Consider the following 247,121-nt stretch of genomic DNA (forward strand, 5'->3'; position numbering starts at 1 on the left):
TTGCCTCGCGCTGCAGCGCGGAAATAGGCTGTCTATTGCCATTCTCTAAGACAAACTCTAACCTTAACCAGCTCCTTAACAGTGCCTAAACTTAACCCTTCTAACCTTAACCAACTCCGAAACAATGCCTAACCTTAACCTTAACCATGCCTAACCTTAACCATAACCAACTCCGAAAGAATATTGCCATTCTCTAAGACAGTGGTTCTCAAACTGTGGTACGCGTACCACTAGTGGTACTTGGTGGTACTGCTGGTGGTACTTGAAAACATTTCCAAAAAAGCTAAAAAAAAAAAAAAAAAAAACAACATTTTTTTTTGCAGTCAGGCCACTGAACTTAGAAGCAGGCCAGGCCAGTGTTTCTGGTTGCGGCAGCGCGATAGTTAGATAATCTAAGTGCATGGGGAACAACCAGGAGATCACTGTGACAGAGTAATGCAGTCTAAACAGTCATACATCTTTAATTCAACTTCAGCCCTGATCATAACCATTTATTTTTAGATTTCTTGTAATGTCAGATAAAAAATTAAATACTCCCACTTTTCTGAAAAGAGTTGGTGTTAAATCTGACATTACAAAAAAGCCATCAAAATATGTGTTGCTGCTAATCATTGACACATGCCTAGCCTGTAATAATCCCCCCAGAAAAATGTACTTTGCATTTGATATATTGTAAATATTTTACTTTTTGTGTGTTTTTTTTAACAATAATTTGTGATGCCATCACACAAACTGGCATTTAAAGAGTAAACATTCAAAAATGTATTGAATATGTGTTTTCTTTTCTTTTTTACAATAATTTGTGATGCCCATCACAAACACTGGCATTTAAAGGGTACAATTAAAAAAATTCCTGCACCAGAATGCAGGAAATTAAGTTTTTGTAACCAAATAATTGTGTGTGAGTGTGAGAAAGAATGACGGACAATTGCTTGCTGAGAGAGAGAGAGAGAGAGAGAGAGAGAGAGAATTAAGTACATTTGCTGAAATACAGTTGTTCTTAACACTTTGGTTGCCTAAGGTTAAATTCATGATATACCATAGATTGCCAGCGCTATTTGTCTATGGAGAAAGTCCCCTTCTTTGCAGGGCTATAACTTTTTTAATTCTATTGCTACATTGCCATTATTAGGGCCCATTCAAAGTCCTATATGTATTGTTCATTGTGTAGCAACGTTAAACTTTTTCATTCACATATTCATAGTAAAGTATGGTCTAATGTATAAGTATGTTTTCATCTCTTTCTGCAGCTTTCTCCAGAACGTGATCTATAGCCCCAAATACATTATATTGATGATGCAATACAGTTTTATGGCAATCAGCGCGATATAAAAAATTACAACTAGACGTACTTCTAGAAGTTACTACACGTCATCTGATGTTGACCGGATGGGCTAGGGGCCGTTTATAATTCCGTGGGCAGCGTTATACCAATCATCTAATGTGGGTCAAATGTTGATAATAGCAGTTAGTATCGAAGACGGTAACGTTACATGCTGAAACTCACCCCAGTCTCCGCGCGCCGTTGGGCGATCATCGTAGAGTTGAAATCTTATCATTATGGGATGTAAATTTACCCGGTCCATCTCCAGCTTGTATAATGGTATATACGTCCAAATCATGTTGTTTATCGAGTTATTGGCAATCGATCACTGTGTAGCGTGACGAGCCAGAGTCGCGGGACCTATAGCGAGCACCCGGAAGTACTACGGACGTAGCACAACCTCTATGCCACTTCCTGTTAAAGCGATTGCGCCGATCGGCCACCAGATGGCGCTCCTGAACCGCCAGAGAGCTCAGTGGGTCCTGCTGGTGGATCTCAGGCCAGCGGAGGGGACATATGAATCCGATCGCAGATTTTTGAAATATTGATATAAGGACGCTGTACAGCGTCCCCCGGCAACTTGAGCATGGCCAGCAATGACGTCAAAACACGTTTCATGGCAGTCAAAGTGTTAATTTTCTCACTTGCTATGTGAGAATGTTAGTTATTATGTTCTCAATGCCCCTTGCATTGTATGAGTTGTGTGGAAGCGTTTGCTAGTTCTAGTGCTATCCCTTTGTACATTGTGGCTGTGTCTGACAAAAGTTAACAATAAATAATGGTATTAGGAATACATTTGCCTCCTGCGTGAACTGTGCATAGCTGAATAGACTGTATTTTAACGACGGTCATATGGTGGTACTTGGAGAGCCAGCTACGTTCTCAGGTGGTACTTGGTGTAAAAAGTTTGAGAACCACTGCTCTAAGACAAACTCTAACCTTAACCAGCTCCTTAACAGCGCCTAAACTTAACCCTTCTAACCTTAACCAACTCCGAAACAATGCCTAACCTTAACCAACTCCGAAACAATGCTTAAAGTTAACATGCCTAAACTTAACCGGCGAAAGAATGCATGTTAAAAAAAAAAGAAAAAAAAAAATCAAAGGGAATTCACCAACGGACCGCAGGATCCACAGCACGGCAGCGCTGCCAGTTGAGCTAAGCGTCGAATGAAAAACATCGGAAATTACGGCTACATAATGCCGCAAGCTCTGCCGCTCCGCTCTGTGGCTGCCGCGCTGCTGCGGGGCGTGTCGCAGCCAATCAGGGAAAACGCGGAAGCACTCGGCAGCACTCTTCCGCTGTTAATAAGCTATAGGCAGCCAGGACACTGAAAATGGGTCGTGGATGGGTCTTCCAGCATGACAATGACCCAAAACATACGGCTAAGGCAACAAAGGAGTGGCTCCAGAAGAAGCACATTCAGGTCCTGGAGTGGCCTAGCCAGTCTGTGGAGGGAGCTGAAGCTTCGAGTTGCGAAGCGACAACCTTCAAACCTTAAGGATTTGGAGAGGATCTGAAAAGAGTGGGCCAAAATCCCTCCTGGGATCTGCGCAAACTTGTGGACCAACTACAAGAAACGTCGGACAGCTGTGCTTGCCAACAAGGGTTTCTCCACCAAGTACTGAGTCATGTTTTGCTAGGGGGTGAAATTGTACTCAATAAAACACAAATACATGAGATTTTTTCATTTTTTTTTTAAAATATTCTGTCTCACTGTTAACACTTTTGAGTGCCAGCAGGGGGCGCACGATTTAGCGCTCGAGTGCCAGCGCTGTAGTCAATGGTAGGGCGAGCACATTTGCGAACGCATAAACTATAGCTTTAATTATGGCTGTCTCATACGCCCGTCGCTTATTTGCAGTCAACATTGTCGAAACGGATTATTTTTTTATCTGTACATTTCCGTTTTATACCATTTTGAAAAACGCTTGTTTTTTTTAAACGTCCAGAAAAGAAATTTTGCAGGAATCGCTCTTTAGTGGAATACACAAAACACGTTGTCATTTTTCGGCCTATTTATGAATCGTTTTCAAATAAACGCTAGATTATCGATAGTATATGTGTACTTATGCACGCTAGAGAAGCGGGCTGAAAAATCGATTATCCATTTCCTGATCAGCACACACACACACATATGGGACACGCTGAGATATAGGTGAAAAAACCTGATTACCCCAAGACTGGTACAATTGATTCCTTACCTCAGATCAGATGTTCTCCAAAAAGATTATTCCAATTCCTGATCGTCATTCCAATTATCGATCGCGTTTATTGATCCAACACTGGGTACTGGAAACACATTCCACGCTGTTCTGCGGGTGGGCAATCACTGGGATTGTCTCCGGTTACATGCCTGATAAGTAAAATGTGGATTCCGGAGTCTTTTTTTCCCATCCATTTCATTCAGTCCAATCCAATGGGTGCAATACCATCCGGAGAGACGATAGGGGGCGGTATTTTCCCTGTTCGAGCTCAAAGCCAGTCCCAATGGTAACGTGAGGCTAGATTGATAAATTAATGGAAATCGCTAATAAAAAAATTTAAAACAATTAAACTAGATTTCTCGTCGTTGGCACTCAAAGTGTAAGCGCCAGGGGTCGCTGTCTACCTTCTGGGTACGCCATCGTTTTAAGTCAATGGGGAGACTGCAAGAGTGCTTAAAATATATTTTATATTATAGCTATGGATCTAATAACACCGTCGATTGTCAGTGAGTTGCTTCTGGTCAACATGCAAAAAACTGATTGTTTTTTCATCCGTACATTTACGTTTTATACCGTTTTGAATATGAGTAATTTGGGTGATTCTTAGTAATCCCAGGAAAAGACGTGATAATGGCCCTTTAGTGGAATCCAGTTATCTACCCTGGAGTTAGGACACGCACCGTTAGCCTAGCTTAGCGTCAGTCACTGGAAGTAGGTTCCTCCATTAGCCTAGTTCCCAACGTCTTCCTACTCCTACTGCATGCACAGAGAAGAAAAAGGTATGTATCTTCTTGTCCAACTCTAGGGTTCCCAAAATGTTGGAGCGTTAAGATACATACCTTTTTCTTCTCTGTGCATGCAGTAGGAGTAGGAAGACGCGCACCGTTAGCCTAGCTTAGCGTCAGTCACTGGAAGTAGGTTCCTCCATTAGCCTAGTTCCCAACGTCTTCCTACTCCTACTGCATGCACAGAGAAGAAAAAGGTATGCATCTTCTTGTCTAACTCCAGGGTAGATGGCAAATAAGCTAATTTCCCACAATTTTGGAGTTTTCCTTTAACCTTTTGGTAGTGTTAGTGAAAGGGTTAAAGGCACTTCACCAAAAAAAGTGTGAAAGGGTTAAGAGTCTAAAAGCTGCATGTTGTGGTGCTCTTGACAGGAGATTTGAGAACCACTGATTACTACGTTGCCATAGAGTCCCATGCTAGCGAGCCACACTAATGACTAGACTGAGTGCGACCGGCAGACAAACATTGCCACCCGTCAGTCACAAAAAGCTAATTTCAGCTTCAGTATCATTTGATTTGTTATAACAAGTGCACCCAGTATGCTGAGGGGACATGGCCCATTGTTCATTGAGAGGAGGTGTCATGATAGTATCATAATACATGCAGCTTCCAAATGTAAAATTAATGGGACCAGTGAGATCGGTTGCTATGGGAGATAAAACATTGACAATTGATCAAATTGTCATAGTTGCTGTAGGCGTTTTAGAATCATTAAAATTTACATTGTAGCAAACAATTTATTACTTGTTTGTGGGCTAGCTAGCCAATATCCTATACAACAACTGACTGATGGGCTGAAATTCTATATGAGCCATCTAGCAAACACCAAATTATAGCTTGTGTCCATAAGATTGTTGATATAAATAAATAAAAGGGTTACAGAAGTTAGAGCCGTACTGTTAATTTAACCAGGATAATTCATGGTTGTGATTAACATGGGCATTGTTCTTTTTCCTGGACTTGAGTGTAATGTGCTGCTCAGGAACAACGCTGTTGTTTATTACTGTACATTAATAGATCCTTTTGAAGTACATTTTGTAATAATTATGATGCCCTGTACAATACATTATGATATTTAAAACTGTAAATATGTGTTTGTGAGCTGTATTTAATGATTTTAACAATACAATGGGAACGAATGGCTTCCTGGTTGAAAGGTAAGAGTATTAACACTATGGTCGCCAAAAACGCCTTACCACGTCATTCCCCGCCATGCTCATTCTGCCAAAGACGCCGTACCACGTCTTTGATATCAATATTTCAAAAATCTGTGATCGCAATCATATTTCTCCCCCGGAGACTTGAGATCTACTGTTGATCCCCTCTCAACTCTCCAACAGTTCAAGAGCGCCATCTGGTGGCCGATTGGCGGATCGCTCAAACCGGAAACAGGAAATGGAAGCTGGTGCTCATTCCAATTCGGTCCGATCACTCGCTAATAGTCCCAGGACTCGAGCTAGACACAATGGATAGTAATCCGTTACCAATAACTCGATAAACAACATAATTTGGACGTATATACTATTATACAACCTGGAGATGGATCGCATATTTCTACATATCATAATAGGAATATTTCTGCTCCACGCTCATCGCCCAACGGCCCGAGGAAGCTACGGTTAGTTTCAGTGTTATTTTTTAACGTGTTCGATACAAACTGCTCTAATGATCATATCACCCACACTAGATGAATCATCTAACGTTGGCCACGGAATTATAAACGACCCCCCCCCCCCCCCCCCATCCGGTCAACATCAGATGATAAGTACTGTACTTTTCGGACTATAAGCCGCGCCTTTTTCCCCCATTTTTCGACCCTGCGGCTTATATAACGGTGCGGCTTATATGTGGACAAAACCCGAAAATCGAAATATAGCTTTTTTTACTGCATTGAAATGTTATTTATCTGTTCCCTTATTTACTTAATACAACTTGTAAATGAGTTAATTCTTGTTATTTGTCCGACAGTATTGTGTCCCAATGGGAGTCATTCTCTGTAGAGGTGGGAACTTAAAGCTCAATATAAGAACGGCTATGCACCACCACCCACAGAATCGAGAAAGAGCAATCAATCTGTCAATCCTTTCCGTGTCCGGGCCGGGTGAGGTTTCCAGTGTTGAGTCAAATTAAGCCGCAGGCTCCACTCATTACATATGGTAATCAAACATTAAAACACATGTGGCTTATAGTCCAGTGCGGCTTATATATGTACACATCATTCAATTTAGCTGCTGCGGCTTATAGTCGGGTGCGGCTTATAGTGCGAAAAGTACGGTAGTAACTTCTAGAAGCACGTCCATTTGAATTTTTTTTTATCTCGCGCCGATTGCTATCAAACTGTATACAATCATCAATATAATGCATTTAGGGCTATAAATCACGTTCTGGAGAAAGCTGCAGAAAACGATAAAAACATACTTATACTTTAGACCGTATTTTAGTATGAATATGTGAATGAAAAAGTATAACGTTGCTACACCCTGAACAATAGATACTTGATGTTGAATGGGCCATAGTAATGTCAATTTAGCAATACAATTTAAAAAGTTATAGCCCTGCAAAGAAGGGGAACTTCTCCATAGACAAATAGAGCTGGCGTGGGATGGTTTATTAAGAATATAAGCCTGGCGACCAAAGTGTTAAGAGTAGAAGAAATGCATTGTAAGTTTGTCTTTTCATAGGCAGTTGACAATACAAAAAAAAAAAACCACCTGCCATATCCTCTTCAAATTCGACTTGCACATAGGTTGTGGGGATTTGAGCATCTAGCTCCATGCAAGCTCATCTCTCCTCCACACCAGAGCGAGGTAAATGTGTAAATGCACGACTCAAAGCAAGTGGGCCAATCACAGTGCTTGCGGTGCTGCGTTTCCCTATATGCAATTACATTTAAGAAGTGGAGCAAGAAGGCTCCTTGGCCCACGCAGACCTAAAAAGTTAATTTGCTTGTGAACCTAGTATGCTCAATTATTCTACTACATGGCAATGCTCTCACTGTTCTAACCAAGCTTCTGAGAACATTGAAGGCACACTTTTTGCCCACTAGCAAAGAGAATGATGACCACAGCGTGAAGATGGTGATACAAAGCATCCTTTTGTATGTACATTTATTTTAAAAGCTTGTTCTCCAACGAGGCTTCTGTCAAACGTGTCATTTTAGTTTGTCATAAGATACAAAGTGCATCTCTTACAAAAGAAAATAACAAACAGCTTGAAATGCAGCATTTCTCACGCTTTCCTCTCCGATCAGGTTCCATTTCTTCAGAGCAACGAATCCTGCCATCAATACCTTCATTCACAATCATGTCCCCAAATTAAGTTTTTAGATTTGTGTGTGTGTGTGTGTGTGTGTCCAATCTTCAGAAGAGGAACATAGAGTCTGTGTGTGTGGTTTGTGATGATGTTGCTGAGGTCTAACAACTGGTCTTTGTACAACTCAGATCTGTGGTTGTTAAACGGCTACCTTGACATTTTGTTGTATTTGACCACTTTCTTTCTTTACCATCACAGCATTTTCAAAATAACGTTTCCACATTTGTCCTTTAGTTTCTATAAAACGGCATGTTTCCTCTTTGAAACCAAGGTAATGCAGCTAGCGGTTAGCTTGCGGTTGGAAACTGGAAGACAAATTTAAAGAAGACAAAAAATTCCAAAATGTCAAGGCATCCCTTTAACAGAGGCACCATGCAGGGATGCCAGTGGCGTCCTCTTCACATGTTGGTGCTCATCCGGGTTTGGCTGTTGGCAGTCGACAGCTCCCCTTGGCCTCCTTCTCTTGGTGGAGACTAGAGAATAGAAGAAAAAATAAAGATGATATTATTTCTTTTTTTATTTTGGGGGCGGGGTCTTGCTACTTCTCTTTGGCCAGTTATATTTGTTGTGTTCATGGGGTGCTGCACATAAACTTTATACAAACTTTTTTTCATCAATTTTTTTGTCCTCACTTTTTTTCCCGTATTTTTCTCCCATCCCAATTTAGTCGTTATGCCAATTCCCTTCCTGGTTGTTGCGCGCATTTCCCTCCCACTGTCGGCCTAGGGAGGGTGAAGACTATCACATGTCTCCTCAGATACATGTGGAGTCAGCCAGCCGCTTCTTTTCACCTGACAGCGAGGACTCTCACTGGGGGAATGTAACGCGTGGGAGGATCACACTACCAGGACGCTTCATTACTTAAGGCAACCATCTTGCGCCTAGCACGCCCCCGCGGCAGCGCCAGAGCGGAGCGGCAGAGGCGCGCAGGTTGCCGCACGCAATCCCCCCTGTTTTAACATCGACGGTTAGCTCAACTCGTTCGCCAGCTTGCTGTGGAGCCTGCGGTCCAGTTGGTGACAAGTTCGAATCACTTACAATTTTTTTTTTTTTTTTTTTTTTACGTTTAATTAATTTATTGCCTCTATATAAACGCCTTTCTTTCGCCGGTTAAGTTTAGGCATTCTTTCGGAGTTGGTTAAGGTTAGGGTTAAGTTTAGGCATTCTTTCGGAGTTGGTTAAGGTTAGAGTTTGTCTTAGAGCATGGCAATATTTCTTTCGCCGGTTAAGTTTAGGCATTCTTTCGGAATTGGTTAAGGTTAGAGTTCGTCTTAGAGCATGGCAATAGAATGCCTGTTTCACCGGAGCAGCAGCCTATTTCCGCTCTGCCGCTCTCTCGCGGTCACATGGGCGTCGTGGCCAATCAGAGAAACGCTGAACGCAAGTTGGTTGCCTGAAGTGTTGAATATTAAAGGCAACCAACTTGTGTTCGGCTTTTCTCTGATTGGCCGCGACCCCCCGCCCCCACGCGCAGGCAAGCGGCAGCCCCTCCCACGTCCCAAATGAAATCCAAGGAGCAAGCGGCAGCGCGGGCAACCAACTTGTGTACCACTACCAACCAACTTAAGCTGCTGTACCAACCAACTTGTGTTCAGCTGCGGTAGCAGTGGAGCGCTGCTGACTGATTATTATGTTTCGCGTTTTTAACAACCAACTACCAGATTCACTCGTCACTGTACATCACCTCTGAAGTATAAACAAAGCCCATACAGTTATGAAATGCGCTGAACTAGAAAGCGTAACGTTATTATGTTTCGCGTTTTTTTTTTTTTTTTTTTTTTAACTTTATTTTTTAGCGTTTATCGCTTTCCTGGTCAAGCATGACCGACAGTTGTAGGGTGAAACGGGAGAGAGAGCAGGGGGAGACATTCGGCAAATGACTGCGAGTCCGGGAATCGAACTCGGAGTCAACCAGATCCGTGACGCAGCACGGAGTTCCGCGACGCAGCGCGGTAACATGGTGTGCTACTGGAGCACTTGTTTCGCGTTTCTAACAACCAACTACCAGATTCACTCGTCACTGTACATCACCTCTGAAGTATAAACAAAGCCCATACAGTTATGAAATGCGCTGAACTAGAAAGCGTAACGTTATTATGTTTCGCGTTTTTAACAACCAACTACCAGATTCACTCGTATAGCGCTCTCATATTTTGCGAATGCATAAACTATATCTTAAATTATGGCTATGTGTCTAATATGGCTGTCGCTTATCAATGACTTCGCGACAGCCATATTAGACACATCGCCATAATTTAAGATATAGTTTATGCATTCGCAAATATGAGAGCTCTGTCATTAAAGTGGGTGGTGGCAGCATTACTTACAGTAGCGATGACAGCCATATTAGACACATCGCCATAATTTAAGATATAGTTTATGCATTCGCAAATATGAGAGCTCTGTCATTGAAGTGGGTGGTGGCAGCATTACTTACAGTAGCGATGACAGCCATATTAGACACATCGCCATAATTTAAGATATAGTTTATGCATTCGCAAATATGAGAGCTCCGTCATTGAAGTGGGTGGTGGCAGCATTACTTACAGTAGCGATGACAGCCATATTAGACACATCGCCATAATTTAAGATATAGTTTATGCATTCGCAAATATGAGAGCTCTGTCATTGAAGTGGGTGGTGGCAGCATTACTTACAGTAGCGATGACAGCCATATTAGACACATCGCCATAATTTAAGATATAGTTTATGCATTCGCAAATATGAGAGCTCTGTCATTGAAGTGGGTGGTGGCAGCATTACTTACAGTAGCGATTTTTATTGTTTTGTCATGACCAAACATAATCCCAACATAGATAGGAGGTGTACTGTATGTCAAATGTCGGTCATGTGGTGGAAGAGTTTAGTACAGTCACACAACAGAACACCGCGTTGGTTCGACCAGTGCTTCTGCCGCGTCTCTCAGCGGAAAAGGGCGTGTGCTAGGGCGGTCACGTGGCCAATCAGAGAAACGCTGAACGAAAAGCTGAACACAAGTTGGTTGCCTTTAATATTCACGCAACCAGCGTACATACCCCACCGGCTTCCCACCCGCTAACACTGCCAATTGTGTTAGTAGGGACGACTGACCAAGCCGGAGGTACCGCTGACAGCTGGATTCGATCCCAGAGTCTCTGCGGTGGTAGGCAAGTGCTTAGTCCACTGCACTACCCAGCCGCTCCACCTTTATACAAACTTTATCAAATGTTCACCTTCATGTACGTCGTGAACCTGAACATAGAATCATATAAAAGTCTCCAAGGAGAGGGTAGCAGCAGGGTGGAAGGCAATAGACTGCATGGGAATAAAGCTTAAATGATGTCGGCAGGCTGGGCAGAGCATATTATATAGCCTTGGAGGCTGGCATGAAAAAAATGCAACCAAAGTGCATGCACTGCCATGAACTACCATGCCCCAGCCCCACCATTGATTGATTGGTTTATTTCAAATATCGCTGCTGGCGGGACAAAACCTCCTAACTCCATATTTTATCAACTCAGTAGATCATCCTCCATGTGTGTGTGGTTTTACAAAGTCTACACAATGGGAAAGCATTAAACCAATCATCTGTCTAAACCTCGTAACTCTATTCGCCCTCAAATCTGTGTTCGTTTTTTTCATCTGCTGAAAAGTTGGGTTTTTGGAGTTATGAGGTTTTGTCCCGCCAGCAGCGATATGCAACATAACAAACAAACATCAAGTACAGATATAGCCTTAAGCCGTTTATATATATATATATATTAGGGCTGTCAGTTTATCGCGTTAATTAGATTAATTAATTACACAGCAAATAATCGCGTTATGAAAATTAACTCAAAATTAATTACAATTTTTTTTTTTTTTAATAATAATATTTTTTTTGCATCTCATTCATTCCATAAGCATGTAGAATACACATTTACAGATTTTTTCTTAATATGGTCCATTTGCATGTTCTTGGTATCTGATTCTAGGGACATCTATGAATCTCAGGGAATGTATTCCCAGTGTCAGAAATACTGTGGGCTAGATCCACAAAGAATGGATTGTACGGTGCAAGTTGCACCCTTACTTACAATTCATTATGAATTGAAAATGGGGGACCCTGATGTAAACAAGACGAAAGTCTTTCTCTGGTCTGCATTCCCTTAAAGGGGAACTATTTTACTATTTCTTTCACTATTTGGGCACTTTTACACAATTCCTGTGAGTCTATGGAACACCTCTGTAATATATATATTTTTTTTATTCATTGTTTTGTATTTCTAATCAAGTCCTCAAAAACAGCATTTTTCTACCTCAAGATCTCGAGCCGTTTTGAGCCTGGGCTCCTAAACCACTGCGCCACGGCCCCGCCGCCTGAACATTAACATGCAGCGGTGTCTTTATGACATCACATATCGCGCACATTTTCAAATGACTCAGTTCAGTGAGGGTGAATATTGTGAGAGGAGAATTGGAAGAATGCACCAATATGAGAATTTTGAGACATAGATCATATTAATATAAGTTCACATAGCTAGGAAACAATGCTAAACACTCAAAAAGGCCATTTATAAGATAGTTCCCCTTTAACAATTGTGTGTATTGAGCCGTACTGTATTGTACCCATTCTGCAATCTGTTAATAACATTTTCATTCAATCAATCAATCTGCGCGGTGATTGATTGAATGAACATTTTATTTTGAGTAAATTGTAATGAACCAAATGAGAATATCAATAATTTTTTTTTTATCTTTGACTGTGAATAACACCATGCTCAAATTGACCAGACCTGAAAAATCTAAGCAAATTAATAGATGGAAGATGATTAAACAGAAGGTTTTGTAGATACAGTACTGAATTCTGCCATCCGGACACATGCAATTTGAAATATGATTATAGAATATAGAATATGAGGCATAAAATGGTAATGCGATTAAAATGCGATTAAAATGCGATTAATTAATTACAAATCCTGTAATTAATTAGATACATTTTTTTAATCGCCTGACAGCACTAATATATATATATATATATATAAAAAGAACAAATAACTCAATTATAATTTTTTTGTCATTTACATGACATGCCCATGAACCACCATGCCCCAGCCCCACCATAATGAATGTTAATTCCCTAGGTGGAATACACCTGATAAATTACATGCTGGTGCTCTAATGTGACATCTAGTGGCTGAATGTTATCTATAGCACCTTTTAACACATTGACTGCCAGACCCAAGATTTCTCAGGTTAACTCGCCATGCGTTGAGTGCAGCGGTTCCGTTAGCCGGTAATTACCGGTATTTGACCGGCAAAATCTGTTGAAGTCCGACATATTTAATCTCTCCGGTCTTAATGTCTGGTGAAAATAATTCCCTCTAAGCACAATTTGATTATTTGAATTGTATTAAAATAGGCTAAAATTAAATAGCCTATGCGATGAACGAAACAATCATTACATTTGTTTCATCGTTGCTTCACCAAGCAGGTATAATAATGACACTGCTGTGTCAGCGGGAGATTGCTGCTAGATTTGCGACTGCATGCAGCTGCAGAGCCACAGAATCCACCATAACCCACCCATCTGTACCGGCAGAGTGCAGTACTCCAATTCAGCCATTGGCAATTCAGCTGTTGGGTGGGGGGCGCTGTTGAGCGGTCCCCAGATAGAGCCTTAAAACAGCTGAATCTGCTGCTCTGCAGCGCCATACTCTTTGCAAATAAGTCGTTGCGAGGTGGAGAGAGTCATCACGCAAACCCACGATAATGTTGCCATCTCTCTCTGCCAAATTTCTCAGTTCTTCGCTTGATATAATTAATACAAATGTCCAATATAACGGAATTCGTTAGCTCATAAAAATGTGATTATAACCGACTGCTGTTTATTAATGTCGGGCGACTGCCCACAGACACCTATTTGATTTAAAGTCAGCAGCAGCACGGAGTCTCTGGACTTATTTTATTTGGAATATAATGACTGTATACACAAAAGTAGCCTAGTTTTAAGTTAAAATATTATAAATCTACATGCCTTGAGGATGTCAATTATTTTTAAGCTCAATAAACTCTGACCGGAATTTCTCTCATTTGACCGGTAGATTTAAATCTACCGGACCCTGAGACCGGCAACAATCTTTTCTAACGGAAACCCTGGTTGAGTGCCAGACCCGAGATTTCTCGGGTTTTGGTTGTTTTTTCTTTTATTCGATTTTTTTTAATTCATTACAGGTTCACGGACCTCGGTGTTACCATAGGAAATCATTCTGAAATCCCAAAAGCGCAATACCGGCCGCATCCTGGTAGGTGGCAGTATCGCCCACCCTTTGAAACCTTATTTCACACTCTGTTACATCGTATATGGTCCGGGCACAGAATATAGACCAAGCCAAGTGAATCGCTTCATGCGAGCACTTCGAAACGCGTTCAGCACATTTGAGGCATATCCCGTGCCACTTCGTGTCAGGGACCCGATCGACATCAATACTGGAAACCGCGATCAGACAATTGTAATATTCTTTTTGGGATACCTCCTAGTAAAGGTAAGGACTATGACATCAATTCCCCCCTGATCCTACAATGATTTCATATCGATCCGGCCGATCAACGTATGTAGTATTCAAAACGAATGCCGTTACTGCCGATCAAAGCATCAAAAAACTACCCCCCCCCCCTTTCATGCATTCATGATGAAACATAATACCTATTATATACTTTTGAATTGGAAATAGTAGCAACGCCAACACTTTTAGCAAAATTCACGTATTGCTCCATAGCGCCGTTTTCAGGAATTAGCCAGGATCACTCTGAAACTATACAATATTCACCACGGTATAACACACGAACGTATACATGAAAAAAATTATTATTTTTCACATGTTGAACGATGGATTGTTAATGTCAAATGAGCCATAGTATTCAGGGCTCGAAATTGCGACCGAATTGCGGTGCAACCTCAAAATATAATTGGGAGCATTCGTGCGAGTGCAAATAATTGTTCTGGTGCGACCCCCCCCCCCCCCCTCTCTGTCCATTCGCTAGTTTGTCACTCAGTATGTGCCTTGTAAGTTGACAGTGACCATTATAACCAATCAAACATGAGCTTGACGTTCTTACATTTAATGCTGATTTTAGATTGGTTAAGATTAGCTTTCAAGCCTCGCTGTCTTCTCTCATCCTACAGCAAGTTGTTGACGCGCACACACACATTCACACGCTGCTCCCAGTGCTCACATTGCCCATGGCCCTCCCCCTCACAGACCCATCTAGTCAACATCGCTCATTCGCTCTGAAGAGAGCAAGAGTGCAGCTCCTCTTTCAACATCACTTAACAAAATGACCCAGTAAACCGGGGTCGGCAATAGGCGGCCCGCGGGCCGACATTGGCCCGCCAGTAATCATTTCTGGCGGTGTATTTTGAGAATATGATATTTATTTTACGCACAGGAAATATTCACTCGTGAGTGACGCCAAAGTGTCTTTGTGAAGCTGTATCTATCTACCGGTATTCATCATATCTATGTCTGTCACTCACTATAGCCAATTGAAATGCTAGAAATGGTCACGTGGACTGGGAGAACCAATGGAATAGTCCCACCGGGCCGCGTGTATATTTCCCTAACGCACTTTCACTTCTGCGTTCGAGATGCGAGACGAACAAAACAAACGTCTTTGGATAGCTTCTTTGCAACGGGGAAATACCAACTGATGAGCCAGAAGTGGAGCCTACGCCCTCCAAGACACATAACACTTCTTTTAATAAACAGGAGTCATACTTAAAATACGGGTTTATCGCAACAGGTCAGTGATTCTTGCGTGCCGACATCCTCTCTGCATAATATGTGGTGACAACAACAACAACAACAACAACAACAACAACAACAACAACGAGGCAATGATGACAACTGTGTTCAAGTTGGCAGATAAAGTAGCTGCATTCAACGCCAATCTGGAATTGGAGGGCGGCGAGTGGATATTTGACATGTTTCAAACATTAGCAGGGATTTTGGAGGACTGAAACAAGCCGGGCAGTTATAGTGAGTCGTGTTTTCATGCATTCTGATCTGCTGTTCATCACTCGCCGCGGTGATCTGCAACAGCTGATCTGCTGTTCATGAATGAATGAAAACTTTATTTAACAGATTGCAGAATGGGTACAATACAGTACGGTTCAATACATACAATTGTTAAGGGGATGCAGACCAGAGAAAAACGTTTGTCTTGTTTACACCAGAGGGCTCGCTTATGCCTTTGTTTTTTACTGTTGTGAAGCACTTTGAACGGCAACCTCTGTATGAAAAGTGCTATACAAATAAAGTTATTATTATTATTATTATTATTATTATTATTATTATTATGTGTACACCCGCCGCGGTGCAGCATTTTTCACTATCATTATATTAAATTAGCCATTGTTTTTTATCCTGGCCTGCCAATCAATGGCTTGGGGAAAATCTGGCCCGTGGCCAGACCTAATTGCCGACCCCTGCAGTAAACTATTCACTTTAGTTTAATGCACAAGGCGTTGTCTAACGTTATGTAGCTGGCTAGCTACTGATAGGCGCTCGTCTCAATGGCTGATACCATCATAGGCATTCGTTTTTGCAGCTGTTGCTACCTAGCAACTGTAGCTAGCTAATACTGACTACCTTTTCATTCGCAATGGAGTGGAGCTAACTAACTGTACAAATCGATGTGATTGGCTGAGACTGTATTTTGTACGGTTGGCTGCCTGGCTGTTGTGGATTTGGGTAGCCAGCTAGCTGGCTGGCAGTTCATAGTGCAGTAGTGTGTGTATCTATGTACATTGATGATAAAGAGGGGTTTCTCCCCTCCTAATGTACAGTCTCCTCCCCATCATATGTATATATTTTATGTTAGGATTTCTGGGTAACAGTACTGTATATTTGCATATCGTATATGTCACAAATGTAACAGTACTATATACCTGTATGTCCCTATGTCATAAATGTCACTATGAATTGAAAATGGGGGACCCTGATGTAAACATCTTTCTCTGGTCTGCATTCCCTTAACAATTGTGTGTATTGAGCCGTACTGTATTGTACCCATTCTGCAATCTGTTATATAAAGTTTTCATTCATTCATTCATTAGCTGGCTGTTGTTGGCTGAAAGATCGAGTTCTCTCATAGCCGTGAGTAATCGATCAATCGATTACTCAAGCCCACCCCTATAATCTATACAAAAAGAATGCGACTGATCTAGCGAGCTAGAATCGGAATATTCCACCCATAAATAGCTAATGTCAAATGGAAGTATTGTATAGGGCTGGGCGATAAAACGATAACGATAACTATCGCGATAAATTATTTCCTCGAAATAAACATGAAACGTGGTCGCAAAGTTTCGATATATCGATTTTCCAAGCTTGGATATGAGCACACGCACTAACAACCAATCAGTGAAGGAGATGGCCGACAGCGAAGGAGACCCGCGCTACACCTCTGGGTAGAGAGGTAGGACTCTAGTAGTAAACAAGGCTGGCTAGGATAATTAGTGGACGTCGTTGCAATGTATTGGGGCGAAACAGAGTATTTTAGGGTGATATTTAGTACATTGGAAACAAGGCTGGCTAGGATAATTAGCTTGCACGCCGCTATTTTATAGTTTACGTGCCGAGTGGGTGTGTGGCGTGAATTCTGAGGCCACGGATAGAGTAGTGTGGGGTATGCGGTGGACGTCGTTGCAGTGTATTGGGGCAAAACGGAGTATTTTAGGGTGATAGTTAGTACATTGTCATGGGATACACTGCTTGCTCTGGCTAACTGCTAACGTGCGCGGACTGATGACGACATCAACTCGAGATATTCGCAGCAGCAAAATAAGTCTATTAATAGCCCGTCCATCGGCGCCGGGCATAAGAAGTTAATTAAACTTGACAGAAATTATATCGACGATAATTATCGATATCGAGTTATATGAAAATAATTTTATAATTTTATCGCGATAACGTTTTTGGCCATATCGCCCAGCCCTAGTATTGTATATTCTGTACTTAGTTTGAAAGTGGTCAGACAGTTCCCTCTGTGTGTAATACAGACAGTCGTCACACATTCATAAATAACACTTACAGAAAATCTTATTGTGCACTGTAATAAAAGACGTTTTGTTCAATGGGGGATTCTTTTATGTACCGAATACCGTGAAACCGTGGTATTTTTGCCCAAGGTTATCATACCCTCAAAATGTCATACAAGCACATGCCTAGTCTACACTATAGGCTACACTACTAGGTCTACACTACTATAGTTTTACGGCTACTTTCACAGTTTTACTGCATTATTACTGTTATATTGTCGTTTTTTAATCAATAAAAAATATATATTACATATATATTGTTGGTGCTCCTTACATTTTGATCTTTGCTGGTGCTCCCAAGTAAAAATGTTAATTTCGAGCCCTGGTATTGTCTCCATAGCTATAATATAGAATATAGATATAGCCCTGCAAACACCGCAACGCACAGTGAAAATCCCTATACTTTACAGCACTGGCACACTAAGTACAAAGGTGGGAAAACAGCATGGCAGTCTGAGTCAATGTGTGAAACACCTGTGGTGGTGGTGTTTACATGCTCAACAACAACAACATGTGTACCAAACCCTACAGGGTGGTTATCTACCTTGACATGGATCTGGTTTCGTAGTACAGCTGCTCGGAGTATCAAGGCTTTGGCTCGTCTCTGGAACTCCTTGCCCATGTGGACCGACTTCTCAAAGGTGGTGCTCCTCTGGTCCACGTCTCGCGCATACAGGATCTGACAACGTTACAACAGGGATGTCAGCTCACTCACACAGGGGAGACGGACAGGATGTGACAACGTTACAACAGGGATGTCAGCTCACTCACACAGGGGAGACGGACAGGATCTGACAACGTTACAACAGGGATGTCAGCTCACTCAGGGGAGACGTACAACAGGATCTGACAACGTTACAACAGGGATGTCAGCTCACTCACAGGGGAGACGTACAGCAGGATCTGACAACGTTACAACAGGGATGTCAGTTCACTCACACAGGGGAGAATGCAGTCTAGTGCTACTAGTGCTTGCCTTACATTCATTAAAAGATCCATGGAAACAACATTCATGGCAAAGTGAGCTTCCACGGTTTGACGTATATCCGAATGCATTGGGGCGGAGAGGTTGATTTGGTTAATATCCTAAAATAACAATGGAATTTTATTGGACTTTTATTTATAGCTGCGACCAGCAGCTCTATATGTCGCTACCCTAGGAGGCTGAAATCTTACATGGAGGTCAAATGTGTGTGTGTGCGTGTCCATGCAAATTGGCTCAAATGGGGCATGGCCTATCGCAAAAAGGTGCACAGACTTGTTGATCAAGGACACACATGCACATAGCCACGCCCCATTGTGTTTGTTTGTGTCAACAAGTCTGTGCACCTTTTTGCGATAGGCCATGCCCCATTTTAGCCAATTTGCATGGACACACACAGAGATGCATGCATGTACACGGTCGCAGCTATTCACGCTTGTTTCGGTGTTCTTCCTCAAGTGCAGACTGCCCCGATCATGAATACCACGATCACAACACCAGAGGGAGCTCCACAAATCATGTTAAACCCAGATTCTGCTCAAACAAGGGACTAAACACGTTTCGCAATTATGCCACATCAATGTGGAACGCCCTACCCAAAGCTGTAAAGGAATGTGAATCACTACCCACTTTCAAAAACACTCTCAAAGAACACCTACGGGAGACTGCAATTCGAAACTGGCCCCTACAAATGTCTTAACCCAGTTGTACAGTAAATTACCAAGTATGGCTTTGTCAGTATTCCAATGTACAGTGTACAGTGTCCCCCCCCCCCTACGCCCCCCCCCCCTCCAATGTACAGCCCCCACCCACCCAACCCCACCCCACCCACCCAACCTCCTCCAATGTACAGTTTCTACGTCAAATGTATATACACTTATTCTTACACATACACATACTCTTTTTCTGGACACTTTCTGTATCACAAACAGTACTGTATTTGCAAATCTGATATGTCATAAATGTATAGATGTAGCAGTACTGTCTATCTGTATGTCATATATGTTATGATGAATTGAAAATGGGGGACCCTGATGTAAACAAGACGAAAGTCTCTCTGGTCTGCAGTCTGCATCCCCTTAACAATTGATGTATGTATTGAGCTGTACTGTACTGTACCCATTCTGCAATCTGTTAATAAACTTTTCAATCAATCAATCAAACCTAACTCACGGATTAGCTACCTTTTCCTGGATGAGATAGACTTCTTTAGACAAAAATAAAATAGAGATATTTTGTGATAGGTTTTTTCTTTTTTTAAACACGTGCTATTTTTTTTAATCAATATTATTGATAAGACAAAAGGGTTAAATGGAGGAAAACATGTATATTTTATTTCATGGGATCTATAAAGGTAGAATCTGAAAAGTCATCAAACAGCTGCTCTCTACTTTGTTTAGGTCAGAGTTGAGCAACTTATTATAGTATGAATCTCTCCAAACCTCTCTTGGCAGAGTCTGAGGGTGCGGTTACACAAGGGGAAAACAGGAACGTTGTATTTCACTTTTCACAACATTGCATTATCACAGTCAGGTTAGACGACGCGTTGTCTCCTGAACTCTCTCGTTGTCAGAAGCTAGGCGTGGTCAGACGGCAACGGATCTCATCACTGAATTCAACACTAAGCATGCGCATGCACAAAAGCGCGAGCTCGGGGGTTAAAAACGAAAAATATAGCCTCAAATCTCGACTGGGAGTCGGTGTTTCAACTTGTTCAACTTGACTAACAGGGTGAAACATTATGGCTATCAGTTTCCTTTTTTCCTCCCTCAATAATATGTTATTTATGTACGTTATAATTATGTAAAGAAATGCACATATGGATTGTTTGCTGCAACGTTTCTGAATGAATTGAAGCATTAACACTTTCTCTGCCACGCTTATGTACATCCTTATACCATCCTCTGCCAGCTCTATTTGTCTATGGAGAAGTTCCCCTTCTTTGCAGGGCTATAACTTTTTTAATTGTATTGCTAAATTGACATTACTATGGCCCATTCAACGTCAATTATCCATCGTTCAGGATGTAGGAACGTTATACTTTTTCATTCACATATTCATACTAAAATACGGTCTAAAGTATAAATGTTTTTATCGTTATCTGCAGCATTCTGCAGAACGTGATTTATAGCCCTAAATGCATTATATTGATGATCAAATACAGTTTGATAGCGATCGGCGCCAGATAAAAAATTTCAAATGGACGTGCTTCTAGAAGTTACTACTTATCATCTGATGTTGACCGGATGGGGGGGGGGGGGGGTCGTTTATAATTCCGTGGCCAACGTTAGATGATTCATGTAGTGTGGGTGATATGATCATTAGAGCAGTTTGTATCGAACACGGTAAACATAAACGCTGAAACTTACCCCAGTCTCCTCGGGCCGTTGGGCGATGAGCGTGGAGCAAAAAGATTCCTATTATGGGATGTTGAAATATGTGATCCATCTTCAGGTTGTATAATAGTATATACGTCCAAATCATGTTGTTTATCGAGTTATTGGTAACGGATCGCTATCCATTGTGTCGAGCTGGAGTCCTGGGACCTATAGCGAGTGGTCGGACCGAATTTGGATGAGCACCAGTTTCCGTTTCCGGTTTCCAGTTTGGGCGATACGCCGATCGGCCACCAGATGGCGCTCTTGAACCGTTGGAGAGTTGAGAGGGGATCAACAGTAGATCTCAAGTCTCAGCGGGAGAAATATGATTGCGATCACAGATTTTTGAAATATTGATCTCAATGACGTGTTACGGCGTCATTGGCAGATTAAGCATGGCGGGGATTGACGAGTTACGGCGTCCTTGGCGATTAAAGTGTTAAATAAGCAGAGAATTAAATTACAATTTCCATAACGATGCGTTTAAATAGCCTAGCCATTTTCTTTTACAGCGTTTTTTGACGTCTCAAGCAATAATATTTATTAGAGGCTCCATTTTTCGTGGACGAAAAATACACCAGTCTATTCTCCACTTGCACAACCTGAAAGTAGGCACTTCCGGCTGACTTCCGGTTGCGAATGGTACTTCCTGTCCCATCCAAATACATTGTTTTTAGCTACTTTTCTCCCGTTATTTAAACAACTTTGTCGTTACAGAGAGGCAATGAAACGTTTGTATTATTATAGTATAGAATGTATTTAATAAGCAAACGTTTGTCAGCAGGGTTTTTGGGCTGTATTTCATGTAAACATTTTCACTGTTAGTTTACTTGCTCACGCTAATTAAGGCTAATGCTGGCTAACAGAAGCTAGCGCAAGAAACGACGCTGCAAAGTATTGTTTATAGTGCATTTCTTGCCACCTTATAGCATTTGTACATTTGTATGACAGTCCATAATGCTCCCGTGAGGTTTCTCCGGACGTTTTGGTAATGATTTTCACTATAAAATCATATTTCTAAATGACAGGAAGTTGATAAACTGGCCGGAATAGCTTTGAGCTAACGATCTTTGCCGATGCATTCCATTCTAATGTAATCTCATTTGTATTTTATTTTTTTATTATTTTTTAAACAAACACATAAACAAACATGACAACACACAAGCATTATTTGTCAGTGCACATCCAATGAAATTAAATCACATTTTATTTAATTGTCTTATATAGGATATACCCTTAATACCGGTTATCTAAAAACCTACACACATATGCTCCAGCTCGTACCCCCCCCTTCCGGACCCCCCATTGGATAATCCATCCACTTTCCCTCGCTCCTAACCAGACATTACCATTATATGCTAGCTTTTATTTTCTCCACCACTTCTAACCACAGTGTCATTTTGGATTCATTGAGACCCAAAATTCTTGCTGTAGATATTTCTTGATAGATCACATCGAGATATGTAATAATCCAGACCTTTCGGCTAGGGATGCCCCGATCACGTTTTTTGCCACCGATACCGATCGTCTTGAGCCATATTGGCCGATACCGATCCGATAACGATCGTTTTTGATTAATAAAAAATAAATACTTTTTTTTATATACATTTCTTATTTAATTTATTTTTATAAAATATATATATTATATAATTAGACTTGTACTTGTAGTTGTATTATCTGCGAGACAATGCCACCACGCAACAAGTCAAAATGCGCGCTATCTCCACTGTCTGTGTACACTCTGCTTTGATCAAATCACATTCGGCTCTGCAGATTTACCCTAGGCTCTGCAGATATACCCTACTCCCTCAGCTATCCCCGTTTGTGACTGCGATGCAAGCCGGGGCTCGAATACGCATCGAATGAGTGTTATAAGACATTGATATCAGGAGCTATCTGTAGCTACTGCTAGCCGGAAATATAACGTTAAGACAACGCCTCAGTGAACTATTTAGTTGAATGGGACATTTCGTTTTGAACAGTGAGCTAAGCTAACGTGAGCTAACAGAGGTATCATACACTAGTACTAGTCCTAGACTATTGCTGGAGCATTTGTTGATATCAGGAGCTATCAGTAGCTAGCCGGCTAGATACCGTTCGGTTAGACAATGCCTCATCATGTATTAAACTAAAAGTGAATAGTTGACTGGGTCATTTTGTAACGGTAGCTAACATTAGCTCATGGAGGTCCCGTCCCACTAGACTAGACTAGACCCGTGTTTACATGCGTGTGGGAGGAGCTGGAGGAGGAGCAGACACGCAGCACTGTGTGCAGCTCCTGGTGTCTGAGGCTATGGTTAGACTAGTGTATTCCTGGCGTTTTTTTATACGTTTTTGACGACGTTTCATGTCCTATCTACACAGAAATGCGTTTGGCGTTTTTTTGTGGATACGGCTGAAACGCAAAATTGTGTTTGCGTTTGGAGATACGCAAAAAAAACGAGTCGACAACAGCGTGTAGTCAGCACGGAGCAGTTGTTGCGAAAACGCCCATGCGCAGTAGATACCATCTGCGTGCCCTTCCGGTGACAACAGTGTGTGTGTGTGTGTGTGGGTGTGTTTGGGACAGAGCTCCGTGTCCCAAATAGCTTCAGCTACCATGTGTTGTCAAGTTATTGTTATAAGGACCCCAGTCCAAGCTACAACAGTCTGCATTCCCTTAACAATTGTTTGTATTGAGCCGTATTGTATTGTACCCATATGCAATATGTTAAATAAAGTTTACATCCATTCATTCTGCTAGCATTACCGATTGCATGAGCAGCTGGCTAACGTGAGCTATCAGGATTCAGACCCTGTTAGCTCAGAGTTCCTCTTTCAACTTAACAAGCATTAAACAAAATGGCCCAGTCATCTATTCACCTTTGTTTAATACACACAGCGTTGTCTCTAATGTTATCTAACTACTGATAGCTCGCGATATCATCAGTTTCGTGCTGGCTAAGTAGCGTGAGCTAACGTTAGCTTCTAGCCACAATGCTATATTGTTATAATGGCATACTCCATTGACGTTAGCATGCAGCTAACAATGCTACCGATCGTTTTTTAGACTAAACTATCCGCTCTTGGTGGTCACTTGTGTTGATGTTAGTTTTGTTTCATCAACAAATGACAGGCAGAACACACAGTGAATGTATCCGTTTTGTTTATTGCACTTTTATTAGGCTTTGCTGAAAAAAGAATTGCTGCATTGAGTGAGCAAGCAAGATGGTGGCGCGGCATAGGCGCCTGCCTTATTGACATTTTCTTTGCTGGAGCTTCCACCAGGAAGTGTATTGGCACATTCGTTCTGATTGGTTGAAATTGCCTTCATGTTTGCCACCTACTGCCACCTACTGCTTTGGCAGTGTACTACATCAGTGTGCTCGGCTGACAAAAACGAAAAAAAAAAAACGAAAGTGTGACTCAGGCGCACGACGTCGCGGCGATACGCATAAGAAAACAATACGAAGATGATACGAAAGGTGTAACCTCTGCCTGAGACAGAACTCAGCGAGTGAGATCGGTTTTGACGATCGGCGAAAATAAAGCATTATCACCGATCACCGATCGCATATTTACATGGCCGGACTGGGGAAATAATTCATACCGGGAGATATAGCGCGAAATATAGCCCCAGTCAGGCCACTTTTTAAGCGGGGGGTCTGGGGGTCCCCCACCAGGATTTTTTTTGTTACAAAGACTTAATTTCCTGCATTCTGGTGAATTTTAGTGCATGTGAATCACAAACTAATGAGCCAACAATTGCTTAGTACAATGTACTGTTATGGACCTCAAATAAAACTGTTGTGGCACTAGCAATGCTACTCTCTCCACCTTCAAAAAGAAAAAAGCAAGAGCACAACATATTTTTCTATTTACTATTATAATACAGTTAACCACTCTCTCCTGTAAGGGCCTTTCTTTTTCTTTGTTTTATCCCTCTCTCCTCCACCCTTTCTCTTTCTTCCACTGTCCATCTTGACATCAACGTTAATTGACTTTCGCTCTACTGTATCTCTCCCGAGTCCCTCACTACCTGGCTCATTGCCTGGCTGTTATTCTGCATCCGAGTGCCGTTTGCCATTCCATTCGCCGCCTCCACTGTCAATCAGTTGTATCGCCTGGTCCCGCCTCCACCAATCACAAGCGGCAGCACAGCTCCATTGTGTGTGTGTGATATACGCGTGAGAGAGAGAGTCAGATAGTTTTCCAACTCTGTCGCAGACAGTGAAATCCTGGTTGTTCCCCACCCATCTAGGTTATCTAACTATCGCGCCGCGCCGCCGCCACAACTAGAAACAATGGCCTGGCAATTTAAAAAAAATAATAATAATATATATATATATATTTTTTTTATATAATTTTTTTTTTTTAAATCTGTGCAGGCCAGGCCACCGGGAAAACTCCCGGTGCTCCCGATGGCCAGTCCGGGCCTGCATATTTATACTGATTATCGGCCGATAACGATCGGTGGCCGATCGATCGGGGCATCCCTACTTTCGGCAAATTTTTTCCGGTTGGAACCATCGTGATGCTATCAGCTTTTTAGCCACTGTGATACCCGATAAAACCAATCTCTTTAGCTGTGGATGTACTGCCCACTCAAAAACATCATTCAGCAGTAGTACAGAGGGGTGTACAGGTATATTCCAAGTTAAGAGGTTTGATAGTTGCTGGGTCACCTCTTTCCAGAATATCTTAACTGGTGGGCAGTCCCAGTACATGTGCATAAATGTCCCCTCGTCCCCATTTGTACATAAGGAGCATTTGGAGTCTTGTATAAGACCCATTTTTTTCAGTCTTATAGGAGTCAAGTATGTCCTATGAATATAGTTAAGATTGATTTGTTGATGGTCCGGGTTCCTTGATGTGAATCGAATATTTGCCCAGGCTGCTTGCCAATCAAAGTCGCTTTCCAGGTCTGGTATATCCCTCCTCCAGACAGAGTCTAGTTGGAGGGTTTCATACGAGGACGTTAGTAATTGATGATAAAAATCTGAAACAAAACCACTCGATGTCTCTCTTTCATAGAAGAATTTGTGGTATCTGTGGTGTTCAATTGGTATGTCTAATGGAACACCGTGAGACTTCAAACATAGCCGTAACTGTATGTAAAAAAGCCATGTGGACTTGGTGAGATTACATTTTTTGCATATTTCTCCATAGCTACACAAACCCTGTTTGTTAAAAAACAGAAGGTTTTGTAGATACAGTACTGAATTCTGCCATCTTTTTTTATAATGTAAATTTCTCCACCATTTTTCATCGTATTGCAACACCGTTTTTTGCAAGACGTTCACAGAAAGGTTGAGAAACTAACTGCGTTCTGTTTCATGGCAATAACGTTCAGGTTTGTGGGAGATAATCCCAAAAAATAAGAGAAATAAAAAAGTTAATCCAGAAGTCAGATGATTGACAGGAACTGGTGTGAGCTGGGTAGGATAGTTTTTCGAAATTCGAAAGCCCTGAGTCTCTTCCTTCAAAAGACTACACTCACTTTTGGCTGTGCCACTCCCTCCTGTCAATATGCGCCGGTTTCCGACTCAATGCCCTGAGATTTCTATAATCTTATATTTCACTAATAACAGTTAAAATAATTGGTAAACAAACGTAATGCTGAAAATATACACTTTTACTGTATATCTCGGGCTTAAGAGGTTAGCCCTGTGAGGCCCAAATTAAAAAGACATTAGCAACTTCAGAGGCCAGAGGGTGGGACATAAACACATTTACTATCAAATAGCATTGTGAGGCTGAACAACAGGACCAATTGACTATACATGTGCTTAACATTTTTTAAATAAACATTCTTTTTTTAAATGGCTAAAAGTGATTTTGTAATTTTGCAACCGTGGGTACTTTTTTCTTTTTTAATAAAACTATGCTATGTGACTACGTGACCAAGTATCCGTTCACGAGGAAAGATCTAGTCCCGACTTTAAAATTATGATTGCGCAAAACGGGCAGGATTGTAAATGGAGAACTTTTTATTCCTAAATCTACACCAATAGATCTTTAGCCCAGAGTGAAAATTGTGTAGTCCGCCGAGGTGGGAATGAGAATAATTTTCTAGCCACTTCTCAGCCTTCACCGTACTGCCTAAACTTGTTTTTGGTTTTGTGAATTATTTTGATATTGATTGTGTAATACATTAATCCTGTTTTGATATTTGGCTGCATATGAATGGTCTATATCCGCTTCCATTAATTTATGCCAAGCTAGTCTAGCTTGCAGCCGGATAGCTTTCTTCGCACATAGAGGAAATTTGTATCCATCTTCTTGTCTCGACTCTGGAGAAGATGGTCAGTGTGTTTTCCATAATGTTGCCGTGTTTCTTTAACTGTCCTCATAAGTCCTACCTTGCTGTGGGAGTCTATGCGTCCGTTAATGAGGCCCTCCAGTATGAGATGTGTCAGCTCGTCTTCCAGAGCCGGCACCACGCTGTTGAAGGCCTGCGCCATCTTAGACATGTCTGCTGACACGTATGGGCTGAAATACTGCAAAACACACACACACACTTTTATACTAATTTTAATGAACAAGTTCTGACACAGGAAACAGAAAGCCAATCTCCTTTTCCACAGCAATATACTTGTATTTAAATATTTATGTTGTAAAGAGGGTGAGAAATTAAGCTATATTCCTGATCTGTGTTTTAACATGTCTCACCTGTATACAAACTATATTCCTCTTCAGTGTGTACAGTGTTTTAACATGTAGTCTCACCTGTATAAGAGCTATATTCCTGATCCGTCTGTACAGTGTTTTAACATGTAGTCTCACCTGTATAAGAGCTATATTCCTGATCTGTCTGTACAGTGTTTTAACATGTAGTCTCACCTGTAGATAGATACTTTATTAATCCCCCTGTATAAGAGCTATATTCCTGATCCGTGTGTTTTAACATCTAGTTTCACCTGTATAAGAGCTATATTCCTGATCCGTCTGTACAGTGTTTTAACATGTAGTCTCACCTGTATAAGAGCTATATTCCTGATCTGTCTGTACAGTGTTTTAACATGTAGTCTCACCTGTAGATAGATACTTTATTAATCCCCCTGTATAAGAGCTATATTCCTGATCTGTGTTTTAACATCTAGTTTCACCTGTATAAGAGCTATATTCCTGATCCGTCTGTACAGTGTTTTAACATGTAGTTCTCACCTGCATAAGAGCTCTATTCCTGATCTGTGTGTTTTAACATCTAGTTTCACCTGTATAAGAGCTATATTCCTGATCCGTCTGTACAGTGTTTTAACATGTAGTTCTCACCTGCATAAGAGCTCTATTCCTGATCTGTGTGTTTTAACATCTAGTTTCACCTGTATAAGAGCTATATTCCTGATCCGTCTGTACAGTGTTTTAACATGTAGTCTCACCTGTAGATAGATACTTTATTAATCCCCCTGTATAAGAGCTATATTCCTGATCCGTCTGTACAGTGTTTTAACATGTAGTTCTCACCTGTATAAGAGCTCTATTCCTTATCTGTGTGTTTTAACATGTAGTCTCACCTGTATAAGAGCTCTATTCCTGATCTGTGTGTACAGTGTTTTAACATGTAGTCTCACCTGTAGATAGATACTTTATTAATCCCCCTGTATAAGAGCTATATTCCTGATCCGTGTGTTTTAACATCTAGTTTCACCTGTATAAGAGCTATATTCCTGATCCGTCTGTACAGTGTTTTAACATGTAGTCTCACCTGTATAAGAGCTATATTCCTGATCTGTCTGTACAGTGTTTTAACATGTAGTCTCACCTGTAGATAGATACTTTATTAATCCCCCTGTATAAGAGCTATATTCCTGATCTGTGTTTTAACATATAGTTTCACCTGTATAAGAGCTATATTCCTGATCTGTCTGTACAGTGTTTTAACATGTAGTCTCACCTGTAGATAGATACTTTATTAATCCCCCTGTATAAGAGCTATATTCCTGATCTGTGTTTTAACATCTAGTTTCACCTGTATAAGAGCTATATTCCTGATCCGTCTGTACAGTGTTTTAACATGTAGTTCTCACCTGCATAAGAGCTCTATTCCTGATCTGTGTGTTTTAACATCTAGTTTCACCTGTATAAGAGCTATATTCCTGATCTGTCTGTACAGTGTTTTAACATGTAGTCTCACCTGTAGATAGATACTTTATTAATCCCCCTGTATAAGAGCTATATTCCTGATCTGTGTTTTAACATCTAGTTTCACCTGTATAAGAGCTATATTCCTGATCCGTCTGTACAGTGTTTTAACATGTAGTTCTCACCTGCATAAGAGCTCTATTCCTGATCTGTGTGTTTTAACATCTAGTTTCACCTGTATAAGAGCTATATTCCTGATCCGTCTGTACAGTGTTTTAACATGTAGTCTCACCTGTATAAGAGCTATATTCCTGATCTGTCTGTACAGTGTTTTAACATGTAGTCTCACCTGTAGATAGATACTTTATTAATCCCCCTGTATAAGAGCTATATTCCTGATCTGTGTTTTAACATCTAGTTTCACCTGTATAAGAGCTATATTCCTGATCCGTCTGTACAGTGTTTTAACATGTAGTTCTCACCTGCATAAGAGCTCTATTCCTGATCTGTGTGTTTTAACATCTAGTTTCACCTGTATAAGAGCTATATTCCTGATCCGTCTGTACAGTGTTTTAACATGTAGTTCTCACCTGTATAAGAGCTCTATTCCTTATCTGTGTGTTTTAACATGTAGTCTCACCTGTATAAGAGCTCTATTCCTGATCTGTGTGTACAGTGTTTTAACATGTAGTCTCACCTGTAGATAGATACTTTATTAATCCCCCTGTATAAGAGCTATATTCCTGATCCGTGTGTTTTAACATCTAGTTTCACCTGTATAAGAGCTATATTCCTGATCCGTCTGTACAGTGTTTTAACATGTAGTCTCACCTGTATAAGAGCTATATTCCTGATCTGTCTGTACAGTGTTTTAACATGTAGTCTCACCTGTAGATAGATACTTTATTAATCCCCCTGTATAAGAGCTATATTCCTGATCTGTGTTTTAACATCTAGTTTCACCTGTATAAGAGCTATATTCCTGATCTGTCTGTACAGTGTTTTAACATGTAGTCTCACCTGTAGATAGATACTTTATTAATCCCCCTGTATAAGAGCTATATTCCTGATCTGTGTTTTAACATCTAGTTTCACCTGTATAAGAGCTATATTCCTGATCCGTCTGTACAGTGTTTTAACATGTAGTTCTCACCTGCATAAGAGCTCTATTCCTTATCTGTGTGTTTTAACATGTAGTCTCACCTGTATAAGAGCTCTATTCCTGATCTGTGTGTACAGTGTTCTAACATGGGGCGCCAGGTACATGTCCAACAGCAGGTTGTCCTAGAGGGAAGAAGAGGAAGCCTTCAGATACATTCATCATAATACACACACTTAAAAAGTAATAGTCCACATTTTAAAACGGCAACAATCGTATTCTGACCACTAGAGGGCAGCAAGGAGTATATATACGCATAATTTACAACCTACCATCATCTTTTACTTAGGAAGCTACGATATCTAGCTATTCAGCCCTCTGTTAGACATTGCCCTGTGAAAACGCTGTTTCTCTGTGAGGTGCTTATGTGCGAGTGCCACTCCCACCAAAAGCATTCGTTTACAGAGAGGAGACATGTTATCTCTGTCTTATATCGGCCAAAAAAGCACCTTAAATTAATTGGTACTGTGGGAGCATTTTGGATATCTAAAGAATTACCAGGAGATTGGTGAAGACAGATATCCAACAAGCCGACAATGGTCCTCATGCGCGAGAAAGTTAAAAAAAATTCTTCAGAACTCCACTTACAAACTTCTCGGGTAAATTTTGGCATGATCGAACGGTTTCTTTTCGGAGATTCGTTCGTAGCTATGAACAGGATTTACGAACGTGGAAAGGCAGGCGTAAGTAGGACAGACTGGTGTGCGCCCGTGTTCACACACAGACACACACACAGCACACACACACATCTACTGCTGCTGGAAAATATCGCTGATCTTGCACTGAGGAGCTGGACCAGACGCTCAAACCCTGTGCCACCACACATTCAGGTACTGTCCACGTTGGGCATGTGGACATCAAGGCACCCTCCTCAGATGCGTTTCCATATCTAAACAGAAAGCAATACCACTCCATCAAATCATCTGCGACACCCAGAACCACCTGCTCTATGTGGTCTCACGCTTCCCAGGAGGTGTACATAACTCCTACATCTTACAGAACAGATCTGTGGGTGTGCAAGGAGATGCTGGAGACGTATGGCTAATTGGTACATACTGTATATATGCATAATGAATCGTCGTTCCAGCAACAATAGGCTTCTATTATTTGAATGACTTGTTTTATTAGGAGATTGTGGATATGTGCAGGGCATATGTGCACGGGTATCTCTAAATGGTAAATGGCTGCATTTATATAGCGCTTTTATCCAAAGTGCTTTACAATTTGTTCCTCACATTTGACCCATTCACTCACACACCGATGGCAGAGGCAACCATGGAAGGTGCCAACATGCACATCGGGAGCAATTAGGGGTTAAGTGTCTTGCTCAAGGACACCTCGACAAGCTGCCCGGGAGGAGAGGGAATCGAACCAGGAACCTCCGGATTACCAGACGACTGCTCTACCTCCTGAGCCACTGTCGCCCGATCTCCATCTGGAGTTGTTGGTGTACACCCTAGTGTATGCATCTGTGTATCTAATGTTAGTGAGGGCATGTCTACTTTGTACACTAACTGCTTTTATTACCTTTTTATTTACCTACTGTATGTCCTATTTTATAATGTTTTATGTCAGCCCTTTAACACTCAGGCTCAGTGGCCTCGTGGGTAGAGTGTCCGCCCTGAGTTCGGGAGGCTTCAAGCCCCGGCTGAGTCATACCAAAGACTATTTAAAAAATGGTACCCATAGCCTCCCTGCTTGACACTCAGCATCAAGGGTTGGTTTGGGGGGGGAAGTCCTTGCGACATACTAGCGTCATGTCCAAGGGGTGTACTTGTACATCAAGCTGCCTCACGCTACGGAAACAGGAGATAGGCTCCTGCCCCACGTGCCGTTACGGCTCGAGAACCATTGGTTCTCAAAGGCAACTTATTCTCTTCTTCTTTAACACTTTGTGCCAAAAACGTAAAAAGTCGTTTTTGGATCGTTTGATCTTTTTACTTTGAGTCCCGCTCTACAGACTTGCCCAGGGCGATCTGCATCATTTTCGACCATCCCCACACAACTGCAATGCCGATCGATTATCACCAGGTGGCGGTATCGTCCGTGTCTGAACTGCGATGGCTTGGGTTGAATCACACTCTAACTTTAATTTCTACTTGGCCAGTGGCCACTCCTCCTACTGGGACGTAGATTCACATTGATCGCCTAGAAATTCCGTCGCCTAAGCGTATTTGACCATCGAAATGTGTATAGACATAATACACTGGTAATCGCGATGGCGATCACTTGGAATTATTCTTCTTGGAATACCTTTTGGCTAAGGTAAGGTACATTCTATGTCTATTTTACCGAATCTGAAACGTGTTTTTCTAACGATCACAGTTCTGTGTTTCACCGGACGTTTTATCTCACAATCTATGAAAAAATACTGTATTATCTTGGAAATGCGCGATGTTTAGCATGTAATAAACTACAAACTACAGCATGTGGAAACAAACTATTATTCCCATGCTGGACTACAAGTAATGTTTGTCAAAATGAGCCACACCGTGTCTCTATAGCTATAATACAGAACACACACACAGCTTCGCAAACATAGTGCAACGACCACGGAAACTACTGGAAGGCTGGCATTCTAAGGGTAATGATAACCGAATAGCGTGGCAGTCAAAGTGTTAAGGGACGGGTGTTGCAAATTAGCTTTGGCTACAAACACTATGATACAGGAATTATTTATGTATTTGTATCCGTCCCTTTCAAATAAATCTAAATCATTCCGAGACAACAGGCCCAGTACTTTGTTGACGGTGTGAAAATATGCAGAGAAACATTAAAGGAAAACTCCAACATTTTGGGAAATTAGCTTATTTGCCATCTACCCTGGAGTTAGACAAGAAGATACATACCTTTTTCTTCTCTGTGCATGCAGTAGGAGTAGGAAGACGTTGGGAACTAGGCTAATGGAGGAACCTACTTCCAGTGACTGACGCTATGCTAGGCTAATGGTGCGCGTCTTCCTACTCCTACTGCATGCACAGAGAAGAAAAAGGTATGTACAATGGGGGAAATGAGTATTGAACATAAACATTGAGATTCTTGAGATGAACCTGCTGCCATCCACCAGGATGCTGAGGATGACACGTGGGTGGACCTTCCACCATGACAAAAATCCAAAGCATACAGCAAAGGAAACTTGCAGTTGATTTCAGAGAAAGAAAATCAACTTGTTGGAATGGCCCAGTCAATCACCTGACTTAAACCCAATTGAACATTTGTGGAAGCATCTGAAGATCCAGATTCACAAGAGGCCCCCCCCGCAATCTTCAAGATTGAAAGACAATCTGTGTAGAGGAATGGGCCAAAATCACACCTGAATACTGCGGGTGATTAGTTACATCATACAGAAAGTGTCCTTGGAGCTGTCATTACAAACAAAGGCTTCTCCACTAAGTATTGAATTAATTTCAGTTAGTGTTTTCAATACTTTTTTCCTGCGTCATTCCACTTTATTACACAGGGCTCGAAATTGCGACCGATTTGGGCACATATGCGACCGAAATTGTATCTGTGCAACCTCAAAATATAATTGGGAGCATTCGTGCGAGTGCAAATAATTAATCTGGTGCAATGGAGTGCATCATTATCGCATCGGCCTGGGATATGGGGGAGGTCTACGGGCTTAACTCAGGGGGGGGGGGGGTATGTGTATGTTGTGGGGTCGTTGTGCGTGGGGTGGGGTGCTTAGTGACACGGGAGGTAGCGGGCTTGGCTGGGTGGGGGTGGGGGGGGGGCTACCTTCCCTCTCTCTTCTACCGAGCCTGGCCCAATTAAATTCAAGGGACCCGTGTCGCTGAGTGCTCAGCCCGCGTGGGACGGACCTGGGATGTGGGGAGCCCTAGTTCTAGGGTGGATGGCGGGAGGGGGGGGGGTGCCTCTTATGGGGGTCTGGGAGGCTGAACGCAGCCATATTCAAGGGGCCCATGTTAGTGTATTGTTGTGTTATGGATGTCATTGTAAGTATTGTCTAAGTGTCTAATATGTCTATAAATGTTCATAAAAATGTAAGTAAAAAAAAAAAAAAATATATATATATATATATATATATATAAGAAAAACCTAAACTAGCTGCTAACTAAGCCCGAAAAACAGTTAAACTAACCCAGGAGCAGCTCACAGTGGAGCAGTCCTCTCGACCAGTTAAACTGACCCTGGAGCAGCTCACAGTGGAGCAGTCCTCTGGACCAGTTAAACTGACCCTGGAGCGGCACACAGTGGAGCAGTCCTCTGGACCAGTTAAACTGACCCTGGAGCGGCACACAGTGGAGCAGTCCTCTGGACCAGTTAAACTGACCCTGGAGCGGCACACAGTGGAGCAGTCCTCTGGACCAGTTAAACTGACCCTGGAGCGGCACACAGTGGAGCAGTCCTCTGGACCAGTGCAACTGACCCTGGAGCGGCACACAGTGGAGCAGTCCTCTGGACCAGTTAAACTGACCCTGGAGCGGCACACAGTGGAGCAGTCCTCCCGAACAGTGCAACTGACCCTGGAGCGGCACACAGTGGAGCAGTCCTCTGGACCAGTTAAACTGACCCTGGAGTGGCACACAGTGGAGCAGTCCTCTGGACCAGTTAAACTAACCCTGGAGCAGCTCACAGTGGAGCAGTCCTCTGAACCAGTTAAACTAACCCTGGAGCAGCTCACAGCAGAGCAGTCCTCTGGGCGACTTTACTTTAGTTTTAATTTGAGTTGATTTTGCAAACACAAAATCTCTCTCTCTCTCTCTATTCAATCGTTTGTAAGTAGCCACATAACTATAAAAACAATAGGGCTGTCTTAAATACTTCGAAGCTTCGTTCGATGGGCAGGGGATTTCCCCCCCCATCCCCCCTCCAAAATATTGCGCCTCGAATGCAACGAACGTCATAAGCCTCTCTTTGTTAACTACAACAAGCAATGGTGTCCGACCTGACTCTGCACTGACAGATTTGTGTTCATTGTGCTGCTTTTATAAAGCCTCAAATGACGGCTTACAATATTTCATAAAAGCAGTGTTTTGTTTGTCTAGGATTTAAAAAGGTTTAAACTTTACAGCACTGTAGTATTGTTTAGTGTCCCGACCCATATAAAAACATGGCTTAATAAAAAATGAAGTCGAATTCTGCCTTTGTCTCTATTAACTACATATAAATATGTATATAATCGTTTGCTTTATAGACGAAGGTTGCAACATAATTATGTAATGTAATGTTGTTGGCTGTGTAACAGAGAGCAGCCACACAGGCAGCGCAGCTCCCGACTCATTATTAATTTAATTAATTAATCCAATCCACTTTATTTATAGAGCACATTTAAAAACAACAAAGTTTACCAAAGTGCTGTACAAGTCCCACAACATAAGATAAAAAAAAACCTGCTCCAGAGTTATAATCTTTTTTTTAAGCTTCAAATTAAAATCAAATCTTGGGCCCAGAAGCTTCGACGGCCAAAAAAAGCTTTTTTTTTTTATCAACCTTTTCTCCCATTTTAAATTTTTTCTCCCATCCCCAATTTGGTATTGTCCAATTCTACCCTCCCCTGTCTCGAACGCTGTTAGGCCATGCCTCCCACAGGCCGGCTGCAATGTGGACGAAGCCTTGCATCACGTGTCCCCTCCGGTACACGAGGAGGCAGCCGTCGCATCTTTTCACCTGCACAGCGCGATCTCTCAGCGGCGAGGGTCTGCGTGGGAGGGACACGCCGCCCCCGTTGCTTCCTGATTCTGCTGCGCAAGCGCACCAACTGACCTGTAGGAGTCGCTGTCCACAACGTCCGATCCGCACCCACCAGCTTCCCACCCCTAACACTGCCAATTGCGTTAGTATGAACGACCAGCCAAGCTGGTAGCAATGCCGAGAGCTGGGCTTGAACCCAGCATCTCCTGCATTAGTGGCGAGCGCCTTGCCCACTGCGCCACTTAGCCGCCCCGGCCAAAAAAAGCTTTGAAGGTCACTGTGCTCCTAAAATTCTTTGTGTGCTCCTAAATCCTTTCATTTAGAAGCATTGTTACTCCTTGGGAAAAAGGTTAGCGTTAAGCCCTGATGAACCCATTGTTAGATTTGATTATTGATTAATATGATTATTTTTTACATCCTTAGTACTATACACATTCCTTCAGGTGTAAATGCAGCCGCTCTGCTCTTACCTTCATGTCCTCCAGCAGCTTTAGACAAGAGGCATACTTGGACTCATAAAACTTAAAGATGATGTCACGGACTTGGGGCTCCAACTCTAGGAACAATTTAAAGGAGCTGAGCACAAAGGGAAAAGAGAAACACAACATGGAAAAAGGTTACATGCCATAAATTTTTTTTAAAAACATTACAATTTCTTTTTAAAAAGGAACACACCAACATTATGGGAAACACACTTACCGTCTTCTCCAGAGTCAGACAAGAAGATGGATACCAATTTTGTGTGCGTTCAGTAGAAAGCTATCTGACTGCAAGCTAGCCTAGCTTAGCACAAATTAATGGAAGCGGATACAGGCCACTAGCCCAGTGTTAGCATTTGTCAACCTTTTATTAATGTTTATATATCCTGTATTCCTTCAGGATAGGACTCTGCGTTGTGTTGGTTTGTTGATATAGAAACACTCAAATTGATATTTGATCGAGCTCCCCTCAATGTGACACATGGACTCCAGTAGTCCTTTTATAACACAGGTTTATTGGCGTGAACAGAAAAATGGTTACAAATAGATCAGGTTGCTCTTAGGTCCTCTGGATCCTCTTTGTCTAAGCTACCATACCAAAGAAGCTGCCGTTTTCACCCCTTAGGGCAGGGGTCGGGAACCTATGGCTCGCGAGCCATATATGGCTCTTCTGGTGACAACATATGGCTCCCAGAAATTTTTGAGTAAAATTTTTTTTTTTTTTTTTTTTTTTTTTTTAAATACTTGTGATATTTCTTAATAATACTGTGTCATTTTAAAGTAAACAGAAATTAGTTTTGAAGATACAGCTAATAGTATCTGTAGCTGAAGATATAGCGAGCAGAGCTGGCGAGGGACAAGTGGACAGAAATTAAAAATCTTCAACCTGAAGACCAGCTGATTCTTAAAACTTGGAACGAGCTTCCTGTGACATACCACACAATGCAGCGTGAGTATTGCCGTATTGACCATGTTTGGCTCTACATATGCATGTGGGCAGTCATTCTCGCATATGAGGAACATTAAGACCAACCTACGCTCACGTTTAACTGATGGAAGCCTCAACGCCTGCATGAAGCTCAACCTCACCACGTATGAACCAGATTACAAGGCCATCAGCAAAACCATGCAGCACCAGAAGTCGCATTAAAAGTAAGACATATTTAATTTATTATACGTTAAAAATACTATATGGCTCTCAATGAAATATATTTAGAAATATTTGGCTTTTATGGCTCTCCCAGTCAAAAAGGTTCCTGACCCCTGCCTTAGGGACTATTGCCCATGAGCTATATATCTTTCCCTGGCGCCTGTCTTCAACTCAAGTTTCAAGTTTCTTTAATAGTAGTCATACAGAAGTACAGAATACTTTTATACAAAATGCTTCTTACTGTTACGCTCCAGAGACTGTGCAAGACAAGATAAGTATGAAATAAAATAAGATAGTAAAATTAGAAGTAAAAAAAATGAGGTCACAGTGTTCAGTTTAGACATATGTACAATGTTCGATGCAGAATAGACGTAACTGAGTTACCATATAATATACAATACTGTGCAGTGTACTAATATACAATACTATATAGTGCAAGGCAGAAATGGGATGAGGTGCAATTTAGGTACAATTTACAGTAGGTGTACGAGTTGTAGTGCAAATCCTTTATCAATAAATATAAAGTGTAAAGTGTGTTTGTGTGATCTAAAGTGTGGAGAGTGGGTGCTGCAGTGTGTTGTTTGTTTGAGTGAGTGTGTGCGTGTGGGTGTGTGTGCTGTGTGCATTTGATGGTTGTTGCATAGTGTTTATTGTTCGTTTAGCAGCCTGATGGCCTTGGGATAGAAGCTTCTTCTGAGTCTTTCTGTGCTCGCCTTAAGACTCCGGTATCGCTTGCCTGACCGCAGCAGTTCAAAGAGGCAGTTGTTCGGGTGGCTCGAGTCCTTAATAATTCTCTTAGCCTTCCCCTTGCACCGCGTGTTGTAAATGTTCTGGAGGGTGGGAAGCCCCCCTCCAATTGTGCGTTCGGCTGAACGTGTCACTCTTTGTAGTCTGCTACGGTCTTGTGCAGTGCTATTCCCAAACCAGGAGGTGATGTTGCCGGTCAGGATGCTCTCTATTGTACATGAGTAGAAGTTCCTAAGGATCTTCTGACTGACTTGGAACTTCCTTAGGCGCCTGAGGAAGTAGAGGCGTTGTCGTGCCTTCTTCACAACACTGTCAATGTGTGTGGTCCATGTCAAATCCTCGGATATGTGGGCTCCGAGGTACTTGAAACTGTTCACTCTCTCAACCGGTGCCCCGTCGATGCTGAGGGGGCTGTAGTCCTTGACCCCCGACCTCCTGAAGTCCACAATCATCTCTTTTGTTTTGCTGACGTTCAGGGAGAGGCAGTTCTCCTGACACCACTGTGACAGGTTCTCTACCTCTTCCAGGTAGGCCCTTTCGTCGTTGGCAGAGATCAGGCCCACCACTACTGTGTCATCAGCAAATTTGATGATGGTGTTGTTGTTCCGCTGTGCTACGCAGTCATGTGTGTACAGGGAGTAGAGGGGGCTCAGAACACAGCCCTGGGGGGCCCCTATGTTGAGCGTGATGGATGAGGAGGTGCAGTTGCCTGCTCTTACCACCTGGGGTCTGCCCGTCAGGAAGTCCAAGACCCACTGGCAGAGGTCATAGTTCAAGCCCAGGTCCCTGAGCTTGGCTATGAGTTTGGAGGGGACTATGGTATTGAATGCTGAGCTGTAGTCGATGAACAGCATTCTCACATAGTTCCCCTGCCTCTTGTCCAGGTGTGATGCTGCTGTGTGCAGCACATGGGCTATGGCGTCCTCCGTGGACCTGTTGGGGCGATATGCAAATTGCAGAGGGTCCAGGTTGATGGGGAGGGAGGAACAGATGTAGCCCTTCACTAGCTTCTCAAAGCACTTCATGTCGTTGAGGCAAGCAGGCGTAGATTTTTTGGGTACAGGGATGATGGTGGACTTCTTCAGACAGGTGGGGATGACAGCCTGTTCCAAGGACAGGTTGAAGATGTCAGTGAATACCGGGGCCAGTTGGTCGGCACAGACTTTTAGGACGCGGCCGGGGATGCCGTCCGGTCCTGCTGCCTTCCTGATATTCACTTTTTTAAAGATCCGTCTCACCTCATGCTCTGTTACCCTGAACACTGAGTCTCCATCAGCAGACCCCCCCCCCCCCCCCCCCCCCATTGCCGTGGTTTGTAGGCTGGTGTTGTTATTCACAGCCTCAAACCTCGCATAGAAGGAATTGAGATCATTTGCTAAGGAGATGTCACTGTTCAGTTTGAGGGGGGTGCCTTTGTAATCTGTCATTGTTCTGAGGCCCTGCCACATGCCTCTAGACTAGAGTCAGCCTGTTCAAGCTGAAGTTCAACTTTATCCCAACCTCAACCTTCCCTGACTTCAACTCAACGTTTCAGCCTCCTAGATTAATTCCCTCTGCTGTGGCGACATCTGGAATACCTATTTAGTCTAGCTAAACAGAGACTCCCTTGGCTTGGATTATCCTGATGAATTGAAAATGGGGGACCCTGATGTAAACAAGACGAAAGTCTTTCTCTGGTCTGCATCCCCTTAACAATTGTGTGTATTGAGCTGTACTGTACCCATTCTGCAATCTGTTAATAAAGTTTTCAATCAATCAATCAAAAACTCATTGACTGCCACGCTGTTTTCCCATCTTTACTCCCTGGCACCAGCGGTATTGACCCTTTTCACGATGTTTGCGGACCCATCGTATATTCTATATTATAGCTATGGAGACAATAGTATGGCTTTGAAAGGCACTATTTATAGTACAATAGGGACAAAACAGTTCATTTCTACATCCCTTCGTTTGTGCGCTATACCACAGTAAACATCGCCCCGTTTCAAAATAATCCAGGCTGGTTTTCTAGATTGTGAGATAGTGTGTTTTGTGCAGCGTATGCGCAAATCTCGCGGCTGCTCACCTGAAACGTAAGGTTATGTATATAACCTAGTTATATGAGTACTGGCTAAGCGTCCCGCTCTTAAAGCCTATCGAGATATACCTCATCTCATGTACCTATTGTACTCCATCAACGAAAAAAACACGTACACCTACACCTGCCGGGTCCCGCCCCTATGGAGGCGTAGCCTATAAGACAGTGGGCCTGGTCACCAAACACTCTTCCTCGCCAAAAATCCAGTTTCCAGTAAAAGATCCCTCAAAAGGGAACTCAGGGCCGCTTATGAGCGGGACGCTTAGCCAGTACTCATATAACTAGGTTATATACATAACCTTACGTTATATTATCGTACTTGGCCATCGCGTCCCGCTCTTAAAGCCTATCGAGATATGGGTTAGAGCCAGGGGAGGAAACTAACTTTTTGGCTTACCAGCCAACTGGCGAGTATCTGATTTTTTTTACCAGCCAAACAGATTTTTTACCAGACAAAAAAAATCGCTAATTGTGATAATTACTTCTTTGTATGTCTTCATCTAAATTGATTTTCAATCATAGTAAAATAATCACACCGTGTCTCTACTCTTTAAAATATTTATTAGCATAAAACATTAATCTCTACTCTTCACAATATTAGCATAAAACATATTAACATGAAAGAGGTATCTATTCTGGACTGGGTTGGGCTGAACTGGGCAGTGAAAGATGCTGGGTTGGACTGGGTTGGGCAGTGAAAGAAAAAAACCGAAGTATGTTGTGAAGTGTATAGATAGATGTGAAATGTATAGATGTAGCAGTAGTCTATCTGTATGTCATATGTTATGATGAATTGAAAATGGGGGACCCTGATGTAAACAAGACAAAAGTCTTTCTCTGGGCTGCATCCCCTTAACAATTGTGTGTATTGAGCCGTACTGTATTGTACCCATTCTGCAATCTGTTAATAAAGTTTTCAATCAATCAATCAAGTTAACTTTGAACCTCGGTTGTCAAGCCTCGTCAATGTTGTGTATGCATCTGGGTAGGCACACTGTGCCTTTAAGACAGCACGGTGGTCTTACGACAGTGCTGTGAAGTACCGTCAAGTGTTGTGGTAACGTCAGTTGGGTTGGTGTGCTGTTGTGCACTGGTTGAGCTTTTGAGCATGAAATAAAATTTCTAACCTTACGTCGTAGTCCGGTGCTTTTTTGGAAACATTATAGTCATAACAGATACACCTAGCTGGCTGCTTTGAGCACACGGGGCTAACGTTAGCTAGCAAGCAGCTATCGCTAAAACGCTAACTAGAAGCTAACCAATACAGTTCCAGTAGACTAACATTACACCTCTGTGATTTAAATGTGTCCTTAGTAACTTATACTCAAGGGTTGTGCTAGGGTTGGATGCAGTCTGTCTGTTTTCCATCTTCTGCTGTGTTTAACGTTATCCGTTTGAGAGTGCTCCTGATGGCTAGCCTAGTAACGCAGGACTTTTATCATTATATGTCCGCGGGTTGGCCAGTACTGCGCGAACTTTTATTAAACATTATATGTCCGCGGGTGGTCTTGTGCAGTGCTCTCGTGGCACTGTCAACTAAAGCGAGCACTCAGAAGACGCGCACCGTTTGCCAGTGCAGTGATTGCAGAATGTTTTTTTTTTGTATACTCGCCAGACTGGCGAGTGGTCTTCATGAATCACTCGCCAAACGTAAAAAATACTCGCATTTGGCGAGTAAAGTGGCCTAATTTCCTCCCCTGGTTAGAGCGGACGCGAGGCCCGACAGATGCACCCCCTGAGGACCCGTAAGCCCACATCAAGGGGTTTGGGGAGCCCCGTCACCCCATCCTTCCTAATGAAGGGGGGGCGCAGTCAACTCCACCTGAGTGCGAGCAAGAGGGAACTAGAACCCCTTGAACACACAGCACAGGCGGAACCACGTGTGACCTACACACTGTGGCCCATACCCACACACTCCTGCTACCCTACCAAAGGACGGGAAGCAGGAAAGGCCACAGACCCCAGAACCGCCTGGGAGACAGAACCCCCGGTCATGTCCATGAGGTAAAACCTTACAAAGGGGCCCGGGGAGGACCATGAAGCTGCAGCACAGATGTCCCCCACCGAGGCCCCATCCAGGAGAGCGGCAGAGGCAGCCACCCCACGAGTGGAGTGCGCCCTGACGCCCCCAGGGGGATCCTGCCCAGCCAACGTGTAGCAGAGGGCAATGCCCTCGCACAACCAATGGGACAGGCGCTGTTTCGACAGTGCCTTACCGGCACGAGAACCACCGTGACAGACAAAAAGCTGATCGGTAACCCTGAGGTCCTGAGTACGGCTGAGGTAAATTCCCAAAGCACAGACCGGACATGACACGTGAAGGCCCGCATCTAACTCACTAGTGTGAGGAGGAGGACGAAACGCCTGAACCACAATATCCCGGGAGCGGAAGGAACTCCGGATATTCTTAGGCATGAAAGCAGGATTAGGTCGCAGAGTGGCACCGCAATCGGCCCGAAAAGACAGGCACTCTGGACGTACCGAAAGAGCACAGAGCTCACTCACACGTTTAGCGGAGGTGACAGCCAGCAGGAACGCGGTCTTGAAAGACAGCTGTCCCAACGGCGCCTGCTCGAGCGGCTCAAACGGGGCCAAGGACAACCGACCGAGGACCAATTGAAGATCCCAAGTCGGAGCCAAAGAGCGTTGCACCAGCTTAACGTGTCGAGCGCCAAGCAGGAAATGCTTCACAAGAGGGTGGCTGAACAAGACATTCCCCTCAAACCCCTCATGATAGGAGGATATAGCCGCCGCATATACCCTCACCGTCGAAGCAGACAGTCTACCAAGGAGAGACTGGAGATAACGCAGGACAGCATCCAGGGGGCAGGAGACTTACACCACTCTTGGAACATACGCCATCTGCCCGCGTAAAACGCAACAGTGGAGGGAGCATGTGCATTCCGGATGGTATCAACCACAGAAGGGTCCATCCTCTCCAGACTCACCCTCCCACCAGCCACACCAACAGTCGTTGGCCCAACATCGGGTACTGGAACAGTGACCCGTTGTGCTGTGAGAGGGCCGTCGCCGACCAAGGAATGACCCAAGGAGGAGCAACCAGAAGCTGGATCATGACCGGGAACCACACTGCCGTGCCCCGGTCTGGCGCGACCAGGATCACCGTTCTGCGCTCCCTCCGTATCCGCTCCAACAGCTGACCCAACAGCTGTACAGGAGGAAAGGCGTACAGAAGACCGGGCGGCCATGGAAAGGTGGAGAAGGCATCCACCCCCAAGGGGGGATGATCTGCTCGACTGACCGAGAACCACAAGGGGCACTTGTGAGAGCGTCGGCACGCAAACAGATCTACAGAGGCCTCCCCGAACCGATCCCAGATCTGTCTGACTATGTCGGGGCGGAGGTGAGGACCGTGACGTGTGAGCGCCTGCCGCCCATGGGGACCCCAATGGTGAGGATACCCAGCCTCTTCCAATGGGCGAGATCTCCCCATATCGACAAAGGAACCGTCAACCGTTTCCATTTGTCCCTCACCGGATCTATTCTCATAAGAGAAAAACCACCTCTGTATCCTCCTCATGAAGAGGAGGCCAAGAGGAACCACCGTGTGAGCAGATGCCATCATACCGAGCAGACGCATCACTTGCAGCGCCGTGACCGTCCCTCCCAGACGGAAACCCCAGAGCACGCGAAGGATAGACACCCGGCGCTGCTCCGAGAGGGTTACAATCATGGGCCTCGACCTCAACGTCAAGCCCAAGTACTCCACCTGTTGACTGGGAAGAGGCGTACTCTTCTTCCAATTCACAGAAAAACCCAGCCTGGTGAGGAATTCCACCACCAGCCTGGTATGAGACCTGGCAACCTCCTCCGAACGACTGAGGAGTAGAATGTCGTCGAGATAGAATAGAACTCGTATCCCCCGACGACGCAAAGGCTCCAGCGCAGTCGCCACGCACTTGGTGAATGTGCGGGGAGCCAGAGAATAGCCGAACGGCAACCTCTGGTACTCGTACGCTACGCCCTGAAACAGGAACCGTAGGAACTTCCTGTGAGGAGGGAAAATCGGGATGTGAAAATACGCATCCTTCAGGTCTATGGAGGTGAACCAGTCTCCCCTTCTGACAGCAAGCAGAAGGAGTTTGACGGTCAACATTCTGAACGGTCTCGCTACAATCAACCAATTGAACGCGGACAGATCCAGTATAGGTCTGACCCCCCCTGTTTTCTTGGGTACCAGAAAATAACGGGAGTAGACGCCTGACATTGCGTCCTCTCTCGGAACCACGACGACGGCCTGCTTCGCCAACAGAGATTGGATCTCGTCGGCCAGGGCTGTCACTGCTTCTGACCCTAACAATAGGGTCGGCACCAAACCTGAGAACGGAGGGTGGGGTTGTGCGAACTGCAAAACAAGCCCCTCCCTCAACGTTCTCTCTATCCACCCCTCCAAACGGCATTCTTGTCGCCATATGTGAAAATAATCCCACAGCGCACCCGCCGTCAACTGACGCTGGGCCGCAAGGTACAGTAGATAGTTGGCCCGGTCCCTCCCGCTGTGCGACGCACCCAAGGGGGGACCCCGACAGAAAGGGCCGGTTTGATACGGGAGAAGCTGTCATCAAACTGGTTGACACACACCCCCCCCCCCCTGAACACCCCTCTAGCGCATGCTGAGGAGTTGTTCCGCAGCTAGACACGCAAGGCATGAGGACCCCATGGGCTCCTACACGCCGAAGCCCTGCAGTGATATTGCTACCACCCAAATCACGCTCGCCTCTTCTTTGCAGACCACTGCCGCTCTCACGGGAGTTGGAGGCATCAGCGCGATGCCCCGCCTGGCGAAGGCGAGGCAACCCTTGCTGTACATTCAACAGAAGAGGTCTCGAGTCCCCCTGCTGACCACCGTAGCTAGTGGCAGCTGTAACACCAGGCTCATCCATCACACAACGTGTGGTGCAGGAGCCACGCGACAGCACAACATTCTCACGGACAGACCCAGGCTCAGCCATCAACTGGGTGTCAGCCCCTGTCCCCATGAGAAGTGAAGAATGGGGCCGCATGCGCTTCAAAGAAGGTTTGCGGCCCGCAGCCAAAGGAGAACGATCAGAGCCCCGCTTCCGTGGGTAACAGAGAGGATTGAACGGGGAGCGGGCTGCTCGCGGCAAAGTGACGCGAGCAACCGCCTGCGCCTCCACAGAATGACCAAAAAGACTTTCCGTGGAAAAAGGAGTCATGAGGAGAGAAAACCTATCCTCTTCCCCAAGAGGAGAGTGCTCCAACCAAACATGCCTAACAACAAACGTTGATAGCATCCTAATCCTCCCCGCAGTTATAGATTGCGACTGAGTCAAGATCTCTATAACACCACAAACATGCAACATGTTTACAATGTCGGCTGGACCCATAGCCCTACTACCCGACGCCAATGTGGATAGGAAACTAGCCAGCTGAGCCATAACACTGGCCGCCGCTACAAACCATCCTGCAGCAGTATACCACTCATCCGTCCATACTGCCACCCTCCGAGCCGATTTGCTCTCAAGCATCGGCCGGGTGGGACATCGTTCATCCCCGCCGGGGCACAGGAACAAAGCTACCTGGCTACGTAGCCACGGTACCCCCGGCCTGCACCCTGTTGTTAGCCCGTTTACCCGTAAAAAAGGTAAATAGGACTCAGCGAAACCCCCCACATTAGCAACCGACTGACCTTCATCAATGAAGCGGGCAAGAGGAGGGAAAAGCGGCAATGTCCCGCGGCGGGGATTATTAGAACAACGACCCATTTCAGCGTCAACATTAGCATTAGCAGTAGTAGCATTAGTAGCATTAGCGTTAGCAGCATGCTCCAGGATCGCCAGGAAAACGTCCACTGCAGTGGAACGTTCACCAAGCCACCCCGGCCCTGGTGGCTCCACAGCATTACCAATACCAACATTGATGCCTGATGACACAGAGCCTACCTTTGTACAAGCCGGCTCGATAGCCAAACCTTGTACGCTGCCCCTTGGTCTGCTGCCGTCAGACGAGGAAACATCAACACAGGCCCGACGTGTCGCTGAAACATGCCTCGAAGATGCCAGGGGTAAGCAAACCTCCGGTAAGCTTTCAACATTACGCAATTTCTCTAATCTTTTCATAACAACTAGTTAACATAAGGTGCACTGCATCCGTTATGATGGAAACGAAAATAGAGGAAGAGTGTTTGGTGACCAGGCCCACTGTCTTATAGGCTACGCCTCCATAGGGGCGGGACCCGGCAGGTGTAGGTGTACGTGTTGTAGGTACATGAGATGAGGTATATCTCGATAGGCTTTAAGAGCGGGATGCGATGGCCAAGTACGATAATATAACCTATATTATTGCCAGGTCAAAGTAGGGCTGGGCGATTAATCGATTTTATCGATTAATTCAAATTCATGATTTAGGACGATTTTATTTTTTATGAAAATAGATTTTACAAAACCCTTTCTTTTTTTTGTCGCCTTTTATTTTACAAAAAGTGATGTTTGGTGAAAGTTAGATTTGCAAGATTATTACATTCATTCTTGTTTGATGATCAAGAGGCACCTTTTATTTGTTTTATTTGTTAAGTTTGGTGAAAAAGCTAGTTATTGCACTATTAATCCCAATAGGGACAATCATCTTTGTTTGATCAAGACAGAGTATATATTATATATTTATTTCAAGTGAAGATTGGTGAAAGTTAGGTTTGCATCCCAATAGGGAAATTCATCTTGGTTTGATAATTTTTTTGTGTCAAATAAAAACAAAGCTACAGTAAAAACCTAAACTAGCTGCTAACTAAGCCCGAAAAACAGTTATACTAACCCTGGAGCAGCTCACAGTGGGGCAGTCCTCTGGACCAGTTAAACTGACCCTGGAGCAGTCCTCTGGACCAGTTAAAATAAGCGTAAATAGACATTACCTTTGTTTTAGAGGTACTCCATTTCTCACTTCGAGTCCAAGTGTCTTGAATCAGAACAGGATCAATCATCACTATAATCATCATCCATATAATCCATTTAGTCTTTTTCATAATATCCAATAGTTCGCTCTAGGCGATCGCCATTGTCATCCTGCTCACAGCTGCTCGCAACCTACTAGTAGAGTGAGTCCCTAGTTGTTTGGGGGCTGGGGCCACCCACACTAAGCTGGCCCATATGCATGTTCATCACCTGGTGGGATTCAATCGTCATTGCAATTTCAAGGTCTCAGATGAGTCACAAAGGTCCGCACGAGTGTTTAGAATGGGAAAATCGATTTAAAAAAAAAAAAATGATCTAAAAACGAGATTTCTTGTTTTTGGCACTCAACGGGTGGATTTCAAACACGAGAATTCTCGTGTTTGGCGCTGAATGAGTTAAGACCCCAAGTGAACTTAGGCCTTGTCCAGACGGAGATGGAACCGATCTTTTTCGTTTTCATTTTTTTTAAAGTTTTCCGTAAACACGAAATCGTCTCAATATGTGTGTCCAAACTAAAACACTGAAAATGCTGTAACGCTGCCACAAATGTACAAAATAAACATCTTTCCTGTGTTATTATTGTTGTTATCGCTAGCGAAACAACTTGTCGTCCGGTTCTGTGTTTTTGAGCTAACGCTAATACAAATGTTGAGATTGTTGGTGAACAACTAACTTTAGGTTAGTTTTAACGTTAGCTAACATTAGATAAGTTAATGTTAGCTAGCAGCAGGGATGGACGCCGTTGTGCAAATGCAGCTACAGGCAATCGATGATGAGGAGGAAGAGCTGCTGATTTTAATCGACATTTGTTCACTCTGGGACCCGTTTTCAGAAAATAGCGTATTCAGGCTCCCAGAACGCGATTCCGTCTGGACAAAACGTGCATAGTAAAATACTTTGGCGGATACACCCAAAATCGTCACCGTCTGGACAAGGCCATAGGCCTATATGATCGTATTAGTGGTTTTATCCTCTAAGAAAACTCTACCCAAATCCTTTAATCCCCCTAGATTCGCAACCTACAGATGCAGAATCTTTCACATAGATTCGTTAAATATCCGGGAGAAGTGTTTTTTGGCCAACAGCTAAGCTAGCTGGTCCATATCCACTTAATTAATTTTTTTTTTCTTTTTTAAACAATGTTTTTATTGCATTTTTTTCTTTTATACAAACATACATATATACAGACAGTAACACATGACAAAAATAAAAAAGACACATTTCAACCCCCTCCCTTCCCTAATTATAATTCAACTTTAGATTCACACAGACATATTACAATAATGAAAACAATTAGTTAAATAAATTATAAGAAATCACAGAAATATAAACACAAATAAAAAAAAATATATATATATAAACTTCATTCATTTGTGCTAAACTAAGTTAACTTTCAGCAGGATATCTTTCTCAGTAGATCAGTTCAGTAATGCACAGAGAGGAAATTGGTATCTATGATTTTGTCCAACTCTGGAGAAGACGTAAGTGCATTTCCCATAATGTTGCAGTGTTCCTTTAAGTATCTGTGATAAGAAGGGATTTTGGGCCCCATGAAAATCCCCATCACCCCAGGCCACCCAACCATGCACAAATCGCTGTAACCATACCTCTGGAACCCAAATCAATCCATTCAAAGCTTTAAACTCAACCTTTGCAGGCTCTTGTAGTCCAATATGGAAATATGTAGAATACTGTGCATACATGCGTGTGCAACAATCTTCATAGAGGTGAATTCACCACTTTGAATATAATGTAATACCTATTTCACGGCCATACTGGTAGTACTGGGTGTAGAGAGGGAGCATACCTGCTGGAGATGACATTGCGTTGGAGCTCCTGTCTGTCAAACGTGGCCAGTGCACACATTCCCCCGTAGACCGCTACGTTGTTGGGAGACAAGAGCTGGAGGACAAATACACACAAACACACTCTTTCAACGTATGTGATCATGTTGAAAAGGCATTCAGAGCCCGTATCGCTAACCACGGCTCGACTTAGTTCTTAGTTAGAACCAAACGGGATGTTCTTATGGTAAGGGAAATGCCACCCATTTTAAGAATTCACATAATGTTCTCCCTGTGCCCCAGGACAGTTTAGTTCAGTATTTGTGAACACGCACTGCTCTCTCCTAAAGCTAGAAATGAAAGAGAAAAGAACCCTCCAATCTATGATGTAACTGAGATGTAAAATCTGGGGCTGCTCCATAGACATACAGTAAGAACTAACAATGGTCCGACTGTATGATGCCATAAAATGTTTGCATGGGGCTCTTTACACCCAACAGATGTTTTATTTCTGGTTCAGATGTTCCGGCAATGCTAGACTATAGAATTTGAGTGTTAACCCTTTCACTGCCATACGACAGAAGGTTAACCCTTTACTATCACACAACAACCGGCTGTTGTGTGACAGTGAAAGGGTTAACTTTCTGTGTATTGTCGCAGTGAAAGGGTTAACCGTTTGGTAGTGCGGCAGTGAAAGAGCTCACACAAACATTTATAGTAGTGATGCACAATATATCGGCCGCCGATATAATAATATCGGTATCGGTCCGATATCAAGATAGGGCCGATATAAAAAAAAATTACAAGATTTTTTTTTTATTATTATAATTTTTTTTTACATGTCACATATCAGTCATTTCTGAAAATAAGTTACAAAAGTAAAAAAAAAAAAAAAAAACGCGTTTTGGAAAATAGCTCTTTATTTGATTATCATAAAAAAAAATCTATACAGAGATATCGACATCGGTAAATATCGGTATCGGCCAGAACAGCAATATTAATATCGGATATCGGCCACAATTTTCACATCGGTGCATCACTAATTTATAGCCTCACAAAGTCAGAGCCTTGTTCATAGTCTATGGAGCAGGGCATTCTAAGGGCTTTTCCCTTTAAAAAGTGACACAACATTATGGGAAATGTTGCTGCAAGCTAGCCTAGCTTAGCACAAATTAATGGAAGCAGATATGGACCATTACCTCTCCGGAAGTTTTAAGCTAGGCTAGTGGTCCGTATCGGCTTCCATTAATTTGCGCTAAGCTAGGCTAGCTTGCAGGCGGATAGCTTTCTACTGAGAGGAAAATGTTATCCATCTTCTTGTCTGACTCTGGAGAAGACAGTAAGCGCATTGCCCATAATGTAGGTGTGTTCCTTTAATGTTAGGATGCACCTGATTTGAACATTACCCAAAAGATTCTGGAAGAATGGCGAGTGCCCTCACTCCACTGTTGAGGACAAAATAAGTTTTAGAATATAGGAGGTGGGGCGGCTAGGTGGTGTAGTGGGCAAGGCGCTCGCCATCAACGCTGGAGACGCTGGGTTCGAATCCAGCTCTCGGCGTTGCTATCAGCTTGGCTGGTCGTTCATACTAACACAATTGGCAGTGTTAGGGGTGGGAAAGCTGATGGGTGGGTCCTGGGCGTTGTGGACAGCGACCCCTACAGTTCGGTCGGGGCGCCTGCACAGCGAGGGTAGGATCTGGAGGGAGGTAGTGTGACCTTCCACACGTTACACTCTCCCGGTGAGAATCTGCGCTGCCAGGCTGGCTGCCGGCTGGCTGCACATGTGTCGGAGGAAAGCATGCGACAGTCTCCGGCCTCCCGGACCAACAGTAGGGGGGAGTGCGCAACAACCAGGAAGGGGGTTGGGAATTGGCATAACGACTAACAGTGGGATGGGAGAAAAATCGGAAAAAGGAGGGGGGGAAAAGATAATAAAAAAATAAAATAAAAAAAGAATATAGGAGGTGGGGCGGCTGGGTGGCGCAGCGGACCGCTCATCACCAACGCAAGAGACACCGGGTTCGAATCCGGCTGTCTGCGTTGCCTCCGGCTTGGGCCGGCCGTCATACTAACTCAATTGGCAGAGTTAGCGGGTGGAAGTCGATGGGTGGTAATCTGGACGTTGTGGACAGCGACTCCTACAGGTCAGTTGGGGACACTTGCACAGCGGAGACAGGAAATGGCGGGGGTAGTGTGAGCCTCCCACACGTTACACCTCGCCAATGAGAGTCCGCGCTGGCAGGTGAAAAGATGTGACAGGCTGCCTCCTCGTGTATCGGAGGGGACACGTGATGCAAGGCTTCTATCCTCCCTACAACCGGCCAGTGGGGGACATATGCGAGTAGCGTTCAAGACAGGGGAGGGGAGAATTGGCACGAAATTGGGATGGGAGAAAAAGAGAAAAAGTGAATAAAAAAATTATAATATAGGAGGTGGGAAGTGGGACTGTTTTAACACTGATCATATTTTACCAGATGGAAATGTTTACAGTATGTGCGCTCCTCAGGTGCAAGATGGGGCAGTGACCCTTTTTTTGTTGCCAATTTCAAGGCATTAGAGGAGTGGAATGGGAACACAGTGTGAACACGACTTCATGGGGGGTCATACTCATCCTTAAAGGGGAATACCATTGATTTTCAATACTGAAATAGGTATTTTACGTACTTTCTGGAAGCACAGAGCAGTTTCAACACTGTTCCAGAGCCGAGACATGTAGGCCAGGTCAGATCATGCCCCATCCTAAGCGGGAATCGCTTTTCAAAGTGAGGTTTAATGATCATAACCGATGGTCCTCGCCATATTCCTTTATCGGACATTTCTCAGTCTCCCCAGTTAAGAACTAGATTCATGAACTCAGTAGAGGTGGCAATAATCAGAGAATCTGGATAAAATCATTGCTTTATCCGCCTGACTCAGATCTCTAAACTTGTAATGTGATGTGATTTTGTGCCAAGAAAATTCCTCCTTACAACTGGGCATGCGTCAGCCCCCAGTTACGTCACGGCAGTGAAATAGACAGGTAATATGGGTGGATCTTCATCTGACACAACCTCTTTTGCAAAACAGACAACACTTTGTATTCCTGCGGCTCATTCAGTTGGTAACACTCAAATAAGCTCCGTTTGCCGTCAAATCACGCAGATCACGTCTGGATTCTAAACTCCCATCAACGTTGCATTACAGTGAGAGGGGAGAAGCGGTGCCAAAGTAGCATTCGGGGTACATAAGCATGTGACCTCTGACCCAGCGGGCCTACGGATCTCAGCTCTGGAACAGAGTCTAATTTTCTGCTTTTCATCATAGCGCTTCCTGAAGGTAAGTAAAAGTACATATTTTCAGAAAATATAATGATGACTCACCTCTGGGAAGTCACAGTGGTCAAACGAAGCCAGCAGGAAGCACTTGGCGGCTGCTTTGTATTTTCCAGATGCCAGCTCTGCCAAGCCTGAAGCACCCAGGACACACACACAAAGAACACAGGTGAGGCTACGTCACAACAATCCTTTATTGTCAATTTGTTTTTCATAGGCAATTTAAAGGAGTCTTTTACGCATATCCCTCCTAGGTACACACACGTACACATAGCCCCATACGAATATGCAGTTCTACAGAGAGGTCGGAGCAGAGGTTCTGGAGCAGTTTTAAGAGTTCCTTTCTCAAGAGTATTTTGGCAGAGATGATGGGGCGGCCTAGATGTACTAAACATAGTTGCCTCTTTAACTCTAGTCTAAGCCAACCTGATACAGACTCAGATTACTACGTAATACACATATCAGATGATGTAGAGTACCTGAACAAACGATTAGTAGACAAAGACTTATTTTGATTAATTACTTTTACTGAACAGATCATTAGTAGACCAAGATCATTATTTTGGAGTCATTGGTCAACAAATGATTGACATATAATCTACGCCACAGATTCCGTTAGAAAGGAAATCAAGCCACGTTAAGTCAAGTCAAGTCAAGTCAAGCACATTTTTGACATGTTACAAGGCTCTTTGTAACATGTTGGATGACTTAAATGTTCGCGCTCTGATAACTTGCTGGTACAAAACCTGCCTGGTATCAGACCTCATTGCATAACCTTAGTAAATACCAGTATCATATCCATATCATACATTCTTATTTACATACACAATATAAAAAAATCAACAAGAGACTCAGAATTCAGCACAATGTTTTCAGAAGACTAAGAGAAAGTAATGTTGCCTTACCTGCAGCACATTTTAGTTTGGTGAGGACTGATTGGTTTGGACTGTCTCGCTCTCCTCTTTGCTAGACCAAAATAAACAAAAAATACACATTTTATCTCTCAACAATGCAATCAATGCAACAGGAAATATTGACGTAAGAGCAAGAGCAAGCCTTCTGCAGCCATACATTTATATTTTCTTTTATGATTTCAATTCTAATTTATTTACTGCATGTTGAATGTATGTGTGTGAATGTGGATGTATGTTGTTGTGATGTTAATATTTAAAATCCTGGACTGTAATATTGTTATTACAGTACACGTTTTGAATGGGATGTAAACAAAAAGATTACAATGAAAACATTGTGAATCCCGGCTGTGATAGGAAGCTAACAAAGCATAGCGGTACACATACAGCTGTGATATGAAGCTAGCAAAGCATAGCGGTACATATACAGCTGTGATATGAACAGTGTTGCGTTGCTCATATCAACACTGGTTGCACACACGCTAATGACGCCACGTGCGCGGCTGCGCGCACTCCCGGCCGCATGCGCACGCTCCCGCGCATGCGCATAAATGTTCCCTCGCATAAGGACAGACTGAAGACAGTGCCTAATTGCCTCTACGAATGGAATGCAACACCTGATGACCGGCGCTATTGATATGCAAAGTAGCCAGGTGGGTACTGCGAGTTGGCGCATCAGTCGAGTGCAGCGCATTCCTGTGTGCACGCGCGTGCACATCCGTGCATGTGCGTGCATGCACGCACTTGTGCTCACAAAACTTTGGTTGCACGGCGTGCAACCCCGTCCCATGAGCAACGCATGCCTGGATATGAAGCTAGCAAAGCATGGTGGTACACATACAGCTGTGATATGAAGCTAGCAAAGCATGGTGGTACACATACAGCTGGGATATGAAGCTAGCAAAGCGTAGCTGTACATATACAGCTGTGATATGAAGGTAGCAAAGCGTAGGGGTATATATACAGCCGGGAACCAGCAACAATTAGGGGGTCCTTGACATGAAGATGTTTGAGAAGCACCGAGTTAGAAAACAAGACGGCATGTTTAAAGTGTATTTGCTGTGTGATAGTGTTGCTCACCTCTGCTATTTCAGGAGTGGATTCTGCCTTGCTGACATAGCTCAGTACATGGGACCAGTTCTGGAGGTAAACACTAACCTGGTAAAGAGAGAGAGAGAGAGAAATATTTAATTTCAAAGCTTTATTTATTCTCGAAAGGACAATTGAGGTCACCCTCATTTTCAATGTTGTCGAGACTTTAGACATTTCAATTCATAAATGTTTTACAATATAATAATAATAAATATTAATAACTATCTATATAGCACTTTTCACACATGGACCGCAGTCCAGATGTGCCCCACAGCAATTAGTATAAAATTAACATAGGCATAAAATAAGCACAGTTGACAGAATAAAAACAATGCATAAATTGCAGACATAATAGGTATAAAAGACAATAAAAGTAGTGTAATGTAAACATGCAGACATAAGAATAGGCATAAAATAAGTACAATGTTGCTCAAAGGCATGTGAACCCCCCTGGAACAGCCAGTAAACACCCCACACATCAATCCCCACCGAATCCCCATCCAAGACACACCCCCCGATAAAGCATGTCATGATTGAAGGAAAACACAAACAGCCCGAGTGCCACTCATGGCGACGGGAATGCCACCCCTGCGGGCCGCACCATCTCCCCCGGTCGCGGCGACCCCGCCACCACGAGGAAACCAGCAACTCCCACGCCCCCACCCCCAAACTCCACGGAGAAATGACAGACCACGTGCCCCAGGACCCGCAGCCACGCCAAAGGAGCCACGACTCCAAACACCCAAGGAGACAGACACAACAGCGGTCAAATGAGAAGACATGCAGCACCGGGGTGGGATGGTCCGAAATGACACGGAACCCCTGGGACACCACAGAAGCCGCAGCAAGCCCCGCACGCAAGTAACCCACAAAACGCCAGCGAACTGAGGGAGTCCAACGATCCTTTGGTCCAGCCAAAGCCATAGGCTCCAACCAAACCCCCCCCCCCCCCCCCCCCCCAGAGTCGAAGACCAACCTCCTGCACTCGCCCCAACAGGCCCCGACAGACCCCGGCCAGCCCCCACCACTGAACCCCCCCCAACCCACCGACACCCCAGGTACCCCCCGCATGAAGAACCCACCACAACCCCCACAGCAGCGCAAAGCGTCCCAAAGTAATTCTGTTATTACTACGACATCCGGATCCGTCTGAGAGATCAGTATCTTCAAGTGGTCAAATGTTTTATGTTGCAATATACTTCTCACATCTAAATGTATAAAACCCAGGCCATTTCTTTTTAGTAAATGGATTCAGACCGACTGTGGATTCAGGTGAAATAATTGGCAATTTAGAAGGTGTAGCAACAGATGATTCCATGGGGATTGTGCCCAAGTCAGAGACAGTAGTTGTATGAATTGTAGTTCGAACCGTTACTAGGCTACTCTGACGATTAGTGACCATCCCTAAATTATGGCTTGTAGGTCGATTATTTACAATGACATGTATATTTGAAACATCATTATTATTATCAATGTTATAATGGCACAGGCTACTATCCATACGACGGCCAGTGGACCAAAAAAGTATTTGCATATTTGTGCACATGTTTGATTCTCTATGAACAGGATGACGATGTCGCAGGATTTCTGACGGCCTTGCTGTATAATGCACCGGAATGGAACTAACAGAAGAAATAGAATCTATGGGGGATTTAGAGATGGGGAGTTCAACACTAGGACTAAATGCTGTGGGATAGCTAACAGGGATATGGCGTCAGTCTGTATATAGACATAGAGAGAGAGAGAGGGTGCTTTCTCACTCACCATTCGGGTCCGTTCCGGTCCGTTCCGTCCTCGTTCCGTCCTTGGGTGCGAACTCCCCCCCTCCCTCTCCCCCCTCTAGTTTGCGTACACACTCAGTCTTGGTGCGCTCTGGGTTTTGTTTACGGTTTGCGTTTTGAGCGTGTAAGCTTGCCGTAGGCGATGATGTCACGCTCGAACGTCAACATAAGAGTTTTAACACGGCAGTGGAGACTGGATGCTGATATAAAGAAACAAATAACCAATAAATTGTATATTTGAACCTCTGTTGTCAAGCCTTGTCAATATAACCCACCCCCTTTTCTCACGAATGGAACTGGTGTCGTGGAGTCCGCTTTGAGCGGTTTCCATGGTTAACGCTAAGCTAATGGCTAACGCAAGTTAGCTTAGACTATGTATTACTAGTTAGCAGCTAACATTGCTTGCATCAATTATATTGCATGTCATTGATCTACCGGTCGATCACGGCCGACTGGTTGGGCACCACTGGTCTATAGAAATAAATGCGAATCGAACTGGTGTCGTGGAGTCCGCTTTGAGCGTTTTCCAGGGTTAACGCTAAGCTAACGCTAGTTAGCTTACACTAACGCTAGTTAGCTTAGCCTACTAGATAGCAGCTAACATTAGCCCATCGCTCGCGGCAATTATATTGCATGTCATTGATCTACCGGTCGATCACGGCCGACTGCTTGGGCACCAGTGGTCTAATAGAAATAAATGCATTCGAACAAGAAACCAATGTATAGACATCACAGTGTAACTGAGGGGTACTGACTGTATTGAATAAGTATGGTATCATTAAACCACTACTGAGTTATGTACATTACTACTGGCCATACAGTACACATGTATATGTGATGAACACCCACACAATAACACGGCTTAACAAAGAAAGTCCTGTTTGGAATATTTATTAGAAGAGCATCAATATTATCTTACAGTATTGAGAATTAGAGTCGCGCTTGTAAGGCGAAGAATGTGCATGAATAGGTCAAGAGCGTAAGTCCATGAGCATATTACGTAGGGCAGGGATCGGCAATAGGCGGCCGGCGGGCCGAAATGAGCCCGCCAGCAATAATTTCTGGCCAGTCAGGTTATTTTGAGAATATGATGTTTATTTTACGCGCAGGAAATATTCACTCGTTGTGACGCCAGAGTGTCTTTTGAAGCTGTATCTATCTATTCATCATATCTATGGCTGTCACTATAGCCAATTGAAATGCTAGAAATGGTCACATGGACTGGGAGAACCAATGGAATTTCACTTTCACTTCCGCGTTTGGGATGCCGGTGAGCGAACGTTTGCAAAAACAAAACAAACGTCTTTGAATAACTTCTTTGCAATGCAACGGGGAAATATGATGAGCCAGAAGAGGAGCTTACGACCTATAAAGCTTATTTTAATAAACAGGTGTCATTCTTAAAATACGGGTTTATCGCAACAGGTAACTCTTGCAATAAGCAACCGGTGACTCTCGCTTGTTGACATGGCAACACGAGCAAGCAACTGTGTGTTCAAGTTGGGTGGGCATTCAACGCGAGTGGACATTTAACATGTTATTAACATGGATTTTGGAGGACCGAAGCAGAAACAATATCAAGTCCAGGGCAGGGCTGCCTGCATTATGCCGGTGAGTGTTGTGTTTTAATAATAATAATAATACATTCGATGTATAATACACCCGCTATCTATTCATCATATCTATGGCTGTCACTATAGCCAATTGAAATGCTAGAAATGGTCACATGGACTGGGAGAACCAATGGAATTTCACTTTCACTTCCGCGTTTGGGATGCCGGTGAGCGAACGTTTGCAAAAACAAAACAAACGTCTTTGAATAACTTCTTTGCAATGCAACGGGGAAATATGATGAGCCAGAAGAGGAGCTTACGACCTATAAAGCTTATTTTAATAAACAGGTGTCATTCTTAAAATACGGGTTTATCGCAACAGGTAACTCTTGCAATAAGCAACCGGTGACTCTCGCTTGTTGACATGGCAACACGAGCAAGCAACTGTGTGTTCAAGTTGGGTGGGCATTCAACGCGAGTGGACATTTAACATGTTATTAACATGGATTTTGGAGGACCGAAGCAGAAACAATATCAAGTCCAGGGCAGGGCTGCCTGCATTATGCCGGTGAGTGTTGTGTTTTAATAATAATAATAATACATTCGATGTATAATACACCCGCTGTGATGCTTAAAATCAAATGCACCCTACTGATCTCGATTTATAATGCGAGCACCTGCATTAAAATCAAATTACTGATCTGTTCATGTGTAATGCACTGTCTGAGAGGCACTTTATAATAGAAAAAAGACAGTGCAAACATGTATATGTCGTTTTTTTTTTTACAGTTAAAAAATGTTCACTTATCATTGGCCCGCCACACAATGGCTTGGGGAAAATTTGGCCCGTGGGCAAATCTAATTGGCGACCCCTGACGTAGGGGATCATTAATACCACCTGTAGCATAAGAATTATATAAGGTACACTCGTAGGTCAGCTGGAGATACTAGGGGGGTTCCCTCCGGTTGTAAGCCAGCAGGGGGAGAGGATTTGTCGGTAGCAAAAGTCTGGATCAACGAGGAATAAAGAAACTCCAGGTACAGGAGACGGTGCAATAATCCCTTGGTCCGTAGACAAAGCAACAGCTATTCTCCGGTATGCACTGCAGCATGGATGAAAGCTAGCCAGCCTCTGAGTCCTAGAGGCGGGCTCGACGGGGCTCCTCACAGGGTAAATCCCACACGGTAGTGGGGGTAGACGATTCTCTGCTCCAGCAGCCACAGGACCAAAGCAATATAATCCAGCCGAAAAGGGCTCTGCATTCGTCGGTGTAGGTTATCCAGTGTACATATCCACACGGTTCTCGTCTAGGGCTCCTCGGATGGCGGCACAAGGTTAGGCCGCCCAGCCTGGATAAGCACACTAGCTCGGTACGATGAAACGTTGGTAATGCTGGTCACTGTAGAACGGTAGCCGCACGATACACTATACATAATAGACTATTACTTAATAATAGAATAGGTCGAACTAGACGATACAGCCTTAAACTCTGACACTTCAGCTATCAATTCGCACGCGGTCTCAAGGCTCTATTTCGGGGCAAAACGGGCCCACTTCACAGCACGTTGTATCGTGGTGAAGGCTTCTGCTTTTAGTTACTAAGTTTCAGGACAAGTGCTTCTGTATCCACCTGCGCCGTATTTATACGTAAGGTGAATAATCTAGTGCCAGCCTTATTTCTGTCTCGTATTACTGCGCAAACCTGGGCATGTTGAGACATGTCTTAGCGGTGACTTTGAACTAGACATTGGGGGTATGGCCGTGGCGCCTAGGGGGTCGCTGTCCAATAGGAGAACGAATATTATGGTCTGGCCTGTACTAGGTAAAGGGATATTCCGTGTATATGTACAAAGAATATACAAGGGATATCAGACGATATACAAATACTATACAATATATCTCAAGTAATAAATATATATATTCGGTTTAATCTGACCCTTTGTAACAGCCGCCTCCTAATTAGTCCGCACCTAATTAGATAAGCAGAGACAGATTAACCGCACTGTCCACTACTCAATGTCCGTTGTGAGGAGTAGGGCAATTCACAAAGTTAGGGGGTCATGGTCGTCATTAAGAGAGTCGGGGAGCCTTGGCAACTCCATCAGCTTCGCCACGGGTCGGGTGTATGTCCGCCCCTGGATGAGCACTTCTGCCGCTCGGACCTTTCCGTCGGCACCAGTGATCACTTTGCTTACGCGGCCGGCCGGCCACATAGCTCGGGGTAGTGACTGGTCAATAATCATGACGACTGTGCCCTCCGTCAAATTGTCTCTTTCTTTTACCCATTTCTGGCGGGTCTGTAGAGACGGTAGATAGTGGAGGAGGAAACTGTTCCAAAACTTGTCAGCCAATACTTGACTGTACCTCCACATTCTTCGGCCGTTCGCTTCCTCAGGTCTGTACACTGTCTGTGGGAGCGCGGGGTCCAGCCGCCCCATCAAGAGAGTGTTGGGGGTGACTGGGTCGACATCTGCTACATCACTTGAGACGTAACCGAGGGGCTTTGAGTTCAATACTCCCTCGATCTCCGTGAGGACTGTCGTGAGGACTTCTTCCGCCATGGTCTGGGCCCCAAGCACGGCGTACAGGGCTGTCTTTATTGAACGTACTTCTCGTTCCCAAGTTCCCCCGAAGTGAGGGGCATTCGGGGGGTTAAACTGGAAATCAATCTGAGAGGGAGCGAGGTGGGTCTTAAGTTCTGGGCCCATAGCTTGGAAGCTCTCTCAGCTCTCTTTCTCCGCCTTTGAAGTTTGTCCCGTGATCAGACAATAATATAGACGGTTTTCCTTTTCGCGCTGTGAATCTCCGGAAGGCCATAAGGAATGAGTCCGTACTCATGGTTGGAAGGAGTTCTATGTGTATCGCTCGGGTGGTCATGCATTTGAATACAATACCCCACCTCTTCTCCGTCCCTCTTCCTTTCTTCACATACAGCGGGCCGAAACAGTCCATACCGGTGGAGTGAAAGGGCTTGTCGCCGAGTCGGAGGCGACAGGGGGGTAGGTCAGCCATCCTGGGTATACTGGGCTGTGCTCGCCACTTGCGACAGTCTAGACAGGTCCGCTGGAAGTGTCGTACTGCTTCTCTTCCTTGCAGTATCCAATAGCGACGTCTGATCTCAGCGAAGACTCTCTGCCCCGGCGTGGTGCACGTCCTCGTCGTATTTCTTTATGTTGAGCTCTGTGACCTTGTGTCGGCTGTTGAGGACTATCGGGAACTTGACGTCATCCGTTAAGTCTGGGGCCCTTCTCAGACGACCACCCACTCTAATGAGATTATGGGCGTCGCTCTCAGGGGCCAAGTGGAGCAGTCTGCTGTCTGGTGGGACTGGCTTTGATCCCTGCAGACAGTCTAGCTCGTCGGGGAACGAGTCTCTTTGGGCTCGCTGTAGCAGAAGGAGTTCTGCTTCTTCGTAGTTAGCTGCATTAATGTCAGTAGTGGAGGGAACCTCAGGGTGGTGCCACAGGAATGTCTTTAACTGCGCACTCTCAAGGGTAGGGCAGTCGTCTATGTTGGGATCTGGTGTGTGCGTCAACCCACAGAACATAGATTTCTTCATCTCTGCCTCCTCTTTACTAGCATTTACATTTACATTTACATTTAGTCATTTAGCTGACGCTTTTATCCAAAGCGACTTACAAGTTCTGTACGACAAGCCATCAGGAAGGGCACAACTCTATCAGCTGAGCAACAATGTTCATCAAAGTGTTGAGTGCTACAGTGTAGGTGGGGTGGGTGTAGGCCACTCTTCTTCCGGGAGCTTGAGGAACTCGGGACCGTCACTATAGAGATTGTGACGTGTGAGGTCATCCAGGGACATTCCCTGTGTGATGACGTCTGCTGGGTTCTGTTTTGTGTCCACGTACCTCCAGCATGCTGCTTCTGTTAAATCTTGGATCTCTGTGATTCTGACTCCCACGAAGACCTTGTATCTACACGAATCGGACTGGATCCATGTGAGTACGGTCATGGAGTCTGACCACAGGATTGTTCTTTGCACGGGGATGGTGAGTTCACGTTGGATTAACGTGGCGAGTTGCGCTCCTACTAGGGCTGCGCAGAGCTCTAGACGCGGGATTGATTGTTGCTTGCGGGGGGCTATTCTTGAACGAGCCAGGATGAAGGCGGTATGTATTTCTCCTCCCTCCTCTCGGGCCCGCAAGTAGGCCACCGAACCGTAGGCTACTTCGGAGGCGTCGCTGAAGACGTGCAGGTCCATCGGACACGTCTCCAGCCGCACTGTGGTTGGGAAGTAGCTGCGGCGTATGTTGACACCTGGGAGCGAGCTGAGTTCTGTTTCCCACTCTCTCCATGTGGAAGCAAGGTGGTCGGGTATGGGGTCGTCCCAGCCCTGGTCCTTGTCCCATAGCGCTCGTACAATCATCTTTGCCCTGGTGGTGTAAGGTAGAATACATCCCAACGGGTCATATTGTCTGGCGAGTGTTCTGTATACACTCAGTCTGGTGGTCGGTAGTGAAATCGACCTTCCCTGCTCCTTGGTCAGGGGTGTGTGTCTATAATGGAGCGAGTCTGTTTTGAAGCGCCAGACCAGTCCCAATGTCATTTCTTGGGCTTCACCTGGGATGGTCGCCATCCAGGTCTCGCTGCTTGCTGCCTTGTCCTCTGGGGAGAGGCTGCGCAGTACTTGAGGGTCGCTGCTGGCCCACTGCCGGAGATCAAAGCCGCCTTTGATCAGGGAGGCGCGGAGCTTGAGTAGGAGGGCCTCGGCCTCTTCTGGCGTCGAGACGCTTTGCAGACAGTTGTCCACGTAGAAACTCTTTTCTACACTTTGTCGGACCTCCTCATCAGCTGCTGGGTCCTCTGCGACATGTTTTTGCAGTGCGAACGTAGCACAGCATGGGCTGCATGTGGTTCCGAAAGGGAGGACTTCCCATTGATAGATGGATGGTTGCTCATCCCCGATCCTCTCTCTCCATAAGAACCGCAGCAGGGGCTTGTCCTCTTCCACTAGTCGCACCTGCAGGAACATCCCTTTGATGTCGCCGCTGATGGCCACCTTGTTCTGGCGGAAACGTAGCAACACGCCTAGTAGAGAGGGGCCGAGTGTTGGGCCGGGCAAGAGCTCTTTATTCAGATTTTGTGATCCGATCTGGTAGCTGCAGTTAAACACAATACGATCCTTGCCGTTGTGGTGGACCTTGTGGTGGGGCACGTACCATGATTCGGTCGTCTGATCGGCCTCTTTAATGTCAATTCTCTTTATGTGTCCCGCTGTGATTAGCTTGTCAATCTCAGCGCGGTACACAGTAGCTTGAGCGGGGTCTCTGGCTAGGCGCCGCTCTGTGTTCAGTAGATATCGCTCAGTCACTTCTTTTGGGGCGTGGAAGGTAGGCATACCCTCTCGCCTCAGGAGTGGAGTTGCGTATCTCATCACTCCGTTGACTTTGACTCTCTTTGTCCCCTGCTCGAGGAGGGCTATGGCATAAATGTCTTCCTTGGAACGAATGCGTTTCTTTTCGTTCTTAAAGGGCATTGTCTCTAGTGTCCATAGCCTCTCGACGTGCTGTAAGAGGGCGGTGTCTTCTTCTGTCACTCTGGAGTGGAGGCAGCGAGTGGCTGCTGTTCGGTTGGGAGACCTGGAGAGGGGGCCTTGTAATGTCCATCCTAGGCGGGTCTCGACTGCTGCTGGACAGCCTCTGGGCCCCGTGTGGACCCGGTCCATCGGGACGATGAGGTGTGCGTGGTCGGATCCTATGAGCAGGGTCGGGGTGGCGCCGTCTATGAGCGGTATAGGTAGTTGACGCAGGTGCACGTATTTGTCCATCAGCTTGGCGATGGGGTAGGTGTACCGCGACAGGCCTATGTCTTGGCTGGTGAAAGCGTTAGTGATCCTATACCGTCTCTCTGGCTGCCCGCTTGCTGCGATAGTGAAGGAGACGTTCTCACCCTTGATTGTCTTCAGGTCTCTTCTTATAGTCCGAATCGTCATCGTTTCTTCGCTCCCCCGCAGCCCCAGCTGGGCCGCAGCGGATGCGAGGAGGAGGGTCTTTTCTGACCCGTCGTCAAGGACGGCGTAGGTGTCCATGACCTTGTCCTCGTAGCTTAATGTCACTCGGACCACCTTCAAGAGCACCCGGGCGCCCCCGCTGCTGGCGGGGTCAATGTACATGACGCTTGCTTTGGTGCTGCTTGAGGGTGCGGGTTTTCTTCTGTTACTGTCATGTAAAACGTCCAAGTGGGCTCCGTCACACAGACTACACCTCTTCTTCAAGCGGCACTCGGCTGCCATGTGGCTGCGCGCACAGCGGTAACAGCGGCGGTTGGACTTGATCCTAGAGCTGCCGCGATTACCGCGGTATCGCTGTTACATCACGGCCACTGCAGAGTAGGCTGAATACCGCATCACCGCTGTTTTTTATAATAATAATAATGAAGTACCCTCCTCTCGTTGGGCTTGCGGCTCTGCAGATATACCCTACTTCTCTATCGAGGTTCCAAGCGACCCTATTGGGTACCAGAAAAGTCACGTGAAACATTGCAGACCACTGATTGGTCAGAAGAGAGACGCGTCACATGTTGGGAGCGTCCTGCAGTTTTTTACATCCTGAATGTCAGCCATTGATCAGAGCTCATCACAATACGGCTAATAACGTTAGCTTTAGCTCCCCGCCGGAGTGGACTACCATCGCTCCTCAGGAGTAGTAAACGAGACATAATGATTTTACTGTCTGCAACGAATGTTATAATAAAAGCCCTTCGTTCTATACACTTGTCTGATTGAAAACTTTATTAACAGACCGCAGAATGGGACAACTCAGCACGCTCTGAGCAAAGAAAGGAACTGAGATGGTCCGGTAAATACGCTGATGTTATTGAACGTATAACTATATAATGGTAATGCCACAAAACGAATGCCTTTATTATAAAGTAGTAACTTTATAGTAATAATAATAAGAAAGGGTCGGGGGGGTAACCACCCCTGCCCGCGACACCGAGTGAACGGCGCACGACCAGAGGGAAACTTCGAATCCGTGTTTCACTTTCAATAACTAATGCGTGCTTGCCGAATCCCAAACAATATTCATGTTGCAAAGTCATCCTCTAAAGATCGACATTTAGACTAGAGGCAGGCTATATGCTATAAAAAGTAGACTACTACTAAAAAAAAAAATGCATTCAAACTTTTTATTTTTTTTTTGTGCGTGCGGTAATAACCGCGCGGTAGGAAATATTTTGCAAATCCGTGCGGTAAGGAAAACATCAATACCGCGGCAGCTCTACTTGATCCATTGACTCACCTCGTCGGCGGTCATCTTCTTGAACGTGTCACAGTGTGACAGCCAGTGTTCTTTCTCGCAGTACTGGCATACAATCTTCCACTTCTCTTTCGTCGAGGGGGTGCTGTGGTTCTTGTTACGCGGTACTGATTCGGCTTGGTGCATGACGGTCACCAGCCTGCGGTAATCGTTTGATCTCCGAGGTCCCTCTCTGGGGCTTGGTCCACTCCGCACGAACGTATCCAGTCGTAGGCTGCTGACTTCTCTCGCCAGGAAGTCGGCCAGGTCTAGGCGGGATGGCTCGGGACCGTTGGGATCACGGTGGTCTCTTTGCCGCCTGAAGCGCTCTTGTCGGGCGGGAGGAAGCTTCTCTAATATCCTTTCAACATTAGAGTTCGCGTACAGTTCGTGCCTACCCTTTTCCTTTTGTGCCCCCAGCATCCCTACCAGGGATTGTACCTTGATAGAGAGGTCATCCAATGAGCGATTGTCTGTGGCTGGGGGTAGACGGTCAATATTCCTTATCTCTTGTATTACGTAGTCCCATATGCGTCCATAACGTTGGTCGAGGGCTACTAGAGCCGCGGTGTATGGGGTACTTGAGTTGGAATATGCCAGCGCTATATTATGCGCTCTGGGCACCTTCAGGTGCTTTAGGAGGATAGCGTACTTGTACGTCTCATCGGGGACATCGGACATCATAGTCTCTAAGCACATTCGTAGTTCTGTGTACTGTGCTCTGTCCTCGTGTGTGAAATCCGGGAACGTTGGTGTGCCAAGGTACGATGCCATGGATGGCTGGCACATCGGTGAGCGTTGGGGGAGAGGCCTCCTAGGCGAGTCTCCCCTTACGTGTCGTTGTGGGCTGGTACCTAGTGGGTACCAAGGCCCGGGTACCCAGGTGCTGTTCCTCGGGGCTGGTCGTGCGTCAAACTCACCCTCGAGTTGAGTCGGGGGTCTGTAACGCAGGGCCTCGGGGGTAAAGTCTGGGCTGTACTGGACCTCCTAGTACGATGCTGCTGGTGGGCTTGACTTTCCTCCTCTTCCTCTTCCTCTGCTAGGTCTTCTAGATCTTGCAATCGTCTATTCAGTCTCTCGGCGGCGTAGGCCGGTTCTTCCCTGTTGCTGGGTCTCACATGGACCGGTCGGGGAGGGGGTTCGGAGACGTGTATAGGCTCTTTCTGTTGGCCGGGCTCCGGGTCGCTTGATCGGGTAGGGGAGGGTGCCCTAGACCCTTGTCTTGACGAGGCCCTGGAGCTCCGTGCGGAGGGAGGGGGGGTCACCCTGGCAATCAGTTGCTCCATTATCTGCGCTTGTAATCGGTCGCGCTCGGCTTCGCGCTTGATGTGAGCGAGGTCACGCTCTGCTTCGCGCTGGGCTTGGGCTGCGTCGCGCTGTGCATTGGCGGCTTCGCGCTGTGCATCGGCGGCGGCGCGCTGGGCTTCCGCGCGGTCTCTTTCAATATTCTCTTCCGTCTGGAGGCGTCTGGTCTCCAGGCGTATGCGGTCGTCTTCACTCCTTTGCTGCGCCTGGAAGCGCTCTCGCTGGGTCGCAGAGTGTTCGCGTTCACTAAGGGCTTGCGCTTGGAGTTGCGCGTGAAAGCGTTCTCTTTGGTCTGCAGATTGTTCGCGCTCACTCAGTTGTTGAGCCTGCAGGCGATCTCTTTCCATGGTAGAGTGTTCGCGCTCACTTTGGTGTTGCGCTCGGAGGCGCTCTTGTTCCATGGAAGAATGTTCGCGCTCGCTAAGCGTCTGTGCTTGGAGTCGATCGCGTTCAGTGGAGGCTGCCAGGGTGGCGATAAATGCCTGCGCCAGCATCTTGTCCGCCTCGCTGGGGGAAGACACTGATGGAGGTGATCGGCTTCTGGCAGTGCTCGTTGGAGATCCGTTCTCCTGTCGCGCTCCGAGGAGGTCCATCTCCTGGGTGCGCGTCTCTTCTGGTAGTGGGTCGGGTTCCGTCCCTGGAGCGCTTTCTTTATCCTGGAGCTCTCCGGGGACTGTCCCGTTGACGTTGTCGGGGGGTAAAGTCATGTCATGTCCCTCCTGGTCCCCCCCGTGAGCTTGGTCAGTTACGTTAGAACCCACTAGGGTCTCTACTGGCAGGGTCGCCTGGTCGGTAGGGTTTGACATACTTTTACTATCCGCTTTTTCCGCGTTTAACGTCTGTATAAAGCTAGGTAGTAGACTGGCAGCGTAGTCCTCTAGGTAAGGAGGTGGCTGCCGTCTGCGCTGCGGGCGTTCTAGCTTAGGAGAACCGTTTGTGGAGTGTTCATCGCTGGCCATGTCAATATTAATATTATATTAATATTAGGCTAATTACCTCCGGCTCGAAGGACCAATTGTAACTGAGGGGTACAATTCCCTGACTGTATTGAATAAGTATGGTATCATTAAACCACTACTGAGTTATGTACATTACTACTGGCCATACAGTACACATGTATATGTGATGAACACCCACACAATAACACGGCTTAACAAAGAAAGTCCTGTTTGGAATATTTATTAGAAGAGCATCAATATTATCTTACAGTATTGAGAATTAGAGTCGCGCTTGTAAGGCGAAGAATGTGCATGAATAGGTCAAGAGCGTAAGTCCATGAGCATATTACGTAGGGGATAATTAATTCCACCTGTAGCATAAGAATTATATAAGGTACACTTGTAGGTCAGCTGGAGATACTAGGGGGGTTCCCTCCGGTTGTAAGCCAGCAGGGGGAGAGGATTTGTCGGTAGCAAAAGTCTGGATCAACGAGGAATAAAGAGACTCCAGGTACAGGAGACGGTGCAATAATCCCTTGGTCCGTAGACAAAGCAACAGCTATTCTCCGGTATGCACTGCAGCATGGATGAAAGCTAGCCAGCCTCTGAGTCCTAGAGGCGGGCTCGACGGGGCTCCTCACAGGGTAAATCCCACACGGTAGTGGGGGTAGACGATTCTCTGCTCCAGCAGCCACAGGACCAAAGCAATATAATCCAGCCGAAAAGGGCTCTGCATTCGTCGGTGTAGGTTATCCAGTGTACATATCCACACGGTTCTCGTCTAGGGCTCCTCGGATGGCCACAAGGTTAGGCCGCCCAGCCTGGATAAGCACACTAGCTCGGTACGATGAAACGTTGGTAATGCTGGTCACTGTAGAACGGTAGCCGCACGATACACTATACATAATAGACTATTACTTAATAATAGAATAGGTCGAACTCGACGATACAGCGTTAAACTCTGACACTTCAGCTATCAATTCGCACGCGGTCTCAAGGCTCTATTTCGGGGCAAAACGGGCCCACTTCACAGCACGTTGTATCGTGGTGAAGGCTTCTGCTTTTAGTTACTAAGTTTCAGGACAAGTGCTTCTGTATCCACCTGCGCCGTATTTATACGTATGGTGAATAATCTAGTGCCAGCCTTATTTCTGTCTCGTATTACTGCGCAAACCTGGGCATGTTGAGACATGTCTTAGCGGTGACTTTGAACTAGACATTGGGGGTATGGCCGTGGCGCCTAGGGGGTCGCTGTCCAATAGGAGAACGAATATTATGGTCTGGCCTGTACTAGGTAAAGGGATATTCCGTGTATATGTACAAAGAATATACAAGGGATATCAGACGATATACAAATACTATACAATATATCTCAAGTAATAAATATATATATTCGGTTTAATCTGACCCTTTGTAACACATAGCAATGGCAAAAAAAATTGCCAGGCCTAATGCGAGCCAGGGAAGTCTTGTGCTTGTAACGTGGCTTCATGTTTTCATCCACTGAGCCGTGATGCTCCACATGCTTGTTTGGTTGAGGTCTGAACTCGCAAATTGCCCATAAATATAGTTTTTGTGGGTATTGTCCAGTTGTTGCTGTATGTTTTTATCTGCCGAAAATTTAAGCAAGCATGAAAGCATTACAGTAACGACGTTGTGTGTCAGCAAGTTGATACAGAAGCCTCTCCCGTGTTTTGGTACAAGCTCGCACACCACGCCCCCCGCTCCCACTGGCGCGCACCCGAGACCACCTATTTCAGCGGTCCAGGTTTGGAGCGAATCAGCGTCCCGGGGGACGGGGTGAGAGCGTTCTCACTAGGACGGACACACCCTTTTCTGGTGCGATCCAGCTCTGATTCGACCCCGAAGGGCTACATCTGTTCCTCCCTCCCCATCAACCTGGACCCTCTGCAATTTGCATATTGCCCCAACAGGTCCACGGAGGACGCCATAGCCCATGTGCTGCACACAGCAGCATCACACCTGGACAAGAGGCAGGGGAACTATGTGAGAATGCTGTTCATCGACTACAGCTCAGCATTCAATACCATAGTCCCCTCCAAACTCATAGCCAAGCTCAGGGACCTGGGCTTGAACTATGACCTCTGCCAGTGGGTCTTGGACTTCCTGACGGGCAGACCCCAGGTGGTAAGAGCAGGCAACTGCACCTACTCATCCATCACGCTCAACATAGGGGCCCCCCAGGGCTGTGTTCTGAGCCCCCTCCTCTACTCCCTGTACACACATGACTGCGTAGCACAGCGGAACAACAACACCATCATCAAATTTGCTGATGACACAGTAGTGGTGGGCCTGATCTCTGCCAACGACGAAAGGGCCTACCTGGAAGAGGTAGAGAACCTGTCACAGTGGTGTCAGGAGAACTGCCTCTCCCTGAACGTCAGCAAAACAAAAGAGATGATTGTGGACTTCAGGAGGTCGGGGGTCAAGGACTACAGCCCCCTCAGCATCGACGGGGCACCGGTTGAGAGAGTGAACAGTTTCAAGTACCTCGGAGCCCACATATCCGAGGATTTGACATGGACCACACACATTGACAGTGTTGTGAAGAAGGCACGACAACGCCTCTACTTCCTCAGGCGCCTAAGGAAGTTCCAAGTCAGTCAGAAGATCCTTAGGAACTTCTACTCATGTACAATAGAGAGCATCCTGACTGGCAACATCACCTCCTGGTTTGGGAATAGCACTGCACAAGACCGTAGCAGACTACAAACGCGAACGCACAATTGGAGGGGGGCTTCCCACCCTCCAGAATATTTACAACAAGCGGTGCAAGGGGAAGGCTAAGAGAATTATTAAGGACTCGAGCCACCCGAACAACTGCCTCTTTGAACTGCTGCGGTCAGGCAAGCGATACCGGAGTCTTAAGGCGAGCACGGAAAGACTCAGAAGAAGCTTCTATCCCCAGGCCATCAGGCTGCTAAACGAACAATAAACACTATGCAACAACCATCAAATACACACAGCACACACACCCACACGCACACACTCACTTAAACAAACAACACACTGCAGCACCCACTCTCCACACTTTAGATCACACAAACACACTTTATATTTATTGATAAAGGATTTGCACTACAACTCGTACACCTACTGTAAATTGTACCTAAATTGCACCTCATCCCATTTCTGCCTTGCACTATATAGTATTGTATATTAGTACACTGCACAGTATTGTATATTATATGGTAACTCAGTTACGTCTATTCTGCATCGAACATTGTACATAATGTCTATACTGAACACTGTGACCTCATTTTTTTTTTTACTTCTAACTTACATGCTATACTATGTTATTTTATTTCATACTTATCTTGTCTTGCACAGTCTCTGGAGCGCAACAGTAAGAAGCATTTTGTATAAAAGTATTCTGTACTTCTGTATGACAACTATTAAAGAAACTTGAAACTTGAACTTGAATGGTGAGTGAGAAAGCACCCAGAGAGAGAGAGAGAGAAAGAGAGAGATACAGTAGGTACAGGTACACAACAGTATATAGACAGAGCGAGAGAGGTACACAACAGTATATACAAGTAGAGAAATGGGGTGTAGGTACACAACAGTATATTGACTTAGGGAGAGAGAAAGATATACAGTAGGTACATAACAGAATATAGACAGAGAGACACAGTAGGTACATAACAGTATATAGACTTAGAGAGAGAGAGAGGGGGGGGTATATAGGTACACAACAGTATATATATATATATATATATATATATATATATATATATATATATATATATATATATATATATATATATATCGAGAGAGGGGGGGGGGGGGGGGGGGTACACAACAGTAGGGGTGGGAATCACCAGTTTCATCACGATACGATACGATATCGATTCTTTGTACAACAATACGATATTTGCCGATATCACAAAGTCTGCCACGATACGATACGATTCGATTAGGTTCAGGTGCCTGCAATCGATATGAGACGATATTATGTGCCCATTTAACACAATCAGTCACATTTAGATCAACTAAAAAAAGGCTATGGAAATATCAATTGACGTTTTTATTTTTGAGCTCTTCCAGACATTTAAATGAAAAACAATCTATTGTTTTTAATACAAATAGACCTCCTGTTCACTGTAAAGTGCCACGTTTTTATATATTGAGCTTTAAAGTTTAAGTAAAATGTTTTGGAACTCACAACACGCAAGCTAAAACCCCTTCCTCTCCCAAACTGTTCCTACAATTGTTTTTTGTTGCATGATGATCATCAATACATTTATTATGTATTCATGTTTAAATATCAACATTATTTGTCCATCCTCAATCCGTCGCCGGATTTTCAAAATAAAAGTATCACAATATAAATCGATCTTTTTACGTTGCATCGATCCTATTTGATTATTGATAATAGATCGATATATCGATCTGGATCGATGCATCGTCCCACCCCTACACAACAGTATATATAAGTCGATTTAAGTTGCCATGTTTTAAATCAAACGTCCACCGCCTCAGTTGAGAGCATGTTTGCTCATCAGCTGAACTTCCCACAGTGAAGAGATGGAACATTTTATCTGTATCGTGCTACTTCAGGACAGGCATTACTTTTATGAGCATTTCATACAGTCTAATGTTGTGCTTATAGGTTAATATTTTATTTACATTTCTCAAAACAAAAACACGGAAATTTGCAGATTCATTGAGCTCTTTCATCTCTCCTAAGTTCCTGCAGCTTTAAGAAGTGATTTAAAAATGATACTAAACTGACTTGCGTAAGTTCCTCAGGCTAGACACTCCACAGTATAGGGGCTCTGACTGCAAAAGCACAATCACCTCCAATCTTGAAGAATGATCAGAAGAATGGTCAGAAGGGCTCAACCTGAGGATCAGAGATGCTATCCGTTGGCCCTACCTTAATGACATTGAGACACATGTTGATGACATGCTTGGCACTGGTACAGTAGTCTCTGGCCCGGGAGTAGCACTTCAGGGCGTTGCTGAGGTCCCCGCACTCTAGGTAGTGGTCCCCCAGGTCATCGTGTCCTCTCCTGGGGAAGGAAGGATGGAGAGAGAGAAGCGGTAGATGGAGAGAAGTAGGAAAGACAGTGGGTCAATCAATGACAGGAGCTTCTGAGAGACCCAAGAGTGAACTGAGGCTATAATAAATACTATGTGTCATCGTACCATGCAGGGCTCCAGTTGGTCGCACCAGCACATTATTTGGTCGCACCAGCACATGAATTGGTTGCACCAGCACATGATTTGGTCACACCAGCACATGAATTGGTTGCACCAGCACATGAATTGGTCGCACCAGCACATTATTTGGTCACACCAGCACATTATTTGGTCGCACCAGCACATGATTTGGTCGCACCAGCACATGAATTGGTTGCACCAGCACATGAATGGGTTGCACCAGAACATGAATTGGTCGCACGAGCAGTGCACATGAATTGGTTGCACCAGCACATGATTTGGTCACACCAGCACATGAATTGGTTGCACCAGCACATGGATTGGTTGCACCAGCACATGATTTAGTCGCACCCTTTTTATTTTTTTGGTACAGCATGGTATTAATCAATGACCTTGCATGCTGATGAATAGTTGTCTAAAATTGCATATACCCTAGGCCTAGTTTTGCATTGATGTTTGATGATTCATAAAAAAAAAAAACCTGAACCCCACCGTCATAGGCAACTATCGTCCTGTCTCTATTCTCTCCTTTCTTTCTAAAACACTTGAACGTGCTGTATCCAACCAACTTACTGCTTATCTCTTACAGAATGACCTCCTAGACCCTAATCAGTCTGGCTTCCGGACTGGCCACTCCACAGAAACGGCCATCATTGCAGTCACAGAGGCACTTCACTTAGCAAAAGCGAAAGGCCTCTCCTCTGTCCTGATTCTCCTAGATCTATCTGCAGCCTTCGACACAGTCAACCATCAGATCCTCCTTGCGGCCCTCGCAGGAATGAGAGTGGCTGGCTCTGTGCTGACATGGCTGACATCATACCTCAATGACCGCTCCTACCAAGTGTCATGGAGAGGGACCCTGACGGCCACCCGCCCCCTGCGGACGGGTGTCCCCCAGGGCTCGGTCCTAGGACCCCTTCTTTTATCCCTCTACACTAAATCACTGGGTAACATTATCACGTCTCATGGCTTCTCGTATCATTGTTATGCCGACGATACTCAACCAGCGTTTCCGTTAGCCGGTAATTACCGGTATTTGACCGGCAAAATCTGTTGAAGTCCGACATATTTACCGGTGAAAATAATTCCCTGAGTCTAAGCACAATTTGATTATTTGAATTGTATTAAAATAGGCTAAAATTAAATAGCCTATGCGATGAACGAAACAATCATTACATTTGTTTCATCGTTGCTTCTAATAATGACAACGACGTTGTCAGCGAGAGCTTAGTGCTGGGTGTGCGAGTGCATGTGAAGCTGCAGAGCCGGAGCAGCAGCAGCACAGTGCAGCACAGTGCAGTACTCCAATTCAGCCATTGGCAATTCAGCTGTTGGGTGGGGGGCGCTGCTGTGCAGTCCCCAGATAGAGCCAGAAAAGAGCCAATAACAGCTGAATCTGCTGCTCTGCATCGACATACTCTCGCAAATAAGTCGTTGGGAGGTGGAGAGAGAGAGAGTCGTCACGCAAACCCACGATAATGTTGCCGTCTCTCTCTGCCAAATTTCTCAGTTCTTCGCTTGATATAATTAATACAAATGCCCAATATAACGGAATTCGTTAGCTCATAAAAATGTGATTATAACAGACTGCTGTTTATTATTGTCGGGCGACTGCCCACAGACACCCATTTGATTTAAAGTCGGCAGCAGCACGGAGTCTCGGGACTTATTTTATTTGGAATATAATGACTTTATACGCAAAAGTAGCCTAGTTTTAAGTAAAAATATTATAAATCTACATGCCTTGATGATGTCATTCTTTTGTTTTGTTGTCATTCTTTTGCCTATCAATTGTTTTTAAGCTCAATAAACTCTGACCGGAATTTCTCTCATTTGACCGGTAGATTGAAATCTACCGGACACTGAGGCCGGCAACAATTTTTTCTAACGGAAACCCTGTACTCAACTCTTCCTCTCCTTCCCTCCCTCAGATATCCACGTCTCTGAGCGGATCTCGGCCTGTCTGTCCGACATCTCCGCCTGGATGGCGAACAACCACCTCAAACTGAACCTAAGCAAAACAGAATTGCTCCACCTGCCGGCCAAATCCTCCCCCCTGACCGACCTTTCCATCACAGTCGAGAATGCAGCTGTGACCGCGTCCCCGACCACCAAGAACCTTGGTGTTTTCCTCGACGACCAGTTGAACTTCTCTGCTCACATCGCAGCGACAACCAGAACCTGCAGATTCCTTCTGAGCAACGTCAGAAGGATCCGCCCCTTCCTGACAAAAGAAGCCACCCAACTACTCGTCCAATCAACAGTCATCTCCCGCCTCGACTACTGCAACGCACTGCTCGCTGGCCTCCCGGCCACTGCCACCAAGCCTCTTCAACTCATTCAGAACGCAGCGGCCCGCCTGATCTCAAACCTACCGAAGTCGACCCATGTCACTCCACTTCTTAGGGACCTGCACTGGCTCCCCATTGCTGCACGAATCCGCTTCAAGGCCCTCGACCTAGCATACCGTGCGGCAAAGGGAACCGCTCCCGCCTACCTCCGGTCAATGGTCTCCAACTACACACCCTCAAGACCCCTACACTCTGCATCTTCTGGCCGCCTCAGACCTACTCCTATCCGAGCTCCGGGAGGGTCATCAAGGAGAAGCCGCCGACTAAAGACAAAACCCGTCCAATCTTTCGCCATCGACTAAAGACGCACTTCTTCAACCATTATCTGAAATAAAAAATAAAAATAAATAAAGATATCTAACCCTAACTAACCGTATTGTCATGCACTTGTCCTAATAAACTAACCTACACTGTAGCACTCAACACTTTGATGAACATTGTTACTCAGCTGATAGAGTTGTGCCCTTCCTGATGACTTGCAAAAAAGGGAGGTAGGGACCGCACTCTGAATATCGTTGTTTTTTATTTTCAAAGGACACCTCCCTTTTTTGCATAATTAATATTGGACTACGCACCTGTCTGAGCGCAGTGGTTACCCTTTTCTTCCTGATGACTTGTCATACAGAACTTGTAAGTCGCTTTGGATAAAAACGTCAGCTAAATGACTAAATGTAAATGATTGACAGTGACTCGAGATTTTATATTTGCTAAATATTTTAATCTGAATATTAAGGTTCTCTGCCACAAGCAGTGGCTGACATAATAGGTCTTCTATTATATAATTTAACAATGTCAACATAAAATAACCTAATATGTTGACTCATAAAAATAGCATCTCTTTAATCATATAACGGAAGTTACACACATAACCCATTCTCGGCCGCTCTGTTCCTCTGTCCTGCCGCTGAAAGCCTGCAACCAGTCCTACTCCCCCATCCCTTCATACAATCCATCCAACCATGACTGAGGAGAATTGTATGGCAGTGAAAGGGGGGGTCATCCCTATGTTCCCCGGGTTCTATGTTCCCTGTTTTTTCTTTAAAAAAGGGTTCTAAGAAAGACATCAAGAGGCTTTGTCTCTGACTTTTATCGGCACTTACTTACGGCCTCGTATAAAGACCTACCCTTAGATATGATTTGGAGAAAGGATATCCCTGAGTTGGATATAGATTTTGATTGGGATGCAGTCTGGGAAAATATTAGGCTATCATCACACAACCCAGATCACCAACAGATTCATCTAAATTTTGTTCATAGGACTTATTTGACCCCCAGGCGATTGAACCTAATGGGTCTCAGGCCTGACTCTCGATGTACCTTGTGTCCAGACGGTGCCATTGGAACATATATGCATATGTACTGGAGTGCCCTCCTGTTGAGATCTTCTGGGGAAATGTTACCACCCAGTTATCAGAGATTTTCTCTTTAACCATACCGGCCTTGCCTTCTGTTTTATTGTTAAATGAGGTTTCTCAATTGCCGGCCTCTGTACATGTAAAGCCTTTTTGTACAGCTTTCTTCAAACGGGTGTTTAATAGTGTTTCAAGCCCTGTGCTAGATATCATAAACACTTCCCTTAGAACTGGTATTTTCCCAGATGCCTTTAAAACAGCAGTTGTAAAGCCATTACTACTTGGATAGTAATGAAATGGCAAATTATCGTCCAATATCCAACCTACCATTCATTAGCAAAGTACTTGAAAAGATAGTTTCAGTTCAAATAAATTCCTTTCTTGAAGAAAACATCTTAGAATAATTTCAGTCGGGATTCAGAAAATATCATAGCACTGAAACTGCCCTCACCAAAATAATCAGTGACCTCAGGCTAAACTCTGACGAGAATAAGATCTCCATCCTTATCCTGCTAGATCTCAGTGCAGCATTTGATACAATCGATCACGATATTCTAATCGATCGTCTTGAAAACCTTGTCGGTTCAAGCTGGTTCAAAACATACATCAGAGGGAGGAAATTCTATGTTAGACTAGGTGAGCACATGTCTGATATATACGACAACAACTATGGAGTTGCACAAGGGAGTTGCTTAGGTCCTTTACTCTTCTCCCTTTACATGTTACCGCTGGGTGATATCATCAGAGAACATAATGTAGAATGTAGATGATGATACACAACTGTACATATCTGCTGAACCAAATGATACAGCGATTAGCTCCATTACAGACTGCTTACTGGCAATAAATAAATGGATGAGTAAGAACTTCCTGAAACTAAATGAGAACAAAACTGAAATTCTAATTATCGGCCCCAAAACTAAAAAAAGAAACGTTAATAAAGAACCTAGGAGGACTAACCCCTTGGATCAAATCTGAGGTCACTAGTCTCGGGGTTATCATAGATTCAGAACTGAACTTCAATTCTCATATTAGCAAAGTAACGAAAACATCGTTCTTCCATCTCAGAAATATAGCAAAAGTACGACCATTTATTAATCAGAACGATGCTGAGAAGCTAATTCATGCATTCATATCTAGCCGGTTAGACTACTGTAATGCACTTTTCACAGGTCTCCCTAAGAAAACCACAGAGCGGCTTCAGCTAATCCAAAACTCCGCAGCCCGACTGCTAACTAGAACCAAAAGGAGAGAGCACATTAGTCCAGTCTTAGCTGCTTTACACTGGCTTCCTGTAACATTTAGAATTGACTTTAAGGTCCTTCTCCTTACATACAAAGCTCTAAATGGACAGGGACCTAGCTACATCACCAACACTCTAATAAATTACACGCCAGCAAGAACACTGCGATCATCAGCTGCTGGACTACTAGAGGCTCCCAGAAACAGTCAAAAGAGGATCGGTAATGCAGCCTTTATCAACTATGCCCCAAAACTGTGGAACAAACTACCCCAAAACATCAGGGAAGCCAACTCGCTAGACATCTTCAAAAGACAGCTTAAAACCTATCTCTTTGCTCAGGCATTTCAATGACTTACCTGCACTATTCTTACCCTGCCTACTTTTCTATGCTAATTTTATCTTACACTGCCTATCAAATTCATGTGTCGGTTATCACACTTTTTACTTCTTACTGATGACTATTTTTAAACTGAATCATTTTAAACAATTTTTCACACTTTTTACTGTAACCTTGCTATTTAAATCTTTTACTGTTGTTGTATGTCCGTTCTATTTTAAAAATTTTAGACTATTTTTAAACTTAATCATTTTAAACTACTTTATTATTTGTATTACTGAATAGAGAGCCTATTAGGATGCTAGATCCTAATGTGAAACACTGATTTACCATACCCTGCTATGCTCACCCATGCCTGTATTTTTACTGTTGTGAAGCACTGAACTGCAACCTCTGTATGAAAAGTACTATACAAATAAAGTTATTATTATTATTATTATTATTATTATTATTATTATTATTATTATTATTATTATTATTATTATTATTATTATTATTATTATTATTATTATTATTATTATTATCTTGGCTGGCCTGACGGCAGCCAAAAAGGTGATTGCCTCACGCTGGATACAACCAGATAAGTTATGTCCGAAGGTATGGATTCTCACCTATCTTGATGTTATTTATTTGGAGATTTCCACTGCACGTGTCATAGGTGTTAATGAAGCCAATATCGCGGTCTGGTTGGCTGTGGTGGAAAAACTAAAAGAACGCATATGACTCTGGAAGTTGAGTACTGAATAAGGTATTATATCGATGTCTCACGTTGGGGTCCTGGGGCGAGAGGGGGGGGTGGGGGGGGGGGAGAACGAGCGAATATTCATGTATGTTGGTGGTTATGGTGTCTTTTGTATTTTTGTTTTATTTATTATTTTTCATTCAATGTTGATCCTATGTATATTTTCTGACCCCCTTCTGGTCTGGGTCTGGTGATCGTGGGCTCGGACTGGGGGGGGCCGCGGTTCGGGGTCTCTATGGGTCGAGGCACTAAAGAGGCGTGGTGCTTTGGCTCGTGGGGGGGCCGGGCTGTGGGTCCTCCGGGGTTGTGGCTTGCGGTTGTCGGGCCTGGAGGTGGAGGGGGCTCGGTAAGCCCCCCTTTTTTTTCACCTGGCAGCGAGGATTCTCATTGGGTGAGTGTAACGCATGGGAGGGCACACTACCTCACCCAGATAATAATAATAATAATAATAATAATAATAATAATTGTTGTGAAGGATCAGATTAAACCGAATATATATATTTATTTATGGATATATATTTAATAGTATTTGTATATCGTTTGATATCCCATGTATATTCCTTGTACATATACACTGAATATCCCTTTGGTCTACTAACAGCCCATAATAGTTTCATTATCTCATTGGACAAGAACTTGGCGCCAGCAGCCAAGCCCCTTGGTTCAAGTTCAATCGTGCCGACGAACATGTCGTTACTAGCCCGGTTCCGCGTAGGAATACGTCTGGCGAAATACGAATGGTACTATTTGTTCACAGCGCATATATATATGGCGCAAGTAAAGTAGAACTTTCTTTTAGTCCCTTAGCCCTTAGTTCTTTACCCTCCAACCTAGTGGCAAGACGTTAAGCCTCACCCACGATACACGTGTGGTGCAGTATGGTCAACTTGGCCTCAGAATGGCATTGAGACATCGTGTGGATTAATAGTTGAATTGTCATAGTTTGGCACTATACCGTCGAGTGGGACGTATTTCTATTAAGTTAATAATAGTCTATTATGTATGGTGCATCGTTCGGTTAGAGTTATAAAGTGAGCAGTACCCCCATCGTTTTCCTCGCGTTATCTAGAGTCTTAACCAGGCTGGGCAGACCACGTGTGGTGCTTTCATCCGAGGAGTTCTGGGCTAGGACGAGTGGACCTGCACATTGGATTACCTTACCCGGACGACGGCGAGCCCTACACGGCTTGGATTATCTACTTGCTTTGGGTGCTTTGATTTATGCCATGGATAACAGCCAACACTGGTGAGTGTTGGAACTACCCCCCGAGAGGAGTCCAGGTGAGACGGCGCTCTACCCCGAGTGAGGTCGCCTCACGTCTCTTCGTTGTGGACCGGCAGCTACCGTCTACAAGAGGGCCCAACTGTATTCATCTGTGGACCAAGGTTCTGTGGGCACCGTGTTCAGCACTCTGAATTCTCCCAAGAAATCGTTGGCCAGATGGGATATCGCCGGCGGCTCTCCTAACCCCCCCCCCCCCCTACTGACTTACAACCAGCAGGACCCCCCTTTAGTATATCCAGCTATAATCATTAAGTACCATTGCTATAGTTCCCTAAAGAACCAGGTTGTATACTTGCTTCCTGCGTAACCAGAGATTGGACATTCAATGTTGATTTGCCTACGAATACTCATTTGCCTTACAAGTGCATTCAAATCATAAATGTCATTAAGTGAACGTTGTATATACCCTTTGCTATATATTAAATATTCGACTTATACATTTGTGTGGACTTGGTTTCATGGTGGGAAAGTGTTCATCATATCTATATCATGTACTGTGTGGCCAGTAGTTAAAGTACATAAAGCGGTAGTGGTTTAATGATACCATACTTATCAATACAGTCAGGGAATTGTACCCCTCAGTTACAATAATAATAATAATAATAATACAAGACCTCTTTTAGGAGTCTTTATTCGGCATGCAACGAACTGGACATGCAATTGGAGCGGCACACACACACACACACACATGCAGGGAACAAACTTAACTTTTTGACTTACCAGCCATTTGGCTGGTAGATTTTAAAAACTACCAGCCGGGCAGATTTTTTCCCAGCCAAAAATTATAAATAGCTTTTTAGTATATCGCCATGTGTTATTATTACTATATAATACTCTCATATGCTATTTTCAATTAATATCATAAACAACATAAGGAATATTAGCATAATTTTGAGTGGACTGAAGGAATGAGTCAGCGTTAATAGTTTTAAATGCAAATAATTTATTGAAACATAGAAGTGGGGTCGGGACACACACACACACTGTGTTTCAACTCACCACCCCTGCATCATATTGTAGTCTGTCTTCAAACTTCCACTCCTCTCGAAACTTTTTTATATTTGAATATCAACATTATCTGTCCATCCTCAGTAATCCTCAGTTTACTATAATATACTCCAGTCCTGAGTCCTGACTAGTGACTTCATCGTCTTTCCAAACGCACACACACAGAGGGAAGGGGAGAGTGCCCCCCCCCCCCCCCCCCCCCTTTGTATTTTAGAAATCATTTCACACATGTCCCCTGAATGTCTGCTACCTGAATGAAGTGTTGTCATTAATTCTGTTGGTTTTGTGTGTTTGTACTGTAGGTATGTGACTGAGCTCCTGGGTGGTGACACTGGTGACAAATGTGTCCTGCTCTGTGGTGCTACCTGCACAATGCACATTGCCACCTCTTGCGTACAATGGAGATCTCCAATATTGATCCTACCTATACAGTATAGTGTGCTTTAAGAGTGCATTCTAGGGCTGACCTTCAAAGCTTTTTTTGGCCGTCGAAGCTTCTGGGCCTAAGATTAGCTTTTAATTCGAAGCTTCGACAAAAAAAAATTTGACATTTATTTAAATAAAATTATCTTATTATCATATGTTGTGGGACTTGTACAGCACTTTGGTCAACGTTGTTGTTTTTAAATGTGCTCTATAAATAAAGTGGATTGGATTAATTAATTAAATTAATAACGAGTCTGGAGCTGCGCTGCCTGGGCGGCTGCTCTCCGTTACACAGCCAACGACATTACATTACATAATTATGTTGCAACCTTCGTCTATAAAGCAAACAATTATATAAATATTTATATCAATCAATCAGATTTATTTATATAGCACATTTAACATGACACGTGTCAACCAAAGTGCTGTACAGAGGGTAGATACACAGATACATATTGACAACAATCACACTCCGTTTTATGGGAGGGCACACAGGCAAACACATAGGAAAACAGGGCATGAGTCAGTGAACGGGAAAGGCTAGTAGGTAGAAGTGGGTTTTGAGCCTAGATTTGAAGGCATCTATCGAGGGGGCAAGCCTAATGGAGGTGGGGATGCTGTTCCACAATTCAGAGGCTGCAACAGCAAAGGCACGGCCCCCCCTAAGCTTGAGGTTAGACCTCCGGACTGTCGGGAGCCTCTGATCGGCTGACCTGAGGGACCTGGTGTTGGAATAGGGGGATAGGAGGTCTGAGATGTAGGAGGGGGGGTGACCATTAAGGGCTTTAAAAACAAATAGGAGAACCTTAAAATCTATCCTGTAGCGTACTGGAAGCCAATGAAGGGAAGCAAGGACAGGGGTGATGTGGTCTCTCTTGCGGGTTCTGGTCAACAGTCTGGCAGCGGCGTTTTGTACCAGTTGTAAGCGGGACAGGGAAGAATGGTTAATGCCTATATAGAGGGAGTTGCAGTAGTCTAATCTAGATGAAATGAAGGCGTGGATGACTCTCTGAAGGTCTGCAGGGGAGAGAAGGGCTTTGAGTTTGGCAATGGTGCGTAGTTGGAAAAAAACATGCCGTTACCACTGAGTTCACTTGTCTGTCGAATTTAAATTGTGGGTTAAAAATGACACCTAGGTTCTTGACATAAGGCTTGACCAGGGAGGACAGGTTGCCAAGGCTGTTGGTAAGGGTGGTGACAGCGTCTGGGGGACCGAAGAGGATTATTTCGCATTTGTTTTGATTTAGTTGTAGAATGTTTTGTGCCATCCAACATTTAACGTCATCCAGGCAGGACATGAGACTGTTAAGTAGAGACTGGTTGTTAGGTTTCAGGGAAACGTAAAGCTGTGTGTCGTCAGCATAACAGTGAAAAGAGATGTTGTGCTTCTGAATGATTGGACCAAGGGGTAGCATGTAAAGAGAACAGGATCAGGCCAAGGATGGACCCTTGCGGGACCCCACAGGAGAGGGAGGTTGAGGGGGAGGAGCAGTTGGCGATGTTGACAGCAAAGCTTCTATTTGTGAGATAGGAGAACCATGCTAGTGCAGTGCCACTGACACCAACCCCATGTTGGAGACGATCTAATAGAATGGTGTGATCCAGGGTTCGAAATTAACGGGGGCTTGGGGCAAAATGCCAGTGAAAATGGACAAAATGCCCCCGACAGTTTACTAATTATATATATATATTATATATTTTTTATCTGGGAAATCTGTTGAAGTCAGACATATTTAAATATCTCCGAAAATAATTCCCTCACGACCTGTGGTTTGCTGATGAGAATGGCTTGGTGCTTAGCGAGAAGCATGCAACTGCAGAGCCGCAGAGCTCACAGTTGTGCCCGCACAGTGCAATACTCCAATTCAGCCATTGGCAATTCAGCCACTGGGTGGGTGGCGCTGCTGAGCGGTCCCCAGACCGGACCTGAGAGCGCAACTGGCTCTGCGGCTCTGCAGTTGCATACTATTGGGATTAGTTTATCGCTTCGTTGGGAGGAGGAGATAGTCTTTGGTTTCAGCGATCACACAACGTTTAGATTTTAGTGAACCCCACGATAATGTTGCCGTCACTCTCTGCCAAATTTCTCAGTTCTTCGCTTGATATAATTAATACAAATGTCCAATATAACGGAATTTGTAGGGGTTAAGGAATCTAATATCGCAATTTGGTTGGCTGCAGTGGCAAAGTTAAAAGAACGCATATAAGTTTGGGAATTTGTTTTGTTTTGATTTTATTTTTTTTATTTTTTTATTCTTTTTCTCTTTTTATTTTACTGAAACAAACAATGAAGAAGAAGTAGCTGCTTTCTCTGTGCCTTTTTGACGGATGAAGAAAGCAAGGAAATGTACTTATCTCCCTCTTTTTATATTGACAGTATGGCTGTGGTGTTAAAAAAAAAAAATATTACAATGTCATGTTTACCAAAGGACTTCTGTGCACAGCTTGAGCGATGCAACTCTGACTATTTTAAAAGACGACACAAGCCTTTTCACGAGCCTTTACCAATGTCTTGCACTTCTTCAAGCTATCACAGTGGAATGTATCAATCAAAACGACGGGGGAAAAGAGTATTAAAACATGCCAGCGGTTCGGTCCCGCGTAGTTTAGGTACAGCTGAACGCAACTCGGGAGCATGTCCTGATTGAATGTGTATATTATGAATAGGGCTGGGCGATATAACGATAACGATAAATATCGCGATATATTTTAATAATCGATATCGAATATCGAAATAAAAAAAAATCGAAAAATCGTTTTTTTTTTTTATTTTTATTTTTTTTTTACCTGCAACAGGGCAGTTTTAAAACCAGAGACAGTGGACAGACTTGTCTTTCTTGCCTGCAACTTAAAGTAATGGCTTTGCTTGTCCAAATGACAATACTGACCAAATTCAGATTTCTTTTTCTCTTGTCCATTTATTTTGTTTGCTTTCTAATTTAAAATACAGTTTGAAACCGTCTGTACACAGTAGGCTATGTGTGCTAGCAGAACTAGACTCCAGTCACGCGTCACGGTGCACATGTGCGGTGGTTTGTCCACCAAAAAAGCGCCAAAAGATCGAAAATAGCAGAGCCAGAACTGTTCAACTCCTCTGGAGCCACAGCCAGCAGAGAAGCCGGTTTACTTTAGCTTTTAAATCAGCTGCAGCCTGAGAACTGGAGTGTGAGGGGATGTAACACTAAAGATGGCGGCAATGACAAAGAATTGCTGCAAAATAAACATACATCTGTTGTAAATAAAAAATAAAAAATTTATACTTATAACAATTCGATAATTATCGATATCGAGAAATAAAATAAAATTATCATATCGTTATCGCGATATGATTTTTTTCCATATCGCCCAGCCCTAATTATGAATGTGTTTTGTGAAGACACACACACACAACGGCGTCGCTGTAGAGCGTGATTGCATGTTATTTCCTTTGTGTACAATCCAAGTGCTACATTCTTTGTACCATTTTTAAGTTATTGACGGACTCCTCGTCTGAGTCGCTTCACCTATGACTAGGGATGGGTATCGTTAGGATTTTATCGATACTACTACTCTTATCGATACTGCTTAACGGTTCGGTACTTTATCGATACTCTTATCGGTTCTTTTTGGTTCTTTTTTTGCAAGAAAAAAAAGACAATTAATTAAGAACAGAATCAACATTGCTTTATTATTTATAAATACAACTTTATAAATAAGTATTATAAATAAATATAATTTCTTCAGCAACAGCAGCAGCAATGTTCTTTTATATAACTTTATAAATAAATATAATAAATGAATATAATTTCTTCAGCAACAGCAGCAACAATGTTTTAAATGTGTCTGACTCTGAATTATAGACTTTTTATAATAAACAACAAATGCAAAAGGCTAACAGAACTGTGACACTCGTTCACCCTATCCTCTGGCATCCTTCCTCTAGCTGCTAGGGTGAAAGGACTTTGGGTGGTGGAGGGAGGTAGAGGGAAGGATGTGTGGTGGCCCTGGGCTCACTGGCCTGGGACACATTGGTGGCTGACGCCTCAGCTTGACGATCTATAAAAAGTTTAGATTGTAGTATTTGTAGCTAAACAATTATTTTGTTTATTAGCCTATTTGTAATAATTCGTTATTAGCCTAGGAAACTCCGTATCTTGGCTTACCGGCGGCAGTGGACGTGGATGCAGATGGAACACTGCGCGCAAGGCAGTCGAATACGCGCATTTCTGCACACTAATATCATGTTTTGCCAACAGATGTTTTGATAAATTGCTCGTATTGCCACCCTTACTGGCAAATGTTTTGTTGCACTTGTGGCAACGTGCGTTGTATATCCATACTTTCTTTAGAACGCTTCGCTCTATCCGCCATCACGAGTCACGGTGCATGCAGACTCAGAGCTGTCTGTGTCTGTGTGCAACGCGCTTCAGCACGGAGAACTTTCATTAAGGAGTACCCGTATGTAGCACTACTAGCGAGCGACTCGCGAGGAGTGTGTGTAATAATGACTCGCTGTGGCTCGCTTCTCGTGCAGAGACAGAGAGAGGATAGATCGTTTGCAACTTTTAAATAATAATAATAATAATAATAATAATAATAATAATTTCTCTAGAGTATCGATAGCAGTACCGAGGACGTCGGAGCTTATAAATACTCCGGTATTTTCTAATATAGTACCGGTTCCCGTTTAAAACCGGGGTCCGGGGGGCATCCCTACCTATGACATCCTTGAGGATGTGAAAATGTGCCTTAATGACGTTAGAAAATAATGTAATGTAGTGTGACTCATGTTGAGGTCCTTGGGTGAGCGGGGGGGGGGGGGGAGAACGAGCGAGTGTCCATGTAGGATGATCACTGTACAGTCTGTATCAGTTATTGTCTTGTCATGTGGTGTTAAGTTATTGTCTTGGGAAGTCTTTTTATGTATTATTATTGTATCGTTTGTGATATATGTTTTGTTTCATGTTGAAAAAAAAAAAAAAAACAATATAACGGAATTAGTTAGCTCATAAAAATGTGATTATAACAAACTGCTGTTTAATGTCGGGCCGACTGCCCACAGACACCTATTTGATTTCAAGTCAGCAGCAGCACGGAGTCTCGAGGGACTTATTTTATTTGGAATATAATGACTGTATACGCAAAAGTAGCCTAGTTTTAAGTTAAAATATTATAAATCTACATGCCTTGAGGATGTCTTCTTTATATAGCCTACCTATCAATTGTTTTTAAGCTCAATAAACTGACCGGAATTTCTCACATTTGTCCGGGAGATTGAAATCTTCCAGGACAGGAGACCGGCACCAATATTTTCTAACGGAAACCCTGCATGATGCTGTTCACTTTTGAAGTGCATGCGAGACTGCTGGCTGGGCAGTAGGTGAGATGAAACTAATTCTGTGTCCTCCACTTTGGAGAATGTGAATCCCATGTACTCAAATTAATGAATGTGACCATGTTAAGTTTTTAACTTGCATGCATATACATATACACGTAATGTTTGGTGCTGTGGCCACAGTTTGATTACTGTATTCACACCAACTCGAATGAACTGCAGCCAAGGAGCTAAACTCTCCAGGGTTCAAGCGGACGAAACCAGGCAGGTGTACCTGATGCTCTCTTTGATGGAGTTGCCCTTGTAGTTCTTGAGGTCCGTGTCCAGCTTCTCCAGCTTGAGAAGGGCCTTCTTCCTGCTGGATTCAGCCCAGGCTGTGTCTAGGGGAGGGGGCTCCACCACGCCCTCTGGCACTGCATCAGGTATCCCCTGGACCTCCCTGTGGAAAAGCACACGCACGTGTGAAATCCTTTTTCAGTGCCTCTGTGCCTGTTTTCTTAGGCAGTTAGCCTCACTGGTATGTGCGCCATTAGCATTAACCACGCTTCCAGGCCTCTTTGCTTTTGGAAATAATGATAAAAAAAAGTTTAAATTACAATCTTTATTATATATATATTTTTTTCATTCGACTAAGAGGTTGGCAGTCGACTACGGCTCCTTTCAATCGATTAGTCGACTAATTGAGGTCAGCCCTCAACACACCAATACATAAGGATTCAACAAGATTCCATGGCTCTACCATGGCACATGGTACACTACACTTTCTAAGATCAATATCAGTCTAAGCGTACCGTGTGGCCTCAGCAAGCTTGCGATGGATCTCCTCATAGGTGTCGACATTGAAGGTCCTCTGAACAAAGGAGAGGGCCATCTTGAGGGCCTCGACACGGAATTGGGGGCAGTGCTGAGCGATGAACTGGAGCCTCTCGATCCGCATCAGGCCACTGTAGCTGGATGCGTAATGTTCCAGGTCCTACACTCGGGGAGAGGATTGATTGAATTGATTGATTGTAAACTTTATTAACAGATTGCAGAATGGGTACAATACAGTACGGCTCAATACACAGAATTGTTAAGGGGATGCAGACCAAAACAGATGCAGACCAGAGAAAGATTATGGGATTAGGGGCATCCATATTAATAATAATAATAATAATGACTTGGATTTATATAGCGCTCTTCACTGACCCAGAGCGCTTCACAGAGTCCATTATTCGTGCATACACAGTCATCCCGGTGGTGGTAAGCTACAATTGCAGCCAGAGCTGCCCTGAGGCAGACTCACGGAAGCGTGGCGAATAATCATCGCCTACGGCCCCTCCAACCACCACCAACATTCATTCACATGCATACACATTCATACGAGGCAAGTAGGTTAAGTGTCTTGCCCAAGGACACAACGGCAGTGGGATGAACATGGGCTTGAGCGGGATTCGAACCACCAACCCTTCGATCATTGGACGACCCGCTCTACCCCTGAGCCACGCCGCCCCACATTAAAATCTATATTAACTCATTCTGCGGCATCGCTTAATGCGTTAGAGGGCGCTATTACGCCAGCGCTGTAAGTCAATGGGGCGCTTTGTTCACTTGCGAGTGCTTAAAATATATCTTATATTAAAGCTATGGGTCTTGTAACTGAGGGGTACAATTCCCTGACTGTATTACTAGATATGATACTTACTACCACTACCTTTGTACTTAATATTCGGCCACCCAGTACACGGCATAAATATATTATCATGAACACTCTCACGTAGATGAAACGGATCCAACACAAATGTACGAATTAGAAACAGGTCTTTATTTCTACACAGCGATGGTGTGTAGAATAAGCACTTAATCACTTAATTACATTTATGAATTGAAATAGTATGCACTTTTATGGCAAGGAGTATTCGTCGGTATATCAATAGAGAATGTCCAATCTCTGAAGGCGCAGGTGGCAAATATACGACCTGGAATAGTTAAGGAATAACAGCAATGATACTTTAATGATTATACTAGATACACTAGAGGGGGTTAATCCGGTCGCTTGTAAGCCGACAGGAGTAGGAGGGGGGGGGGGTAGAATCCGGCTGCCTCGTCCGGCCAAGGGTATCCCAGGTGAACCCACTGTAGTGCCGTTCAATGCGCCGGCGATCCTTGGACCACAGATGAAAGCAGGTGGACTCTTTGTGGGCCGGCTCTCTCCGGTCCACGGGGGAGAGACGTGAAGCGACCTCGTCTTGCAGAGCGTCTCCTCACCTTGCGTCCTCTCCAGGGGGGGGGGTTCCAACACACGGCAGTGTCGGGGTTCTTTATCCATGGAATAATCAAAGTATCCAAAGCATAATCCGTGCCTGGGAAGGCGGGCTGTCGTCGGTAGAATAATCCGGTATACAGGTCCACTCGCTCGTCGGCTCTGGGGCTCCTCGGGTGCAGCTTCACATAGGGTCAACCACCCTGGGTAAGCAGCCAGTTCTCTGCCCGAAACGATGGGGTACTGACTACGGTAGTATTCTCACCGCACGAAGCACTATATATTAACAGACTATTATTAGCTTAATAGACTACGTCCAACTCGACGATATAGTGCCAAATATGACTATTCAAATATTAATATACACGATGTCTCAATACCGATGGTAGGCGAACTTGGCCTTACTCCCACACGTGGCGTCGCGGGGAGGCTTTACGTCTGTGACTCTATTGGAGGGTAAGAAACTGGACTGAAAAGAAAGTCCTACTTTAGTAGCGCAGTATATATACGCACTATGAACAAATAGTCCCATTAGTGGTGCGGTAGCCAGATTCCTACGCGGAACTAGGACTTGTTCGTACATGTGGAGCGGTACGTTTGAACTGGGTCTGAGGGGTATGGCAGCCTGGCACCAAGGTCTCGACCAATAGTAGAATGGAGACTATTATGGGATGTTCAGTAGGCTAGAATGGATATTCAATGCATATTGTACAAGGAATATACAAGGGATATCAGGGAATATTAGAGAATATACAAATACAATTAAATATATATATATAAATAAATATATATATTCGGTTTAATCTGGCCCTTCACAACAGCCACCCCCTGAATAGGTCCCAGACCTAATCAGTTAAACAGAGACAGATTAATCGCGTTGTCTATTTACACATAAGGGTTTGCTGTAGGGGTCAGTCAACTTCACAAAGTCATAGGGTTGTAGGGTCATGGTCATCATCGATTGTGTCTGGGAGTCGAGGCAGTTCTATGCGCCTTGCCACGGGACGGGTGTAAGTGCGACCCTGGACGAGCACTTCAGCTGCTCGGACCTTGCCGTCGGCACCGGTGATCACTTTGCTTAAGCGGCCGGCCGGCCACATAGCTCTGGGCAGTGATTGATCAATAATCATGACGACTGTTCCTTCTGTCAAATTGTCTCTCTCCTTTACCCACTTCTGGCGGGTCTGTAGAGACGGTAGGTAGTGCAGTAGGAAACTGTTCCAAAACTTGTCGGCTAATACTTGGCTGTACCTCCACATTCGTCGGCCGTTCGCTTCTTCAGGCCGGTACATTGTCTGGGGTAATGCAGGATCTAGCCGCCCCATCAGGAGTGTGTTGGGGGTAACTGGGTCGATATCCGCCACATCGCTGGAGACGTAGCCGAGGGGCTTAGAGTTCAATACTCCCTCAATCTCCGTGAGGACTGTCATTAGGACTTCTGCGTGATGTACATCCTCATCGTATTTCTTTATAATCAGCTCTGTGACCTTGTGTCGGCTGTTCAATACGATCGGGTATTTAATGTCATCCGGTAGATTGGGGGCTCTGCGTAGGCGACCACCCACTCTGATGAGGGTATGAGCGTCGCTCTCGGGGGCCAGGTGAATTAATCTGCTGTCGGATGGGACGGGCTTTCCTCCCTGTAGACAGGCCAATTCATCGGGGAACGAGTCTCTCTGGGCTCGCTGCAGTAGAAGCAATTCTGCTTCCTCGTAGTTAGCTGCTGACATATCAGCGGGGGACTTGCACTCCGGGTGGTACCGCAGGAATGTTCTTTGTTGTGCACTCTCTATGGACGTGCAATCGTCTATGTTAGGGTCGGTGGAGGCTACGGTGCTCAATCCACAGAACACAGACTTCTTAATTTCCACCTCCTCTGGACTTGCTTCCCTCGGGATAGGCATGGGCCACTGTCCTTCCGGGAGTCTTAGGAATGCGGGGCCGTCACTGTGGACATTGCGATGGGTGAGGTCATCCAGGGGCATTCCCCGGGTGATGACGTCAGCTGGGTTCTGTTTTGTATCAACGTAGCGCCACTCTGTTTCTCCGGTTAACTCTTCGGTTAAGTGGGTGGGAAGTAGCTTCGGCGCATATTAACGCCTGGGAGTGAGTGGAGCTCCATCTCCCACTCTCTCCAGGTGGATGCAAGGTGTGCGGGAATGGGGTCGTCCCAGCCCTGGTCCTTGTCCCACAATGCTCGTACAATCATTTTTGCCCTGGTGGTGTACGGTAGAATACATCCTAGCGGGTCATATTGTCGGGCGAGTGTTGTGTACACACTCCGTCTGGTGGTCGGCGCCGCCGCCGGCCTTCCCTGCTCCGTAGTCAGGGGCTTGTGTCTGTAGTGAAGCGAATCTGTTTTGAATCGCCACACCAATCCCAGGGTCATCTCCTGGGCTTCTCCCGGGATTGTAGCCATCCAGGTCTCGCTGCTGGCTGCCTTGTCCTCGGAGGAGAGGCTGCGCAGTACTTGCGGATCGCTGCTGGCCCACTGCCTGAGATCAAAGCCGCCTTTGATCAATGAGGCGCGGAGTTTAATCAGGAGAGCCTCGGCTTCTTCCTGGGTTGAAAGGCTTTGTAGACAGTTGTCTACGTAGAAGCTGTTCTTTACGCTGTGTCGGACCTCTTCGTCCGCTGCTGGGTCCTCTGCTACATGTTTCTGTAGTGCAAATGTCGCACAGCAGGGGCTGCACGTCGTTCCGAAGGGGAGGACTTCCCATTGGTAGATGGCTGGGTGCTCATCTCCTGGCTTCTCTCTCCATAGGAACCGTAACAGGGGCTTGTCCGCCTCTACTAATCTCACCTGCAGGAACATTCCTTTAATGTCCCCGCTGATGGCCACCTTTTCCTGGCGGAAGCGGAGTAGAACGCCGAGTAGGGAGGGGCCGAGTGTGGGACCGGGCAGTAACTCTTTATTCAGATTTTGGGATCCGATCTGGTAGCTGCAGTTAAATACTATGCGGTCTTTACCGTTGTGATGGACCTTGTGGTGGGGCACGTACCACGATTCAGTGGTCTGGTCAGCCTCTTTAATGTCCATCTTTGTGACGTGTCCCGCTGTGATGAGCTTCTCAATCTCAGCGCGGTATACACTCTCTTGGGCGGGGTTCTTGGCTAAGCGCCGCTCCGTGTTCAGCAGGTACCGTTCTGTGGCGTCTGTCTTGGCGTGGAAAGTAGGCATTCCTTCTCGCCGCAGGAGTGGCGTGGCGTATCTCAACACGCCGTTGACCGGGACTCTCTTGGTCCCTGTCTCGAGGAGGTGAATGGCGTAAATGTCATCTTTAGAGCGAATGTCTTTCTTTCCGTTCTTAAAGGGCATTTGTTCCAAGGTCCATAGCCGCTCTACGTGTTGCAGGAGTGCGGTTTCTCCCTCTGTGACTCGGGAGTGGAGACATCTAGTGGCTGTACTTCGGTTGAGAGATTTGGCGAGCGGGCCTTGGAGAGTCCATCCCAAACGGGTCTCGACTGCTGCAGGGCAGCCTCGGGGTCCGGTATGAACCCGGTCTATCGGGACAATGAGGTCTGCATGGTCGGAGCCTATCAACAGGGTCGGCATAGCATTGTCTATGAGCGGGATCGGTAACTTGCGCAGATGTGCATATTTCTCCATCAGCTTGGCGACGGGGTATGTGTACCGCGACAGTCCTATTTCTTGGCTGGTGAAAGCGTCTGCAATCTGGTACCGTCGCTCAGGCTGGCCGCTTGCTGCGATAGAGAATGAGACATCCTCGCCCTTTATCGTCTTCAAATCTCGTCTTATTGTCCGAATTGTCATTTGGGTTTCGCTTCCCCGCAGCCCTAGCTGGGCCGCAGCGGAGGCGAGCAGCAGGGTCTTCTCTGACCCGTCATCGAGGACGGCGTAAGTGTCCAGGACTTTATTCTGGTAGCTTAGTGTCACACGCACTACTTTTAGGAGTACTCGGGCTCCACTGCTGCTGGCGGGATCGATGTACATGACGCTCGCTTTGCGGCTGGATGGTGCAGGTGAAGGGCGCCGTCTGTTACTGTCGTGAAGTATGTCCAGATGGGCTCCATCGCACTTGGTGCACCTTTTCTTTAAGCGGCATTCGGCTGCCATGTGTGAGCGCGCACAGTGAAAACAGCGCTTGTTGGACTTTATCCATTGACCTGCTTCCTCCGCGTTCAGCTTGGGGAAGGAGTCACATTGCGCTAGCCAGTGTTCTTTCTCACAGTAGGGGCACACTATCTTCCACTTCTCCGTTCTGGAGGGGGTACTGTGGCTCCTGCTGCTCGGTACTGACTCCGATTGGTGCATCACAGTCACCGATCTTCTTCCATCATTTAGTCGTCTGGTTCCTTCTCTGGAGCCAGGGGTGCTCCGTCCGAATGTATCTAGCCGTAGGCTGCTGACTTCTCTCGCCAGGAAGTCTGCTAGATCGAGTCGGGGGTCTGTAGCGCCGCTCCGCGGGAGTATAGCCTGGGCTGTACCGGACCTCCTGGTCCGGTAGAGTACTGTGCTGTCTTCGGGCGTGGTTCTCCTCCTCTTCCTCTTCGTCTTCAGTTAGGTCATCCAGTGCTTGTAGTCTCTGGTTTAGCCTCTCCACAGGATATGCTGCTCCTTCCCGGTTGCTAGGTCTCGCTTGGACCGGTGGGGGGAGGTGGTCTGTGGGGGGTATAGACCTCGTCTGTTGGTCAAGTTCAGGGTTGTTTACTCGGCTAGGGGATGCCGCCCTGGAGGTGTGTCTAGACGAGTTCCTGGAGCCTCTGGCGGAGGGAGAGGGTGTTGTCCGTCTGATCAGCTGTTCTATTAGTTGCGACTGCTGTCTGTCGCGCGCTGCGTCCCGTTGAGCACCGGCTCGTTCTCGGGCCACATTCTCTTCCATCTGAATGAGTCTTATTTCTAGACGTATCTGCTCGTGTTCGCTTCGCTGCTGGATCTGCAGTCGGTCGCGTTCAGCAGCGGCGTTCAGGCTGATGAGGAAGGCCTGCTGTAGGGTCCTCTCTGCCTCTGGAGAAGGCGGTTGTATAGGGGAGCCTTCCCTCGGGGTACTCCTTGCGGAGCCTTGGAGCTCTATCTCCACGGTGCTCTCCCAGTCTTCTTCCGTGCCGAGTTCTCTCTCGGTAGCGTTGTATTCCTCCCGGGACTCATCGGGGACTACTTCTTCAGTACTGGCGGGATGTGAAGTCATGTCTGGTTCCCACTGGTCCCCACCGTGAACTTGGTCAGTTACATTAGAGCCCGTAGGGGCCTCTATGGTCGGGGTAGTCTGGGCGTTGGGGTTAGACATACTTTTACTTTCTAGTTTTACCGCGTTTACTGTTAGTAGAAGACTAGGTTGTTGACTGACAGCGTAAGCCTCTAAGTACTGAGGGAGCCGTCGTTCGCGCTGCGGGCGTTGGTTAGGAGGATCGTTTCGTGGAGTGTTCATCATAGGCCATTTCAATATTAATAACACTATATTAATATTACACTAATTACCATCCGGCTCGAAGGACCAATTGTAACTGAGGGGTACAATTCCCTGACTGTATTACTAGATATGATACTTACTACCACTACCTTTGTACTTAATATTCGGCCACCCAGTACACGGCATAAATATATTATCATGAACACTCTCACGTAGATGAAACGGATCCAACACAAATGTACGAATTAGAAACAGGTCTTTATTTCTACACAGCGATGGTGTGTAGAATAAGCACTTAATCACTTAATTACATTTATGAATTGAAATAGTATGCACTTTTATGGCAAGGAGTATTCGTCGGTATATCAATAGAGAATGTCCAATCTCTGAAGGCGCAGGTGGCAAATATACGACCTGGAATAGTTAAGGAATAACAGCAATGATACTTTAATGATTATACTAGATACACTAGAGGGGGTTAATCCGGTCGCTTGTAAGCCGACAGGAGTAGGAGGGGGGGGGGGGTAGAATCCGGCTGCCTCGTCCGGCCAAGGGTATCCCAGGTGAACCCACTGTAGTGCCGTTCAATGCGCCGGCGATCCTTGGACCACAGATGAAAGCAGGTGGACTCTTTGTGGGCCGGCTCTCTCCGGTCCACGGGGGAGAGACGTGAAGCGACCTCGTCTTGCAGAGCGTCTCCTCACCTTGCGTCCTCTCCAGGGGGGGGGGTTCCAACACACGGCAGTGTCGGGGTTCTTTATCCATGGAATAATCAAAGTATCCAAAGCATAATCCGTGCCTGGGAAGGCGGGCTGTCGTCGGTAGAATAATCCGGTATACAGGTCCACTCGCTCGTCGGCTCTGGGGCTCCTCGGGTGCAGCTTCACATAGGGTCAACCACCCTGGGTAAGCAGCCAGTTCTCTGCCCGAAACGATGGGGTACTGACTACGGTAGTATTCTCACCGCACGAAGCACTATATATTAACAGACTATTATTAGCTTAATAGACTACGTCCAACTCGACGATATAGTGCCAAATATGACTATTCAAATATTAATATACACGATGTCTCAATACCGATGGTAGGCGAACTTGGCCTTACTCCCACATGTGGCGTCGCGGGGAGGCTTTACGTCTGTGACTCTATTGGAGGGTAAGAAACTGGACTGAAAAGAAAGTCCTACTTTAGTAGCGCAGTATATATACGCACTATGAACAAATAGTCCCATTAGTGGTGCGGTAGCCAGATTCCTACGCGGAACTAGGACTTGTTCGTACATGTGGAGCGGTACGTTTGAACTGGGTCTGAGGGGTATGGCAGCCTGGCACCAAGGTCTCGACCAATAGTAGAATGGAGACTATTATGGGATGTTCAGTAGGCTAGAATGGATATTCAATGCATATTGTACAAGGAATATACAAGGGATATCAGGGAATATTAGAGAATATACAAATACAATTAAATATATATATATAAATAAATATATATATTCGGTTTAATCTGGCCCTTCACAACAGGTCTAATACACCTGTCGATTGTCAGTGAGTTGCTTCCAGTCAAATGTACAGATGTTTTGCACCCTCAACACCCCAGACAACTATTTCCATGCCACCTGGCTCTGCCCACCTGTTCAAGACTTCTGGAATTCCGTCATCAATACACCATGAGCTGCAGCATTCCTCTCTCCCCCTCCCTCTGTCTACTTGGGGATACTACTGCTATCAATTTATTAGTTCAGAACACCAAACCCCTACTCGTTTCTCTAGCTGTTGCCAAGAAAACTATCCTCTTAAACTGGAAGACAAGAAAAAATTTGAATACTGGGCAATGGTTGGGCCTTCTCTCAAATTACATATCACAGGAAACAATCTCAACCGTGGATCAAATCGAATTCTCACAATTTAATAACATCTGGGAATTGCTTGTGGATAATCTAGGCTCCTAATCATAGGAGATTGACCTGTGAGCCATCCATTCCATAACCCACCCTTCTCTAAATCCCCCTCCTCACCCGCTACTTTACTTACTCCCCTCTCTGCCCCCCCCTTTCCCTTGTCATGTGTATTAGTTTTTGTCCTTCATTGTCCTTAGTTGTAATTTGTTTGTCAATGTCTAGTCTGAGTTCCCCCCCTCCGAGAGGGCAATGAAATATATTTTAAAAATATTTTACTACACTTTATTAAATTGTGTACTGTAAATAGTTAAAACATATAATAAATAATAAAGTTGTCGCCCGAAGAGGGGGGTGGGGGGGGGGGGGGGGGGGGGGTGGATGGAGTGCCCTCAAAAAAGGGCCGGGAAAAAAGCTAAATGTACCGATGTTTTTTCATCTGTACATTTCCGTTTTATACCGTTTTGAATATGAATATAGTTTGGGTGCTTCAGAGTAATTCCAGGAAAAGACGCGATAATAGCCCTTTAGTGGAATACACTATACACGTTGTCATTTTTCGCCCGTTTATCGAATCTTCCTGAAATCAACGCTAGATCATCATTATTATCCTTCCTCATGCAAGAATGAAAAGAGCCCTGGACCGCGGGGCTCCCCCGCCACCTCCTCCCACCCAACGGCACACAGCCACACACAGAGCGGGGTAGAAAGAAATATCAGATCAATGCAAGATTTTATATATAGTGTTCTTAACTGGTATCTGATGTAATGCAAAAGAAAGAATCCAATTATCTGATCGCCATTCCAAATACTGCTTGTGGAGGTCCGTTCCACATCACCGAGCGTTACACAGGAACGGGCGGGCGGGGTTACTGTTCCATGCCATCGTTGTAAAGCCCTGCCTCGTCTGAGTATTTAAACCCCACCCGCACAGCTCGGCCCTGAAAATAAACTACACCATTTCGAATAGAGTGCAATACCTGCTGGAAGGCGTAGGCGGCGGTATTTGCCCTTTTGCGAGCTCAGACCCATTCCCAATGATAACATCATGCTGGATGGATGAAAATGAATGGATAGACTTCCGGTATGAGAGCAGACGGGTAACACACGTGCGATAGAGCTCCTGGTCAAATAAGCGAAAAAACGGATAAAAAAAGACCCGAAAATGCACACGAGAAGTAAGGAAGAGACAACGATTGTGAAGGAAATAGAAATGGAGAACATACGAGAAGGAGAGAATCTGAAGAAACAGAATCCCCGAAGCGAAGCCGAGAAAAGCCAGGCGGAAGAAGGGGGAGGTACCGCTGAGGCAGACACGGGAATGCCAGGATGGGCCGTGATCATGCAGGCCGGGATACTGGAGAACATAACAGCGGCGATAAAACTGAACACGGACACGATAAGGAATGATATTGGGAAGCTACGGGAGGAATTGAGGAAGGAACAGGAGGACTTCAGAGGTGAAATGAATACAGAAATCAAAAGGGTGGAGGAGAAGATGGCGGAACAGGACAGAAACGTGACCGAGTTACAGACTAGGACGGCACACGCGGAGGAATGGAACACGGAGATACACGAGGTATTAACATGTGTGATTCAGAAACAAGAACAGATGGAGACAAAGATGTCGGACATGGAGGGGAGGTCACGGAGAAATAACATCAGAATATGGGGACTGAAAGAAGGAGTCGAAGGGGAATCGGTGACCCTATATGTGGAAAAGCTTATCAAAGAACAACTGAAGGAAACGGGATTGGAAAAAATGGAGATACAGAGGGCCCACAGGGCGTTGGCTCCGAGACCACAACCGGACAGACCTCCGAGGGCGGTGATTATTAACTTTCTGAGATTCGAGGTTAAAGGGGAACTCTACTTTTTTTGGAAATTAGCTTATTTAACATCTTCCCTGGAGTTAGACAAGAAGATGCATACCTTTTTTGTCTCTGTGCGTGCATTTTAGCTTTGGGAATAGACGCTCCGTTAGCATAGCTTAGCTTCATCACTGGAAGTGAGGCAGGACAGTAGCCTTACAGTGCCTTACAGTGTATTGCAAGGTCTGACATTGACCAAACTTGATATGCATGACCTTGGTGGGCTCTAGGTCAACTCCTGAAAAGGGGGTCAATGTCAGACCTTGCAATCAAAAGTTAGGGGGCGCACTGAAATTATGGCAAGGGTTATTAGCCCCCTAACTTTTGATTGCAAAGTCTGACATTGACCCCCTTTTCAGGAGTTGACCTAGAGCCCACCAAGGTCATGCATATCAAGTTTGGTCAATGTCAGACCTTTGAAATCGAAGGAAAATTTGATCACGACTACTCGACAGCGGTAGCGATAACACGCAGGTCCTACGCGGGACTGAAGAAAACCCTGAAAGAAAACGGAATGAGATTCCAGTCACCCATGACCTCGCTAAGGATTCACTGGGAGGAAGGGGCGGCGACGTACGCGACGGCACGAGAAGCGGAGCGAGAGATGAGACGGCGAGGGATGCGGATGACGGAGGACGGAGAAGGAAGGAGGCGGGAGGACCAGACGCGGAGCTGGCAGCAGAGATTGGAGGGAGCCTGCAGGTGGATCAGAGTGGGAGACCGAAACCGGAGAGAGGAGAAGGCCGAGGTGAAACGTGACTGAGCGAGGACGGAGACGGATGAGGAGGCCAGACGGAGAGGAGGCGGGAGGAGGCGAACGGATGAGTACACGCACAAGAGATTGAAAAAACTATTCAAATAGAGACAAAGTATAGAAACTGAAATAACATATGCATAAACACACATTCCCAGGTAGAGGCAGGATATAGAAATGAACGTAACGTATACATGGACACATAATACACAAGCTGATGGAGGAAATAAATGGAAATATAACTAGGTTTGTTAGGCGAGACACAGAACATACTGAAACAGATACATAGACACACGCTGTGAGTAACACAGTTGGGAGGGATTAAGGGGATAAATGGACATCACATAGAAAATAGAGGAGAGGAAAAGAAAGTAATAAGGGGTACACGGGAGACACCGCACACGGATATGGGAGGAAGGAGGGACAATGAAACATATGAGTCACATTGAGAGGGACCAAGAAAAGAGGGTCTTTGATCAAAAGGAAGGACAGAGCGCTTTTGACCAGGAGCTCGAAAGCAAAAAAAACAGTAAGAAAGCTGGACAAATATGACGAGCGATTGGGGGCAAGGGTTTCAAACCCCCAAGCCGTCAGGAGGGGGCCCCTCGCTAGGAGGGCAATTACCCCTCACCCACCAGCAGGGGACAGGGGGGGACACAGGGACCCCCCGAACGCCTTGGGAGCACTTTATGTAAAGTTTATGTTTTTTATTTATGTTAATCATTATATGTATTCGGTGAAGAGAGCGGAGGCTCCAACCGGAGGGGGGAATGAGTGTGACATGGGGGGGACTGACAGACGAAAGAAGAAGAAAGATGACAAGGGTTAAAGGTATAAAAATGATGTCGTTAAACGTTAATGGAATGAATAATGCGATAAAAAGGGGCAAAGTGATGTTGAAATGTAAAAAAAGTGAGATGGAAGTGATTTTTCTGCAGGAGACACATTTGGTAGCACAGGGTCATGAGAAACTGAAGAGATTTGGATATGAAAATGCATACTATAGTTCCTTTGAACAAAACCCGAGGAGAGGAGTAATCACGTTAATCAAAAACAGTCAAATTTGAATTGATCAAGGAAGTAAGAGACAAGGAGGGAAGGTTTGTTCTGGTGAAGGGGAAAATGGAGGGCCAAATGGTTACGTTAGTAAATGTTTATGCACCCCCAGAGAGTGAGAGGGATTTATATGAGACTATTTTTGATATGATAGTGATGGAACTAGAAGTAGTACTGAATCACGACCTAGACACCACGAGTACTAGAAAAGGACGGGCACCCATCAGTAGATATATGAATATTCAGATGACGGAAATGGGAATTACAGACGTTTGGAGGGGGATGCACGCCATGGACAGGGAATACACACATTACTCACACCCACACGTGACATATGCGAGAATAGACTACTTTTTGATGACGACGGGGGACAGTTACAGGGCACGGGAGAGCAGTATAGGAGTGGCGGACATATCGGATCACAGTGCCATATATCTGACAGTAGATCTAGAAGGGAGACGGAGGAACACGATTTGGAGACTAAATGTAGGAATATTAAATAACAAAGGGGTGGTGAGTCAGATCAAGGAGGAGATAGCCAGATATAAGGAAGAAAATGACAACGGGGCGGTAGACCCAAACATTCTATGGGACACACTGAAGGTAGTGATAAGGGGGAAATTGATGGAAAAAACAGCAATGCTGAAGAAGGCCAGAACGGAGACATATCACAATCTGATAGGGAAGCTGAAGAAGCTAGAGGGGAGAAAACCAGATATCAAAAGAACAGGAAACGCTCGGAGAAATCAAAGAAGTAAAGGCCAGGATAAATAGGGAATTATTGACGGAAATAGAAAAGAAAGCGAGGTTCATGAAACAAACTTACTATGAAGGGGGACCAAAAGCGACCAGACTGTTGGCTAGGAGAATTAGAACGCAACAGAAGTTGAACACGATACACACAATAAGGGATACAAAGACTAATGAAATATTGAGGGACCCAGCTGAAATAGAGAGGACATTTAGAGAATACTATGAGAAATTATACACACAGCCAAAAGCAGCGGGAGAAGAGGAAATAGAAACATATCTGGAGAAGCTAGAGTTACCATCGATAGGGAAAGAACAGAATGAAGAATTAAATAAAATAATTACGGAACAAGAACTGGAAGAGGCAATTAGTAGAGCTAAAAACAACAAGTCTCCGGGGAGCGACGGATTCCCATCGGAATTCTACAAGACATTTAGGACTGAATTAGCACCCATGTTAGGGGCGGCGTTCAGACACACGATGGAAGAGGGGAAAATGCCCCCCTCGTGGAAGGAAGCCATAATCACCACGATACCGAAGGAAGGGAAGGATAGGGAATTATGTAGTAGTTTCAGACCTGTGTCCATACTTAACGTAGATTACAAGATGTATACATCGATAATATCAAAAAGATTTGAGACGTTTATGCCAGACATTATAGATGAAGATCAAACTGGATTTATTAAAGGGAGACAGACACAGGACAACGTGAGAAAGACATTACACATAGTAGAGGAGATACAAAAACAAGGGGGTAGCGCGGTACTGATTAGCCTAGATGCAGAAAAAGCGTTCGACAGTGTGAGCTGGACATTTTTATATAAAACATTGATGAGGTTCGGACTGAACGGGAGGGCGATGAAGATGATCAAGGCGCTATATCAAGAACCGACAGCGAGGGTTAAGGTGAATGGCAGCTTGACGGATAGAATCAGATTAGAGAGGGCTACCAGACAGGGATGTTGTCTCTCACAGACGCTCTTCGCCGTTTTCATAGAACCACTGGCACAACTGATCAGACAGACCGAGGACATCAAGGGAGTAAGGATAAAGGGAACGGAATATAAACTAGGCCTATTTGCAGACGACGTGATAGTATACATGAGGCAACCAGAAAAGAGCTTCCCGGCACTGATGGATCTACTGAAGGAATATGGCCACTACTCAGGATACAAACTAAACGTGACAAAGACACAGACCTTAGCATGGAACTATTCTCCAACGACGGAAATTAGAGAACAGTACGGGATAAGATGGGACATGGACAAGATTAAATACTTAGGGGTGAACATCACGAGAGGGGTGGAGAAACTGTTTGAGGCGAATTATACACAGATAAATCAGAACATCAAGAGAGACTTAGAGAGATGGACAGTAATGCCCTTGGACTTCAATTCAAGAATAGAGGTCATTAAAATGAACATACTATCAAGGTTACTGTACCTATTCCAGTCACTACCGATACAAATACCACAGAATCAATTCAGGGAGTGGGACAGACTGATATCGAGGTTCATATGGGCGGGGAGAAGACCACGGGTCAGATATAAAACACTACAACTACCAAAGGAAGAGGGAGGGATGGCAGTACCCAGCCTACAAGATTATTACTATGCAGCACAACTGAGAGCAGTGACGTGCTGGTGTAACGACAGCTATGAGGCAAGATGGAAAGACATTGAAAAAGAAGGGGAGGGATACAAGGTACAAGCTCTGGTGGGAGATAGGGAACTATTTAAAGAAAAAGAGGGACTATTAGATCCAATCACCAAATGCACCTTGACCATATGGAACAGAGTAGTAAAAACACACAAATTGGAGAAGCAGTCAGGGGTCCTGAGATGGGTAGCACATGACAAGAGATTCAAACCAGGGAGGTTAGACCATGGATTCAGAAGGTGGGAGAGGGGGGGGGGGCAACAGCGATATGCAAAATGATAGAGAAGGGAGAAATGCAGACACTACAAAAATTAAAGGAGAAATTTGGACTAGAAAACAGGGACCACTTCAGATATCTACAGGTTAGAGACTACTACAACAAAGAAATAATGGGGGCCAAAGACGAGGAACAGAATGGAATAATAAAGATGATAGTATGGGCATACGAAGGGGGGCAAGGAAGAGTAATATCAGCAATATACCGGGCTATAATGACCAGCAAGGGACACACGACCGATTATATAAGGGAGAAATGGGAGAGAGAACTAGAGATAGGAATAACAGGGAAGGAATGGGGGAACATATGCGAGGTACAACATTCAACAACAGGATCGAGAATATGGAAAGAATTTGGATGGAAAAACATAATCAGATTCTTTATAACCCCAGAGCTGAAGGGAAAATATGCACCAACACAAAAAGCATGCTGGAGGATGTGTGGGAAGGAGGGGGCAAATCACACGCACATATTCTGGGGATGTCAGAAGCTGAAGGGGTATTGGGAGGAGATAGGGGAAGCAATGAACAGAATATTAGGATACGGGCTACCACAAACAGGACTGGTGCTTTATTTAGGAGACCTGACACACGAGGGAATACAAGGGGGGGACAAATATTTAATAAAGATAATGTTGATAGCGGCCAGAAAAGCAATAACGAGACTGTGGTACAAGGAAGACCCACCGACAATAGCAAAATGGGTAGGAATAGTGGAAGAAATACAGGATATGGAAAGGATAACACACATGCTGAGGTTACAGGAAGAGAAATTTGGGGAAAGATGGGGAAAGTGGGAGGATTATAAAAGGAACGAGAACGACATCACAGAGGAAGAACCAAATGCAACACAAGAGGGCGAAGGGTAAAGGAGGAAAGATGTTCAAGGAGGGTCTATGAACCCATGTCACACACCTGTGCTTTAGTTAGTATTTTCCATTTTGTTTTTGGGATATTACAATTGCTGAATGCTTTTATACCTTATTATTTATGTCTGTTTAACGGTGTGATATTAAATATTCAGGGATGATGTGGTTTGTGTATGGGTGAACCAAAAGGCAAAGTGAAAGTTAATAAACAAGAGAAAAAAAAAGAAAGGACGAAGGATAAGGGAAGAAAGAAGCTCAAGGAGGGTCTCTGGACCCAGATCACACATACAAGCCTTAGTCAGCATTTATCATCTTTGAGTAGGAATTACCTGTTTATGCCTGTTTAAGGGAGATACACAATCAGCCTTTGTATCAAATACCTAGAAAACAACAGTAGGGGAACCAGACAACTAACCATGTGATACCCATGTAAATATTTATGTGCACTGTTTTTTCTTTTTGTTTTTATTGTGATGCTAGTCTCTTTATTTTTCATTATTTATTTTTTGTAAGTGCTGTCTGTCTAAAAACTGTTAATAAAAAATGTAAGTTTAAAAAAAAAAAAAAATGAATGGATATAGCTAATAAAAGAAATAACGATTAAAACCCGACTTTTCTCGTGATTGGCGCTGAACGAGGTAAAAACTATAAAAGGAAGGGTCATCAGTCATCATGTCACATTGGTGCCAAGTGTGAAAACGTTCAGTTTGGCCGACATTGAGTTGAATGGGATCGCCATCTCCTCATTTAAGACCCGTCATTTAAACAGGTTATTACCTTGTATGTCAGAATCATCTGCAATTTGCTACATTGTTAACTAGCTAACAATTGATATATTGGTTGATGTCTATTTCCTCAGATAGCTTGTAGATGTTTTGATTTTAATACAGGCTTCAATAGAACTGGCATCAAGCAGAGCATAAAACGCTGGTATTCTGACGTGATGACCCTTCCTTCTTTTATAGTTTCTTTGCTTCCAGTCTCCCCCACTAGTCATGAGACCACTGTGACCCCCCCCCCCCCCCCACTGATCAATAAGGACCTGGTACCAATTAGTACCGGGTTTTGATACCCATCCCTAGATGTAATTACATTTAACTTATTTCATTTCATATTACCTGAACATAAAATCTGAGCCACTTATTTGTCAAACCCTGAAGTTGTTGAAATTGTCCCAACTAGAGATGTAATGGTATGATATCACGATTATAGTGGAAATGATCACAGCAGTTATTGGTATTATCATGGTATTGTTAAAATGTGATGAAAATGTTCCAAAAGTACTGATACACTTCTGTGTTGCATTTGAGTATATGCAATGACCCTATGAACATAAGTCTTAAAGGACACATATTTTAGTCCTTTTCAACAAGTTAATATAGGTATTTGAGGTCCCCTAACCATGTGTTTGACGTTTTTTTGCTGTATTTTTAAGCAGTAAATCTAAAACCAAACGATGGACCTCAATGCATCGCAACAATAGACCGAATGGAGTTCAATGTTAACACTATGATCGCCGGGGACGAGTTAAGACGTCATTCCTAGCCATGCTCATTCTGCCGAAGACGCCGTAACTCGTCTTTGATGTCAATATTTCAAAAATCTGTGACCGAAATCATATTTCCCCTCCGGAGCCCTGAGACACACTGCAAAGCTCCACTCAACTCTCTAGCGGTTCAAGAGCGCCATCTGGTGGCCGATCGGCAGATCGCTAACCGGAAATGAGCCTTTGAACCGGTAGTGCTCATCCATATGTGGTCCGGGCACTCGCTATCGTTAGAGAGACTCCGTCTTGAGACAGTGAACATCGATCGGTGCAAATAACTCGAAAAAACAACATGATTTGGACGTATATACTATTATACAACCTGGAAATGGATCGGGCATTTCTCCATCCCATAATAGAAAAAATTCTGTTCCACGCTCATCTGCCAGCGGCGCGAGGAAGCCACGGTAAGATTCAGCGTTATATTCTAACGTGTTCCATATAAACTGCTATGATGAACATATGACCCACTCTGGATGAATCATCTAACGCTGCCCACGGAATTATAAACGATCCCCCTCCCATCCGGTCATCATCAGATGACACGTAGTAACTTCTAGAACCACGTCCAGTTGACATTTTTTATCTCGCGCCGATTGCTATCAAACTGTATTTCATCATCAATATAATGCATTTGGAGCTATAAATCAAGTTCTGGAGAAAGCTGCAGAAAACGATAAAAACATACTTATACTTTAGACCATATTTTAGTATGAATATGTGAATGAAAAAGTTTAACGTTGCTACAGCCTGAACAATACATATAGGACATTGAATGGGCCATAATAATGGCAATTTAGCAATAGAATTTAAAAAGTTATAGCCCTGCAAAGAAGGGGAACTTCTCCATAGACAAATAGAGCTGGCGAGGGATGGTAAATTATGAATTTAACCCATGGCGATCAAAGTGTTAATTTCTTGCCAATCTTTTACCAACTAATACACTTTTGTACAGTGAAACTGAAGTTCTCTCTCTCCCCCTCTCACACAGTACCATGTGAGAGGTTATATTCATTGTCTGGGCATATTGGGGGACAGACACATTCATACAAGAAATGCATGTCGGTAATTAAAATGTACTCAGACATTTGTCACCAAAATTACATTTATTTTTCTTGATATATGAACTGGTATGACTGAATCAGAATTTGTGACATCGTTAATACGCATTTTGTTAACGTGTTATTAACCGCTCAATTTGACAGCCCTAATGGAAACACAATGTTGTTTTTTCTACTACATAGATGGAAGTCATTAGATGTTTGTGTGCGTGCGTTTGCGTGTGTGATCCATACCAGTGTTGGGTTCTCCACGACATAATTGATGTCTGGGGCGTTCATCTGGTCATCCTGGGGGTCTGCGTCAATCTGCATCGGCTCCACGGACCCCTGCGTGACACACACACACACACACAGTTAAGAACGCGGTCAGAGTGTGTAATACTAGATATCCAAGATAAGAGCAGGACTGGGTATCATCAGTTGTTCTGATAAAGTTTTCCAATACTCCACAACTGTTGCCTTGATTTGAGACCCTGGAGTGCTAGTGCTAGCTGGTTACCAGGTCTATAAATTACCTACAGTGCATATAATGGTAGTGTCTGGTTAGGAGCGAATGATAATGGATGGATTTTCCATTGGGGGGTCCAGGGTGGGGGTGCGAGCAAGAGCATATGTGTGTAGGGGAATAGATAGCAGGTATTAGGGGCATATCTTGTATAAGACATTTATTTAAACGGTGATTTAATTTGATGTGCACTGTTAACAATGCTTGTATATCTAATCGTGTGTTGTCATGTTTGTTTATGCGTTTGTTTAAAAAATAATAAAAAAATAAAATACAAAAAATTACCTACAGTGTAGACCTGGGAGAGGATAGATGCTATGGTGTGTGGGGAACACACCCAGAATGCCTTGTGGTTCGACTAAACGCAAAATGCTTTTAACCCATGCGTACTACGGTCATAGACCTGGGACTGTAACGTTACTAGAGTGTCGTGTTTTCCGCTCAGCAAGAAAGAGGTGTTGTTGATGGAGTCTCATGCAAAGTGGATACAAGGAGATTACATTAGTGTAAACTGGTGACTGACAGCTATAGAATGAATATGTTTAATGAGTGTAAAGGGGTGATTGACAACTATAGAATCATGAATAGATTTAATGTATAAAGGGGTAATTGACAGCTATAGAATGAAGATTTAACAAGTGTAAACTGGTGACTGACAGTTCTTGTCCCCAAACGTTTGCAATGTAAGAATAGTTATTGGAAATACTATTTGTATTTGTACGTGGCAGGAGTGATTTAGCCACCATGTGGTAACTGTGGGGAGAACGAGTGTGAAGAGTGAAACTGTGAAAAAGAGTGTATTCTTTGGAGAGGAAATCCTTCAGCATGGGAGGCTACATGTCCAGAGTGTAAGGGAGGCAGACATAATCAGGGTTAGTTCTGAGAAGAGACCTAAGCATGAGGAAGTAAGTAAAGTAACTAAGAAATATTATGATGTAAGACAAGAAGCTAAGGAGGACAAATCAGACGGGAAGCATGCTGAGTTTTGCTTTTGTAAAGATCAGGTGAAGTGTTTGTCCTTTTTGGCAACAGTAGTTAACTGTGCTGCTGGAGTAGAAAGAAAATCTGAGAGAATTTACATAATTGTAGATGCAGCAAGGACATTTCTGAGTGTTGTGGGAGTTTCTGGAGAAGGAGAAGGAGAAGGTGTGCAGAGTGGGAAATTGGTGGGAAGGGATTATTATTGTATGTAGTGGGTGTTTTGTGTAGTTTGTGTAATATAATGTAGTGGTGTAGAGTAGTATTTCATATTTTCCAAAGAAGATGATACATTCAAGTAAATACGGTAAACCGGACATTGTAGGAGTCGAATAACTCCAGTAGAAGGTGGTGGTAATGCAACAATTTTGGATGCCAACCCGCCGTTGAACTACAAAAAGAAGTAGACTGCAGGGGGGTTGAAGTAGGGCTGGGCGATATGGCCTCTAAATGATATCGCGATATTTTTTCGCCATATCACGATACACGATATATTTCACGATATTTTGACATTTCCTCTAAAGCACTTAAAAATGCTCGATTTAACCCTTTGATGCATAGTCACGCCAATATGATGATTATAATAAGTCCCTGCAACATATGTTTGCATTATTAAACCATGAAGATGCTTTAAAAAATAATTTTATGAAAATGTACTAAGAGTAGTCTACTGACACACGTAAAAACGTATTTACATCTAAGACTATTTATATAAAAACTCTTGGGTGCCTAAGGTCGCTTTCACACAGGGGCTGTATGGTCCGGACTTTCGGACCAGAATTCGATAGTCCGGTTTTTCGGGTCTGTGTGAATGCGCGTCGAACTCGGTTCGCAGACCAAACAGTCGAACTCTGGTCCGCCTGAAAACGTAGGTCTCGGTCCGGCTTCATCGAACCAAACGCGAACCAAATATAGGAAGTGATTATTATTACCACTGCTCGCAGCACTCACTGCAAAACAAGCACACTGCATCTAATCTCTCTATCTATCTATCTATATATCTGTGCATCTTGGGAAGAAGGAAGAAAAAACGCAGCTTATTATTATTACCGAGGCGCGCGGCTTATTATATTATTAATAAAACAGCTACTTGTGGGCACTCATAAAAACACTGTGGTCTACAAGTTGTTTAGCGAGAGGATGGTGGTAATGTGCTTCAATAGAACAATGGATCAATGCCATGTCAAAACTCGGCTCCGCTGATCTGGAGGACTCGCAGTCCACACACACACAAACACGCGCGCGCGCGCACACACTGGATCGCAGCCACACACACATTTCCACTGTCCAATAGACAAGCGCCCTTTTCGACCGCGTGACATTGTTCAGAAGGTCTCGGTCCGCCTGACAGATATCTGTGTGAAAGCAGGCGAACCAAATGAAGAATGCAACAATGTTGCAACTTCACCCCCAGAACCGCACCGAGTCCACCAAAACTATATGTGAAAGCGACCTACTTTTGCACAGTACTGCGTATTCTATCCACTTTAGCCAAACACACACACACACACACACACACGTATATATATATATACACACTGTGAGACAATAATAATCGCACACAAAGGGATAATGGCTTATAGCAGACTTAGAATATTTCAGATAATGAAATTAAATGTTTATATCATCAACTATCCAGTTAGTATTTATACTGTAATGTTTGGCTACTTTAAATCATTGAATGTAGAGAAAGCAAGAGCGAGAGAGCGAGAACACGCGAGAGAGTATACTCGATATATCGCCCAGCCCTAGGTTGAAGTTGAGGTGGAGCAGGGGTGGGCAACTTTGTATATGGTGAGGGCCACTAAATTTCCACAATCAATCTGGGGGGCCGCATTGTTTATCGGCAGTCCCGCCAGTAGTACCCCATCACTCAAATAGCCCATAATAGTCACAGATGTGATAAATAAGGCATATAAACTATTATAATTAGTTGTAACTTTGTTTTTATTCCATTTAAAACGCATTTAGTAATGCTTAATTTCAACTTTATGAATTTATAAATACAGCAGAATTTTAAAGTATTGCTGTGTAACCCGAATATATAAGTGACAAATTATAATTAAGGCTTCTATTAAAATAAATGTATGAACTTAAAGCCCACTGCTCAACAAACACAAAGCAGCATTCCTGCTGCATTTCACAACAGTAAATCAAAAGTGCAATAATAAATGATTTAGTTAAATGTATAAACTTTTATCCTGCTACTAAACAAAACATTCCTGAGTGCCTCCCATTGACCAATCACCCTCCCCCACAGTGGGTCAATAATGGTTCCGTCTTTAATGAGACACTTGTGGTCTCTCCTGTTGGCGCACAATAGAAGGAATGTCAACTTCAATGTTTGTGCATGCAATCTGCATCAGATGAAATAACATTTCATTTTTGTGTGCATCCGTGCACGTACTTCTGCTCAGAAAAGTGCTGGGACGGCGTGGTACCGCGTGGCATGACCACTGCACCCCTGATTATTAGTGACCCACAATAGATGGAAATTATGTTAGCGAACTTACCTGATGTATAATGCACCTGTGTGTTTTCCTTTCATTGCGGGTGCTCCATCGGTAACAACAGCGGACAGTTTATCAAACCCCCCATATTGCTGCACGGCACTTTCAACAGTGTTGAATATGTCCACACTAGGGCTGACCCCTATTAGTCGAATAGTCGACTAATCGATCGAAAGGAGCCATAGTCGACTGCCAACCTCTTAGTCGAATGCAAAAAAAAAAAAAAGTATATATATATATTTTTTTTTTATATTGGTCTGGGGCCGCATGGAGTGTCAGTGAGGGCCGCATGCGGCCCGCGGGCCGCCAGTTGCCCCTCCCTGAGGTGGAGGCATGGACCTAACCCTCTCAGGGCCTCTTCACCTGCCGGCCAAATCCTCCCCGTTAGTTAACCCTTTCACTGCCACACTACTTGCCTTCCCGCTGACCAACAGTTATATCACAGTGGAGAATATAGCCGCGGCTTCGTCCCCGACCGCCAAGAAACTAGATGTAGTCCTTGATGAACTGCTGAACTTCTCCGCTCACATTGCCACAACAACCAGACGGATCAGCCCCTTCCTGACAAAAGAAGCGATTGAACTCCTCATGCAATCAACATTCATGTCTTGCCTCGACTACTGCAATGCACTGCTGCTGGTCTACCGACCAACGCCACCAAACCTACTAGGGATGCCCCGATCACGTTTTTTGCCACCGATACCGATCACCGATCGTCTATGAGCCATATCGGCCGATACCGATCGTTTTTGGTTTTATAAAAAAAAATTTTTTAATATATATATATATATTTTTTTATAAAATATATATATTATATAATTATACTTGTAGTTGTATTGTCTGCGAGACATCGCCACCAAGCAACAAGTCAAAATGCTCGCTATCTGCAAACAGCTCCACTGTCTGTGTGTATACTCTGCTTTGGTCAAATCACATTCAGCGTGGGGCCTGAGAGTGCTGGGGCTGACATTCTGCAGATGGATACTATTGAGTCAGAGCGATAGTTCAACAGGGTCTGAAACGTGTTATGAAGCATGATAGCTAATTAATTAGCCAATGTTCAGCTGCAAAAACGAAGAATGTCAATTATGTTATAAGACATTGATATCAGGAGCTATCTGTAGCTACTGCTAGCCGGCTAGATGACGTTAGACAATGCATCATGTATTAAAATAAAGTGAACTATTTAGCTCACTGACGTGAGCTACCTAGCTAACGGAGGTCTCATGCTGGTGCATCCCTATCATTCTTAAACTGAAATGCGCATTTGTTGATATCAGTAGCTATCAGTAGCTAGCCAGTTAGACAACGCCTCATGTATTAAACTAAAGTGAATAGTTGACTGTGTAGTTTTGTTTAAACAGTAATGCTAGCTCGGTAGCTAACATTAGCTCACAAGCAATAGCTAGTTAGCCAACGCTAGCCAGCGCTTGCGAAAACGAATGCCAAACTGTGACGTTGATAGCAGGAGCTATCAGTAGCTAGATAACATTAGACAACGCCTCATGTATTAAACAAAAGTGAATAGATGACTGGGCCATTTTGTTTAATGCTTCAGTTATGTTGAAAGAGGAGCTCTGCGGTGCTCATGCACTCGACTCTTGCCGAAGGGTTTGTTTGTTGATATGAGATGGGTCTGGGAGGGGGAGGAGGAGGAGGGGCAAGACGTGCAGCAGCAGAGTGTGGCTGTGAGCGAGTAAGAACTCCGCAGAGAATTGGATCATGTTTTCCATGTCATCGATCGGTTTTCACGATCGGCGAAATTAAAGCATTATCGGAATTCACCGATCTCATATTTATACTGAATATCGGCCGATACCGATCGCTGGCCGATCGATCGGGGCATCCCTAAAACCTACCAAAGTCAGCCCATGTTACCCCACTTCTTAGAGAGCTGCACTGGCTCCCCATCGCAGCACGAATCTGCTTCAAGGTCCTTAACCTGGCATATTGCACAGTGAAGGGAACGGCTGACGGCTCCCACCTACACCTGGTCAATGGTCTCTAATACACACCCTCAAGACTCCTCCTCTCTACATCTTCTGGCCGCCTCAGACCCACTCCTATCCAAGCTCCGGGAGGATCATCAAAGACTAGCCGGCTTTTCTCTGTCCTTGCTCCACAATGGTGGAATGAACTTCCCACCAGTCAGGACGGCAGAGACCCGACCAATCTTTCGCCGTCGACTAAAAACACACTTCTTCAAATCAATATCTGAAATAAAGGAGAAGAAAAACCAACTAACTACTGTCTTCTACTATCATGCACTTTTCCAATAAATAATCTCCCTTGCCTATATTACTACCTACTATACTAATATGTCTCTACTACTATGTACTCAACACCGCAGCACAAGTTTCAACACTGTTTGATGAACATTGTTACTCAGCTGAAAGAGCTGTACCCTCCCTGCTGATTTGTCATACAGAACTTGTAAGTCACTTTGGAAAAAAGCATCAGCTAAATGACAAAATGTCAATGTCATTGACCACGGTTGATTTTTCACCCGTTAGGCTATTTGATTGCAACCGCCTACCAAGCCGTCTGCCATAATGTAGTGGAATACTATGAATACATGCGACTCAATGACAGGGTGGAGTTGATCAATTAGTCTAATGGTCAACATCCATGGTGCTGTCAGTCTTCTTCCTGAGACTCGCTGTGCGTCGCACTAATTTGATGAGCTAACTAACTAACATGGACATCCAACTTGTACCACAACGTACATTGCCATGTTATCTGAAAGCAGCAACAAGTCTAGGTTCATTGGGAGCTGGAACCTGGTACATTAGCAAAGCTAGGTGGCTAGCTAATAGCTAATGAGATAATACCCACCTCACCCCTGCCCACTTTGACAACCTAGGATGGCTTAGAGTAGACGACAGAGTACAGCAACTTGCAATGGGCCTGGTCTACAAGATACATTACACGACTAAGGTACCCATGTACATGTCAAAATACTTCCCAAAGGTCAGTGAGTGAATACCACGACCACAACACCAGAGGGAGCTCCACAAATCATGTTAAACCTAGATTCGGCTCAAACAAGGGACTAAATACGCTTCGTAATTATGCCCAGGGCTCGAAATTGCGACCGAATTGGTCGCATATGCGACATCAAAATATAATTGGGAGCATTCGTGCGAGTGCAAATAATTGTTCTGGTGCGACCATATTGCGATGCTCTTATTTTGAAAATCCCGTGGAGAGTCGTATCCGCTCGGCTCACAGCACAGCAGTAGCGTCTGGAACGCGGACATTGCAACAGAGCAAGGCTAGTGTGCCTATTTTGCGACCCAAAACAAGTCCCTGCTGTTTTATTCCGGTGTGACGTAATAGACCTGTCGCTAAACCACGCCCCAAAATAGAATTTGTCCAATCATATCACAGCAAAAATCCTCGCTGCAAACCTCGGTCAAATCGGTTTGTGGGCTGTATCAAACCAGACGGCTGTGATCGAAACGACTGTGCAGAGTTCAGTTTATATGTTATTATCTACCTAATATCTGATGGTGAAACGCTGTGCGAGGGGTACCTGTAATTCAGACACCAGGTACCCTGAAAGACTGGATGGAGGAGTATATTTCATACATTTTCCGAAGCCCAAAAGACAACTCGACAAATGCAAGCGATGGATTCTGCTGTGTCGTCGACCACATACACAAATGAATGGGAAGACCATTACCAAGGACACTTATGTTTGCTCAAAGGTAAGGTCAATTCATAAAGACATAATATTTGACGGCATGCATTAGAAACGTAGACCAAACTATTAGTTTGCTAACATTTGACTTTGACTGCCAACTAGCTAGCATATATCCGGGCTCTCGTGTCTGCTCCGAAAAGACACAGACCCTACCTCTCGAATGACAACCTTGTTAGCTTTCTGCATCATAACGTTAGCCTTATGTATCATAACATAAGCTTTCTGCATCATAACGTTAGCTTTCTGCAATATAACGTTAGCTTTCTGTATCATAACGTTAGCTTATACTCTGGACTGGATTGATCGCAGGGCTAGTACTAGTAGAGCCAGCTAGTTCCTCATCTCATCAGCAACGTTACCGCAAGCCAGGTGCATAACAGTGGAAATGATGACCAACAAGGACAGTTATAGATGTAATGTAGTGACCACCATTGATAGTATAAAGAACTGGCTAACAGACAACAGAATACTAATAACATGAATACTACTACATGCACTAAGAATGCTCAATGCACTTCAGATGCCATAGTGCCACTTGAAACCAGTAACAACAGGGACAACGATGTAAATAAGTCCTGGACTTTTCGTTTTATCCCTGACAAGGCAAATACAAATGTTGATCTGTCAAAGTTGTTATGTTTGTTGTCAATAAAATCCACTTTGAGCTGCATTTTATGTATGAAAGATGCTCCATAAATGAACTATTATTATTATCCGTCTATGCTTAGCTAATACTCAGCTTTTTGTGTTTTTTTTCACAGAATGAGGTGTGCTGGAGATGTTACTGCCCTCACAGAGACGACACAGGTCAACCCAAGACAGGACATTTGGACTAAAGTGAGCATCATGGAATGTGTGCAGCTTTACAATCATGTCATTGATGAACTGAATATATGAACTGAATAATATCCCTCTCTCCTCATTCACCTCTCCCCCTCATCCCTCTCTCCTCATTCACCTCTCCCCTTATCCATCACCCCTCTCTCCTTATCCATCACCCCTCTCTCCTCCCCTCTTACTCCAGATGAGGAGTGTGGAGCAGGCTCCCCCAATGGAAGGTGGACATTACTAGAAAGCTAAACAGAATGCTTAAATAGGATTGTTAGAGGTTCTAGAAGGCTCTACTATGACATCATCACCAACGTTCCAGAATTATCGGGCAGAACTAAGGTTCTAGAACAGACCTGGGCATTGTACGGCCCGATGATTCTGACCGGCCCGCAAAAGATTACATGATAATTAGAATATATATATATTTTTTTTCTTTTTATGTCAACGTTCACACGCACAATATACGCTTACCTAGGATTTGACTTGATTCAACAACAAAGCAGTCGGGGCAATGGCAAGCCGAAAACTGTCGAAAGTGTGGTTATTTGATTTTTTTTCTCACAACTGAGGTAGGTAGATTACATTTTTTTTATTTGCAATTAATTTCAAGGCAACTAGGCAGCAACAATCTCGAACACATGAAAACCCTGAAAGAAGTCAAACCATCAGCTGATCACCGGCACAGGTACTCATCCATGTTAGGAGCACTGCATGATGAATTTTCAAGGCATTTTCAAGATTTCAAAAAGGTTGAGGATGAAATGCAGCTGGTTTCCTCTCCCTTTACCTGCAGTGTTGATAGTGCACCCACTGATGTTCAGCTTGAACTCATTGACCTGCAGTCTGATTCACTACTGAAAGAGCACTTTAAGTCAGCATCACTGCTAGAGTTCTACTCTGCTCTCAAGGAGGATAACTTTCCAAACATGAGTAGGGATGGATTGGGTACCGAATTCTGTACTTTTGAGGTACCGAACCGAAACACGTCGGTACTACCGAGTATCGATTCAAGTGAGATAGTTTTTTTTGTTTTTTTTTTAACTATTTTTTTTAACTTTTTTCTTTTCATGTCAACGTTCACACGCACAATATATGCTTACCTAGGATTTGACTTGATTCAACAACAAAGCAGTCAGAGCAATGGCAAGCCGAAAACTGTCGAAATTGTAGTTATTTGAAGTTTGGATTTTCTTTTTTCACGACTGAGGTAGGTAAATTAAATTTCTTGAGACTAAAGTACTGAAAAAAGGTACCGTTGGGTACCGGTATCGATTCACAGGTACCGGTCCGGTACTGTATCGGTTCAAATGTGAAAGGTACCCATCCCTAATGAGGAGACATGCTCAGAAGATGTTGGTTCTCTTTGGATCCACATACATATGTGAACAGACATTCTCAGTCATGAAGTTTACCAAATCCAGGTACAGATCCTCTCTCACTGATGAACATCGGTCAGCTGTGCTTCGCATCTCCACCTCAGACATTCAACCTGACTTTGGACTTGTTAAAGCTCAAAAGAGACTAGATTTCACACACTGAATGAAAAAAAAGAACTGAAGAACACTAAAATGTGGAAATATAACAAGTGAAATGGGACACTTGATCCTTTTCTTTTTTTCTGCACAGTAAAAAAAAAGAACTGAAGAACACTAAAATGTGGAAATATAACAAGTGAAATGAGACTCATTAAATGTTTAATATAGGCATGTAAAGTCAAAAAGGCTACACAACTGGGACACTTTTCTTTACACAGTTACACAGTTCAGTGACATGTCTTGTTTATTTTGGCTACAAAGATGATGTGATGTCTTTAGAAAGCTAAGAAGATCCTTGTTTCAATAGTATATGAAACTCAAAATGCCCTTTGTTATTAATGTGACTGAAAGAGTTAAATTTTTCACATTTTGTTTATCATTTTGGAAATTCTATTTGAATAAATGATATTTTTGAAAGCTAACCTCACCTTTTAATTGCCAAATAATAACATACACTCTTACCAGCGGTCAAAACAATGCCATTTGGGTCATTCTCATGAAATCAATGATTTACCATGGCCATGATCTTTTCTAAATAAAGGTTAGCATTTATTCAAGTAAACAAAACATAATATTAAAGATAAAAATGTGCTCTCTCTTGTACAATGAGGTGTTTACTCATAACAATAAATTATTTTAATATTTTAGTACATTTTGTGCTTAAATTCTCATTAGCACAATGCGCAATGGACCATTGACTTAATTTTATATTTAATAAACTCAAAATGTTTCTCTAAAACTTTATTAATAGTTTATTATTTGTGTCAAGGAAATTCTGATGAATTATACAATTAAATTTACAAATTAATGATTCTTTTGTGGAAAACATAATGTCCATGGATGCAGTTCTCATTCTCCGCAACAGTTTTCACCTTCCTGTTAAGACTACAGTATTTTTTAAATAAAGTTTTATTGTCCCATGATGCATCACAAAGAAGACAAGCTAGAAGATGGCTACAATGTAAGTGAAGTCACCTCAATGGTTAACACTTAAAAGTTCTAACTTCCCGCTTCAGCCCGGCTTGTACACGACAAAATTGATTCTCATTACTGAAACATGAATTATTACTAGTTTGAAAAAAGTTTTGATCATCAATATTTGATCAATACAAAGGTTAATACATTCCTAACATGTACCATGACATTTTTTTGCCGATGTCATCATGGCTTCTCCATTGTTAGCTAAAAATGCTAACTCCTCTCATCCTCCGCAACACACTTCTCATATACCGCAACATTTTAATGGGTGTTTCGGTAATGGGAACTTCTCTTTCGGCAATGAGAATTTGGTAACACATCACATAACTTTGTCATTAAATAGTAATAATTGGTAACACTTCAACATTAAGTGTTCATAAGGTTGTAATTACATAGTAATAATAAAATGGGTATCATCAACAGTTACTTTTTGATGTAATTTACTAACTTTCCTGTTTCATTGCAGACAGTCAGCCACTGAGAAAAAGAAAGCATTAGCAAAGGCTAGGCTAGCAAAATTCAGAGAAAAGGTTTACAACAACCCTGACCTGCTGGACGAGTACAGAAGGAAGGAGAGAGAGAGGTTAGGGGGGTTGGAAATGGTACAGTCATTAGCAAACATGCTAGTTTATAGGAAGCCTCATACAAGCCATTTAGTTGATAGGATGTCCAGCTTTCTGGCCCTTACTAGGATGTGTACACACTCCCACTTTGTAAGCCATTCAGTCCCTACTGTAGGACACACATATGCACACACACACTAGTGTAGGTCTGTCCATATATGTTTTTCCTAATTTTATGGTATGCTTCAGGGTTCGAAATTAAGGGGGGCTTGGGGCAAAATGCCCTTGAAAATTGACCAACTGCCCTCGAAAATCAGTTAAGGGGGGCAAGAAAAGCCCCAGACACTTTGCACAGATGTTTAGCCCTTAGTATGCACTAGGGATGGGCATTTTAAAGAAAAATCCAGATCGATTGATCGCATGCTATACTCGAGTGATCGTGTATTACTCGAAAAGGGGAAAACAAACTTTAAAATAAAAATAATATAAACTTTTTATTTGATTTATTAATTTAAATTTTTTTACTTATTTTTGTTCATTCACGTATATATGTTTAAGGAAACCAACAAACAGTTATAATCTTACACATACAAATATGTAAATAAATATATATATATTATAATTTTTTTCATAGAAAATATTAATAATTTCGATTTTTTTTTCTTCGATTTTTCTCATAGCTACGAGTAACGATTATTCACGCCCATCCCTAGTATGCACACGCACAGTATAATATGCATGTAATAAATAGTTTGTTAATAAACTCTGTTACTTGAACAATTTTCACTGTGCTCCTAAATTTCTTTGTCTGCTCCTAAATCTTTAGATTTTATTTAAAAAAAAATTATCTACTTTTTCTCCCCATTTTCTATTTTTCTCCCATCGCAATTTTGTATTATCCAATTCTACCCTCCCCGGTCTCGAACGTTGTTAGACCACTGGTCTGCCTTCTTTTTTTTTTTTTTGGAGCACATGTGCTCCTTGGGGAAAAGGTTAGCGTAGAGCCCTATATATGGAGACATTAACATTACGTTATCAAACATAGGGACGAAGACTGTAAAAAAAAGTGTCTACAATGTTTTATAATCTTTGTTAATTTATCAAAAGAATTCGGTGCCCCCGAAATACAAAAAAAGCCCCCGAAAATCAATTAAGGGGGGCAAAAAAAAGCCCTGGGATTTTTTTTCTCTTTTTTCTAACCCTGGTATGCTTCCTTTCCATTTCTAGATATCAAAAACGAAGGAAAATGGTAAGATCAAGAAAATGGAAGATCTTACCTCCAAACAATATGAAAGGAAACAAAAACAATGGAGAGAAAATTCAAACAGGCATTATGCTAAAAAGAAAACACTGAATGGCATCTTGGATTTGACCCCTCCCTCCATCAATGAGCCAGATGCCGCACAGGTACCGGAGCAAGATGGAGGCCTACCGGTACCACCAAGCCCCCCAGAACTGCCATCAAACTGCCCAACACCAGAGCAGACGTCCACCCCCAAAGCAAGAAAAAGGAGGATGCAGGATGTCCAGGTAGTACCAAGCCCTCCCGAGCCACCTTTGAACTGCCCAACACCAGAGCAGACCTCCACCCCCAAAGCAGGAAGAAAAAGGAAGGCAACCATAACCTCACTGAGGTCAAAACTGAGGGCGACAAAAGATCAACTGGAAATCGAGTCCCGAAAATACTCTAACCTAACGAAGCAGCTTAGAAGGCTACAAGAAAAAAAAAGCGAGCAAGAGCATAGGTATTGTATTTATTATGAGTAAATATTTTAATCTACATTTATTTTTATTTAAGTACTGGACTGTCATTATTGTTATTATTGTGTCAATCATAGTCTTGTGATTTATTGTGGATTTCTATGTATTTATGTATTGTGTGTCTGATTTTATGTAAAAAGAGGGGAAAATAAAAAACATTTGTTCAAAAAAAAATAAAAATAAAAAAAAAAGGACCAGCACCTTTGATAGGCACCATTGAGAAGAGAGCCACCCACCAGAGAGAGCCCAAGACCCTGCCCAACAACAGCCAGCGACGATTGATGGGACATGTTGTGAGTCGTTTCTTGCACCAGGATGACAACTCAACAGTCATCAATGGCAAAACAGGGAAAGTCCGCAAGAAAGGACAAGTGTTCAGGAAGAGGGCACTGACTGACACTATGGAGAGACTACATGTTACATTTTTCAGTCAGCATCCTCGCTACAAACTCAAGGGCTCAGTTCTGCAGACTGAAGCCCTTTTGGACCGTGAGACCCAACGTTTCCCAAAGAGAAACCTGTGCCTGCAAAATCCACAAGAATTTCCAATTCAAAATCAAGAAGCTTCACCAGCTTGGGATTGTTGCCACACCATCCACAACTGAAATAGTTGAGTCCTGTGTCTGCAGCTCAAGTGATATGGAATGCATGTACAGAAGGTGCATTCAATGCCAAGGCAAAACCTTCCCTACAACTATTGATCCATCAACCAAGGGAAACATAATTTCCTGGGACCAGTGGGTTACCCGGACAAGTAAAATCACAAAAAAGGGAAAAGAAGGTGCACTGGAGGAGACGAATGTCAAAAACACAGCACTGGAGAAGACACACACATCTATCGACAAACTTGTTGACCTCACTCAGGACCATGTAAATAAACTGGCCATTCATGTGTATAACATCCAGCACCAGTTCCAGAGGTTGAAGTCACTCAAGGAGAGCCTTACTGAGAAAGAGGTGGCCGTCCACACTATTGTAATCTATACTATTTATTTTTATTTATTTATTCCGCAGATTTTTGTCCAGTAACTCCTGCCAGAGCTTTCACACCACACACAAGTGTAAGGTATCAAAACGACCGGCTTGAGGGCGGCTAAGTGGAGCAGTGGGCAAGGCGCTCGCCACTCACGCAGGAGATGCTGGGTTCGAGCCCAGCTCTCTGCGTTGCTTCCGGCTTGGCTGGTCGTTCATACTAATACAATTGGCAGTATTAGGGGGTGGGAAATCCGGTGGGTGGGGATCGGACGTTGTGGACAGCGACTCCTACAGGTCGGTTGGTGCGCCTGTACAGCAGAATCAAGAAGCAACGGGGGCAGCGTGAGCCTCCCACGTGTTACTCCTCGCCACTGAGCGATTGTGCTGTACAGGTGAAAAGATGCGACGGCTGCATCCTCGTGTACCGGAGCCGGCTGCCTCCTCGTCATCACTGCAGCCGACCAGTGGGAGGCATGGTCTGGCAACGTTCGAGACAGGGGAGGGGTGAATTGAAGGGAGAATTGGCAAGGCGAAATTGGGATGGGAGAAAAAGTAGATTAAAAAAAAAAAAAAACGACCGGCTTGGTCCAACTCGAGTTGCTATAACTTTTTGGAAAGTTTCACTGCACCGTTTGGCTACAAATCGACTTTAAACGGGAAATGTTGGTCATAAGGAATGAATGGCAGAACATTCTAGAACATTTGTGATGTCACAGTATGATGGCATAATAGAACATTCTAGAACATTTGTGGTTACAGTATGATGTCATAATAGATCATTCTAGAACATTTGTAATGTCACAGTATGTCATAATAGAACATTCTAGAACATTTGTGATGTCCACAGTATGATGTGATAATAGATCATTCTAGAACATTTGTGATGTCACAGTATGATGTCATAATAGCACATTCTAGAACATTTGTGATGTCACAGTATGTCATAATAGAACATTCTAGAACATTTGTGATGTCACAGTATGCTGTCATAATAGATCATTATAGACCATTTGTGCTGTCACAGTATGATGTCATAATAGAACATTCTAGAACATTTGTGTATCTATTCAACAATTCATAGACCCTCTCCCGTTGGCCGGCGGTGCACAGGCATCAGAGCATGTGAGCGGCGCGGGTGGTTTTGAAGCGAGCGGCGGAGTGGGTTTAAAAATGGGTCGGCGCGACTTCCGGAGCGAGAGTTCTCCTCCGCTCCAATCCGCTCCGGGCCGCTCAGTGGTTTAACACTGATATAATATACATGTAGTACAATGCCAAAGCAACAGGTGGCGATGTACAAACATGAAGGCCATTTTCAACCAATGAGAAGGGTGAACCGTCACTCACATCCTGCTAGACCAAAGTATATTCCACCATTGTTGTTGTTGTTGTTAGCTTACATGCTAACGTGAATGGCAGCGACCATAGCATTGTGGCTAGGCTAGCTACCATCGCTTAGTAGAGCTAGTTGAATGGATATTACGTTATTTAACATTGCAGAATGGGTACAATTACAATACGGCTCAATACAAACAATTGTTAAGGGGCCCAGGGGGTGTAGACTGTTGTAGTTTGGTCAAATCAAGCTAATTTACATCATGCTCCAAATTCTTTTTAATATTCTGCCGATGTGGAGCGGGGAGCGCTTGATTCGTAAATGAAGGTGAGCGGTGAGCGACTTGGGGGCGGGGTCAACATGAGCGATTAGCGGAGCGGAACAAGCCGTCTAGAGCGAAGAGCGGATTTCTCGCCCGCGCCGATCCGCTCACATGCTCCAACAGGCATCACCCACACTTTCACAATTTCCCCGCGCGGAGAGCTAGCTAGCTGTTGTGGACACTCACCTTAGGCATCTTGTTTGAGAAATGCAGGCTTCAGTATATGTGTCAGTCCTGATTCTTCTTCAGAATGAGATCTTCTGAGAGAATTGTTAGAATTGTTCTATATATATAGAACACAAATGTTCTAGAATGTCCTATTATGACATCATCATCAGTAGAGATATCCTCTTTCATTGGTCTAACACCCCCATGGTTCGGCTCCTCCCCTTCAGGGGATTCCGCCCCCTTTTTGTATCTTTTGAACCGCTTGTCGTAGCGTTGACTGAACCTTATAATTAGTGTGGGTGACACTAATGTTCTAGAATGTTCTATTATGACATCATACTGTGACATCACAAATGTTCTAGAATGTCCTATTATGACATCATACTGTGACATCACAAATGTTCTATTATGACATCATACTGTGACATCACAAATGTTCTAGAATGTTCTATTATGACATACTGTGACATCACAAATGTTCTAGAATGGTCTGCCATTCATTCCTTATGGACCAAAAGTTCCTGTTTAAAGTCGATTTGTAGCCAAACGGTGCTGTGAAACTTTCCAAAAAGTAATAGCAACTCGAGTTGGACCAAAAAAAGCTCTGGCAAGAGTTACTGGACAAAAACCGGCGGAATAAATAATAAATAAATAGTATAGATTACAATAGTCACCCACACTAACTATAGCTGTAAGTACACCAGGGAAGTGAAAGACACCCACTTTGGTGGCGGGAACCAGCAAGTGACGCTTCATACTGGGGTCAAATACCTGAGTGGGGGACGTGTGGAGTCTTTTGCCTCTCTGTCAGCGTCTCTAAACTAAAGCATGATGCTGTTGCAACGTGGGCTCATCTTAATCCAGTGCTCAAGTCCATCCGGGAGGAACATCCAGAAGTGAAGCACATCCATTTTATTTCAGATGGACCCACCTCCCAGTGAGGGTTTGGACATTTACGGGGGCCAGTTTCAAATTGCAGCCTCCTGTAGGTGCTCTTTGAGAGCGGTTTTGAAGGTGGGTAGGAATTCAAATGTTTTTACGGCTGTGGGTAGGGCGTTCCACATTGATACATACACATTGGCATAATTGCGAAACGTGTTTAGATCCTTGTTTGTGCCGAATCTGGGTTGAACATGATTTGTGGAACTCCCTCTGGTGTTGTGGTCGTGGTATTCACTGACCTTTGGGAAGTATTTTGACATGTACATGGGTACCTTAGTGGTGTAGTGTATCTTGTAGACCAGGCCCATTGCAAGTTGCTGTACTCTGTCGTCTACTCTAAGCCATCCTAGGTTGTCAAAGTGGGCAGGGGTGAGGTGGGATCTAGGAGTCAGGTCAAGGTCTGATCAGTTTGTTTTGTGATGTTTGTAATCTTGTTTTTAGTGCCTTTGAGGTGCTTTGGTACCATGAGGTGCAAGCATAGTTGTTACAAAGGATCAGATTAAACCGAATATATATATTTATTGATTGATATATATTGCATAGTATTTGTATATCGTTTGATATCCCTTGTATATTCCTTGTACATATACACGGAATATCCCTTTAGCCTAGACCAGACCATAATATTTCATTCTCCTATTGGACAGCGGTCCACAGGCGCCAGAGCCGTGCCTCCAGAGTCAGGTTCAAAGTCACCGTCAAGACATGTCTGTACATGCCCGGCCTTGCCCAGGGATACGAGACAGAAATGAGGTTGGCACTAGTTTGTTCGCAGTGCATATAAATATGGCGCAGGTGAATACAGAAGTAGAGTTACCCAATAAGTTGAAGCCTCACCCACGATACTCCATGCGGTGAAGTATGGCCTGTTTGGCCCCAAAATAGAGCATTGAGACCGCGTGCGAATTAATAACTGAACTGTCAGAGTTTGGCGCTATACCGTCGAGTGCGACATATTTCTATTAAGTCAGTAATAGTCTATTTGTGTATAGTGTATCGTGCGGCTAAAGTTCTACAGTGACCAGCATCACCAACGCTTCCTCGTATCAGCTAGAGTGCTTATCCAGGCTGGGCTGCTTTCATGGCGCTTTCACCCGAGGAGACCTAGACGAGAACCGTGTGGACATGTACACTGGATTAATCTACCCGACGACTACATAGCCCTTTGCGGCTGGATTATATTTGTTTTGGTCCTGTGATTTATGGAGCGGAGAATCGCCGACGCCTACACGTGTTGGATTTACCCTGTGAGGAGACCAGTCGAGTCTGCGCCTCAGAGAGCCTGAGGTCGGCTAGCTTTCTTCACTGTGGAGCTACAGTCTACGGAGAACAGCTGTATTCGTCTGTGGATCAAGAGGCTATTGCACCGTCTCCTGTACTTGGAGTCTCCTTAGTCATCGTTGACCAGACTCTCTACTACCGACAGATCCTCTACCCCTGCTGGCTTACAACCGGGGGGACCCTTCCAGTATCTCCCGCTATATATTACTAGTGTACCATAGATATAATTCCCTAAGATTCAGGTTGTATAATTACCTCCTGCGTAACCAGAGAATGGACATTCATTATTGATTTGCCTACGCACATTCCTTTGCCTTATAAGCGCATCCAAAGTAAAATACAGAGAAGTATATTATGTACCTTTTGCTGCAATAAATACTTGATTACACCTTTGTGTGGAACCGATTCATTGTGGGAAGTGTTCATCATATTTATATATCATGTACTGTATGGCCAGTAATTAAAGTACATAAAGCGGTAGTGGTTTAATGATACCATACTTATCAATACAGTCAGGGAATTGTACCCCTCAGTTACAATAGTCGTAGTACCCTTGAATGAGTGCTCCTGTTAAGAGTGTTTTAATTAATTAATGAATTGTCATAAGTTGGCTAACTTGATTGATTCATATGCTTTTTTAATACATTTATTATTTAATTTCTGCTTATAGCTGACATCTACAAAACCAGGGGTAATCCAGACCCGGGACGTATCCTGCTTTTGTGGCAGTGCATGCGGATGCTTTCTCCCAAAAGAGTGCTCCTTCATAGGAGCTAATGTGGAGTCAGATACGGAGAATGCAGAGCCAGGACCTGTTTTGGAAGTGGGAAAGTGGGTCCTTGTGGAGTATGATGCAGAGTTGTTCCCTGGCACCATCACACAGGTATATGTAGAACTAGTTTTAGATATGGACACTAGGTTACTTGTTAATGGTAAATCCTGAGTCCTGTTTTGTACTTTTTCTTTTACCTATGTCTTTTACAGATTGTGGATGATCAATATGAGGTTGACACGATGGATTGTGCTGGAGAGAACAAATTCTACATTCCATCTCGGAGGTTCTATGGTATTACTTGGACGACATCAAATGTGTCATCCCGGAGCCACTACCTGCCACATCCTCTGCACGTCATTTTAGTGTTTCAGCTGAGATCTGGACTAAATACACAAAGAAGTGTGTCTAAAACACTACCGTGTGTGTAAATGCGTGTTGTGGGGTGGGGGGTTCTACAGGTCTAAGCATGTTTTATACATGACAACTGTTGTGAAGGGCCAGATTAAACCGAATATATATATTTATTTATATATATATATTTAATTGTATTTGTATATTCTCTAATATTCCCTGATATCCCTTGTATATTCCTTGTACAATATGCATTGAATATCCATTCTAGCCTACTGAACATCCCATAATAGTCTCCATTCTACTATTGGTCGAGACCTTGGTGCCAGGCTGCCATACCCCCCAGACCCAGTTCAAACGTACCGCTCAACATGTACGAACAAGTCCTAGTTCCGCGTAGGAATCTGGCTACCGCACCACTAATGGGACTATTTGTTCATAGTGCGTATATATACTGCGCTACTAAAGTAGGACTTCCTTTTCAGTCCAGTTTCTTACCCTCCAATAGAGTGACAGACGTAAAGCCTCCCCGCGACGCCACGTGTGGGAGTAAGGCCAAGTTCGGCCTACCATCGGTATTGAGACATCGTGTATATTAATATTTGAATAGTCATATTTGGCACTATATCGTCGAGTTGGACGTAGTCTATTAAGCTAATAATAGTCTGTTAATATATAGTGCTTCGTGCGGTGAGAATACTACCGTAGTCAGTACCCCATCGTTTCGGGCAGAGAACTGGCTGCTTATCCAGGATGGTCGACCCCATGTGAGACTGCATCCGAAGAGCCCCAGAGCCGACGAGCGAGTGGACCTGTATACCGGATTATTCTACCGACGACAGCCCGCCTTCCCAGGCACGGATTATGCTTTGTGTACAGTGATTATTCCATGGATAAAGACCCCCGACACTGCCGTGTGTTGGAACCCCCCCCCCCCTGGAGAGGACGCAAGGTGAGGAGACGCTCTGCAAGACGAGGTCGCTTCACGTCTCTCCCCCGTGGACCGGAGAGAGCCGGCTCACAGAGAGTCCACCTGCTTTCATCTGTGGTCCAAGGATCGCTGGCGCATCGAGCTGCACAACTGTGGGTTCACCCAGGATACCCTTGGCCGGACGAGGCAGCCAGACTCTACCCCCCCCCCCCCCCTCCTACTCCTGTTGTCTTACAAGCGACCGGATTACCCCCCTTAGTGTATCCAGTCTTATAATCATTAAAGTACCATTGCTGTTATTCCTTAACTATTCCAGGTCGTATATTTACCACCTGCGCCATCAGAGATTGGACATTCTCTATTGATATACCGACGAATACTCTTTGCCATAAAAGTGCATACTATTTCAATTCATAAATGTAATTAAGTGATTAAGTGCTTGCTCTACACACCATTGCTGTGTAGTAATAAACGCATACTTCGACTTCGTACATTTGTGTTGGATCCGTTTCATCTACGTGAGAGTGTTTATCATAATATATTTATGCCGAGTACTGGGTGGCCGAATATTAAGTACAAAGGTAGTGGTAGTAAGTATCATATCTAGTAATACAGTCAGGGAATTGTACCCCTCAGTTACAACAACCATTTTATTTCATTTTGTACAGGCCTACTTGTTTTTAACCAGAATATACACATTTATCTTAGGCCTATATGGATTGTATTATCTAAGCAAGGTTCAGAGTTGCACATTTTGAGTTATCAGGCCTATAATGATATGTGTGATTGTTTTTTGGTATTTAAAGCACTTTTATTAGTATATGACCTGAACCAATGATTGTTCTATGGAAAAGGGTTTATTTGTTTTTGTTATTATTCTCTGTATATTGATTGCATCTTATTGTATTTTTAAACAGAATGTTGTTAAACAGAATAAAGTTGTGAGTTGAGCTGAACAAATGTTTTCTTAATTTGATTGAGAGGATATGCAAATGCCTTAGTTGCAATTTTATGAAAGCATCCAGTCACTGCAGTCAGTGAGCTTGGCAAGCCCTGAAATAATCTCTCATTAAAAAGTTTCACTGTTAATTTGACAAATAGACAGTAAATTAGAGGTTTTCATAATTATGTAATTAGTTGCGTTACCTAAATAAAGTAAAATGACACAAATGTAATTGACTGCTTTGGTGTTTGTGGCTAATCAGACACACCAAGTGGTTTGCTTTGAATAACCAACAGGCTTGCTCTTAAGCCTCGAGTTGTGTCTGGCAACACTTATTATCATTACCGAAATCATTAATCTCATTTCCGAAACCCATGTATCATTACCACAACAGCTGTTAATTTAATGTTTATTTAGTGAACAATTATAATTTGATTCTAAAGGCATGTCCATGATCTATTTCAGGGCTATTCAACTGGCGGCCCGCGGGCCAGATCCGGCCCGCGGGATGATTCTGACCGGCCCGCCAAAGATTACATGATAATAATATATAAAAAAATAAAAAATAAAAAAATTACTTTTTTCTTTTCATGTCAACGTTCACACGCACAATTGAGCCAAAAGTCACTAAATTAATGACAGATTTCATTGATAAATTGAGGGGAAACTTTGCAAGTCGATGAATTTGACATGTCCAGAGAATTGATGCATTTTGTGAGCAACCCATTTGCCAATGTAGCTGCTATTTCCACAAAAGGACAAGAGTTCCTTGCATCACTTCACATTGATGAAGGTCTCCTGCAACTTGAAATAATTGACATGCAAGCATCATCTGCTCTGAAGCAGGCACTTGAGAATGAATCCACCACAACATTTTGGATAAAGTGTATTCATGTCAACACATTCCCCAAAATAAAAACGCTGGCAATATCTGTGCTAACAATGTTTGGCTCAACATACACCTGTGAATCCAGTTTCTCTCACATGAATGCCATTAAAACAAGCAACCATGCCTCCTTGACAAAATGCATTTGTATCACTGTTTGCGGGTAGCCCTCACTTCATATGAACCCTCTTTCTCTGCCATTGCCCAGTCAAAGAAGTGCAATCTCTCTCATTAGATGTGTGTATGTAGGCTAGGCCTGTCTGCCCCCCACCCCCCCCCCTGATGTTTGAGAGTTAAGAGTGGACAATAAGTGCTAATAAGATGCTGTGATTTGCTGTTGTTGCACAGACATGAAGCACTTTTTCATAAGCTCAGCTGCACTATAAATGTGTTTTTTTGTTCAAGTGTTGATGTTAGAATGTTCAGATGCACATCATGCACTTGTTTGGTTTTTATTTAATTTTTATATTGAAATGTTGAAGAGGAGATGTTGCAGTTGTTGCACAGTCATAAATGAAGCACTTTTTGGGGCGGCTACGTGGCGTAGTGGGCAAGGCGCTCGCCACAAAATCTGGAGACGCTGGGCTCGCCTGTTCGAGCCCAGCGCTCCACATTTGCTTTCAGTTTAGCTGGTCGTCCGTACTAATACACATTGGCCGTATTAGGGGGTGGGAAACTGATGGGTGGGGATCGGGCGTTGTGGACAGCGACTCCTACAGGTCGGTTGGTGCGCCTGCGCAGTAGAATCAGGAAGTGTCGGGGGCAGCGTGAGCCTCCCACGCGTTACTCCTCGCCACTGAGAGATCGAGCTGCGCAGGTGAAAAGATGCGACTGCTGTTACCTCAAGTACCGGAGGGGACTTGTGCTATGTATGACTTAGTCCACATTGCAGCCGGCTTGTGGGAGGCAAGAAACAGCGTTCGTGACAGGGGAGGGTTGAATTGGATGCTACGAAATTGGGATGGGAGAAAATATAGAAAATGGGAGAAAAAAAGTGGATCAAAAAAAAATGAAGCACTTTTTGCAGGAGATGTTGCAGATGTGGCACATAAATGAAGCACTTTTTTTGAAAAGTATACTACTTTTGCAATGTAGTTAAATAAAAGTTGTGAAAATGTGGTTGCGTGTTGTGTCAAGTGTCCATATATTCATAGCACAGGGAGGCGCCGTGGCAGTCCGGCCCCTGGCCCCTTGGGTTTCTGACAATGTGGCCCCCTGAACAATTTAGTTGAATAGCCCTGATCTATTTGTTATGTGCTTTCAGGTTTACAATGACATTTTAAGACAAATTCAGGTTTCCATGAAATATCACAAAAATTAGGACTGCAGAAGGTGTTGCGGTAATGAGAGTAATATGACAAACTATTCTAAAAAGGATTATTTAAAGATATATATTATTTCATAGTTTCAGGTATGCTATGACTGTTAATAATCAATTCTTAAAACTGTGAAAAATGTATACGCTTTTCTTATTGTCTTGAAGTTTTAAGACTGTTGCGGTAATGAGAATTTGAAGGATTTATTTTGGAAAATGTGTTCAAAAAGGTGTTAAATTGTAAATAAATATGTTCTAATTATTATTCACATATACTCCAGACCTGGCTTATAGTGCTTGGAAAGGAATTTGTTGATGCAAGAAATCAAGATTTCATGAGAATCACCCATTTTACTGCTTTTTATATAGAAATAAAATGTATATTATGCATACCGTAATTCCTCTAATAGTAACCCCGACTTGTATTTGTTTCAACTGTAGCGGGTACCAGGCTTGTATTAGGAGGAGGCCTGTATAAGAGGGAGGCCTATATTTCAAATTTTCAAACGGATCATAATGAATAAATCAACATTTTGTGTCAGTTTGAACCCAGTAAAATGTACTGGGTTCATTTATTGAAACCAAGTACTGTATGAAATAGTAAACAGTGCAATTACAGGTGGTCACTGGTCATTTCAACGTTTTCAAAGTGAAATCACGTAACTAGCTCAGTATGCAGCTCAGTATATTAGTAACCCGGCTTGTATTAGGAGGCCGGCTTATAATTGCTTAGCTCAAGAGCGCACCCGGCCATTAATAGAGACACGGCTTGTATTTGAGACCCGGTTACTATTAGAGGAATTACGGTAATTGAGTTCGGAATTTTGGCCCGGCCCTCCAAAATATTTTCAGTTGCTCATTTGGCCCCCTGGGGAAAATAATTGCCCACCCCTGTTCTAGAATGTACTGCCATGACATCATCACACACGTTCCAGAATGTTCGGGCGGCACTAATTTTCTAGAATGTTCCTAACAATAGGTCCGTGGGTGAATTATGTACCATTAATTACATGGCGTTTTCACAATCGCCGAAATGCTTGCTTGTGATTGGTCAATAGCGCGCGTCAGAGGTCCGTTATCACACAATAACGGACCTCTGCCAAGCAATAATGACCGCTGTAACTGAGGGGTTACAAAACCCTGACTGTATTAAAGATTGTGATATATTAAACCACTACTAGTTATGTACTTTAATTACTGGCCATACAGTACATGAATATATATGGTGAACACCCACACAAGAATACGGCATTGACACAAATTATATTGGAGGGTTATTTATTATTATTGAGCAACGTTAGGTTACAGATTGAGAATTAGAGTCGCGCTTGTATGGCGAAGAATATACGTAAAGTCAGTCAAGAGCCAGTCAAGTCAATGAGAATAGTATGAATACTATGATGGGTCTAAGCTGACGCCACCTGTGGTATAGCAATTATATGGGCCACACCGGTACCAACTGGAGACACTGGGTTCCCTCCGGGGTGTAAGGCCGGGAGGGGTAGAGGAATGTTCGGGTACACAGTCTGAGTCAACGAGGAATAAAGAGGCTCCAGATACAGGAGCCGGTGCATGTACTCCCTTGATCAGCAGACAAAGCAATAGTTGTAATCCAATATGCTCGATAGCATTGACGACAGCTAGCCAGCCCCTTCCAAGAGGCGGGCACGAGTGGTGATCCTCACGAGGTTAAATCCCAAACGACAGTGGAATCAACGGTGCTCTTCTCCGGTGGTCACGGTCCCAAAGCAATATAATCCAACCAGAAATGGTTCTGCAATCGCCGGTGCCGATTCTCCTGTGCACTATACTTCACATTAAACTAGGTCGAACTTGACGTTACTTCACTAAACTCTGACACTTTTACTATTCTATTCGCACATGTTCTAAACGCTCTATTTAGACGCAAGGTTGCTCACTTCACTGCACGTTGACTCGTGGTGAAGGTGGAGTAAGGTTTAGGTAAGGCTACTGCTGTTTACACCTGCGCCGTATTTATACGTAAGGTGAATATCTAGTCCCAACCTCAGTTCTTGTCTCGTATTACTACGCAGACTCTGGGCATGTACCGACATGCCCGGAGTTGCCTTTGAACTTGCCGTTGGGGGCTTGGTCGTTGGCGCCTGGGGCCGCTGTCCAATAGTAGAGCGAATATTACTCTGGTTTGTACGCAGGTAAAGGGATATTCCGTGTATATATACAAATAATATACAAGGTATATCAAACGATACATATATATATTCAGTTTAATCTGGCCCTTCACAACAACCGCTGTGCGCAGCTGTTCGCAATCAAGCCCACTACAACACTATCAGTGCTGCTCAGCATATGCACAGCTGCACTCAGTCATCAGTGCAATCAGACCACAGACCTGCCGACTGCCGATAATAATAATCACTTTATTTGGGCTGACAGAGCCACAGAACAACTGTGTTTGCATTTGATCTCGTCTTGTCGATGGTGTACAATGAATTAGGTATATTTGTTAGTAAGTTAGCCATGTAATAAGCGGGATAATGTATAGCTATACTCGATCATTGTCGCAAAATAATTGACCTTCACTGACGTTTAAAACACCTCGGCGCTGCGCCTCGGTATTTTAAACTCCGTGTCGGTCAATTATTTTGCGACAATGTAGCAAAACATTATTACATTATCCCTTACTTACAATCACTACAGTACTGTATTAAGTTTCAAAAGTAAAAGTACAGTACATATTCTATAGGGTGTTCTTGTATTTCAGTGCATTCAACCCTCGATATATTGACCTGAAGGTTGTTAAAGTGGTCCAGTTATGCTGCTCTGTGTCCGTCAGATTGCTGGTAGGGCTGGGCGATATGGCATCTAAATGATATCGCAATATTTTTTGGCCATATCACGATACACGATATATATCGCAATGTTTTGACATTTCCTCTAAAGCACTTAAAAATGCTTGATTTAACCCTTTGATGCATACAGTCACGCCAATATGATGATTATAATAAGTCCCTGCAAAATATGTTTCCATTATTAAACCATGAAGATGCTTTAAAAAATAATTAAATGAAAATGTACTAAGAGTAGTCTACTGACACACTAATAAAAAAAATTATTTACATCTAAGACAATTTATATAAAAACTATTGGGTGCCTAAGACTTTTGCACTGTGTTTTCTATCCACTTTAGCCAAACACACACATATATATATATACACACTACTGTGAGAAAATAATAATCACACACAAAGCCTTACAAAGGGATAATGGCTTATAGCAGACTTAATGATTTTAGAATATTTCAGATAATGAAATGAAATGTTTATATCATCAACTATCCAGTTAGTATTTATACTGTAACGTTTGGCCACTTTAAATCATTGAATGTAGAGAGAGAGAGAGAGAGAGAGAGAGAAAGAACGCGTTTGCGTTTTGAGCGTATAAGCTGCCGTAGGCGATGATGTCACACTCGAATGTAAACACAGGAAGTTGAACACGCAGAGATTGAAACTCGATGCAAGAAACGAATAACCAATAAATATGAAGTTATCTTTAAACCTCTGTTGTCAAGCGTCGTCAATATAACCCACCCCCTTTTCTCACTAATGGAACTAGTGTCGTGGAGTCCGCTTTGAGCTAACGCTAGCAGCTAAGAGCTAGCAGCTAAGAGCTAACGCTAGTTAGCTTAGCCTATTATGGTTTAACTTAGCAGCTAACGTTAGCCCATTGCATGTCATTGAAGGTCTGCGCTGGTCTGTGTAATGAAATTACAATTGCATGTCATTTAAGGTCCGCGCTGGTCTGTCTATAATGAAATGAGAGGAACGCTCTGCACTAAAGCAAGTCTCATATCAGCCGCGACGTGACAACATATACTCGATGTTCACGATATAGTAATTTACTACATCTCACGTAGAACAAGCCGCGATACATCGAGTATACTCGATATATTGCCCAGCCCTAATTGCTGGTTTAAAATGTTAAAGTACTTAATCTTCATCAACAGTTGCTGATATTGCAAATGTCAACAGACCAGGCTATTAATCCATAATGGAGGTACTAGAAGAAAGGTTACAGGGTAACCAAAATCAACATGTTTCTCCTTCCAAGGGTCATCAATAATCACAGCAAATGTTGTGACTATGACTAACGGGTAAGGAGATTGACAATGTACATCCAGCGATAACATTTTAATTCGATTTGTGAACTATGGGTCTGGGGTTGGGACAAAATCAATTTTAAGCCTCGTCACAGCATTCATTTGGCTACAAGAATATAATGTTAAATTACCATAGATGTATCACAACAACACATGATATTGTTCGCTATTCCAGTTTATATCGTACATCCATTTGTGTAACTGTAAATCCATGTATATTTATTGTATATATAAAAGATAGTGGCTATTTATGTACACTTTAGTTGTGGGTTTTCTTTTCTAATCAGAGTGTTCTATCTTGAGAATGTGTTGTATATGCATTTATTTATTAAATATAACTTATACTTAGTGTTATAAGAAAAGCTATGTCCTGTACCCATATACTGTGATTTACAGGTATTTTGGTAAATGGTAAATGGCTGTATTTATATAGCGCTTTTATCCAAAGCGCTTTACAATTTGTTTCTCACATCTTACCCATTCACTCACACATTCACACACCGACGGTGGAGGCAACCATGCAAGGTGCCAACCTGCTCATCAGTGTCTTGCTCAAGGACACTTAAACACGCTGCCCGGGAGGAGCGAGAATCAAACCGGGAACCTCCGGATTACCAGACAACTGCTCTACTCCCAAGCCACTGTCGCCCCCTATTAGGTCTATTTTATTATTAGGTATTTTTACTTTGGTCTCCATCACTATACATTTATAGTTAGTCTAATCAATCATTTGACCTGATGTACACTAGAATGTGCAGCATACCATTCTCTGACGTCTCACCCCTTTATGGAGGAGGATTGTTGGCAAGTGACAGCTCTCACCTTTTTCCTCATTCTAGTGACTAGTGACACAACTGTCGGGTCTAGCTCGTATACTGCGTTGGACCACTAGCCTTAAACTAAATGTATCAGCAATAGTAGTAATCATGGCTTATCGTCATAGTTCTTGTAATCTTCAATCAAGTCAACTGTAAGTAATGCTTGAGACGTTATCTATAGCTAATGCTTGCATCACCATGGAGGTCTAAGGTAAATGTGCATCTCATGAACGTACTTTTCCACTGCATATTGTAACCCTCTCTGTCTGCTTCTAGATGAAATATTTGTGTTATCTTTAAAAAACAGGTCTATTACCTGCTGTGGTAAATCTCCCGCGGCCTAGCCCCTTTCGTGACTGTGAAGCAAGGCTTGCATCACAGTCAGGAAAGGGGCTGCCTGCGGCCATCGTCAACGAGTCATTCACGGTCGGCTTTGTTTGTCCGAGGTTTCAAAGGGGGCGTGGTTTAGCGACAGGTCTATTGGCAGACTCGACTGTCAATCAATGGTCTACCTGACACGCAAACTCATAAACAATGTTTCTGTACTGGAGGTGTACAGTATTTCAATAGGCAACCCTGAAAGGATTCTTTTTCTAGAAGAGCAAGTGAGCAACACAGCCAAAACATAGGCATTGTATGCATAAAATGGGCAAAAGCTAAAGTTAAGTGACTTACTTTTGTAGCAGTAGTTTGATTTTATAGCAGTAGTTTGATTTTATAGTTTATTTGATAAGGACAGCACATGTTAATGAACATCAAGTACAAAATACAAAATGTAAACATGCAGGGTTGTAGCAAGAGCTAATTTACACACATGCACGCACAGTACAAATATACATTTATTTTTGAAAAAAAAAACTGTTACTTGAAATATTTTCACTGTGCTCCTAAATTTCTTTGTGGGTTCCTAAATTTTTTCATTTAGGAGCACATGTGCTCCTTGGGAAAAAGGTTAGCGTAGAGCCACTGTGGCGTCGCCGTCGTGTACAACGATACTTACGTTTTTTAGGTGATTTGACAAAGTTGTTGTAGAGTTGTGATATGCCATTGTCTTCTGGCATATCTGGCACCCTGCTTTTTGGGCATTGTCTTTGCATATTTTAAAGTGTAACCACATGTCTGATGACTTCTTCGTCGACATGTCTGCTGCACATGTCCTTGTTGTTTTCAACACAGAAAATCTCCACGTGCTTGTTGTAGAGAGGTGGAGTCGAGGCGCCGCTTACTTTCGTTTAATTGGAATGGAGGCGGGAAGGTGCCGCTTACTTTCGTTTCATTGGAATGGAGACGCAAGATTTTGGAGGCAAAAAATAAATAAAATGTTTTACTTCGATTTCTTTTTTTTATGTTCGAAGCTCGTGCCATCGAACGAAGCTTCGAAGTATTTAAGACAGCCCTAGTTGTCTGTGAACTTGACAACTTCATTGGATTTATTTATTCTCTAAAAATAACTATAATCATACGATTAAATATTGTTTAAAATAAAACGCTAAATACTATTATTCTGTGTGTCATGTTTCCAAATAAGATTGTTCACAACGGGAAATGCTGTATACGTTGAATTAGTTGGTTAGACCTCGGTGATCAATCTCGCTCGTGAAGTTTCTCAGAGTTCGCTCGGGTTAGACCATTATTTCACATCCCATGGGGGTGTTTCTTTTTTTTAAACTTCATTTTTTAGCGTTTATCGCTTTTTCTGGTCAAGCATGACCAACAGATGTAGGGTGAAATGGGAGAGAGAGCAGGGGAAGACATTCGGCAAATGACGGCGAGTCCGGGAATCGAACTCGGAGTCAACCAGATCCGTGACGCAGCACGGTATTCCGCGACGCAGCGCGGTACATGGTGTGCTACTGGAGCACCCTCCCATGGGGGTGTTTCATGACCATATATGGATAATCGTGCACGAGCATAGACGTTAAGAACAAATGGTATTTATCAACACGGAGTGTGCGTAGGACCTGTGCACGCACGGTTGATAAATCCCGATTTTTCTGTGCATCTATAAACATTCTAAATTCTGTGCTTAAGAACGAAAATAGAACACTTTCTAAGCATTGTTGATATGTGCATAACCCGTGCGTACAATCATTTCTAAGCAAAGTGTGTGACTTATCAATTTGAACGTGTGCTTGACTTTGTGCGTATATTTACGCACAGCTCGGAGCATGCGTACCTGGCGCCCAGCGGTAGAATATGAATATTGCAACGCGGAAATAAGCTTCCGTGCATTAGTTTAAACACTGGCATGTTCTGTATGACCCGTAATTCATTATAGTTCATTGTGAAATAGCGACAGTAGTGTAATTATTGTCAAACCCTATAAATATAGCATTTGGAATAGGTCTTTCTTTCCGAATGAATGCAGCATGGTTTATATAGGGTTATCGGAATACTATGGGGTGCACTGACTGCGCTCCGCGGGGAACTGTTTTCAGAGATAGCAGATAGGAATGAATGAATGAGGGGCAGTCTAATTGCTGAGAGAACATAATATTAACTAGAGTCCGCTATACCCGAGACACCTCCTTCATTTGTACCGCAATTTGAGACCGAAATTGGAGCGTGGAACAAAAAAGCACAAATGCCATCCCCATGCACATTCAAGTCCTCTCCACCCTGGGGTCTTTGGCCACCGGCACGGTCCATCGTGATATTGGAGATGGATCGAGCAATAGACTGTTACAGTGTTACTGTACCACTAGGGCTGGGCGATATGACGATATTATATAAATATCGGGTACAGTTCATTAACGATACACTTTTTTAACGTATCGTGGATATCGTGATGTTTTGCCCAAGAGGATTGTGCCGCGTCAATCTGGTCCACACCCGTTCAAACAACGCCGCCCCCACACACACACTACATCAAAGTTACTACTAGTGATCCACGATATATCGGCCGCCGATATAATATCGGCCGATATGGCAGTTTTTTTACACATCGGTATCGGTCCGATATCAAGATAGGGCCGATATTATATAAAAAAAATAAAAAAAATCTTTTTACATGTTTTGGCCTTAAATAGTTTCAAAATATCAGTAATTTCTGAAAATAAGTTACAAAAGTAAAAAAAAGTATGCGTTTTGGAAAATAGTTCTTTATTTGATTATCATAAAAAAGTGTTTTCTATACAGAGATATCGACATCGGTAAATATCGGTATCGGCCAGAACAGCAATATTGATATCGGTATCGGACACAATTTTCACATCGGTGCATCACTAGTTACTACTTATTATTAACAAAGGTAGGGGTGGACGGTATGGTCTAAAATTTATATCACGGTGTTGGTGACAGGTATACACAACTCGGGTTGTCAGGGTCACGTCATTGATCACGTCATTCACAAATGGGTCACGTGGTGTCGTAGTAGTAAAGTCAGCTGTTCACCTGCGGGTTTCGGGAACAGTAACAATGAGGGGGTGAACGGGGAAGTCACACTTTGCTGACCGCACGTACGCTACACTATGATCAATCAAACCGTGACTCATTCTATTTTTTGATACTATATGAACTGTTTTTAACTACAATAAACTAACCAAACACAGTATCCTGGATCCGTGGTTATGTTAGTCTCTCGGTGACTGCAGTATGTTTGGATAGTCACCATACATTTGTCAGCAAAAACGACACTGAACGAAGGATTGGATCCACGAAAGGTCCCGATAAGTCAGACATTATTGGACGGAGCAAAGGAGCAACACGCGCATGTAAACAATGGGATGATCGCACGCACGCACGCACGCACAAAGGACCGGACCGAGCCAGCATACGTCAACGGATTTGCGGTAATGTAACCCGACCCGTTGCGCAGTGTGGACCCATGTTGGTTCATTTGGAACAATTTTGAGCTGGTTCTACCTAACTAACTGTTATTATGCTGAAACACGCTGTGGATGTGTGTGCGCAGCCCGCCGGGCAAAACTTCTATCATGCGTGTGTGACAACAAACAATTGACGTGTGCTGCACTGCACTGCTCTCTTGCTGTGGCTGATATATGTGGCGGGTTTTGCAAATGCGTTGAACGTTGGAATTGGATTCTCATGGCTTGTGATAACTTTCTTGTGCTTTCAAAATGAGTGATTCAAATGTTGGGAAACAGGACAAAGAAAAGAGAAAAATAACTCACTGCAAAAGCTCTTGCAAATAAAGTCGAATCACTCCAAATTCAGTTAGAGGCTCATATCAGGCCTACTGAAATACAGCAGCATGAGGTTACAGAGGAGGAAAATGGAGAGCATGGGGGTGTGGGAAATGTGGAAGTGACAGGGCCTCAGTTGCACAGTACTCGTTATGCTCAAGAGGATGTTCAACCAGGGGACAGCATATCCAACCATGGTAGCAAGAGTTATGGTTCAAGATCTTCTAGATCAAAGGTTTCCTCTAATGCATCCACACGTCTCAGAGCCGAGGCCGACATGGCCGCCTTAATGGCTCGGCAAGAGTTGCTTGAACAAAAGCATGTTCTTGAAGACCAGGAAGCTCACATAAAGAAACAAAAGGAACAACTTCAGTTGAAAGTGGACATAGCTGCATCGGCAGCAAGGCTAAATATTCTGAGAACCTCTGGGTCAGGGGTGTGGAGTGCTGCTTCTCGTAAATCGGATGGAATGGAATCCTACTTTGAAAAGGGCCTCAACATTAATGCAGAGACATTTGTATCACACAAGGATGGAAGAGGACAACCTGCATATGTTGGAGGCACACGACCAAAGCAAAGGCAATCTGACGGAGCCAAATACCTCCAGAAGCCCTCAGCACTCACACAGACCCAGACTATGATCTCAAACGCTACAGAGTACCCAGCGCTCACACTGAGACAGAGCACGGTCCCAAAGACTACATGGCCTCCATTGTCTTTGCATAAAGACATACAACCTGTTTCCAGGAACAACAGCAGTGAGCAGAACAACATAATGTCTATTATGCAAAAACAAAACGACCTCACTTCCATGTTGGTGCATCAGCAATGCATTGCTTCACTGCCTAAAAGAGACATCCAACCATTTGAAGGTGACCCTCTGCAGTACCATGGCTTTATACAGTCCTTTGAACAGACTATAGAAAGGAGGACTGACAATGCTGTTGATTGCCTGCACTATTTGGATCAATACACCAGGGGGCAGCCTAAACAACTAGTCAAAAGTTGTCAACATATGACTGATGGCACTGGATATGCTACGGCGAAGGCTTTACTCCAGGAACACTTTGGGAATGAGCACGTCATAGCATCCGCTTACATGGACAAAATATTTGCATGGCCAGCTATTAAGTCGGAGGATGGGAAAGCCTTACAAGCATACAGCCTATTCTTGCGCGGATGCTGCAATGCCATGAAAGACGTACATAATCTATGTGACCTAAACACATCTGCAAACATGCTTGCTGTCATCAAGAAGTTGCCCTACAAGCTGAGGGACAAATGGCGAACAGAAGCATGTAACATCCAGGAAAGACATCGCAAACGTGCTATGTTCACAGATATTGTGACTTTTATTGAGCGGGAAGCGAGAATCGCTACAGACCCTGTATTTGGAGACATACAAGACGCTCCAATGACGGGGGCTTTCAAGGAAAGTGGCAGAGCTAGACCTGTGCCTCGTCTTCAGGCTAGAGGGAGTAGTTTTGCCACAACGTTCTCCACAATTGAAAGAGATGCTCATTGGGAAAACAGAGTTAAGGATGGATGTGAGGAGACTTGCCTTTTCTGCAAAGAGGGTGGACACACACTGGAGTCATGTACTCTACTGGAGAGGAGAGCTCACAGCGAGAAGATGGAGTTCCTGAAGGAGAATGGAGTTTGCTTTGGATGCTTGTGCACTGGGCACATCAGCAGAGAGTGCAGGGAACGTCTGTTTTGCAGGACATGTGGCTCACGACACCCCAGTTTGCTTCACATCCACTCTAAGGAGAATGGAGATGCAGAGAAAGGCAGGAGAAACTCAGACAGAGCAGTGGACAGAACTCTAGTCGAGATCCATACCGGTGGCCTTACTGGGGCCGGTGACCAAGATTGCAAGCTTGCCATCGTACCAGTTAAGGTTAAATCAAGCACAGGTCAAAGGTCAGTGGAAACCTATGCCTTTCTAGACCCAGGGAGCTCAGCGTCCTTCTGCACAATGGGTCTGATGGATAAACTGGGACTATCTGGGAGTAAAACAAGGATCCTTCTACATACCATGGGTCAAGAAAAGGTGGTTGACAGTTGCACTACATCTGACTTGGAAGTCGCTGGACTGGACAGTGACCGATACTGTAAAATACCAAAAATCTTTGCACAACATCAAATGCCTGTCAATCGAAGTAACATCCCACAACAGCAAGATCTGGAAAAATGGCCTCATCTGAAGCATGTCTATCTGCCACAGATAGATGCAGACGTGGAGATGTTGATTGGTCTGAACGTTCCCAGAGCCTTAGAACCACTGGAAGTCATCCGAAGTGTGAATGGAGGGCCATATGCAGTCAATACGATTAGTGATGCACCGATGTGAAAATTGTGGCCGATACCGATAACCGATATTAATATTGCTGTTCTGGTCGATACCGATATTTACCGATGTCGATATCTCTGTATAGAAAACACTTTTTTATGATAATCAAATAAAGAGCTATTTTCCAAAACGCGTAATTTTTTTTACTTTTGTAACTTATTTTCAGAAATGACTGATATTTTGAAACTATTTAAGGCCAAAACATGTAAAAAAAATTAAATTTTTTTTTTTTTTTTTTTAATATCGGCCCTATCTTGATATCGGTCCGATACCGATGTGTAAAAAAACGGCCATATCGGCCGATATTATATCGGCGGCCGATATATTGTGCATCACTAAATACGATGCTTGGATGGACTGTAAATGGACCAGTTGGAGGAGACGACAGTGTCATGGCAGCGTTCGGAGCTAGTTCTGAAAGCTCGAGCAGCACCAATAAGATGGAGTATAAACGTAAAATTCATCAGGAGGTGATCGACGAGGCCAAGCAGGAGTTAAAGATTCAGAGAGGAGAGAACACATGGCTCCTCCCAGAGCTCGACCAACGTCTTCATCAGACACAGCAGGAGACCATCTTCCAGGCCAAGAAGAAGAAAAGGTCAAAAAAGATCAAAAAGGAGAAGAAGAGACAAGAGGAGGAGAAAGCCAAAGCAGAGGCCATCCAACAGGCTGGTCTGCATAAGCTGGAGTTGAACCCATACTGGAAAGATGGAGGGAGTGGTCTTCCCCCAGTGCATAAGACTGGTACTGCAGCACATAAAGCCTCAGTAGAGAATGATGGAGGTGTTGGTTGGTTGAGGAAGAGTTTGAAGAGGATGAAAGAGCAGGCGGAGAGAGAACAACGCAGCCTCAGTGACGTGGTGTCTCAGAGATATGGATCCATTGAAACGTTTCAGAATCGACTTGCAGAAGCTGAGAGAGCAGCACATGGAGAAAGGAGGAGAGGAGGAGAAAGAGAGGAGAGGATGGCAAGAGGAGGAGGAAGAGAGGACAGAGAGAGGAGGATGGAGGAGGAGAGGAGAGGAGGATGGTATAGAGAGAAGAGGATGAGGAGGGACTCCAGACAGTACTCCACGAAGTGGAATCAATTCTCAACAGTAGACATCTCACATACCTGCCACAATTACAGGAACGACAGAACAAGGATCAAGCGGAACTTCATCCCCGGTGACATAGTGCTCAATAATGGACGATTCCGCACCACGGAATTCCTGAATCATTGGGAGGATTACAGAGACGATGCCAGACAAGATCGGACCTGTGCGAAAGGTCTGGATTAAGACGCGGACCCGCAGCTTTCCCTATAGACCTGTGACAAAGATTTGCCTTCTTCAGTCGACAGTCATGAAGGCTTTGTTTCTTTCTCATGATTTTGGATTATTTTGACTTTTTCGTGACTGACGTTTGAATTGACTTGACTTTGGTTGATTTAAGAAGAGTATCAAGACCTTATGTCAAGATGTATGAACTATGAGCTCCTTGCGCACAAAAAAATCGAAAAAAAAAAAGACAAAAAATTGGAACGAAATTTGTATTGTGGTGTTTTATATTAATTGAAGTATTGGTAATTATTACTGTGAAATGAGATTATGTAATAATTAGGGGCCGGTATGTTGGTGACAGGTATACACAACTCGGGTTGTCAGTAGGGATGCCCCGATCGATCGGCCACCGATCGTTATCGGCCGATAATTAGTATAAATATGCGATCGGGGAATTCCGATAATTAGTCATATTCGCCGATCGTGGAAACTGATCAAGTGGATATCTCACTCGCTTGTCTCAGACGCACAGGACCTGCAAACTGCTCCTCCTCCCTAGCCCCGCCCGTACCCGTGTAGAGTTTGTAAACACAGAGGAGGCGGACCTCCTCTGCTGAGTCTAGATAGTGCATTCGACCTGAGCTAACGTTAGCTACCTAGCTATCGTTACTGTTTAAACAAAATTACCCAGTCAACTATTCACTTTTAGTAGGCATTGTCTAACGGTATTTAGCCGGCTAGCTACCGATAGCTCCTGATATCAACAAATGCTCCAGCAAGTCTTGTAGTGCATGTTGATACCTCCGTTAGCTCGCGTTAGCTGACGTTAATTCACTGTTCAAAACGAAATGTCCGATTGAACTAAATAGTTGTCTTAACGTCATCTAGCCGGCTAGCAGTAGCTACAGATAGCTCCTGATATCAATGTCTTATAACATTGATTGAATGCGTATTCGAGCTGAGGGCTTGCTGAATGTGAAATGACCAAAGCACTTAACGTTACCAATGGGGTCCCGCTGCAGCGCCGGAGAATCCTTTTGCTCGCTATCTGCAAACAGCTCCACTGTCTGTGTGTACATGCACTACAAGACTTGCTGGAGCATTTGTTGATATCAGGAGGAGCTACTAGAGTACACACAGACAGTGGAGCTGTTTGCAGATAGCGAGCATTTTGACTTGTTGCGTGGTGGCGATGTCTCGCAGATAATACAAGTACAAGTCTAATTATATAATATATATATATTATTAAAAAAATTATATAAAATAATTTTTAATTTCTTTTTAACACTTTGGCTGCCATGGGTTAAATTAATGATATACCATAGATTGCCAGCGCTATTTGTCTATGGAGAAAGTCCCCTTCTTTGCAGGGCTATAACTTTTTTAATTCTATTGCTACATTATCCATTATTAGGGCCCATTCAAAGTCCTATATGTATTGTTCATTGTGTAGCAACGTTAAACTTTTTCATTCACATATTCATAGTAAAGTATGGTCTAATGTATAAGTATGTTTTCATCTCTTTCTGCAACTTTCTCCAGAACGTGATATATAGCCCCAAATGCATTATATTGATGATGAAATACAGTTTGATGGCAATCAGCGCGATATAAAAAATTCCAACTAGACGTACTTCTAGAAGTTACTACACGTCATCTGATGTTGACCGGATGGGCGAGGGGGCGTTTATAATTCCGTGGGCAGCGTTATACCAATCATCTAATGTGGGTCAAATGTTGATAAAAGCAGTTGGTATCGAAGATGGTAACGTTACACGCTGAAACTCACCCCAGTCTCCGCGCGCCGTTGGGCGATCATCGTCGAGTAGAAATTTTATCATTATGGGATATATTATTACCCGGTCCATCTCCAGCTTGTATAATGGTATATACGTCCAAATCATGTTGTTTATCGAGTTATTGGCAATCGATCGCTATGTAGAGTGACGAGCTAGAATGCCGGAACCAATACCGAGTGCCCGGAAGTAATAGGGCCGACCAGCAAAACCTCTACTGCGCTTCCTGTTAAGCGGTTGCGCGATCGGCCACCAGATGGCGCTCCTGAACCGCCAGAGAGCTCAGTGGGTCCTGCTGGTGGTTCTCAGGCCAGCGGAGGGACATTATGGATCAGATCGCAGATTTTTGAAATATTGATATAAAGACGCTGTACAGCGTCCCCCGGCAACTTTAGCATCGCCAGCAAAGACGTTGTAAATCGTTTTTAGGCAGTCAAAGTGTTAATCAAAAACTATCGGTATCGGATCGGTATCGGCCGATATGGCTCACGACGATCGGTGACAAAAAACGTGATCGGGGCATCCCTAGTTGTCAGGGTCACGTCATTGATCACGTCATTCACAAATGGGTCACGTGGTGTCGTAGTAGTAAAGTCAGCTGTTCACCTGCGGGTTTCGGGAACAGTAACAATTAGGGGGTGAACGGGGAAGTCACACTTTGCTGACCGCACGTACGCTACACTATGATCAATCAAACCGTGACTCATTCTATTTTTTGATACTATATGAACTGTTTTTAACTACAATAAACTAACCAAACACAGTATCCTGGATCCGTGGTTATGTGGCGAGCGGCGCGTCTGGCAGGTACCATTATTTCCCCGTGTTAGTCTCTCGGTGACTGCAGTATGTTTGGATAGTCACCATACACACGGTATAATTTGAAGCATAGACGGTAACGGTATATATCACGGTATCAGTGTTTCCGTTAGAATAATTTTTTTTGCCTGATAGGCAGGCTATATAAAGAATGACATCCTCAAGGCATGTAGATTTATAATATTTTTACTTAAAACTAGGCTACTTTTGCGTATAACGTCATTATATTCCAAATAAAATAAGTCCCGAGTCGAGACTCCGTACTGCTCCCATTGCAAACAGCAGGGCTGGATGCTGGATTTTGCTAGAAGCATATGTAGCTGCAGAGCCACAGAGCCAGGGGCTCTTTCAGGTCAATTCAGGGCAATTCAGCCGTTGGGTGGGGGGGCGCTGTTGAGCGGCCTGTGACCAGACCTGAAAGAACCCCTGGCTCTGCGGCTCTGCAGCTGCATGCTATTTCGCAAATCCACTGCTGCAGCCTTCCTCCCGCTGCAGCCGTCGTTATCATAACACTACACACATATCATAATGTTTACAGCAACTGTAGTTGATCACCAGGTATGTTTTATTAACGTAGAATAATTCATATAAGAAAAACGATAGGTAAGATCTCTTACCTTTCTCCACTGGTTAAAAATGCCAGGAACTGAAATTGAAACTTGCTGTGCGCCGCGGTGATGTGTGTTTATTATGAAATGACAATTGCGTGTTGACACGCCCAGTGCGCCCACTGCGCGAAGCCTCCTAAATAACTTTTTCCAGTTTGCACATATCTATTATCTATGACTAATTCGATCTATTTTTAGGGGCAAATGCGATTGAAATAGTCGCGCTGTGGTTACATGACGATGACGTCATTGCTATTTTAGAGCTGATCTACCGGTTACACGGTATAGTCAAAATCCATACCGTAGAGCAAATTCATACCGTTTATACTGTATACCGTTTATACCGTCCACCCCTAAACAAAGGCATTCGTTTTGTGGCATTAACGTTATATAGTTACTAGGGATGCACCGATATGAAAATTTGCCACCGATACCGATACCGCTTGTTCAACTAACACAATCGGCCGATACCGATTCCGATATTTGTGGCAACAATTTTTTTTTAATATTTTTTAAATATTTCTTTTTTGACTTTTTTTTTTTTTTTTTTTTTTTTTTTTATGAAACTACTGTATATTTGTGTTACAAATTGTGCTCACCGATATGATCATAGGCCTCTTTACTTACTTAAAAAAAGGAAACATCAAGAAATAGCACCATCTCTCTCCAAGTATGTTCTGCAGGGCTGCAGCTAGATACTAGTTCTCCCAGCATGGTCTACCTGCTGGGCTGCAGCTAGATACTATTGTCTCAACCAATGAAATTTTTATTGACAGTCGATTCTGCCAATTACGTCACACACCGCTTGCACCCGCCTCTGCTGTTACCACCAATCGGCAAGCGCGTATACATTTTTTACTTCGGCTTTTGTCCGCCATTGATTTTGAGTTGACGAGAGCTTTTCAACAACAACAACGCGGCTGACGTTTACTTTTAGCTCCGCAGGATGACTTAAATGAGGCATAATGATTTTACTGCAACTAATGTTATAATAAAACAAAGCCTTTCTATACATGTGTCTGATTGAAAACGTTATTAACAGATTGCAGAATGGGTAAAACTCAGGGCTCTGTGAGCAACAGAAGGAACTGAGCTAGTATGAACTAGGGATGCCCCGATCACGTTTTTTGCCACCGATACCGATCACCGATCGTCGTGAGCCATATCGGCCGATACCGATCCGATACCGATCGTTTTTGATTAAAAAGAAATTAAAAATTATTTTATATAAAAAGTTTTTTTTTTTTTTTTTTTTTTTATAAAATATATATATTATATAATTAGACTTGTACTTGTATTATCTGCGAGACATCGCCACCACGCAACAAGTCAAAATGCTCGCTATCTCCACTGTCTGTGTGTACATACTCTGCTTTGATCAAATCACATTCGGCTCTGAGATTTACCCTAGGCTCTGCAGATATACCCTACTCCCTCAGCTATCCCCGTTAATGACTGCGACGCAAGCCGGGCTTCGAATATGCATCGAATGAGTGTTATAAGACATTGATATCAGGAGCTGTCTGTAGCTACTGCTAGCCGGAAATATAACGTTAAGACAACGCCTCAGTGAACTATTTAGTTGAATGGGACATTTCGTTTTGAACAGTGAGCTAAGCTAACGTGAGCTAACAGAGGTAACATACACTAGTACTAGATAACTAGACTATTGCTGGAGCATTTGTTGATATCAGGAGCTATCAGTAGCTAGCCGGCTAGATACCGTTCAGTTAGACAATGCCTCATCATGTATTAAACTAAAAGTGAATAGTTGACTGGGTCATTTTGTAGCGGTAGCTAACGTTAGCTCATGGAGGTCCCGTCCCACTAGACTAGACTAGACCCGTGTTTACATGCGTGCGGGAGGAGCTGGAGGAGGAGCAGAAGACGCGCAGCACTGTGTGCAGCTCCCGGTGTCTGAGACAGAACTCAGCGAGTGAGATCTGTTTTGACGATCGGCGAAAATAAAACAGTAACGATAGCTAGGTAGCTAACGTTAGCTCAGGTCGAATGCACTATCTAGACTCAGCAGAGGAGCCGCCTCCTCTGTGTTTACAAACTCTACACGGGTGCGGGCGGGGCTAGGGAGGAGGAGCAGTTTGCAGGTCCTGTGCGTCTGAGACAAGCGAGTGAGATATCCACTTGATCAGTTTCCGCGATCGGCGAATATGACTCATTATCGGAATTCCCCGATCGCATATTTATACTGAATATCGGCCGATAACGATCGGTGGCCGATCGATCGGGGCATCCCTAGTATGAACGCTTGCTACGTTCGGGTAAATAATATGCTGATGTTATTGAACGTGTAACACTAACTATATAACGTTAATGCCACAAAACGAATGCCTTGTTAATCATAAGTAGTAACTTTGATGCAGTAGCTTGTGTGTGTGTGTGTGTGGGCACTGTGGGGGGGACTGGGGACGGCGTTGTGCAGGTCGCAAGTGAACTTTTTTTTGTCTTGACGCTACACAAATTGATGGATATTTATCAACTACTGCCATCGGCACATTCGAGCTTATCGGCCGATAGGCCGATTGCAGTCAACAAGGCACTTATCGGCCGATACCGATACCCGACCGATACATCGGTGCACCCCTAATAGTTACATGTTCAATAACATCAGCGTATTTACCCAAACATAGCAACGTCCGATGACAACATAGATAACAAACATTACTGTTCATATCTCAGCCCGTGCTGAGTTGTGCGTGCCCATTCTGCGGTCTGTTAACACTTTCTCTGCCAGAGACGCCTAAACTCGTCATTCCCCGCCATGCTAATTCTGCCAATGACGCCGTAACACGTCATTGAGATCAATATTTCAAAAATCTGTGATCGCAATCATATTTCTCCCCCGGAGACTTGAGATCTACTGTTGATCCCCTCTCAACTCTCCAACGGTTCAAGAGCGCCATCTGGTGGCCGATCGGCGGATCGCCCAAACCGGAAACCGGAAACGGAAGCTGGTGCTCATTCCAATTCGGTCCGATCACTCGCTAATAGTCCCGGGACTCGAGCTAGACACAATGGATAGCAATCCGTTACCAATAACTCGATAAACAACATGATTTGGACGTATATACTATTATACAACCTGGAGATAGATCGCATATTTCAACATCCCATAATAGGAATATTTCTGCTCCACGCTCATCGCCCAATGCTACGAGGAAGCTACAGTGAGTTTTAGCGTTTTTTTTTAACGTGTTCGATACTAACTGCTCTAATGATCATATCACCCACACTAGATGAATCATCTAACATTGGCCACGGAATTATAAACGACCCCCCCCCCATCCGGTCAACATCAGATGATAAGTAGTAACTTCTAGAAGCACGTCCATTTGAAATTTTTTATCTCGCGCAGATCGCTATCAAACTGTATTTGATCATCAATATAATGCATTTAGGGCTATAAATCACGTTCTGGAGAAAGCTGCAGAAAACGATAAAAACATACTTATACTTTAGACCGTATTTTAGTATGAATATGTGAATGAAAAAGTATAACGTTCCTACGTCCTGAACGATAGATAATTGACGTTGAATGGGCCATAGTAATGTCAATTTAGCAATACAATTTAAAAGGTTATAGCCCTGCAAAGAAGGGGAACTTCACCATAGACAAATAGAGCTGGCAGAGAGGGGTATAATGATGTACATAAGCCTGGCGAAGAAAGTGTTAATAAAGTTTTCAATCAGACAGATGTATGGAAAGGCTTTTATTATAACATCCGTTGCAGTAAAATCATTATGCCTCGTTTAAGTCATGCTGCGGTGCGCTGGTAATCACTCGTCGGCCGCGGGAGCTGTTGTTGTTGTCGTTGAGCTGAGCTCTCGTCAAAATCAATGGCGGACAGAGCGGAAAGTAAAAAACTCATAGCGCTTGCCGATTGGTGCTAAGAACAGCAGGGCGGGTGCAAGCGGTGTGATATAATTGGCAGACTCGACTGTCAATCAAAATTATTCTGTTGCCGGCTGAACGATTGAATGAATGAAAACGTTATTAACAATTGCAGAATGGGTACAATACAGTACAGCTCAATACAACAACAGTCAGTGGACTGACTGGAGGTGGAAGACCAGAAAAAGACTTTCGGCTTTTTTACATAAGGGTCCTCCATTTTCAATTCATCAAAACATTTAGAGACATACAAATATACAGTAGTTTCATAAAAATGCTATTGATTGATTGATTGATTGATTGATTGATTTAAAACTTTATTAACATATTGCAGAATGGGTACAGTACAGCTCAATACATACTGTAGGAAAGCCCTGCTAATAAGACTACTTTGTTCTGAACTGACCCTTTAAGAGTTCCTCCCCTTTAATGAGAGCGAGCTGGTCTCAGTGTTATTGTCTGACGACTACTTTGTTCTGAACTGACCCTTTAAGAGTTCCTCCCCTTTAATGAGAGCGAGCTGGTCTCAGTGTTATTGTCTGACGACTACTTTGTTCTGTACCGGTCCTCTAAGAGTTCCTCCCCTTTAACGTGAGCGAGCCGGTCTCAGTGTTATCGTCTAACGACGTGCTGTAGTAGTTTACCCTGTCCCCTTGGGATAACGTGTGCGTCAATGAACGTGAGTACTGTACCTGCATTTAGTTCGTTCATTCAGTTTACTCTGTACTTAGTGTGTCCCCGCTGATCCATTCCTGTTGACGTCATTCCCCCCGCTATTGAAACACTGCGCCGTTAGCTTAGCTACACGTTAGCCAACCTACGTTCCCCCTCCTATGATATGCTGCTGCACTGCGTGGCTAGCTTAGACGCACGTTAGCTAGCCTAAGCTATAACTCACTCATTACCCCTAGTGAACTGAATGTATCTTACCCCTGGTTTACAGTCCACCTACCTATACTGTTTACATGCACTGAAGGAGTATTCCCTGCATAGTTTATGTAGGTTATGTATATTAACTCTGGTTAAGTGAATGCTCTAGTTACTATTTGCACTATACTACTAAGGGATATTCTGTTTATGTACATCACTACTGTGTTATTAATGTATACTGTATTGTATTCCTCTGTAGACAACCACACCTGGAAATTATCAAATAACAACCAGTAACTGCAGCACGCCTCTGTGTAATTCTTTAACGGGTGTTACAACCCCATAGTGTCCGCCAGTTCCATCAAACGCACCCTGTGGAGGCCCTAGCCCTCCGTTTCACATACAATTGTTAAGGGGATGCAGACCAGAGAAAGACTTTAGTATTGTTTACTAGGGATGCACCGATATGAAAATTTGCCACCGATACCGATACCGATTGTTCAACTAACACAATCGGCCGATACCGATACCGATTTTTGTGGCAAAATATTTTTTTTAAATTTTATTTAAATATAATTTTTTTTTTGTAATATTTTTTTTTTGTAATTTTTTTATTTTTTTTTATGAAACTACTGTATATTTGTCTTACAAATTGTGCTCACCGATATGAACATAGGCCTCTTTACTTACTTAAAAAAAGGAAACATCAAGAAATAGCACTATCTCTCTCCCAGTATGTTCTGCAGGGCTGCAGCTAGATACTAGTTCTCCCAGCATGGTCTACCTGCTGGGCTGCAGCGAGATACTATTGTCTCAACCAATGACATTTTGATTGACAGTCGATTCTGCCAATTACGTCACACACCGCTTGCACCCGCCTCTGCTGTTACCACCAATCGGCAAGCCGTATACATTTTTTACTTCGGCTTTCGTCCGCCATTGATTTTGAGTTGACGAGAGGATTTCTAGAACACGCCGCGGCTGACGTTTAGCTTTTAGCTCCACAGGATGACTTAAATGAGGCATAATGATTTTACTGCAACTAATGTTATAATAAAACAAAGCCTTTCTATACATGTGTCTGATTGAAAACGTTATTAACAGATTGCAGAATGGGTAAAACTCAGGGCTCCGTGAGCAACGGAAGGAACTGAGCTAGTATGAACGCTTGCTACGTTCGGGTAAATAATATGCTGATGTTATTGTCCGTGTAACACTAACTATATAAGTTAATGCCACAAAACGAATGCCTTGTTAATCATAACTAGTAGTAACTTTGATGCAGTAGCTTGTGTGTGTGTGGGGGACGGCGGGCGTTGTGCAGGTAGGTCGCGAGTGAATTTTTTTTTTTGCCTTTTGACGCTACACAAATTGATGGTTATTTATCGTGTCCCCCAGGGCTCGGTTTTAGGACCCCTTCTCTTCTCCCTCTACACTAAATCACTGGGTAACATTATCACGTCTCATGGCTTCTCCTACCACTGTTATGCCGACGATACTCAACTCTTCCTCTCCTTCCCTCCCTCAGATATCCACGTCTCTGAGCGGATCTCGGCCTGTCTGTCCGACATCTCCGCCTGGATGACGACCAACCACCTCAAACTGAACCTAAGCAAAACAGAATTGCTCCACCTGCCGGCCAAATCCTCCCCCCTGACCGACCTTTCCATCACAGTCGAGAATGCAGCTGTGACCGCGTCCCCGACCGCCAAGAACCTTGGTGTTGTCCTCGACGACCAGTTGAACTTCTCTGCTCACATCGCAGCGACAACCAGAACCTGCCGATTCCTCCTGAGCAACGTCAGAAGGATACGCCCCTTCCTGACAAAAGAAGCCACCCAACTCCTCGTCCAATCAACAGTCATCTCCCGCCTCGACTACTGCAACGCACTGCTCGCTGGCCTCCCGGCCACTGCCACTAAGCCTCTTCAACTCATTCAGAACGCAGCGGCCCGCCTGATCTCAAACCTACCGAAGTCGGCCCATGTCACCCCACTTCTTAGGGACCTGCACTGGCTCCCCATTGCTGCACGAATCCGCTTCAAGGCCCTTGACCTAGCATACCGTGCGGCAAAGGGAACTGCTCCCGCCTACCTCCGGTCAATGGTCTCTAACTACACACCCTCAAGACCCCTACGCTCTGCATCTTCTGGCCGCCTCAGACCTACTCCTATCCAAGCTCCGGGAGGGTCATCAAAGAGAAGTCGCCTATTCTCAGTCCTTGCCCCACAATGGTGGAATGAACTACCCACCCCAGTTAGGACAGCCGAAACACGTCCAATCTTTCGCCGTCGACTAAAGACTCACTTCTTCAACCATTATCTGAATAAAAAAAAAAAAAAAAAAAAATCTAACCCTAACTAACCATACGGTCATGCACTTGTCCTAATAAACTAACCTACACTGTAGCACTCAACACTTTGATGAACATTGTTACTCAGCTGATAGAGTTGTGCTCTTCCTGATGGCTTGTCGTACAGAACTTGTAAGTCGCTTTGGATAAAAGCGTCAGCTAAATGACTAAATGTAAATGTAAATGTAAATGTTATCGGCGACTGCTATCGGCACATTTCAGCTTATCGGCCGATAGCAGTCAACAAGGCACTTATCGGCCGATACCGATACCCGACCGATATATCGGTGCACCCCTATTGTTTACATCAGGGTCCCCCATTTTCAATTAATCATATTTCATATCTAAATCATATAATATCTCATTGCTAAATATATGCAATATATAATCTAATCCAATAATCTAAATCTAATATATAATATAAAAATGCTAAATGCATGGGTATTTTATTTTGTCTTTAATGTTAGCTTGCAAACTCAAATACATTCTTGGTAAGCCTCATAATGAATTGTTTGGGGAAAAAAAGAAAAACATCGTGATGTGTATCGTGTATCGCCGAAAGGTCAGAAAATATCGTGATATCATATTTAGGCCATATCGCCCAGCCCTATGTACCACCCATGTAGCTGTCAAAGCTCCATCACAAATGCAGTTATGTGAATAGAAAGGGATTCCACTCAGTCAATGTTGCGATGCGCATTTGCCTGATACATGTCGTTGCTGCATGCCGGGATGTTTTCAATTCATTAAATAAAACTGATACTTTTTGCAAGGGTTTACTGACTGTCATACAAATAATCAACCAACTACATACTGTAACTTTTCAGTGCACGTTTTTATTTACATTGTAACAACAGCCTTGTGAGCTCCCGCACACAGACATGATGGAATTCAAGTTCTAGTTTTTATTGATCACATATAGGCAGGCTACACATGGCGTAGGCTACATGGCAGTGAGATTCATTGTTCTTGTATATGCTCTCGTATTATTGTTTATATAGGCTACCTAATACCGACATCAAAATAGATTGTATGCCTCTACAAATCATATGCAGGTAGAACATTTACGGAAAATCCGTCGCGATTTGGAATCAAATTGACGGAGAACTTTAATCCCTGGGTATTAATCGAACGAAACGAAGAAAAGTCATATTCCAGCATGGTTATTAATGACACCAATGGCAAACAGTGGTTAACGGTCTTTATTAGTGTTTGCGCTGCCCAGGCAGCAATGGTCTTTAGGAAGTTAATAGATATCATATCCGACACAGCCTGTCGCGTATTTCTCCCATAACACGCTTCGCTCGGCTTAGTCCACTTTTCCACATTTCATGGGGGTGTTTCATTACCGTAATTACTGGCGGTTCTATATGCAAATACTTAAAATCGTGCATGAGCGTGGAGCGTAGAACAAATGGTATTTATCAACACGGAGTGTGCATAGAACCTGTGTACGCACGTGTGATAAATCCCGTAAATTCTGTGCTTAACACTTTGAATGCCCATCACGAGATAGCTCGGGTTATCAGCCCGCGGGTTGAATGCCCATCACGAGAATTCTCGTTTTATTTTTTTTATTAGCGATCTGAATTCATATTTCATCAACCGAGTCGACCGTTGGTAATCCTGCCCCGCCAGGCGCTCAGATGTGAAAAAAGCGCCCCCTATCATCTCCCAGTAATGTACCATTTTGGATTGGACTTGGACTTGGACTTCTCACGCATGTAACCAGAGCCGATCAGATTAATTCTGGACCCTCAGCACAGCGTGTAATATGTGTTTTACAGTATACGCGTGGGATCAATAAAAGGATAGATTTTTGGAATGGCGATCAGGAATTGGAATAATCCATTTGGATACCATCTGGGCTTTTCAAAATGCTATAAAACGGAAATTAACCGATAAAAAAACAATCCGCTTCGACAATGTTGACTGGCAATGAGTCATTGATAATGCGACGGGCAGATTAGACACATAGCCATAATTTAAAACATAGATTAGGCGATATTAATGCTAACATTGAAGTGGATGGTGGGCATTAAAGCACTAAATGTGCCCCCCCTGCTGGGCACTGAAAGTGTTAAGAACGAAAATAGAACACTTTCTAAGAATTGTTGATAAATGAGGGCCCAGATGAAGTATAGTATATTTATAGTAAATGTACTGAGGATGGACAGATAATGTTGATATTTAAACATAAAAAATACAATACATAATAAATGTATTCATGATCATCATGCAACATAAAACAATTGCAGGAACGGTTTGGGAGAGGAAGGGGTTTTAGGTTGGCGTGTTGTGAGTTCCAAAAAAAATTACTTAAAAGTTTAAAGCTCAATATATTAAAACGTGGCACTTTACAGTGAACAGGAGGTCTATTTGTATTAAAAACAATAGATTTTAAATGTCTGGAAGAGCTCAAAAATAAAAATGTCAAATGATATTTCCGTTGCCTTTTTTGAGTTGATCTAAATGTTACGGATTGTGTTAAATGGTCATATAATATCATCTCATATCGATCGCAGGCACCTGAATCGAAGTGATATCGGCAAATATCGTATCGTTGTCCAAAGAATCGATATTGTATCGTATCGTGATGAAACTGGTGATTCCCACCCCTAACTAGGTCTACACTATACTATAGTTTAAGGCTACTTTCACTGTTTTACTGCATTACAGTACTGTTATATTGTCGTTTTTTTATCAATAAAAATAATATATTACATACCGGTATATATTGTTGGTGCTCCTTACATTTTGGTGGGTGCTCCTACATTTTTGCTGGTGCTCCCAAATTTTTGAAGTTGGAAGCACCAGTGCTACCAAGTAAAAATGTTAATTTCGAGCCCTAATGCCACATCAATGTGGACGCCCTACCCCACAGCTGTAAAGGAATGTGAATCACTACCCACTTTCAAAACCACTCTCAAAGAGCACCTATGGGAGACTGCTATTCGAAACTGGCCCCTGTAAATGTCCTAACCCAACCCCTTCCAATGTACAGTAAATGTCCTAACCCAATAATACACAAGACTACAGTTCCCCCCCACCCCACCTCCTCTAATACAGTTTCCTTGTCAAATGTATACTCTAGACTATTTTTGTATCACAAACAGTACTGTATTTGTAAATCTGGTATGTCATAAATGTATAGATGTAGCAGTACTGTCTATCTGTATGTCATATATGTTATGAAGAATTGAAAATGGGGGACCCTGATGTAAACAAGACGAAAGTCTTTCTCTGGTCTGCATCCCATTAACAATTGTGTATATTGAGCTGTACTGTACCCATTCTGTAATCTGAATACAATTTTCAATCAATCAAACCGTTAGTCGGCTATCATTGATCACAACAGCTAAACTAGCCAGCTTAAGCTAACTAATAACTTGCTTAGCCATTGTCTTCTGGTTAACTTAACATGTCAAGCGTATCATCATAAAAAGCGTGCTTGCATTGTTCATCGTATGCAAGCACTTTTCTGTGTGGCTTCGGTTAGCTAACTTTGAACTTGCAGCTGAGCCGAAGTTAGCATGTTATAGCCACTGGTAACATTAGCTAGCATTAGCTAACGATGACTAAGATTTGTGAGTGGCTTGTTTCAGTTTTTTTTCAATTGTCGTGGGGGTGAAGGCGCCGTGTTCACTTATGAACTCTTGTTCTGATTAATACATAAGAAAAAAAAAACACTGATAAATAAGGCCACCTTTACCTGAAAGTTGAAGACCTGCACAGGCAGAGGCATCCTTGCAGCTATAACTTCCGGTGCGTCTGGGTATGTAGTCAAATCTGTGCATCTGCTGTTTTGGTTTATGAGCGCACTCCTCATTTACATATCTAACTGCAAGTACATTCGTGGTAGTAACTGTGGCGACATACAAAACAAACTATTGTGTTGTTTTACTCATTACTACGGGGCCATCATGTTACGTATACTGGGCAAATCTCGAGTTATTTTTGTCATTATCTCGAAATAACAAATGTTGTTTCCCCGAGATAACGGGATAATTTCCCCGAGATCTCGAGAAAACGAAACTATAGTCTATAGTTACATTAAATCACTGCAGGAAACATTCAGTGTAGCAATGTCAGAGGAGCAGGAGGATATTGATCACCGCGTCACATATTCAATCATTGATTGATTGAAAACTTTATTAACAGATTGCAGAACGGGTACAGTACAGTACAGCTCAATACATACAATTGTTAAGGGGATGCAGACCAGAGAAAGACTTTCGTCTTGTTTACATCAGGCCGGGTCCCCCATTTTCAATTCATCATAGAATATGACAGATACATGACATACAGATAGACAGTACTGCTACATCTATACATTTATGACATACCAGATTTGCAAATACAATACTGTTTGTGATACGAAAAGAGTCCAGAAAAGAGTATAATTTGACGCAGAAACTGTACATTGGAGGAGGTTGGGTAGGTTTGCTTTTTTGCTTTTTGCTTTTAGCTTGTCAATCAGAATGGTGTGATTGACAGTGTCGAAGGCCTTTTGTAGGTCCAGCATGACCATGCCGCAGGCCTGACACAGGCTGAAATAGCTTTATGCCTTGCTGTTACAGATAATAATACACATTAGTGTGCGTCATCTAAGAAGACGGTTAGCAAGGCTTCAGCTTTACCGGCGGCGCAATCAAAGTGAGCTCTCAAAGAGCACATATGGGAGGCTGCAACTCGAAACTGGCATATTTGAAATTGTTGTGGCATAATTGCGAAACGTGTTTAGTCCCTTGTTTGAACCGAATCTGGGTTGAACATGATTTGTGGAACTCCCTCTGGTGTTGTGGTCGTGGAATTCACTGACCTTTTGGGAAGTATTTCGACATGTACATGGGTATCTTAGTGGTGTAGTGTAATTTGAAGACCAGGCCCATTGCAAGTTGCTGTACTCTGTCGTCTACTCATCCTAGGTTGTCAAAATGGGCAGGGGGTGAGGTGGGTTTTAGGAGTAAGGTCAAGCAGTAGTCTGACCAGTTTGTTTTGAGATGTTTGTAGTCTTGTTTTAGGGCCTTTGAGGTGCAAGCATAGTCGTAGTACCCTTGAATGAGTGCTCCTGCTAGAGTCTTCAAGGTATTCTTGTTTACCAGAGAGGAGATCCGGTACAAGAATCTTGTATGTTGGTTGTGTTGTGGAATGCTTAAAATGAGCCATCGACAGTGAACTGTAGAAATTAGATTGAGTCATTTGTTTATAAAAACATAGAACATGGTTTAATATCTGTGCTTCCGCAGAGATCAGTTTATAGAGATACACACATGTGTACACACAAGCGTCTGACCAGAAAGTGACCAAGAGGTCTGGTCAGACACAGATTAAATACATAATTGAAATTATGTACATTAGACATCCAGATATGACAGAATTGATTGATTGATTGAAAACTTTATTAACAGATTGCAGAATGGGTACAGTACAGTACAGCTCAATACATACAATTGTTAAGGGGATGCAGACCAGAGAAAGACTTTCGTCTTGTTTACATCAGGGTCCCCCATTTTCAATTCATTGTAACATATATCATATATGACATACATGACATACAGATAGACAGTACTGCTACATCTATACATTTATGACATACCAGATTTGCAAATACAGTACTGTTTGTGATACGAAAAGAGTTCAGAAAAAAGAGTATATACATTTGACGTAGAAACTGTACATTGGAGGAGGTTGGGTAGGTGGGGGGGGGGGGGGGTGGGGGGGACTGTACATTGGAGGTGGTTGGGTGGGTGGGGGGGGGGGAGGTTGGGTAGGAGGGGTGGGTGGGGGACACTGTACAACTGTACAAGCAAAACTGTACATTGGAATATTGACAAGACCATACTTGGTAATTTACTGTACATTGGAGGGGGTTGTGTTAGGACATTTACAGGGGCCAGTTTCGAATTGCAGTCTCCCGTAGGTGTTTTTTGAGAGTGTTTTTGAAAGTGGGTAGTGATTCACATTCCTTTACAGCTTTGGGTAGGGCGTTCCACATTGATGTGGCATAATTGCGAAACGTGTTTAGTCCCTTGTTTGAGCCGAATCTGGGTTTAACATGATTTGTGGAGCTCCCTCTGGTGTTGTGATCGTGGTATTCACTGACCTTTGGGAAGTATTTTGACATGTACATGGGTACCTTGGTCGTGTAGTGTATCTTGTAGACCAGGCCCATTGCAAGTTGCTGTACTTGTCGTCTACTCTAAGCCATCCTAGGTTGTCAAAGTGGGCAGGGGTGAGGTGGGTTCTAGGAGTAAGGTCAAGCAGTAGTCTGACCAGTTTGTTTTGAGATGTTTGTAATTTTGTTTTTAGCGCCTTTGAGGTGCTTTGGTACCATGAGGTGCAAGCATAGCCGTAGTACCCTTGAATGAGTGCTCCTGCCAGAGTCTTCAGGGTATTCTTGTTTACCAGTGGGAAGATCCGGTACAAGAATCGAGTTTGTTGGTTGACTTTTTTTATTACATTGGATGCCATTTTGTCACAGGAAAGATTTGCCTCTAGGATGGAACCCAGGTAGGTAATATCTTCTTTCCTTCTGACAATATTGTCACCCACTGTAACTGAGAAGCCGTCGGTCTTGCTGAGTTTGTTATTTGTACCGAAGAGAATGGACTCTGTTTTGCCCATGTGTAATGATAGTTTGTTATCAGCGAGCCATATGCAGATTTTGCCTAGTTCTGAGCTGAGGGTTTTTTCAACCTGTAACTTGTTCTTGTCAGAGACCAGCAGGGCTGAGTCGTCCGCAAACAGGAAGAAGTTGCAGTCACAAGCTGACGACATGTCATTTGCATAAATTAGGAACAGTAGCGGACCTAGTATGCTTCCTTGTGGAACACCACAGCTTACTGTGAGGGGGGGGGGGGGGGGATAGGGTACCGTTTACCTCCACCATCTGCTCTCTCCCCTCCAGGTAGGATTGCATCCAGCTCACTGATAGACTATCAAAACCAATTGCTTTTAGCTTGTCAATCAGAATGGTGTGAGGTACAATTTAGGTACAATTTACAGTAAGGTGTGCGAGTTGTAGTGCAAATCCTTTACCAATAAATATAAATATAAAGTGTAAAGTGTGTTTAGGTGTTCTAAAGTGTGTAAAGTGGGTGCTGCAGTGAGTTGCCCGTTTAAAGTGAGTGTGTGCGTGTGGATGTGTGTGCTGTGTGCATTTGATGGTTGCTGCATAGTGTTTATTGGTCGTTGAGCAGCCTGATGGCCTGGGGATAGAAGCTCCTTCTGAGTCTTTCTGTGCTCGCCTTAAGACTCCGGTATCGCTTGCCTGACCGCAGCAGTTCAAAGAGGCAGTTGTTCGGGTGGCTGGAGTCCTTGATGATTCTCTTAGCCTTCCCCCTGCACCGCTTGTTGTAAATGTTCTGGAGGGTGGGAAGCCCCCCTCCAATTGTGCGTTCGGCTGAACGTGTCACTCTTTGTAGTCTGCTACGGTCTTGTGCAGTGCTATTCCCAAACCAGGAGGTGATGTTGCCAGTCAGGATGCTCTCGATTGTACATGAGTAGAAGTTCCTAAGGATCTTCTGACTGACTTGGAATTTCCTTAGGCGCCTGAGGAAGTAGAGGCGTTGTCGTGCCTTCTTCACAACACTGTCAATGTGTGTGGTCCATGTCAAGTCCTCGGATATGTGGGCTCCGAGGTACTTGAAACTGTTCACTCTCGGGGAGCTCCAGTAGCTCACCACGTACCGCGAGTGCTATTTCAGCGCCGTGGACAACCGCGCTCGCGCGGATCTGGGGCTGAGCGCGTTCGAATCCCGGACGGCAGCCGTGCCTTTCCCAGAGTGTCTCTCCCCCCCATCTGAACCCTTTCAGCCTGCTTCTGTCGGTCGAACTTGACCAAGTATGAATGCGAAGAAAAAGCGATAAACGCTAAAAGAACCAGGTGACTGGTCAAAGTTTAAAAAAAAGAAACTGTTCACTCTCTCAACCGGTGCCCCGTCGATGCTGAGGGGGCTGTAGTCCTTGACCCCCGACCTCCTGAAGTCCACAATCATCTCTTTTGTTTTGCTGACGTTCAGGGAGAGGCAGTTCTCCTGACACCACTGTGACAGATTCTCTACCTCTTCCAGGTAGGCCCTCTCGTCGTTGGCAGAGATCAGGCCCACCACTACTGTGTCATCAGCAAATTGTAGGTCCAGCATGACCATGCCGCAGTATTTGCCCGCATCCACCTCTTGTTTGATGTGGTCGTTTAAATAGAGAAGGCATGTGTCAGTGGAGTGGGATGTTCTGAAGCCAGATTGGAATTCGTAGATTAGATTTTTTTCCGCGAGGAAACAAAACAACAAAATCTGCCCAAAGGGAAGAAATGAATAAACAAGCCTTGGCTAGGCGGTGTTATTGTTATGTCTTTCACACCAGAGGCCAAATGCTCATAACCTTGGTCGTTGTGAAAGAGACAGTCAGACTGTCTCCTAGTGTCTGAGCTGTTATACTAGTTGACTAGTCAAGCTGTACAGAGATTTAAACACAGATGGACATAGATAACATTTCCATCACAGTTGACTTTTTTGATTACATTGGTTGACATTTTGTCACAGGAAAGATTTGCCTCTAGGATGGAACCCAGGCAGGTAATTTTATTTTTCCTTGTGACAATATTGTCACCCACTGTAACAGAGAAGCCGTTGGCCTTGCTGAGTTTGTTATTTGATCCAAAGAGAATGGAGAATGTTCACCAAAGGTCTCAGTGCCCCAGGTTTGTCTGTAGATTCTCACTCACTATAATTGGAATATGTGCCCAGCCCATGCATGCATGATTTTAATTGAAAGGGACTCCAGCATACTGTTTAATGCCAAATTTCCCTCGGGATGAATAAAGTATTTCTATTATATTCTATTTTATTCTATTCTATTCTAAAGTACATGGGCCCTAATTTAGTCAGATTCTGATCATCAAAAAGCCAATGAGTATTCCAGAGCTGTTTTCTTTCTTCCTTTTTTAGGAGCAGAGGGCAGCCACAGTGCAGCCAAAGAGGTTAGGAAGAGGTGCGATGTCCTCACTGAAAACTCAACACCACGTCATTCATGTCATTAACGAAACTGACTTGCAGCAATCAACTGCTTAAATACCAGGAATTTCAATAAAAAAATATCTCAATTTGATGTAAAAACTAGCCAAATCGTTAACCGTTGTTGTCAGTAAATCGTCAAAAAAGGTAGAATACGTCATCACCCAAAATATAACAAAAATCCCTTTTAAAAAGATCCGCTGAATGACATTCTGAGTTTAAAATGTTTCTAAGAGCCTAAACACAGCAAATCTGTTGTTCAATCAAATAAGCCTCCTCTACTTTTACTAGTTTAAGGTGGTGACAGAAGTAGCCAGGGAGTTTCACATCTCCGTTCCTCTACGTCTCAGGTGCAGACTAGTGCCCATGGATGGACCAACTCCAATTGTAATACTGCAGTGCCTTGGTTAATGGCAGGAGTATGTACTGTACCTAGCATGCATGTCTTTTTATGGTGTGGGAGAAAATGCAGTATTGGTTTGTTTGTTTTGCTTGTTTGTGTTGAAGTCAGACACACAAAAAACAAAGGAAACCCAAGCAAACACAGGGAGAGCATGTAATAATAATAATGGCTTGAATTTATATAGCACCTTTCACGTACCCAAGGCGTTTTACAATAAAAAGGGGGAGGGGAGAGGATAACGGTGACCTAAACTAAGAAACAAAATACAAAACAGAACAGCGCAAACAAAACAGAACAAAAAGAGAACAAAACAAAATAGAATGAACAGAATGAATAGGATGCTCAGGTGCATCAGAGATCATAGGTTTGGGTGAAGAGATGGGTCTTCAGCAGGTTTTTAAAGTGGACAAGAGAATTAGCATTTCGGATGTCCATGAGGAGGGAGTTCCAAAGGGTGGGGGCAGCGACACTAAAAGGTCCACAACCTGGCTTGTGGGATGGTAAGTAAGCCTGTGTCAGAGGAGCAGAGATTCCGGGAGGGGGTGTGGAGAAGGTCGGATAGGTATTGAGGGGCAGTGGTGTGTAGGGATTTATATGTGAGCAGGAGGATCTTGAAGGTGACACAATATTTTACAGGAAGCCAGTGAAGGTGTATGAGGGTGGGGCTGATGTTCTGCCAGGGTTTGGTGCGGGTGAGAACTCTGGCGGCAGAGTTCTGAACATACTGGAGCCTATCCAGCTGATTTAGTGATGTAAACTCCACACAGAAATTACCTTCTTACTGCGAGGCAACAGTGCTAACCACTGTGCCCCTGGACCCCCTTCTTGTGCCTGTCCCCAAGGGCCCCCTAGTGGCATAAGCTGACCATGGCCATAGAGTAAAAAAAGATACTGAGGCAACGTTTTTGACAATGCTTGGCTTGAGATACAATTCATTCCCTTGTTTAGGTTAAAGTTTCTGTAAGTGGTATTTTTCAATAAATACATGAATAAAATAAGTGAATACATGTTGAATAGCTCTACATTGTTTTCTCTTCTCCCATCCCCCAATTTAGTCATTATGCCAATTCCCTCCTGGTTGTTGTGCTACTCTACTTCTTTTCACCTGACAGCTAGGAGTTTTACTGGGACAGTAGTCTGGATTGGCGCCATGAGATTGTTGGTGCATGCCATTGGCCAACTATTTCAGTCAGAATTATCATCCCCTTCCGCTTATCTGCGACACTATTTTGCAAGGGCACCGTGGCTGCATCCTGGGTTTAGCACCTCCAAGCATCTGATTGGTTTAAAGAAATACAAACAAGCCAGGTGCGTTTTTCCCTTCTACCGGAATCTTAATAGGTTCAGCCAGACTTCTCTCTGGAGCTGGCACAGCGCTAATGTAGTGTGGAGAGAGGTACAGTATGTCTATGCAAGACTACTGGGATAGTGTAACACACAGAGATTCACACTATCTCCCCCAGATCCCCTCCTGGCTGAACACGCGGCGTCTATGCCAAATACAACGCAGTTCGGTTTCCGGGTTCCTCTGATTGGACACTAAGCCCACGTGACCGCGGCTAGCACGCCCCCTTATCGCCCGCTGCCGCGCTGTGAAGCGGAAGAGCCAGCGAGGCGGTGGTTTCAGCAGCAGCGGCCGTCTTCTTCCGAGGTGGCTCGTTCTTATTAGTCCCTAATGTCATGTATGTTGTGTTACGTATGTCATAAATGTCGATATGAATTGAAAATGGGGGACCCTGATGTAAACAAGACGAAAGTCTTTCTCTGGTCTGCATCCCCTTAACAATTTTCATTCATTCATTTCTCCCCCACTACTCCCAAAAGTAACACTAAATAGATAAAGTACAACAACGCCAGACTCAAGAAACTGTGTTCCCTTTGGCGCAATACACACAATTGTTAAGGGAATGCAGACCAGAGAAAGACGTTTGTCTTGGTTACATCAGGGTCCCCCATTTTCAATTCATATCGACATTTATGACATACACAACATACATGACAGCTTTGGCTGTTTGTACGATGAAACAAAGAACTTCTAAGATATACATTAACTTGGATTTCAGTGATATTCAGCGGTTATGTCAGTGTTCTTAAAAGCTTGTAGTTGTGCATGTCATAAAAAAACAAACTCGCATCATTTGGGTATTTCTGAATGTTTTGGCATATGAGTCTATATAGGATGCATTTTTGTGTAATTGTTTGATCATAATACAGGACTAAGGAACATGGTATTTTTTTATTTCAAATTATATATATAGGACTATGTATAAAGAAACCATTTCTTTCAGAAAAGCTGATATAAAGCTAATGTTTTGTGTAATTGTTATACTCATTGAGGACCATTACATGAATGAATGAATGAATGAATGAATGAATGAATGAATGAATGAATGAATGAATGAATGAATGAAAACTTTATTTAACAGATTGCAGAATGAGTACAATACAGTACGGCTCAATACACACAATTGTTAAGGGGATGCAGACCTGAGAAAGACGTTTGTCTTGTTTACATCAGGGTCCCCCTGTTTACATCAGGGTCCCCCATTTGTAGTATTAATCGTAGAATCATATCATATCAGTATCTTCAATAAAGAGTAGATCTGACTACTTTACTGAATTAACAATTACTGTGAATATCTCCAAACCACGCTCACAAACATTGAGTAACAATACCTTGGATGATGTAACTGATATGGATATTAGTCGCGCTACTGGATAAAAAGACGCTGGTACCCTTGTTGACGGTTAAAAAAAAAGAAATCACTTTATTCATTCCAGATGTAGCTTATTTTTCCAATCATATTGTACTGAACAAAGATTAGCAACACATTTTCTTGCGGTGAATTCCTGCCTGAACATTCAAGACATGCTGTATTGCCTGGGGCTTTTAGAGAGGAAGATCCGTAGGACATCACAACGTCGATTCCTGAACGCAACCTCTTTGATAGAGGAGAGATTACACCCATGCAGCCTCGAGTGTCGTGTGCAGTGTAAACAAACATTGTTTATGAGAACACATCCAATGGGAACACAGTTTCTTGAGTCTGGCGTTGTTGTACTTTATCTATTTAGTGTTACTTTTGGGAGTAGTGGGGGAGAAATGAATGAATGAAAATTGTTAAGGGGATGCAGACCAGAGAAAGACTTTCGTCTTGTTTACATCAGGGTCCCCCATTTTCAATTCATATCGACATTTATGACATACACAACATACATGACATTAGGGATTAATAAGAACGAGCCGCCTCGGAAGAAGACGGCTGCTGCTGCTGAAACCACCGCCTCGCTGGCTCTTCCGCTTCACAGCGCGGCAGCGGGCGATAAGGGGGGCGTGCTAGCCGCGGTCACGTGGGCTTAGTGGCCAATCAGAGGAACCCGGAAACCAAACTGCGTTGTATTTGGCATAGACGCGAACAGGCGCCCAACCAGTAGAAGTCGCTGTTGCAACAACCAGGACTCATACCCCACCGGCTTCTCACCCGTGAACCCTGTTATTAAATTAAATCAAATTTTGTGTTGGTATGAATGTCTGACTGAGCCAGAAGTACTACTGCCAGGAATGTAACCTGGGTCACTGTGGTGGTACAGTAGGCGAATGCTTACACACCTCACACTACCCAGATGCCCCAAACAGCTCTACATTCTGACCGCCATCATTACTTACTCAAGGTGCTTCAAGCATTACCTATAAACAGTTTAAGAATTCTCCAGTGTTCACTTCCACCTTTGTGGAAACTCTCTTTGTGCTGGAATGGCATAGTAACATTCAATATGTAACATGAATGCAATTTGTAACTTGTTGGATTATTTAGCAGTGTTATGTCCCTCCACATCTTCCCCCACCTGCTGGACAATCCCCATCGTTCACCCTTGGACTACCCTCACCAGTGCAGTGTCCTTCCCCTGTTACTGTGTCTCCCAGTGTGTCTCTGGCCCCCCATGCTCCCCTGTTAGTGTCATGTTCCTATTCCTTGTGTTGATGTATGTTTCTAGTGTTCAGTCTTGTCTTGTCACTTTAGTCTGCCAGTCTGTATCCCCTCCCACCTCCCAGGTGTGTCTCATTGCCAATCAACCCTCATGTGTCTAGTTTGTCAATTAGTCTGTGTATGTCTAGTCTGCCCTGTCCTTCCTTGTGGGTTCATTATCTCATGTTAGTGGTTGTTTCCTGTCGTGGTTCATGTTACTGTCATTTGCTATTGTTCCTGTACCTCGTCTAGTAAGTCTGTTTCCAGTTTATGTTAGGTTCATTCGTGTTTTTCCCCATGTAGTTTTATGTATACCTTATTCTCTGCCAGCTTTGCTGAGATTTTGGTTCTCGTTTTTGGAAAGTACCTTTGTTTGTTTGCATTTAGTTATATGTAAGTAAAGCTCTATTTTTGATCTACACTCTGTCTCGTCCTGCCTGCTTCCTCCTCTGCCTGTCTGCGTTTGGGTTCTACCTCCCACAACACCACCATGCTGTCTAAGGGCATGTCCACACAATATCTGGATCTTTTGCAAAACGGATATTTTCAATCAATCAATCAAATTTATTTATATAGCACATTTAAACATGACACTTGTCAACCAAAGTGCTTCACAAAGGATGCTTGGTTCATACACATACAGCTCATTATAGTAATATTCCACAATTATTACATTTGATAGTAATAATGGCACACATAAATTCACCAACGTGCGCATTTGTTGATACATGCAGGAGGACTAGCCTTGAGACAGACGTATGCGTATCGCCGCTACCAGGGCTTGACATTAACACCTAACCACCGGCCAAATGCTGGTAGAATTCGGCTGTGGCCGGTAACTCTGTCATTCTACCGGCCACAGTGGCCGGTGACTTTTTTTCTATGAAAAAAAAACATTGTAGTCTACAATTTTTACACGTTCAGCCGAACGCACAATTGGAGGGGGGCTCCCCACCCTCCAGAACATTTACAACAAGCGTTGCAAGGGCAAGGCTAAGAGAATCATTAAAGACTCCAGTCACCCGAACAACTGCCTCTTTGAACTGCTGCGGTCAGGCAAGCGATACCGGAGTCTCAAGGCGAGCACAGAAAGACTCAGAAGAAGCTTCTATCCCCAGGCCATCAGGCTGCTAAACGAACAATGAACACTACACAACAACAACCACCAAACGCACATAGCACACACATCCACACGCACACACTCACTTTAAACAAACACACTGTAGCACCCACTCCACACACTTTATAGCACACACCCACTTTAAACAAACACACTGTAGCACCCACTCCCCACACTTTATATTTATTGATGAAGGATTGCACTACAACTCGTACACCTTACTGTAAATTGTACCTAAATTGTACCTCATCCCATTTCTGCTTTGCACTATATAGTACTGTACATTAGTACACTGCATAGTATTGTATATTATATGGTAACTCAGAACATTGTACATATGTCTATACCGAACACTGTGACCTCATTTTCTTCTTCTAAATTACATGCTATACTATGTTATTTGATACTATCTTGTCTAGCACAGTCTCTGGAGCGTAACAGTAAGAAGCATTTTGTATGAAAGTATTCTGTACTTCTGTATGACAACTATTAAAGAAACTTGAAACTTGAAACTTGAAAAGGCATCGACAATAATTAAGTCAATCCAAGTGATACTACATAATACTACAACTCCCACAACAATTCAGAAAAGTGCATTACCGGCCAGATTCTGGTAGTGGTGCTGTCTCGAGAATGGAGTACTCCTTGTTTTCAGACCAGATGTAAATCTTTTTCATTCAGGCCTACTTTTTCTGTTAGCGTGAAGCTATGCCTTCATCAGATCGCATGGAATACCTTTTGCAACGCCGAATTCAGTATGCAGTAAAGGAATATAGCATCAGCCAATAGACATATCGATCTACCAGATGGCGATCAATAACTGGGAAATCCTTTTTGGGATCCAACCGGCCACAGGTAAGAACGATTTCATGCTGATCAGGCCTTGTTAGCATAGCCAACCAGCCGATGAATGAATGAAAACTTTATTTAACAGATTGCAGAATGGGTACAATACAGTACGGCTCAATACACACAATTGTTAAGGGGATGCAGACCAGAGAAAGACATTTGTCTTGTTTACATCAGGGTCTCCCATTTTCAATTTATAGTGACATTTATGACATACACAACAGGGTTTCCGTTAGAATTTTTTTTTGCAGGTCTGAGTGTCCGGTAGATTTCAATCTACCGGACAAATGGGATAAATTCCGGTCAGAGTTTATTGAGCTTAAAAACAATTGATAGACCTATATAAAGAATGACATCATCAAGGCATTTATAATATTTTAACTTAAAACTAGGCTACTTTTGCGTATCAGTCATTAATATATTCCAAATAAAATAAGTCCCTCGAGACTTCGTGCTGCTGCTGCCGACTTGAGGTGTCGGTGGGCAGTCTGCCCGACCTTAATAAACAGCAGTCTGTTATAATCACATTTTTATGAGCTAACTAATTCCGTTATATTGGACATTTGTATTAATTATATCAAGCGAAGAACTGAGAAATTTGGCACCGCTGTGTCAGCGCGAGCTGGCTGCTGATATATTTACGTGAAGCATGGAGCACTTGGAGCAGGCAGAGCAGAGCAGTGGTGTCAGCAGCGCCCCCACCCAACAGCTGAATTGCCAATGGCTGAATTGGAGTACTGCACCCTGCCAAGCCATGCTTCACGTAAATATATCAGCAGCCAGCTCGCGCTGACAGCAGGATGTCATTATTAGACCGGCTGCTTGGTGAGATTGTTTCGTTCATCGCATAGGCTATATAATTTTAGCCTATTTTAATACAATTCAAATAATCTAATTGTGTTTAGAGGGAATTATTTTCACCGGACATTATGACCGGAGAGATTAAATATGTCGGACTTCAACAGATTTTGCCAGTCAAATACCGGTAATTACCGGCTAACGGAAACGCTGATACACAACATACATGACATCATGACACATCAGTGTATGATGCTACAATAACGAATGCCGTTATTGGTAATCAATAATCAGAAACAACGTCCCCCGCCCCCCCCTTTCATGCATTCATGGTGGAACATGATACCGATCATATGCATTTTGATTTGAAACCTATTCATCATCACGCTATAAAATGGGAACGTATTGATGAAAAAATATTTAGTGGTGATTTTTGGCTGGTGAAAATGCTGAGTGGCTAGTGACTTTGGAAAACCACTAGCCACAGTGGCTAGTGAGCCAAAAAGTTAATGTCAAGCCCTGGCCGCTACCATGTTTGGTGCGGAGCACCTGGGGGGTGGGGGGGGGGGCGAGACATCATCAACATCCTGGTGGGGGTGGGAGGCTCACTACAAAGTCTTATCAGCAGCTCTGTGGTTCGACCTTGGTGGGTCGTCCGGAATTTGTTTTGGCTGGCTGGCATTCATTTCTTCCAGCCACGTCGATTTAAGTTTGATTTTGAGTGGAGTGAGTTTTAACAACTCTGTCCAAAATGACTGAATATTGTGCACACGAAACAAACAAATGCACCCACTTGCACGTGACCAAGCCACGCCCATGCGTCTCCCTATATGACGCCGGAAATGGTCACGCTCCACCTTCCTCAGAACGATTTCCATAAGCGGAAAAAACCATCCAAGGGACCTCAGGGCGCTAAGAGCGAGACGCTCAGCCAGTATTCATATAACTAGTGTAATGGGAAATATTAAAGGACTAAACGATGAGCCGTTTACAAATCATTCTGAGTCATTATTAATAATAAGAAGACAGTTTATTTCACCGTGGCCACCTATGAAAGGACAGTCTATAGTCAGAGACAATATGTTAACCCATTAGCGTCTGGCCATAGACTGACCCAGAGCGCTGTTTCAGACGTATGTTAAATACACAGTTGTCAGTCATAACATAATATCAGATATGATGATGAAGGTAAACAAAAATGGTTCTCAGTCACTGGGAACAACAACAAAGAAGTTATGGCTGGGGGATGTCGGAGTGTTCTTAAAGAGACATACACACATTAACCAGTCAAGCTGGCCACACTGAAAGTCACGCTGTATAACATGATGTCTCAACACAGATCTATAAGAACATGATAATATATTCCACGACAATTCCCCCGTTTGATAATTAATCACAATCATTATCACTTCATAAAGACAACAAAAAATATTATCATCCTCAAACCAAAAATAACACAAATAATAAAAACTCAGCACAAACTCTTTTTATTATCTAAAAAACAAAAGGGCCTCTGGATTGACCCTGTGTCACGTGCAAAAGAGAAGTTGCCATAACAGCCAACCATCATTAGTGTCTCTTTGCAAATGTCCAGACGGTGGTCGAAGGACTCAATAGTACAGTCCAGTCTCTGGTTTTGTCAAGGCCATATTTCTCCCACCACCAAGCTGAAAAATAGAATCACAAAAAAACCAGGAGAGTATCTCGCCAAAAAGAGCATTTCCCATACAAACATATTCAGTAGCGAAGAACAGATAACAGCAAGAAACAAAAACAAAATTAGCAGACTCTTCACAAAGAATGAAATATAATCTCAGGGAAGTCACACATAACCCAAGTTTACCATTGCAATGTACAGCATATTCAAAAACATCTTCATTCTGAACCAAGTTCAGTACATTATGACCTAATATCTCTTAGGATGATACCGTAATATCTGTATGTGTTTTGGTTCAAACTTGCCTCATTTATCATCTGTGACGAATCCCGGAACGGTCTCTCCTCCTTCCTCTGCCCGCAGTCCAAACACCCCCCTCTGCAGTCCATGTATGCCGTGGCTCGGTCCTGATGATCCTCCCCCTGATGCAAGGAGCCTGTCCGGTGAATGGCTTAGACCTGCTGGAAACTGTCTCTAAGATCTTTATCTCTGGACCACTGATCCTATCAGACTGGGGTCAGCTGTCGGTTGATGGCCTTAGCGTCCCATCAGCTGGGTGTATGCGTTCACTAGCCGATAGGCCCTCTGCCTCTTAGTTCTGGAGCAGATTGGGACAGCTTACTTTCTCAGAAATCAGCTGTAGTCGGTTCCCCCACTCAGGCCCTTGGTTGTGGCCCTGATGGAACAGGCCTGCTAGAAACTGTCTCAGTGTCTATTCTGTAGCTGCAGAGGAGCTCTGGTTCAGTAGATTAGCTGGGCCAGCACTTGTCTCCCCGTGCCAGAGCAGTGGGCCTCAGCTTCCTCTCTCAGTGGTCAGCTGGGCCAGCACATGTCAGTGGTCAGTGTCCTCTGCGCCCCATAGCTGAGTGTCCTCTTCTCGGGCAGAGACAGGGTACTTGGACCGGCACAGGAGACTGAAGAGAGACACGCCCAGCGAGAAACTCACAAAAGGAAAAGAGAGAGAGAAAGAAATAAAAATAAAAAGCTGTCCGGTAACATTTTACACACTAAAATAGTAAAAAGGTGTCCACTCAGGTTTAAAGTTAGGACATTCTATACTATACCCTCAAGAGTCTCGTTGGCCAAAAAAAAAAAACGATATATATATATATATATATATATATATATATATATATATATTAGGGCTGTCAGTTTATCGCGTTAATTAGATTAATTAATTACACAGCAAATTATCGCGTTATGAAAATTAACTCAAAATTAATTACAATTTTTTTTTTTTTTTTTTTTTATAATTTTTTTTTATCTCATTCATTCCATGAGAATGTAGAATACACATTTACAGACTTTTTTTTAATATGGTCCATTTGCATGTTCTTGGTATCTGATTCTAGGGACATCTATGAATCTCAGGGAATGTATTCCCAGTGTCAGAAATACTGTGGGCTAGATCCACAAAGAATGGATTGCACGGTGCAAGTTGCACCCTTACTTACAATTCATTATGAATTGAAAATGGGGGACCCTGATGTAAACAAGACGAAAGTCTTTCTCTGGTCTGCATGCCCTTAACAATTGTGTGTATTGAGCCGTACTGTATTGTACCCATTCTGCAATCTGTTAATAACATTTTCATTCAATCAATCAATCTGCGCTGTGATTGATTGAATGAAAATCTTATTTTGAGTCAATTGTAATGAACCAAATGAGAATATCAATAAATTATTTTTTATCTTTGACTGTGAATAACACTATGCTCAAATTGACCAGACCTGAAAAATCTAAGCAAATTAATAGATGGAAGATGATTAAACAGAAGGTTTTGTAGATACAGTACTGAATTATGCCATCTGGACACATGCAATTTGAAATATGATTATAGAATATAGAATATCAGGCATAAAATGGTTATGCGATTAAAATGCGATTAATTAGATTAATTACAAATCCTGTAATTAATTAGATTAATTTTTGTAATCGCCTGACGGCACTAATATATATATATATATATATATATTAGAGCTGGGCCGTTAACGGCGTTAACGTGCTGCGTTAACGCTATACTAGTATCGCGCGATAATATAATTAACGCATGAATCTAATTTTTATTTTATTTTTTTTACATTTTTTTTTCTACCTTTATTTACCCAGGGTAGGTTCGCTGAGCACAGATGTTCTTTTCCATTCACACCTGGGAGCTGCCCAGTACAACCACAGTTGACACCATTGGCCACTGAGCAACTCCACTGGAGCAGTTGATTCAAGCCATGTCACATAGTTCAAGTTTGAAATGATTCTTTCTGTTTTGCTCCTGAGAGTGTGCTAGATACTGTACTGTACTGGTAATATTATGTATTTGTGTTAACTTCTGAATAAAACAACTTATTAAACACAAGTACATCTTATTGAACATTATTTTGATATTTCATTACCAATTATCATAGCAAAACAGCTTTTTCAAACAGTCTGTAATGCATTTTGGAAACGGGAGATGGGCTCATGGTGTAATGGGCCACCTGGCCTGAGAAACATAAGGAGGAAAGAAAAAGTAAGGACTTACTTCTGGTCATTATTTGGGTAGAACACACATATTTTGAATGCCTTCGGCAGGTTTTTTTTTTTTTTTTTTTGGGCCATTTTAATCTAGATTAATCTAGATTAAATCCAGGATTGCAGATAGATTAATCTAGATTAAAAAAATTAATCTATGCCCACCTCTATTAGTGCTGTCAAACGATTAAAATATTTAACTCGATTAATCGCATGATTGTCCATAGTTAACTCGCGATTAATCGCAAATTAATCGCATTTTTATTTTTTTTATTTTTTTTACCTTAAACAGATCTTTTTCAAGTTCCAAGTTTTAATACTCTTATCAACATGCGAGTCAACAAATGCTTGCTTTGTGCAGCCATTTAACACAAAAGGATGACCCTCATGCATTGCAAATTTGCATCAAATTCAAAACAGAGTGATGCACAAAATAACTTAAAAGAAAATAATAATTTAAAACAATGAATAAAGTGTGCATGAAATAATAGGGGAAAGAAAACGTTAGGAACTTGTTACATTCACCCACACAAGGGCTGAGAACTCACACACCCCCCCCTCTCTCTCTCACACACACACTCTCCCAGCTCTTTTTCTCTTTTGCCCCTTCCTCATCTCTCTCACCCCCCTCTCTCTCTATATCTCACACACGCGCACGCACGCACACACACACACACACACACACACACACACACACACACACTTCAGAAACAAACATAGTATCAATGAGAGCATCAATAATACACCCGAGTGAAGTCTAGTAAAAAATTTTTTTTTTTTTTTTCTTTTTTTTTTAGTAGACTTCACTCAGGTGTATTATTGATAAATTATTTATAAAAATAAATAAAAAATGTTGCTCGTTATCCCATTTCTTTCCTCCAAATCATACAGTGCAGCAATGTTGCCCTGAAACGTTGCCAAACAGTTCAAAAGCCATCTCGACCCGTGTATGGTATCCCAGTAAAAAATAAAAATAAAATAAAAATAAAACATGACAGTCTTAAAACCTGACAGCCTTGAATCTGTATATTAATATTATTATTATAATAGATTCACCCGAATCCCCTGGTAGATCCTAGACTCTAATCACTCCAGTACAGACCTATCTTCAAAAATGTGCCTGCATTATCCCACTGTCCCCCCTAGATGGTGGCAAACTCAGTCTAGAGTATTTTAGCTGACGTCACTCTCCCACTCCAATCCGTTATCTCCTCGTGGCTCTGTGCAGCCATCTTGTCTTGGTGCAAATTTGTTGACCTTTCCTCTGCCCTGCTCTGTTCTGGGCCCACACTCGCTATCAATGTTGTGTCTTAGATTGGAATGTCAACATTCAGCCGTGCTAGTTGTCACAGACAAAACATGCTCCCACAAAGACACCACTTCAAAAGTGCACTATTTCGGTTTTTGTCACATTCGCATAACTTGCAATTAGTGTACAAAACTAATTTATTACACACATAATCCTTAGAATGATTGTATCTTGTAGCTTGTGCTCACTTTATCCCTCAATAAATAGTTTCTCATTTGAAGTGAGGAAAAGAATAATCTCCCAAGTACTACCTCTCATTGTATTATATAACTCCATCTGACTGGAACAGCCTTCCTCTTTCTCTCAGATCTGTTACCTCTCTTGGCCGCTTCAAGCTACAGTAACTATCTGTATGTAATGTTTTACGTTTGTGCATAGGACCCCCTCTAAAATGAGATGCATCTTTATCAAACCAAAACATCATTTTGAGGCCGCGCACAGCTTTGTTTGTAATGTTTTGAGCAGAATCTTAATGCTGGTCGGATCTATGCATGTTTAGTAGCTGCTATTCAGTCACCCTGCTCTACTGAACCACCGTCAGCATGCACTTCGACCTCTCTGGCACCGTTACATGCTACCATCTCCCCCCAATCTATACATCACATACATTGAATTTCTTGATGTGTTAATGTCTAATTTACCACAGTAATACATACATCTTTTTTGCTATTTTATTTTATTTATGTTTCCCTCTAGTCCTACTATAGCCACTGTGCATCTGTCCGTGACAGAGGAGAGTAATATAGAATATTTCACCGCTCAAACGGTCACCTCCCCCCATATATATATATATATATATATATATATATATATATACATACATACATATATATATATATAGCGGCTTCTTGTTTTCATCCCTGTGTCTGATAAGATAGGCTCACAAATTGTCAGATGCAATCAGGTTCATTCTTATTTTACTAGGTCAGCTGATGATGGACAGATTATGTTACCACGTCCAAAATCAAATGCTTTAAAAAGGACTGTTGTTTATTGTGCCATCAATCATTGGAATACCTGCCCACTGAACATAAGTAAATCGAATAGTAAAGTGTCTTCTGTTGTCTTTCTATGTGGACCCCAGGAAGACTAGCTCGCCACTTAGGTGACAGCTAATGGGGATCCTTTTAAACAATAAACAATATGACCTGCTGCCATAGTGAAGCGTCTCTTTATATCAGTTTATAAACCAAATATACATTGAAAAACTCTCCGATTCCCCCTCCGTCTGCTCCCATTATATTACATTAATTAATGTACCTTGCGCCGCAGTACCACGTACAAAATGTTAATAAAGTGTGAGGAAAAAACTGGAAACGTAATAAATAAAAAGGCAGTGAAACCATAATCAAATAAAGACCAAAATATATACTATCTCTATTGGAATGGAGACTTCAGCACAGGATAAAGTAGGGATGGGCAAAAATAATCCAGATCGATTGATCACATGATGTACTCGAGTACTCGTGGAGGAAAACGCTGTACAAAAGAAACGTATTTTCCGGTGTTTTAGCCTTTTATTTTGAAGCCCACCGCTCCGTCTTTTCCGGTGCTTTAGACTTTTATTTCGAAGCCCACCGCTCTGTCTTTTCCGGTGCTTTAGACTTTTATTTTGAAGCCCACCGACCGGACCGGAAGTATTGTTGTGTGATTATCCTATGCGCGGACAACTTGTCTCGTCCGGTTCTGTGTTTTTGAGCTAATGATAAAACAAATGTTGAAATTGTTGGTGAACAACTAACTTTAGGTTAGTTTTAACGTTAGCTACTAACGTTAGATGCAGCTACTACAGGCAATCAACGATGAGGAGGAAGCGTCAAATCCGTATATACTAGAATAGTAAGCCCTGTGGTGCGTAGGCACGACTCGAAACTACCTGTTATAATAAATTAATTCATGTTTAACTTGTCCCCGTGTCCAGTCCTTTGACCAGCCCCACCCGTTCATTGTAAACAATGATGCATGTAATTGTATTAACGCTATTCTGTGTTGTAGCTATGCTATACGTTGTATTTAGTTTGTTAGCTATTTAGCTAATTTTGTTAGCATTGAATGAGCATCAACAAACGCTAGATCTTTAATCTTGATTTAGCAGTCCAGTTTCTCCGGCAGTAGCGAGTAACTACTTGGGTTTAAAAAACAGCTAACGTTACACTACCCATAACGCTACTTGGTTAAAAGGAGCAACACTACTGAGAAATGTAGTTAAGCTATATGTGGCGTTGCTATAGGCGAGCTCCCGTGCTGTGCTCTGTAGTAAGGCCAGCGGCCGGTAGGTACTGGTTCCGCCTCATTAAAACAAATAGCAATTAATCGCGCGCGTCAAAATCATTGCAATCTACACTCTGTTCGCCACATGTATTCCCACTGTACTGTATTTGTGCTGTATAATGATAACACATTCGACACTTAAGTATAGGATAGTTCTATGTATTGATCACAGACATGTAGGATAGGTCACAGACATGTAGGATAGTTCTATGTATTGATCACAGACATGTAGGATAGTCCTACGTATTGATCACAGACATGTAGGATAGTCCTATGTATTGATCACAGACATGTCCATAAGAACTCCTACAGAAATATTGATGAGTATTTTGGTGGCTGGTACAATGTGATGATGAGCAAAGACAGTCCAGCTTCTTAGTTCAATAACAAGATACTAAAATGATGTAAATTCACCCATGCCAATGTCAACACATACAAACTATGCAGATAAAATAGCGGCACCCCTCCCCCTCTTCTGTATTGGGGAGAGGTGATAGCAAACCCTGCGCTATAAAAATAATGCCACTTAGCCGGTCTCGACTAGGAACATGCATGGATCAAGCCTGTTCTAAATAAATCTGATAGGGTTTTTTCAATGGAAATATCTAATGAGAATTGTTCAACCATAATAATGAGAATATTTCAACCAGAATTGTTTATACCCTGTCATAACGTGCCTGCATGTAAACATGTATGTGTGATATACTCTGCCTGCTACATCATGTCCTCCTGGTCGATGCCTCCCCGCAGTGCGTCCAGTCAATGCGCTGAGGGCTCTGTCCCGCCTTGCAACTCTGCCCGCCATTGCGCCTTTTTCCCCTCAAATTCTTCCCTATAGGCACAGTCCTTATACCAATGACCGTCCTGGCCGCATACAAAACAAACACCAGCAGGTTTGTGCTGCCTCTTTCTCGGGATGCTCCTCGGGATGCTCTGCCCAACTGAGTAGTCCTTTGCAAGTTGTGAGACAGTTCTCACCAGGGCTAACTGTGATTGTCCGACCGTTTTTATCAGCGACAATTGTGACCGCTCCATCAGCTCTTGAGCATGCAGACTCAGCTTCCCTAATTGCCTGGCCATTTCATCTGCTGTTATTGATCCAGCCCCGTGTGTGGCCGTTGACACGGGCCAGACCGTTGCGGGTGGTGGTGGTATATGAGGCCTATCTCCTCGCTCCGGAGTTGATGGTCGTCGGCGAGGCCGTTGACGTGGCGGGACAGTCGGTGACGCACACGGAAAGGCACCGAGCCCGGAGTCCACTGCAATCCCCGGGCACACCGCCGTGGGGGAAGAGAAAGAAAACAAAGTGTCAGATTCTTCCCTCACTCCCCCCTTCCACATACAGGCTGCTCCCTGCTCCTCTAAATTGTCCATATCCTCCATTCTTTAACACGCTTCTTTTTTCTTAACAGACAAAAAACAAAACAAAAATGTGGTAAACAAAAAATAGTTTCCTCTAATCACTTGGGGAAAAAATCTCTGTGAACAGCGTACTAACAACGCCCCTATCCTATTTCTTTTCAGAAAAACTGCAGTTTGACCAGATAGGTGGTAGAAACTAATCATACAACACAGCACCTGTCTCCTCTCTCTTGGTATTCCCCACGCACGGCCTCACTTCCCGCCTCCTTATGAAAGAAAAACAACCCAAAAAAAAAAACAGAATCAGTGCCTAAAAGATAACCCACGCCTAAATATCGGGACTTATTGCATGAACTAAAGTAATTCCCACCATACCCACAGTTAGGGGTGGACGGTATAAACGGTATACGGTATAAACGGTATGAATTTGCTCTACGGTATGGATTTTGACTATACCGTGTAACCGGTAGGGCAGCTCTAAAATAGCAATGACGTCATGTAACCACAGCGCGACTATTTCAATCGCATTTGCCCCTAAAAATAGATCAAATTAGTCATAGATAATAGATATGTGCAAACTGGAAAAAGTTATTTAGGAGGCTTCGCGCAGTGGGCGCACTGGGCGTGTCAACACACAATTGTCATTTCATAATAAACACATATCACCGCGGCGCACAGCAAGTTTCAATTTCAGTTCCTGGCATTTTTAACCAGTGGAGAAAGGTAAGAGATCTTACCTATCGTTTTTCTTATATGAATTATTCTACGTTAATAAAACATATCAACTACAGTTTGCTGTAAACATTATGATATGTGTGTAGTGTTATGATAACGACGGGAGGACGGCTGCAGCAGTGGATTTGCGAAATAGCATGCAGCTGCAGAGCCGCAGAGCCAGGGGCTCTTTCAGGTCTGGTCACAGGCCCGCTCAACAGCGCCCCCCCCCCCCCACCAAACGGCTGAACGACCTGAAAGAGCCACTGGCTCTGCGGCTCTGCAGCTACATATGCTTCTAGCAAAATCCAGCCCCGCTGTTTGCAATGGGAGCAGCACGGAGTCTCGACTCTGGACTTATTTTATTTGGAATATAATGACTTTATACGCAAAAGTAGCCTAGTTTTAAGTTAAAATATTATAAATCTACATGCCTTGAGGATGTCATTCTTTATATAGCCTGCCTATCAGGCAAAAAAAAATATTCTAACGGAAACACTGATACCGTGATATATACCGTTACCGTCTATGCTTCAAATTATACCGTGATATAAATTTTAGACCATACCGTCCACCCCTACCCACAGTACCCTTTGCTCACGCCTATAATATCGGATACAAATGTAATTCTCGCCTAATTATCGGAACGTACCTTTTAATTCCAAGTGTTCAGAGGAAAACAAGAGGGTAACACACAAAAAGAAAAACAACATCATGTTTTAGTGTTCGTCCCCACCTGGACCCAGAGACTCAACCACTCTAACAATACTATGTTCTAGTGTTAGACACCATCTAGACCCAGAACCCCAAAATAACTTCAAACTCCCACACCCATCCACATGGGTTTACCTGCCAGAGTTGACAAGACAGTCGGTAGACAGGCGTCCCCCTTCTCCTTGTTTTTCCCGGAAGATTGAGGCAAGGGATATTATTTCTCCCCTGGATTGCTCGTCGGCAATCACCACTCTGTGTCATTCGCTGTCTGGTCAATCTAGACACCCTAATCTAATCGTAACATAACTACTTTATAGATGCTAAACAAAACCGCTTTAAACAGAATGCCAACAGCTCACCGAATGTTCCCCACGCGTTCCCAAGGTTCAAGCCGGAGGTGACAGCCAAACGGACGGCGCAGACTGTCCTCTCCCCCCCCCCCCCCCCCCCAGTGCGCGGAGAAGTTTGAGACAGGGCAGCGCTTCCCTGGAAACCCAAGATTCACCCCGTCTGCAGAGTCCGTCCCGCGGCCACCTCGACACCCATTGCTTTATAATCTAATAAACGAGTTAAAAAAAATATCCCATAATTTCACTCGTCGCCATCTGTAATGGGAAATATTAAAGGACTAAACGATGAGCCGTTTACAAATCATTCTGAGTCATTATTAATAATAAGAAGAAAGTTTATTTCACCGTGGCCACCTATGAAAGGACAGTCTCAGTGATGGGCAAGCTACTTGGAAAATGTAGCAAGCTACACTACAAGTTACTCTTGATTAAATATAGCTAAACTACAATGGAAGTGTAGCCCATGCTATTTTCTTGTCTAGCTGAAACATTCATTATGGACTGTGAATTGGGTGACGCTCCCTGGAAGAGTGTAATTGGTTGACGCTCCCTGGAAGAGTGTAATTTGTTGACGCTCCCCTGAGATTTACGTGGTACAGCCCTGCTTGTGAGCAGCGTGTGGAAAACTGTTCCTGGCTGCAAGCATTTGATAAGCAATCAATGGAGAGACAGAATATTGGAGCAGTTGGAGAATATTAGAAAAGTGACAGAAAACGGTATACTTGAACAGAGAACTACTTGGACAGAAGATGAAATATAGAGGATAAAGAGAGGATTCCGGTGAGTCATACCGTGTTCATGCTAGCTAGCATTTCCTACTCATTGCTAATATGGAGCTACAGTGTGTAATCAAAAACCAGTCAGGATATTGGATGAAAGGAGAATGTTAACACAGTGATTCTGTTCACTGACATAACAGTGCTGGAACTGGACAAGGAAGAGAGAAGAAAAGACTAGCTGACTTGAAGACCGAATTGGAGGAGAAACCATTGCCAATTGAAAGACTGATAAACAAATGGAAGAATCCTGGTCAACTCGCTAGCTAACTCAAGCTGAGTGCAGAGTGCACAAGTGCAGAGTGAAATTGTGCACCCTGCAGTTAATGTACATGATCATCCTGTGTTAGTCAAGCTGCATATTGTTGTTTCTGAGTTACAATGTGGTTGTTATTGTGGTTATTGAGCCATACATTGTTAGTGTTGACTGCTATGGTGCAAGGCTGTGCTATGCATGTGAAACCTGCCATAATGTGAGTTCCAGTAAATAATTGTATAGCCTAATGGTATATAATTACAGTATATGATGCTAATCTATTGATGGCCTGTACAATTCTGTGCAGATTGGTTTTTGTTACCCCCTTCATTGAACACGGATCTGCATCAACTGAAGTGGTCTTCTTCATTGACCTTCTCCACTCACCATCACCCAACGGTCGGCTGGTGAACTTTAACTTGGCCCCTGGTGGTAGGAACAGAATATCCGTTCCCTTTTTGTTTAATTGAGTGCACTCAAAACAGACTTTATTGGGTACCTTTTTTATTTCATTTATTATTTTCTATAAATGTGGACCATTGCATGGAAGCTATGATGTTGTAATATGTACTGAACCTGGTGAACTCCTTTAAGTTATATAAAAGGTAAAACGTAGATCACGGTGCCTGTGTATTTTTTCTTAGAGCCAGTCTCCTTGAACCTATAGTTGATAGTTGTACCACTGCAGAAAGAACTGATAGTGTTGAATTACAGTAGGTTACATAAAGTGGCGAGCCAGCCAGGAGACTGGTAATACAAAATGGAATATTGTAACCATTATAAAATGCATGAGCAGGGCTGCCTTTTTGTCTCCAATATCGATGATAAGTATTTAGAAATTGACATTGCTAATGTCTTTAAGACACATGGAGAAGTAGTGAAATGTGTACGAGTCCCTAATGAACCAGGTAAACCTAAAGGCAGGGCTCTCGTCCAATACAAAGATGAAAGAGTAATAGCTCGTATGGATCCAGCGTTCTTCACTGAACCATTCATTTCTGATGATGCCACATGGTACATCACCACCATACAAGACGAGACAGTTCAGGAAACAGAAGAACAAGAAAACGTTGATGAACAAAAGTTTGCTGCAGCAGTAGCAGGTCTAAGCAAGACCAGTCAAATCCAGATGCTCCAAACTTATCTTTCTAAACTTCAGATGACTGATAGTGACACAGCAGGTAAAGAGACAATTGAAACTCTGGCGCCTGAGTCCCCTCGAACACCGCCATGTCTGGATGAGAGCCTCATCAACCCCCCCAGTGTTCAGAAAGTAGTTGTGGAGCATGTAATAAAAACTGAACATCAATCTTCACATGTCAGCAAAATCCACACCTTCTCAGGAAGAACACCAAAACCCAGTGGAGAAGTTGATTATGAGACGTGGCACACACAAGTTGAACTGTTACTGAGTGATCCTTCCAGCTCGGATACTCAGAAGGTCAGAAGGATTTTAGAGAGCTTACTGAGCCCAGCAAGTGACCTAGTCAAAAGCCTTGGTATTGACTCCTCACCCTCACAGTATCTCAATCAGCTTGACGCAGCTTTTGGGGCAGTAGCAGATGGAGAAGAGCTATATGCAGCATTCCTGGGTGCAAATCAAAATGCCGGAGAGAAATCCTCAGATTACTTGAATCGCCTACACCTGATGCTGGAGAAAGCTGTTACTGGAGGAGGGGTGTCTGCTGAAAATTCCCAGAAGCAACTTCTCAGGCAGTTTTGTAGGGGTTGCTGGGACCAGGCCATGCTCATTGAGCTCCAGCTTGAGGAAAAGAAGGCCAATCCCCCATCCTTCCCTGAGCTACTACTGCTATTGAGGAAACGGGAGGATAGACGACAAACAAAATTCAACAGGATGAAGAAACGCATTGGGAGCAATAAAGCTATGTCACATATGCATACAGTCTATTTCCTGCCCCAATGTGAAGAGCTGGAAGAGACAGAACCTGTTGCAAGCGAGAAGGAAGTGAAAAAACATCTCACGGAGACCCAAAGGCTCGCTCAGGAAGTGGCGGAGCTAAAGAAGCAGCTTGCTTTAAGAGCAGTTGGACCCCAGAATGTAAACAACCCCGGTGGCGAGAATGCGGTTAGGGGGAACTGTATGGCCTCTAATGTGATAAGCCGCAAGATGAACAGGAACACCTCCGACATGCCCCGAGCATGGTTCTGTTTTAGATGTGGAGAAGACGGCCACATTGCTGCCCAATGTTCGAATGAGCCAAACCCTGCCGCTGTACGGCAAAAGAACTTTGAACTCAGAGAAAGGCGTGAGCGGTGGAACATGCAGCACCAGGGCCAGCCCGAGTTCCCTTTAAACATGTAGTGGCCCCTGTTGTGGGGCAATCAGGAGCCATGAACCCCCCTTTATCTAGTCCCATGCAAGACTTAGAAGTTAATGTAGTTAGGGCCACAAACTATGCTCAGAATGGCCCACCCTGTAACTATAGACCCTTACCCAGTGGTCTTGTGGGGCCATGTTGCACCTTGACTGTGCTTGTTGAAGGCCTCCCATGTAAATGTCTTCTAGATACTGGATCACAGGTTAGTACAGTCTCAGAGACCTATTACTCAGAACACCTCTCATCATTCCCTGTTGAACCCATTAATGCACTACTTGAGATTACAGGCGCAGGGGGTCAGCTAGTCCCTTACATAGGCTACACCCAGGTCTTTTTAACTCTCCCTAAGAGTGTTACTGGCATAGAAGAAAATGTGTCTTCCCTATTTCTCATTGTACCTGACTGTGACCTAAGCCGTGAGATCCCTCTGTTGATAGGGACAAATGTACTTAATAGATTGTACGAAAAAGGAGTTACCCGAGAAGGGCAGAAATTCCTACAGGGGTGTGAACTAAGTGCTGAGTGTGTCATGCTATTTCAGCACATTGCTCAGACTCACAATGAAAAAGTAGCAACAAGACCGGTGAAGTTGATTGGGCGTCACCCGGTCATCGTTCCAGCTGGACAGAAAGTGCGTGTGCTAGGAGGCGTTAGGATGGGCGCATCCTCAGATCAAACCTCATGTGCAGTAGAGGCTCCAATGAACTCCCCTCTGCCTGGTGGCATCTTCGTAGTACCAACACTACTGGATGTTCCTTATCAGTCCTTCAGCAAAGTTCCTGTTCTTCTCTGCAATATGAGTGCACACGACGTCACACTACACCCAAACCGTGTGATAGCAGAAATGACGGCAGCTCAGTGTGTGATACCTATGAAATCCGATGACACCCCCATCTTGTGTGGTCTTCAGACGTTTGACACAGAAACCCCCCTGAGTGACAAAGTAACATGCAGCCTAGCAGACTCTCCCATTCCAGCCGATTGGAAGAAACGCATCATGGACAAGTTGAATGCCCTACCTGAAGTGTTCGCAGTTGACGACTTAACCCATGGGCGTACCTCTGCTGTCAAACACAGGATAAGACTAAAAGATGAAACCCCCTTCAAGGAGAGGTCCCGACCAATTCATCCATGTGATAGGGAAGCTGTGAAGCAACATATTAGGGAGTTGCTGGAGGCTGGGATCATCAGAGAATCGGAGAGTCCATTTGCTTCCCCTATAGTTGTTGTGAAAAAGAAAAACGGAAAGATCCGACTATGCGTGGACTATCAAACTGAACCTGCACACTGTTAAAGATACCTATGCCCTCCCCAACATCGAGGAAACCTTTTCGGCTCTTAGTGGAGCTAGATGGTTCTCTGTGATGGACCTTAAGTCAGATTACTATCGGGTTGAAATGGCTGAAGAAGACAAACACAAGACCGCGTTCACATGCCCGCTGGGTTTTTGGGAATTTAACCGCATGCCACAGGGCATTACTAATGCACCCTCAACATTTCAGCGATTGATGGAGAAGTGCGTCGGAGACTTGCACCTGAATGAAGTCTTGGTTTTTCTGGATGACCTGATCGTTTTCTCAGATACCTTGGAGGAGCATGAAACCAGACTGATGAAGGTTTTGAACAGACTCAAGGACTACGGGCTGAAGTTGTCCCCTGACAAATGTCACTTTTTTCAGTCCTCCGTAAGATACCTGGGCCACATTGTAGACGCTAGCGGTGTCCATACTGATCCCGAAAAGATCTCAGCCTTAAAAGACTGGCCAAGGCCCACCAATCGCAAAGAGCTTAAGTGCTTTTTGGGATTTGCGGGGTACTACCGCCGTTTCGTGCAAGGCTACTCAAAGATAGCAAAGCCATTGAATGCCCTCACAGCTGGCTACGTGGCTCCAAGGAAAAGAGGGAAGGAATATAGTAGGCCGAAACCTCAGATGTCAGTGAGCCCCAGTCAGTCTTTTGGAAGTGAGTGGACACAGGACTGTGAAACCGCTTTCAGAATGCTCATTGACAAGTTAACATCAGCACCTGTCTTGGCTTTTGCCAACCCCAACCTCCCTTACATTCTCCACACGGATGCCTGCGGAGAAGGCCTTGGTGCAGCCCTTTACCAAGAGCAAGAAGGGAAACTAAGGGCCATAGCATACGCCAGTCGAGGGCTGTCCAAGAGCGAACGAAACTATCCAACACACAAGCTTGAATACTTAGCACTGAAGTGGGCTGTGTGTGAGAAGTTCCATGATTATCTTTATGGAGCAGAATTCACAGTTCTTACAGATAATAACCCTCTCACTTATGTGTTGACCTCTGCAAAACTCGATGCGGCAGGCCACCGCTGGCTAGCAGCCCTGTCAACATACCGATTTGAGATAAAGTATCGGCCTGGTAATACAAACCAAGATGCAGATGGGTTGTCAAGGCGCCCTCAGGAACCCTCACCAGAAGACCATGCTTTTCTCGAGGAAAGAGAAAGGATCCGCGAGCTCCGTCAACGTGTGCTGGATGGAGATCACAAAGTGCTTTCAAAGGACACCTTCACTGCCCTTTGCCAAAGACACGCAGTGCGGATGGAGCCCTGTGAATACTTCCAGGAAACCATCGTTTTAGCAGAATCCCTAGCGGTGGCCCCCTCTGCCATTCCCCCAAGTTACACCTGCCTCGCCCAAGGAACAGTTCCAGGGATGTCTCAAGCGGACTGGTATAAGTCTCAGAGGGCAGACCCACCCATAAGGCGCATCATTGAACTCATAGAGAGAGAAGCTAAACCCTCGTACAGAGAGGCTAAGTTAGAGCTACCGGAGGTGAGGTGCTTCCTCAGAGAATGGAACCGACTTGAACTCAAGGAGGGAGTTCTGTTCAGGAGATATGTGGACAGAGGAACAGAGGGCTACCAGTTAGTCTTACCTGATAAATACAGAGCCAAAGCACTAGAAGGGGTGCATGATGAAGTTGGCCACCTTGGGTTTGAGCGCGCCCTTAACTTGGCCCGCACCCGATTCTACTGGCCAAAGATGGCTCAAGCGATTGATGTGAAGTGTCACACATGCGAGAGGTGCTTCAGAAGGAAAGCAAATCCTGAGAGGGCTGCTCCCATGATGAACATCAGAACAAGTTACCCCCTTGAGTTGGTTTGTATGGACTATTTGTCCATTGAACCCGACAGCAGAGATACACGAAATGTATTAGTGATTACAGACCATTTCACTAAATTTGCTGTGGCTGTTCCCACAAGGGATCAAAAAGCAAAGACCATAGCCAAGGCACTCTGGGAGAACTTCATTGTTCACTACGGGTTCCCTGCTCGCCTTCACAGTGATCAGGGGAGGGATTTTGAAAGTCACACCATCAAAGAGCTGTGTTCCCTGATGGGAGCAAAAAAAGTGAGGACTACCCCGTACCACCCCCGTGGGAACCCAGTTGAAAGATTTAACAGAACCCTGCTTGGCATGCTTGGAACACTGGAGGACAAAGATAAGTACCACTGGAGAGACTTTGTAAAACCACTCGTTCATGCATACAATTGCACGAGGAACAACACTACTGGATACTCTCCTTATGAACTGATGTTCGGCAGGCAACCGACTCTTCCCATTGACCTTGTCCTGGGACTCCAGCCACAGGGGAATCCTGCCAGGACTCACTCTGAGTATGTAAAGGCCCTTCGAGAGAAGCTTCGGGAAAGCTATGCTCTAGCTGCAGAGAGTGCACAGGAGATGGGGGAAGTCAAGTCAAGAGTTTTATTTGTCACGGCATACGGATATGCAATGAAATGCGGGTGGTCTTGCCCGCAACGATGTGCAATTGGTACAACATATAACATATAATAGAATCCAAAATATATACAAAAAATTTTTGCAATAAAATTGTGCAATAACAGGTAGCAGGTAACAATAAATTTGTGCAATGACGGGTAACAGTTGACAGTTAACAGTAGTAGTAATAGTAGTGCAATACACTGTTACTGTTGCTAATACTAATTTAAAGTGGCCTTTCTTTTTGGCAATAAGTGAGGGTGCGTGCGGCCTGAGTGTGTGCCCGCTCATGCTAAAGTGTTACAGTGGACTCAATGTTCATTGTTCAGGACTCTGATGGCCTGGGGGAAAAAGCTGAGCCTAAGCCGCTCTGTCCTAGTAGCTGGGGTTCGCAGGCGTCTGCCTGACCTCAGCAGCTGGAACAGGCTGTTATTGGGGTGGTGAGGGTCTTTCATTATCCTGCAGGCTCTGGATTTGCACCTCTTGTTGTATAGAACCTGCAGGGGAGGTAGTGCAATACCCGTGGTATGCTCGGCTGAGCGCACCACTCTCTGTAGGGCCTTCTTGTCTTGTGCCGTGCTGTTTCCATACCAGGCAGTGATGTTTCCGGTCAAGATGCTCTCTACAGCTCCTGAGTAGAAGGACTGGAGTATCTTCCCCGATACTCTGAACTTCCTTAACTGTCTCAGGTGGTAGAGGCGCTGTTTCGCCTTCTTTACTACTGTGTCTATGTGTGTTGACCATGTCAGATCCTCTGAGATGTGGACCCCCAGGTACTTAAAGCTGCTCACCCTGTCCACGGTAGCCCCGTTAATCATCAGTGGTGTGTGTGTCTCCTGCTGTCCTCTCCTATAATCCACGATCAGCTCCTTGGTTTTACCAATATTCAGGAGCAGGCTGTTGTCCTGGCACCAGCCTTCCAGTACCTCAACCTCCTCCCGGTAGGCCTTCTCGTCGTTGTCCGAGATCAGCCCCACCACCACCGTGTCGTCGGCGAACTTCACTATGGAGTTGGAGCTGAACTTGGCCACACAGTCGTGTGTGTAGAGTGAGTACAGCAGGGGGCTTAGAACACAGCCCTGGGGGGACCCGATGCTCAGGGTGATGGTGTTGGAGGTCTGACCCCCCACCCTGACCGCCTGGGGTCTTTCACTCAGAAAGTCCAGTACCCAGGCGCTCAGGGCGGAGCTCAGACCCAGCTCGATCAGCTTGTCCACCAGTCTGGTGGGGACTATGGTGTTGAACGCTGAGCTGTAGTCAATGAACAACAGTCTTACATAGCCCCCCTTCTGACGGTCAAGGTGGGAGAGGGTGCTGTGCAGTACCTGGGAGACCGCGTCGTCAGTGGACCTGTTTGTCCTGTATGCAAATTGCATAGGGTCCATATCGCTGGGGAGGGAGGCACAAATGTGGTCCTTGACCAGCCTCTCAAAACATTTCATGACCACAGAGGTGAGTGCCACCGGTCTGTAGTCATTTGGACATGTTGGGGAGGGTTTCTTCGGTACAGGGATGATGGTAGACATCTTGAAGCAGGTAGGGACCACCGACTCAGCCAGGGATTGATTGAATATGGCGGTGAACACAGGGGCTAGCTGGTTGGCACAGGACTTAAGTATGCGTCCTGTTATTCCATCTGGGCCAGCAGCCTTCCTGGTGTTCACCTGCATAAATGCTCTTCTCACACTGTGTACCGTCAATGAGAGAGCCCCCCCGCCCCCCCGCGGATGCCGGCGCACCAGTGACGTCACTAGCCGTTGGGCTAGCAGTGCCACTGTTTGCACCAAACCGAGCGTAAAAGGTGTTGAGCTTGTCCGCAAGGGAGGTGTCGTCGCTCCCCATTGAGGGGGCGCTGACTTTGTAGTCAGTTATAGCCCTCAGTCCTTGCCATAATCCTCTTGTGTCATTCTGTGCCATTTGTGCCTGCATCTTGTCGGCATACGTCCTCTTAGCAAGTTTGACAGCCTTGCGCAGAGTGTAGACTGTTGTCTTGTACTCTTCCATGTTTCCTGACTCTCTGCCCCGGTTATAAGCAGTGGTGCGAGAGTTCAGGGCTGCTCTGATGGTACTGTCCACCCATGGTTTCTGGTTTGGGAACACCCTCGCCATCTTTGTGGGGACGATAGTATCAGTCAGTGTTGTGTTGGGAAAAGAACAAGACAAGGTTCAACTCCAAGGTCAGAGCTGCAGAACTAAGGGCAGGTGACAGAGTCTTGGTACAGAACGTAAACATCAGAGGAAAGCACAAGCTGGCGGACAGATGGGAGAGAGAGATTTATGTAGTGGAGAAGAGGATGGGAGATGGACCAGTGTACGTTGTGAAGCCAGAAAAGGGGATTGGGCCTGTACGCACCCTCCACAGAGACCTCCTCTTACCGTGTGGGTTCCTACCCATCACAGAGGAGAAGGAAACCGAACAAAAAAGGTCCACTAAGAGGATGAAGTTGAGATCCCGGGAGCAGCCGGTGATGGATACAGGAGGCAACACGCTGAGCCATGAAGAGGATGATGTCTGTAGCAGCTGCGACGAAGAGGAATATACAGTTGTCTACAGGCCCAAAGTCACTGTGATGGAACCTCTCATTGAAACTCTGGAGATGGGAGCCAAGAGGAGACCCTCCAGACAAGAAACAGACATAGATCAGACTCCTACTGCTGGGACCCTAGAAGCTGATGTTGACAGTGTCTGCAGTGACCAACGTCATTCACTCCAAGGTGACTGTCAGGAACATGCAATGGAACCTCTTACCAATGCTGAGCCTGTGGACGAAGATCAACATGAACGGAATGAAAGATCAGACCACTCAGCCGTAGAAGATGTGGCAGCAGCCATCGATCCTGTGTCTCAAGCTGAACAGTCAGGCAACCTAGAGCCACAAGCTGAAGTCAGAAGGTCAAGTAGATCACGGCAACAGCCTGATAGACTACACTATGAGAGTCTTGGGAGACCCCTGATTCTGGCAATTGTTGCATTCTGCAAGAGTTTGGAAGGCCTCCTCCCAGAACCTGAGAGGTGGTAAGCGCATGAAGGGACTCAAGCGTTCTAGGGGGGGAGTATGTAGCCCATGCTATTTTCTTGTCTAGCTGAAACATTCATTATGGACTGTGAATTGGGTGACGCTCCCTGGAAGAGTGTAATTTGTTGACGCTCCCTGGAAGAGTGTAATTTGTTGACGCTCCCCTGAGATTTATGTGGTACAGCCCTGCTTGTGAGCAGCGTGTGGAAAACTGTTCCTGGCTGCAAGCATTTGATAAGCAATCAACGGAGAGACAGAATATTGGAGCAGTTGGAGAATATTAGAAAAGTGACAGAAAACGGTATACTTGAACAGAAAACTACTTGGACAGAAGATGAAATATAGAGGATAAAGAGAGGATTCCGGTGAGTCATACCGTGTTCATGCTAGCTAGCATTTCCTACTCATTGCTAATATGGAGCTACAGTGTGTAATCAAAAACCAGTCAGGATATTGGATGAAAGGAGAATGTTAACACAGTGATTCTGTTCACTGACATAACAGTGCTGGAACTGGACAAGGAAGAGAGAAGAAAAGACTAGCTGACTTGAAGACCGAATTGGAGGAGAAACCATTGCCAATTGAAAGAAAGATAAACAAATGGAAGAATCCTGGTGAGTTAGCAAGTCAACTCGCTAGCTAACTCAAGCTGAGATGTTGTAGGGTAAAGCACAAGTGCAGAGTGAAATTGTGCACCCTGCAGTTAATGTACATGATCATCCTGTGTTAGTCAAGCTGCATATTGTTGTTTCTGAGTTACAATGTGGTTGTTATTGTGGTTATTGAGCCATACATTGTTAGTGTTGACTAGGGATGCCCCGATCGATCGGCCACCGATCGTTATCGGCCGATAATTAGTATAAATATGCGATCGGGGAATTCCGATAATTAGTCATATTCGCCGATCGCGGAAACTGATCAAGTGGATATCTCACTCGCTTGTCTCAGACGCACAGGACCTGCAAACTGCTCCTCCTCCCTAGCCCCGCCCGTACCCGTGTAGAGTTTGTAAACACAGAGGAGGCGGACCTCCTCTGCTGAGTCTAGATAGTGCATTCGACCTGAGCTAACGTTAGCTACCTAGCTATCGTTACTGTTTAAACAAAATTACCCAGTCAACTATTCACTTTTAGTAGGCATTGTCTAACGGTATTTAGCCGGCTAGCTACCGATAGCTCCTGATATCAACAAATGCTCCAGCAAGTCTTGTAGTGCATGTTGATACCTCCGTTAGCTCGCGTTAGCTGACGTTAATTCACTGTTCAAAACGAAATGTCCGATTGAACTAAATAGTTGTCTTAACGTCATCTAGCCGGCTAGCAGTAGCTACAGATAGCTCCTGATATCAATGTCTTATAACATTGATTGAATGCGTATTCGAGCTGAGGGCTTGCTGAATGTGAAATGACCAAAGCATAACGTTACCAATAGGGTCCCGCTGCAGCGCCGGAGAATCCTTTTTGGTAGCTGGAGGCTACTAGAGTACACACAGACAGTGGAGCTGTTTGCAGATAGCGAGCATTTTGACTTGTTGCGTGGTGGCGATGTCTCGCAGATAATACAAGTACAAGTCTAATTATATAATATATATATTTAAAAAAATAAAAAATTTATAAAATAATTTTTAATTTCTTTTTAATCAAAAACGATCGGTATCGGATCGGTATCGGCCGATATGGCTCACGACGATCGGTGATCGGTGGCAAAAAACGTGATCGGGGCATCCCTAGTGTTGACTGCTATGGTGCAAGGCTGTGCTATGCATGTGAAACCTGCCATAATGTGAGTTCCAGTAAATAATTGTATAGCCTAGGCCCTAATGGTATATAATTACAGTATATGATGCTAATCTATTGATGGCCTGTACAATTCTGTGCAGATTGGTTTTTGTTACCCCCTTCAGTGAACACGGATCTGCATCAACTGAAGTGGTCTTCTTCATTGACCTTCTCCACTCACCATCACCCAACGGTCGGCTGGTGAACTTTAACTTGGCCCCTGGTGGTAGGAACAGAATATCCGTTCCCTTTTTGTTTAATTGAGTGCACTCAACACAGACTTTATTGGGTACCTTTTTTATTTCATTTATTATTTTCTATAAATGTGGACCATTGCATGGAAGCTATGATGTTGTAATATGTACTGAACCTGGTGAATTCCTTTAAGTTATATAAAAGGTAAAACGTAGATCACGGTGCCTGTGTATTTTTTCTTAGAGCCAGTCTCCTTGAACCTATTGTTGATAGTTGTACCACTGCAGAAAGAACTGATAGTGTTGAATTACAGTAGGTTACAGAAGCTATCCCCAGAGAAATGTAGTAAGCTACACTACAAGAACATGGCAAAAATAGCTAGTGTAGTATTATTTGATAAACCATAAATCCTAAAATGTATTGGAAAAATTTTCCTAATAGAAAAGGTCATAAGATTAAGCTTTGATCAGAAAACAGCTGTCCTATTCAGTCAACCAAAGGGCCAAAGCAGTTGGGACAGTAGGGGGAGAAGTTACATTCTTCTGGCGATTAAATTACTCTGCCCTTTTTCCCTGTCTCTCTAAATAGATAGGGTTGTTTACTAACGCAAGAACCCCCACAATAGGTTGTGTGTCGGGCAACTTAACAGCCGGCTGTAAAAGATAAAGAACTGTTTGAATAAGCCCTTCGGGGGTTCTAGAACAAAAGAGCCACCTGGTTTCTTCAGGGTGTGGGACAGGAAGGATTTTAGATAAGCCCTAGTTAAACACAGGAGAACACCATTTGGTCTCCAAGTAAGTAATCCCACATAGAAAATAATAAAGAGGTTAAAGAAATACCTAGACCGTTTAAAGTTGAGTTAAATAACTTAAATGTGTTTTACTGAGTTAGGATGGTTACCCTCAATGTGAAATACCTGCATATATGACTGGTATGTTGGACTGATGATGCTGAATAGAATGGTGTGATTATATGCTGTGATTATACTGGTTAAAGAGGAAATATGTTTGTACTTCAGAATGAGATGAAACAATGTGGTCTCTAGGTTAAAGAGTCTTGGTAAATCATGGGGGAACATATTATTAATGAAAGCTAAATATAAACTGTTTATAGCTATTGAATTAAATCCAGAAAGACTGTTTTGAAGACTTAAATCCCCAGTATATTAAGACTATTTTTACCTAGTTTTAGAACAGTCAAACGAGAACTATTGGGCTTAAGGGCCACTTCTTTTTCAAATACTCTGGGAAGGCTTGCGATTGGGTGGAAATCCTATGCGTGAGGTCACTTGGTGACGTCACGCCCAGGGTTTCTGGCTCAGGGATAAAATGGGGTGCTGTGACTGTAAGGACAGATTGAAAACGGAACAACACAGGACCACACCCACCTTTTCACACAGAGGACGGCGCGAGCAGAGGAGAACAAGCTTTTGGAACTGAGAACACGGTCTTTGTTATCAACAGAGAACAAAGACAATTCAACAACTATCATTCTTTAATCTACTTTCTTAGTCTAGTTGGGATCGCAGACGGCATAGTGTCTAGTGATCCGACTATTGCATTCTTTATTTTAATTGAACCCGAACCATTGTGATTACACTTTTAACTTTGAATTAAAACCAGATTTGAGACAACTTCTCCTTAATTTCTCCTGCTTAGCTGCCGTCGAACAAGGCCAGTATGGTCTTTTGAAAGTACCAGGGCTTTTAGGACAGACAATTCACAACGCAGAGTATTGGTTCTGATCACATCAGAACCAGAACATAGACCCTTGGTGACTTCAAATTGGTGCCGTTACCCTTGAACGTGAAGCGACCTTGATTTTGATTTTTTTTACGGCTACACTGGACATCGGGCAGCTGCCGGAGAAATTCGACACATCAGAACCTGAAAATAGGTGAGTGCAAGCCATGATGGTGTAAGGTTTTTCCACCGGACGAGCCCTTTAAATTTAACTACGGTGCCTCCACTTGAAAAGGATCAAGATATACTGTAAATTAGCCCTGGGTTCTTTTAATTGAATGTCGGCGAGGTGAACAGAGAGATGAGACAAAGAGTCAGATGGCAGTCTGCAAGTTTTACTGAACTCTCACAGCACAAATAGATCACAATCCGGACCACGCACCTCCACACACGGAGCGAGCAAGTGCCAAGTGGTGGCCTCGAGAATACATTGACACACTTTTATACAGTACTAGCTAAACACACCTCTTTTCTGACTGGATGATTGATAGTCGTCGCGTCATCACTTGAGGACAAAGAACTTTACGCGGGAACATGAGTAGAAGGAGGGGCTGTTTTCAATACGGGCTTTCCAGTAAGGGTGGGGGCTGAACGATAAGTGTCCTCTGGGGTCCCCCGCATTTGACCGGTTGTCTCGTTGTGTGTAGATAATTGTGTATGCGTTTGAATCAGTGTGTGCGAGACTAGACTTGGGGTCGTGTCCTCACTTTAGTAATTTGTCTTTAACTATGACACTTTGTGATACTTAACCAAGGCAGTCCATGAATTTATGCTGTCCATTAATCCTATGTGTGTTTATCTGTGTGTATATTTGTGTGTAAGGGTGTGTGAACGAACTTTCTATCAGTGTGTGTGTATATGCGTTCGTGCATGTGAGCCGGCCAGTCGTCAGACGCAAGCAGCAAGCAAGAGGAGATCTGCTCGTGTGTGCATGGGTCTGTGTGGGGAGAGGGGTCCGGGGTCAAAAGGTCGGCAGGTCGGCAGGTCAAACCAAGCTAGAGTTGGCTTGGCCTGCAGAGTAAAATGCGGGAGAGCAGAGAACAGACATAGAACACAATGTAGGATCTTAATTCTATCCCCTTATCAAAAGGGTATGACAGGAATTTGATGGTTGAGATATTCCTTCAGCCCCCCTTTGTCATATTCCCCAATATGACACACCCATCAACCATCAAAACAGGCACTAAGTATTAGGGATGGGTACCTTTCACATTTGAACCGATACCGGTACCGGTACCTGTGAATCGATACCGGTACCCAACGGTACCTTTTTTCGGTACTTAAAAAAAAAAAAAAAAAAAAAACTTTATTATTTTTTTTTTTTTTTTACTTTTTTCTTTTCATGTCAACGTTCACACGCACAATATATGCTTACCTAGGATTTGACTTGATTCAACAACAAAGCAGTCGGAGCAATGACAAGCCGAAAACTGTCGAAATTTAATTTACCTACCTCAGTCGTAAAAAAAAATCCAAACTTCAAATAACTACAATTTCGACAGTTTTCGGCTTGTCATTGCTCCGACTGCTTTGTTGTTGAATCAAGTCAAATCCTAGGTAAGCATATATTGTGCGTGTGAACGTTGACATGAAAAGAGAAAAGTAAAAAAAAAAAAAGTAAATTTTTTTTTTATAAAAAATATTTTTTTTTATTTTTTTTTTATTTTTTTTTCGGTTTCTCACTTGATTCGATACTCTGTAGTACCGACGTGTTTCGGTTCGGTACCTCAAAAGTACCGAATTCGGTACCCATCCCTACTAAGTATGGACCTGTCAAAAGGCCAAAACTCAACCAAAATCGAAGGTCAGGAATAAATACAGTACATTTCTGGACATTTTCCTACGTATGGGATGACCACCAATACTACCATCAATACACCAGACTTGCACTTAATCCAAGAGGGCGTGTATATCATATAAGCGTGAAGCTTAACTATACGGGGGCCCATAGGAGAGAGAGAGTTGGAGGGCGGCTAGGTGGTGTAGTGGGCAAGGCACTCGCCACCAATGTGGAGACGCTGGGTTCGTGTGTTCGAATCCAGCTCTCCACATTGTTTTCAGTTTAGCTGGTCGTCCGCAGTAATACACATTGGCCGTATTACGGGGAGGGAAACTGAAGGGTGGGGATCGGGCGTTGTGGACAGCGACTCCTACAGGTCGGTTGGTGCGCCTGCGCAGTAGAATCAGGAAGTGTCGGGGGCAGCGTGAGCCTCCCACGCGTTACTCCTCGCCACTGAGAGATCGAGCTGCGCAGGTGAAAAGATGCGACTGCTGTTACCTCAAGTACCGGAGGGGACTTGTGCTATGTATGACTTAGTCCACATTGCAGCCGGCTTGTGGGAGGCAAGAAACAGCGTTCGTGACAGGGGAGGGTTGAATTGGATGATACGAAATTGGGATGGGAGAAAATATAGAAAATGGGAGAAAAAGTGGATAAAAAAAAAAGGAGAGAGAGTTGGGTGCGATCAAGAAGGGACAGAGAGATAATAGAGAGACTTTAGAGTAGGAGACAGTCAGGTGGGAGTCAAACATAGAACGAAGCGCATGGTACAGCAGAGGTTCTAGCAAATCCTCCTCGTATGTTGGAGATCCCAGTCCGTTACATGTGACAAATAGATGGTCCAGAGGTCATCCAGTCCTTGATCCCTGCACAGTCAGTGGGTGGAGGGAGACGAGGGAGGAGGAGGAGAAGGAGGATGTCCTTCGAGACGACTTGTTATGGTTTGACACCGACCCCAAACGCAACGACACAAGAGAGTTGATTCAGAGTTGCCAAAAACAAGGGCTTGTTTATTTACACTAAATAAACAGCATAACTTGGTAGAGAACAAACAAAGACTGGGATACAAGCATAGATGAATGTTGCTGCTCTGCAGCTTCTCCCGGGATGGTTCGTCTGGGGAAGCAGACGGTGACGTCAGAGCCGCTCTGCAGATTTCTCTCGGCAGATCTCCGAGGTGGTAAACGGGACCGAGAGGGAGAGAGGGAGCGGGTTAGCTCAGAGTACAGTTGGGAACAGAGCAGGTGACAGGAGAAGTGACTTGTCCCAAAACAGAGTAATCCAAGTGACAGAATCTTCGGTGTATATACACACTGTGAGTAACGTCCCAAACACAAATCCACGTGATTGAATCTTCGGTGCAAATAAACACTGTGAGCGCAGTCCCAATAATTATCCAAGTGACAATATCTTCGGTGTGAATACACACAGTGAGCGAAGTCCCAATACAATTCCAAGTGACAATATCTTCGGTGTGAATACACACAGAGAGCGATGTTAAGGCCAAATATTATCCCAATGAACAATCCAAAAAAGCTGACACTGGGTGAGTGACAGTCTGATAAAAAGCAGGATATCTTCAGTGTCCTCAAACACACGAAAAACGAATAGGAGCAAAGACAGTCATAAAAACTCACCCAGGCGCTGTGCGTAAAGAGAGTAGGATCAAAAGGGGCGAGCGCGTCGCCACGGGGAACTGGTTGTCCAAGCGGAATACTTCTTGAATATCCTGGAGGCAAAGCACAGGGAAAAACAGCAGGCAAGGAAGGAACGGCGAATGCTAATGAAATATCAAAACGATCCAACAAAACTTGAATGGGGAAACGGGGTATAAATAATCAAAGGAATGCTTAATGACAAGCTGTGACAGCTGCGGGATGAGATTGACAAGCGTGTGGTTGGGGAAGCACCAATCAAACGGCGTCTATGGGAAGAAGCGTGTGAATAGGGGAATGCAATTGATTAACAGAAAATTAAAGGAACAGAGCGAGTAGGCTTAAAGGAACAGAGCGAGTAGGTGAGCAACGGACAAAAACCTCACAGTACCCCCCCCCTCCACGGGAGCCACCCGGCGACCAGGCCGACCCGGCTCGTCAGGATGGGCACGATGGAAGTCAGTGATCAAGCCGGGATCCACGATGAGCTGCCGGGAGACCCAGCTCCGCTCCTCAGGGCCGTAACCCTCCCAGTCCACCAGGTACTGGAACCCCCGACCCCGCCGTCGAACGCCCATCAACCGGCGGACCTGCCACTGGGGGTGACCATCCACCATCTCGGGAGGCGGAGGATCAGGAGCTGGAGGCATGAGGGGACTGAGGGAGACGGGCTTAACCCGGGAGACATGGAAAACGGGGTGAATGTGCATGGACGCAGGAAGTTTCAGACGCAGGGCCGCCGGACTGAGTACCTTCAGGACCTCGAAAGGTCAGACGAAACGGGGGTTAAGCTTCTTGGCCGAGGACCGAAGCGGGAGGTCCTTCGCGGAGAGCCACACCCTCTGCCCAGGGTGGTAAGTCGGCGCAGGAACCCGGCGCCGGTCGGCCCCACGACAGGCGCGCTCAGATGTCCGGAGCAGCGCGGTCCTGGTGATCTCCCAGACTCGTCGGCAGCGGTCGAGGTGGACCTGCACGGAGGGAACTGCCACCTCCGCCTCCTGTGCGGGGAAAAGAGGGGGTTGGTAGCCCAGGGAAACCTCAAATGGTGAGAGGCCGGTGGCGGAACTGACCATGGAATTGATGGAGTACTCAACCCAGGGAAGGAAACGGCTCCAGGATGCCGGTCTCTCGGCTGCCACACACCGAAGAGCAGACTCCACGCTCTGGTTCATCCTCTCCGTTTGTCCGTTAGTCTGGGGATGATAACCAGAGGAAAGACTGACCGTCGCCCCCAATCCCTTGCAAAAAGCCCGCCATACCTGGGAGGTGAACTGGGGCCCCCGGTCAGAGACGATGTCCTGGGGAAAACCATGAAGGCGGAACACGTGGTGAGTCAGGAGGTCCGCCGTCTCGGCCGCCGAGGGAAGCTTGGAGAGGGCCACGAGGTGAACCCCCTTGCTGAATCGATCCACCACGGTCAGAAGGCAAGTGTTCCCCTGGGAGGAGGGAAGACCTGTGACGAAGTCTAGCGCCACATGTGACCAAGGACGGCTCGGAACGGGAAGTGGCTGTAAAAGCCCGGAGGGTGCCTGGTGCGAGGCCTTGCTGCGGGCACAGACCACGCAGGCCAATACGAACTCCTTGACGTCGTTCCGCATGGTGGGCCACCAGAAACGACGAGCCAGGAAGGAGAATGTGCGATGGACGCCCGGGTGGCAGGCGAACCGGCTGGTATGGCCCCATAGCAACACCCGGGACCGGACAGAGTCGGGGACGAAGAGACGATGAATCGGAACGTTGCTTGGAGCACGCTGGAAGCGTAGGGCACGTCTAACCACCCCCTCGATGCCCAAGGTGATGGCTCCAACCACCCTGGCCTCCGGGAGGATGGGAGTCGGGTCCTCAGAGGGTGGAGCCCCCTTGGAGTGTAACCGGGACAGGGAGTCGGCCTTCGTGTTGCGGGAACCAGGGCGGAAAGTCAGCGAGAAGTCGAACCGACTGAGGAAACTGGCCCATCTCGCCTGCCGACCGTTGAGGCGCCTGGAAGCGCGGATGAACGTCAGGTTCTTGTGGTCCGTCCAGATGGTAAAAGGCTCCTCGGCCCCCTCTAGCCAATGACGCCACTCCTCCAACGCAGCCACGACCGCCAGCAGCTCCCGATTGCCGGTGTCGTAGTTCCTCTCGGCAGGGAGGAACCGACGCGAGTAGAAGGCGCAAGGATGTACCTTCTGGTCCGTAGGCGAACGCTGGGATAAGACAGCGCCCAGTCCAGTATCCGAGGCGTCCACCTCTACAATGAACTGTCTCTTGGGGTCAGGGTGGAGCAGGATAGGGGCGGAAGTGAACCTCTTCTTGAGGGAGCGGAACGCAGCACATGCCGCTGGGGACCAGTCGAACGGCAGAGCGGGAGAGGTCAGTCTGGTAAGTGGCTCCGCCACCTGACTGTAGTTCCGGATGAACCTTCGGTAGAAGTTGGCGAACCCGAGGAAACTCTGTAACTCCTTCCGAGTGGTGGGTTCAGGCCAATCCTCCACAGCTTGGATCTTGCGAGGATCCGCTCGGGTCAAGCCCTTCTCAACGATGAAGCCCAGGTAGTCGACGGAGTCGGAGTGGAAACGGCACTTCTCCGCCTTGACGAAGAGCCGATTGTGGAGGAGGCGCTCCAGCACACGGCGGACATGCTGGATGTGCTCCTCGAGGGTCCTGGAGAAGATGAGGATGTCGTCCAGGTACACCACCACGAACACCTCCAGCATGTCACGAAGGACGTCGTTCATGAGTGCCTGGAATACCGCCGGGGCGTTGGTGAGGCCGAACGGCATCACCAGGTACTCGTAGTGGCCCCTGGGGGTCTTGAAGGCGGTCTTCCATTCATCGCCCTCACGGATACGGACAAGATGGTAGGCACTCCGGAGGTCCAGTTTGGTAAAGACGGTAGCCTGGGTGAGTGGCTCGAAGGTGGAGTTCATCAGAGGAAGAGGGTACTTGTTCTTGATGGTGATCTCGTTGAGCTGGCGATAGTCGATGCAGGGTCGAAGGTCCCCGTCCTTCTTCCCAACAAAGAAGAACCCGGCCGCCACCGGGGAGGAGGAAGGCCGAATGAGTCCTGCTTCCAATGACTCAGAGATGTACTGATCCATCGCCTTCTTCTCCGGAACGGTCAGACTGTAAAGGCGGCTGCCGGGAAGGGGAGCCCCTTGGCGGAGGTCGATGGCGCAGTCGTAAGGGCGGTGGGGTGGAAGGGCCTGAGCCCTGGACTTATAAAAACCTCCAAGAGGTCGTGGTACTCGGGAGGTATGGACGAAGAGTCCGGAGGCGACTCACCAGCGGGCCTCCGGGGGGGGGGACAGGACGCCGCCTGCAGACACAGGGCGTGACAGGAGGAGCTCCATCCCTTGATGGTACCGGAGGACCAGGCGATGTGGGGCTCGTGCAGCGCGAGCCAGGGCCTACCCAGGACCACCGGGACAAGAGGGGATCGGGTGATAAGGAACTGGATTCTCTCAACGTGGTTCCCAGCGATGGTCAGCACGACTGGGCAGGTGCGTTGAGAGATGTCGGCCAGGCGGTGTTGGTCCAACGCAAAGATCTCCAAAGGCCTCACAAGGTCCTCAAGTGGAATTTTGGCTCGGGTAGCAAACTCGAAGTCGAGGAAATTCTCGTCTGCCCCAGAGTCGATGAGTGCCTCCACCGTGGCTCGTTGGTCCCCCCAGGCCAGGGTGACGCTCATCAGATGGCCAGGTGGTGCGCGGCTCTGGGAATGGGAAAAACGGCTCACCAGGATTTCCCGGGGTCTCGGCGAGCCTGGTCTTTTGGCCGGGTGGGGCAGTTGGCGATTCGGTGTCCCTCCCTTCCGCAGTAGAGGCAGAGACCGGACCTGAACCTCGCCTCACGTTCAGCCTGGCTCAGATGAGAGCGTCCCAGCTGCATGGGTTCCTCCTCGCGAACCGAACGGGAGGGTACGCTACCACCAGGCGTGTTGAGGGCAGGGCGACCAGCAGAAACGTCATGAGTACGGGGGATCCGGGGTCCCTCAGGAGGTAACAGTCGGGTCCTCTCACGCCTTCTCTCCTGGAGGCGTCCGTCGATGCGGATGGCGAGGCTAAACAGGTCCTCGAGGGAGTCAGGCTCCTCCCGGGTAGCGAGCTGGTCCCTGACTGCGTCACTGAGCCCCCTCAAGAAGGTTAGGCGAAGTGCAGGGTCGTTCCATCCACTCTCCACCGCCGCCAGTCGAAACTCCAGGACGTAGTCAGTTACCCCGCCGCTCCCCTGTCGGAAGGTACCCAACCGGGCTCCAGGGTCCAGACCACGGGCTGGATGGTGGAACACCCTGCGGAGCTCAGCCACGAAGTCTGGATAGGAGAAACAAAAATCTGCATCCATTGCCCAGGAGGAAGTGACCCACTGGGCAGCCCGGCCTGAAAGCAAGTTTGTCATATAGGCCACTTGGGCCCCTCTAGAAGTGAATCGACTGGGTTGATGACGGAAAACCAACTCGCATTGCATGATGAATGTGGCACAATCCTCGGGATTGCCGTCGAACGGGACGGAGAGACGGGGTTCCCGAGGTGCGGGATCGGGAAGCGTGGGAACTGCTGGGACTGCGGGGAATGCTCCTGAAGGAAGTGAGGGAATTAAAGCGTTAACGGTGTCGCTCAGCGTGTGAAGCTGAACGAGAATACCAGACTGTTGACCTGCCAGAGCGGCCAGGGACCATTGAATAGGCTGGACCTGTTCCCTGAGATCATGCACCGCAGCCGCAGCCCTCTCTAGTTGGTGACTGTGATCCTTGGTCAACTCGATTTGATTAGCTAGTGCTGTTCTGACTCTCTCTGTGTCGGCTGGGGTCGTCATTTTGTTTGGATCGTAATGTTATGGTTTGACACCGACCCCAAACGCAACGACACAAGAGAGTTGATTCAGAGTTGCCAAAAACAAGGGCTTGTTTATTTACACTAAATAAACAGCATAACTTGGTAGAGAACAAACAAAGACTGGGATACAAGCATAGATGAATGTTGCTGCTCTGCAGCTTCTCCCGGGATGGTTCGTCTGGGGAAGCAGACGGTGACGTCAGAGCCGCTCTGCAGATTTCTCTCGGCAGATCTCCGAGGTGGTAAACGGGACCGAGAGGGAGAGAGGGAGCGGGTTAGCTCAGAGTACAGTTGGGAACAGAGCAGGTGACAGGAGAAGTGACTTGTCCCAAAACAGAGTAATCCAAGTGACAGAATCTTCGGTGTATATACACACTGTGAGTAACGTCCCAAACACAAATCCACGTGATTGAATCTTCGGTGCAAATAAACACTGAGCGCAGTGACAATATCTTCGGTGTGAATACACACAGTGAGCGAAGTCCCAATACAATTCCAAGTGACAATATCTTCGGTGTGAATACACACAGAGAGCGATGTTAAGGCCAAATATTATCCCAATGAACAATCCAAAAAAGCTGACACTGGGTGAGTGACAGTCTGATAAAAAGCAGGATATCTTCAGTGTCCTCAAACACACGAAAAACGAATAGGAGCAAAGACAGTCATAAAAACTCACCCAGGCGCTGTGCGTAAAGAGAGTAGGATCAAAAGGGGCGAGCGCGTCGCCACGGGGAACTGGTTGTCCAAGCGGAATACTTCTTGAATATCCTGGAGGCAAAGCACAGGGAAAAACAGCAGGCAAGGAAGGAACGGCGAATGCTAATGAAATATCAAAACGATCCAACAAAACTTGAATGGGGAAACGGGGTATAAATAATCAAAGGAATGCTTAATGACAAGCTGTGACAGCTGCGGGATGAGATTGACAAGCGTGTGGTTGGGGAAGCACCAATCAAACGGCGTCTATGGGAAGAAGCGTGTGAATAGGGGAATGCAATTGATTAACAGAAAATTAAAGGAACAGAGCGAGTAGGCTTAAAGGAACAGAGCGAGTAGGTGAGCAACGGACAAAAACCTCACACGACTGCCTCTATCCCGCCAGTAGAGTCTAGTGTCTTTAGACAGGAGGGATCGTAGGTGGGCAGATGATGGAACGGACCAGAGGGGAAGAGAGTGGAGTGAACCGTCTTCTTTCCACTTCAATCGTCCATCTTCTAATTCTTGTGTCTGCCACAATGCATTTACTGGGCTCTGCCCCTCCAGGCTAACACATCAGACTAAAACCCCATAAAATGCTAATAACAACTATACAATACAAGCCAGGAAACATATTTGAGGGTACACTACCAATTCGAACAGTCATCAAAATTCATTATCGTAACTTTATAGAGGAATAAACACAAATTCATTGCCGTAACTTTATAGAGGAATAAAAACAAAACAAAATAACCTAACAATAACTGACGTCTATTTAACATCAACCAGGATCTGTAAAATATGGAAATGATGCTTGACACTCTTGATCTTAAAATATGGAAAAGATGCTTACTATTTATTCCAACTAGATTATACTCTAAAACAGTTCAGCTTCAGTTCAGTCACATTTTGCATAATTTCAATCAATTTATACTTTCTCATTTATTATTCTAATATTCTTATTTCAATTAATTATTTCAATTCAGTTCAATTTATTCAGTTGTTGAGTCCAATTTAGTTCAATTTATTCAGTTGTTGAGTCCACTCACACCCACCCTTGAGACTGTGAATCCCACAGTCTCAACACCAATCTCCAGCAGTCTCCCCGCAGGCTATCAGGCAGAGAGCGCCGAACGACACTCCATCCTCGTCAGTCAGCCATCACCTCAACCCCCAGAGGACACTGCATCATACTGAATTCAGGCCGAAGTCCTGTTGCCGGCCCCTCCCCCTCAATTCGGCACCAGCCCTACATTTTCAGGCGACCATCGAGCGACAGCTCGTGATATCGTCCGGGGTTTCCCGAACCCACCTTAAGGCATTTCCACCCCAAGATCAGTTCCGTCACCACCGGCAGAGGTATGGAGAGGAGAAGGGCCCCGGTACGGTTCTCAGCATGACCACAGCGTCCCCAAGGAAGCGGACGACAGCTGACCGTTCCCCCATCGCGTCCATGGTCGCTCAGCCACTCCCCAACCCGACAGCCGGTGGAAGAAACAAAGCACACAGAACACCACAGCTTACTCAACAACCACAAGCAGATTACAACTCATCTAGACTCTTTCTATGAGAAAACCCATTGATTGAAACACATACAAAATGCGTAAAGAACCACTCAACTTTCAGATTTCCAGTTCCGGCTCATCAGCGTCATGCTCCGTGCTCATTATCACCCATTACACAAATGAAAAAAAAATAACAAGAGAGGACAAAATCAGAAACACATATTCCAACAAAACATATAGCATACACCAAATCAAAACCAAACAAAACACACATTGTCCTATATCAGTGCATTCCTAACGCAGATCTAACCTATTGAGCATACAGTATTCCAATGAGTATACAGTATTCTAATGAGTATACAGTATCCTACTGAGTTATACAACATTCTAATGAGGTATACAAGCATTGCATTCTAATGAGGTATACAGCATTTTACAGACCAGGGGTATAGTCCAGCATCCAAGCATGATGGTCCACGGCCTCTTCAGAGGAGAGCAGGAAAAAAAAGAAAAAACAAGCAACAACATTCAGTCTCCATCCTCACAACCCTACCACAACCATAGAAACATGCAGTAATTGAATCCTCTATCACCACCCACTCAGTCAAAAAATGTAAGGAAATAGGAACCAAATTAAAACCAAACATAACCTCATGACAAACAAAATCTATCACTCAAACACAACAAAACAACGTTAGTTAATACTGCCTTTCACACCGGTATTAACACAATAACCATTCCACACACATGTATTAGTTGAACCATAAATGTAGAACCATGCATCCATACAACAGACAGACATAGGCAAACAAACATATTAGTGGCTTCCCTCCCTGTCTGCTATTACTCCCCCTTAGGCCTAGGAGAGAGAGAACACGAGAGAGATTAATGGGGATCGCCCCCTTTGTGCTGAGTCGTCATACCTCTCAGGTTACCTGGTGACCTGTGCCATCTCTTTCTGGGGCACCCAAGAGACCAAGTACCAGGCACAGAACACAAAAAACAGCCTTGTGACCCAGGTTCAGGGGGTGGGTAGGGACATTCCCTGAACCGATGACCAGGCATGCCACACGAGAAACAATTTTCTGACCCTGGCACCAGGTGGGTAGGGGGTAGATGGACAGGGGCCTCCCCCGGACCACTGACCACACAAGAAACACTCTCCTGATCCAGATGGGGGGTACCCCCGCGGTTCATCACCCCGCCCCCCCAGTACGCTCTCTGCCCATTTAACAAACCGTTTACTCGCCTTCATCCTTTCTCTCTTGACTACCATGTCAACCCATTTTGAATGTGTGGCTGCCATTACCTGGCCTATGCTACCCGGTCCACAGGCCTCCCACCTTCGTATAATTCGTTCAGTCATTTTTCTTGAAGAGGGATGGGAGAGAGAAAAGAGAGAAGGAGAGAGAGAAGTAAGAGAGAGAGAGATAGATTGAGAGAGAGGTAGACAGAGAGAGATAGAGAGAGTCAGTGAAAGAGTGAGTGAGTTAGTCTGAGAGAAAGACAGAAAGAGGTGGGGAGCTTAGCTAGGGTGCGAGTTACCGTGAGAGAGAGAGGGAGAAGAGAGAGAGAGAACGAGAGAGAGAGAGAGAGGGAGAGGGAGAGCAGGAGAGAGAGAAAGAGAGAGATGGTTAGAGAGAGAGAGAGCGAGAATGAGAGAGAGAGAGATGGTCAGAGAGAACGAGAGAGAGAGAAAGAGAGTGAGAGAGAGAGAGAGAGAGAGAGAGAGAGAGAGAGAGAGTGGGAGGGAGAGTGGGAAAGAGAGAAAGAGAGAGAGATGGTTAGAGAGAGAGAGGGGGAATGTGAAAGAGAGAGAGAGTGGGAGAGAGAGAGAGAGGGAGAGGGAGAGCAAGAGAGAGAGAAAGAGAGAGAGATGGTTAGAGAGAGAGAGAGCGAGAATGAGAGAGAGAGAGAGAGATGGTCAGAGAGAACGAGAGAGAGAGTGAGAGAGAGAGAGAGAGTGGGAGGGAGAACGGGAAAGAGAGAGAGAGATGGTTAGAGAGAGAGAGGGGGAATGTGAAAGAGAGAGAGAGCGGGAGAGAGAGAAAGAGAGAGAGATGGTTAGAGAGAGAGAGAGCGAGAATGAGAGAGAGCGAGAGAGAGAGAGAGAGAGAGAGAGAGAGAGGGAGAGGGAGAGCGGGAAAGAGAGAAAGAGAGAGAGAGATGGTTAGAGAGAGAGAGGGGGAATGTGAAAGAGAGAGAGAGAGAGAGAGAGAGAGAGCAGGGGAGAAGGGGAGAGAGAGGGCGCGAGAGAGGTCGAGAGAGAGTGGAGAGAAAGAGGGGGAGAGAGGCAGAGGGGGGGAGAGAGAGAGAGATTCCGTGCCACAAGCACTCTCCAGCCAAGCAACAAGTTTCACTTCTCAGGTCAAAGGTCAATCCTAACCCTGTTTAGAAAAAAGGCAGGGGGATTAGAGAAGGAGAGAGAGAGAGAGTGTGAGAGAGAGAAGGAACGAGAGAGAGAGTGAGAAAGAAAAAAGGGAGCAAGAGAGAGAGAGAGAAGGAGAGAGAGAGAGAGAACGAGAGAGAGAGAGAGAGGCAGAGAGAGAGAGAGAGAGAGAGAGCAGGGGAGGGGGTGAGTGAGAGAGCGAAAAAGAATGAGAAAGAGAGAGAGAGTGAGATTCACCCAGAATGTGCTGGCGCGCTCGAGTTCAGCACCACGACGGAGGGAACAGCTCCCACTGCCGTGCTTCCAGGGCCCCTCGAGAGCAAGGGAGACTGAGAGAGAGAGAGCAGACTTGCTTCCTCTCTCATCGCATCAGTCCAAACAAAAATAGTAGACAGCGCTAATATAGTCTAGGAATATTGACAACCAGCATCAAACCAAACTAGGAACAACATAACGCACTGGGTTTGTATTCCTTGATGAATATTCAATTAGCCACTTGACTCAAACAAAACACATGGCTTACATATCATATGGAATTTCATACACTTGTTACACATTATTAATTCAACACACAACTAATCAGCAACCATGAATAACTTCCTCGTACCACTTTCCTTCTAACTAATAGTGACCGTGACGGCGGGAGCCACTTTGGAAAGGCGTTATTATACCAATAATCCACCAATAATCCATGAATAAACCACACCATATAGCTAGGCCTTCAACCTTTTTCCCAAAATGACTGAGTCATTGGAAAGGTGCTATACCAATAAATACCAATCCATTAATAGCTAGGCCTTTAACCCTCTTTCCGCCCTATATAAAAATTACTATCAGTCATTGGAAAGGAGCTATTTTAACCACCACAACCTGTAATGTCATACCTCTGGATAAAGAAAACAAAAAATGTATGAATTTCCATGTATCACAGCCACGTGCCTCACACCACATGTGTTCCAGAGACAATATTCATATCATCACAGATCTCAACAGAAGCAGGTACATTTCCTCTTTAACATGACAATACTATTCTAAATTTAGAATAGCCAATTGCAGAATTTAGTATGGATTTTCTGCTTACCCTGTCATTTGAAGAAAAAGCACCGGCACTCGTTTCGACCTGGACCAATGCACTCAACCGTTATGACTCGTCAGTCAGTCCCGGGACGAAATGCAAAATGGACAAGAAGACAAAACCAAAAAATAAAAAATACGGATTATGATCTACTCATCCTGTGCCAATTCTGCAGATAATCTACTCGGTCTCTGCTCACCTATTTCCGATCATCAATCCCAGCGGGGCCTCCAATTGTAAGGTTTTTCCACCGGACGAGCCCTTTAAATTTAACTACGGTGCCTCCACTTGAAAAGGATCAAGATATACTGTAAATTAGCCCTGGGTTCTTTTAATTGAATGTCGGCGAGGTGAACAGAGAGATGAGACAAAGAGTCAGATGGCAGTCTGCAAAGTTTTACTGAACTCTCACAGCACAAATAGATCACAATCCGGACCATGCACCTCCACACACGGAGCGAGCAAGTGCCAAGTGGTGGCCTCGAGAATACATTGACACACTTTTATACAGTACTAGCTAAACACACCTCTTTTCTGACTGGATGATTGATAGTCGTCGCGTCATCACTTGAGGACAAAGAACTTTACGCGGGAACATGAGTAGAAGGAGGGGCTGTTTTCAATACGGGCTTTCCAGTAAGGGTGGAGGCTGAACGATAAGTGTCCTCTGGGGTCCCCCGCATTTGACCGGTTGTCTCGTTGTGTGTAGATAATTGTGTATGCGTTTGAATCAGTGTGTGCGAGACTAGACTTGGGGTTGTGTCCTCACTTTAGTAATTTGTCTTTAACTATGACACTTTGTGATACTTAACCAAGGCAGTCCATGAATTTATGCTGTCCATTAATCCTATGTGTGTTTATCTGTGTGTATATTTGTGTGTAAGGGTGTGTGAACGAACTTTCTATCAGTGTGTGTGTATATGCGTTCGTGCATGTGAGCCGGCCAGTCGTCAGACGCAAGCAGCAAGCAAGAGGAGATCTGCTCGTGTGTGCATGGGTCTGTGTGGGGAGAGGGGTCCGGGGTCAAAAGGTCGGCAGGTCGGCAGGTCAAACCAAGCTAGAGTTGGCTTGGCCTGCAGAGTAAAATGCGGGAGAGCAGAGAACAGACATAGAACACAATGTAGGATCTTAATTCTATCACCTTATCAAAAGGGTATGACAAGAATTTGATGGTTGAGATATTCCTTCAATGGCGGAACATGAAGGGCGCTCAGTTCGAACTGGGGTTGACAGAAATGATTACCTCAAATATACTCTGGGAGGGTTATAGTTGAGGCGTTGGGGTGCGTAACACTGTTATCATATTGATTAGTTCAATCTGCCGGCGGGGGTGTTTTTGGTATGCTTCTCGCGAATTGAAGTGTCGGACTGCATTAAGATGAAATGACCATTGAATCGTGGTCTCGGTAGTCTGGTGTCAAGAAGGTCCGATGGGGTGTATCCCGGTTAATGGACAGACCAAAGTCGTTTTTCCCGGGAACGTGCACAGATGAGGTGTGGTAGTTTTTTTGTGTCTGAACAATGGGTGGGTTATGGGTCTCTGGGTGAGGCAGATCTCCGCTCGGAGCCGTCTCTCAAACGGCGACAAGCGGGGATCTGGACCATCGGCGGGACATGGTGTCGATAATACTATAATTCCAACATTGTTCGGGTCACGTAATTAGAAGATGTGAGTATGAAGGGCGTCGATATGATAATGGGAGTTTTTAACGTGGAAGTAATATGGAAAGGGTGGCCTCTCCGGAGCTATCACGTAGGTTTTTGAAAGTATTGTGCTGAGGCAGCCGCTCACCGTTTCAAATCAACGGGGGTGAGCTCTCTGGACAATATCAGCCGAACTAAATGGAGATCGATCCGTGTTGGGGGTCAGTCAAATGGATTGGGACGAGGCTGGCTAAGTTTGTCTACAAATGGAGATTTGTGGATTACAGAAAACGATAGTCGGCGGAAATCCGTTTTAGTACGTATATACTCTGGGCCATATTCCGGTACGCGTCCGTCGCGGCAATTCGGTGAATAAAATGTACTTGATAACGATTCGTTTCAATGTGCTGTTTGTGATCTAAACATTCAGTACATTTAAAGTGAAATATTGCTCTTAATCTCGTTTTTAATAGACGCGCGGAAGCTGTTGAAAAATGTAACATAAAATGTGAATCTTTAAAGATGGCCGCGCGGGAGCTTTGATATAAGTAAAAAGAGATCAAATCTGAATGGATGTTTGGATTTTATCTGAGGTAATGTGTTGCAATATTATGTATGTTTAAGTGGCTGCTAGAGGTTAGGAATAACTGACAAAACGTGAGAGCTTATTGTTGTATTGTTATGAAATTTTAATGACCAACAGCCGTGGGGAAATGTAATAGTTAATCGCCGGTTTTTCGGGGGCCGTTGGAACCCAGCAGCATTAGCTGCTACATTAGCCGCGGGGGCGTCCGAGGTAATCTGGAGACGGGGCGGCATGGTTTCGAGTGTATGTAGTCGATCGGAAGTATCATGGGACTACGGGGATGTGTATGGCACTTTAAAATTTTCGAATTCGACACGTTTAAGGTAATTGTTTAATGTATTAAGGCAGGGGTGTCAAACTCATTTTCACAGAGGGCCACATCAGCATTATGGTTGCCCTCAAAGGGCCAAAGACCGTATAAATGTTAATGTAATGTAAAATAAATGTAGCTACACATTTACATATTGTTAAACATGGTGTTTCTGTATTTATTACTTATTCAAGTTATACATATTGCATATTCATTTGCATAAATGTAAAAATATATGTTAGCTTATGTTATTTTAACAAATAATTTTAGTTTATCAGAACCCCATATTACTCCACCAATCAATGATCAAACCATTCAAGTAAATAACAAAGAAGAATATCATCAAATACAAGCTATGACATTAAGTTTGTTCAAAACCTTTTTGTCACAGTCAAGAGGGGCAGAACTAACAACTGTGAGCTGCAAAGAACACGTGGGACAGATGTAGCAGATGTTACAAAAACAAATGGCTGCACACAACCTTGCAGAGGCCATACATCCAACTAATGGTTAGATAGTTTAATTAACTTTAATTAACAGATTGCAGAATGGGTACAGTACAGTACAGCTCAATACACACAATTGTTAAGGGGATGCAGACCAGAGAAAGACTTTCGACTTGTTTACATCAGGGTCCCCCATTTTCAATTCGTAATGAAATTGCTATTATGTGTCTGCATGAACACACAACTGTAACTGTACTCAAAAATAACTAAATAAGGGTTGTCTCAGTTCACAACTATATTGGTCAAGTTTTGGGTGGGACTTGTTTGCGTCCCTACAGCTTCTTATTCAATTGAGCGAGATGCTCGGTTATGTCACACAGCCAGTTTGCATCTGACAGTTCAGACAATATTTCTTCAACCCTTTGTTACCTATTCCGCCTGGATCTTTTTTGTATTTTGGGCTGTAAAATTGTCAAAGAATGTCTGAGGAGTAAGTGCTTTTGGCTTTTTTCCTTTGTTACCTCAGATGTTCAACATACATGTATGTGTAAGAATGTGTAATAACTAAGGCTGTCAAAGTTAAAGCTTTATTAACGCATTAACCCACAATTATTTTAACACTGCTATTTTTAACCCAATATTAATGTAAAAAAAAGATTTTTTTATTTTTTTACCTGCGCTCTTGGGGGGCCACATCAAATGACGTGGCGGGCCGGATTTGGCCCGCGGGCTGTGAGTTTGACACCTATGTATTAAGGGATCGAATGGAGTGGAAAGTTTGACCCGGAAGTTGTCCTATGCACTGCGGAAACAAAGGCGGTGGGGTCAAGCTAGTGTTTGAGATGGCCTGTGTGTTGTAATGTTTTTATTTTTTTTTGATTAAATCTGTACACTGGCGTTTTGAGAGGATTAGAGTTCTGTTGTAGGGTGGAGCGGTGTTGCGCTAACATTGCGATGTGTCGGCCCGCGCGGCGAAACGGGACAATGTGCCGTTGGGGAACGTTATTACGGTGTCGTGGTTGAAGCTAAGCTAATGCTAACTAGCCGCGCTAACGGAGCTAATGTTGCTAAGTGGTCGCCGGTTGTGACGTCATAGGGGTGAGTGGAGCGGTGGACGTGCTGGCTACCTGCGCTGAGCTAAAGCTAACGAAGCTATTATGCTAAGCTACCTGTGCTAACGACATAGCATGACTGGACTCTCGGGATATCTCGCGATAAAGCGGCCATCTTGAGTAGGGGCGCCGGACATTCATTTTTGAGGGAAAGGTGGTGTAGGGAGGGGGTAGGCTCCCCGAACCTCTACACCACAGCAGGCGGCGGTGGAATCGGAAGATTCCCTGGGCACGTTAAATCCTTTCTATAGTAAGTTTCCTTAAGTGCCCCATTAAAAGCTGCTTCCTGCTTAAAGACAGCACTTGTGTACTGAGTGTGATCTCAGAGCCCTGTCACTGCTTAAAAGCAGAACCTCAGCCTCTCCTGGAATCACTCTGTACTACATTCTGTTGTGGAAGGACAGCTCATTCACTGAGAGACTTACACTGCATCAGGGTAAGACATTTTAAGTAATTTAGTAATATCTTTAAACTGAGACTTGATTGCTGACCTGACCAGCTGACTTGATTAAGGGGCGTGTTTAAAGCGGCCATTTTGTTTCCTTAAGTGCCCCATTAAAAGCTGCTTCCTGCTTAAAGACAGCACTTGTGTACTGAGTGTGATCTCAGAGCCCTGTCACTGCTTAAAAGCAGAACCTCAGCCTCTCCTGGAATCACTCTGTACTACATTCTGTTGTGGAAGGACAGCTCATTCACTGAGAGACTTACACTGCATCAGGGTAAGACATTTTAAGTAATTTAGTAATATCTTTAAACTGAGACTTGATTGCTGACTTGACCAGCTGACTTGATTAAGGGGCATGTTTAAAGCGGCCATTTTGTTTCCTTAAGTGACCCATTAAGGGCCAGGTGTTAGACAGCACTGATTAGTGATAGGGATTTAAAGGCCTGCTGGCTTAGCGTCAGCGAAGCGTCGAGAAACGAAGAGGGACAAAGAGGAGTTTTCCTGGAGTTATTCGCCGAGGGATCCACCGATCCACCTAGTACACCCTAGTCCTATCTTTCACTCCACTCTGAAAAATCTCCCTTTCCCTCCCACTCTGCTATTTCTCTACTTCCTCCCTGCCACTCTTGACACCACAATGTGTCTCATATCCACAATCTGCTCCTCCAGAACAGATTCAACCCACCCACGGCAGTTTGCTAGCAACCCGGCTAATCTATCCTACCCTCCTACAGCCACTAATACACCTGTCACAGTACGGGGAGGCTTATGGAATTGTCAATCGGCAGTCAAGAAAGCTGACTTCATTACTGCCTACACCCATAGTCAAAATCTGCAGCTCCTGGCTCTAACTGAGACCTGGATAACCCCCAATAACTCATCAACACCGGCAGCATTATCTACAAACTATAACTTCACTCACACACCTCGACCTTCCAGACGGGGTGGAGGCACTGGCCTCATGACATCTCCTTCATGGACTACAAACTTAACACCCCTCCCAGCACTGTCACTCTCCTCTTTTGAATATCATGCAGTATCTGTCTCTAATCCTTTCAATCTCACCATTGTTACACTCTACCGCCCTCCAGGTCCGCTCGATCACTTCACAGATGAGCTGGACATGCTTCTAAGCTCCTTACCGGAAGATGGTACCCCTCTCCTTCTATTGGGCGACTTCAACGTGCCTGACTCATCTCAGTCAGTCATAGTAGTCTCCCTCCTACAATCATTTGACCTGAATCCCACTGCCATGCCTCCCACCCACAAAGCAGGCAACTCCTTGGATCTCATATTTCCCGTAACTCCAGCATCATTAACACCACGGTAACTCCCCTACATGTATCTGACCATTCCTTCATATCCTTCTCACTAACTCTCATGCTTAACCGAAAGGTCTTCACCCCAACTCAAACCGTCTCACTCAGACGCAACCTGCCCTCCCTATCCCCCTCCACCCTCTCCTCTGACATACTGTCCGCTCTACCTTTGAGTGACACCTTCTCTGCTCTCTCCACAGAGATGGCAACCTCCACCCTCCTCTCAGCCCTTGCAACCTCCTTCGACAAGCTCTGTCCCCTCATTGAGAAACCTGCCCACCGTTCCCCACCCAGTCCATGGCTGACAGATCCAGTGAGAGAACAAAGACAGGTCCTGAGAGCAGCTGAAAGGAAGTATAGAAAGTCACGCCTCACTGCTGACATCGACAAATATCACAACCTCTTGTTAACATTCTCCAAAACCATTACTAATGCCAAAGCTTCTTTCTTTCACCATAGGATCGAGGCCTCTGCCAAGAATCTTCGCAAACTGCATGCTACCATGTCCTCCCTCCTCACTCCCCCCCCACCCCCCCTCCCTCATCTTTCTCTGCCGAAGACTTTGTGATCTTCTTTGAGGAAAAAGTGGAGAACATCCGCAGCTCCTTCTCCCAACCCCCACCCATTCCAAATGCTGAATCGAGAACCTCATCCTTCACTCTGTCATCTTTCTCTCCCATTACAGAAGCCGAGACCCTGACACTGGTAACGTCGAACCGTCCGACTACATGCCAGCTGGACCGGCTACCTTCCCCACTCCTCCAGACCATAGCACCAGACATCCTCCCATTCCTAATTGCAACCATCAACTCCTCACTCAACTCGGGGGTGGTCCCCACCTCCCTAAAACAAGCCAGAGTCACGCCCCTCATAAAAAAAACATCCCTGAACCCTACCGTCATAGGCAACTACCGTCCTGTCTCTCTTCTCTCCTTCCTTTCTAAAACACTTGAATGTGCTGTATCCAACCAACTTACTGCTTATCTCTTACAGAATGACCTCCTAGACCCTAATCAGCCAGGCTTCAGAACTGGTCACTCCACAGAGACAGCCCTCATTGCGGTCACAGAGGCACTTCACTTAGCAAAAGCGAAAGGCCTCTCCTCTGTCCTGATTCTCCTAGATCTATCTGCAGCCTTCGACACAGTCAACCACCAGATCCTCCTCGCGGCCCTCGCAGGAATGGGAGTGGCTGGCTCTGCACTGACATGGTTGTCATCATACCTCAATGACCGCTCCTACCAAGTGTCATGGAGAGGGACCCTGTCGGCCACCCGCCCCCTGCGGACGGGTGTCCCCCAGGGCTCGGTTTTAGGACCCCTTCTCTTCTCCCTCTACACTAAATCACTGGGTAACATTATCATGTCTCATGGCTTCTCCTACCACTATTATGCCGACGATACTCAACCCTTCCTCTCCTTCCCTCCCTCAGATATCCACGTCTCTGAGCGGATCTCGGCCTGTCTGTCCGACATCTCCGCCTGGATGACGACCAACCACCTCAAACTGAACCTAAGCAAAACAGAATTGCTCCACCTGCCGGCCAAATCCTCCCCCCTGACCGACCTTTCCATCACAGTCGAGAATGCAGCTGTGACCGCGTCCCCGACCGCCAAGAACCTTGGTGTTGTCCTCGACGACCAGTTGAACTTCTCTGCTCACATCGCAGCGACAACCAGAACCTGCCGATTCCTCCTGAGCAACGTCAGAAGGATCCGCCCCTTCCTGACAAAAGAAGCCACCCAACTCCTCGTCCAATCAACAGTCATCTCCCGCCTCGACTACTGCAACGCACTGCTCGCTAAGCCTCTTCAACTCATTCAGAACGCAGCGGCCCGCCTGATCTCAAACCTACCGAAGTCGGCCCATGTCACCCCACTTCTTAGGGACCTGCACTGGCTCCCCATTGCTGCACGAATCCGCTTCAAGGCCCTCGACCTAGCATACCGTGCGGCAAAGGGAACTGCTCCCGCCTACCTCCGGTCAATGGTCTCTAACTACACACCCTCAAGACCCCTACGCTCTGCATCTTCTGGCCGCCTCAGACCTACTCCTATCCAAGCTCCGGGAGGGTCATCAAAGAGAAGTCGCCTATTCTCAATCCTTGCCCCACAATGGTGGAATGAACTACCCACCCCAGTTAGGACAGCCGAAACACGTCCAATCTTTCGCCGTCGACTAAAGACGCACTTCTTCAACCATTATCTGAATTAAAAAGAAAAAAAAATTATCTAACCCTAACTAACCATACTGTCATGCACTTGTCCTAATAAACTAACCTACACTGTAGCACTCAACATTTTTATGAACATTGTTACTCAGCTGATAGAGTTGTGCCCTTCCTGATGGCTTGTCGTACAGAACTTGTAAGTCGCTTTGGATAAAAGCGTCAGCTAAATGACTAAATGTAATGTAAAATGTAAGCAAGGGAGATACTGAATGGCCCTCGTGTCTGGCAAGATGACCAACATCTTACTGTGTTACCGTCGGCCCAGGTAACGTCGCATGTAATGTATATGTGGGCACTGGGTGGTAGGTGGACGATGGTCCAAACCTAGAAGTGGGGCAGTGCACCGGAGGGGGCACAGCACCTGCTGTGAACAGGCCAGGCTGGTGAAAACGGTCAAAGTTTCCATACCCATAGCAAGTGGGATGGGGAGCAGACCGTAGGTTTCAAAACTGAGTGGCTGAGAGGCACTACGGACCTCAGCCGCTTGGGGTCCTGACTTGATGATGGACTATGAGATCTCTATCGACTGCGTCACCGGTCGGTCCGATGAGCATTATGACCCTGCTTATAGTCACAGAAACGCAGGAAGTGGGACTGTGAGGTGACTGGACAGTATGGGCATAAATGCGTCGGGCTCAATGTACAGTCAGGCCACAGTAAGCCGAAACCGAATGCGTTAGTAGGCGAGTTGTGCTTCTGTGATCAGCAGGTTTGAAAAGAACCACTGGGATGCAGAAGGGTAAGGGGTGTCAATTCAGAGGAATCTGGACTGTCACTCCTAAGACTGGAAAGGGATCCAGCCTTAAACTGCACCTGAAGGTAAAATAAGGGGACTTCTTCTGTTCATGAGAGGAGACCTTAGCCTGGAAGTGGAGGCCTGTATCCCTGTTGGGTGAGAGGGGGTCCGGTGTAGGAGGCAAGGCGGCCCTGAAAAGCCGGTTGCCCCACACTTTGCACCTCCTAAACTTGTTGGGGAGAGGTGCATCTGAGTAGGGCAAGGAGTGCATCCGAACGGGAGGAGGGTACTCTTAACTGGAAGGAGGTTAAAAGGGTCAAAGCGGTTGTTTAGGAATGCAGTAGGGGGCAGCAGAGGCCAGGTTAAGTTTCCATTCGAAGCTGCTTTTGGTTTCATGTGGTTCTACACACAGGGGATTTTTCTTTTAGAGGTTAGTTTGATAGTAGAGTTAGATTGTTATGCTGTAATAGTTTGGTGAAATTTTAGTTTAATACCAAGTTTAATCTAGTGGTGGTATATGGGGCCCAGGTTCCTCCCCCTCCTCCCCCTCCCTCTCTCTCTCTCTCCCACCCTCCCTCCCCCTCTCTCTCTCTCCCGCCCTCCCTCCCCCTCTCTCTCTCTCTCTCTCTCCCTCCCTCTCTCTCTCTCTCTCCCGCCCTCCCTCCCCCTCTCTCCCTCCCTCTCGTTCCCTCCCTCTCTCTCTCTCTCTCCCGCCCTCCCTCCCTCCCCCTCTCTCCCTCCCTCTCTTTCCCTCCCTCTCTCTCTCTCTCTCTCCCGCCCTCCCTCCCCCTCTCTCCCTCCCCCTCTTTCCCTCCCTCTCTCTCCCTCTCTCTCCCTCTCTCTCTCTCTCTCTCTCGTCTCTCTTTCTCTCTCCCTCTTCCATTCCCTCTCCCCCCTCACCACCTCTCCTCTCTCTCTCTCTCTCTTCTCTCTTTCTCTCTCCCTCTTCCCCTCTCCCGTTCTTCCATTCCCTCTTCCCCCCTCACCGCCTCCCCTCTCTCTCTTTCTCTCTCCCTCTTCCCCTCTCCCGTTCTTCCATTCCCTCTCCCCCCCTCACCGCCTCCCCTCTCTCTCTCTCTCTCTCTCTCTCTCTTTCTTTACCTTGTCATGTTGGGATCTAGGGTGGCTTACTATTGGTGGTTTGGTTATGTATAATGTTGTTTTAATGGGTATTTTAAGCTTGACTATATGAGTGTATATTTACTGGAGCTTGTGAGACAGAGCTTTTGAGGAAGCCACCTTTAGGGGTTCTCTTAGGTGAAGCGGCCGAAATACCACTCTGAACTTGCTCGTGGGAACTCCGTTTCTTCTGCACCTCACGCCTGCACAGGACCGGAGGGCGACCCAGATGTTGGTTTAGGGGATGGGGCAGGCATTAGTAGGTTGGGAGTATTGCGTTTGAAGCGTAGGGCGTTGTGGTAGGAGGAGTGGGGGTGTAGTTTAAGTACAGTTGGGGTGGCACAGGTGGGCATTAGGGAAATGCGATGTGGTTGTGGTGCGCTCACTCTTATTCCCCTTTTCTCCTTCTCACGCTCCCTCGTTATTGGGTTGGTTAGGTGGGCCTGGTGACTCATGCGGGTTAGGTGTGCAGCTGGGTTAGACTGGGTTAAGTGTGCGAGTTTACAATGGTACGAGCTCTCTACGCTCTCTCTTTCTCTCCTCCTTGACTTGGGGGTGACCTTGGTTAATTGTTTGTTGATATCTTCTGTAGGTTTCAAGTGCAGGTTATTGTTATCTTCTGTAGGTTTCTAGTGCAGGTTATTGTTATTTTCTGTAGGTTTCTAGTGCTGGTGGTGGTAATGGCCAGCGTCAGGGCAGTGATGTCGTGGCGGCGGCGGTGGGGCCATGCTTTATGGCTCGCTCAGGGTCTCCGGCCATCTTCCGGTCCCTTGATTTAACGGAGAAGTGAGGCGATAAGGGCCGTATGATGTGGTCCCTGGGTGGCGGCCGGTCGTGTTGGACCAGTGGCGCTACGCTTTGGTTGGCGTGACGCTCGTGTTTCTTCCTTTGCGTTTGGACGAACTCTGGCTGGTGTGATAGAGACTCCGTGTCAGTGTCTTGTGTGTTGCGTTCATGTTGGTGGGCCGTAAGTCGGAGCGTGCTTTGGGGTTAGGTTTGGGACTCTCTACGCAGATGGACCTGCGTATGAGGGGTCGCTCTGCTCGGCTGCACCTGCGATGGCGATGTTGGTGGAAGAACAAGGCGTATGGTGGAGGGGACGTGCCAGGGTTTGTTATGCATTGGGGGTTCAGTGGTAGGATTCCTGCCGGCCACGGTTGTGTTTAGATTTCGGCGAAGAGGGTGTAATTTTTCTTTTCATTTCAACGGGGGTGCCAGCTCCCGGCGTCGTGGCGTGCGGTGGTAGACAGCTGTGTCGTAGCTCGCTGTCTACCTGCGCGCATTAACGTGGAGGCGTCGTGTGTGCGCTGCGTCATAGCTCACTGCCACACTGCACGCATTGAGTCATATTATGTGTGGATATTTGGGTGAAGGTGCTTGCTGTTGTTAATTTGAATCTGAGGTGCTGTGTGGTTGTGAGTTGTGTGGATTTTGAATATCCTTGTGTGGGGAACCTGGGGTTTTGCTTTCCAGGTTGCAAACTGGGGGAGATGCCTTGGGCTGTGAGTCGGCGGACCAGTGGGATATCATTGGTCTGCAGGGATTTCAAAATGGGGGTGGTGTCTGCACCTGTAGTTTAATAAACAGGTTGTGGGACGCTGTTCCAAGCCACAGGGATTCTGTGATGTAAATCACTGAAAATTTATTTAATTCCTCGTGAGTTGAAAGCGTGGTGTTTAGCACCTAAGGTTAAGGTGTTAAAACGGGGGGAGTGTGTATTAATTATGAATACATTATGTGAATACTGTGATGTAAAAAGAAATGATGAGAGAAATACATTTTAGACTTTCTCAGATAAAGTAATAAATACAGCTACACATAGGGTAAAAAGCGATGGATGAGGAATACAATTTGGACTTTCTCAGATAAAGTAATAAATACAGCTACACATAGAAGGAAATGTTTAATTACATATGCACATGGTCATTTGAAGAGCAATAAGATTTAGAATATTTTATCACAAAGGAGTTACAAATTCATTAAGTGGAAGAAGCGATTTTAAGCAACTAAATTACCATATCCAGCACAAGTGTTTAGAAATGATAGGCTGTGAATAACACATTTCTGATTGATCAACAGACGGAAGAGGCTGATGCGAAATAGTGTTCCCCAGAGTCATGTGATGGGATTGGAAGATCCAGTTTTCCGATGAAGACAACAGACAGAACACAACTAAGGCCGTGTCGTTAAAATTCAAAAGAAAATTGCACTAACGCTCTCTAAAGTGATATTAGTATAGAAGCGGCCCGACATTCCATGCTTAAAGATAATGATGGATTGTGAAAAGGAAATGCCACTGATAATTAAGTGTGTTTATTTTCTTTCTTTCTTCATAGCTGCTCGAGGGCGGACAGAGGCAGTGCTGACGATTCCAAACTCCAACGGGGGATCCAATGGACTGTTAAAAGTCTGGGTGTAGTATACTAAGCGTTTTGTCAATTCCTGTCTGCACCAATAAATCTTTCTGCCAGTGTGAGTGATTTTTAACTCAAGGTTGTAAAAATAGCGTGAAATACAGAGAAACTTGCTAGGTTTCCCCCACCCCCACCATCAGTACCAAACTGAGAGACGTGGCCCGATGACGAGGAGCCAGTCAGCGAGGGCCAGGGTGGAGGAAGAGCGGAGGACGTGCCTCCCTCAAGAACAACAGCCAACCGAGGCAGGACAGGTAGTGGAATACCTCCAAGCCCTAGTCCAGTCCGCACAGCCAAGAGGGGAGACGGGCTCCAACGGGGAACCAAATGACCAGAGACGGGCCCAGTTGGGGACACAGGGGGGTCCTGCGCCAGAAAAACAACAAAATCCAAGGGGAACGCCTTGGCAGTCACGGGGACAAGGTGGAAACAGAAGAGGGAGCGCGAATGGATCCAAAGCTCGGTCAATTGTGTGTTGGCGTGCGGGAATTTCGGACATACATCTAGAGACTGTGATCGGGACTATCAATCCAGAGGAGGAGGCCCTCGATGGGGGAACAGAAGAGGTGGATACGGGCAAAACCAAGGTCGGTATCAGGAACAGTGCCCACAGCCCGCAAGCTCCCCCTGTCCAGGACCCCCTCAGCACCAGAGCCAAGATGAGAGGCGGGGCCCAGCGATGGGACGCCAGACCGCCAGCGCTGAGATGGGGGAAGAGGCGTCGACTTATAGACAACAGATAGCGTTTATAGCAGCGTTCGAACGACATGAGGCAGTTCATCGAGACCTGATGAAGACGCAACGGGAGATTGGTAAAGCCGCACACGAGACGCAGAGACTGGAGCAAGAACTGACGAGAAAGAATGTACTGCTAGATGGTACAGTGACTGAGGTCATGCTTCGGGCGTCGGAATTAGGTTTCAAGTTTCAAGTTTCAAGTTTCTTTAATAGTTGTCATACAGAAGTACAGAATACTTTCATACAAAATGCTTCTTACTGTTACGCTCCAGAGACTGTGCTAGACAAGATAGTATCAAATAACATAGTATAGCATGTAATTTAGAAGTAGAAAATGAGGTCACAGTGTTCAGTATAGACATATGTACAATGTTCGATGCAGAATAGACGTAACTGAGTTACCATATAATATACAATACTATGCAGTGTACTAATGTACAGTACTATATAGTGCAACGCAGAAATGGGATGAGGTACAATTTAGGTACAATTTACAGTAAGGTGTACGAGTTGTAGTGCAATCCTTCATCAATAAATATAAAGTGTGGGGAGTGGGTGCTACAGTGTGTTTGTTTAAAGTGAGTGTGTGCTATAAAGTGTGGGGAGTGGGTGCTACAGTGTGTTTGTTTAAAGTGAGTGTGTGCGTGTGGATGTGTGTGCTATGTGCGTTTGATGGTTGTTGTTGTGTAGTGTTCATTGTTCGTTTAGCAGCCTGATGGCCTGGGGATAGAAGCTTCTTCTGAGTCTTTCTGTGCTCGCCTTGAGACTCCGGTATCGCTTGCCTGACCGCAGCAGTTCAAAGAGGCAGTTGTTCGGGTGACTGGAGTCTTTAATGATTCTCTTAGCCTTGCCCCTGCAACGCTTGTTGTAAATGTTCTGGAGGGTGGGGAGCCCCCCTCCAATTGTGCGTTCGGCTGAACGTGTCACTCTTTGTAGTCTGCTTCGGTCTTGTGCAGTGCTATTCCCAAACCAGGAGGTGATGTTGCCAGTCAGGATGCTCTCTATTGTACATGAGTAGAAGTTCTTAAGGATCTTCTGACTGACTTGGAACTTCCTTAGGCACCTGAGGAAGTAGAGGTGTTGTCGTGCCTTCTTCACAACACTGTCAATGTGTGTGGTCCATGTCAAGTCCTCGGATATGTAGGCTCCGAGGTACTTAAAGCTGTTGACTCTCTCAACCGGTGCCCCGTCGATGCTGATGGGGCTGTAGTCCTTGACCCCCGACCTCCTGAAGTCCACAATCATCTCCTTTGTTTTGCTGACGTTCAGGGAGAGGCTGTTTTCCTGGCACCATCCCGCCAGGACCTTGACCTCTTCCAGGTAGGCCCTCTCGTCGTTGGCAGAGATCAGGCCCACCACCACTGTGTCGTCAGCAAATTTGATGATTGTATTGCTACTCCGCTGAGCCACACAGTCGTGTGTGTACAGGGAGTAGAGGAGGGGACTCAGAACACAGCCCTGGGGGGCCCCTATGTTGAGGGTGATGGATGAGGAGGTGCAGTTGCCTGCTCTCACCACCTGGGGTCTGCCCGTCAGGAAGTCCAAGACCCACTGGCAGAGGTCATAGTTCAAGCCCAGGTCCCTGAGCTTGGCTATGAGTATGGAGGGGACTATGGTATTGAATGCCGAGCTGTAGTCGATGAATAGCATTCTCACATAGTTCCCCTGCCTCTTGTCCAGGTGTGATGCTGCTGTGTGCAGCACATGGGCTATGGCGTCCTCCGTGGACCTGTTGGGGCGGTATGCAAATTGCAGGGGGTCCATGTTGATGGGGAGGGAGGAGCAGATGTAGCCCTTTACTAGCTTCTCAAAGCACTTCATGGCTATGGAGGTGAGAGCTACAGGGCGGTAGTCGTTGAGGCAAGCAGGCTTGGATTTTTTGGGTACAGGGATAATAGTGGACTTCTTCAGGCAGGTGGGGATGACAGCCTGTTCTAAGGACAGGTTAAATATGTCAGTGAATACCGGGGCCAGTTGGTCGGCACAGACTTTTAGGACGCGGCCGGGGATGCCGTCCGGACCTGCTGCCTTCCTGATATTCACTTTTTTAAAGGTCCGCCTCACCTCATGCTCTGTTACCCTGAACACTGAGTCTCCATCAGCAGCAGACCCCCCCCCCCCCCCCATTGCCGTGGCTTGTGGGCTGGTGTTGTTATTACCAGCATCAAACCTTGCATAGAAGGTATTGAGGTCATTTGCTAAGGAGATGTCACTGTTCAGTTTGAGGGAGGCGCCTTTGTAGTCTGTCATCGTTTTGAGCCCCTGCCACATAGCTCTAGAGTCAGCCTGTTCAAACTGGAGTTCAATTTTATCCTTGTAGCGCCGTTTGGCCTCTGTCACTGTCCTCCTTACGTTGTATCGCGCCACCTTGTGGTCATTCATGTTGCCTGCCACTAGGCCGTCGTTGTATGCTTTGGTGCGCGCTCTCAGAGCTTCACGGACGGATTTGTCTACCCAGGGTTTTTGATTTGGGTAAACTCTCATTGTGGTAGTGGGGATTGTTTCTTCCACCAAAGTACGAACATAGTCCAGCACAGGCCGCCGTGATCAAGCAATTCCCTGTGCCCCGTTGCCCAGACTGGGAGCGTGGCCTCGACAGGGTGCTGAGAGCCTCGGGCGGGGTAGGTTTCCAGACCCCTCCCGACAGCAGGCTCAAAGGACGGTGGCTGAACGGGACAGGTATGTGGTTTTTTCCCCAGACCAGGCTCAAGGGGGGTCGACACCAGGAATGGACTGTCAGAGGTGAGAGTCATGGCGATAATGACAGAGAGCAAGGACGGACTCTGGGCCCGAAGAACCCAGGGCCATCCGATTACAGGCGGGGGGCCCACAGGGCCCCACAACCGAGGGAACAACGACAGGTTTGCTGGATCTGTGGACTGATAGGTCATTTTCAAAGGTCATGTCTGCAGAGGCCGCCAGCAGAATAAAAAATATATATACAACAGATTAGAATAAAAATAGAATGAATTGAATAAGAAATATATACTACTGATTAGAATAAAAATAGAATAAAAAATATATAGAGGGGGTAGGTGATTAGGTTATGAGTGGAAGTTACTAAAATGGATGTGTGACTAACATGGAGTGATGAAGTAACTGACGGATGCATGAACTAATCGGACTAACAAGAACATCAAATCAAAGGTTAAACAGTTAATATTAGGTCTTCAATATTAGACAGTGAAATGATGTGACACTGCGGCAGCTAGTTATCAGTAGATTATCCATGCTTGATCAAAAATCTGTTTGGTCAAAGGGTGGACTGCATGGGTAAGAAATTAAGAAATATTGATAGACGAACATCAACAATCATGATTATAGGATTTAGAAGTTTATTTATTTTTATTTTTATTTCCTAGTGTTTTACAAGCAATTCCTGCCTTAGGCCGGAAGTTTTCATTTTGTTTATTCTTTAGATTTTTTCATTTGGTTTCTTAGTATATACGGGGGTGGTTACGCCCCTAGATGATAGGTTAATTTTGTTTCTAAGAGTGAGTTGAAAAAGCAATGCTCACAAATTTTGTTTATTGTTTCATTTGTGGTTTTGGCATGTTTTTCTTTGATTTTGTTTCTTTTCTCTATTTTTTTCTTAGGACCTGACAGGCTGGGTGGAATCGCGACACAGCAGGACTGGTAGTATATGTCCATATGATGGGCTGAGAACAATGTGAATGGACTAGAGCTGGTTCATGGTTTTTGTTCTCCGCTCATTGAAAATCCAGATCTAGGATCTGGGGGTTGTGTCGCGATTGGTGAAGTGTTGGGAAACATGATTCTCTGTACATTGAATAGCCTTTGTGTAGGGTGTGGACATGTGCAATTGATAATTGGCTTGTGGGGGACTCTGACGGCTTGTTAGAGGCTGGCGGAGCGTGTGAAGGATGTGTGTTTAAAGCGGACTGTGATTTGTTGCCGTGCGTGTAGGACTACTGGGGGAGAGGTCTCGTCAGTATTGGCTGTCCGGGCCCCGAGGCAGCTGTCCAGGAATGAAGGTATGATGTTTAGAATGTTATTCCACATCAAAGGGTGGTGGGGTTATACTGTTTTGACAGCATAATCAGCATAATATAATGAGAGCCATGTGAATTTTCTGAATTTTGAATATTAACGATCTAGAAGCCATGGAATATATAGATAAATGATTTGGAAAAGAAAAGAAAGTTGTCAAACTCAGACCAGTAAAGAGTGTCTGAGGGAGGAAAAATATGGATTCTCAATCAATTGTTGTGATAGAAGTAACCTGCTATGTCCACCGAAACGATATATACTCACTGCAGGATACGAATTGGAGATTGGGGAGTCAGCAGTCATCAGAGTGTGGTACGAGGAAGGCCAAGGACTCCATCGGTACTGTTGATCCAGGACACTGGCTAGTGTCTACCCAGCGGTTCCATGGGGAACCACAACACTGCGGGTACCAAGAGATCCAGGAGAAGCCTAACTCTCAAGCATTGAGAGTTCCGGCCAACGCAGTGACCGAATCTTGAGGCTTCGGAGGGGAACGAGATAGGCCAAACAACAGGCAATCTACGAGGAGACAGGCTGCTAGGCCTCATCAACTGCTCCGGCTGTCAACAGACAGGCTGCAAGGCCTTAGCAATTGACCGGGTGTCATCAAGCGAAGGGGTGGACCCCCTATCGCCCCTATCAACGACCAGGCGGAGGGTGGGGAGAATCAAACCTCTTCCACTATTCCGAGGGTCAACGGGGGTTGAGCCAACGACGACTGTAGGAGACAACACAACCTCCTCAACAGCCGTGACAGCGCCAGAGGGGAGATCTAATCACCCCACCTGAGATCGACGCAACTGACATCCGAGAGAAGAGCTCCTGGTTCAACTGAACAGGCCAATACAGCAGGGGGTCATGCCCCTATTTGAGTGCCAGCACGAGGCACGAGGCTTCGACAGAAGAAGGGGAGGGATCGGAAGTCAACTGGTTTTCTGATTCTACCTCCCTGTGTTGAAGCCATTGTGGTAGCATTAAGAGTGAGATCAGCAGTCTTGATCTGCACCGTCTCTGAGAAATGAGGAGGGGGTGGCCAGGTCAATCCAGAAAACATTGACCCCCTTCTCCTGGTTCCAAGTCAGAATTTGACAACCCCCAATGGAAACCAGTGGAAATTGATCCTGGTACGAAAAAAGGTGTTAAAAACCTCCACACAGTGAATGCAAAAGGACTGCAAATAAAGATGTTTGAGTATACATAGGAAAGAGATGTAGAAAAAGAATGTTGTTTTGATTTTTTAGGATCCGAGTGTGGGATGCCGTATGTATTTTATATAAGTATGATTTAAAATGTTTTAATTTTTATCCAGGTAGTAGTAAGCAGAAGTTAGGATCTATGTTTAGCATATTACACTAGCTAATTAAGGATAGTTAATCTCTATCCGAGTGTGGACTGTAGTATTATTTGATAAACCATAAATCCTAAAATGTATTGGAAACATTTTCCTAATAGAAAAGGTCATAAGATTAAGCTTTGATCAGAAAACAGCTGTCCTATTCAGTCAACCAAAGGGCCAAAGCAGTTGGGACAGTAGGGGGAGAAGTTACATTCTTCTGGCGATTAAATTACTCTGCCCTTTTTCCCTGTCTCTCTAAATAGATAGGGTTGTTTACTAACGCAAGAACCCCCACAATAGGTTGTGTGTCGGGCAACTCAACAGCCGGCTGTAAAAGATAAAGAACTGTTTGAATAAGCCCTTCGGGGGTTCTAGAACAAAAGAGCCACCTGGTTTCTTCAGGGTGTGGGACAGGAAGGATTTTAGATAAGCCCTAGTTAAACACAGGAGAACACCATTTGGTCTCCAAGTAAGTAATCCCACATAGAAAATAATAAAGAGGTTAAAGAAATACCTAGACCGTTTAAAGTTGAGTTAAATAACTTAAATGTGTTTTACTGAGTTAGGATGGTTACCCTCAATGTGAAATACCTGCATATATGACTGGTATGTTGGACTGATGATGCTGAATAGAATGGTGTGATTATATGCTGTGATTATACTGGTTAAAGAGGAAATATGTTTGTACTTCAGAATGAGATGAAACAATGTGGTCTCTAGGTTAAAGAGTCTTGGTAAATCATGGGGGAACATATTATTAATGAAAGCTAAATATAAACTGTTTATAGCTATTGAAGACTTAAATCCCCAGTATATTAAGACTATTTTTACCTAGTTTTAGAACAGTCAAACGAGAACTATTGGGCTTAAGGGCCACCTCTTTTTCAAATACTCTGGGAAGGCTCGCGATTGGGTGGAAATCCTATGCGTGAGGTCACTTGGTGACGTCACGCCCAGGGTTTCTGGCTCAGGGATAAAATGGGGTGCTGTGACTGTAAGGACAGATTGAAAACGGAACAACACAGGACCACACCCACCTTTTCACACAGAGGACGGCGCGAGCAAAGGAGAACAAGCTTTTGGAACTGAGAACACGGTCTTTGTTATCAACAGAGAACAAAGACAATTCAACAACTATCATTCTTTAATCTACTTTCTTAGTCTAGTTGGGATCGCAGCCGGCATAGTGTCTAGTGATCCGACTATTGCATTCTTTATTTTAATTGAACCCGAACCATTGTGATTACACTTTTAACTTTGAATTAAAACCAGATTTGAGACAACTTCTCCTTCATTTCTCCTGCTTAGCTGCCGTCGAACAAGGCCAGTATGGTCTTTTGAAAGTACCAGGGCTTTTAGGACAGACAATTCACAACGCAGAGTATTGGTTCTGATCACATCAGAACCAGAACATAGACCCTTGGTGACTTCACTAGCTACTAGCTACAGAACATTTACAACAAGCGGTGCAGGGGGAAGGCTAAGAGAATTATTAAGGACTCGAGCCACCCGAACAACTGCCTCTTTGAACTGCTGCGGTCAGGCAAGCGATACCGGAGTCTCAAGGCGAGCACAGAAAGACTCAGAAGAAGCTTCTATCCCCAGGCCATCAGGCTGCTTAACGAACAATGTACACTACACAACAACAACCATCAAACGCACATAGCACACACATCCACACGCACACACTCACTTTAAACAAACACACTGTAGCACCCACTCCCCACACTTTATATTTATTGATGAAGGATTGCACTACAACTCGTACACCTTACTGTAAATTGTACCTAAATTGTACCTCATCCCATTTCTGCATTTCTGCTTTGCACTATATAATATTGTACATTAGTACACTGCATAGTATTGTATATTATATGGTAACTCAGTTACGTCTATTCTGCATCGAACATTGTACATATGTCTATACTGAACACTGTGACCTCATTTTCTACTTCTAATTTACATGCTATACTATGTTATTTGATACTATCTTGTCTAGCACAGTCTCTGGAGCGTAACAGTAAGAAGCATTTTGTATGAAAGTATTCTGTACTTCTGTATGACAACTATTAAAGAAACTTGAAACTTGAAACATCGGCACTACTATTTTTTTTTTTTTTTTTACTTTGTGATCAAGTTTACACCAAACAAATAGGCAGGCAAAAAAATTGCTCAGTTTGATTGTTTATTATAAAACTGAAACAAGCCCTCGGTCTGGCTTTTTGTGTCATCCTTTTAACATGAGGAAAGAACTGTGGAAACGTAATAAATAAAAGGCAGTGAAACAATAATAAAATAAACACAAATATATACTCTCTCTATTGGAATGGAGACTTTTCAGCACAGGATAAACTACTGTTTCAACTCAAACCACAGTAGCAAAATGACAATAACCTGGCCAAAGAAAAAGTGCAAGAAACATTTGTCTACAAAATAGACATTAACGAAATCCTATGTAACATTTATACATTCTTAAGTACGGAAATAAGCAGCATGGGGTAATCGGCATTGGAACTTTCACATCGCCTCCATCCTCCCTGAGTAGTTTGCTCACGCATCTGTGCACCGTCAGGTTAGCCAGAACAAAACAGAACTTCTATAAAACTTTCAAAATTGTACGCTCCTTCAGTAAATACTGTAAACTTCCCAGATATATATATATATATATATATATATATATATATATATATATATATATATATATATATATATATGTCTATCTATCTTGCTCTCTCTATGTATATCTATCTGTACCTCCCTCTGAATTGTCCTCTGTCTGTTCCCATCAAATATGAACTTTATAGGACATGAGAGGCTATTATTATGTATAAATAAAAGGCAGTGAAACAATAATAAAATAAACACAAATATACTCTCTCTATTGGAATGGAGACTTTTCAGCACAGGATAAACTACTGTTTCAACTCAAACCACAGTAGCAAAATGACAATAACCTGGCCAACCACCCCCATAATATTGTTCATAGCAGCTAGCCTATCTCAGACTGTTAGTTAAAGCTGTTGATAAAAAGTGCACTGACTTGTGTGCTGTTTGGGAACAGTTGACAATGTTTATGTAAAGACAGTAAAGGTTTTCATCAGCTCACCTGAATATGTGTTCTCAAGTTAGTATTGGACGTGTGGGACGTTGAAAGCAGCTTCGTTTTTGGTTGACACAATAAACACCTAAACACATATGTTTTAGGCGTTTTTTCAGTCAAACTCATAAACGTGTCCAGATGCATTGTTGTTATTGTTGTTGACATCATCTTCATCAATGCCATCAGTGGAAACATCAAATCCCTCTGCCATTATTTCGCGCGGACTGGTTCTGTTATTGTAAATTGCATCCATTCATTCTCATTCAGTGGTCTGCGTTTCGATTTTCACTTCCTGGTTTGCGGGCTGGAGTCCCGCCCTATCCTGCCTCTGATTGGCCTACCCGTAATGTTTTGGCCTAACCATACCCAATCGTGAGTCGTCATACTCATATCTAAACCAACCAACCAATCATAGTGGGTTTTCTACAGGGAGTTTTTTTTTCTTTATAGTCTAGACTGTTTCTCCCGACAGTACAGTAGCGTGTAGCGTTTCCTCATCGCTACGTCACTACTTCGTTCTATAAATAGCTCCGCTACAGAAAACGCTACATGATTCAAAAGTAGCGACGCTACCATCACGCTACTGAGAATTGTAGTTAAGCTATGTAGCGTCGCTACTTGTAGCTAGCTACTGCCCATCACTGGACAGTCTATAGTCAGAGACAATATGTTAACCCATTAGCGTCTGGCCATAGACTGACCCAGAGCGCTGTTTCAGACATATGTTAAATACACAGTTGTCAGTCATAACATAATATCAGATATGATGATGAAGGTAAACAAAAATGGTTCTCAGTCACTGGGAACAACAACAAAGAAGTTATGGCTGGGGGATGTCGGAGTGTTCTTAAAGAGACATACACACATTAACCAGTCAAGCTGGCCACACTGAAAGTCACGCTGTATAACATGATGTCTCAACACAGATCTATAAGAACATGATAATATATTCCACGACACTTGGTTATGAAATAACCTTTTGTTATATAGCATACTTGGCTATCGCGTCTCGCTCTGCCAATGAGATATGGGGCAGAGCGGACGCGTGGCCCGACAAGTGTACCCCCTGAGGGCCCGTAAGCCCCAGCCATGGAGGAGGGGAGTCCCGTCCTAACGAAGGGGGGGAGGCAGTCAACTCCACCAAAGTGCGCCCCTGCACGCACAGCACATGCGGGACCACGTGCGACACAGCACTCCGTGCGCCCTCGCACAACCAATGTGACAGGTGCTGCTTGGACAGCGTCTCACCCATGCGAGGGCCACGTAACAAACAAACAGTTGATCGGAAGCCCTGAGATCCCGAGTCCGACTGAGGTAAACCCCCAGTGCACGGACAGGACACGACAGTTGAAGGCTCGCCTCCAACACACTAGCGTGAGGAGGCGGACAAACGCCTGAACCACAATATCCCTGGAGCGAAAAGAGCTCCGGATATTCTTTGGCACGAAGACTGGATTAGGCCTCAGAGTCGCACCGCTATCGGCCGAATAGACAGGCACTCAGGCCGCACCGAGAGAGCACACAGCTCACCCATGCGCTTAGCGGAGGTGATGGCCAAAAGGAACACGGTCTTAAAAGACAGCCGATCCAATGGCGCCTGCTCAAGAGGCTCAAACGGGGCCTTCGACAACCGGCCCAGGACCAGTTGGAGGTCCCACTCGGAGACAGAGAACGTTCCACAGGCTTGAGACGCCGAGCGCCAAGCAGGAAACTTTTCACGAGAGGGTGGCTGAACAATGTTCTGCTCCCACACTCGAACATACGCCACTTCCCAGCGTAAGCCGTGGTAGTGGACGGAGCGCGCATGTTCCGGATAGCGTTAACCACAGAAGAGTCAAGACGCATCCCCACCAGATTCACACTTTCAGCAGCCAAGCCTAGAGGCTGCCCCAGAACAGGAGGCAGAACAGAGTTCCGCGTGCCTGAGAGAGGGCCCGCGGTGACCACGGAACAGGCCATGGCGGGGCCACCAAGAGCTGAATCAGGGCCGGGGACCACACAGCTGAGCCCCGGCCCGGCGCGACCAGGATCAAGTCCCGCGCTCCCGACATACCCGCCCCAACAGCTGAGCTAACAGGTGTATGGGGGGGAATGCGTACAGAATCCCGGGCGGCCACGGAATCGGTCCCAGATCTGTCCGACTATGTCTGGACGTAGTCCCCACTCGTCAGGGTGAGGACCACCCCGCAACATCACATCTGCACCCACATTCTCCCTGCCGGGGCTGTGGAGAGCCCTCAGGCTGCGCAGATGGAGAAACGCCCATAGCCAGAGCTCGACCGCCGCCCGGTGCAGACGGGGGGAGCGCACTCCTCCCTGTCTGTCAATATACGACACTGACGTCGTGTTGTCCGTCCTGATCAAAACACACAAGGTGGCCGAGCCGTTTGAGGACCAGAAGGACTGCCTTCAATTCCAACACATTGAATGTAGCGCAGAGCGGGCAGCATGGTCTTGCCAGCTGCCCCTTACTGCGTTGGCCCAACACGTCCCCCCCCATCCCATGAGGGAGGCGTCGGTGAAGACTGTGACGTGTGACAGCCTGCTGCCCACGGGGACCCCGCTGGTGAGGGCACCAGGCCCTCCCCAGAGGACGAGGTCCCCCAGTACTGACATGGGAACCTTCAGCCGCTTCCACTTGTCTCTCACCGGGTCCATTTCCATACTGTAAAAAACCACCTCTGTATCCTCCTCATGAAGAGGAGGCCAAGAGGGACCACAGAGTGAGCAGATGCCATCATACCGAGCAGGCGCATCATGGACAGCGCCGTAACCGTCGTAGGACGGAACCTCCCGAGCGTGCCGAGAACATTCACTCGCCGCCGCTCTGAGAGGGATGCCCATATAGACCTTGAGCTTAGAAATAAGCCCAAGTACTCCACCCGTTGACTGGGAAGAGGAGTACTCTACTTCCAGTCTACAGCAAAACCCAGGCTGGTGAGGAATTCCACCACCTGCCTGGTATGAGACCTGGCGATCTTCCCTGACCGGCTGAGGACCAGAACGTCATCCAGGGTAGAATAAAATTCTTATCCCCCGACGATGCAGAGGCCCCAGCGAGGTCTCCACGCACTTGGTGAAGATGCGGGGAGCCAGAGAGTAGCCGAACGGCAGCCTCTGGTACCCGTACGCTAAGCCCTGCAAAGGAATCGTAGGTATGTCCTAGGATGGAAGATCAGGATGCGAATATGCATCCTACAGGTCTATGGAGGTGAACCAGTCCCCCACCTGACAGCGCCTAACAGGTGGGAGACGGTCAACATTCTGAACCTTCCATGGGACAGGTCCAGTATGGGTCTGGCACCAGAGAATATCGGGAGGAAATGCCGCTCACCGCGTCCTCTCATGGGACCACGACGACGGCCTGCTTCGCCAACGGAGCTTGGATCTCATCGGCCAGAGCTGTCACTGCTGCGGACCCTGACAAAAGGGTCTGTACCAAACCCCAAAATGGAGGGTGGGGTTGTGCAAACTGCAACACAAGCCCCCGCCTCAGTGTTCTCCCCATCCACCTCGACATATGGCACTGCTGTAGCCATACGTGATGATAATCCCAAAGCGCACACCCGCCACCAACTGGCGCTGGTTACGCCAGGAACCATAGATAGGAGGCCCGGTCCCACCCGCTGTGCGTTGCCAACCCTGGACTCGCCAACCGCGTGAGCCGGGCGTCTCGTGGAGTCGGGATATCGCACCCTGACTCTACCAACAAGGCAATCGCACCCAAGGGGGGACCCCGACAGAAAAGGCCGGTCTGATACGGGGAGAGCGGCCATCACACTTGGTGACATAAGCTCCCCCACTGAGCATCTTCCCGGCATGGACTGCTGAGGATGGCCTGCTCTGCAGCTGGAGATGCAAGGCGTGTGGTCCCCACACTGCCCGATAGGGTGGGTTCCTACACACCATAGCCCTGTAGTGATATTACTACCACCCAAACCATGCGTGCCTGTCGGGGGAGGTACTAACGTGATACCCGGCCTGGCGAGGGCGGGGCTGGGGGAACTCACACTGCGACCTCCTGGGCCTCGAGTTCCCCCGCTGACAACCTTTTCCGTCGACAGACACAACACCAGGCTCACCAAACACAGACGCAGAACGTGTGGCGTGGGAGCCGCTTGACAGCACAGCATTCTCACAGGCAGACCCAGGCCTAGCTAGCAACTGGGTGTCAGCCCCTGTCCCCATGAGAAGCGAAACGTGGGGCCGCTTGCGCTTCACTGAAAGCACGCGGCCCGCAGCCAAAGGGAACAAATCAGAGCCCTGTGTCCCGCTAGCGTTGGGGGGGGGGGAGTGACCGGAGAGCGCGCTAGACACAGCTAGACGGCAACGTTTTTTTAGGGCGTGCTCATCTAATGTAGCCGATCCCTCGGTCGCAGAGGCTGTCGGCCTTGTGATCACCCGTCTTCTTTGTGTCCAGGGTATCTCAGGCGGGGGAAACATGGCTGCTGGCCGGGGGCCTCGCCACAGCCGCTGGCGAGGCCGTGCTCTCACCTCTGGCTGTCCTATGTGGGGCAGCGTGGAGCCCAGGTCAAATACCGCCCGCGCCTCCGTGGACAGACCAAGGTCCACCCGCGGAGGGGGGAGCCCTGAGGAGGAGACCGTTCAAGGGGAGATTGCTCCAACCAAAAATGCCTGTGAACAACCGTTGACAGCATCCTAGCCCTCCCTGCGGTTATAGCTTGCGGCTAGGTCAAAAGCTGAATAACCTCAAAACCTTGCGCGATGTTTTGACGTCGGCTGGCCCTAAGGCCCCACCACCCAACACCATTTTTGACAGGAAAAAACAGCAAATTGAGCAATGTTGCCAGTCGCTGCTAATTCTGTACCGCGGCGGTATAGGCTTCATCAGCCCACCAGCCACCTGCCGGGCCGACTCGCCTCATGGCGCCGGCCGGGCGGGACACCGTTCCACCATGTCAGGGCAAAAGGACTGATGCCACCTGCTTCACTAAGCACGGAACACCAGTGGTGGCTGCAGACCAAAGTCTACTACTAGTGAAGCACTCCCTCACTAGTAGGCATGCAACAACCTCGCGGTGTGCACCCATGAAGGGATAAATGAATGAATGAACAAAAACTCTATTAACATATTGCAGAATGGGCTAGCCCAATACACACAATTGTTAAGGGGATGCAGACCAGAGAAAACGTTAATCCTGTCCACACCAGGGACCCCCATTTTCAATTCATAGATTCACAAAAAGCACACCTGCCCTGAGCCTCAGCCCATCCACCCATGTAAATGGTAAAAAAGCCCCCGTTAAACCCCCAACATTAGACACCAGATTGACCGTCAGCATGAATGGTTAAGAGGAGGGAAGACCTTTTAGTAAAGACAGCCCTCGGCGGGGAACAAGGGGAACGGCACCCCAACATTGTAGCATTAGCATTAGCTGCGCGCTAGGATACTCGGAAAACATCCAAAAGAGTCATGTTTTCCCAAATATCCTGCCCCCCGCGCCAATACATCACTCGGTCATCTCACGAGACAATGAGCAGTATTACCCATGCTAGTATCAATGCCTGATAGCGCAGGCCCTACCTGTGCACGACTTATCTCGACAGCAAAACGTCACGCGACATCCCTCAGTCCGCTGTCACGAGACGAGGAAACCCAGGACCCAGGACCCGTTGCGCTATTAGGATGTGCCGAGAAGGTTCCGGGGGCTGGTGAACTTCTGGCGAATACCCAACATTGTGTAATTTCTCCCTACGTTTTCATAACAACTAGTTCACGGAGTGCACTGCTACTTCCGTGTTGGAAACGAAAAGATGAAGGTGGAGCGTGACCATTTCCGGCGTCATATAGGGAGACGCATGGGCGTGGCTTGGTCACGTGCAAGTGGGTGCATTTGTTTGTTTCGTGTGCACAATATGTGCAAGGAGATAAGAGGTTATCTCATTGGCAGAGCGAGACGCGATAGCCAAGTATGCTATATAACATGCCTGTATGCCTCTCATAAGTTGTTCTACAACTCATGAGAACCTGTTCTCAAGCTCTTGCAGCATTCTGTCGAGGACTGGATAGAACAGTTTCTGTCTCAGCCGATCTCCTGAGCTGAGGTCTGAACTTGTGCCACAAGATGACTCAACTACATACTCGTCCATCCTTTTCTGCTTCCTCCTTTGGCTGGTAGTATGTTCCTCAATCCCAAGGCCATTGCATATGGCCTTTGTCCTATCATACATGTCCACTGCCATCTCTGAGGTGCGATAACCTTTGAGTGTGTCCTGCACTGTGCTTTTAAATAGTACAGATAGGTATTGAAGATGTGCACTTTAACGTAGCAGCACCTGGAGCCATCCATACCCATATCCAGTGTCCACTGACAAAGACATGCTCATGATACTGTGATAAACTATTATAAGCTTTAATCGAACCCTGGTTCATTTCCTCGGGTAGTCTGGTTGGTTTGGGGTGGTGTGAAAGCTCATTCACTCTTGCAAGTGAACCCTGCTGCGGTTCATTTGAGATGTGAATGCAAAGCGGACCAAAGGCAGGAAAATACCCAAAAATCAAATTATTTTTTTATGAAAAGACTGAAACATATGTATATAATGAAACACACAATACAGTTTTCTTTTCGATTGCTTAAGCACGATTTTGAAAACAGGGCCATGTGTTTCAAAACACTACACACAATTAGCACAACCACACACACAATTATCAGAACACCTCAGATCCTTTGCTAAATTAAACACTTACAAAACTATACACTAATTTATAAAAACTACATTTTGTTACCATATGAAACACACGTTTCATATGACTTAATTCTGTTTGAACCAGTTACACACTGCTGTGCTTAACCTAAAACACATTTAGCAATTCTAATTCTCAGTGATTAGAGTACTGTAAGTGAAGTACACAGAGAATGTGCAAATATACAATAAATTCACCAAACACTACACAAGACCAATGCTGTAGACTGATGAAAATATAATTTATTTATCTCCATATACCCAAATCAATGATGCAGACTGATGAAAATATATAGTCTCTCCATATAACCAAATCAGTCAACATTTCAACATGGAGAATCACAACAAAACATGTCCCAGTTTTCATGCTACTACAGTGTGCATAACACTGTAAGATCAGAAAATATCAGACAAACATAAAATACTGTATCCAGTACAGGTTAAAATTACAGTAAAACAAAAATAGAAAACATTTAAATAAGAGTACAGAAAATACTAGACATTATCTCTTTGCCTAGCTGGATCTGGCAAGAGAATTTTCTGTTGTGATTCTCCATGTTGACATGTTGACTGATTTGGGTATATGGAGAGAAAAAGTATATTTTCATCAGTCTGCATCATTGGTTGTCTTGTGTAGTGTTTAGTGAATGTATTGTATATTTTCACGTTCTCTGTGTACAGTACTTCACTCTCCTTCCATTTTGGTTGATGACAGGTGAACTCACCTGCTGCATTTTTATAGTGCTTAAACCTGATTGGTGTATCTACAATTAAGCAATGGTGTGTTTGTGCATCTGATGGCTGTGTTTAACCAATTGGCTCATATGTGTGGTAATTTGACATTATGTGTAATACAAGTGTGTTTAGTGTTTTGCACTGTATTGTTTTGCAAAAAGTGTGAGGCTGACTTTGTGCTTATAGGGGTGCAAATCTGGGCCTATGTTTTGCTCCTTGAGTGTAAGGTTTTGATAATTGTGTAATACTTTTGATTTGAGTGTTTATGCAATCGAAGAAAACTGTAAAGACTAGAGATTAAAATGCAAAGTGGTAAGGCTCCTGGAAGGGACGGTATCCCACCAGAAATGTACCTCTCATGCTGGGATGTAATTGGACCCCTATTACTTAATATGATTTTATACTCAATTAAGGAGGGGAATTTCCATAAGATCGACAATATTGCACTCATAACAGTCCTCCTTAAAAAAGACAAAGACCCCACCGATTGCGGTAGTTATAGACCCTTGAGCCTCCTCGGAACCGATATCAAGCTGTATTCCAAGGTATTAGCCATCAGACTTCAAAAGCATATGACGTCTTTAGTTCATCCTGATCAGACTGGCTTCATAAGAGGCCGCTTGATCACGGATAATATAAGACGGTTATTACATGTGCTAGATGCCAGCGAGGATGACACCCCACCTATAGCGATGCTGTCCCTGGATGCGATGAAAGCCTTTGATAGGTTGGAATGGTCTTATTTATGGGCAGTACTAGAAAGGATGGGATTAGGAAAAGGATTCATTGATATGATTAAAGTATTATACAAAGACCCATCGGCCATGATTACAACAGGTATAATCACCTCCGAAATCTTCCAGACAGGGTTGTCCTCTTAGTCCCGGACTATTTGCTCTATCCCTAGAGCCTTTGGCACAATATATAAGACAATCCCAATCCATAGAGCCGATCTCAATTAGGGGCACAAAGCATCATATTAGTTTATATGCGGACGACGTAATATTGTTCATGCAAAACCCCAACACCTCAATGCCTCATCTTCTCAAGTTGATTGATGACTTTGGCAATCTATCGGGATTTAGGATAAATTGGCCAAAGTCGGCTTTCCTTCCACTTAATGCCCCTGCAAAGAATAATACTCCTTCCAGAAAAAATACCAATGGTTAAACACTTCAGATGTTTAGGAGTTGAGGTATTCCCTACTATAAGCCAAACGGTGAAGTACAATTACATAACATTCCAAGATAAGATCAAATACGACTTTGACAGGTGGTCCAAACTTAAAAACTCAGTACAGGCAAGTTCAAGTTCAAGTTCAAGTTTCTTTAATAGTTCTGCCGGGTGTTCCACTGTAGGAAACGCACCACCCGGCAGAAAGTCCTACAAGCAGCCTGGTCTAAGAAAGAGATCAAAGTAGGAGACAATCGAATCTACTTCTCTCAGGATTTCTCAAGCAAGATTCAAAATGAAAGAAGCAGGTACGCCCCAATAAGAAAACAACTGAAAGAAAAAGGAGTGAAATCACACATCATAGACCCAGCCAAACTTAAGGTGTTTGGAGATGGTGGAACAACTACAACGTATGACTCCCCAGAAGAGGCAGACGCACGCTTAAGGGAGCAGGGAATTATCCCTACTACCGAGCCGAGGCTATATCAGGCCCCGGTGCGCAGCGCAGATGCCCAATCCACCGCGTTCCAGAGGACGCGCGACCAGAGGCACGGAGCAGACGGTGAGACTGTGGCTCACACCTGACTTAAGGTACTGTAAATGTGACGACCATATAAGAGAATAGATCTACTGGAATCCAGTGACAATTCCCCCCACATCTCCCTCTCCTCCTTTTCTTTTTTCATGATTATCCGGACAATATGGAATATTGAACATTATAAGACAATTGCAGTTTTCCCCCCCTAGCCCTCGCTCTTGCGTCTACCTTCCCCGACTCCCATTAGAAGATGTGAACTTGTATGAGCTTACACATGGACAACAAACGAAAGATGATTGTGAAAGGATTTTCGTTTTGTTACTCTAAAAATGATGTATTATTTAATTAATAGCCTATACCTTGTAGACCTTAAGGGAGCGGGGAATTATCCCTACTACCGAGCCGAGGCTATATCAGGCCCCGGTGCGCAGCGCAGATGCCCAATCCACCGCGTTCCAGAGGACGCGCGACCAGAGGCACGGAGCAGACGGTGAGACTGTTGGCTCACATCTGAGAGACTAAGGTACTGTGAATGTGACGACCACATAATAGAATAGATCTACTGGAATCCAGTGACAATTCCCCACCATCGCCATCTCCTCCCTTTCTTTTTTCTTTTTTCATGATTATCTTTTTTCATGATTATCCGGACAATATGGAATTTTATAAGACAATTGCAGTTTTCCCCCCAGCCCTCTCTTTTGCATCTATCTTCCCTGACTCCCATTAGAAGATGTGATCTCATGTGAGCTTACACATGGACAACAAACGAAAGATGATTGTGAAAGGATCTTCGTTTTGTTAATCTAAAAATGATGTATTATTTAATTAATAGCCTATACCTTGTAGACCTTAATATGCCGCAAACAGTGTTTATTTATTTTTATTTTTATTTTTCCCAATTAATAAATATTAAACTAAGAGCCAGAAGGATGAGAACAAGGTGAAGGCTTAAATGATCTATGGATGATAACAAATACAAGTGATATATTATTATTATTATTATTATTATTATTATTATTATTATTATTATTATTATTATTATTATTATTATTATTATTATTATTATTATTATTATTATTATTATTATTATTATTATTATTATTATTATTATTATTATTATGAAAAAAATACCTCATTATTCTCTTAAATATGAGTAGTGTTGTAGGCATGTATATGTATATATATATATATATATATATATATATTTTTTTTTACATTTTTATAATTAGGAATGGGTGTATATGGGCATGTATATATGTATGTGTATCAAGTTTCTTTAATAGTTGTCATACAGAAGTACAGAATACTTTCATGAGGGTTACTGGAAAGGATTACACTCCTCCACATACAAATTTATTTGGAATAACAAACCACCACGTATAAAAAGATCCACCGCACAGAGAAATAAAGCAGATGGTGGCATGGCATTTCCAGATTTTTTTTTAAGGCGTACACATTAAGTCCATTGACAACATGGTTTGACTCCCAAGCATTAGCATCCTGGAGAAAATTAGAAGAAAACATAGTAGCCCCACATAGACTGAAGGACATAGCATACACTAAACTACCAATCAAGCACTGTGAACGGAAATTTGGCCCCATAATTACTCATGCGATCCGGATATGGCGTGAATCACAAAAAAAAAATCCTAACGCACAAAAATGGCACAATCATACTCCCTTATTCAATAACAATGCACTCTTAATTGGAAAACGACATATAAGATTCCCTATATGGGAAGAGCAAGGCATACACTCATTAGGGGATGTTTTTAACAAACAAGGTTTTTGTAGTGATAAAGAAATACGCAAAAAAATTTATCTCACCAAGTCCACATGGCTTTTTCACAAACAGTTAGAGCTATGTTTGAAGTCTCACGGTGTTCCATTAGACAGACCAATTGAACACCACAGATACCACAAATTCTTCTACGCAAGAGAGACATCGAGAGGTTTTGTTTCAGAATTTTATCATCAATTACTAACGTCCTCGTATGAAACCCTCCAACTAGACTCTGTCTGGAGGAGGGATATACCAGACCTGGAAAATGACTTTGATTGGCAAGGAGCCTGGGCAAATGTCCGACTTACATCAAGGAACCCGGATCATCAACAAATCAATCTTAACTATATTCACAGGACATACTTGACTCCTATAAGACTGTGCCGAATGGGGCTTAAACAAGATTCCAAATGCACCCAATGTACAAATGGGGACGAAGGGACATTTATGCACATGTATTGGGACTGCTCACCAGTTAAGGCATTCTGGAAAGATGTGACCCAACAAATATCAAAACTCGTATCTTGGAATATACCTGTACACCCCTCGGTATTACTATTGAATGATGTTTTTGAGTTTGCAGTGAATCCACAGCTAAAGAGATTGGTTTTATCGGGTATCACAGTAGCCAAAAAGCTGATCGCATCACGCTGGTTTCAACCGGAAAAAAATTGCTGTAAAGTTTGGTTTCTTACATATCTCGATGTAATTTACCATGAAATATCTACAGCAAGAATTCTGGGTCTCAATGAATCCAAAATGTCAATGTGGTTAGAAGTGGTGGAGAGAATAAAAGCTAGCTTATAATGGTAGTGTCTGGTTAGGTGCGAGGGATAGTGGAGGTACTTCTCAAGGTGGGGTCCGGGAGGGGGGGGTTCGAGCTGGAGCATATGTATGTAGGTTTTTTAGATAACAGGTATTAGGGGTATATCTTATATAAGACAACTAACTAAAATGTGATCTCATTGGATGTGCCCTGACAATTAATGCTTGTATATCTTATCGTGTGTTGTCATGTTTGTTTATATGTTTGTTTAAAAAATAATAAAAAAATAAAATACAAAAGAATACTTTCATACAAAATGCTTCTTACTGTTACGCTCCAGAGACTGTGCTAGACAAGATAGTATCAAATAACATAGTATAGCATGTAAATTAGAAGTAGAAAATGAGGTCACAGTGTTCAGTATAGACATATGTACAATGTTCGATGCAGAATAGACGTAACTGAGTTACCATATAATATACAATACTATGCAGTGTACTAATGTACAATACTATATAGTGCAAAGCAGAAATGGGATGAGGTACAATTTAGGTACAATTTACAGTAAGGTGTACGAGTTGTAGTGAAATCCTTCATCAATAAATATAAAGTGTGGGGAGTGGGTGCTACAGTGTGTTTGTTTAAAGTGAGTGTGTGCTATAAAGTGTGGGGAGTGGGTGCTACAGTGTGTTTGTTTAAAGTGAGTGTGTGCGTGTGGATGTGTGTGCTATGTGCGTTTGATGGTTGTTGTTGTGTAGTGTTCATTGTTCGTTGAGCAGCCTGATGGCCTGGGGATAGAAGCTTCTTCTGAGTCTTTCTGTGCTCGCCTTGAGACTCCGGTATCGCTTGCCTGACCGCAGCAGTTCAAAGAGGCAGTTGTTCGGGTGACTGGAGTCTTTAATGATTCTCTTAGCCTTGCCCCTGCACCGCTTGTTGTAAATGTTCTGGAGGGTGGGGAGCCCCCCTCCGATTGTGCGTTCGGCTGAACGTGTCACTCTTTGTAGTCTGCATCGGTCTTGTGCAGTGCTATTCCCAAACCACGAGGTGATGTTGCCAGTCAGGATGCTCTCTATTGTACATGAGTAGAAGTTCTTAAGGATCTTCTGACTGACTTGGAACTTCCTTAGGCGCCTGAGGAAGTAGAGGCGTTGTCGTGCCTTCTTCACAACACTGTCAATGTGTGTGGTCCATGTCAAGTCCTCGGATATGTAGGCTCCGAGGTACTTAAAGCTGTTGACTCTCTCAACCGGTGCCCCGTCGATGCTGAGGGGGCTGTAGTCCTTGATCCCCGACCTCCTGAAGTCCACAATCATCTCCTTTGTTTTGCTGACGTTCAGGGAGAGGCTGTGTTCCTGGCACCATCCCGCCAGGACCTTGACCTCTTCCAGGTAGGCCCTCTCGTCGTTGGCAGAGATCAGGCCCACCACCACTGTGTCGTCAGCAAATTTGATGATTGTGTTGCTACTCCGCTGAGCCACACAGTCGTGTGTGTACAGGGAGTAGAGGAGGGGACTCAGAACACAGCCCTGGGGGGCCCCTATGTTGAGGGTGATGGATGAGGAGGTGCAGTTGCCTGCTCTCACCACCTGGGGTCTGCCCGTCAGGAAGTCCAAGACCCACTGGCAGAGGTCATAGTTCAAGCCCAGGTCCCTGAGCTTGGCTATGAGTTTGGAGGGGACTATGGTATTGAATGCCGAGCTGTAATCGATGAATAGCATTCTCACATAGTTCCCCTTCCTCTTGTCCAGGTGTGATGCTGCTGTGTGCAGCACATGGGCTATGGCGTCCTCCGTGGACCTGTTGGGGCGGTATGCAAATTGCAGGGGGTCCATGTTGATGGGGAGGGAGGAGCAGATGTAGCCCTTTACTAGCTTCTCAAAGCACTTCATGGCTATGGAGGTGAGAGCTACAGGGCGGTATATGTGTGTGTATGTGTATATATATGCATAGGTTTATGTGGGTATAATGTACATGCAGTATGTGTGTGTATATGTATGCATGAATGTATGTGTGTGGGTGTGGTGATGTGTCTAGCATTGTGTATGTATCATACGTGTGGTGTGTGTGCATGCATACCTGCATGCATGCGTGCAGGCAGGGCCGGTTCTGGCTCTTTGGGGGCCCAATGCAAAAAGTTGTATGGGGCCCCCCTGAACGTTAAGAGGATATATTTATACTATTATTATTGTTTTTCTTTCTCTCTTCTTTTCTTGAGCATATAGGTACTTTCACTCAACGCACAAGAGTGCTTGGCTACCAAGAGAGACTTGCCATTTTAACTTAGAAAAAAAGAAAAAAATATAGGCTAAAATGGCAGTTTAGGGACACTATACATGCACATAATAGTGATTGATTGTGTGTGTGTGTGTGTGTGTGTGTGTGTGTGTGTGTGTGTGTGTGTGTGTGTGTGTGTGTGTGTGTGTGTGTGTGTGTGTGTGTGTGTGTGTGTGTGTGTGTGTGTGTGTGTGTGTGTGTGTGTGTGTGTGTGTGTGTGTGTGTGAGAGTCGGTATGTATGTAGTTTTGTGTATATGTATGCATGCCGGTATATACTACGACTATTATTATAATCTATGCTTTGGAAGGTATTGGAGATCTATGTGAATTATGCAAATTATCTATAGAGATTAGAGAGACGTGTCTGGAGGGGAGGGTGCTGTTAATTGTTGTATGCGGGGGTATGTATGAGTCGGAGACAGAGTCTCAAGCGAACGCCGGTGGTCTCGCGAGAGGTTAAGCGTTGGGCCGTGACGTCAGTGGAGTCACTCCAAGCAGTGCTGGGAAGCACAGAATGGAGTGTATTCCGTGATAACACAGCCAATATTAACGAATACACCGAAACGGTGATTGACTATGTCTGTACTCAGGTAGAAGTAATAATCCCCACCACCAAAATTAATATCTACCCAAATCAAAAGCCCTGGGTAGACAAATCCGTCCGTGAGGCTCTGAAAGTGCGCACATCAGCATACAACACCGGGCTGGTGACAGGCAACATGGAAGAACACAAGATGGCAAGATACAACGTCAGGAGAGCAGTAATAGAGGCAAAACGGCGTTACAGGGATAAAGTTGAACTTCAGTTTGAACAGGCTGACTCTAGAGGCATGTGGCAGGGCCTCAGAACAATGACAGACTACAAAGGAACCCCCCTCAAACTGAACAGTGACATCTCCTTAGCAAATGATCTCAACTCCTTCTATGCGAGGTTTGAGGCTGTGAATAACAACACCAGCCTACAAACCACGGCAATGGGGGGGGGGGGTCTGCTGATGGAGACTCAGTGTTCAGGGTAACAGAGCATGAGGTGAGACGGATCTTTAAAAAAGTGGATATCAGGAAGGCAGCAGGACCGGACGGCATCCCCGGCCGCGTCCTAAAAGTCTGTGCCGACCAACTGGCCCCGGTATTCACTGACATCTTCAACCTGTCCTTGGAACAGGCCGTCATCCCCACCTGTCTGAAGAAGTCCACCATCATCCCTGTACCCAAAAAATCTACGCCCGCTTGCCTCAACGACTACCGCCCTGTAGCCCTCACCTCCATAGCCATGAAGTGCTTTGAGAAGCTAGTGAAGGGCTACATCTGTTCCTCCCTCCCCATCAACCTGGACCCTCTGCAATTTGCATATCGCCCCAACAGGTCCACGGAGGACGCCATAGCCCATGTGCTGCACACAGCAGCATCACATCTGGACAAGAGGCAGGGGAACTATGTGAGAATGCTGTTCATCGACTACAGCTCAGCATTCAATACCATAGTCCCCTCCAAACTCATAGCCAAGCTCAGGGACCTGGGCTTGAACTATGACCTGTGCCAGTGGGTCCTGGACTTCCTGACGGGCAGACCCCAGGTGGTAAGAGCCGGCAACTGCACCTCCTCATCCATCACGCTCAACATAGGGGCCCCCCAGGGCTGTGTTCTGAGCCCCCTCCTCTACTCCCTGTACACACATGACTGCGTAGCACAGCGGAACAACAACACCATCATCAAATTTGCTGATGACACAGTAGTGGTGGGCCTGATCTCTGCCAACGACGAAAGGGCCTACCTGGAAGAGGTAGAGAACCTGTCACAGTGGTGTCAGGAGAACTGCCTCTCCCTGAACGTCAGCAAAACAAAAGAGATGATTGTGGACTTCAGGAGGTCGGGGGTCAAGGACTACAGCCCCCTCAGCATCGACGGGGCACCAGTTGAGAGAGTGAACAGTTTCAAGTACCTCGGAGCCCACATATCCGAGGACTTGACATGGACCACACACATTGACAGTGTTGTGAAGAAGGCACGACAACGCCTCTACTTCCTCAGGCGCCTAAGGAAGTTCCAAGTCAGTCAGAAGATCCTTAGGAACTTCTACTCATGTACAATAGAGAGCATCCTGACCGGCAACATCACCTCCTGGTTTGGGAATAGCACTGCACAAGACCGTAGCAGACTACAAAGAGTGACACGTTCAGCCGAACGCACAATTAGAGGGGGGCTTCCCACCCTCCAGAACATTTACAACAAGCGGTGCAAGGGGAAGGCTAAGAGAATTATTAAGGACTCGAGCCACCCGAACAACTGCCTCTTTGAACTGCTGCCGTCAGGCAAGCGATACCGGAGTCTTATGGCGAGCACAGAAAGACTCAGAAGGAGCTTCTATCCCCAGGCCATCAGGCTGCTAAACGAAAATAATCGCTAAACGAACAATAATCACTATGCAACAACCATCAAATGCACACAGCACACACACCCACACGCACACACTCACTCAAACAAACAACACACTGCAGCACCCACTCTCCACACTTTAGATCACACAAACACACTTACACTTTATATTTATTGATAAAGGATTTGCACTACAACTCGTACACCTACTGTGAATTGTACCTAAACTGCACCCCGTCCATTTATGCCTTGCACTATATAGTATTGTATATTAGTACACTGCACAGTATTGTATATTGTATGGTAACTACGTCTACGAACATTGTACATATGTCTAAACTGAACACTGTGACCTCTTTTTTTTACTTCTAATTTTTACTATGTTTTTATTTCATACTTATCTTGTCATGCACAGTCTCTGGAGCGCAACAGTAAGAAGCATTTTGTACAAAAGTATTCTGTACTTCTGTATGACAACTATTAAAGAAACTTGAAACTTGAGTATCGTGTATATGTATGCATACCTGCATATACTATGACTATTATTATAATCTATTCTTTGAATGGTATTAGATATATACTTGAGTTACACAAATTAGCTATAGAGAAATTATTGGAGGGACTGTGCACCCGCATGCCATCTACCATGCAGATATGGGCAACCTTTTGTCCCATAACCATAGCCACACTCACCATCTGGTGGCAGGGGTTACTTAATGATAACCCCTCTTTCCACATAACCATAATAATGTGGAATATCTCCTGTAACCGGTTAGAGGTTGCAGGAATTGGAAGTTCACTGTTGGGTGTTATGTTTGTGTTTTATGTTTGTGTTCTTGTAGGGGGAATAGGGGACTATATGTGTTCGTATGTGTTTTCTATATGTTGGTTATTATGCTCAAGCTCGGCTCACAACAGGACCTCAATTGGATATATATCTATTATGAATCAATACTTTAGACAAATTACACACAAGAATACTGCAACATGTTTAGATTATGGCTAGTTTGAATATACTGATTTGGAATACTGGGGGACTAAACATACCACATAAACGCAAAAGCGTGCTTACATTGATGAAAAGCAAACAGGTTGATGTGGCTCTTTTAAGTGAAACGCACTTTTTATTGAATGACAATGTAAAGTTGGCTGATAAAATATATCAAAACATAAGCTACTCATCTTTTGGAACTAGATCTCGTGGTGTAGCTATAGTCGTGAAACGAAATCTGAATATTAAATTATTGGACGTATGGTCTGATACAGCCGGCCGAATAACCATTGCTAAAATAGACTACAGTAACAGGAAAATCGCTTTGGTAGCAGCTTATGCCCCTAATCTGTACGACGCTAACTTCTACGATACACTCACTAGAGCAATGCTTGATCTCCCTGAGTATTCATTTATAACTGGAGCGGATTTTAATGCCATATGGGAGCCCTCGATGGATAAATCTAACCCCACCACTTCCAATGAACAGAAACAGACCTCTAATGCATTACAGGCATGGGCCAAGGATACAAGCGTAAATGATCTGTGGCGATTACTCAACCCTACGGCCCGTGAGTACTCTTTTTTCTCAGGTAGACACAAGACATTTTCCAGAATAGATTATGTTTTTGCATCACCTAGACTATTTGATAGCTTTGACGTGGAAATGGGACCTAGTGCACTATCAGATCATAGCTATTTACTCCTAAAGGGCTCATTTAGTAGATTGACATCCCGTGCCCCAAGATGGCGTTTTAACTCAACACTGCTTAAAAACACTGAATTTATGACACAATTCAAAGATGAACTAAATAAATTCCTGCAGGTTAATGCGGCGTCGGTACTAGACCCCAGAATGTTATGGATGTCGGTAAAGGGTTTTATCAAGGGAAACACTACGGTCTTTGCCTCCAACCTCC

General features: G+C 44.6%; 1 protein-coding gene across 1 annotated transcript; it reads right to left on the reverse strand.

Moving 5' to 3' along the window:
• Positions 1-7,387: 7,387 nt before the first annotated feature.
• On the reverse strand, positions 7,388-156,275 carry LOC311240235 (COP9 signalosome complex subunit 1-like). Its single transcript, XM_084328784.1, has 14 exons — positions 156,214-156,275; positions 106,075-106,167; positions 87,281-87,462; positions 86,764-86,928; positions 72,145-72,280; positions 54,399-54,476; positions 53,313-53,373; positions 52,456-52,541; positions 49,118-49,212; positions 36,399-36,504; positions 30,318-30,398; positions 27,392-27,529; positions 18,235-18,369; positions 7,388-8,103 (listed from the first exon to the last, which is right to left on the reverse strand). Exons 1-14 carry the CDS (start codon positions 156,244-156,246, stop codon positions 8,029-8,031), a joined length of 1,464 nt encoding a protein of 487 aa, XP_084184910.1. The 5' UTR covers positions 156,247-156,275; the 3' UTR covers positions 7,388-8,028.
• Positions 156,276-247,121: the final 90,846 nt, after the last annotated feature.

This window comes from Notolepis coatsorum, assembly GCF_963971535.1.
Source record: "Notolepis coatsorum genome assembly, chromosome: 14".
Classification (NCBI taxonomy): Eukaryota; Metazoa; Chordata; class Actinopteri; order Aulopiformes; family Paralepididae; genus Notolepis; species Notolepis coatsorum.

Coding starts and splice junctions, on each gene's coding strand:
- LOC311240235 (XM_084328784.1), bottom strand. CDS start 156,246: ATGCCTCTGCCTGTGCAGGTCTTCAACTTTCAG. Junction 49,213..52,455: donor ACCACTGTGACTTCCCAGAG/GTGAGTCATCAT, acceptor TTTGTCCTCCAG/CTCTTGTCTCCCAACAACGT. Junction 36,505..49,117: donor CGCAATGTCATCTCCAGCAG/GTATGCTCCCTC, acceptor CTTTGTGCTCAG/CTCCTTTAAATTGTTCCTAG.